Genomic DNA, 277,716 nt, shown 5'->3' on the forward strand with positions numbered 1-277,716 from the left:
AGGGTACAGGGGGGCAAACAAAAATTGGGTGGAGTGGAGGTATAGGCTTTCCTTATATAGGAAACATTAAGCAAAATGAACCATGCGCATCAAGAACTGAAAAGTAAAAAGTTCAGAAATGATAGATAAATAAATAATATTCGTTTATCGCATATAAAATGTTTTATTTTATGTATGTATGCATAAATACAAATATAATTTTGGTTTCTTTTTAGTTGTTTTTTTTTTGCGTTTTTTTCTGTTTTGTTTCGTTTGTTGTATTTTTTATTTATTTTTGTTGTTGTATTGTTTGCAAGATCAAGATGAATAACAATTTAAAGCACTTAAAAAAGCATAAGATAAGGTAAAATAAGGTAAACTAAAGAATATACATACATATGTTAATTATTGTATTTTACTTATATTGAGGTTCCTACTCAACTATCCATATCTAATCGATTTGTGGCTGCTTTCAAGGGTGTGGGCTCATCTTTCCTATATATAGGGGCTTTTATATTCTCGTTGATTTTCAGTTTCTGATCTCTCTTGATCTTCGATTTCTGTTTCAGAAACGGGGCAGCGCTCAAGGTACACACGTTGTACATATATTGAGTTTGATTCTGTTTCAACCTTCTATACATTCTCTTGAAATAAGACCTACATATAGAACTGAGTACTCGAACGCAAAAAAAAAAAAACAGAAACAGAAACAGAGAGAGAGAGATATGTATAGAGAGACAAAAAAAAGAGTGTTTTTGAGAGAGATAGAGAGAGAGAGAGAGAGAGGGGGGAAAGGTAGAGAGACAGCGACAAATACACAACTAGAGTTGAATTGCAGAAGTGTCGGCAAACACGATTGATCCATTTAAAATGTAACACCATTCTTAAACGTTATAAATTATTATCGAATACGTATACAACACATATAGAGATATCGTAGAAAAATATGCAGTGGCCTAAAGCTCACACATACATACACTCAACAAGCGCTTTACGCAAAACATTAACAAAACATTGTGGGCATGCATGGCTGACTGCAATTTCGAAATTGTCAAACAATTGGTATCTAAAAGCTGCTGTTTACTTTTCGTTCTGCATTTTTGAAGAGGTTGAAAAACGATCTCAGTACCGGTCAGGATTCATACGCGAAGTTTTTGCTAAAACGTTAGTGAATTCAAAATTTTCTTCTAGGAAGTTTCTATGCAAAGTATATTATTATATAATATATGTTTTGCACTTTTGCATATAATCGGTAACTGATATCAACTGTAAAATGCGTTAAAGAGGCATCTTTTGATTTCGGATACGCTCTAAGGTTGGTTATTCGGTTTGAAACACATTTTCGGCACGTACATACATATTTGTGTGCAAATGTACATCCTACACATTAAGGTGCTGCCCAGCTGCATCTATGCGAAACAATTGTAGAATATGCCAGGAGGACAGCAGCTGGTGGGTGCACAGATGTGGTTGTAAGGCGATTATAGGGCGGATAAAGTACATACATATGCACATCGAGATATCAAGCTGTGCAAAGGCTATGCAAAGTAAACGTAGGGACGAACATGCTCTCTTATTTGTAGTCATCTGTTGATGTCTGTCCTCGCCATTACTGAAGTCCCAATCAACGGTTTTCTTTTCGTTTCTCCTGCTTTCCTATATAATTATCCTTAATCTCTTTCGTTTCCTTTTGATTAACTTGCAAGTCCAAAACTTGATTCCCTGTCTGCTTACTCTTCTCCTTTGTTGGTATACTTCGCGATTCTCTCTTCGCACATCGGAACTGCTGCAGCTACGCTCATGTTACTTCTCTTCTTGCTCCTCTTAAGCAGCTACTACATATATGTACATAAATATGCCTGCGCAGGGCGGGGAGTTTTTTGCAGTTGTGTGCAGGAAAGGAATCTTTTGAATTAGAGTGGGGGGAGGGGGGTCCATTTTAAACGTAAAGCGAGACAATTAAATAAAAGTAGATACATACATATACAACTAAGAATTACACACAAATTAAAAAATATATTTATAAAGCTACAACTATTACAAAAAAAAATCAACACACACACACACATACAATAGTAACACGATTAAAAGGGAAGGGGGCGGGGGCAGGGGTGGCAGGGCGACTTTCTGTGCGCATCTTGGGGGACTGGTGCGGGGGGAGGAGCGCGGACGCGGACGCGATCAGGGGTCTTCGATTGGCGACGTTCTCGGCTGTCTATTGCGATAGAATTAACGATGTCCCGGGAACGAGGATTCAGAAATTCATTTGTCATGTTTTTCGCGGCGGGGGCGTCGGTGGCGCCGGCCCGGTCAGCGACGCGGACGCAGGCGCTGAATGAGACTGAGACGCAGCGGTATAGGATGACGCATGGCTCGGCTGGCGTAGGCCGATCATGTCTTTGGGAATGTTTTTGTATTTTGCTGAAAGATGATGGGACTGGTGAGCAACTTGAGTATACCGGGGCGGGGCCGGGGCCGGGGTCGGACCGGCTGCGACTGCTTACCTGATCCCGCTGGAGCCACCGATTGCTCGTCGCGCTGGTGTTGCTGCTGCTTCAGCGAGTCGCTGTAAAAGTGCGACTTACGCATGTTGCCGTGCCCCAGTCCCAGGCCCATGCCGATGCCACTTAGCAGCCCGTTCAAGTTGCCATTGCTGCTGTTGCCGCTGCTGCAGATGCTGCTGTTCCCACTGCTCCCACTGCTGCCGCTGCCACTGCCACTGCCACTGCCACTGCTGCCGTTGTTGTTGTTGTTGTGGTGGGTGACCGATCCCGGCAGCGGGGGCTGCTGCTTGGAGCCATGTTTGTTCCCGGCCATTGCCGCGCCCATCCCCATCGCCATGCCCAGTGGCTCCCCTGTCGCCATCAAAACAGCTCCTCCTCCAACTCCAGGCGTCGTTGGTGCTTTGCTTGGCACTAAGCTTATTGTAGAAATTGCTGGTGGTAATGGAGATCTTTGTGAATCGTTGCCAATCTCGCCCGTGTACCTGGATAAACGAGGCGCAAGATTCGCTTTAGTAAATGTCCCTGGACTCCTGGGCTCCTTCAATGGACACTCACTTGATGTTGGTGTACTCTCGGCCGACCTGCAGGCTCTGCTCCTCGGCCCGCTTGCGTGCGATCAGCGTCTGGATGTAGTGCTGGACCGCGTAGTAGACGAACTTGTACTGGGCCTCCGTCTGGACCAGGCCCGAACGCTGCGACCGCACCATTTGAATGGTGCGCTGGATGTCTATTTCTGTGTCCAGTCCTGTGCATAGACGGATGGGAACGGAATTAGTTATACGCCGGCTGAAGTGGAGTCTATGTCTATGGCTCACCATTACGCACGATCTGGTCCAGAATCATGTCGATCACGATGAAGGTGCCCGTGCGTCCGATGCCCGCCGAGCAGTGTACACAGATGGGACCCTGCCGAAGAGAGAGAGAGAGAGAGAGATATGGTAGTGACTCTTCCCAGATAGTTGTAGCTTAGACTTACCGGCTTTTCTCCGGCCTGAGCCAGATTGCTCTGCTTCGTATTGACGTCCTGCAGGAAGTTGAGAACACAGCCGGGATCCGCGGGCACACCGTGGTCGGGCCAGACCTGGAAGTGGTAGTGGTAGATGCGCCGCTGTGGCTGCTCCCGCCAGGAGACGAGGAACTCGCGCAGCGTGTAGTCGCTGGTGGAGTTCTCCGAGACGCACTGAATGCGCGCCGACCCGAACTGCTCGCACTTCCCCTCGTCCGGCCAATAGCGGGCGCACTTTTCCTTGCCGCGCTCGTACTCCTTGGTGGTCATTACAATGACGCGCGTGTTCTCCTGCCACACCATGTTCCAGAAGTCCGTCACCGTGTTCACCTGCTGCGTCAGCAGGCACCCCTGTGTGGCGATGTACGTCTTGAACATCTCCCGCTCGCGCTCCCTCTCCCTTTCCCGCTCCGCGATCGTCATGGACCCGTAGGTCGTATCCCCGACGTGCTTCTGTTTCAGCAACCCAACCAGGCACCCGGCATTGGCACCAGTCACGCTGGTGGGGGTCCCCGGAACCGGACTGCCGTTCATGCCGCAGCTCCCCCCGATTCCGTTGGCGGAGAGGGGCGAGGACTCGTTGCGCTTGTGCTTGCTGAGGGAGTCCGACTTGCGGGTGCAGGTGGCGCAATTGCTGTAGGGCAGCGTGGCGGACTTGACCGCGCACTGGACGCAGGTCTTGTTCAGCAGCTGGCAGTTGGGGCAGCTGCGCTGCGTCTGCGCCGCAGTGCAGGCCGGGCACGAAGGGACCGAGCTGTTGAGGCTCTCCGACGAGCTGCTCATGTTGTACAGGTCGCCGTCAGTGGGTAGTCGGATGTAGTTGGCATTGATGTACTCCGCCCCAGCCACGCTGTGCTCGACGTCCAGTAGCTTCACCCGCGTGTGATCATCTGTGGGATGGGCAGAAAGGGGCTTTAAACTACTCCCCAGAGGGGCTTTGGGCATGCTCCACTTACATGGCAATATGTTGCGGTAGCGGTTCTTCAGACGGTTCTCCGTTTTGTAGCCCTCGTTCCGGGAGAAAGTGTCCCGACTGTCCTGCTGCAGCGACTCAAACTCCTCCCAGAAGCCGCCCTGTGTGTGGAGATACATTTATATTTCATCTCTTATCCTCAGCTGCAAACCAGGACTCACCTTGACCAGCTGCTCCACGCGGGCATTGATCCCGGCTGCCGTGATGCGGGTGGCGTTAAAGGGCTGCCGCAGGTGCACCACTGTTCCGCACGTCTCCACCATTGGATTACGCTTGTAGTGATCGATCAGTTCCGAGAGTGTGGCAAAAGATTCCCCTCCGCCCACGTCGTACTTCTTGTCCTGGAAAAGGGTATGAAGCAGCGAATGTAGTGGAATGTCATGACACTATTAACTAACAACTAATATGAACCCAAACGTGACTGCAATGTCGAATAGAAGGAATGGCAAAAACAGCTGAACATATGAAACGGCCAGTTTGTCATGTAAATGGCATAATTGCAACAGAGACAGAGACCGAAACAGAGACCGAGACAATAGCCGCAATTGGGGTGTAGGTGATTTACACGGCAGCTTGAACTGCTTGCGCACGGCCACGAGGTGCTGTTGGAGCCACTGCGGCTTCCTCGGCTTTAGTTCTGCAGCACTGGGTGACAGGTCACGCATATACCGCATATACCGCACAAACCGCAATCCCGAGCATTGAAAAGTTCGAGAAAAGCTGTAGCGTAGAACAAGCTGAGAGCTTTTGTGGTGGCCACAAATGACACACCGATGTTTGGCCATAGATATCGGTTGACACCAGCCGATACTCAGAGCGAAACCCACCGACAGACACACATACGTATACAGTGGAATATCTCTGGGCGGACAGCCCCTCGATGGACATAGAACATAGCCATGGACAGCTAGAAACTAGAACAGCAAAGAGCGCTCTCCGTATATCTGGAGATGCGGAATGTGTTTTCGTGTATGACGTCATAAGCCTCGTGCATACGGCCACATGCAGCCGTATGCAAATCGCAAGGTCGTTGGGGAACTTTATGACCTCTCGTTCTGGCTTGTTTTGTGATTCCATCGATTTGCATTCGACATTGTGGGGCTCTTCTTGAGGATATATGAAATATATTTAATACACATATGTATGTATGTATGTACAAATGTATAGTATGTACATACCTGCCATCGAATCATGACATGCGTTACTTTGTCGTCCGTTCGAACGGAGAGAACGAAATCACCAGGTTTGCTTTGAGATTCACGGACAAGAAAAGAACCATTCTTGCCCCGCTCCAATATCAATTTTTCCGCTTCCTTGCCAGAAAGATTGCCATGAAACCATCTGAAACGACAAACAAGCAACAAATTCAAGGATTATAATCGGTATCGGTATCAGTATCAGAATCAGTATCATTTGTGGAACAGGAGCTGCAGGGTTAGATGCGCGTGCTCTACCTAGTAATGTCGTATCCGCCGCTGCACCGACTCGATTGAACCACTAACTGACTGAGCGACTAAACGACTGAGCGACTGACTGTTTGACTGCTTGACTGCGTGACTGCGTGACTGAGTGCCTGAGTGCCTGACGAGCGACTACGTGCGCGCTCGAATAGCACTTACAAACTATACACTCTCGCCTTTATAAGAAGCGTGCAAAAGCGGAAAATACTAGCACCTCCAATAACAGCAGAAACTATTGCTATGTACGTAGTAGGAACCAGGCAGCGCAAATACAAATCGAATATAAGCAAATACATACAATACCTATATGTACATAGATACATTGGTACGTCTACTCGTATGCCGACACAAACATACACTGACCGAAACCGACTGGCACAAGCCAGCAGCAGCCCGAAGAAAACAGTCAAATGCAAGGCGGCAATACCAGAAAGGAAATCTTCGGGCACTGATGTGGTGGATACCCTTCCAAATCGAACAATCCTATGGCTATTCTTAGCAATCGATCGCTTCCATGCAACCGATGGCGGTCCCATCTTTGCGGTTCCACACACCTAATGTCTGCAGTTCTGACCAAGGTTTCAGGCCGATAAGTCGATTTTTAAAGCAAATTGATTCGAATTTTTGCGCTGCTCAAGAATGGGTATGTTTTTCTTGGCATTTGGTTCCATCTTTGAGGTGAACGCATCCGTGCAGAAAGAAACATTCTACCCTTTGCAAGGGTATTATAACCACATTAAAAGTGGCAGTAACACGGATACACTATTTGGAAAAGTGCAAGTTGAATCGTTTCTAGTTGGGTCTTGGACTTACATATAAGTCGACCCGCTCTGGCCTGGTCTGGCTTGTGCTTATAGACAGACATGGACGTAGAAAGCCACATGGGTATGGACAGAGGGGGTCCGATGGCATGGGGTGAATTTGTGATTGAGCTCTCGCTGTGAACGTAACACAGAAAACAAAAGCTGAATGATGCCACAGTTGCCACTGAGCAAAACAGCCAATCTAGCGGAATTAAAGCCATAACGTCTAAAGTACTAAAGATATATTTTTTAATTTGAATTGACTCCAGGTAAATTCCAAAAGTTACAGTCCACGAAAGTCTAACAGGAGTTGCTTGACTGAGTTACTTACGATGACAAGATTACACCCCGATATTTCACTACAACAAATACGATACGAAAGCATATGTTACCTTTAAAAGCTCACAGCTGACGGAGAACGGAACAAATATTTTTGAAAAATTATCGATAGCCTTAATAATGTATTGGTATTAGAATGCAACAAAAGTTATTAAAGGTTTTTATGTTTCAAAATTATTGTTTTGCCCAGTGTAAGTCGAGGGCCTAAAGAACTGTTCGTTGAACTGCTTTACATGTTCAAGCAGTGGACGCAGTTTATTGGAGATAATGGTACCAAGCACACCTATTGGGAGGCTAAGCTTGAGGGAAGATTGGAATATTACATTTATAGGATAATGAATGAAACAGGGATGTAGCATGGTTTGTTGCATTGATTTCCCGTTAATTTCGGATATTTTTTCAGGGAATTCTTTACATGCTTCCCTCTATGTTTTTCCCATCTCTCATGACAAGTGCGATGAGATCAGCCTTAACGAATAACTCAATTCGTCTCATATCAGCAGCGATATCAAAAGACAGAGAGAGAGAGAGAGAGAGAGAGTATGCGGCTCCGACAGCAATTCTGGAGCTTACTGTATAAGTTACATACATATATACTGACGAGTACCGTGTATAAAAGTAGAGCTGCGGCCCTTGCCGCGGGTCACAAACGTTCCCGCTCGCTGTATGCATTCGGGCATCACTACATTGTGCGTTTTCGAAGAATAAATCTCCGAGCAATAGGAGCGATGGCAGCAAGGACGTGCCCACCGCTGCTCCAGTTGATTGTTGCGGTTTTGTTTTGGCTTTGCCTTTTAGCACTTTACATAAATAGCACTGGCTCAAAAAACTTGCTTTGAATTTCATAATCGACCATGTGCTATGCTTACGCTCTTAGCTGTCTTAGCTGGGCTCTCGAGTTCGTCGCCTCTAAGCCACAGTCGTGCAAAAAAACAAACAAACAACCAGAGGGGGAGGCGGATAGCTACAGATATTAACGGATGTACAGACATCCATCGACTGTCCTTAAGCCGGTTCCGATTCGGGGTCAGAGATACAATAAAATATGTCATCGAGTGAGCAAGGGAGACAACTGCTCATGTATTATGTATGCGGCAGCATAGAAGTGCTCGGCTCAGCTTTGCCGATATACATATGCCGATCCGTATGTACATACATACATATGTACCTCCCCCAGCCCACTAGTTGTATTAAATGCTTTTGCTTGCTAAATCAATTCATCTTCCGTGTGTGTCTGTGAGTGTTAGTTTGTGTCTGTGAGTGTGTGTGTTGTTCTCTGTACTATTAATAGAAATTCATGTAGAAACAATTAACATTACATTAGAGCGTATCATACACTGCCGTGCATTTCAATGCTGCTTTTCTGTCTCGCCTCCCCATCTCGCCCTGTATTGTCAGCCTGTTACAGATTCAAGGTGGCCTCCAACAGCAAACACACGCCCGGTCTGGTCCGCTCCGATCCGGTCGGATCTTGAGAGCCGAGTTTGAATGATACAAATGAAAAGTCGTTTATTTTTAGCAAAACGGAAGTTTCCATGCACTGCTTGCAAAATCGACTCTGGCATGGTCGAAACATGGACCGCTACTGATCCGACCGAGTGCTGTTTGGTAATACTACCTATGAAAGCTTCTATCAGAGAAGACAGTCTGCTTGGTCAATGGTCAAGATGATGTCCTGCTTCAAGATTATAAAGTACTTCATTGGACGGCATCCATGGGGCCAAAGGTAATGTATCTAAATTTTCGTTCTTGCCAAACGAATATCGCGATTGTTTATGAACTGCGCATTCTTCTAGATTAGCACATTTCTTGGGCCGAAAGCGCGCTTGAGCTAGGGAAGCTTTCATTTTTCGATCTGAGCTTTTTGGGCTGGGCGCGCACACTGCCAGCTGAGTTGAGAGATGATCTGTTAGCTCCATGTCCGTCTCTTCTCTGAGCTTAAAAGCTGTCGCAAGGAAATGATGCAGAGTTTTCTTTTATGACTTTGCAAATCGTTTTCCGCCATAGAATTTCTGCTGACAACAAAAAGCTTTCAGAGTTCTCGGCAAAGCTATCACCCGTGACGTGTGTTTGTTTTTTGTCGGAGCTTTTCGAAAAGGACTCGCCTCCGATCAATGGCCCGGCGGGCTCTTATTTGATCTGATCCGATGCGCCCATATTTCTGTAGATCTTTACTTTTAGCATTGTGACGATAACACACACAAAAAATATTTACGGCCCTCAACTCGATTTAAATCGGACCGACTGACTGGCGAGTGAGTAAATGACAGCCGACAAAAATAACCAGATGCATATGATGTGCATATACGAGCATCTTCAAGTACGTCAGTGAATTTCACAACTTTTTGGTTCACTTACAGTTACACTTACAGTGACAGAAGTAACGACCGCAATATTTACAAACGAAGGAAGCTGCGGCCCATTCATGAAAGCGCCGCCTAAGGTCAACAAACAGATTTCATGTATTTATATATATACATATAAATAAATAAATACATATGCAAAACATATGTATGCATACATTGTGAATCTTAGTATGAATATTGTGCTTATTATATAATTTCATGACTTTTGTCACAGGTTTGTTTCTTTTTTGTGTGCCAACGCACCTCGAAAGGCGTCAGAGAAACGGGTTGCTGGGAGGGGAACAAAAGAGTGAAGTCGAGCCGAAGCCGGCTCGCCTTCATTTAATCAGCTCTGACTGTGACACTGACTCAAAGGGGCGCGCGCACACTGCATAGAAAACTGTTCTAAATGCTCCGAGCGTACTAGTGTGCGCGCGCCTTTAGACTGGAAGTTAGCCCATGTTTGCCAATGACTACCCCTGCACTCTAGCCAACCCAACCGCTAACTCGCAAGCAGTTCATGGAGTGGAAACATAGCTGTACATAGCTGCTGTTGTTGTCAGCGAACTTCTTGTTCTCGCTTAGCTGCTTCTCGGAGAAGTTGGGGCTTTTACCTCGGTAAACCCTCTTCCCACAGGCCATTTCCAGGTCAGCCAAGCTCTTTGACCGAGCTCTTCGAATTAATTTGCACAATTAAACTGCATATATTGTGCAATGGAAAAAGGCAAGATGCCTCACAAATCATCTCGAAGGCAAAGCAGCTCGAAAACTCAAGAAATAACGTGAAAACAAAGGACAAAAGCAAACCAGTCGATACGTAGTCGGAAAGAGTTAGGATGAGAATGGGATGATGGAGAGTTGGAGATGTGATACGAAGGGAATGAAATTAAATACGACTATCGGAACGAGGATCAAGAATAGCTATCGATTAAATGATGGATGGCAGACGAATACAGCAATATAAGCCAAGATAGAATAATAGGATAGAAACTGGGTAACGATAGAGTTTGATGAGATGGGAAAGGAGTTCGGAATAAGGTACACTGTACATAATTATCTTTTGCCAGAGAACCCCGGAAAAACAAAACAAGTTAAGAACCCAATCAATACCGTATGCCAATATAGAAAGTTGAATTCATTTGTACATAAACCAAACCGAAATTCAAACTCAGCTCCGAAAAATAGGAGAATTTACGGGTACACAAGGTGTATATGTATATATAAATTTGCACAGACATATATGGGTAAATTCCCGGGAAATTTGCGATTTTACCAATCTTAGATAACCCGCACAAAAACAGAGGCCGAGACAGAGCCCGGGACTAAAGTAAAGTTAAGAAGCGGAATGGAATCTGGGACGGATGACTGACACAGGCCAAACATTTGGACGGCTGCAGATAAGAGAAGAATCTCTCCAACAGAGCTCCCTCGATCGCTCTGAAATAGGGCAGTACCCCATACTATTAGCCCTAATCTCTCTGGTTCCATTTTGGACTCGATTTATCCAAACAATCCAATGCGAAACTCTAAATAAAATAACTTGGAATTTAATACGTGAGTGCGGGAGTCCAGATAGCACAAAAAGTGGTCACATTCAATATATGCAAGAAGAGACATGGCTCTGTCTCTATCTCTGACTCTGTCACTTATTCCCCTCTCTCTCCACGGGGAGCACTCGTTCATAATTATTAAATTGCAAATTGACGACTTTTTTCCTCTCCACGATCCATGTTGTTTTTGTTGTTGAATTCTGTGCGTAAATATTTACTCAATTTGCGTGGCAATTTTGAGCACAGCACATGACAATTTGCGTTGTGATGTTTATGTGGTTTTTGTTGTTGTTTTTTGTTTTTTTGGCGTGGCTTCAACTGTATGTGATAGGCCACCTTATTAGGGCTAATGCTAATGAGGGGAGGTTGCCCAAAGAGTCTCGACTCGTTTGGTACTCCGCTCACACATCCACAGATGATTGGGATGGGGGAATGTCGCGTTTGCTTTTCTGTTTCTGTTTTCTTGATCGTTAATGCTTTAGTTAAATATACTCCAACTTTGCCTGCCATACTCATTCATTCTTTTGCCTTATTCGTGTAAATTAACTTGACGGCCGTCTCTGGTTCTATCCCAACTCTCTCATGAGCTGCTATACCTCTCTTTTACTACAATTCCATTTCATTCGATTCTATCAGTAAATGACCTAAACGCCTAGTATCCTTTATCTGATTTGCTCGTTTACTTGAACTCAATTACGATTGCGATTGCTTTTACACATTTCGAACCTCAGCAAACTGCTTAGGCTTACACTCATTCATTCCTTGAACCTGCTTGAACTGCTTTGAATAGACAAAGAGCGTCTCTTAATATCAAAACTCCCCCAAATCAGCACATAAGTGGTAAGTGGTATCTGAAAATTCGTATCACCCAGCTCCGTCCCACCCCCACTTTGGGAATCATTAAAATTCACTTTCGCACGCGCCTCAAATAAGTTAATCGCGTTTCACAGGCCATTTCTCCGCACTTACGTGTATCCATAAAGCTGGACGCGCATGTGGGCCAGCAGCACTAAGGTGCTGGTGGAGCAGGTGCCGCTGCCGAGGCCCGCTGGAAACTGGGGAGGTGCGCTCGACCAGGAGGTGGGTGTGGCGGGATAGGAGGCCACCAAATTTGGTGGGGTCAGTCGGTGCAGGGATTCGGTGGATGTGGAAGCGGAGGGCGCCGATGACGCCTGGGCCGAGACCGGACGCCGTCTGTTTAGCTGGTGGTGGTTGTTGGTATTGCCCCTGATGATCAGAGCCAGCTCATCGTGGCTCATGCACTCGCGACTCCCCATTGTAGTGCTTGCTGTGGTTGTTGCTGTTGTGGCTGGTGCTGTGGCTGTTGCTGTTGCTGTTGCAGGTGCAGATGCAGGTGGTGTGGTTGCCTTAGACATTCGGCATTTGCCCGATTTGGACTTGGGTCTGTCTCTGACCCTCTCCCTGTGCCTATCTCCGTCTCCGCATCCTCCGGCACTTCCGTAATGCGCCTGAATGGCCCGCTCGTACTCAAAGTTTCGTTTTTTATTGTATACGTTGTTGTTTTTGTTATTAATAAAGTTATTATTAAAACTATTATTATTATTATTATTATGGCTGTAGACTTGTTTCTCTTGTAATTTTTGGTTGACAACATTTCCCAGTGAGCTGGACAGCTTTTCCAGGCATTTGTTGAACAGCATCTTGCCGTGTCTTTGGCGCCTGAGCACTTTCCCTACACAAACTAAAAAAATGTACACAGGAAAAAAACGATATTGTAATATTCGAACAGGCACTGAAAATTTCCACTGTGGAATAACGCGTCGACTGTTGTTGTTTCTGCTGTTGTTGGGGGTTTTTTAAATGACTATTTTTATTTCTTTTTTTTATGTAACTAGTTGCACACCGATGTAAAACTAGAATTCTTGTTCTTGTTCATGTTTGTTTTTTATTTGTTTTCGGTTTGTTTAGCTTTTTTACTATTTATATTAGTCAGTTTGATAAAGGGGAAAAATGCATGTATTTTCGAATAGAGTTTGCTTTTGTTTATTGCACAATTTTCTTCAAAGCCAATAACAATTTCTTCTGATACGAATCGACTTTGCTCGTTGCTTGAGTGGCCAGGGCTGTGGAGGTGGATGCGGATGTGGGAGCCGCTGGTGTTGCTCTGTGGGCCTCGTCCAGACGAGTTTGTGCCGCCATCAAATGTTCGAGGACAAATGTGGCCGAAGGCATAATTCGCGGCAGGAAATTCACTTTACTGGGATTGCAAAATTTAGCCGCTCCACTAAACTGCTTGGACTGCTTGACCGATCTTTACACAACGAACACGATTTTTACAGTACTTTACGCTTGCTGCCGATGCTGTCGGCTTCTTGCTTGTTGTGCGTGTGCTAAACCGTTGAACCGCAACTCGAGAATGAAGCTCCAGCTGCTGGGTCTAAAGCTTTTTGCCTCGTTCTTGACGTTGTCTCTGCTGCGTTGCTCTGACACCTCGCTCTCCGTCGCTGCGTCGCTCTTTGTATCTGCTCTCGTCTCTCCTCGCACACTTTGCTGTTGGAGATCGCTTGAATTGAGTTGGTGAGTGTTCTAACCGCTCGCACTCGCACTCGCACTCGGGCTTGGGTATGAATGAATCTTCCCTGGCTGTGTCCAGCGCTTTTGTTTTAAATCACCGCAGCGCGGGCTAACCCTTCCTCATCCACAGCTCCTCCGCCCCATGCCGCTGATCGTTGCCCTGTCGTTGTTAGGGGTTGTTGTTTATTGGGTTTTTTTTTTTCAATGTGCAAAACAAAATACGTTCCAAAAGTCAAAGTGTTTGGCTGTGGTGTGGGTGTGAGTGCGGGTGTGGGTGTGGAGACCTGCTTGTTCCTGCTTATCGCACTGCTTGCGTGCACTGCAGCAGTTGTCAGGCTATTTGAAAGGCTAACTAAACTGCTTGCTTGTGGAAAGTTGTCTAGAAAGTGTGAGTGCACGGCCTGCACTTTAACTGTCCAGCCACCTTGTGCTTGATGCTTATGAGTGATGACTGTAACTGTCTTGTTACACACTCCCGATGAATCACCCTCCCCGCAATCAGAATCCGAATCAGATTCTGAATATATGTACATACATACATATGTATGTATGTATCTGTATATGCTTCGAAAGGCAAGCAGAGAATTAATTCGAATCTAAAAATGGTAATTTCTTGATGTGTGTTGGCTTGTAAGACGAAGCTTTAAGCACAGTACATTGCCTGCCAGCGGAAATGAAATTGAAACCGAACAACACAATTCTGACGGCCATTTAGGCAAGAAAGGAGCAGGGGAGGGGCTGAGGTGGCGAGCGAAAGAGATGGCACTAGTGCTGGCCTAGCTCTCTTACAGCACAGACGTCAGAGGAGCGGACGTGCCACGCATTTTTTTCACCATCAAAATTGGACGACGTGCGACTGCCCCATCGATCCGAAGTGCGATCTTAGATACACCTCCACACGTCTCACCCCCCCTGCCCACAATCTACCTGCGGGTGGAATGAGCTTTTATGACGAAGTTTAACTATTTTTTTGTTTACCATTTTGCATCGTTTCGTCATCGGTTTTTCGCTGGAAGTGAAACAGAAACAGAAATACACACGAAAATTATGAAACCTGGAGAATTTAAGGTAGACCTGAGGTAATTTAAAGACGCCGAGCACGTGCTCCTCAGCTGCCCCCTCTCTTCGCACTACTCGCGATGAGAGAAGGACTCGATCATCGAAATGATGGATTCCATTAAGTACCAATAAAATATCCGGACTATCGACACTTTTTTTTAATCTTTTATCGATATTGGACCAGCTGTGGGCTTTTAAAGAAAAGATATGTTTTCGCAAGATCTATACATACTTATACATTTTGATTGATCAATAATTTTTAGAAAAGGGGCAGGAATGGCCCAAAAGGTAAGTAGGGTCTTAAAAGACGAAACTGCGCTACTAGCTACATTAATACGCGAGAATCCGGCCACTTTTAATCCCTGAAACGACACTACTTTTGGCTAAAGAATACGGTTATTATACATTCACACAGTTACCTCTACTTTCCATTTATACTTGTTTATTATCTGATTGGAAATAGTTGATTTAAACGTGTTTAATCATTCCTTTCCTTCTTAGCACGAAATTAAAATTTAAGTGAAAAACAGCTCGCATTGCACTACACCTCAAGTTGTGTCAAGTCCCTATGAAAAAACCATGCATTGCACTGTGTCCTCCTGATGGATTCCACTTATACTATGTCTACATGTCTATGCCTATATATTTATCTATGCTTTATTGCACCCTATTTTTCATGCAGTCAACAAAGCGGCCGCGCCCCCGTAAATTATCTTCTAAGCATTGACTAGAACTGATTTCTTATCTAGCGTAAAGCAGTTAACGTAGCTCTTAACCATTTTTTGCTTTGCTCTGACTATGCCACTCGCATATTCGTTAATTGATCCCTTCCGGGGGGTTTTTCTTCTGACGAGAGAGTCTCGTTCGCTCATCGTCATATTCCGACGTTCATCATCATCCTATTTCAAACTAGCAAAGATCATCTTCATCATCACACATTTCATAAACACATTTTTGTTATCGTTTTCCGATATGAAAATATCAAATTTATCTGGCATACCTATCTAGAAAAATATCATTTTGAGTACCTAACACCATACCTCGTACCCGATACTCGAAGAGAATAGGGGTAAATCGAATTCGTGTAGAGGGTAGAAGGGTTTCCGACTCAGAATATACATGATAGGGAGAGAGAAAGATATTCAACGGACGGAAATAGCTAGAATATTGGTGATTGGGTGGAATGGGGAGCGATCGGAGTGCAGGAATTATCATTAGAACATGAATAGCGTTCGCGATCGCTCTCTCGTGGCACCGAGTTGTACATATATTCGTCAGAGTATGAACTGGGGCGACCTTTAACAGGTATTTAGATACTTTATCGATATTTGCACTCCGAAATTTACGATACAGTTCCACACGCCCATTCATCATCGCGAATTGTTCACATTCTGTTTAACCACATATCCCTCGGGATTTACGATAACTGTAACATATGTATTTAAATACACATATACTCAGTGATTCGTTGGGGCATACGTGTGTCTTGCACGTAGCACTTTCCAAACCAGATCAGCCCATAAATCGGCCGGGGATTCACGGCTATTTTTATTATTTTAGCCTTAAGCCAAGTAGATCAGATCTGTAGTCAAATTAGATCTGTTACAAATTCCAACTATTTATGAAAGTAAGAGGGAAATGTATTTACTGTGGGATTGTGTGACCCTGGAGGAGGACGATGAACCGAGAAAGAGCCGCATATATTGGATAATTCCATACTTGCTGGAGAAAATTCAATGTTTATTATTGCATATTTTCTAGTCTTCCCAAAATATTTCTATATTTCGCTATTGCCCAGCAAAATACTGTCGGCCTTTCCTGTGTTATTCCGTATTTCATTTCTCTGATCCCTCATTTGGGGCTTTTTTGTGCTTCTTATTCTTTGACGGTTATTTAAGCGAGGGATTTACCTGAATAAATAATTGCCTGAAAGTCGCATTTGCGGTTGCCGCCCAGTCGCAGACGTTCGTGATGCGAGCTTTAAATTGTCATGCTCTGGGCAGTTAAGGATACTAAATATAACGATTGAACATTAAGACCCACGTACATACGAATGTGCATACATATGTACATACGTATGACACGTACAGACCTATGGATGCGTACGAGTGCATACTATGAAGATACAGTATGTCCAAAGTTCAGTTCGAGTCGAAAAAAGAAGGAATAAAAACTGCAGAAATTCCTCAGGAAAGATTGTAGCTATTTGGAGAAATGTCAGACTAGACCCACCAAAGCTCAAAGATCAGTGAGCGATTCGAGACTACGAAATACCAATCCCAACTCAAGTGTCACTGATTTCAGTTCACCCGATCCCTTTAATGTAATAGAGACTCGTGTTCGACTGCTCAGTTTATCCACTAGACTCGGTTTACTCTCTTCGAAATGGCAAAAATTCCTTTAAATGTTTATTTTTATAGGAAGGGACTACGATATATACGTATGTATACCTTTTGTGTATGTTTTCAGTTGGATTAGACTAAACATTTCAGGAATAATTGTTCTCTAAGTGTAGTTCAATTAAAAAACTTTAGTCATTCAAAGTCAACGAATCAATGGGACTAAAATTGTACAACAAAATATACCCGTTGTATTTTCGCAGCGTAACTACCCGTCACGATCCACACTCAGCGAATTGTATGTTTTATAAGTATAGTTTTAGTTTAGTTTCGTTTCGAAAACACTTCAGTTTGATTGGGAGTGGGATTCTGGTACGGGGGAAGCACGGCGAAGTACAGTTTTCATTAAGTCGAGTCGGGTTGAGTAATTACCCAAGTGGCGTCTGTATAATCAGTGTCTAGTCGTAGGGTGACAGCTTGATCGGACGGATCATAGCTCACGGGGATATGTCGTGGAGATGAGACCTCTCCGTCTTATGTTGGAGGTATGTAGCTGATGGAATTCCTCAGGGGTCTGTCCAATCGAGAGCGGACAGTGTGTGGGAGTGTATACATATATGTACACATATTTTCACAATAAAGTTTATTTACGTATATTTCTATAGAGTATTTATTTCAGCTGTAGCTGCTTCTCGGCGTGCTGCTGCCTTAGATATAAATATACATAGATACAAAAAAAAAACGAGGGGGAAGTTGAGCTGAGATCGAGATACACGTCTAAGAGCCACAGCTCAACGTGCACGGCATAATTTGTCGGCCATTTGTAGGCTTGTCTTAATGGTGAAAATTGAAATCATTTAACATTTCAGGCACTTCAAAATCGGATAGATAGATGGGAACTGCGATGCGGTGCGGTACGGTGCGATGCGGTAATGGAGGCTGTGGGTTGCAGTGATGGAGTAGGTGAGGCACTATTCAAAACGCCAGAACACAGCTTGAGAATATAATTGATGATCGTCAGATTTGTTTTTCCGAGGAAGCTCAGACCGAGCAACTGCTCGGGTCGGCAAAGCAGTCGAAGAAAGCCGGCGAAACTAAAGCAAACGAGCAATTATCATCTTTAATTGCCACAATTAAATGAGCAAGTAAATAAACAGAAATTGTAATAGCTGCAGCAGCAGCTGCTAGAAGCTGCATCTCATCGAATGATTTTCCATTCGCTTTCCAATCGGAATTCTAATTCGACCAAAGGTCAAGATCAATGCCTGTTGGGGGCACCTAAATGCGAATGAATGCGAATGGGGATTGGATTGGATTGTGGATTGTGGATTGCCCCAGCGAAATTGAAAGAGAGAAGGTCGCACATCGAGAAAGTGTCTCACGTCGGGGATCCACTTTCATTCAGAACGGTCCAAGGCAAGCCATTCTAATTTTTTGTTCGTCCAGCATGGTTAAAACTGATTTATTTATCAAAAGGCTATTATATTGTATTGATTATCTTCAAACATAATCGTGCGAAAAAAATACCGATCCCGCTTACACCTTATAAAGAATGCTACCCGTAAATATGTCCACATATGTATTTATAGAATTTACTATCAAGTTTTAGTTGTGGTTCTTCCGACCCACGTTGGCTACCAATTATGTTCGCAATAACAGCCCAATCGAATTTCATTCGATGTCATCCCATACCCTCCCTCCCTTGACGTCAATCGACGTTTTAAGAGAGCAAATCAAAATTATATATTTCCGGACTTAAGTATTACTGGACAAAACCCTCTGCAGCTATAAATAAACGAGCTCAGGTCGCAGCGCCTTAAAAATAACCAAGCCAGACGGGCCGACCCAGAAAACGTCACAAAGGGGCTTGTGGGGCGCTGGCTGATGGAACTGTTAACGTCATGAACAGTACATGACGGGGAGCAAAAATGAGTACCTGTTTGTGGGTCTTGTATTTGGGAGGGCACAGAATGAAATTCAAGGAATGAAATGATACGAAACTCCTTCATTATCACTTTTGTACAGTTTTATCTATACTTGTCGTATCCTCAAAAACACCTAGATTTATCACGTTCATTGACTTGACTTACTTTGTGCGGAAAGTAAGTGGTTTGAGAGCTTTACAGGTTTTTATTTGGTGCATCCCAAGTTTCATCCTGGAGATCTTTAAAAAATTCTTTCCTGAAGTCCCTATCTGTGGTATTAAGCCTCCTCCTCAGTATGCCTCCGCCAGAGGGCACACACTGCACGATAAAGAGTGTGTGAGAGAGAGACAGAAAATGAGTAAGCGCTTTGATGGCATTGCGTAGCCACTGCAGTTTCATCGGTTCCTTGGGCTATAATAATCCGATCTGATTCAGATTCGCCAATCTGCTAGATATGGTCAATCGCTATGATTCTGAGTTGTTAGTTTTCCCGTATCTTTCGTTCTTTGTGGGGGTGGAAACATTTGATATTATAGTGTGATATCATAGGAGTATGGATAGAAAATTTGGTTCTATCGTCTCTGAGATCTAGGAGTTCACGACGGACGGATAGACAGACATGGCTATATCAACTCGGCTATTGATGCTGATCTAGAAAATATATACTTTATGAGGTCGGAAACGCTTCCTTTTGGGTGTTACACCCATCCACTTTCACCACAAATCTAATATACCCCTTTATTCTTTTTAAGTATGGGGTATAAAGAAAACCAACAATGCAAAATGGAGAATCTCATTCTAAACAATTGGCATGATAATATTGCGAACTTGCGGGGATTCCGAAAGAATTTCCAGATCCAACTGAAGCTCTAGAATTTGTACGCAATGTTTTAAGCGAGTCGAAATATAGTCGATATATGTATGTATGTATACTTTTATTATAGCCAATAAAATCGAGAATATATTCTTTTCAACTTGTGAAAACTTCGTGTTCTTTTCCAGAACTTAGCATGGTCCTATAAGAAATCATTTGCTACCGTTTCCTAAATGTTGCATTTCATAACTCTGAATGAGAAGGAAGGTAGCCTCCAACGGCAGCCACACAGATTTTAAATCATTAGCAAATGTACGAATTGGTCATAGTAATGTATGCATATAGCTTGGAGCGGGTACTCCCCGGTAGCCGGGTTTGATCAAGGCAATTCGAGCTCTGCCTGAGAAGGGCGGTGGAGAGGAGACCCGACCAAATATAGACTGCCCGAGGAGGCGGTCCGTAGACATATGCATGTACATATGTATGTGCAATGTACAGAGTGAACGGGCGTGGACATCAGCAAACGAGGTGGCTGACCGTTAGTATGCTTGAAATGCAGCTCACGAAAAAAACGGAATTGAATGAGATTGAATGAAATTAAAGGGTTTGAAACGAAACGAGACAAACGATGACAGTCAAAATAAGATATCCACTTAGAGAGGGAGGGGACTAAGAGACACGTATAAAATATGGATGGACTTAGAAGGAGAAGGAGCTGGAGATTGAGTTGGACAACAGGCAAAAATATGTACAGTAAATAGAGATCCAATATAAAAATATCAATAGCAATGACAGGTAACAGCAATAAGGAAATGAACAATGCGATGCACAGTGATCCAAATGGCCCATATTTGGAAGAAAACCAATTCCTTTTCTTGTGATTTCCAAAATGTTTAATATTATTTTCTAGTAGAAATCATTTTAGCCGATAAAAACGGGGCCACAGCCTAACGTTCTATTCGTTTTCCAGGAGGCTGGCTAAGAATGCGTCCCTGCCACCACAATTTCGTCGCGATATCCGTTGCAAGTACCAGACCTTCCACTGTGAAGGGCACACCTAGGATGCCTTCTGCTCGTCCGCGGGCTTCTACGAATCTGACGCATGTGGTCAGGGTGTTCTCTGCTATTCCACAGTTGGTGCATAGCGCGTCCTCCTCGTGGCCAAAGCGATGTGGCTACTCCTTGAAGCACTCATGTCCGCTAAGAACCTGCGTAAATCCGAACGTAAGTTCCCATGCCGCCGGTTTATCCTTGCTGCAATGTTGGGGAATAGTTGGTGGGTCCAACGACCAGATACCACACTACCCCATCTCTACTGAGAGTTCTTCAGACATTTATCCCTGGCCCTAGCCGTTCTAACGTCTGCCTGTGTGATGGCGACTTTCCTCTCCTTGTGGCTTTCACTGACTTCCATCGCTGCGAGTTCGACGGGGGGTATGCGGCTGGTGATCAACTGACCCGAAGGGCTTCAAGTCTGAAGTCTGACTCCATTCCCTTGATGTAACCTTTGACGATCGTATCCTGAGCCCATCCTGAGTATCGGCGCTGCGTAGAGGATGGAAGACTTTGCAACGTTGATAAGGAGTGTCCTGCTCGTTGACTTTGGGCCTCTTTGGTTTAGCATCATTCGAGACACTGTCATAAAGATGCCGTGTGTCTCCTACAGGTGCTCTCTAAATAATAGTCGGGTGTCAAGCATGACTCCCATGTACGTTATGGCTCGTGTTGACACAATGGAGACTCCTCCTACGGTTATCCTCGCCGTCTCCACATGTTTCCTGCTATCGCTTCAATTTCGTGTTCGGCAAGTTCGAGCCCAACCAGGCTTAGCCAACCACTTATGGTTTTCATGGCCTCGTTCATGGTGCACTCCGTCTTTGCGAGGGTTTTTTTACGACCGCGACCGCGACTCCTGGGCAATCTGGGCTCCTGTTGGAAGTCCAGGCGCAGGATTCCATCATGCATTGTATTTCACGGTGCCCCGTGTCAGCGGTCCTATCTACCTACGTATCCTGCGCTGGGATTTGGTGCCTGACGATCTCCTCCAGTTTTGCACCGCTGATCATGGGCGGGTATGGCCGTGGGTATGTCCAGAGTTGCTTCCTTGTAGTGCCCCCTCGAGGGTTGGAACCATCGATTTTATGAACCACCAGGACACGGCCCCTGGCATTCGTTGTGGTGGACATCCATTCCGTAGCCCAGGCGCTGAAATCTCCTGATATTGGCGACGCACAGTGGGGCCTTCGGTCCAAAAATAACTTCTAAACGAAATCAGATATTTTCATGAAAACTTTAGACAGCTCACGAACACGGCGCTACAATTTCTAGAAGCTTTAGAATAACAACATTTTGAATATATCTTTTGATCGATAGATAACGTTTAATGGTCAAGTTCGCAAACTAAAATAATGTTTTCATCTCCTACGCGTTGGTTTAGTGTTTTCCTGAGGCTCAAGAGCAGATCATCTTTGCTGTCTTGCTTTTGCTCAGTCTTGCGTCTCCATTCACCGATCTTCGGCAGCTTTCGGCGAAGTCTGCGTATCTGCCTCTCTATAGCCGGGTCTCCTGGCTGCTGAGATCGGCTGCCCTCTTCTGCGGGCTGCCCATCTGAAATCAGCTGTTTCTCGTACACTGGCGTATGTGCCTCTGACTAGTGAACAGCTTCGAGACCGCGTCCGGCACGGTCTTCGAACTTTGGACTGCTTAGCGTTTCAGCCATTTGGTGCGCTAAAGAAGAGGCTTTCGATTAAGGTGGTGATCTTATCTTTCTAACTCCATGCCTCTTGGTTTTTTTAAGTCGGTCGATAGTAGGCGGATCCTACGCTGGCTGCCGCCCTTTCTCGGTCCCTAGGGCTCCTCCGGGAAACCACCTAGGCGGAGGTGTGAGCCCCTGGTATATGAGCGTCCCGAGAGTGGGTCTGCCCCTACGTGGAATTATAAACATGGCGAGCTCTGTTTGCAATAGTAATAGTAATGGTAAGCGACGTTCCTTAAAACAACCCCCATAAAATCATTACAGCACATAAAGCATAAATTACAATGAAAGTTCTGTGTCAACCAAAGAATAACGAAAGATCAACGATTTTACGCATTCATTGTACCTTCTCCTCTTATATAGTTTACATCTAATTTTATAATGTTTATTGTTTAGTATCTCTCGTCTCTTTTGTTTTGAGATACTTGTTTGTGATTACAGTTGAAGATTTACTTACTTTTAACTTTAAGTGTAGTTCATTTTCTACTCTTAACATAAATAACTTGACTTGCATCCCGAACAAATCAGAAGAGTACTCATTGATTTCGTCTCTGAAATATTGTTCTTTATTTAAGTGTTTGCAAAATTTGCAGGAAAAAATTTAAATGTGGAACATAATAGGAAAAATAATAGTAGTGAAATTGGGTGATTTTTTTTTTTTTTTTTTTTTTTTGCTGGAATGATCGAACAACGGACCCACGAATTTTTGAAGAACCGCCGTGTTTAACAGTTTTGAAAGTATATTTTGTAGAGAATTCAGATAACCACGGTAATCTATCATACTAACGGCATCCACGACCAAAAAAAAAAAAGTCTTGGACTCGTCTAACAACAAAATATTCCTCCAGTCAATTTAAGTTTTGCCTGGAAAAGTCCAACCCTGGACATCCCTGGTTTTTTAACCAGTTAATTATAATCTCTCTAATTCTTCGAACGTCTTAAAACCTGGTCTCCAAATTACAAATTTGTTTCAAATCTGCAGCAGGAGCAAAATGGTTTTTGCTTGCCTCTTGTAGGGGATTTCTGATCATTGTAGCTGAACAGCCAACGAAAGTATGCAATCTGGATAATCTTAAGGTATCAAATGTAAAGTTTTATAGAAACTTCGACTTTATTTATTAAAAGAGTATCAAATTTGCATTTGAAAGCTTAATATTTCCCAGACGGTAAGCTGAAGCTTCAACGTTTAATAGGCCGATTAATAACAACATTCACTATCTTTACCATAATTGCAAAGTTCATCAAAAATTTGTTGTATGTAAAAAAAAAATTTAACCAAACAAACCCTATCCATAAAAAAACCTTCCTAGTCTATAAATTTTAGAGCCCCTAGTCTATCAGAAATATATGGTTTCGATTCGATTTCGTTCCACAGAGTAATTAAAGTAGCTTAAAACATACAATTAAATACAATTAAAAAAAAAAAGCTCTATCATGATTTGATTTCAAATTGAATCCAGAAAGCCGCACACACCTACGATAAATTCGACAAGTTCCTGAGCAACAGCCAGAAAACCCATTAGCAAACGTGCATCAACAACAGTCCATGGACAGCATTGCATTAACAGTTATTAACTGTTAAGTGCAATGCGCACTTATGTATGTGTGTGCACATAACAGCGGGCGCATCAGCAGAAAGCGAGTCGTCTGCCATACATGTGTGGACATGTGTGTGTGTGTGTGCGTCTTTTCGTTCATAAACAACATAGTAAATAATTCGTCAAGTGTTTATTTACTCCGGAATACGACTACGACTACGAGTACGAGTATCGTATCCGATTTCACAGATCGAAGACGCGTGACACAATTGCATCAAAGTATAATTGAAATTTCTCACAGAACAGCTGTTCGCTGTCAGATTAGGACGGGCCCTAGAAAAAGAGGCGTAAGCAAATCAAAAACAAATCACTTGAAAGGGATGGATGGTCACGGCCCTGCACAAATCATCGATATCAATTATGAAAAGCTGGGGGAGAGGCTTTCCCATTTGCATTTGAATATATATTTCATTTAGGCGTTAGTCGGAATATACATATGTATATGTAGATATGTACATAAATCATTTTGCATTTAAATATTTTGAATAAATTGTTGAGCATCTGCCTTGCGCGGACGCACATTAAGGAACCATTAGAGTTCGCCCAGGACTCACAGTATTTTTGTCATAGGCACTGTATTGGGTGCAGGGGCAACATCTGCACATTACTTCGGTGATCAAAAACACACAGGTGTAGTTCCAAAGCCCATACCATACCATGTAAGAGAACGTATGTAACTGGGACTCACCTTTCCGTGGTGGGCTCTGCACATATCAGCGGCTGCTTCAGCTCAATGGCCTGGCCATTCTTCTCCTTCAACTCCCCATTCTCCATATAATATTGTACCAGTTCCGGCAGTGTGGCAAACTTTTCACCTGCAAGGTCGGGGAAGGTTAGAAAATTCCTTTGATAGCACTTGGAGGATACCACTTACCGCCATAGAGATCAAAGAAGTCGCCATTGTTTTGGATTTTGATGTGTGTAACCTCATTGCCACGGCGAACGGAGAGCGTGAAGGCGCCTGGATTCGAGGAGGAGAGACGTGCAAGAAACGAGCCATCAAAACCTTCTTCCTGTAGCAATTTCTCAGCTTCGATGCCAGATATCGTTGGGTGGAACCATCTGCGCGGGCAAACAAAGGATCAGCATGGTGAAAGAGTCAGTCGTTTGTTTATTTACTGCTGATCGTTCATATCCTGAATAATATTGTATCTACATACATACATATGTACATGCTATTCCATCAAACCTCATTCTCACTCCCTTCCCCAATCTCACTACATGGGCGATTTGATTCGATTCAGTACCCCAAACCGTGTCGGACCCACGCCAGCCCCAGCAACAGCTGTAAGAGTAACAGTTCATTGGGATGCCCCTGCTTCTTTCCCATTGCTGATGATGGGGCGGGAGGCAATTCTCTTGCACTTTGTTGCACTTTTTATCTCAAAAATGTTGTTTCTGCTTCTTTTTGCCTTTTGTATATACTTATACATATGTAAATAGCCCAGTTGGGAGCGTGTGCCGTGTGTGCGTTCCAGTGTGCGTGTGAACGAATGTGTTGGGCCCTGGGCGGTGGAGACGGCGAGTGTAACGTGTGTACATATGCCATGCACACTCGCCTGTGTATGCGTGAGGGCGTGCGGGTGTGTGTGTAAGTACATGGTCGTATTTCTTATTGGATTTACCTTCGCGATGACATTTTCTTATTGAATGCGCACTTAAAAAATAAATTAATGGTACACCAAAGGAAAAAAAATGAAACTTATGTCTATATGATTTGTTTAAACTTATTTTACGGTTGGATTTGGATACAAAAAAAAAACTATGGATAGGCTAGGCTAGTCGTAGTGATGGAAACTATCGACAGCCTTGCCTATCGATAGCTATCGGCCATAGAGCGCAAAATTTTTTGCCATTAACACCATTTGCGCCAAACAGCACTCGGAACGCCAATAACAGCACAAAATGCAATGTACAGAGTTGAAGGTTACTAAAAACGACAGGCACTAACCAGCACAGTAAAAAAATTTACCCTCAATGCGTGTAACAGCGCATTATGAAACTATTTACTATTGAATCGCACAATGATGCGCTCTAAGAAACGGATTTTTATTTTGACCATGGGCCAAAGCATGGTACTCTGATCAGCCAAATTTACCATCGAATCAGGGATGATATTCATTTGTAAACGATAAAAATGCATGCCTGTATTTCAATCGACGGAAACCTTTGCAGCAGGCGTTTTGCTGACGAGTACTACGATCAGCAAATAAATAGCCGATTAATACTGGAAAGGCAACGATACATACTGAAAAAGCAAAAAGTGTATATTCTGGGCACGGTCAGAATGTAGAAATATTCTATCTTTCGTCAACAGAAAGAAAAGCAGGCACAAAAAAAATGGAGACAAACTAGCGAGAAAGTGCCAGCCGGCTAAATTCAAAAAGACAAATTTAATCTCGTTAACTCAGTCAAATGAAAGTCGATTATATGGATTTTAAAACTTACTAACTCTATACTCGGTAGTCATTTGATTGTTTAATAATTAGATAAAAACACGTTTTCATTTCTACTCCAACAGCGCCCATAAATAGTACATTCCGGCTTACTGTCATTCAAAATTTCCATTTTTAACTGATTTTATTTGTATAAAAACACATAACAGTGTAACATCGAGCAAAATATATGGTATTATCAATGGATGGAAATGGAAAATATAATTCCTAATAAGGCCCATAATTGTTGCTTGGTGCTAAGATTAATGTTGCCAATTTTTCGTTTTCAAGATCTGAAGTGGCGAGAAGTGGCGTAACGGCGATTTCAGTGAAAATTGGGGCAATATTTACAGTACTAAGCCGTTAGACGAGACAGGGCCATTTTTCTATGATTTCTTTAAGTAATTTAAGGTGGAAGAGTCTTTGTGGAAGAACTTTTATCATAAATCATCATTCTTTTAGAAGATAATCATAAGGGAAAGACCGAAAAAATAACGTTTGATGCTTTTAATAGGTCTTAAAATCAAAGTAAATTAAGTTATATTAAGACCTTACCGAACTGAGTACCAGGTAGAATAGTAATTTTTGAAATTTGTTTGCTCGTTTTGATTTTCGCATGCGGAGCAACAGTGGCGACCCAAGAAGAAGAGCCATATTCCACGTGCAATTTAGTAAATATCCATTCGTTTGCTTTTTGTTTTTTCTTTTATTATTATAAAGCGTGACAACATATGTACGTATGTATTGTTCACATATACATAGGTTTATATAGAATCTTAAACATTTATGTAGTTTCTCTGTGTGTTTGTCATTTTTGTATATATCTATATATATAGGCATTTATGCATATTGTTTACTAACAAAGGTACCTAAGATTTGCATTAGATGTGATGTATTGAATTATTCCTCTCTCCGAGAACAATGAACGATGCTCAATAGCGACTGGCGTCCTCTACCGAAGACTGTGGACAAGCTCCGGCGAGCCCCAATGGGGATTCTGTCACCGTTTTATTTTATCTTTGGTTTTTTTTACTCTTCGTGAAATGTAATACATGATATAAATGTTGTTCTTGTTGGACTTGACGATGCCACCTTTATATAATTGTATTTTTTATTTATTCATATATTTTTTGTTTTGGATTCTTTGTTTTGTGTGAAAGTAGCTTAATAATTAAAGAAGAAAAAATAGGCCTCGTAATAAAAATAACAGTACTATGAGCCAGACTGACTTTTTAACTACATTTTTCTTTCTTTTGTTTTTATTTGTAGTTTTTATTTATTTATTTATTAGTTGTATTTATGCTTGCTTGGTAAAAGTAAATAACACAGCGTTTCCTATGCAAATTAAAATTATATTAATCCCTTTCATATCTTTTGTTTGGAACAAAACAAAACGCGTTTTATGGCCATGAGCAAAAAAAAAAAAACAAAAACGCTTAAATAATGTATATAAAAACATAAATTGATGCGAAAACAATCTCTTGAGCCTAAATCCCGTCTCAAACGATGCAAATTTGACGCTAAGGTTTATATAATTTCACGACGAACACATGTGGAATCGGCGGCATATGGAAAGGTCCCTGTCCAGCTAGAGGTCTGCGGCCATACACAACTTACAATCTATACATATAAGTTACATATGGTACAAGCTAGGCTAGGGATTTGCTGCCGGACAACGAGAGTCCCGCTTGGATCGATCAATACAACGAGAATCAATATGAACTAAGCAATAAGTTTATAAGTATATACATCCTCTTTGCAATCTCTGCAATCTCTGCGATCTCTGTGATCTGTGCAATCTGTGAAATAGAGATAGTTTGCCACTCCCCTCCTTAGACATAAAGATACATTTGTGTATATTTGTAAATATATTAAGCTTAGTTGGAATCTGCTCTCTAACAATATGACTCGATTTAGTGTAAATATTACTGGCTGTAGAGGATTCCAAGCGGATTCAATTCGAGAGAAGTGAGAATAGTCGCCGTGGCGAGGACTGGCCAATTATGTCTAGCACACTTTCCGCAAATATTTAATTCGATATTTACGTCTATATATGTATGTATGTATGTGTTACATGTGTTACATATTTGTTACATATTTGATCTATATATGGAAATCTCATCGGCTATCTTCTAAGCATTTTCATTGGCTGAGAAAGTGTTTGCAGAAACGGATAGCAATTAAAATAATCGTTTAGAATAAAATCTAATCGTTAAATTATAATATTTATATGCACGTATGTATGTATATAGATTTACGGTATAGTTGTATAAACACAGACAGAGAGATAAAGCGATAGATTGGGTTCCTTAGCAGTTGCATCGCTTATGTGGGGCAGAGAACCTTCAGTATGTAGTCCGTGAGAAGAGCCGGCACCGTGGGGCTGTCTTCATTTATGGCCTTGAGTACTGCGGGAGGGAGAATCATTAAAGGAATGCTGCAACGATTACTGTGCTCTCTTGAACTTACTCTTAATCAGGACCTGCAGGGACTGATTGTTGGGCGTACCATTCTCCAGGTGATACGGAATAACAGTGGTCAAGTATTTGGGCTCGGGACCTGTAGACGTCAATCAATGTTATTAGCAAGTAAGAATAATATACATATATATATAAGCGGCACGACTTGAATCAGTGAGAGTGAGGGCTTTGTTTTCTGCGTGCAAATTTGGACAGCAATCAGTGTGAATCTGTGAGTATACCCCGAGTACGCTCACAAAAATTCGAGTAATTCGTCTGTCTTTCAGTTCATTTTGTGCACCCCTTCATTCTAACTCATACCACTCAATGCCGGAGGTCTGTGAAACGCAGCTCAACTCAATTCGAATGCATTCTATTGGATTTACATACGTCTCGAATGGAGCCATGCAGATATCTAGTATTTAACAATAGTTTTTTACCAGTTATCTCGTAGACGAGCAAACTCTAGACGTAACAAACTCTAAAGCTAACATGGGAACGATGGATCTGAAGTTTTCCAAAGAGGGGGACTCTTAATACTACTTAAAGGCCACAAAAATGAGTTGGAAACGCTTTCGGCTGTGTATGGGCTGTGTATCTCCCTACACTGCACAAGTGGCAGGACAAAAAGGTGTCCGTAACGTACCCTGGAACTTGCCACGCTTCTTCTCAACGTGGTATTGTCGACGCTTGTTTTGCACGGCCAGCAGCAGGGAGATGAATGAGTTCTTTAGCTCCTTCTCGTACTCGAGCTCATCGCGCAGCGCCAGCTCGTTGATCAGGGTCTCGCTCAGTTCCTGGATCAGCACCTCCATCTCCATGTACAGCTCGTTCAACTGTGTTGTGCTGAGATATTGCAGCTCTTTTGGAAATTTTTGGAAATTCATATACATTAGTTTCAAGCAAATTGACTTCGATTTGTGTTCCTACTTTCTGCGTACAGGGGCGCCCCAAGCACTTCGCGAGCCTTCTCTATGACCTCCGACTCGCAGGTGTCGGGCTCATCCAAGGGACTCTCCGCCTCGTCCATGATGTCGTCAATCTCCTTGATGACCTCCTCGACCGTCTTGATGGGCTGGTCGTCGATGTCCCCGTTCAGGCCGTTCAGGATCAGCGCGTGCATGTCCAAGTCGTTAGCTACCGCCTCGTCCTCGCTGGCCAGATCGTTAAACTCGTCGCCGCCTGGAGTGTGTGGATACGAGTGCTGGTGTTTCTGGAGCTGGTGCTGATTGCGCTGATGCTGCTGCTGCTGCTGCTGCTTTGTGTGATTCTGGCCCAGGTTGAGTGTGGGCATGTGCATCTGACGGGTATACGACTTGGACCAGTCGATTGGCAGAATGTTTCCAAAGTTTCCAGTGATGGTCCACCACATTCTGAAGAGAACAGAATAAACTTGGAGTTAGGTTTCGTTTAAGGTAAGCGAAAAGGCAGTCGAAACGTTGCGAGTCCTCGCAAAAAGGACAGATTGATTTGTTTTTATCTATAAAATAATACCAAAGCACTGCTCAAGATGCAGCTGAAGCATTCTGATAAGTACATAGTATTCATGGCATTGGGAAGGCGTGGAAGACGCGAGAAACCAAAAGCCCAAGGCAAGCCAACAAAAATTAAAAATGGACAAGACAAGATGAGAAATGTACGAAACAAGCAGAGCGCATAAATTGTTCGTGACAACACGCAGGGTACAACCGTGGTGCTGGCTAGGGGTAAGGCCTGGCTGTGGTAAGGGGAGTGTATCCACAAAAATAGGGTGTTTCCAGTGTGTTTTTAGTAAATTTTATTCTGATAATTACAGACTACAAAGTATGCAAAGTACGGAACATTCTCTCTCCGGTCGTTGTATCTCGCTCACTCCGCTAGATGGCGTGAAAGTGAAGGGCTTCTCCAGGCCGTCAGTATGTTGGGATGGACCTTATGGGGTGGCAAACGACACCTACACGAACCTAATATACCCCTATACATTTTTCGAGTACCGAGTATAATAAATTTACATATATTTCTAGCGATGGGCTGGCTCTTGCTCGTTAAGTGCCGCGGACGGCATATACATTTATCGCACACACATGCATTTACAAATGTGTGGACGAGTACATTTTTCAATGATCGTGCATATTAATATACGAGTATAGATATATGCCATATATTTTCTCGTGTGGGCAACAGTTTTGGAGCGAACAAAAAACTACAGACTCTGTGAGTCTGCGAGCGAACGAAACTAATCTAAGTCGGAAACGCCAAGTGGAACACTTTTATGAAGTAACATTGACACATCAAAACATCAAAAATGCTGATGACATTCCCCCCAGAATTTGGGTCACATACACAGATACACACACAAATACTCAGATGCCGAGCGCTACTCACTTCTAAAAATGAGATGATAATGTTAGTATTTCGTTCTTGGAACATTTGTGTGTTAGTCTGTGTGTGTGTATACTGACAGTATTTTATTTTGAACATCTTAAAGTGGAACGTGACATGCGCATATTTGCTGATCGAAACTTCGATCTGCTGCCCAAAGACTTATTTCTCCCCTCTGTTGAGATTCTTTGAGCATTGAGGAGCATCCAGAGAAAGCTTTCAGTGCATTGGGGAAAGCCGTTGTTATCGAAGGGGAGAGCCCACCTGGACACTAGATGGACTGAAGGCCATAACAATGCTTCCAGAGGTCTCTAGAAGTGCCCATCCATAATAAAGCCAAACCCATCCCAAGTTCCTAAGTTCCTTGTGCCGTGATCAAGTCTATCAAGCGGCGGTTTTCATAGCTAATTTTTCTGTTTGGATTCCACAGCTGGCTTTCCACTGCAACAGACATCATCTCCATCTCACAATCTCTCCATCTGAATCGCCTTCATCGCCTTGGGCAATTAACACAAGCACATTAATAATAAAATATTCCCCTTCATCTCCAATAAAGATGAAATGTTCCGGCTGACCGAGCATTTATCGCAAGCGAACACACAACGAACCCCCAACAAGTATCTTGGAGTCTTGGAGTCTTGGGGTCTCGGAGTCTTGGAGTCTTGGAGTCTGATAAATATGATACTATAAAGAGAGGGATAATGATAACTCTCGTGTCTTTAACCGGTCGCCTTGCCTTCCGGATCTGCATATGGAGTGGCGTTTCATGCTGGGAATAATCCAAAGCCTACAAAACATGAGCTGGAACGGAAAATTGGGGACGAAATTCTCTATGTCTGCCGTGGTAGCTAAGGGAAAAAGATTGGGAATACTCTATTAACGGTCTGGAACTTTGTGGGCAGCGCTTAGGCCCGCGGCTCTACTGTCATACCCGATACTCAGTCCTTATATACGACTACACTCCTTACATCACTGACTTTCGTCAGCTAAAACCGAATACTTTGTCCTTAGACCTTAAAAGATATGAATTTATTAACACGGTTTGGCATACTCTCTACCATATGGACCCGACGTACTGTTCCGGACCTAGGGCACTAAAAGGGTGAACCTATCGGAGAAGCCAACTTTTATCTCACGTAGCTTTTAGAAGGACATGAGTGCCGTAAATCCGACTTATCCGGTTTTAGTGGGAGACAGATCCGTTCTGCACACACTGTGCACGGGCCATAGAAGATTTCCTGCTGATCGGGAAGAGCTTAAGGGAGGCTACCAATGTATGCCGTATACCTTTCGAATATCGCTACATTGTGGCGTTTCTTCTGTTGTTTCGGGAGCTTTGTGGCTGACCCTGACGCACTACGTGTCTGATGTGGAGCAAGTTGCCACAATTCATTATTCATTATTCATTACTTTCCGACAATTAACAGTTGGCTTCAGTGGCATGGCAGATTGCCGAAACGACGAAACGCCGAAAGAGCCGCCTCGCATAACACCGTTTCTCATCGTTTGGACGAATACTTTTTCCCTGATATACATTTATGACGGAAATAGGAACATTTTAATGAATTCTAATTGCGAGCATTTAGATAAACAAATAAATGGTTGGTCGTCCGAGATGAGTCAACACACAGAGCCACAAATTAGCCATTACATCATCGTTATAATGAAGATGGATGGATCATTCTGGTGATCACCACAGCCACCTATGGGACCCACATAGCCCCCTCCCATCCAGGCAACTGGATTCGTTACGCCATGACTTCTTTCTCCTTTTCTTAAGTTTTTCAGACTGGCCAACTCTTTGGTGGACCACGGAGGTTTCTCAGATTTAATCGAACAGGAAGGCGGGAAGAAAAAAAAGAAAAATGTGTCAAGCCTACCCGACCGATCCAATACAGTTCCTATGTCGAGCGACGCTTCGAAAGTCGAATGGTAGGAGTCGTCAGGGGGCCAACAGCACTAGGGTCGGATCCGATTCTTGAAGTCGCCAAGAACTATCATATGATCTTTATCTGATAGCGAGGAAGTAGCAGTTTTTAAAGCGGACAGGTGCTACTCGTTAGCTGTTGGGCTAAGTAAAATAAGACCCGCAAAGAGAGCGCATCGGGAGAGCGCAATGGTTGCAGGAGCTGCTCATAAGAGAGAGACAGAAGCACAAACACTTCTGGCCACTATGGGAGGAAGGAGAACAAGAGCTCTCTGGACATCTGTGAATTTCTCTTACTGCTCATCGGAAATTGAATATTTTGGTAAATCCTATTATCGCACACGTTTGAGGAGAAGTTAAGATTTATGTATGAATCGAATCGGAAATCGGACCGGATGGATGGATGGTCTCGTACCGCCGAAGACATCTAATTTGAATACGTACCGTTTTGTATCGTGTATTTGGTGGAGCGTAACTTTTTACGCCTATCTTTCCGAAGCCAAGTAAAAACCGCAATTTATTCCAAAAAGTGTAACGAATATTGTGATATTTTTCAATGGTCACAATAAAGCTCACAAGCGACAGAAGATCACACCCTAGATGGAACAGTTTCTTAAACTAAATCTCAGATGTTTTTGGCAGACCAAAGGTCTCTTCCGATCTCTTGCTATAAAGTCTCTGGCTAAATCATTGAGGAAAACCATCTTCAAGAAAGCCGCCTGAAACGTTATGGCCCTCTTGGATGAGAGCAGTCGAAACGTTTTGGGCCGCCAACTCACGTACTCTCTATTATGCTGCGATTTCAGTTTTCAACTTGATTCATTGTGATATCTCAGGAGTCTGCACTCTAGGTCTTATAGTCTCTGACGGAAATGGCCATATCGACGCGCCCATTGATGCTGAGCAAGCATAAATAAGGAACATACGCTTTCTTCTGGCTATACTCTTGGGGGATGACGAACCAAAGTTTGAGGAAAATAAAATCAATTACGTTTTAGCTTAAATTTAAATACATTTGCCAATGTAGATTATTTGGGAGGAGAGTTTCAGACCTATCGGATCAGATGTAAAGAGTTTTAGAGTTGATAGATCTCCACAATCATTTTGCGAATTGAAACCCAACCCAAATACCACAAAGGTGAAACTCAGAGTCTATGATCTGTACAAACCCTCTCGAAATTCTTCTTTCGGCTCTTCGTGTCTCCCTTGTTATTGTTACTGTATTTTGGAGTTGGTTCACAGGTATTTTCACTCAACCGCAGCGGACACTACATCATCCACACATTGAATTTTGCCAACCGAAGAGAATAGCTCCGTGCCATCGTGGTACGACCAATTCATACCCTTTAAAATGTTTGCTTGGTAACTGGAGGTAACCAAACGTTACCTGTTCCGCTCTAAGGTCTGCAGAAGTCTGCAAGTCTTAGGGATCCGTTCCATTCATATTTGACATATTTTGACTGCAAATCGGGTTATTTTTCCCATTAAAGCGCACTTTTAAGGGGGTATCGCTCTCCCATTTTCGCTGCGATTAATGGCCAAGCCAAAGAGTTGTTCGGCCAGGCCAGGCGTGAGACCACGTCTAACAAAGACATGTCAAAAGAAGAGAGGGTGTCGCTGTCTCCATTGGGACGGGTGTGAAAGTTTTCGTAGGTTTGGGCCTAGCTTCTCTCCAAAAATTTGTAATGCTTTAGGTACTACGCCTAGACTAGCCTCTTTGAAGAGTGAAGAGAACAAAATATATGCAACCACAACAGAAACTTCAAAGTGCTTCTAATTTTAGGAGGTTCACACTTTGCGTTGGCACACGGCGGTTCGATTGGAGGGGGGATTGGGGACACAGCCAGGGACAGCAACAAAAAGAAGAGCCAAATGCGAGTCCATAGTAGAGGACGTTCGCGGAGAATTTCCCTAGGCATTCTTCTCTTGGAGTTTGTGGTCTCGGGCTCCCGGGTTTATTCGATTTATAATTAATTTGTATAAATAGGCCATTCAAATTAACAAAACGCACGAGAGAGAGAGAGAGAGCCAAAGAGTCTGCCGGATCGGTGGAGCCACTTGGAGACCCACCAGGGTGTGGTGAGCGGGACGTGGGGCAGAGCGAGAGACAGAAAGAAATTACAAATATTTATGGCTTCCATGGCGATCTAACAGCGTTAAAACCGCAGTTACATACCGCACACACACACACACACACATATGTGGCCCATAAACAAATAACTGCAAATATGCGGAGACCCATGGACATACCAGAGACGGGCATGGCCGGAACGAAAACGAAGTGAAATATTGTAATTTCTTTCCATACGTTTATTAATCGCTCTGCACCAGGTGTCGACAAGGCCCTATTTTATGTTTATAGGAAAGTGCGCTGCTGCAATGTTCCGTTTTGCTGGCCCTTAACGGGGCCACGCATAGGCCAGTATGGCCCCTAGTTATTCGGATAGGGGTCCTCGAGAATCGAGGTGTTTTTAGGCCAAAGCCCAGAAGTTCCTGTGGCGTCCTCTTGGGAGGCATCTTCCAGCGATGCCAGCACCGGGGCGCCCAGGTGTTTCCTCCTTGCCCTTGGGAGAGCCGGGCTTCGATTGCCCCAGGTTCAGCACATTTCCTACAACTGTCTCTGTAGGTGATGCCCAGCTTTGTTGCAAGTGCCGCATTCAGAGTGCTTTCAGAACTGGGCATTAGTGACAACGGATTGCAGATGCAACCTCCCGCCGCCTCGCCTCACGCCTCAGCACCCCACCATTTTCCCTTTGTTCATACCATCCAATACTTATTCCATATTTTTTTAAATACGATTTTTACTTTTATTTGCATAATTAAAGCGAGGGGGAACGTTGTGAGTCGCGGCAAAGGCCGCGGATCTACTTTGTACCCAGTCAGTATATCTGTGTGAGAGAGAGATAGAAAATAAGTAAGCTTATGATTTACGTAATTGATGCAATATATTTTATATGTCGTTTGGTATAGCTGTTTGATCTAACCGTTTGGAAGATTTTTATATATTCGATTTTATCGGTTTCCATTTTTCTTTATATTTTTTATTCACGAAGAGCGTCTGACGAAGAGTGTGTGAGAGAGAGAGAGAATAGGTAGCCACTGCAGTTTCTTTTGTTCCTTGTGGCTATAACAATGATCCGATCTAAACCAGAATCAGAATCGATAGACAAGACACGGTCTATAATTTTTAGTGTTTTCAAAATTGTGAGGGCGGAAATAACAGTGGGATTTTGTATGGATAAAAATACAACTTTTCCATTTTAAATTCAAATAAATTGCAGTCCATCATCGGTTTACTCTGGGTTTTTTTTTTAAGCAAACTCTTATATCGTTTTACCTAAAAATGCAATTATTTGCTCTACATATTTCTACAACAACCGATTTGTATATTCAGATATTTGTACCAGCAAGAAGTTTTGCGTGCTATATTGATAATTTCGTCCACTGTGCGTAGGCGACTCGCTGCTGCCTGCTCAATGGCTGTTGTCTGGTGTCGAGGACTTTTGGGTACCCTCGACACCCCCGCCTCTCACTCTCAGTCATAAGGCCGAACAGAATCATCCCATCATCTCGTCCCATCCCAATTCCAGTCTCAATGACTCAGAGTTAGAGATGGGCTTGCAATGAAATTTCTCGGCACGACCCAAGACGAAAAAAAATATAAATATTTCCAAAACGCACTGTTCAAAATTGTCCAAACAGGGTCCAACACGGTCGTCGTCGATACTTAAAGAGTATATAGGGGTATATGAGATTTGTGGTGGAAGTGAATGTGTGTAACGCCCATATATCGGCCCTTACCGCGGCTCACAACGTTCCCGCTCCTTCTTAACACTTTTATGAATATTGCAATGCATTCCAATTCCTTCGAAAAACGTCCCCGGGTCATTAAATAGGAAGTATGTAGTTATAGAGGTTGAATTTGTGTAATTTTTTAGTTAATTTTAGAACTTTTAGTGTATTTTTAGACCATGAATATTTCCAAATGTATTTAGTGCGTGAGGGGCTTCATCTGATCATCTGTTTCTTGCACGAACACTTTGGTTCGTCGTGTTTTGAACGAGCACGCAAGATGTGCGACACGAGCGAAGACACGGTCCATTCGCATCTCTATGTAGGAGCATCGGGGACGCACTCAATTATAAAAGATCCACTCAAATACTCTGTTCCCCACTAATGCTCCCTCCTCTTTTTCCTTCATCTCTCTGCTGCTCCTTTTTCGGTTGTCCTTGACTGTATTTAAAATGTTATTTTTCGTTTGTTTTCCTTGTTTTCGTTGCCTTATGATGTAATAGTCCGACGCAAAAGCGAGCTCCGTGTCCGTGTGTGTGTGTGTGTGTGTGTGTGTGTGTGTGTGTGGTGAATTAGTCATCAGGTCTATCTCTTACGGCAGTCAGACATCTATAATAGCTGAATGGCGCCAGTATTGGCAGAGGCAGAGGAAGTCGCGGAAAAGGTTTAGATTGAGCGAGGTTAGGTTCGCTCAAGCCATCTCCCTCCGACAATTATCAAGCACCTACACACACACACACACACATACACATATCATGTAGGCTTGCAGTGAGGGGTGTTTGTGTCTGTGTCTGTGACTGTGCCCTCGGCGACGCCTCGAAACAATGCCTAAAAGGTTAACGTCCTTTCAGCCACCCCCGTCCGACCCAATCCAGTGGGGTCCGAAAAGTTTGCGGCCCGGAAACGGCTCTCGTGCAATAAGAGCAGCAACAACCCCAAGCCAGGTCCTGCACCGCACAGTAATGCATTCAAATTGATACACATTAAGCTTACTCGCTCTCGCTCTCTAGCGCTCTCTATCGCTCTCTTTCTTGCCCCGTAAACACGCTACGACATGTCGCTTGGATGACTCATCCATCCATAAAGTGACAACTGCTGGGGAAATACATCCATACATACATACATACATATGTACAAATATACATTTGTATAAATTGTTTTATTGTTTTTATTTGGCTCTTACTACATACATAAGAGGGCGGTTGCCGGTTGCTTAGGCGTTTGCTTACCCCGTCATCGCCCCCAATATTTAACAACCAACAACCTAGAGTCGAGAACGGCTTTGGGTGTGTGCAAAAACGTACGTAAACATATGTATATAGTAGAAGGACAACATCCGAATATGTATGTAAATATTTATTTGAAATCGCGCATTTTAGTTGGTTTCGATCAATTCTTCGGAAATCTATTGAAAATCCCTCAAACTGGGCCCAAATCTCAAATATGTTCTTCAGTTTAGCCTTAAAGAAATAATTCTTCTACGACTTATGTCACTCACTGTGTCCTTTTCTGTACCTTTTGAAAGGAGACAAATTTGTTCTTTACTGAACAATTCTTTTTAAAAGGGGAATTTTAGTCAATGTTTGGCCCTACAAGGCCCCACATCTGGCTGATACCGTCTGAAAGGGTAACGAGAACTAGTGGCAAAGGAAAAAAGTAAACAAAATATATCGTATGATATATTATTAGGTCTATTCATATAAACAGTAACATGAGTAACGCCATACGAATTGTTTGTACTCGATTTTTTCTGCCTGGCTCTAGAGGTGGCTCCAGGGTCTTTGGATCGCTCCAGAGCCAGCCGCTCTCTTCTTATATACATGAGGCTGAGATTTAGCCGTGTCCCATACATTTTAGATCTGCCTACTTGCATGGGTTTTTATGATGGCGCTGTCAAAGACCCATTACTTTGAAATGCATTTCAGAAAAGTCTTATTTAGCGCAGTATTTATTTTTAATTTTTTTTAAATACATAATGTATTTCATACAAGACTTCAGATTAGAATAATTGTCCTTGGGCTATTCAGCGTGCGTCGTGTCAAATTCCAAACACCTCGCTGCATATGACCATTGAAATGTATGGTCGTTACTCATCTAGCTATTTATATTGTCTTTGGCAGAACGCAGAACATTGAACTCTGGTCAAAACGGGAATCGATTTTGGGCTTCGCTAGGCTGAAAGCGCCGAGTCAACCGCCAAGCAGCCCAATTAAATGTTGGTACTAGAGACTTGGCACCGTTGTCACGACTTTCTCTCTCCCCCTCCCCCGGCTCTTGTGGCGTGTGCCTTACGATCGAAACCGGAGGAGTCCGGCCTATATGGGTAGTACTGTGCCATAATTGGCATATGGCAAATCCGTTAGCTTCTGCCCATCTTCCGTCTCACTCTCCTTTTGTCCCTCTCCATCGCTTGCCCAACAAACAGAATTTCTATCTGGGTTGTCCTTGGAATACAGTTACGAAGAAGGGCAGAGAGCCCTAGGTGGGAATGCAGCTCTGCTGGACAGCCGAGAATCAGGACTGAACAAGTTTCCCCAAGTCGACCAGATACTCTTAGCTGGAACCGCTCATCGCAGTCGTGATATGCAGAGCATGCGTTTAGCTAAAATTCGAGTTTCCGCATCGTAATCGTGTCTGACCGTTTTCCCGTTTGCTTTATGTGAACCATCTTCAATGCGCTAAATATGTGTGCACACATGTGTGTGTGTGTGTGTGTGTGTGTAGGTGCCCATGTATGTTGTATGTGTACATGCTTGGATGGGAAAGAGAAAAACATTGACAGGTGGAACAGGGGATGGCCAACAAGAAAGAACTGTTGCAGAGGGGGCAAAAACTGGTGACGATGGTCCGGTAAGCTTTAAGCCTAGTACTGTGATCTAATGGCACATATATGTATGTATGTATGTATGTATATTGCTCAATATTTGGGACAATGTTGGGCTATTCTCCAAGTTGATTTGCACAGGATGTGGGCGAGTATTTGCGCTCACAGTCGAAAGAATGGCTGATGTCACGCGGATTGCCGGAAAGAATTTTGTGCGCCATTGGTTTTTGTTTTTATTGCAATTGCCCGCTGGACAGACGAAGACTAGAAGCGGTCCCTAGCGGATTATGCCGTTTGTTTGCTTGTATATTTATGGACATTGGATATGAAATAATTTATTGCGCCCCACACTCGACTGTCTCCCTTCCGTTATCGTCATGGTTTAGCTTTGGACAATCGGGACGGAACCTGACAGGGCAGAATTTATGTAGTGCATCTGCAGCCTCACTCCCCCGTTCCCTCATCCACCCACAGAGCAACAGTGTTCCCCCGTATACAGTGGGAATATACCGAAAGAGCGAAAAACAACTCCCGACACTTTTATCGATCCAGAAACTACCACCACCTACTAGGATTACGTCTTTATGTGAGGCCGGGGTTAGCCTTGGTTGGACCCGGGGGAGGATGAGTGGGGCATGCGCACTACCCGCCAGCAGCGTCGCAATAGAGACAAAACCAGCACACAATGATGCACTTTACATAATACAAGAGCGCTTGAGAATGTGGATACAGGATGGCTGGGCTACTCACTGGCATTCATTCATGATCTCCTCCTGGCTGCGCACCTGCACCGGGGCCAGCTCCTCGACGTTCTCCTCGTAGTTGCCGAAGCACTTAGTTATCTTGTCGTCGAACGTGTTGACCAGATCCTCCAGGCTGCCGCCGAATGTCTCTGTGAAGTTGTCCACATGATCCCCTTGGGCCGCCGACGGCTTGTCCAGCACCTCTCCGTCGCCAGGCACCAGGCCCGCGTCGGAGACGCCCAGATCGGTGACGGATCCGCTCAACAAAGAATTGCAATTGGGACTGATGGTCCCGGCGCTACTGCCGACGCCGCCGTTCTTGCTGATATGCGCGTCACGGACCGCATCTTCAAGGAGGCGAAGCTTGGAGGCATCTGGCTTTCTGCCCACACTGACCTCCTTCAGGTTCAGGTTAAGCGTGTCATTGAGGGCGTTCTGGTTAGAGATGAAGTCGCAGCCGCCCCACTCATCTGTCTCCTCGAACTTTGCCAGGGGAGCCTCGAATTTTAGCTCGGCCATTTTGGTGCCGAGGTCACGCATGGCACGCGAGCAAAGAGCAGGAATCAGCACTGGGCACTCGGTTGGCTTGGTTATTTTATTTAGTTTATTTTGAGTTAAGCACTGTCCCGAGTTTCGTTTTTAAACCTGCACAGTTAGGAAAAACAATAAAAAAAAATCACACACTCGATCGATTAAGTCGTGAGTAATATTTGCTGAACCGATTCGCTGGCAAATTGAATTCAATTATAACAACGACGACGTACAAAGATAAAAGCCTCGGAGTAGTGATGTAAAAAAACATCGATGCATCGAGCATCGATGTTTTTCTGCCGATGTTTACTGATGTTTTCCGATGTTTTTGCTGCTACCGATGTTGAGTGATGTATCGATGTTTTGCAAAACATCGACCGATTAGTTTCAAATTTGTAAGCAGCAAACACAGCAATGCCTGCCTCATTTGAAAGCAATCCTTCGTGTTTTTGGGACGGTGGGAAAAGTACCTATCCTAATTTATACAAAATTGCAATGCAATTTTTACGTTAATGGCATCTTCTGGGTGTATTTTGAACGGGTGTACTCAGCGGCTGCTAACATATTAAGTCGAAAACGTAATAGACTTTCACCTGTGCGACTAAGCCGCATTTTGGTTTTTGGAAAGCATTGACAAATAGTACTTATTTGAAATATTAGTTATCTCTGATGATATCTACAGTGATATGTAAAAGACTGCTATGAAAGCATAATCATTTCTTTTATGTTAAATATTGTTTCGTTTAGTCCTATGATATGTAAAACTCTGCTATGAAAGCTCAAGTTTAATTTTTCCTTTGTTGAATATTCGGTTTTATAATCAAATGGGAAAGTTTTGAAACATCGGTCATACATCGATGCATCGAAGAATAAATCCGATGTATCAATCCAACATCGATGTTTGATTTTGACAACATCGATGGACATCGACATCGATGTTTTCATTCAAATTTACATCACTAGTGTGAATTGCAGAGTGACCAGTGTGACTTGTCGTTAAAATATACCGTCCGACCCTCAGAAATATACCAAAATATACCGTCTCATTGTACAAAATATACCGTAAATATACTGGCGAATTCAAGTTCTATATTCCCCGATTTTTATATTCCGTGGAATATTACTAGCTTTCTAGATCTCTCAGCCCTGCCCACATAATTTTATCCAATTGATAAATCTATTTTCTACTTGACTGGCTTATTTTAAATACTAGACTTTGACTTTTTTGCCTCAATTTTGGTTCCTCAACAACAATATAGCGTCTCGTATGATGAAAAACCGAGCTTAGCTCACTTAAGCCGCATCTATTTAAATAGTTTAACTACTTGAGGTAAATGGCGAAAAATATTAACGATTGTAAATTCTTCTTGTAGACTCATGCCAGCTTTCCTCTGAACTTAAAAAAAAAACACTATATCTTTCACCTGAACTGCGCTTACATTATTAAATTTTTTTTAATTGATGCATCATTTTTCTACTTAACTGACTTATTCTTAATGTTTGCTTTTATTGGATTTTGCGTAAGAAAAGGTTTTAACGAAAATGGGCAAGCAAGACAAACGAAGAGGATAGTCGTTACCATTGCTCAATTTTGATATTCCGTTGAATAATGCTGACTAACTAAAACCTTTAGCTCTGTCCACATAATTTTAGGTCATTGATGAATAAATTTTCTACAAAATTGGTTAGTTTTTGGTCCTTGCTTTTTTTGTATTTTGACTAAAATCAGGTTTAAACAAAAATGTTAAACAAAAAATAGTCGCAAATAAATAAATATAAATAATATCCTTTTCCCTTTTCCTTTTCCATACAAAGTGAATGGTGCCGCAACTTTTGTGCATGGAATGGTTAAGTAAAAACATTTTTGACGATTTTCATTGGCCGAAAACAAAAATCGCGCAGTTTCCGTTTCAAAACCGTTTCAGCTACCGTTTCGGTTAATGTGTGATATATTTAAAATTAAAATTTAAAATAATATTTACTGTTGAAAACAGTACCCAAACCCAACAAAACAATGAAAAAATACAATACCAATTTTAATACTAGTCCCTAGGGTCCGTTAAACTGACCAACATGGCAAGTACCCTGCTGAGTAGCTGATACCCTGCTATGGGATAGCGTTTACATGCGCAAACTATTGGCGGAGGAGGCCCAAAATGTTGTTGAAACATTCAAATTAAACCAAGACCCACTAGAAAAATCTTCTTTATTTAATCAGATCTCGCGGAGTTACTAACGAATATCCAACTATGTATGTATGAATTTAATGTAATTATAAGTAAAATACTTTCTATGAAAGTCAACTACAGTATCTGGGAACGGTTCTTCCGTGCGATTCACTCGGTGATGGTGTCGTCGCCGCGCAAAATAACGCTCGAACAGCTGTGCCGCGACAATATGGCGCGCCCACCAAGACGCCGGGTCATTTTGAAGATCTATGCCGTACTTTATAAGGCCAAGAGGAAACCCGAACAACCATGATACCACTAGACGTGGGCAAAATCGCGGCTGTTATGCCAAAAGGGGGCAGTAATTTCAGACTGTACCGCAAGACAAAGGAGCAGTACCTGAATTAGACTCCCGGCCGACCAATTCTGTTGGCGGCAGAATTGTGAGAATTATTTAAGATAAAAAATTCAGCTGGATAGTTATAGGTCGGACAAAGGCTGAACAAATGCGGGACAGACCTCATGGGGCTTCCATTTTATAGGGTGATAAATAAAATAGTACTGATTGTAAAATTGAGGCAGCCGATTACGCTTCTTTCGCGTCAAATCTAGCTGTTTCAAGACCAAATGCGGGAAAAATTTCTGAATTGCGGGAGGCGGGAATTCTGGATTTTTTATAATGTTGCTAAGCTACCCAGTGGACCAAAACTTCGTAAAAGATATCGCAAACGAGAGCTAAGCGAAACTCAGCCGTGTAAAACTTTAAATTGAGATCCGAAAACGATAAGAAAATGAATCACTAGTCGCTCAGTTTGTGGCAGTGAAAGTTTCATTTTCGGTAGCTCAGCCTTTTATGATATCTTTTGCGAGACTTTTGCGAGCCGCTTATGATATTTTTTGCGAGGTTTTTGCGAGCCGCTTATGATATCTTTTGCGAGCCTTTTGCAATATCGTTTGCGAGCCTTTTGCAATATCGTTTGCGAGCCCTTTATGATATCTTTTGCGAGCCGAAAGTAATATGAAAAGGGACGCACAATTTTTGTTTTGTTTTTTATAATTTTTAATTTTATTTTAATTATTTTAATTTTTAATTTTGGTGGTACATAAATAGATTAAAAAATTATATTAGTGAATTAAATTTAATTTGTTTTTTCTCCTTCGACACTCTGTCCTGAGCGTACTGGAAAAATGTTTGCGTGATTCGGTCGAAATCGGCGTCTTCTAACGAAAATCTTTCCTTAAATCCCGCTGTAAACAAATAATCATGTTTATTATATTACAATATACATATTAATTTGAAAATAATACTTACTACGGATGGCTAGAGTAACCCGCAAGCCCCTATTGCACTTTTTCTCCTCTGTGCCCCGCCAAGAGCACTGTCGTGCGACCTCGTCGGACACAATTGAACGCCAAGAACTCCGAATCCATTTGTCGAATGCTTTCTCGCCCGACATCATTAACTCTGCGATCTGTACAGAATTATTTTTGAATATATTTTTAGCTCGTGAGTTTCACGCAAAACACTTACCATATTTTTGAAGAAACTTTCTTCCTGCAAGTTATGCTCGAAATCATCCAATTCTTCTATGGTTGTGAGCGGTTGGCAAGGCAGAACTACTTTGGGTTTGCGGATCTCACCACAAACCTTCGCCTTAATGGAGCCAATTTCGGAACGAAGAGCCACCATTTCCGCTGTGTTTCGGTCCAGTTTATTAATCATGATGTCCATTTTTTTGTCCAGGATATTTATTCCGTCGAGTTTATTAAGCATAAGGTCCATTTTTTTGTCCAGGTTATTCATTTTTCCATGATAGCTGTAATTAGAAATAATTTTTGAACATTTATTTGGTCAATATGTAGAAATTTGGTTGATTCGAAATGCTGAACTAAAACATTTGAAAAATCATTACATGGCTCTGGAAAACTAAAGTCTGCTGCATTTTCTTCAATAATATTAATGTTCGATGTACTTTTATTGATATGCTTCGATTCGCATATATATTTCCTGCTTTTTCGCTTAAATGGCATTTTTATTAATATTAGTACTCCCCTGTGTATAAAAAAAATGGTGCGCAAAGTCAGTTCCAGCGAAAATTGTTATATTCGTTGACGCAGGTGGCCTGATGCACAAGAAGATGGCTAGAAAAAATATATACATATGTACACAGAATGTGTAGATTGTTGTCTTTTTTGGGTCTTATACTGCTCCCAAACTCAAATTTTGTGCACTATACCATACTATTAAATAAATAATAATTTACTTACCGATTTTTCCTTTTTTTTTTTACTATTTTTATGATTTAACTCCCCGTTTACGTCCTTCTGCTGCGGTTTTTAATCACAAAATAACACAAAACGAAAAAACGGCGGCGTTGTGCCGGGCCGCAGTTTGACATGTTCGTTCATGTTCTATTACGTGATCCGGCGTTTCTTGCGTATTGTGCCCGTTTTTAAGTCCGTTTGTGATAGTTTTGCGAGACTTTGGTCGTCGCACGGTTTTCGTCCGGTAAATGCTCTTTTCTGAGTCCGTCTGCGAGCATTTTGTGAGACTTCACCCGTACCTAGCTATTTTTTCCGTTATGTTTCACTTTTCTGTCCATTTTTCACCCGTTTTTAAGTCCGTTTGTGATAGTTTTGCGAGACTTTGTCGTCACTCGGTTTTTGTCCGGTAAATGCTCTTTTCTTATTCCGTTTCCGGACATTTTATGATAGTTCCGTTTTACTATCGCTTTTTGGTCCACTGGGTAGAAACAGCTTTTTTCTGATAAAAAATTAGCAGCACTGTGTATGTGTGTGTAGGTTTCCTACGCCATTACTCTGTCTAGATCTTATGCAAAGATATAATAGATCTAAGACTCGCAAATGATATCGCAAAAGACTCGCAAACGATATCGCAAAAGGCTCATACATGATATCGCAAAAGGCTCGCAAATTATATCGCAAAAGGCTCGCAAATTATATCGCAAAAGGCTCGCAAACGATTCCTTTGCGAGCTATCATAAATGATACTTTCACTGCCACCAACTGAACGACACAAGTATCATATTTCTATCATATGCGGGTCCGAATGCGAGCGTTTTGTCGGGTTAAGTCTCGCATTTGACTCGTATGCGATATCATTTGTGAGCGTTTGGTTTGCTGGGGCTTATGAGGACACTTGCGTCTAGTGATAGACTGTTTCGTGCATATCTGCCTGTTAGTAGATATTAAATAAGAAAATATAAGGGTAAATATACTCTACCCAAATGGACAAATATGCTAATGTGAAGTCGTGTATGAAATATGTTATGTATATTTACATATCTATAACCGCTCATTATATTTGTTTATGCTATATTAAACAAAATTAGCATCTAAAGCATTAACAAAATAATAGTTCCTCTGATATCGTGGGGCAAGCTTCTTTTATTTATTTATTTATTCTTATTCGCCAACGGAATCAAAATCCTTATCTGGCTAGACTAACTTATTTCTAACTTAAGATATTATCAGAAAATAACAAGAATTAATCATGGCAAAGGAAGAGGTCTGGGATTTAGACTTTGCTATCTTTGCTGCGAAGAGAGAGATAGCATAATAGACAAAACGCAAAATTAAGGATCGTAGCCGTCTCCCGGCTATAGGTTGAATAACTAAGGCACCATTTCTGACGAAATTATGTTTTCCAACACACAGCCAGCCAGCAAAATTGGTTCTGAAAATTACAGAAATAATAATGAATCTCTGCCTCAGCTGTGCTCTCAGCTAAACTGGAAAGCCAAGCTGACGATTATATATCTTTCGCTCTCACTGCATACTGCTCTCATAAGGCTGTCTCTTTTTTTTTGTAGTTAGTCAAGTCAAGTTAGCAAAGTCCAATGTCAACGTCGAATATAAGTGCGATGTGCAGCCCTGCCCTGCTGGCGCTGCCAACTGCTGTCAATTGTGTATTCGGTCAACGTGCTTGTTTGGTCCATTGTTTTGTTCCTGCAGACAAATCATGGTAACCACTACACCGGAAAATGAGGTGCTCACCTCGACCTCAGCAGTTACCGGTCTGCCCCAGAAACGGTACTATCGCCAGCGAGCCCATTCTAATCCAATAGCGGATCATTGTTTCGACTAGTAAGTAGATCGCACTCGAATGTCTGCGGGAAATTTCACTGAACAATGTTTTTCCTATAGCCCAGCACGGCCAGAGGATGTGGACTGGCGTTCCCTGTACCCGAGCATTCGGGCCGACCAAGAAGTAAGTTTTGCCGACATTGGTTGTGGCTACGGTGGCTTTCTGGTCACACTTGGTGAACTGTTTCCCGAAAAGATATCAATTGGGATGGAAATACGGGTCAAAGTTTCAGACTATGTGTTGGATCGCATTACGGCCCTCAGACAGAAGAGCTCGGGTACTGGTGCCTATCAGAACATCGCCTGCCTGCGCACGAACGCTATGAAATATCTACCCAACTACTTTCGGAAGGGGCAACTCGAGAAGATGTTCTTCCTCTATCCAGATCCGCACTTTAAGCGTGCGAAGCACAAGTGGCGCATAATCAATCAGGCCCTGCTCTCCGAGTACGCCTATGTCCTGCGCAAGGGTGTGAGTACCGCTTTGTCTTCCGTTCAGTTTGTTTTTCATAGACTCATACACCGATAATCGTTTTTGCAGGGCTTAGTGTACACCATGACTGATGTGGAGGACCTGCACAATTGGATTGTGACACACATGGACGAGCATCCGCTATACGAGCGTCTGGACGAAGAGGAGGCTGTAAGTTTACGAAGTGGTAATCAAATTGCAGATTTGTTGAAAATTTTCTTGTTGTCTCCACCAGAATACGGATCCCATTACACCGAAGCTATACCAGAGCAGCGAGGAGGGTGCCAAGGTAGTACGCAACAAAGGTGATCACTTCCTGGCCATATTCCGCCGCCTCTAAGGCAGCTTTCGATATATTTGCGTACTCGTTAAAAATAAAAATAAATTAAAACAATAGAACAGATCATTCATTTCTTTGGATAAACTCGTTGCGGTAGCCGATGCCCTCGCAGCTGACTACAGTCTGTCCAGACTGATTAATGTCGACACAGAATTTCACGCCAGTCATTTTTTCGGCGACGTAGATGGCGGTGCGGGTGTGTTGCGTGAGGGGGCCGGTGCGGAAGCGGGAGCAGCCACTGGCGAGGGCCATGAAGATAATCAGCTGGTCCTGGAGGTTGGCATCCACACAGATCTCCTTACTCATGTAACCCGCTAGTTGGGAGGATGCCTCTGATCCTAGCATATCTGCTAGAACCTTCTTCTGGCCCAAGGCTGAGGAGCCCAGAACACAGCCGGTGGATGTATGGGCCACCATTACGATTCCCGCCCCATTGTCGCGCGCCTTGTCTGGGGAGTGTTTAATCACTTGAATCCGGCAGTCTTGGTACGGCCAGAGTTTGTGAATCTCACGGGTGGCCGTCTCTTGCATGTCGGTCGCAAGGCTCATGGGTATACGGCCGGCGCAGAACGCCACTCCGTCTACCGTCTGGGGCTGGCCAAAATCCAGGAACTGGCCCGCACTCAACTGGCGCACCGGCTCCACGTCCAGCTGGCAGCGTCCGTTGCCTCGTGGAAAGAACCCGTAGTGCAGAACCTTCAGCTCGAAGCCGATGCCGAAGCGTTTCAGGTTCGGCTGCAGCACCTGCAACATGTATTCCACCTGGGGCGCAAAGGACACATTCGTTCCACCAGTCACATCAACGCGCGACGGCCTGCCGGCGAAGAGGAGGACGGGCAGTATCGTCTGGTAGATCAGCGTGATGCTGGCAGCCGTGTGCGTATCTTCCCTATACATGTCTCCTATTATGGTGCGGGGCCTGAATTCCAGCTCCGTCGAGAGAAGAGCGTTGCCAATGACGTCGGCATTGGTTATATCCCTGAGCATGTTGACGGCATGCAGATGCTGGTTGGCCAGGCCGGGCTTGGGTCGGTTGGCGCGAATCTTGACAACGCGGATGGGACGCCTGAGGATGGAACTTAAGCTGAGAGCGTTGCGCAGGGCCTGCCCTCCGCCCTCCAAATAGGAGCCATCTATTTCCACTAACTCCTTGATGTCCATACTCATAAAATAATGCCCTAATTAGAAGTCCTCGACCTTTACTGTTGTAAATACTGATTTGTTTTTAATCAAATGTAGAGGTCTTTTTTAGGTACATTCAGTAAAAGGCGGGTTGGCAGCCCGGCCTTGCATTGTCTCCCTTCCTCCTCCTTATCCCGCAAACCCGCCATCCCTCACTCAGCGAATACCCAATACTCGCATTGTTTGCTGTTGTCTGCAGCGCAATTTCATGTTGCATGCAGCCAGAAAATTTCCACTGCTACTGTTCTGTTCTGCTACCCCATTTGCAAGATGTCACAAGTTTACCTACTGCCGGTAGCCGTATTCTTGGTGTTCCAGGTGACCTTTATTGGCACGTAAGTTTTCTGTTAAAGAAAATATCCTCAATCTTCTAACGGAGCACAAAACATTTTTGGTTCACCCTTCAAGATACATTGCCGCGGTCCTGGAAGGTCACGTCGTTCCCACGGTGCCGTATATAAGTGATGCTGCCACCTATTCGCCCGAGAGCTGCGTGTTCGGCCAACTCATTAATATCGGCAGTGTTCTGTGTGAGTCTGCCTCTCGAGTGGCTGGCTAATGAGTCATGTGCTAGTCAGCAACTCTATTACTCTTTTGGGTTTTTTTTTTATTAATTGTTGTTTGGCTTGCAGTAGGAATTACCATCTATGTGCGCTACAGACAAGTGATGCAGTTGTACGAGCACCATCCCGATCTGGACATCGCTGTGAAGCGTCACAGTCGCGTGGCGTTGTGGTGTGGAATGCTGTCCTGTCTGGGCATTAGCTTCGTGGGCAACTTCCAGGAGACAAATGTGCGCATTGTGCACTTCATTGGCGCTTTCTGCTGCTTCGGCTGCGGCACTCTCTACTTCTGGATGCAGGCGCTCATTTCGTACATGATTTATCCCATGTCTGGGACTCGAATTTACGCCCATCTGCGTCTGGGTATGTCCGTCTGCTGTACGATACTCTTCATCCTACTTTCCGTGACCGGGCTCATGTCACACATCCTATTCAAGGGGCAGAACCCCAGGAAATGGTAAGCAACCGTTTGTGGACGTTAAAAGAATCTCTCATAAGCATCTGTATTCATTTTAGGTATCCTTCGGACGGTGGCTGGTACTTTCACGTGATCAGTAGCATTTCAGAGTGGATCATTGCGACCATATTTAGCTTTTTCATTCTGACATTTACCACAGAGTTCCGCGATATCTCGCTCTCGCATCCCCATATTGCATTGATGTCCTACTCTACAACAATTTAAAATTTATTGACCGAGTATTACTTGGATGAGAGAAGCCAGTCAATTTGACATGTTGATTCAGCATCCATCTCTCTAAAATAAAATTAGGAATGATTCCCCCATATGTAATGGAGAATGGAGAAAGATAATGGGGAGAAAAATTACCCATGACATAATGCTTTTGTCTGCATTCGCTATTCCACACAACATTCACGCGAAGCTGTGTTCTTCAGCTCTCCCCTTCGACAAGGAAGAATTTTCTACATGGTGCTTATCCCCTTGATCTCCTTCTCTCCGTCGTATCTCTCAGTCGTTAGCTTCCTCTAGCAGATGCTGTGATGTGTACATACATGCATATATGCAAAGTGTTTCCAAAGATAAATAGTTAGACAGCCTCCAAGTTGAAGGCTCGGCAAGGCTTCTTCGCGGCGACTCAGTATAGAGAAATTACGTTTATTAATTAAGCATGGACGTTTTTCGAAATATAAAGTTACATTTTGCGAAATAGGTTGATGCGAGCTGTAATATAAAAACCATACAAATTTGTCAAAATATAATGCAAAAATAAAAAATCATAGACAATTCCTAGCGCTTGCGGTCCCTGGATCGTTCATCCCTATGCTTGTGGCCGGCGCGACTACCATGACGGGGGTCGCCACCGCTGCCGCCTCCGCCACCGACACTGCTGCGATGCGATGAGGAATAGCGACTGTGCTTTCCAGAGCTAGAGTTGGAATTGCGATACTTATCATCTCCAATGTTGTTGCTGCCGGCATGGTTGGAGCGATCCTTTTTCGTATAGTAGTCGGATCTTTCCCGCGACGATTTCCTGAAAATAGCCCTCAAAATTAATGAGATTATCCAGAGGGAAGACATATGCCACTTACCTCTTGCGGTGCTTGCTGTGGGGGGAGCTGGAGCGTGTAGGGGATCGCGAGTAGTGTCGAGACTTCTTTTTGTGCTTCGGCGGCGTGCCAGAGCGCGTTCTCGGGGAGCGCCCACGATGCGACTTCTTCGTGCGTTCGCGGCTTGGCGACCGGGAGCGCGATCGGGAGCGTGGGGTACGTGACTGCGTGCGGGTCCGGGAGCGTGATCGTGACCGGGAATCCTTCTCGGGCGACTTTTCCGACGGCAGTGGCAGTGGGACGGCTCGCTGGATAAATCCGCCCCAGGCATTGTGAGAGCCGTTGTTGCGGTCCACCGTTATAACGGCGGGCGGTGTGTTGGCCTCCTTCGTCTTGGTGCGGGCGTCCAAATAACGCTTTTTCAGCTCGTCGACGGCAGCCTCTAGCTTCTCTACGACGGGCTTGGGACGCGTGTACAGCTCCATGACTCGGTAGCAGATGTCTGTGATATCGGCCATGGGTACGCGGAAGATGCCGAACCACGGCGGATTGCTGGGAAGCGGGATGTTAAGTTTTCGAGTGCTCAGGTAAATGCAGGCGCAGGCTATCGCCTCCGGGGTGTAGCGCATGAAAACGTCCGTGCGCAATGAGTCGTTCATAAAGTTCCACGAGAGCTGCATAAGCTTCTCGTGCTTCTCGTACTGCAACACCTGCAGGTACATTACAACCAGCTTGTGGGGATGTTTTACATGGACGCAGAAGCCCAGTTCCTTAAGCACTCGGCGCTCGGCCTTAATCACCTGCATCTTTAGATTTGTGTAGTACTGGTCCAATACCATGGGTGCGATCTCCCTGCAAGAGAAAAGGGAGAATCAATCAGATACATAATTCACGGATTCGGGTTTATGTCTCTCACTTTTGGGCCCGCACTTGCTTGATATGGTGGATCACGTTGATAACGTCGCGGATTCGGCGGGGAGCCTCCTCTATCTTGGAAGCAAGGCACACACAGCTCATGGCCACGGTCTCCATATTGTGGCGCACGAAACTCTTGGAGTAGAAAAATCGCTGGAAGAGCACCTGACCGGTGGCCATTGCCACCTGTGGTAGCCGCAATAGGATTCCAGCCGTCTGTATTAGCTCGCAGCCAAGTATGCGCAGATCCTTTTCCGTCTCGTGGTCCAGCCCGTCCTGGCTGGACGGTGTCACATCAATTTTGCTTTCGGGTATCAGGCTGTTCTCCAGCGTCAGCACGATTTTGTTAAACAGACGCGGATACATCGGCTTGGAGGTATCTCCTTCAGCACCGGCGCCCCCATCCTGGATGTCCACTCCCGTTCCGGCGGATATATTGTTAGAGATGTTAACGCTGTTCGAGTGCAGGGAGGTCACGGTGGTCAGCACATTAGAGATGGACTCAACTGTCACCGCTGTAGCCGTCACATTGCCGTGGATAATGGCAGAGCCACCACCACGACTGGCCATCTGTCAACGGAATCTGCAATTCGTCTTCTTAATATTTTCGTTTATTAAAAATATTTGGTGCTAGCTGTGGCTGCTTACTAAGTGGAACAAGTGAGTGGAAAAAACGAATGAGGCAGCGACGCCGGCAGCGCTGCCATCCGTGATTGCGTTGGAACTGGAACTGGTAAAAAGTTCACAGAAACGAATATGTATGTAAAATATTAATTTAAAGCCTCATGACAGGCTTTACTGACTAATTGCAAAAACAAAGACAGCCTTATGGGAGAAGCATGCAGTGAGAGCGAAAACATTTATTCATCAGCTTGGCTTTCCAGTTGAGTTGGGAGCAGGGCTGCGGCTTAAAGATCGATTGTTAACCATATATAGATGTGTCAGTTCATATAATGAGAACATACCATCTGAATTTTCTGCGTATGCTCCCAGGTTTTCGGTTTTCTCTTCATGAGCCGGCCCAGCAGCATATTTGCCATTTTCGTACAATAAAATAAAAAGGAGTACTTCAAAGAATCTTGTAGAAAATATATTCATCAATGCTCTAAAATTATATGGGAAGAGCTAAGGGTTTTAGTTAGTCAGCATTATTCAACGGAATATCAAAATTGGGAAATAGTAACGATTTTTCTCTTACGTTTTATTTTTATTTGACCCTCTTCGCTAAAACCTTTTTTAGACTAAATCCAACAAAAGCAATAGTTTAAAATAAACCAGTCAAGTGGAAAATAGATTCATTAATTTTATCAAATTATGTGGGCATAGTTGGGCGTTCTTTCTAGCTAGTAATATTCGACGGAATATCAAAATATAGCAATATGAACGTTTGTTTTGCTTGCCCATTTTCGCTAAAACCTTTTCTTACGCAAAATCCAATAAAAGCAAACATTAAGAATAAGTCAGTTAAGTAGAAAAATGATGCATCAATTTAAAAAATTTAATAATGTAAGCGCAGTTCAGGTGAAAGATATAGTGTTTTTTTTTTAAGTTCAGAGGAAAGCTGGCATGAGTCTACAAGAACAATTTACAATCGTTAATATTTTCCGACATTTACCTCAAGTAGTTCAACTATTTAAATAGATGCGGCTTAAGTGAGCTAAGTTCGGTTTTTCATCATACGAGACGCAATATTGTTGTTGAGGAACCGAAATTGAGGCAAACAAATCAAAGTCTAGTATTTAAAATAAGCCAGTCAAGTAGAAAATAGATTTATCAATTGGATAAAATTATGTGGGCAGGGCTGAGAGATCTAGAAAGCTAGTAATATTCCACGGAATATACAAATCGGGGAATATATAACTTGAATTCGACAGTATATTTACCATATTTTGTTTAAATGAAACGGTATATTACGGTATATTTCTGAGGGTCGGACGGTATATTTTATCGACAAGTCACACTGGTCACTCTGCAATTCACACTAGTGATGTAAATTTGAATGAAAACATCGATGTCGATGTCCATCGATGTTGTCAAAATCAAACATCGATGTTGGATTGATACATCGGATTTATTCTTCGATGCATCGATGTATGACCGATGTTTCAAAACTTTCCCATTTGATTATAAAACCGAATATTCAACAAAGGAAAAATTAAACTTGAGCTTTCATAGCAGAGTTTTACATATCATAGGACTAAACGAAACAATATTTAACATAAAAGAAATGATTATGCTTTCATAGCAGTCTTTTACATATCACTGTAGATATAATCAGAGATAACTAATATTTCAAATAAGTACTATTTGTCAATGCTTTCCAAAAACCAAAATGCGGCTTAGTCGCACAGGTGAAAGTCTATTACGTTTTCGACTTAATATGTTAGCAGCCGCTGAGTACACCCGTTCAAAATACACCCAGAAGATGCCATTAACGTAAAAATTGCATTGCAATTTTGTATAAATTAGGATAGGTACTTTTCACACCGTCCCAAAAACACGAAGGATTGCTTTCAAATGAGGCAGGCATTGCTGTGTTTGCTGCTTACAAATTTGAAACTAATCGGTCGATGTTTTGCAAAACATCGATACATCACTCAACATCGGTAGCAGCAAAAACATCGGAAAACATCAGTAAACATCGGCAGAAAAACATCGATGCTCGATGCATCGATGTTTTTTTACATCACTACTGCCGACCTCTGTTGTGAAGGGCTGGGAAGGCCACTGGTGGCCAAACACCGCGAAACATGTCACCGAAATACACGCACGCGATTGTGGCCAGGTGAGTGGAGTACAGGTCACGCTGCAGCCACCGCTGCAGATCCTGTTTCAAAAGCCTTTGAATGGAGGGTGCCTATCACAGGGAATTAGGTCATGCACTGTCCATAATTCATGTGTACACTTGATTGGTTGGGTGGGGCATAGGATGGGCATCCAATTCCCAGCTACCCCACCACCACATCAGCCACTCAAATACACACACAGCCGTGGGTGGGGCGTTAATTAATTATTTTGTTGAATGGTAGTTTATCTCGCACATTTCTTCCCGCCTTTGTCAATCAGAATCTCGGAGGCTCTACTCGAGAGCGGGCCTTTCGACCTGAAATTGGCTAAACGACAGCACGAACAATACTGCACTCTGCTGCGGGATATTGGCCTGGATGTGATTGAACTGCCGCCCGACGACATGCTACCGGAGGGCGTATTCGTCGAGAACTGTGCGGTGATCTGCAATGGAGTGGCCCTCATATGCCGATCGAATAACCCGAAGCGTCGACGCGAGGCAGCCAGCATGGCCATTATTCTAAAGAAAGAGCTTGATATTCCCGTCATAGAAATGGAAGACCCTCATGCCCGACTGGATGGCGGGGATGTGCTCTTCACGGGTAAGCCTATTCACCTTCGCTATATGTACAAACGAACATAAATCTCATACAGAATATTCCCACAACTAGGACGAGAGTTTTTCATTGGCATATCTGGGTCTACCAACGAAGAAGGTGCGCGAGCCGTGGCAATGGCATATCCCGAGTACCCAGTCACACCAATTCGGGTGAGTTTAACCACGGATATCGAGTCGAAACGCTGCGAGTTTCATGCACAACTCATCGCTTTTTCTGTCCACTAGGTAAATGGATCAAAACGTTTAAAATACTACGTCACCATGGCCGGGCCGGATGTTCTGTGTGTAAGCAAGAGTGCACCGTGCCAGGAGATCGTGAAGCGGATGGAGCGAGAAGCTAGCTTCACTTACCAGAAGCTAACACTGCCCGAGGAGACTGCGGCGAATATGTTGTACATAAATGGAACCATTGTCCACAGATCCCCAACGGAAATTCCAGATGCATACAAGGTGCACAGAAACATACATATATTAAATTCGGTCGATTTCTACTTCCTGATTTTGTTGCAGACTTTGAAGGAGAAAATTGACATTCCAACACGCAACATAAACATAAGCGAATTTAGTCAGTACTCCAGTGGGTTGACCTCTTCCTGCCTCTTGCTGCGACGCTGGAAGTCCATACGCAGCATCTAAGGAAAGTGGAGTATAGTATCATAACCCCTACAAATTGCCATCAGAAACACGCACAGCGCTATGTCACCATAGACAATGGTGGCATCTATCAGCAATATCGTATTATAATTTACACATTTCTTGTTATTATTATTGTTCTAAACCTAAGATAAAATATTTAATATTGATTTAAGCGAACATCCCGATGGTCGCCTCAACGGCTATGACAATTGGGGTGGTGTTTTTACGCCCTTTAGCATTGTTGTCGAATCATTTAATTCGTTATAGAACACATCATCATCAGCATAATCAGCATCACATATTATGTGTGCACTCGAGTAAAAACCAAAACCATCATGAGATAATAACTTGTTCCAATATGCTCCCTATCTACGGATTCCTAGATGAATCCAGAAATCAAACTGAAAATAACTTATAATAACTAATCGAATTGATACATATGTATGTATATGTGTGTTTTCTTAACAAGAAGTTGTTAAGAAGTAGTTGTATTCCATCAGTCCTCAAAATAAATGCCAACATTTGTAATCTCTTTAATAACTTTAAGCCGATGTCTATCTATGACGATATTTCATAAGCAATGTTGAACGGATACCAAGCTACCAGGAGATGGCTGCCAAAAGAGAGATAAGGATGTTTCTTCCTGCAATGAATAATCGATCTGGGCTTGCTTGATAGATGATGAGTACGCCTATTTATCGTCAGATAAAATACATTGCATCCGCATGGGTGGTCATCTGTAGGCTCGTTAGATCTATGTCTATGCATATGCTGTCTCCCATCCAAATACAATTCAAGGACGCATGGCATTCGAGTGTGAACATTTAATTTATTTATGTGTAAATATGATTTTAGTGTAGGTTTAAATGAATTCTGTTTTACCAAAGGCTTAAAGTCTAAGCATATCGAATGAGGAAGGGTGGGGAGAGGAAGGGAAGGCTTCGATGATTCATGACATGCAAATATTCTATTTGAATAATGAAATAATCTCATGGTGAGGTGAAACAAAAAGATGTGGGCAATCGAAAGTCAATAGTTATAATAAATAGTGGTTGGGTTGGTGGGTTGGCGGGGTCTTTTCCTATAATTACAAGTTCATGTGGCTGGCACGGCCGATCACAAATGCAGATGTGTCGGTTGGGGGTTGGGAGTTGGGGGGCCTGATGATGCGCAGCCATACATAGAGTGCCAGTGTGTCTGCGGATGCGGTGAAAGTATCATGGGTTCAAACTTAGGTTATAATGACGAAAAGAATACTTTGGCATTGGCACTTGGAAGCATCCGGCCAAGCACGGCGGGAGACGGAATGGGGACTGTGTTCGGGGCGCGGTGTATATTTTCTGTATATACATATATGACTATGAGCTAAGTAGGTCAAAGGAGGTTGGGGGTTGGGGCTTGAACTGAGGCTACGGTACGGTACGGTGCGGTGCTGTGTGCCAGCCCACGAGCTAACTAGGATAGCCTCTGGGTTCGTTGCTGGCCCTGGGATCGATGTACGAAATCACGCTACTCTGGCTACTGTCATCTTCGATTGTTTCGTTGAGATTTTCGTGCGATTTGCTGTTGCTGCTCGCTAGGATCTCACTATTCGGCTCTGCAGATGTGGCTGGCATTCGCTCTGGCTCCGCTTCCGTTTCCACCTCTCGCTCTTTCTGAATCTGAACCTGACTCTTTCTCTCCCTGCACCTCTCTCTCTCACGATCGAATCTCTCGTTCGAGTCTTTGTCCTGCCTGTTGCGCAGGGGACTACGACACTTGATGGCCTCGTACAGCTCATCGATGGATGTGTCCTGGTCGGGGTCGAGGTGGTGGAGCTCCTGATCTGCGCTACCGGGTCGGTCTCCGCTGGCCGCCACAAACTCATCATCGAACTCGTTGAGCACATCGACATCGGCGTCGCTGGCATTAGACGACTGGTAGCAGCGGAAGTCGTCCGTCAGGGTGAGGTTGAGGTCGTTGTCCGCCTGGGGGGCGTACAGGCCATGGCTGCGGATGCTAATCTCCGAGTTCTGGTAGTTCAGGTCGCTCTCGTTCGTGGGGCTGGCCGAGAGCAGGCGGCTGTCGTCCTCTGCCCCCTGATGCCCGGCCGCGGCCGAGGCCGCCTTTAGTTGGCTGAGATTGCTACTGGAGCAGGAGTATACTTGTCGATGCTGCTCCTGCAGAGAGCCGGAGCCATTCTCTATAGGAAAATGACTCGGCTCCTCCTGCGCATTGCCCGATGATCCCGCCCCACTGGGGTCTCCTGCGGATCCGCCTCCTCCCCCTCCACTTGCTCTGAGCATCTCGCTGATGTTGTTGAGCGACTTGGACTGCTGCTGCTGGCTGAAGCGAATGAGGACGCTGGGGAAGTCGTCGTCCAGCTGGATGCTATTGCTCGTGGTCACTTGCAGCGAGTTGGACACGTAAATCTCATACTTCTGTAGCAGTGGCTCTTCCTGACCGGTGTCTGGCAGGCCCAGGCTGTTCATTGCCTCCAGGCTCGGCTGTTTCATCGGAGTCATCGGAGTCGAGCGGATGGACTGGGACTGGGACTGCGATTGGGACTGGGACTGGGACTGGGACTGAGCCTGTACGTGGCCGCGCTGCCGGAACAGGCTGTTCATTGTGCTGGGCGTCTGCACAGTGTTGGCATAGAGCGGAGCATGCTCATCCAAGGAGCTGGCATCGTCGCCTTCGGCCTCTTCCTCGTCGACCTCATCCTCCTCGTCGTCGTCGTCCTGCTCGTGCAGCGTTTCGTCAAGCAGCGAAGGCGTTCGAGTGCGGGTGTTGCGGCCATTCGCCCTCAGCTTGATCACCTCGTGCTGGGGCGTCAGCGTCTCCGGGATGTTGGTGTAGATGTTGGCCTGCATAATCTGCATCTTGGCGGAGGAGGCGGACGCGGGGACGAAGCGCTTAAACTGCAGCCCCTCCCCCTGTACCTGTGCCGAAGCGCTGGCGCAACCACTCTCCTTCCCCCGGGTCAGGTGCATCCCGGCCGCTGAGGCACTGGGGCCCGGTGCTGGCGATTTGTAGTGCAGGTTTGTGTTGTTCACCTTTGTTCCCCCGGCCAGCAAGGTCATGGCATTGTGGTGGCGACTGTACAGTTGCTCCGAGCTGGCGTCGCTCAGGCTTTGATGGCTCTGGAGTTGCATCTGAGGCATGGTCTGGCGCTGCAGCTCGAAGTTGTTGCGCTTCGCCAGTCGCTTCTGTTTCTTGAAGAACTTCCGGGCCACGTTGATTTGGTTGGGATTGTAAAAGATCTCCGCCGAGGGGATGAGGTCGTGACTGGAGCCGTGGAGGAGCGCGTTTAGGCTGTGTGGGGCAGCTGCGGCTCCACCTGCGCCCACCATTCCCACTCCTGTTCCTCCCGACACTCCTGCCCCGACGCCTTGCTGGCTGTTGGTGTTGTTAATGATGGTCACTCCGGTCACGCCCAGCAGCTGCTCCTGCTGACTGCGCGTCTGACTCCGTGTCTGGCTACGCATGCTGCGTGAGCACTGGCTGTTGGAGCGGGATCCGGCCGAGTTGTTGGCGTCATACAGGCTGCCCCCTCCCGGGTTGGCCTTGTAGGCAACAATCGGGGCGCCGCCGGCACTGAGGCCGAGGCCGAGGCCAGGGCCTTGGCCATTGCCATGATGCGCGGATCTGGCCTGGCTCCCGTTATTGTAGGTGACCATCTTGGTGGGCTTGGCTCGCCTGGCGCGGTGCTGGGACCAGGCCTGGCGGGCATCGTTCCGGCTAAGGTTGTAGAAGAGCAGCAGGAAGAGGCCCAGGCAGGAGGAGCATCCGGCGAAGCTGAGCACAAAGATCTGCCTGCCGTTGTTCACGTAGAAGGCGGCCGAAAGCCAGACGCCGGCGAAGAGGACCAGGAATATGAAGTGCCCCCGCAGGTGCGACATGTTGGAGCGCTCGAAGTCGTCGACGATGCTGCTCAGCGGGTTGCTCAACGTGCTGTACTGCTCTTGCAGGTGATCTTGCAGCTGCAGACTGCTGGCCTCCTTGCGGGCGGCTGCGGCTGAGGCGGCGGTGGCAGTGGCGGCGCCGGTGGCACTACCATTGGCATCCAGCCAGTCCAGATCAATGTGTTCCGTGGCCTGGGTGTTGTTGTCCGAGTACTGGCGATGGTGTTTCTGCTGCTGCTGCAGCTGGAGCACGTTGACCTCCTGCTGGTTCAGCTGGTAGTAGATGCACAGGGACAGGATGGCGCTAAAGATCACTAGGATTCCGGCCGGCACGACCACGGCATTTAGGGTGGTGGCGCTATGGAGGAAGCAGTAGTTGTAGGCGGCGTACTCGGCTATATTGACGGCACTGCTGATGCCACAGATGAGCAGGGCGATGCCCCACCCCACGAGGTAGATGCCCAAAATGGGCTTCCTTTGCTGCTCTCTGTCGCGGTCGCGCTGCAGCTCCGTCTCCTGGCTCATCCGGCCCTGACTGGCGGAGGTGGACTTGGTCAGACGCTTGTACATGCTACTGAGGCTCACGCACACCCACAGCAGCACGCAGAGGCTGAGGTAGTGCATCAGCAGGCCGAAGAGGCGGCACTGCGTCTGGCTGGCGGTCTGGAAAATGCCCAGCACGAAGGTGAGGGCGAGCACGGCCACAGCCAGCCAAGTGTTGACCAGGGCGTGCCGCTGCACACGGTTCATGCGTATGGAGAACCCGAATACGACGAACGTGACGATGTTGACGGCGCAGCATGCAAAGAGCAGGGCGCATCCCGCATATATGGCCATCGGCGGGTGGTGGAAGCGGGCACCCGCCTCTTCACTGCGGTAGTCATTAAGATGCGCGCTGCGCTGAAGCAGCCCGAAGTACCCAGTGCGGCTGCAGCTGAACATGACCAGGGTGAGGTGCTGGTAGTGTTGCTGGCACACCTGCGGATTCCACTTTTGCTCGGTGGCGTCCCACCACGCCGGCTGAGGCGCGCTCAGCTCGTGGTGGTATGGATGGGCGCGCAGCATGATCGTGACCCTCTGCTGGTACACATCCTCCTTCCCGTTATCATTCAGACCGAGATCGTGATCGAGATCAAGCTCGGGCATGGGCGTTTGAAGTTCGAGGGACTGTCCTTCGTTGCTGTACGCCAGGGCTCCGATGACAGCCGAGGAAAGGGTCTCGTTAAAAGCGCCGCCCAGGTTGGGCAGCAGCTTGGCGTTCCTGTGTAGCGAGATCATGATTCGCAGGCTCTTGGAGCTGGCAGTGGAGCTGGCGGAGAAGGAGCTGTTCCCGATCACGTTGTAAGGCAGCTGGATGGCGGCGTCGATGTCGCCGTGCTCATACATGGGTATCGTGTCGTTGGAGCTGTTGCACTGGAAGCCGCGCGGACTCTCCTCCAGCCACACACAAGAGAGGCTGAAGAACGAGTCGAGGCTGATGTTGAAGAACTCCACGAAAATGTTGCGCTGCTGCACGCCCCTCCATGAAGGCAGTGCCTCCGGCAGCAGGTCTCTGGGTTGCGCGCTGCCCTGGGACAGGGCCAGGCGCATGGCCGAGGACTCCACGACGTAAAGCAGCCGCAAGCCCGTGCCCTGCTCCGCCTGTGCCTCGCGGAACAGGCGAAAGGGAAGATTTAGCAGCTGCGAGACAATGTCGAGGAGCAGATGGCTAATCTCCTGTTGTTGGGACACCTCCACCTGATCCAAGTACTTGACCAACGTGCGCGCTATGTACTCCAGGTCCATGGAGTCCCGGATCTTGTTGAGCTGCGTCTGCATTTGGGTGAAGTTGTGCAGGCGGCGGGCGATTTCCACTGCGTTCTGTCCCTTAGTTAGCGTCAGGTTTACCTTGGCAAACTGCTCCAGGATGCGCGTGGTCTCGCTTACGTAGACGCAACTGTCCGTGTTTAGGTTGAGCCACTCGCCCTCGGGGCTGCACTCGTAGGATGCGCGTCGGTGCTGCGACACATCGGTGGGCTCCTCCACGCACTCTTGCAGCACGGTCTCGCCCCGCATGGTGCGGGGCCAGTGATAGGTCCCCTTGTTGGTGTGCACCACCTTGGCCTCGCAGTAGAGTGTGCCTTTGGCCACCACATGGAGGACGATGGACTGAGAGAGATTGGCCTGCTGGGAGCGCAGGGTACAGTCCCACATACCCGTGTGGTTCTGGGTGAGGCTGGCGATGCGGAGGATAGACTTGAGGATGCCCGAGTCGGTGGAGTGGCGTGTGTCTAGGTTAACATTGTGGAACACCTTGGTTGGGTCACGATAGACGATGTCTTCGGTGGAGTTGTTCACCCGAATTCTGTCCGACCAGCCCCAGAAGACATACGCTCGCGTGGGCAGATCCTCGGACTCGCGCGGCGCTCCAATGGCCACCCGGGGCGCAAAACACTTCAGCTGCAGCTCGTCGCCCTCGAAAGCCACCTGGTTTTGACTCGGTACCAGTTCCAGTAGCGACTGCGGCAACGTTTCGCAGTGGAAGTCGATCCCCACCTTCAGTTTCTTCAGCGGCATGCCTCGGAAGTTGATGGGGGACTCGCACTTGGGAGCGGGGATGAGACGGACGTCCCGGGCATTCGACCAAGCAATTAGCCAAATCAAGCCACAGTCGCAGGCCAACGGGTTGCTGGATATATCTCTGTGCGGATCAAGTAAATAATTGTAAGGAAATATATAGGAAATACAGGACTTGACCAGGACACTTACAGCTGTTTAAGCTTGGGCATCTGCTCGAAGGCTCCCTCGTAGATGTGACTGATCGAATTATTGGCCAATTTGAGTTTCTCCACTAACGGCAGGCTGTCGCCAAAGGTGTCCTTGTCCAGTTCGGTAAGGAGGTTCGAGGATAAGTCCAGACGCCTAAGTTCTGTAAAGTTCCTGAAGTCATCTTCGGTGATGTGGGAAATCAGGTTTTTACTGCTATTGCTGCAAGACAAGATATTGGTTAATAACAATTATGGTTAGCAGGGCCTTGTGGCCAAAGGATTCACTTACATGCTGACTATGTTGTGCATTTCTTCGCCAAAATCTAGATCTCTCCAACTGACAATTTGCTGATCCTCGCATCGCACGCGCAGGTTGTGTATGTTTTCCGGGCTGTTCTTGCAACTGCATTTCTTGGGACACATTGTGACCTGGGCCTGGGCCACAAGAGGCTGCGACGGCAGCGAGAAGAATATGGCGACAAGGGGCCACAGCAGGAAGAGGAGTGCGCTTCGAGCACACCCCTCTGGGTTTGTGTTGGCGCTCATTAGAATGGCTTACATCCTGGGCACAACACACAAACATTTAATTGATAATTTAAGTTAGCAACAAATGCATAACAAACAAAAACACATCCCAGTTTACAATAAATTAGCCAGTGTTGCTCTACGGCTAAATGTTCTATATCGCTAAAAGTGGCGATGGCAAACTAACGATAGTTGTACCGATATATTATTTAACTTTTGCTATCCGTCTTAATAGTAAACTATCGATTTTTATGAAACTAAATTAATCAACAAATATATAGGCAAAATTAATTGCCTAATTTTTGCATTCGGAAGCAAGAGTTTTATACATTGGTAATTCATAATAATATCTTCTGGAAATCAAAATGAAATATTTTCGATTGACCAGAGCTGTCACCCATTCGAATTAATGTCAATTGTGGGGTACACACTGGTGCCATTTGATGTAGTGCAAACATTGTTGCAATATTGTTTTTATAAATTGACGTGTCAGAACTTAATGAAGAAAAAAAGTTCTGCTTTTAAACCTATTTATTGAGGTATAAAGTGGATGGAGTTCTTGAAAAGTGGCATTAAGACCGTCTTAGGCGGCACGGAGCCAGGTCAACAGCCCAGCGCTGCAGAGACGGTTGAAAAGCTTGTGGATCGGGTTTATTCCTCTACGCTGCTGGAGGACCGCAGAGATGCTTGCCGGGCCCTGAAGGCGTTGTCGCGCAAGTACCGCATCGAAGTCGGCGCCCAGGGCATGCCGCCTCTCGTGCAGGTCCTCCAAAACGATGGCCAGGATACAGAGATTATAAGCTATGCCCTGGACACGCTTTGTAACATTGTCACCAGCGAGGAGTTCGACGAGGAGGCAGACAACCCCACTGTCTCGGTGAACGTCGGCGGCCAGTTCACGGAGATGTTCATAAAGACTCCGGAGAATGTCACTATGGTGATGGGCTATCTGGATGAGTACGATTTCCGGGTGCGGAGGGCCGCCATTCAGCTGATCACCTCGCTAATATCAAACAAGACTCGAGAGCTGCAGGATCTTGTCCTCGTAAGCCCTATGGGGGTTTCTAAGCTCATGGACCTACTGACGGACAGCCGGGAGGTCATTCGCAACGACGTTCTTCTACTCCTCATCGAGCTCACCAAGGGAAACTCAAATATACAGAAAATTGTGGCCTTCGAAAATGCCTTCGACCGTTTGTTCGACATTATCCGTGAGGAGGGCTGCTCTGATGGCGGGATTGTTGTGGAGGACTGTCTCATCCTGCTGCTGAACCTGCTTAAGAACAACTCGAGCAACCAGCAGTTCTTCAAGGAAGGCAGCTACATCCAGCGGCTGGCCCCCATGTTCGTCTTGGCTGAGGAAGTCGAAGAGGCCGGCTGGTCCCCGCAGAAGATGTCAAACTTCCACTGCCTACTCCAAGTGGTGCGCGCCCTGGTCACACCCAGCAACCAGCATCAAGTTGTCACCGCCTGCCAGCGCGTCATGCAGAAGTCCCAGCTGCTAAATGCTCTGTGCGAAATCCTGATGAGCAGCGGTGTGCCTGCGGACATCCTCACAGAGACCATCAACGCCGTCGCGGAAGTGATCCGCGGCGATCGCGAAAACCAGCACGAGCTCAGTCGTGTGATGGCCCCCAGCAATCCGCCCCGGCCAGTCATCGTGGTTCTACTCATGTCCATGATAAACGAGAAGCAGCTGCTGGCCCTGCGCTGTGCCGTGCTCTACTGCTTCGAGTGCTATCTCTACAGGAACGCGGACGTTCAAAGGACTGTTGTGCAGACCTTGCTCCCATCGAGTGCGACAGATGTGAGCTCCTTATCGACGGGCCAGTTGCTCTGCACCGGTCTCTTCTCCAGTGATGCCCTGGCAAACTGGTTCTCTTCGGTGGCCATCATGCACACCCTTGTAGAGAACGTGGCACTGAAGGAGGAACTGCTTCGCGTCCTCCTGGCCCCGACTGGGGGACAGCGTCCCAACACTCTGCTCGAGATGTGCACCAATCTGATGCAGCGAGAACGCACTCGCCTGCAGAGCAAAATAGGACTGCTGATGCTGCTCAGCGTCTGGCTAGCCCATTGCCCTGGAGCGGTGAAAGCTCTGCTGGAGACGCAGGGCACCACGGTCTACCTGACCGCCCAGCTTTGCTCCAATGAGCATGACGAGCGTGAGTTTCTGTTTCAGGGAATGTGCGCCTTCCTCATGGGCCTCTGCATCCAGTTCAACGACAACTCTCTACCCAATCAGCGACGCGAGGACATCAGCCAGCTGATCATCAAGCGTATTGGCCAGGAGACGTTCTGCAACAAGCTGGGCGAGGTCTCGCGGCACGAGGCCTACAGCCGGGCCTGCAAGCAGGCCCAGATTAGGGCCAAGTCTGCCGGCGAGCTCCTGCTCGATTACGAGTACTGCAAACTCTACAAGGGACTGGAGGCGTTGATTGCCAAGCTGGTGAGCGGCTTCGACGTAGATGGCATAGAGCTCACTGAGCTGACCCTTAGCTCGGAGGCCTCGGCTCTGGTGTCCCAGTACAAGGGCATAATCCGCGGCATGGATGCCCAGATCCAGACTCTCCAGCAGTCCGCAAAGGAGCTGGGCCAAGAAAATGCTGAACTGAAGGAAAAGCTGCGTGCGGAGCAGTCGCTCCGGGCTCAGATCTCTGATCAGAATACCCTGCTAAAGGCTCAGCTGGGAGCAACAGGTCAGACTCCGGTCCAGAGCCAGGAGTCCTCTCTGGCCAGAGAGGAGGAGCTAAACGCGGCCCGATATCAGGCCAACATGTACTTTGCTGAGAACATTCGACTTAACAAGGAAATTGAGATCATACGCCAGCAGCTCGCGACCGAAAAACAGCGTGCAGATGCTACCCAAGAATCGCTTCTGGCCACCCAAAAGGATCAAGAGGATCTCCTCGAGCTGCTGGCCGATCAGGAGCTCAAATTAGCAAGCTATGAGCACAAAACAACGGCGCCGAAATCAACTGAGAACCAGAGCCAGACACACGCCGAAACTGCATCGGAGGAGGGGATTCCAAGCGAGACTGCCAACAGATAAACATCACCCCGATACTTAGATAGAAGAAGAATATGATGACCGGACTGTCGCTAACCTCAATACACATAATCTGTATACATACATTCTGTTTGTTTTTATTTATACACTTATCAGCATACATACACCTATAAATACATGCCCAGATCGAAATGGAAAACGAAACGAAGTCGGTCTGATTTTCATCAGAGGGAGGACACCACAGATGCAGCAGAAGACTAGCCAAGACTAGTAGTACTGATGGCTCTTTCTTTCGTTTATCTTAAGACTAAGTACGGGTATACTACACAAGATTATGAAGTGCTAAGACTATGGAGTCATTCACATTCACATTGAGTTGAATCAAGCAAAGAGAAAGAGCTGCAGATTCAATTTCTCAGCCGTTGATGGGAAGGTTTTACTGCGTTTGGACATGCTTCGTCGCTGCAGCCAGCTTTGGCCTAACATTTGTCTATCAAACATACATTTAGTCGTTTTTCCAATTGTTGTATTCCTTTCAAATATAGGGTTTCCTCAAGGCCCTCAAAATAGGTTTTCTTTCCGTGATGACTTCTCTTATCCCGAGCTCTATTTAAACAAGTTGGTAAACAGAAAATATTCGCAGGGGCTTTTTTTCATAATAATGCTGGACAAGAGGTAGCAGTTTGTGGCCGAAATTGTGGATTTTTTGCCATGGTAGTTAGTAAATATACATATGGACCAGCAATTCTTTTCATCTCTGAATAATATTCGTCGGCTTTAGTTCTGGAATGATCCCAGCCCCCCTTAAAGTAGATTGCAGGTCGGCTTTTGGTACTTTCTAATGATATTTTTTCAATACGATACGAATACACATGTTGCAAGTATGTAACGTCCTAGCGAATCCATTATCATTCGCAAATATCAGTGATCCCTGTAACTATTATCTTTTTCAAAACACATAAAGCTTGGCCAAAGGGAAAGAGACTCCAGTTTAATTTGACATTGATATTTGCCGGATTTTCATCTATAGAATACTTATTGGTAAGACGTATGAGACAAATTTGGACTAATAATCACTGCAGAGTTACTTAGTCAAATGGATGTTAGGATGTCACACATGTGACTGGATTTCAATGAGTTATTCTCTTCAGTTTCGATGCGGGAGAGGCATTGGCTATTGAGAAATTTAAGGACACCGTGTTTGCAAACATTCTGTAGCCAGAATTGTCTGCAAAATCATTCCGCAATATTTGGGTCCAGGCAACAGCTGCATTATCCATATCCATGTTTTTTTTCAAATTAATTCTGTTTGTGTTTATAAAGTGTTTCTGGCATTGTAGATCCATATGAATCTATTTCAAAAATGCATTTATTCTTCGACTGACTGATTCAAGTAACGCATTTGCATTAGCAATGAAATGCTGGCATTATTCCTGAATATGTACTGCTGAGGAGTATACATATACTATGAGGCTAGTGTGTCTGTATTGAACGTTTTTGTTAAAACAATGGTTCTTATGAACCTACAAATAATCTATAAACTTTAAGGTGGAATTTGACTTATCCCAGAGCATTGGTTTTTATTGCAGACTGCATATGAAAATTATGAAACAAAGCCACCAACAAAAATAGAACTGATTTACAAAAAAAAATCAAAAAACTATAAAATACAAAGAAATTGTTTATTAAAATGTGTTTCTTCAGTTATTATTGTTATCAAGCCTTTGGCAGCAACAAGAGCAGCTCTACATCCCAACATTAAAGTTCCCCTAATTTACGCATCTTTCCCTTGGTATATTGATCCACGAATCACGCGGCTACCCCAAAGATCTTTAACGTTCTTTGAGCACTTTTGAGCTTTCTTTCCAGCTCGTTGTGGGTCATTGTCCTGCTGGAAGACACAAAAGGCAGCATCGCTGATTCTTATACATATATCCACATAGACTTGTGGATCCATCATCGATTTGTGTCACTTATTGGATCACCTTCCTAATATGAAAATCATGCCCATACCATGATGCTTGTTCCTCTATGTTTAATGGGTTTAAACGTGGGCCAACTTAAGTGCTGAATTCGATTTGCCCCATGCCTTGCAGTCAAAGTTCGAATTTTTCTGTTACTACGACGGACAGACAGACATGGCTATATCGACTCTGCTACTATTTATGCTGATCAAGAATGTATATACTTTTTAGGGTCGGAAATTCTCCTTCTGCTTGTTACACACATCCACCATCACAAATCGAATACACCCCTGTACTTATGCAGCATTTATTTTGAATATGCCACCAAATCGCTTTATACTTTTATCGTAACAGAAACGACAGAAAGATAAAGGGGAACAAAGTTAGTGAGGATTAGGAAACTCATGAATATGGAATGATGAGAGAGAAGAAAGTAAGGAAGGATTAAAAAAATAATGACCTCGTCGTAATACTAGAGGGATCCGTCACCATTGGAGAGACCGGTAGCTGTAAGTTTTGAAACTGAGGCCTGACTCTTACGTCTACATGCAGGATCTACTGGGATTAGTCAGCCCTACACAAATCTGTATTTCGTATTCCTCAATCCAGAGACACGAACGTTGAAACGTAACAACAATGCATTACAGAGTCGAATCTGCTTCTCTCTGTGCTTTAATTGCCATAATCCCATCCTATGAACAACCCAAACTCCAGTCTCTGCATCGACAAGAATCCACTCTTTTTAATACTTCAGACTTTAATCACTTTTTTTACGTCATCTCAGCTTCTTTTGCCTCACTTTGTACGTGCACATTTTTCACAGGAAAAAAAGAGCGAACACAATGAATACCATTTTTCACATTTATTAACATAAATGGGTACAACTTTATTCTTAAAACATCATCTAGCCGTGCTTGAACGAAGATTGCGAGTCCAGTTGCTGCATTTACTTCTTGTCACTTGAGATAGAGCTCTTAGACTCCCTGATCGAGGCGGAGCGACGACGCTTGGCCTCCTCGCGTTTAGCCTTGGACTCCTTCTTGCGCTGCACCAACAGTTTGGCGTAGTCTGCGGCTGCCTCCTTGGAGGCCGTCTGACGCTTCTTCTTCAGAGCGATGCGACGGTGTTTCCTCTGCAGCACGACAGGGGTGATAAGACGCTGGATCTTGGGGGCCTTGGAAGTGGCCTTCTTGTTGTCCTTGGCGGGCAGTGGACGGCGCACAACGAAGCGACGCACATCATCCTCCTTGCTCAAGTTGTACAGCTTACGGATCTTGCTGGCACGCTTGGGGCCCAGACGACGGGGGATGGTGGTGTCGGTCAAACCAGCAATATGCTGCTCGCCTTTCTTGATGACGACCAGAGCCAGCACAGACATGTTAGCATCCACAATGCAACCGCGCACAGACTTCCGCTTGCGCTCACCAGTGCGGCGTGGGCGGTAGCAAGAGTGTCCCTTCTTCAGCAGAAGACGCACACGACCTAGTCAAAATAAACATTTATTGACAATTAGTAAGCGCCAAATTAAGGGATTTGACAGTGTCTTACCATGGGTCAGCACACCCTGCTTCATGGGGAAGCCCTGCTTGTCGTTACCTCCGGCAATACGGAGCTGGTAACCCTTCCACTCATTACCGAGAATATCGGCTTCCACAACCTGGCCCATACGCTTCTCATAGAATACACGCAGCTTGTGTTCGTCGACAACTTCGAAGAGCTTTTGGCATCCCGTAGCGGGATAGGAAACGTTGAGCTGCAACACAAAAAAACAGAGTTTAACACCATTAGCTATGCACGTACATCTGTATGTGTATACAAATACACAAATACGGGATATCTCGAGAACTATCTGTGATTTTTAATGGCATCACTTATGATTTCCATTCGAAAATTGTTAATTTCACTTCTGTAGTGTTAATACATTTGTATTCACGCAATATTTTTTAATGTACACCGAGTTTATTGCACAATTTTCACAAATTTTTAGCACACCTTCATACTGTTGGTCTGTTTGCAGGCAGCGCAGAAAAAAAAAGAATCGGCTCAGGTCTGTTTTCAGCCAGCGCAGGGTTGGAAAAGAACCCGAAGAGGAAATAGGGATGGGACTGGGACTAGTTGCACTGACAAGTATCGATACGTTCAATTTACCGATAGTGATTTAGAGCGCCTGATTTAAACATATGTACAAACATATTTCCGTATTTAGATCATTCATGTACAATTTATACAAAAAGTATACATTTCATTGTAAGATTTTCATTAATATATATTCCGCACTAATACACTTTACAAAACAATTTTATAATAGCTTATTAGCACTACGACTTCATCATGAGTATTTGCGTCTACAGGAAGACGTAGTATCTTTTACACAAAATAAGCATAATGATTGCAAAAAACTGCGTTCTTTTCAATCGAAGGTGCGTCTATTCGGAATATTTCTGCGCTTTAGAGTACATTTTTGCACTTTTGTGCCTATCAGCGCAACACAAGTATATCGTTGTCTGTGTTCTTCAGACTAGTTAGAAGTCTGGACCAATACGATAGTTATATCGATATTACATATCGAAAACGCAACTGTGAGCTAGGGTTGCCACACACGCAAAAAATGTTTTTGTTTTCATTGCTTAGCAGCACGTGTATTGTATTGTGATTCCTATATTGTTATTCTAATCTTTGCAAAATGGGCAAGCCGAAGAAGGCCAATGTGGCAATAATTAAAAATGTAAGCTTGGAAAAACAGATAACAGAAGGAAAGGTTGCAAAAGCCAAAACCAAGAGCAAGTTCAATTTACGTGAGGAGGACTCATCGGTAAGGTCTAGAATTATGTGACCATTCTTCCTGAATGACTCTTAATAATATCTGTTGCAGAACATAGACGCCAAGAGCAGTCAAAAAATTTTGGCGGCTGCCAAGAAGCAACAGCTGGAATTAAATGAGGAGAACTTTCCCAGCTTAGTCACTGTTAAGAAAGTTAACTTCAGTCTGAGTAAGTCGATAAACTTTTAGTGATCAACTTAACATACTAAAAACAAAGTCTCTGTTCAGACGATGGCCAAGCAAATGAAACTGAGGAGGTCAACGAGACCGACTTCATGGTCGACATGGATATGGATGATGACGATGTGGCCGCATTCGAACGCTTCCAGAACCCGGCTAAAGACGTCAAGCGCACGCTCCAACTGTCGGAAATTATCGCACAGAAAATCCAAGAAAAAGAAGCTGATATTCACAACAAAATCTCCGACGCAGGCTCGCTTAAAATCGAAGAGATCGATCCGAAGGTAAAGGAAATGTACGAGGGTGTCAGGGATGTGTTAAAACGTTACCGCAGTGGCAAGATTCCAAAAGCCTTCAAAATCATACCCAAGCTGAGAAATTGGGAGCAGATCCTATTTATCACGGAGCCACACAACTGGAGTGCAGCCGCCATGTTCCAGGGTACCCGCATCTTCTGTTCAGTCTTATCGCAGGCAATGGCCCAGAGGTTCTACAACCTGGTTCTGTTACCTCGTGTACGTGATGACCTTTGCGAGTTCAAGAAGCTGAACATGCACCTCTACAATGCCCTTAAGCGGGCTCTTTTCAAGCCGGCCGCGTTCATGAAAGGCATCATTCTGCCGTTGCTAGAGTCTGGTGATTGCACCCTGCGCGAGGCCATCATCTTTGGCAGTGTTGTGGCTCGCAACTCCATACCCGTCCTGCACTCGTCCGCCTGCCTGCTGAAGATTTGTGAGATGAGCTATTCTGGTGCCAATTCCATATTCATCCGCTTTTTCCTCGACAAGCGCTACGCCCTGCCCTATCGCGTGGTCGATGCGGCTGTCTTCCACTTCCTAAGGTAAGTTCCATTGCAGCTTAGAACGATTTTTTTCAACTAATTAACGTTCTGCTTAAATAGATTCGAGAACGATAAGCGCGAGCTCCCAGTGCTATGGCATCAAAGTCTGCTAACATTTGCCCAGCGCTACAAGAACGATATATCTTCCGAGCAAAGAGATGCCTTGATTCAACTCCTAAAGTCAGTATTTTGATAACTATTATTTACATGCAAGCAAGTTTCATATTGGCCGATTGCAGGAAAAAATCTCATCCGAAGATCACGCCCGATGTGAGAAGAGAACTCCAGGCAGCCACCTGCCGCGATGTCGAAATGATGGAGACCGATAATGGCCTGGCTGCTCAGCCCGTCAAAATGTACACAGATGCTGATGTTGGATACGATGGCTAGAGCTCTAAATGCACAACGTTAACTTTATGAATGAAAAAAAATACATATAGGGTTTACGGACTCGAGTCCGTATCATTTCCGATACTGAGTGTTTATGTACATAAATATATCTACATATGCGGCGGGCGTCCAGTTTCGCTGGATGCTCCATAATAAAAACTACATTTAACGAATTTTAAATGTTTTAATATGAAAAACAAATTTATTTTTTACAATTTGGCATTAATTTATATTTTTGGTTTTTGTTTTTTGTATCTTTTGGGGTCCGGCGCAGTCGCATCGGGGTTTGACGGAGGACGACGATATTATACATTATGTATGTATGTATTTAGTTTAATAATTAAATATTAAAGTTATTAATTAATAAATATAATTCTGTAACCAAAATCTTTCTAAAAGTTTCGTTTCGTCACTTTCTTTAGTCTCTAAGTATTGTTTCGTTATCTCACTCCAACATTTTTACTTTTAAATTTATTTTATTTTCTTTTCGTTATTTAAGGGCACACGGACATGGAAACGGGCTGCCAGCAGAGCCAGGTGGCGGCGACGATTGGACTGGGTTTAGTTGGGATCAATTGAAATTAGTCAGTCAAGTCCCTTAAGCACTGAAGCTCATCAATATATGTATGCTACTCGTTAGATTTTGTTTTTATTCTGAGCTGAACTTCGACTTTCTTATACACTTCTATAGATGTACAGTATCCAGTATAATCCTCAATGCAATATGAATTCGAAAAGTCGTCAATGATTGGGAGCTCGAGAGAATGAAACTTGCTGTTCTCATGGACATTTCTTAGCCTTTGTCATATATGTAGTCATTATTTAGAAAGGTGTGGAGTTTTTGAAGCTAAAGCATCAAAGGGGGGGATACGCTAATAGAGACTCAGTGGTTACTTCAATAAATTCAAAATAATATTTTCCTTACCATAGCTCTAAACTGAAAATAAATCTGCACGTATTCAATTGTTTCTTGTTCTTGATCGTGTTTTATTTACTTTCACTTCGTTATATATAGTTTTTGGTTTGTTATGGGACCGTTTTTAATAAAAACAATCAAACATACTACCCATTGGTCCGAGTTGTGTAAGAATTTTCAATCCCGCCTTCATTTAAAAGACTCAAATATAAATATACAGTTACATACATATTTTTTTTGTTTGGGCTCAAATGGTCATTGGTTCCGCAACCGAATTAACAATAATTAAACGATATGTATCCATTTTAAATGACACAGTTTGTTAACGTTAAACATTTCCTAAGCTTCTATAGTATGTCTTGTTTTTCTCTTTGTTCTCTTCGTTTTTGGAACAGCTTTCATCGATCCACACACCACAAATTCTGTGCCAACTACTTTTTACGTTAATTGAAAACTCGACGAAAAATAAAGTATGTTCAATGTTTAGGTCACTCAGGTCGATTTTTTACCGAAAAATATCCATTTTGATCATAATTGATTACTTTTGAAGATTTCAATATTTCAAGCCAGAGATAGGTCGAGCCTTAAAACCCATACTTCGGATTGGAAAAGCAGACCCCCATTGATGACACAGTGCTACAAAATTAAAACTTTTACACTCTTTTACACGAGACAAAAACCAGTCGAATCGATGTTATTCGATCCACTACTAATACCCGGTACTCAGTTAGTTCTGTTATGTTTATCTATATGTAAATTTAGATTTTGGTAGGACGTGTATAAAGCAGATTGCGTATCCCAATATGTACGAGGATACCCGGTACTCAAAGAGTATAGGAGTATATTAGATTTGTGTTGGAAGTGCATGTGTGTATCACCCAGAAGGAAGCGTTTCCTTACCGCATACCGAAAAGTATATATATATTTGATCAGCAGCACTAGACGAGTCGATATAGCTATGTCTACAGTCTCAGAGACTATCCAGACTCCTGTAACACACTGTTACAAGCGTGTGCTCAAAACTTTTCCCCGCCCGTCAAAAATATGAAAATTTCCAGCATCCAGAAGGATTTAAGGATACGCGAAAGCCGAAAACGCGGAATCCTAGAGATCATATCTAGCAGATTGCCGAATCTGGAACCAGATCGGATCATTATTATAACCGGAAGGAACAAACTAAAATTCATTGGCGACGCAACGGCGTCAATGCGCTTACTTATTCCACGCTGTTACACGCTCTTCCTCTTTCAGCGCGATAAAACGACTTGTGTTGGTGTGAGATTTGAAAAACTAGACCGTAGAAAATTTCACACTCTATCTCTCACTCTGTGGAAAAGGACGAGTGTGAGAGTAACGAGGGTCATGTCTCAAGCAGTCACGGGAAATTCTTTTCTTCATTCCGGATATAATGATTAGGAGATCTGGCCAATTAAGATTATTCTTTAGACTCTGTCACAAACCTTTTTCTTTGAGGGGTCGGTAGAAGACATTTTTCTCAGAGTGACATCACAGGAGTCTGAAATTTGGTTGCTTTACCTCTTTTAGTCTCTGGGAACTAGACGTTAAACATGGATTTCAATGCTGATCAAGAGTATACATAAATACGTTTTAATATCGGAAATGCTTTCTTTGCTTTATGTCTATTATAAACCGTGTACTCTCTGAGTACCGCGTAGATCTGGTTTAGTGGATCTTAAAACCATCTTTTGACATTGTGCAAAAACTAGATATCTACTCCCAAATATCGTCAAACGGTTAATTTGAACTGGTTTCCACAAGATTTCACTCTTTCATTCGTGATGCGGAAATCCCAGTGCGGCTAAACACAGTGCTTTTGAAATCATGGTACGCGAAAGTAGCCAATATTTGAACCTATGATTCTAGTTATAAAAAGTGTCAAGATATATCAGAAACTAGGTAATATAAATATGTAAGGTACAGGTTGATTTGCTAAAAAATACGTAATTTCGTAATTTTTTTACAATTTCAATTATTAGTATCTTATTTGGCTGGGAACTGACACTACCAAAGATATAAAATCTTTAAAAAATGTCAAAAAATGTTAAATTCTGGAAAGCTAAAACCTTGGGCATAGCTATTGTATGGAAACTAATTTAGAGTTATGAAAGGTTTGCCATACTTTTCCCTTTTCAATTCTCATTCAACCTCAATTCTCATTGATATTGGTCTTGTAGATGCCGAGTGACAATTATTAAAGTTTTTAAAGCGTCCGAAGTCAGCTAAAAAGTTTCTAGAATTTTTAAAATCGATTATCGGATTATGTATATTGCAAATTCCAAGGAAGAGATTTACTGGAACAGGTCTACAACAGAATTTTGGTTTGGTGTAAAGTAAAAGGCCACTGTAGCACAGTGTAATTATTACGATTAAAATGATCCCAACTGATATGCTGTTTGATTTCCAGAAGCTAAAATCATTTTTCACAAGGCCTTGGATTAGAAGCGTATTAGAAGCATAATGGATTAGCCTTCGAAAAAATGATTTAGGTGGAACTGAAAGTGCATTGGCCGGCTCCTACTGACAAATACATTAGCCTGTACAAATCTAGGTAAGTATACATCCATGTACATACATAAATATGTACATATGCTTGCATAATGATGTATGTATAAGCTGACAGGATCAAAACGAATACGAGATGTATACAGACATACACACGTACATACATATAATATATGATTAATATTTAGCCAACATAAACACGGCCTTTGTAGTACGTTGAGATTATGACAATAATTGTATGCTCTAGAATTTTCAAAATCAATTTCATGTTCTACATATATTCGCGTACGCCCTTATATAATATAAATACATACGAGCTCTCACATTGTTTGTTTGTTTTTTATCATTCGATTTGCGACTTAAATCTAGTATGTATTTAGTATTCATTTTATGCTATTTATCGTATATTAAACAACCCATGATTAGAGTAAAAGTCAAAAATGCAATTCTGGACAAGATTTTCTGGTGTATGCATTTCCCTCACTGTAACTCTGCTGTGTAGCGACCACCTACCTGTGTTTTCACCTTTCAGATGCCACTAGATCGTCATCGCCCGACCGGGTGGCCCACCGCCACCGCCATTCCGCAAACACACGCGTATACGTACAATAGAAAAAACACAACCATAGTTGAGGGCCTGGCACCGTGGCGAGTCCCGTTCGCGTGCTGCATTGCGGCTGGCTCCTCACCTGCATTGGGGAGAGGGAGAACCCAACCCAGTTAGCCCGGTGAAATAGGCTCCCACTCCCTCCAGAGCGCGACTTACCGTTAAGCACGTGTACTACAACCGTCTCCGTGATCTCGTTGCCCAGCATACAGGTGTAGTTCCCGGTATCTTGTCGATTCGCATTGGCAATGTATAGGCGACTCAGGGCCCGTCCAGGTAGCATATCCGTTTTCACACTGCGAAAACGATGAGAAGCGATGAGAAGGATCCGGGTAATGCTTATTTGGATATGTTTATATGTGTACGTAAATTGAAATGAGCAGCTACAGTGTGTTACAGGTCTAAAACAGTTGAGACCAGGAAAGTCGAGTCCAATTGTTGACTCGAACGTAAGAGATAGTTTACAATATAACCACTAGTACCTGATGCCACCCCGACTGGTGTCATAGTTGAGCAGACGGGGCCCGTGTCGCCAGGTGATGTAGGACGATGGATGTGGAATTTTGGAGATGACACACTGCAGCTCGATGGTGCTGCCAGCCTTGTAGTACTTCTCCGGTGTGGCCGATCCTCTCTCGTCAAGAATTTCCACATGAGGAACTGCAAATGAGTTAGCTTGGTTGTAGAGAGCTATCAAGTATAACACTCGGAAGTTGCCTACCAATTATAGTTAGATATACGAGAAGTACCAGGGGAGGATGCGAGGAGACCTGACACTCGTACGGACCCTCATCGCGCTCATTGGCGAACTGGATGAGAAGCTTCCAGTCGTTAGGCTCCTCGAACTCGAGCGAGTAGCGCGAGTCGCCGCTATAGGTGTGCTGGCCGAAAGTTATCAGGGTGAGGTCATCGCCTCGACGCCGCATCCACGACACCGTCTTGCCCTGCAGGTCATTGACGCGGCAGTGCAGATATACGTTCGAGGAGAGCTGGGTGCTTATATTAACCGTCGTATAGGGATCAGCAAAGAAGGGGAACGGCTCGTGCGTGGTCGTCTCGGTGACCTCCAGCTCCTCATCTTCCGGCGTGTCTGTGAACGGCGAGGAGAACTCCTGCCAGAAGTTCTTCGGGAACGTGTCGAAGGGATCCCCGGCTCTGGGACGCTTCACTATATTTAATCACATACAGAATACAGAAAAAGGTAGAATTAATTAAGGCATCGTGCCATTAGACCGGGGCGCCACTTACATGTTGTCGAAGTAGATCCCGATCCAATGTGATGTAGTGATGAGTATATAATTGCAAATATCCAAAATAATCTAGATCTCATCACTGCAAAGAGGTGCAATATGGCAATTCCACTCAAACTCCACTCAGTGATGCTTCCTCCACTCACCGCACGATATGCACATTCGTATTCACTTGACTGTAACCGTTTCTATTTTGATCCAACTGCATCAGTAAGTGGCAGTCCGGACAGCCTCATCGTCTCTATGCGTCGGGACAGTCACGGCAGAGACAGGGAAAATTTATTTCCCACTTTTGACTCTGTTTCTTGGTCAATATCTATCGATTAAGCATTAAGTTAAGGCATAATGCAGCAGATGTTAGGTTTACGTCAGTGTTTGCTGTTTTGATGTGCATTTAAGTTTTTGAAAATTATTTTTTTTACAAAAACAACGGCTAGTAAACGATTATTAACCTTCTCGCGTTGCGTGTGTATTTATTTTTTTGTAAATGCCTTTGGCTGTGGCTGCCTTAGATGACCAATAAATTCGAATGTAGGTCAGGGCAGGCTCTGCGCATGGACAGCATCCGCAGCATTTCGCTCTCTCGGTACTCTCCTTCGATATTAACAGAACGCCACCTCCATACACTATGGACATACATATGTACACATGTAGGGTATGTTAATATATACGATAAAGATCAATCTATGTATTTTAATACCATACGATCCTGCATATATGAGCCGTATTGGCCTATTCGTGTTTGTTTTTATTTATTAAAAATATAGCCAGGTTATTGATTCCGTTGGTATTCATTTAAAGCCAAGAAATCGTGGACTTCAGGATATATATATTCCGATCGTTCTTCTCCCTCCAATAATTGCTAGAGTTTCTCTGGAACTTGCTAGAATTCTCACTATAGTTTCTCTTTCTTTTGTAAATTTAACCTTACATTCAAAAATAATTATTTAAGCATCAGTTCAAAACGCGATAGTTATCGATAGATATCCTCGCAATGAAATGGACATATTGTTTGGGTAAAAGTACGTCTTTTGGCAGTAAAATTCCGTTAAGAAAATCAATGCACTCATACCTGCAAGCTCCATGTTAAATAAACTACATTTTAGCGCCTTTACAAAAAAAAATAGTTTTAATGTTAATTTCATCGAACGTTTACACTTCCTGCGCATGTGCAGTTATGGGTGTGTATGTGAGCGAGCATTAAATAATTGAGAGAGCAGAGTATACAGTAGCTTTTCAAAATATTCCCACACCCCTTGCAGGGATTCAGTTCTATTTATTTATCAAGTTTGGTGATCATACGACAACTTATTGAGCGACATCATATGTAGCAATAGAAAGAGTAAAAGCGGATAACATAAGTTCTCTAACGGTTAAATAATTTTTCGAACGACGAGGAAAGACTGCGAAAAGTCAAGTACGCTCAAGGCGAACACTTTTTGGCTGCACTGTGTACACATAGTAGCCACATGTGCCGCCCTTATCTTTTCGGTGGTGGTGCGATATGGGAAAATCAGACGAAGGGAGGACGGAGAGCACGAGCCGGGAACACAGACAGAATGACATACATAGGTCGGGCAACGTTACGCACACACACACACATATCAGAACATCGATATGCTGACAGAGAAAGAACCGTTCATTCGTTTTCGTGCCGTTCACAATTTGCATTAAATCGCTTTTTCATTTCTTTTTCTGTTTTATGTTTATACTTTGGGTCAACGTCAAAAGCAACAAAATGCTTTGAATATTAATCAGAAAAACTACGCCTGAAATTCAAAAAAATCACTTTACATTCTACTCGGTGAAGGCAGCAAATAGGGAGTACAGCGGCGCCGTACAGCGAACACACCATCGACGAGAGATAGAGGTATGGTATGCACATACATTGTACATATGCATGTATGCATGTACATATGTATGCAGGTTCTATAAGCAGAGTTTGCGGCGGCAGCGTAAACATTTTAACGTTGCAGTTCGACGACAGAAATCAGAAACCAGCCGCCAGCAGAGACTAGGAGTCGAGTTTTTGGCAGTGTCCTAGGAAAATTCAAATAAAGAAACAAATACGGAAATGGATGAAAATTCGCATGCACTGAGTGTGCTTGGTGGCTTGGCCATCGGCATTGTCGGCTTTCAGTTCTTCCGCACGGTCTTGCCCTGGATATACGCCAACGTGGTGGGGCCGAAGGTCTTCGGAGCCACGGTAAAACTAGCCGAAATGGGCGAATGGGCAGGTGAGTAAAAACTTTGGCGTTCGATAAGGAGGCGTTTGACGATTGCTGATAAGGAAGAGAATCCGAGCTAATATCCATTAATTGCAGTTGTTACCGGGTCAACCGATGGAATTGGCAAAGCCTATGCCAAGGAGGTATGTAAACGACCATGGATTGTGCAACCCACTGGCTCTAATCAAAGTCCATCAAACTATGACTTGACTATTGGGAAGCGCGCAAAAAATTTAGTCATAGAATTGCCATTAAGCGGGAATGACTTGGACATTGCTTGCGAAATGCAAGTGGCCGAGTGGCCGAGGGGCCGAGTGAATCTACACTTTGGAATTGATCTTCAGTCTCAACAGCCACTCAGCCCTTCCGTTCAGAGTTCCCTAATTGTGGTGACTGAACATTTTCTGCCCTCCTCTCTCAACACAGTAACATTAGTATATTATGTTCAAGTGCGGTCGGAGCGCTTTTTTGGAAACGGGGCGGATCCCGGCTGTATTTATTACCCACTTTAAACAATCGACAAGAAGATTACACAGCGGCTGACGTGCACGTGTCTCCCTAAGGGCAATAGCTGGTCAAAGCTTTCTTCACATTTACATACAGTTCGGAACAAGCCGAAGAAAATGGTTCAATGTGCGCTTCAAATTTCTGCGTACTCTATAAAGGGAGCAAGAACAATAGGAACAATGCCTAAGGGCAATAGCTGGTCAAAGCTTTCTTCACATTTACATACAGTTCGGAACAAGCCGAAGAAAATGGTTCAATGTGCGCTTCAAATTTCTGCGTACTCTATAAAGGGAGCACGAACAATAGTTGTTCCTTCTCATATCCCATATCCCCCCAATTTCTTGGCGGATGGGATGGTCTGCAGATAGAGTTGTTTCATTTCAGCAATGGTCATTTTTTCTTCCTCGCTATATTTTTCGTTCATCATTTGGGACTTTTGTGCGGCGATGCATCTGGACCTAGCCGATTGAGATCGGGGATTGCGCACGGCTTCCATGACGACAAGAGATTTTGTTTCACTAACTATTTCACTTTCAAAGAAACTTAAAACGCTTATAGAATATTTAATAAAAAATTTATATTTTGTAATTTTCAGCTGGCTCGGAAAGGTCTGAAGCTGGTACTGATTAGTCGATCGTTGAATAAACTGAACGACGTTTCCAAGGAAATAGGTACCCGCAGCTTAAGACTTCCTTTACACTGGATATCTAATCTCTGGTCGTGGCATACTTTCAGGCGATGAATTTGGCGTGGAGGTGCGCGTCATCGATGTCGATTTCACAGGCGGCACTGAGATCTATGAGAAGATACGCGAGAAAACCACTGGCCTAGACGTCGGTGTGCTGGTGAACAACGTAGGAATCAGCTACAGCCATCCCGAATACTTTCTAGACTGCTACAATGCGGATCCGGCGTTTTTGAACAACATTGTGGCAGCCAATGTACACTCGGTTACCCACATGATCGCTTTGTTCTTACCGGTCATGATAGCCAAGCGCAAGGGAGTTATCATCAATTTGTCGTCCACTGCCGGCGTCATTCCCAATCCCCTGCTGAGCGTGTACAGTGCTACCAAAGTGAGTGCGCGGTGACGAAGAATACTTAGAGTTGAACCTTACCTACTATCTCTGGTTTCATCCTTAGGCTTTTGTCAACAAGTTTAGCGATGACCTTCAGACGGAGTACAAGGATCACGGCATTCTCATCCAGAGCGTGCAGCCGGGCTTTGTGGCCACCAACATGTCCAAAATCCGCAAGGCCAGCGTGTTTGCGCCGTCCCCCGAAACTTATGTGAAGTCTGCCCTCTCTACACTCGGTATTGCCAGCCAGACCGCTGGATATCTGCCCCATGCCCTGCTCCAGCTGGTTATCCACTTTACAGAGGCTGTGTTCGGTGATCAGTTCGCCCGCAGTTTGGTTCTCAAGAACATTTTGGGCACTCGTAAGCGTGCACTTCGTCGCCTCGCCAAGGACCAGTAGATCCTATGTCGCTCTTGCCTGCAGTGCGGGCACCCAATGATAAAAGGATGCATTTAAGCGAAGTCCAGTAACGAATCTATGGGATTGAGGTGGTCGGTAGCCATAGCGAACGAAATTTGACTACATAATATTTCATCACGTGTCATACATAAAATTTTTTTGCATACAACATGAATTTTAAATACCAAAAATGTTCCCAAATTCAACCAAGTTTAACTAGTTTTTGCAGTTAAATACGATTGCTAATTATAAAACGCAATAAATAAATAATAAGTACTGTACAAATTGAACTCGAAGGGTATAAGAACATACGGGTGGGGTGCCGAGAGATCGATATCCTTAACGGCCGCCATCCAAGCGCTCGATAGTGGCATCGATAGTTTTCTAATAAATCGCTAAATGGAAGTGCTGCCCTGCGCTGTGGTAGAACCGTGACCCATACGATATATAATTATCAGAATCATAACATAAAATATATTTGCTTGTGAGTGAATGAAGTGCGTCTCCGGCATAAAACGCATTTGTCAGCGTTATCAAATTGCAGTCTCCACAGAATTTTGTTAATCTCTACAGCAGCAGCAGTGCGCAAAATCAAACAACAACAAGAGAGATGTCCGCGAATGTAATCAAAGTCTCTTGTTTTGATTTCTTGAAGCGTCAATTGGCACTATGATAAAGGGAGGTCGGCAAACGCAGTCGTTATCACATCCGTATGCCAGTAATCAGTAATCAACTTGTTGCGGGACGCGCTACTACCTGGTATTGATTTAATATAGTTTCCGAACATTGATACGATACTGAAAATCTGGCATATTCCTCGGTGCTCTGCCCCGCTCTCTGTTAGCTTTGGTGGTGGTGGTTGCGGAAGTGGGAATTGAAATTGAAGAAATTGTTGGAAACTATTTTTAATAGTGTGGCGACGGCCACTAGTCCACGCAACGGTCAAAGCCACAACAAGAGCTAAAGCCTTGGACGAGTGTGGAACGCGACCTGAGAGAGAACGCTACCATACGATACGAGACGAAAGCAGAGAGAGAGCTGTTTCAAAAATGTTAAGAACTCATCAACTATTCAGATCCGAAAAAGGGCGAGCAACAACTACAAAACAGTAGAGCACAGCGGATAACGAAAGGGGCAGTGGCAGTGGCAGTGGCAGTGACAGTGACAGCGACGGCCAAAGCGGGAACGGCCAGTTGTGGTCCGACAACGCACTGAACACCAAGCGCCAGCGGCCCACATCAACAACAATGCCGAGCACGCACGACTTCCAGCGTCGCCGCCTGCCACTGTTCCCCATCGAGCCTGAGCCGCCAGCAACGCCCACACAGCGGCTCACGCTCGTGGCAACCCGGTGAGTGTGGGTTAGTGGTGCGGTGAGGGGCAGGGTGAATGGGTTCGTGCATCCTTGGCGTGTACGTGTCCCATATTACCTGGACTTTGGTTTTTTCCTGTTCCTCGATACATCTGAATGGGTGGCATGTCGATATGTGGGCGGCTGTCATGTTTATTAATAGTTTAATAATAGATATATTGATGTGATTCTGATTCCTTTCGCCGCAGCCTGCTACGTGCATTGCAATTAAACTGGAGGATTATTGTTTCCGGCATCACGCTGACGCTCTTGGCCGTCATCTGGTATTATCCCACGTTCTTCTTGTTCTTTGCCTTCGTCGTCTACTCCCTCGTTTTGGTCTTTTTGGGTAAGGTCACAGTGACAATGGACGCCATGAACGGTACCATTTGGCATCCCATCCCACCTATTCAAGGCAGATGGATGACTCATTGCTCATCGGTTATCGGCTGGCGACCATTTTTAATGGTTTTTCCGCACCCCACCCCACCCCACCCAAGACAAAGCGTTAATTAAAAGACCAAATATCTAATGACGATCCGATTGACTTATCTTTTTCCTAGCTGTTGCCGGCACCGTCTACGTACATTATATATTTACCACCAACGAGCCGTCCAGGCCCAGTCGATTGCCCTCCAAACTTCTCTACAATGCCACAAAGTAAGTGCGGACTTTAACCTTAACCTCGGGCCCCCTTCTGATCCGATTCGATCTGATCCTTATCCGTTCCGTTTTTCATTCCCGCTTCTTGATCCTTGCAGAAGCACCATTTTCGATCTGCCAAAGCCCATCAAGAATCCATCGAACTTACCTCTGATCTTTGGAAAAACAGTCGATCTGCAGCTACAGCAGATAATTGAATATGTCCTGCGCGACTTTATGCTGCCCTGGCTGGGGTAAGTAGCCTCCAGAGTGGCCTTCCCTCCCCCATCCTCTAATGAACTCCAATGCACTATTAGCTATGTGGTCACGAATCCGAAGCTTATCAACGACGTGGTGCGAGAGGATCTGTGGAATGCCATACAGAAGATCCATGAGCGCGCCAGCAAAATGGATCCGGCAAAGATCATAGCCGTGGATATGGTGAATCGCGTCACCGTTCACCTGGAAAAGATACGCATTGCCGAGGCCCGAGCGTGAGTTACCATCGATTATCATGGGATCGTTTCACTCAACACTCTTTTCGCACAGGGCCGAGACGAACACGGCGCCAGTCTTCAGCAAAAACTCTTACCTGTCCGATGAGGTGAAGGAAATGGAGTTTCTGCGCAAGCTGTGTGAGATCATGGTGATCTTGCTGTTGCCACGCGGCTACTCCCTCCCTCCGCTCAAGATGCTACTTAGCGAAATCTTATCCTACAAGAGTAAGTTCTTCACCAGAAGAACGTTCAAATATTCCTTTTTAGAGTTGTGGTAACATCCAGAAGGAAGCGTTTCCGACCCCATAAAACATAGATATTCTTCATAAGAATCAATAGCCGAGTCGATTGAGCCATGTCTGTCTGCCCGCCTGTCCCTCTGGATTAGCGCCTAGATCTCAGAGAGTATAAGAGCTAGAGCAACCAAATTTCGTATCCTGACTACTATGATATCACAACACAAAGGACGAAAATCATAGAAAATGACCATAGCTACCAGATCTCCGAATCTCAACCAGATCGGATAATTATTGTACCCCTTCCACGAGCTCGTTCTCTCTCTCTCTCTCTCTCTATCTCTCTCTCTATCTCTCTCTCTCTCTCTCTCTTTCGTGCATTGTGCACACCGTGTCGAAGGGAAGCGAGATATAACGACTGTTGTTGGTTTGAGAAATAAGATGTGGATGGGATAAACGAGAAACGAAGAATGGACATTGGCACATAACTAGGCAGAGGAGAAGCATTCGGCTTACGAATAATTACTAATAGAATATATTGTACATACATATATACTGTCCGAGAGCCTGGTGTAAAAGAAAAGTTACCACACTTGCCGTTTCTTATAGTTTTATACCTTCTCTGGATTTTAGTCTTCTTTCCCATGATCAACATGCTCACCGCACCCGACTACATAAACCAGAAGGTGGTGCAGAACATCGAAACGCGGCTGGCGGCGGCGGCGATGAACAAGCGGAGCTATGAGTATGCGGCCAGCTTTGAGGACTTCCTGAAGATCATCAACAGCTCGGGAAACCTGGAGGAGCTCTCTCTCATCCGCAAGAGCATCGTGAACGACCTGATGCATGCCACAACCATGCAGAACTTACAACGTGCCAAAGGCCTCGATCCGGACCATGAGGACCATTCCCTATCCAAGTCCGAGCTGACGGCGGCCGTGCGGCTTAAGCGATATGTCCGCCAGCTGACCATGGCCAAGGCCGAGTGCGAGAAGAATTTGGCGAAATTCGGCTGGAACGGCAACTACTCTAGCGACATTGTAAGTGGCCCAGGATAACTGAATTTACATATTTCTTATGTCTCATGTCTTGTCAAGGATCTGACGCTAGAGGAAATATTGAACACGGCCGTCGGCCGACGGTACTTCACCCTGTTCCTGGAGCCGCTGAAGGCTAGTGCCCTGGTGGGATTCTACCTCGCCGTGGAGGAGATCAAGCACGCACACAAGAGTGCCACCCATCAACTGGGCACAGAGATCTTCTACACGTACATCCGTGTACCGAAGCCGGAGATCCAGATCGACAAGCACGAGCGCAAGCTGATAGAGACCTTTCTGTTGGGGGATGCCGATCCCGACATCTTCTATGACATCCAGCGCAACATCCTGCGCACCCTCGAGGAAAAGTACTATCCACCATTTGTGCTCAGCGGTCAGTACCGACAGCTGAAGGAGGCGCTGGACTCGAACGAATTTACCGATCCCACCTTGATGCTGTGCCCCGCCATCGGGGATGTATCCGAGACACAGGACGAGCACCCCAGAGCCGCAGATGGTCTCAATGGCAGGGCCATTGATGTGGCCGCCCACACGTCGTATGCACGGCGGAAGCTGGAACAGATACAGGAGCGCATTGACAAGAAAAATCAGGCCCTGGACGCCCTTAAGTATTCGGTCAAGCCGGAGTCCAAGGTCTTATCCATACTCGAGAAGGAAATGGAGTGGCTGAAAAGCGAGAAGCGTCAAACGGAGGCACATCTCCGGCGAACAGACGCTTGGACCGAGCACCTGGGCAAGTGGAAGGCCACCATACAGAGTGTGGAAGTGAGTGGACTGTGGACTCTGACTGATAGTCTCAAATCATAATCCTTCTCGTCCTCGCCACAGGTCTCCGATGAAAAAGAGTCGCTGCAGTTTATGATACTTGTCCATGTGGACGAGGACATCAACGCTCCCCCGCAGGCGTTGCCAAAGAATGGGGACAGCAGCAACGCCAAGCCGGCCAAACGGCCCTCGGGAATCTCCAGCGGCTGGGTAGTCATGCGATCCCTCAACCAAGTCCATGTAGGCGGGGGGCCCCGCCCCGAAGTGATTGTCATTTACACTAGTGGCTGACTCTTTCCACATCTCTTCCCCTACAGGAGCTGCAACGAAAACTTCGACACGTTAGCTCGAATCTAAAGACGCTCGACTTACCCACCAACTTCAAGTTCTTCTTCCTGAAGACGGACCGGCATGGCCAGGAAAAGGCCAAGGGACAAATCCAAAAGTTTCTTAACGTGAGATTGATATATTCTTTGATCTACTACTGGAAAAGTCATAATCGCATATTTCTTGAAACAGTTCATACTCGAGGACGATCACCTAAATGGCAGCGAGGCTATCTACACGTTCCTCAGTCCCAGCTCAGACCACCTGAAACAGTCGCTGCCCTCGCCCAAAAAGTCAAAGTTCTCGCTATCCACGCTGTTTAAGAGCGACGCTGCAAAGGCTCACGACTCCAGCAAAGCGACAGATCCCTTCTGGGGCCTGCAACGCGACGACGAGGACATCTCGACGTACCTGGACGGAGAGTCCGGCATCGATGCCAGTCGACTGATGGCTGACATAGACAGCAAGGACTCTATAGCAGAGCCCCTCTATGCTCTTATGGGCGAGATATTCGACATGGGCGGCGTCTTCAAATGGCTGCGCAAGAGCATCATCTCCTTCGTGCAGATTACGTACGGCCGGACGATTAATCGACAGATCCGCGAATCGGTCACGTATCTCTTTGAGGAGTCCATGCTGCACAACTACTTCTCTGTCATACTGAAATCTTTTTGGCCAGGCGGTGTACTGGCCTCTGCCTACCCTTCGCGCTCCGACGACATGCGCGAGATGACCAGCACAGCGGCCAAGGCTCTGCTCACCGATCACATACCCGAGGTACTCTGCAATCTGGTGGGGGCCCAGGCGGCCAAGCGAGGCGTCCTCAAGGTCTTCGAGGCCCTCCAGAACCCCGCTTACAACAAGCAGCTCTTCTATGTAAGTGATTTAATGCATTGTCGGAATTGTGGGTCACCAGTAACCTGCCGTTCTTTCAGGAACTACTGGAGATACTCATGATTGAGTTCTTCCCCGAAATACGACAGCTTCGAGTGAACAATACCTCCACCAATGGCACCAAGTTGAACACAGCTACCGCGGGGGCTGCAGCTGCCTCGGCTGCAGCAGCTCTGGCAGCCGCCACGGCAGCCGCCACCCTGCCCCTGAACCATGGCAGTGCCAGTGGCAGTGGCAGTGGCGGCGGACTGACCACCGCCTCTCAAAACCATCACCAGCAAGTGTCATCGTCATCATCGATGTCGTTGTCCACGTCGTCTGCCTCGAGCAGCACAGGAGGTTCGCACTCACATCTGCAGTCCCATTATCACCACGGATCCCATCATCATCAGCCTCACCAGTCTCACCAGCAGCAGGGGCATTCGGCACACTCAGGCAGCTCCAAGTAGACGGCATACTCGTATTGTTTTTATTATTTTTAGTTTTGTTTTCGTTTTCATATTTATGTTTTTACCAACTCATTAGGTGCTAAGATTTTCATGATATTACTTGAATGCTCGCTACTCTTTCTACTTGGTGAAATAGATGCAGGCGTGTAGCTGAATGCGGAATGCGGAATGAGGAATGAGGTTGTATCCCAGTAACTCCATCAATCAGATCAGCATTGCAACTTATTTCCAGCCCCCGAATTCCATTGATTTTAATTTGTTGTCTCAGTCTGTTGTTGATTTTGATTTGCTAGCGTTATTCGTTGGTTATGTGTATAGTATGTCTGTCTGTACATATGTACATACAATTTATGTAGGTCAGTATTAAGCGTTGTACCAAATCGTTGTTTATAGTTAAATGAGGCACTCACCATGATCGATTATGCATTGTTTTCCCGAGCCCCAGCTTGTACGCGTGAGCAACCCACTTGTGGAGTACATTTTAAAACTATACGACAGTTGTCGGCTAGCAAATAGAAATATTTGTTTTGTATTAACTGACCAACTACCAACTACTATCTAATAACTGATTCATCTGGCTTTAATTCTATTACTTAATCCGTAGGGGCCGGTATTCGATAACAATGCTTACGATAAAAGATGCACACCGTCTTATAGATCCGACCATGGTCGAACTGTAGTCATTGCCCACTAACCCACTTAACCCGAACCCGTAGATCGTGGGTAGATCCCACTTCATTCCCTCCCCTCCCATGCTCTTTCAACGTAAAGACACGCGTACGCGTACGTACGAGAATGCGTATATTTATGTATGTATTGTAGTTGTACAATTTTATGTGGAAACGTGAAATAAAACTCGGTATTTATTGAGAATCCCATTCTGGATAATCTCTACTCCTTGGTACTAGAACACGGCAATTTTTTCCACCAGTTTGTTCAGCGCTATTTCTTGCATGTCTACCACAATCGCGGAAAGATTCTTGCGCATGCCTGCTGGTTTCCTTATGAGCAGCTTAACTTCAAAATACTTTAGCAGAAAGCGCCACTTGAGTCCGGTCTTCTCACGCTCTGAAAGCCGCTGAAAGTCATCCGTTTTGATGCCCATCACACGCTCGGCCACGTGTCCGCTCAGACGGCTCTCGATCAACGTCCCCGTCTGATCAGACAACTCAATATTGATGTTGATGAAGCTCGAGTGTCTTGGCTCATTGGATTCCAGCGAGAACACTAATTGACAAGCTTCACTGGTGCAGTCGTTTTGATTTCGTGGAATAAGACGTTGGCATGTTGTGCTAAAAATTCAGCAATTAAATAGACATATAAAAAGAAAGAAAAACACGTGGGGTCAGACTCCTCCTGAGACTGGAAATGCCACTTGCCACTTCTTGCTGGTGTTCATGGAAAATCCGTCAATGTCGAACTTGGTGACCATACAGTAGAGCACGGCCGTAAACCGATCGTTGGCTGGATTGCAAAGTTCACCCTCGGCACGAGAGTAAATCTGTTTTGTTGTCATCTGGCTTTGGATTTCGCAGGCTGTCGACGACAAAATTGAGAGCCGATTATAAACGAATGCCACATCCGCTAAGTGCGGATGATATTCACCTGTCGGAAGGTCCTGCAAATCTGTTAGGACTGACTGTTCAAAGTTCTTAAGCGGCACAGTGGCGACAAACGAGAGTAGCGCATCACAGTCTCCGCCGGCGGCCTGCGGATTCTCATAGATAAGCGTACAGGCGGCGTGGTTGAGCACTGGACAGCGATAGTAGTCCGAATAGGAGATACGCACATCGATCAAGTGCAGGACGGTTCTTCGCGGCTCCCAGTACTGGGCGCGGCGTATCCACTCCGCTTGCCACAGGGATAGCAACATGCCATCTGGATAGCTGGCATCGATCACGATCAGTTCGAGGCACTGGAGTAGTCCGTTGTCCTTCCCATGGCTTGGGGTAAGCTTGCGCTTCAGCTCGCGCAACGGACGAACCGCGGCAACAACCACAAGTAGGTCCACATATGCATTGATAAGCCTTTCCTGAAGCCCAATGCCACTGACAACCTCGACCAGATTAAGGGCAGAGCCAAGGGGCTTGTGCGGCTTGTGGATGAGCTGCTGCAGGGCCTTTACGGCGGTGTCGTTGGTGTCGTGTCGCACAATATGACCAGAGCCTTCGTTGACCGTTAGTGCGCACGAGAGGGTAGCTCGGGGCTGATAGCGAGGCTCGTGAGGCATAGAAAGCGACATCACCTTTGCGCCGACGATGTCCACCGCGTCGCCAATGTGCAGCATAGCGTCATACTCATCCACGCATGACTTCTGACCCCAGCACGTGCAATTGGTAATGTGGCTGATGGAGTCGCGTACCGTTAGCGTGATGACGCCACGCTCGTTGCCACTGAGCTTGTCCAAGAACAAGTTAGGCGACGATTTCGATATAATCAGAACAACCGTCGAAAAGTTAGTCATGGTAGGCTGCATTTCAGCCAGTGGCAAGATTTTTCTCTTTTGCGTAGAATTCGACATTTTTTCGTTCAGAAGAGTTGAGATCTGGGAAAGCCGTTACTGCAACAAAATATAGGAGGAGCATTGTTGTATCGATAGATGTTCAAAACTGTATCCGATGTGATTGAGATGGTAGCCGATAGGTGTGACGTTTCCCATCTCCAATTAGGCGAAACACTCCTATACCCCTGGGTTAACGATTGTCACTTTTCTTGTTCGATGTGAAAAGCAATAAGTGAATGACATAGCTATCTCAAACCCACCCACCAAAACATTAAAAAACCTACAAGCCACGCAAGGCACTCTACAAGCAGAGCCAGACGCAAGAGAGCAGCAGCTACAAGTTTCGCAAACTGCACAGTGAGAGAGCGCTGAAATAGCGAAATAGAAATAGATAAATATGGTCAAGCTGTTTGCATTGAGCGTCTTCTTCAAAGGTGCCAGCGAAGCGCGTATACTGAAGACAGCATCCGACTTGCAGTCCTTCTCGTTTTTCCAACGTAGCACCGTCAATGAGTTTATGACGTGAGTAATTCATATTGGACCATTGTGCCCTCGCCACAGCGACGGCGCAATGTCCATCCCCCTCATATGACCAGCGCTTACGCACTAACATTTCTTCTCGTTTGGGTCACGGCAGCTTCGCATCGAAAACGATTGTGGAACGCACACAGCCAGCGCTTAGGCAATCTGTTAAGCAGGATGCCTACATGTGTCACGTCTATGTTCGGGCCGATAATCTGGCGGGAGTGCTCATTGCCGATCATGAGTATCCGCACCGAGTTGCTCACACACTTATTACAAAGATACTCGACGACTTCACGGCGAAAGTGTCCGCCGACCAGTGGCCCAACGGTACGGAGGCCACCATAGCCTTTGACCTACTGCCAGCATTTTTGTCGAAATATCAGAACCCCGTAGAGGCCGATCCGCTCACGAAAATGCAGAATGACTTGGACGAGACAACGATAATATTGAAGAACACAATTGAGGCTGTGCTGGAGCGGGGCGAGAAGCTGGATGACATGGTCAACAAATCGGAAAAGTTGTCCATACAGAGCAAGGCCTTCTATAAGACAGCGAAAAAGACAAATTCGTGCTGCAGCTTCACCTAAGCTCCCCACAAAATCTCATTCCCCCTCGGACTAGCACAGAATCAGGAACACCAAGAAAAAAGGATCACTTAAAAGAGAACACCAGCAAAAACAACCAATTAAATATATTACTGAAAGTGGAGGAGTTTGTATGGTTTTTATAAAATAATTAGTTAATTTGATATATATATATATGTGTATGAGTGTACTACCTGCTACTATATACTATATACTATATGAATACGAAATCGGCCTGGCAGCCATGGTCCCCCACTACCGCCCCCTTCCCCTTCCCCACTCTAATAAACATATGTATGTACGTATAATCGTATGCCAACTTTGGCATCCATTGTCTTGGTATTGTCTGTATGTGTATGTGTATGTCTACATATGTTTATGCTATGAATATACAAATTCTATGATGTTAATTCTACCAATATAAATAATGATCTAAACCTATAATGCTGTGTTCTGCGTGTACTTCGATGCCCAACGATCTAACGCCCACCAATGACCTTTCGTCGGCAAAGTCTACAATTATTCTACAATCTTTGGTTCAATAGATAATAGTCTGTTTCATTCCCTGCCCTGCCTGATGCTTCGCGACGATTAAGTTGTGCTAACGCAAGCGTCGGGCATTTCAATAAAGTCAATTCGAGCGCGTTTCCTTTATCCTGTGATTCGAATTCCCACTACGGTCACCTCCTGTTTCCATAACTAATTTTCGAGAGAGAACATTTCGACTCAATAGTGTCTACAGATCATCCATACTTTGGGACACTCCCAGGTGGAGGGAACAGATGTGTGATTGCCTGATATTCCAGAGCTCGACTACTCCTTTGAGTTTCAAGCAATTTACATGCATGCAGTCAATATGAGCGCCAAGCGGAAACAATTGCAGTTGCAATCGTTCGACTCTTGGACTCTTATCAAATCACGGACCAATTTTATTGAAGCCGATACCTCTGTTCCGTCATCATGGGCGTTAACCTTTCCAAGTGCGAATACGGATACACGGCAAACGGAAAGGCCTGAACTGAGTGTGTCTTATTCGGCAATACACAAAGCTTTTCCCACCCACAATTCTTGAAACGAACACCAAAAACCATCTTAATAAAAGTAGTATTCAACAATTTTAATTATTTTCAGACAAAACTGAAACCAGGGCGTGGCGCAATTTGACATTTTTGTGGATTTAATCTAATGCTCGTACGCTACGTTCGTGTATTTAAATTTCTAAGCCCACAATACAATACATAGTACATCTGAATGCTATATGTACATACTTATAGCTATGTGGTCTATTTCCACATGAAATTCCAGTGATTATCGGTCTCCAGATTCGTTTTTTCATGCGTGAGAGCCAGGGGTTGTGTTATTAAGCGTAAAACTGATATTCACCTGACAAAATTAAACGTCTGAGCAGGCTCAATGTCTTAGACTGCCTGCACTTTTCCGTGTGATTCCATGTTTTTGGTACTTTCGAGTGGGTCGCATAGGGAAGATTAACACTTGCCTCAACACAGAACTACTTAAAGTACGAAACAATTCGAGGAGAACCCAGAAGGGAGTTGGAATGAAGAGCATGCCACGCGACGGACATCTCGAACGGGATTTTATAAACAAGTAACATGTAAAACAGAGAAACGTACATAAATGCCGGACGGAACCTTCTCGTAGGCGTTCCAACAAAGTACCAACAAGTAAAATAAATACATTAACCCTATGAATATAGATAAATATCGACATTTTACTGAATAACTATGCTGCTGGTAGGTCGGCTTTCGATCCCGCTCCAGCTCCTTCGTTTCTATTGGCCAGGGAATCAGCACCGTCGCTTTCGATAAAGAGACGCATAAATTGACTGCAACGGACTTTGTAGTCCGGCCAGGCCTTGCACTCGCTGCTCCGCAGAAGAATACGACCAAAGGTGACAGCTGCGCAGAGGAAATTAACGATCAATAAGATTTTCAGAAGCTCTGAATAAGATAATCAAAGACGCACCGACTTGATGCAGCTCGTAGTACTGGCACTCGATGCCCTCGCGCAAGAACATGCACAAGTGCATGAATACATTGCGTTTCGGTGGACTGAGCAGGGCTATGTAGTCCATGGCCTTCGACTTGCTATTGCACGCCAGCAGATCTTCGACAAATGGCTCAAGCAGCGCCTGCTCGGGCAGGTCCAGCAGGAGCAGCAACGCCTGTGCAGCGCTCTGTGGAGTTCCAGCTGGAGTCGCAGAAAATCAGGTGTCAGTCAGGTGTAGATATGTGGTTTTAGCACAACTTACGAAACTCTTCGTCGGACCACGTGTCGAGCCAGTCGCGCACCACATTGAAGTGTGCGTTCACAGATTTCCGCGGCTCGAAAGTGTGGAATCCGCCCTCAAGCTTGGATCCCTGCTTGTGCAAGTAGTCGATGAGCAGAAAGAACTCGCGTGGCATCGTCACACAATATTCCTGTGAGTCATCATTCATCTGCATGCCCATAGAATAAGTTAACTCAATGCCTTGGCGTCACGTTTGGCAACTAAGGACTAAGGACTCACCAGGTGCTTGATCTGCTCCTGTGAGTATTCACTAAGCGGGCGATCAGTGCGACACATCGTTTCCATTGAGAGGCCAAAGCAGCTGGGCTGGTAATCACCCGTGACTGTGATGAAGATGTCGCGTCCGTTCTCCACGTGCAGGATGAGGATGTCGAAGTTGTCGCTGGTGCGGATCTTTTTGAGTAGACCCCTGATCGTGTGCACGTCTGCGACCATCTTAATACGTATGCTGCGCGCCGAGTCGATCATCAGGCTGTCCTTTCGTGGATCCACCTGCAGCCACTTCTCGCATATGTCGTGGATGTCCTTCTCCTTGAAGCTGAAGTCGACCGGCAGCGGGCAGCTGTTGTACACGTTAAAGTCCTGCATGCACGGCTCGTTGAAGCGCACCCGTCCGAAGTCGATAACAGTCTTCTCTACGCTGATCTGTGGCTGGTTGTCGTTCTCGCGCTTGTCCACCGCCTTCAGTACCTCCTCTTGCACGCGCTTGTACTTGACTTCGTCGCGAGTTTTGATCTTGACCCGGAACACGGCGTAGACGGGTTTGTGGTCGCTCTGTCGTATATCCATAATGCTGTTGTAGGCCAGCTGCTCGATGCGCGTGCCCTTCCACAGCACTCGGTCGCAGTATGCGGGCGCTCGCTGCTTTTCGCTGCTGTCATAATTGTCAGTTCCCGGGTCGTACTTGTACGTGGGCCGAAACTTGATCTCGCCCTCCGTGTAGCCCTCGAAGCACTTGCCTTTGCGCATCTCCTGGCGCAGCTGGTCGTATTGTAGGAGCAGCTCGTACGTCTGGGCATCCGTCAGCGGCCCGGGTCGTTGCTGCCCGGGCGGCTCCTGTATGCGATAGTTCAAGTCCCCCAGCCAGAAGATGTGGCTGCAAGGTGGACAAAAAAGTAACTCAAGTGTAAGTTTCATTGTACTCGTACTCGGAGCTTACTCATGATCGCTGATGGTGCGACCATCGTCGAATCGGAGCCCGTCCACTATTGCATTGTAGTCCTGGTTGCGCTCCTCCACATAGCCCATGTGGGCGGCCAGATGGGAGTTAACAAAGCAAATGTGTCCCTCGTTCAACTGCAAACTGATGGCCACTCCGCCCTTATTGCCCAGCGTGTTTAGAACGCCACGTGCCACGGACTTAAAGCGGCAGCGCAGGATGTGCTGGCGCAACTGCTTGCGTACGATCACCGTCAGCATGATGCCCACCAGACGGTGGTACTGCAGGATCTCGTACTCAACATCTGGATGGACACTCTGCACCATTTTTTCGCTGAAAATGCGAGACATGCAAGAAATGAGTATGTGCGAGCTTTCAGTGGGAAGTGGGTCTTGCGCTTACTTCCACTGGGCTACACTGGCCTGGACCTGGGTGGAGTTAAGCATGGCCTTGGCAGGAGTGTCCAGCTCCTGCAAGCCAATGGCATAGATGTCAGGAGCCCGCTCGCTGCATCCCAACCAGGACCGCAGACCGTCAGGGCTGTCGCAGCAAGGTTTGTTGTTCACGTTCCAAGTGGCGCAATAGATTCTACAACAAAAGGGCATATATATTAGTGGGTGTTGGGTGGGACAGAGTCTGCTCACATAATATCCTTGTAGACAATGTACTCGCTCTCGCGCTTCTTCAGCTCCTGCTTGACCTCGCCGATTTGGCGGTAGTCGTTCAGCCATCTGAAGTTGAGAACCGTTTCGGGATCGCTTCGGGCCATGGAACTCTTGCAGGAAATGATCTTGGCCACGAACTCTTCATAGCTGGCGCTCTCACTTGGATAGAAATAGTACTTGATGGGTCCATCCTCGGCCGTGGACAGGTCAAATTGGTAAGCCGTGATCGATCCCTTGCAATCTATGGGCAACACCTAGACTTATGTATACATCAATAAATTGTAGGAGCCTCCATCTCACCTTGCCGCAGCTGGAAACTCTCATCAATGGCAAACACTTTGTTGACGATCAACTCATTTACAGATGTAAGCGGCGTGCGCACGAACGAAAACGAGATGATGGCAAACGTCCCGCCGGACTCCGAAGAAACCAGCGCCAGTAGTCGATTGGCGTCTTCGGGTCCCTTGATCTGATAAGCCTCAAATAGCTGGAACATAAAAAACCAAAAAGTGTTATCTTTGGGAGAGAAGACCGGCCATATATGTACGTATGCTCGGAGCTGTCTTTCGTCACTGCCTGTGTAGCGACCACGTAAGCTCCGTGCCGTACAGCCGATAATTATTCATCGTCGCTGGAGACATTGTTTGTTTTGGCTTTTTCTTGTGTTTTTTTTGTTGGTTATGTTGGGTTGGGTCGCGTTGGCTTACATAGAGTATTATTTCGTCTTCCTTGAAACGCTCCCTGACTATTTCCAGGTTCGACTTGACCCCTGTCAGTCCATTCGGGACGTGGTCGCCCACACTTTCCATTGCCAGGAATATTGATTGATTGATACTTTGGTTGGCTTCCCTCGTTCCCTCGTTCCTTGTGTTTGTGATGTCGGTCCGAGTCTAGGTGGCTCCGGCGTTTTTGTTCGTTGTTTTTAATCTCGCAATGCAGAAAAATACTTGGCTTCTGTGATGTGCTGTGGCAACTGCTTCGATATGGATAGTTGTTTGCTTTTCTATTTTTAGTTGGCGCGCCAGTCAGCCGCGGCAGCGAAAAGTGACATTAATGACGAGCGTATGGGATTGGAATTCCGATGCGAAATGGGCGTTTCTTTCGATTGCGAGGGCGAACTTGAGGGCTCGGGCTCTGGTCTGACCCTGCTCTTGGTTGAAACCGTAGCCGTTTGTTTGTTTCTGCTTCGGTTTATCGTTGTTGTTGCTGTTGTCTCGGGGTTCTCATTTTCCGTCAAGGCGGGCGTATCACAGACGCTGGACGCTGTCTCTCACACATATGAACACAGGCAGCCACTTATTCATCGGCGATGACGATAATTACGTTTAAATTTCAGGTTTCGATTCTGAATTGTTCATAACCGTGATTGAATGGATTGCATCCATTACATAGTTCACATCTCACACGAAAACTGTCACACGCGTGAATAACTGCTCAAAAAACATGTCATTACTGTGGCTTTATAGTATTCTTTCGTGGGACCGAGACCTGCTCAGTGGAAGTTGTTACGACCCGCCTCTTTACCACCCTGGCCTATCGTTCCCAGCTATCTCACGGGGAAGTCAGGGTTGTTTCCGACCCGATAGACCAGCGGACGGATGAACAAAAACAAAAAAACCAAACCAACTTTTCAACCAAGCTTGTCCCCGTTGGCACTCTCTTCAGCGGGGATATTTGATATTATTATCCCTAGCGTGGTCCCTCCCTTCCATGAACGCCACATTTTGAATTCGCGCGCTCCCTTTTTCTATTCAGGGTCCCGCTCTTCTTCTCGCTCTCGTCCCACGCAACTAACGTTTTCTACGCACTCATAACTACACTTGACTTTCATATTATATTTTCTTATTTATCTATTTTTAACAATATTAATTCATAACCTAGATTCCCAGCCCTGACTATCGGCTCTCTCTAAGACCGCCCATAACAAAGTGTAACAGCGGTCTACCAACACTGCCATATCAGCTGAGGCTCTAGTATCCAATACACTTCAGGCTGACGGGAAAGCGTCGTTTGGTTAGATAGCATGGCACAATTCGAAAAGGAAATCGTCCAGGCGGTGCTCATAGCCGACAACAATGTATGGAACTTCAAGCCGCTTTCCGACGAAGGCTCTACGGTAGCTATTGGCCCATTTCCGCCTCGGAAAGTTTTATAGCGTGCCTCCTTTCTCTCCGCGCAGGCCCTGCTTCCCCTGGTCAACGTGAGCATGCTGGACTATGCATTGATAGCACTGAATCGCAGCGGAGTCGAGGAGGTCTTCGTCTATGCCAGCCTTTACCTCCAGGAAATACGCGACCACATCAAGTAAACAATCATTTAGTCACACTTTGTTCGACTCCGTTCAATATTTTATGTTCACAGGGCAGGGATTGCCACGTATGCCTCCTGGTCCTTCAAAATGACTGTACACATGATTGGGGGCGAGGGATGCCGCTGTTTCGGCGACGCCATGCGAGATCTCGACGCCAAGGCACTTATCCGGGGTAATTTCATCCTTATGGGCGCTGATACTGTCACCAATGCAGACCTACGGCCGGTTCTGGACCAGCATAAGCGGATGGCAAAGTTCGACAAGGGCACAGCTGCCACCCTGGTGTTCAAGGAGTGCGCAATTAATGCCCGCACCGGTAACGAGCTTCTCATTGCTGTCGATAAGCAAAATGCGCGCCTCCACTATCACCAGCGCCTGCGAATGAACCACAAGGAAGCGCGCTACCAGATTCCCCTTGACGTATTTCTTGGAAACTCTTGCGTCGCGCTGCATCACAACCTTCTGGACCCGCAAATCGCGATCGGCTCACCCTCGATGCTTTCGCTATTTAGTGACAACTTTGACTTCCAGACGCGCGACGACTTCGTGCGTGGTCTGCTCATCAACGAGGAGTTGCTGGACAGCCGCATCTACGTAGCCCTGCTGCCGGCCGCCCAGTACGCGCACAAAGTCAATAACTGGCCCTCCTACCAACTTGTAAGCCGGGACATCATCAACCGTTGGGCTTACCCACTCGTTCCTGACATGGGCGTCTACAAGTTGCACCAGCAGTACGTCTTTCACAAGGACAACATCTACAAAAGCCACGAGGCGCACGTGTCCAAGGTAGCGCTGCGTGAGAATGTGGTGATCCAGGCGGGCAGCCATGTGGAGGCAGGCACTGTAATCAGCGACACGGTCATTGGGGAAAACTGCCGCATCGGAAAGAACTGTCAGCTGAGCAATGTGTTCTTGATGGCCAACGTGACCATACAAGACAACTGCCGGCTGGAACACTGCGTGGTGGGATCCAGCGCCGTCATTGAAGCGGACTGCGATATCAGCGCCGGTTGCGTCGTGGGCGCCAAGTGCGTGCTCCCAAGAAAGACGAAGCTGGCCAAGACCCTGGTCACTAGCTCACCGAGCACACAACGCAGGGCGGAACAGGAGCAGGAACAGGATTACGAGGCAGTGGAGCTAGAGGCCATTGGACCGCAGGCCTACATCGTGAGCGACATCACCACGGGGGATCCCGACGACTCGGATGACGAGGAGCTGCTGCCCCAGCAGACGCTCTGCATACCCAAAATGGGTGACCTGATGGCGCCACTGGACGACATCAGCTACTGCAGCGACGTCAGCGACGACGACGATGAAGGGTCGCGAGCCGTCACGCCCCTACCCGACGACACCAACAGTGAGATGAGATGAGATGCACCTGAATGCACGTTGGGTCTAGATCTGAATTTAATTGTGTTTTCCCCAATTCTAGTTTTCCTAAGCGAGGTGATCGATTCGCTGTCCCGCGGCTTCAGGGAGAAGTCGAATCCGGACTTCCTCATATTGGAGATCAACTCCTCGCGCTATGCCTACAACATGTCCCTGAAGGAGGTTAACTTCAATGTGGTCAAGGCCGTGTTCGGTATGCAGTGCATCGTCGAGCCGGCTAACAACAATGTGCTGGTGGCCATCAGCGCCGCCTTCAAGCAGCTGGGACCCGTGGTCTCAAACTACATAAAGAGCGAGGAAGCCATGCTGGACTGCTTGAAAGCCCTAGAGGTGCGTCATCTGCGGATGAGGGTATGAGGGGCATTTGAATGATGAGTGATTGCTTTCAGGATGTGTACGAGGAGAATCCGCTGGTGCAGGAGAAGATCTCGCAGATTGTCCACTACCTATACGACAAGGACTTCGTGTCGGAGGATGCCATCCAGGCGTGGTATGCCCAACTCGGTGGCCAGGAGCATGCCCAGCTGCGCCAGAGCCTCGTCAAGCTGGTCGACTGGCTGAATCAGTCCAGCGAAGAGGATGACAACGACGAGGAAGAGGATTTCAGTGAATAAAGCAAAGACTGCCACTATTTTGTTACACCTTTTATTGCAACGCCTTCTCGATATTTTCCTCGGAGATATCTTGCTGATAGTCCCCTCTTACATTTGATTAACCTAGATCCAGACCATGAAATGGTCCATCGAAAAAAAGGAAACTAAAAAAGCGCGACAAATTAATCGCATTTGTTTTGGATTACGTCTCTACTTCGTCTCGTAAATGAATTCATCCTGGAAGTCGGAGTTCCCTTCCTCTAGGTTCAGCCGCTCAACGCCGACCATATCCGCCTCCTCCTCCTCATCCTCGGACTCCTTCACCGACTCGATGGTTATCTGGGAGTCGTCGGTGACAGCGGGATTCGGGGACTGTGCATCCTCTCGCTGCTGCTCTGCATTGTCTGTTTCGGCCTCGGAGTCAATTTTCTCGTCATCTTCGCCTTCTGCCTGCTGCCCTGCACTGTCCACGTCCATCCGCTCACGCTTGTCTTCCTGCAGCCGCTGCTTTGTCTCTTTTTCAGCTTCTGTGGTGTCATCAGCTTTACTATGTGCTAGTACCTTGCCAGAATCGTCTGCATCGACTGCCTTCTTTTTCTTATCCTCCTTCTCTTTGCACTTTGAGGTGTCGTCGGCATCAGCATCATTTTCCTCATCGGTCCCCTCCTCTTTGGGTGTCTTTGGCGACTTGACATCTTCGGCAGCCGCCCGGCTGAGCCTGCGCTTCTCGAGATTCCGAGTGATGTCCTGGGCAATGAACTCCAGCCGCAATTGGACACTCTTGTGGAACACATCCATGTTATCGGCGCTCACAAGGTTGGTGCGCACCTCCTCCATGCAGCCCTCGAGCACCTGCCTGACCTTGCCAACCGGGCAGTCTCCGCCGAGGTTCTGCGTGACTATCAGCAGCGTGGTTAGGTTCTTTAGCAGCGTCACCATGCGCTCGTTCTTCACAAGACCATTGTTCATGCCGTCTACCGTCCGGTTCGCCTTGGCCCGACACTCCTCGCGCAGGTACGTGGGCGAGATCATGGCCTGAACATTCGGATTTCGCGTCAGCGTAGAGGAGAGCTCCTGTACTTTGGTGAGCTCATACATGAGGTCGGTATTGATGCGCTCAATGGAGACGATGTTGTAGGCGTACTGGCGCTGGAAGTTGTCGGCGATCTGACGGCGGTGGCGTTCTCCGGCCTCGTCATGGCCCATCATGTCGTCGATGGCCAGCTCCGCGGTGGAGTTCATTTTGTTTAGGCGATTGATGCGCTCGGCCTTTACCGCGATATGCTTCTCCAAGTGGACAAGGTGCTCCAGCAGCTTGTTAGAGTACCTGTGAGCTCGTATCAGCTGCGGCCGTATCGGGCTCTCCCCGATGGCGTCCTGACCCAGCAGGGGATCACTCTTGTTTAGTTTCATGCTAAGAGCGTTCCTTGCCGCCGCATTATTGCTTGCCAGGTGCTTCTGAGGGCCGAAAAGTCCTGTGCCTGCCTTTCTCCCATTGGCGGAGGGACGCTTCTGGAGATAGCTACTGGAGAGGCTGGCCGTGTAGCCCAGGTTGGTGGTAAAGCCCAGGCTGTTGGTCTGGTAGATGCTCATCAGGTTAGGACGGAAGTCCTTGGTGAAGCTGTGCAGTGGCAGCATCTCGTGAAAGTTTTCCGACACTATCTCAAAGTCCGGTATGGCGTGGGTCCCCAGGCCGGGCCGCTCGAACGTTACCCGGTACGTGGCGTTGAGCGAGTCGTAGGCGGCGACAGTGCCGGAGAAGATGCCGTCTTGGGGGGTGCGCAGCCGAGCCGTCACCTTGGTGCCCAGCGGCAGTGGCATGGGGATCTTATCGGGCATATCCGACAGGAGAACGGAGTCCTTCAGCTCGCCCGGCTTGCGTGACTGGAGAGTGCGCATAAGCTTTCGTTTCCTGTCCAGCTCTTTGCGCTCCTCGTTGAAGAAGTTGGCTGAGCAGCGCCTAGGCTTTCCCATCTGGCGTCTGATGGTCGACCACTCGTGTCGGTTGAGCTGACGCGTTCCCAGGCGCGGGTCCAGCTCGTTCACGTGGTTCAGGAATTCGTCACGGCTGTCGAAAAGCGGCCTGTCTATGTACGAGTAGAACCACTCGGCGATGGCCCACTTGTGGGCCTTAGGCAGCTTCAGCAGGTTGCGCAGGCGGAGCCCGATCGCCTGGCCCACCCGTTTGTTGGCCGCCAACAGGGCCTGAGCCTGGCTAGCCTCCTCCTCAGCAGTGGCCGCGGCAGCAGCTGCGGCTGCCGAACCCTTGGTTCCTCCGGATGATGCACCGCTGCCCTTGCCCGACTTGTGGCCAGATAGGTTCGATTTGCCGGCGGACTGTGTCTGCCTGGCAGCCTGACCCTTGGCTGGCGTCTTCTTGTTCTTGTTGCCAGCTGCCGTCATCTGATGTTGGCTGCCGGCTGAGGTGGAGCTGGATCCATTGTCGCTGGAGCGCATGTAGCGCGAGACGACGCCCTTGCGCTTCTTGAGCACCTTGGCGGGGGCGGTGTGGGCCACTTTCCCTGAGCAGCCGCTGCCAGGTCTACCGGCGCCCAGGGGCGGGCGACCGGACACCTTCTTTGGGGCAAGGCTCATGCGTAACGGTTTGTCGTCGTTGATAATATTCTCGTCGTAAAAGAGCTTGTTTCTCTTGCGAATTCGGGCGGGCATTCCACGGGCATTCAGCGTTAGGATGGGAGCCTTCGTCACCTTGGGCTTGGGTGGTGGGGCGCTGCCCACGCGCTGCAGTCCTAGCGTGGCCAGGCTGAAGGCCGGCGGATCCACTTGCTCTTCCGGTTCGCTGTTCTCGTTGCTGTCCTGCTCATCGTCCTCGTCATGCTCCAGATCTGCTTCAGGCTCGGCTGTGGCGTCCCCCTCTTTTGTGTCGTCTTCGCCTGCATTCACATCGACATCACCAGCCCCGGCATCCTTTTTCTGCTCATTGTCGCTCTTGCTGTCATCGTCGTGATCCATTGGCTTAGCGGTGGCCTCCTCCTCGCTCGATTTCTTCCTTGCGGCAGCGGCAGCGGCTGTAGAAACGGCTGCTGCCTTCCTGCCCTTGCCTTTGGTAGCTTCTGCGACGGGCATTTTCACTGGGCGAATACAAGCTGCAAGGACCAGAGAAAACAGACAGTTGAAGATCTAGAAAACAACATTCAAGCTAATACTCCTACAAGTAGTGAGCCTACAGCCTACAGCCCAAGATTTCTTCTTACTTTTCCTGAAATCGGAACACTCGGCAGGCACGGCTGTCGACTCTCTGGGGCCGAGATACTTACACAAGTACGAGTATACTTTTATCAATTGTCGAGGGAGAGGGTAAACGTAAACAGTATTCGGGCAACAGTGCCAAAGGAAGGTCTGTTCGATCTATCTGATTATTCTTATTCTAGCCCGACTATAGCAAATGTTCTTTGGAAGCTTTGTGGTAAGGCGGTGGCAGTGTTCGTTCTGGGGTTGGGTTGTCTTCGGCAGTGGCTTTCTCCCACCGCTCGTACCTCCTATCACATGTTTTGCAGTGCGTTCACAGCAGGCAAAACGGCGCCGGATCGCTCTTGTGCGCTGTACTGTACCTGTAGCGGCAGCGCTGCAGTAGAACGCTCTCCTATGCCCAGAAGATAGGGCCGTGTCGACCACTGATCTAGCTTGACATCAAAGTCGCATTTTCTAATGAAGCTTGAAGCTTGAACCGGTTCGCGATGGTGTTCTCGTGAACTGGGGGTGAACCATTGCTCAAAAATATAGCCAGATCGGCGGACAAGAAAATATCTCATTGAATAAAACTAGCTCTGCCTTTGTTTGTTTAATTGTATATGTGTTTCGGACCCCATAATGTTTAGACATGTGTTCTGGATCATTATCAAAGCCGAGTCTATATACATAGGCATGTCTGTCTGTCCGCAAACTCTCTCTTTGGGTCTTACTTTACGCTCAGCACAACTGAGAGCCAACTTTGACGCCATGTTTGATGTGAGAGGAGACACAGACACAGATACAGATATATGGATGCCGTTTTGTTTGGTTTGTAAAATATTTAAACTCAACAGAAAAACGATGGAAAATGTATATTGTTAGCTTTTGAGACATATTCATCTATTAGATGCGGTCTATTTGAAATTGTTTTTTGGCATTGGAGTTTTGTGAACATCCGTAACATAGAGCTACTTGCAACAAGCAAACGAGTCGTACTGAGCAAAATAAGACCCGAAAAGAGGGCGCGTTTCGTTTGCGGACCACCTTGCATAATTTCATCATGGTCCGCCCTATTGTTTTATTTCTCAGACACTTTAAGATCTAGATGAACCAAATTTGCTGAGGCGAAACTACAGATTACTAAAAGATTCAAGAATTTGAAGCAGATCGGGTCACCGATTTCGATCCCCGTTAAATTACACTCTGAATCAAAAAATGTAGGCGAAAGTTGAAAAAGTATTACAGTTTCCAAGAGAGTTTTTCATATTTTGCATATTAAAAACGAGTATTTTACTGAATGTAAATTTTTTTAAATTTAGTGTAATTAAACTTGTAATCAACCGTGATTATTACGAAGAAAATAAGAGGTTAAATAACAAAATCCTGTGGAAAATATAGCCAGAATTAACAAAACCATTACCCATGGCAGATCCCCTGCTATGTGCTCGCTCTATGTATTTTCTCTCTCTCTCTCTTTCTTAACGAGAATTGATACAGATAGCCGGTATCTCCTATGTCCATGTCCTACCCGCCTTCACCAACTAATCAACCGGGACCTTTTGCGAATAGCGAACGATAATAACTCCTGATAAATATGTATATTTGATACACTGAATGAGTACCGGGTATGGGTACAGTCGCCCTGGGCCGCGACTCTCAAAGTACCATTTGGTTAACGATCGTTTTTCATTGAATTCAATTTAAAAAAATTATATAATAAAATTACGCCGATAAAACTGTAAAATCTTATAGAAAATGGAATAATTTAACGGATGAGCCGGATAGATTTTTCCTCAAAAATCACGATGGAAAAGATCTTTCTTATAGAAAATGGAATCATTTAACGGATGAACCGGATAGATTTTTCCTCAAAAATCATGATGGAAAAGCTCTTTCTTATAGAAAATGGAATCATTTAACGGATAAACCGGATTGATTTTTCCTCAAAAATCATGATGGAAAAGATCTTTCTTATAGAAAATGGAATCATTTAACGGATAAACCGGATTGATTTTTCCTCAAAAATCATGATGGAAAAGATCTTTCTTGTAGAAAATGGAATCGTTTAACGGATGAACCGGATAGATTTTTCCTCAAAAATCATGATGGAAAAGCTCTTTCTTATAGAAAATGGAATCATTTAACGGATAAACCGGATTGATTTTTCCTCAAAAATCACGATGGAAGAGCTCTCAGGACAGCAGTAACCTTCAATTCCATTGCTGTTATACTCAAGTTCATGGATCTACAAGTGTATGTCCTAGCGCTCTGCATAAACGGACAACCGAATCAGCGATTCAGCTTTCTCATAACTTCGAATAGCTCGGCCAAAACGGACCAAATAAAGCGAATCCCGAATCGACTCGGTTCTTTTCTCGCTCACTCTCTACTTGATTATCTGGTAGATAGAACGATAAAGCAGCATACAAAATGCTGTTTTTTTTTGATTCGCCCTCGGCCTGAGGGCCTTTGTTCGACTGTGGGTGCGTCATGGGTGGGTGCAGAGTACACAACATTTTTGTGCATGCACGATACCGATTTCCGTGTGTGCAATATGTCCACGCATACACAAAGGGATTTCTCCGCATACGAACGAAAGTCTTTAGTGATTCGGGGTGATTCGAATCCGACTGAAGGCAGGATCGAATAAAGATCGAACGCACTAAAGGGGCATAAGTAAAGCTGTGATTCTATGAATACTGTGGCTTCATGCAGGTCTCAAGTATTTATTTACATTGGGGTTGCGCTTATTTAAACAATGTTTAGAGGTTTGAGACCTTATCTTTCGACGCATTTTCTTCGCGCACACAAATAAGCGGAACCCTAATGTACATACTATGTACTCGCGAATAACGGTTGACGCTTTCGTGGTGTCTTGTCTGAACCGAAAAGGGAGAGAAAATTCGCTCCGTTATTGTTTTTGTGATTGTGGTGCTTGTGGTCACGATATTTATAAAGTTATACGAGAGATCTGTGCACATAGAAGAGATAAGCACCGCCACTTGCCCATGTGAATGGTATGCCCTTCTTGTCGGTTCTGCAGAAGGTCAAGGGAATGATTGGAATATTAACGGTTTCCTCATGTTTGACTTTATTTGCTGTATGCTGCGGTACATAATTGGTTTAGTTGCTTCATTTCGTTTCGTTTCGTTTCATTTTGTTGCGTAATACTTTGATTGAAGGACCTCGTATGTAACTATGCATATGTGCATACATGTAGTGTAGTTCGTAGGTGAAGCACATACAATATTTGCAAATACAATACATTCATTCACAATACAATTCGATACACATGCAACATGGACGCTTGCGTGTGTTTCAGGTATTAGATACATAAAGATGCGTACATTGCAATTTCCATTCTATAATAACGTACATATCGTATGTTTTTAGGATAAATAGTTTCTCGGATACATTTCGCGCTCGGCAAGCGGTTGGTTCCTCGCTCAACACTCGACACTCCATGCTTATCCGCCTTCTCCGAGCTTCAGAATAAATGATGCACGTGTGTGGGTGTTCTTGTTTACACAGAATTATCTGTACAGTTTCCGCAGAACGAAACAAAAACAACGAGTTCTTACATGGATACGCCTGGCGCCTAGGCCGAGTTACATCGAAAAACAAAGTAATTATAATAATAGTAGTTACAATTAGGATAGCAATAGAAAAAAAAAACACTTGGCTCTATTTTCTAGTTATTTAGTGGGTTTGTTTGCCTTTTGCTTTTCTTTCTTTTGTAACTTTTTGTAACGTTTTGCAATACATCTGTTTAGGTTCTTTAGATATATATATATATAACAATACATTATGTATAACAAATATGGATAATAATAGTAATAATAGTAGCATACAATAGTAGTAATAATATTAATAATAATAATAATAGTTTGTAATCATAATAACAGCTTTTCGTTCTTTGTTTTACAAGGTTTTCCTCTTTCTGTGGTTGTTGATGATGTTGTGGTTGTTTTTGCTTGCTTTTTGTATACACATGCCTGTAGGTCGGAACGGTAGTATGTACTATAGTAATTATTGGCGACTGTTAATATTTGGATATAGGTAATATTTTCTCTGTAGGTAGGTTACAACGACAAACAGGAACAGAAACTGCAACTGCAACTGCAACTGGAACTGGAACAGGAGGTAAAACGCGTGCTGTGCACGAGCGGCGAATCGGTAAAATATATGTAGCTCTAGGAATAAAATTAGCAGGGGATACTGGGGCATACAGGTGGATGCACGGATTCACTGCCGTATTGGGGGAACACCTGGCGTACTGCCGTGCCGCAACAGTGGAAGGTACGATACGTTAAAATCGTCTAATACATACATTAAAATACATAAAGATACAGAATATATAGATAGAATATACATACACATATTGTAGGATATATAAATAAATAACAAAATTAATTTGTGAGTCGCATCGATCGCAATGATTTTGTTTCCCTTTTCCTTATCCTTTTGCTTTTCCTTTTGCTGCCGCTTCTTTTCGCGCCTTTCCTGGCTTCGTTTGCAGAAACATAATCCTTAGATAAATTGGCTTCGTTTTCATTCATAATAATTATTGTTGTGTAGTTTCGTATCGCCGTCGCTTTTGAAGCCCGCGTTGATTGCCTGCTAAAATACATTCGTTCCTCCTGCCCTAGAGATTGCGTCCTTAGACATTGAACCGCGTCTCGGAGCCGTCAGCCAACATGAGGGTCACCGTACGATTATTGATCCAGACAAGCTTGGCCAGCCGCATGGGGTTGAGTCGCGAAACGTCCGGAATGGGGGCCGTGGAGTAGCCCTTGGTGCAACGCGTCTGCGACTGTCCCAGCCCGAACATGCCGGTGCTCGTCTGCCAGAAGGAGAGCCGGTTCTCGGCGCACGAGTACGAGACGAGATACTTGCCGTCGGGCGAAAAGGCCAGGGAGGTGATGGGGTGCGTGTGAGCGGGGATCATCTGGCACTTGTTCTGACGCAGCTCGTAGATGGCCAGGTTGCCGCTGTTGGCGCCGACGGCGATGCGGCGGGTCTGAGAGCAATGGGAGATCTGGTTGAACTTGCAGATCGGCGGGCAGAGCTCGGCCAGGCCGCGGACCTTCAGCTCGTTGCTGTCCACGCAGTGCAGCGCGATGTCCATGACCTCCACCAGCAGGCTGGCGATCTCCGACTGCATCTTGTCGATCAGCATCTCCACGCACTGCAGGATCTCGCCCTTGGCCTTGTACAGGACTGACTGCGTCAGGGGCGCGTTGATGGACTGCGCGTTCTGTTGCATCGTGTTGTACCTGGCCACCTCGCGGGCCATGGTGGTGATGAAGGCCGCCGGTCGGGCGGTGGCTATCAGGCGCAGGGCATGCCGGGCCGTGCGGCAGGCGTCCGCCTGTGGCGTCAGCGGAAGCTTGTAGTTCAGATTGGGCACCGCTTTGCCCTCGCACGAGATCTCCAGCAGGCCGAGCAGCACCTTGGACACGTCCAGGTAGGGCTCCCACACCGTGAAGCCCCTGCCCAGCAGGTCGATGGCCGCTCGCCGCAGCGGCGTGTACTGGGGCAGCTTGGGCGAGGGCGGCGCATACAGCAGGTGGGCCAGGGCCATCGAGGTGAGCCTGGCCAGGTTATTGGCTATGCCGAAGCCCTCCACCACGGACGATATGCGGCGCTCTCCGCTCTGTCCGGTCGCCCCAGTGGCGAGGCTGATGCTCCCGCGGTGGTTGGGCGACTCTTGTGAGATGTCCTGCCCGAACTCTGCCCCGATCACGCCCAGCAGGATGACGGCCGTGGTTTGCTTGCGTTTCAGCTCCGACAGACTAGACGGCTTGCGTATGATCTCCTCCTCCTCCTCCTCGTAGTCCTCGTCATGGTGCTGTTCCGCGCCGGGAATTCCTCCCGCCCCGGCACCCGCAGCTGAGCCACTAATTGAGTGGGTGCCGTTGCTGCTGCCGCCGCCTCCAGCCCCGACGCTGGCATGGGATCCGCTCGAGCTCTGGCTGAGGAGCACCAGCTGCTGCTGGGCCCCCACGATGGGCTCGGTGTGGGTGTAGAGGGGCAGGTACTGAGCCCAGCTTTCGACTAGCTGCTTTCGCCCCTTCTTGCCCATGCGGGTGAGCTCCCCGAGCAGGATCTGCTGGGCAGCCTCGCGGATTTCGATGCAGTGGTGCTGCCATCGCTTCACCATCATCTCCACCTGGGGTCGCTTGAACTTCTTCGGCTCGAGGGCCTCGATTTTGTCGGGCAACAGGAAGCAGTGGTGGGTGGCCAGGAGGCTCCAGGCATGCTTGATCTGTGAAATGTGGTGGGCGAGGATCTCCTCGCGCTCCTCCTCGTTGCTCAGCGTGGAGTCGGTCCGCTGGGCCAGGCGCTGCAGCTTCTTGTGCTTCTCGCTGTCCGGCAGGAAAGAGGCGGCGCTCATCGACAGCAGCGTGTTCGACATGGCTACCAGCGCCAGGATGTGGTTAGTCGTCAGCGTGGTGCTCAGCTCCCAGTGGAGGCGTGAAGTGAATATGGCGGTCAGGTGCTCCAGGCGCTGCAGCTCCTCCGGAAGCGGGCGCTTCTTCGAGCTGGAGGGCAGCTGGAGGCCCGGCGGAATGTCGTAGTTGTTCTGCCAAGTGGGCAGCAACAGGGACATGTAGCCCGCCTTGGAGAGCACCCCGTACGAGATGGGCACGATGGGACGGAGCAGGCCCAGCCGCGTCTCACACATCTTGTCCAGGTGCGGGTCCAGGCCCCACGAGTGGAGCAGCGAGAGGAGCAGCTGGGCCACCTCCATCACGTGGGTGACCTCCATCTTGGAGGCGATCTTGCTCTTCAGGTCCTGCTGCTCCTCGTGCGACTCCACCGCCTTCTGCAAGCTCTCCACCTTGGCCTGAACCTTCTTCTCCACGATCTCCGTCTTCTCCTTGAACTTCTGGACGAGTCCGTGCTTGTCCTTGTCCTTCAGGATCTTCTCCACGTCGACGGCCTTGTTCTTCACCTTGTTGAAGAAGTCCCCAATCTTCTTGCTCGCGTCCAGGTGCATCGACTTGCCATCCTTCGGGTTCTGCAGGTGCACCCCCAGCGCCTCCAAGGTGGCCGGCGTCATCTGGGCGTACTCCTCGCTGTGCAGCTCGAAGATCAGTCCCTCGATGTCGAAAAACAGGATGTGGCTCTCGGCGTCCTTGGGGTTGGTGCGCAGTCCCTGGATCACCAGTGGATTGCTGCGGTGCTTCATGAGGAAGTCAAAGTTCCCTTGGTTGTGGCCCTGCAGCTGCTGGAGCTGGGTGATCCCGCGCTGGGTGGCGTGGCGGATGGCGTTCATGTTCCTCGACTTGAGGCCGCGGAAGAAGTGAACCGCCGGATTGGCCATCCCCATTTCGCTGGTCGAGGCGCCGCTCACCCCCGAGGAGCCACCACCGACCCCGTCCTCGCCTGCCTGCTCGTCGCAGGCGGAGAGCACCTCTTCGGCCAGCATTCCGTGGAGCACCCGGTCCAGGTGGCCGGTTTCCATCTGCCACACGTAGACGGAGCCGTCCGAGCAGCCCACGATGAGGAAGTCGTCCAGTGGACGCCACTTGATGGTCACCACGGGGAACAGGTGGCGACTGGCCAGGGTAACGCACTTGCGCTCCTGCAGGGACACAAGAGTCACCGAGTGGTCCGAGGCGACCGAGCAGATGCACTTGAGGATCCGCGGGCTGCAGCTTTCCGGCGGCACAAGCAGCTGGGTGATCTCCCCCGCGTGCACGCAGAAGCGGTGCAGCATGCTGCCGCTGTACAGGTCCCAGAGGCAGACGGCAAAGTCGATGCCGCCGGACAGCAGGTGCGACTTCTCGTACCGCGAGTGGATCATGGAGGGACAGAGCAGGCAGTTCACCCTGCCGCGGTGCCCGTAGAGGATCTGGTGCGACGGCCAGTCGCTGAAGTTCTGCTTGATGCCAACCAGCAGCTGCATCATCACCGTCTGGGTGGCGGGGACGATTACAATGCTGCCATCCTCGCGCCCGATGACCAGCCGACTCTGTTGCGGCAAGTATATGCTCGAGGTGAGTTTAACCGGGGACTCGGTGATCCTCGACAGCTGATCCAGTATCCCCACGGGCGGCGGATCCATAATGGACCAGGCCTCTACCAGAGAAGTGCACACGTGTGGCTTGAGGACGCGCGGCGGCATCTGCTTGGCCTGCAGTATGCTGATGTTGTCCAGCGGTACCTCCGGCACATTCCACACCGAGATGTACCCCTCAGAGTCGCCGCGCAGCAGGTTGTGCTGTCCGCCACTGCCGTTGGCATTTCCATTGCCTATTGCGTTGCTTCCGGCCAGCAGCAGTTTCATGGCTGGTGGACAGGAGAGTACCTTGTCGCCGGCATGCTGGAGCACGTAGTACAGGTAGGGGGCGTCCCGGACGACGCTCTTCGAGTGGAACTCCTTGTTGTCGGGGATGCAGTTGGCGGGCAACCTGTACAGGTAGCCCTTGCCCTCGTCCGTCCAGAGCATGACGCGGTCAGATGTGATGAAGTCGCCGCCCTGCCAGCGCTCGCGGGCCGGCGCGATCACGGAGCAGAGAACGGTGAAGTCCCCGGCGTCGTAGATCTGCCAGTACTTTGTGCACACCAAGAGCACAGTGCGCTGGTTCTGGGCACAGCAGTTCATGGTTATGGCGTTGAGGCAGCGGATCTCCTTCGACTCGTTCTCGTAGATGGGCTCCGCGTGCTTGTTCTCGTTCCCCGTCAGAGTCCACACCTTCACTGTGCCCGTGGTGGTGATGGCCAGGACCACGTCGTCCTTGCGCCGCATGGGCCGGAGCACGTGGATGGCCGAGATCCAGTCTGGCTTCACCTTGGAGCTAAGCACGTAGATTACTTCCAGGCTGAACGGGTCCATCACCATGATCTCGGCGTAATAGCCGATGCAGAACAGACGAATATCCTCGCTATTGGCCGTGTGATAGCTCTGGATCTGTGTGTGCACCTGCGGCAGCTTGACTGCCTCCATGCACTTGCCGTCGATGAGGTCCCAGGTGCACATCTCGCCGTTCTCCGAGGAGCTCACCAGGAAGTTGTTTTCGGGCAGCAGCGAGGCCCGCACCAGGCAGAGCACCGGAGCCGAGTGGCCCACCAGCAGGCAGCGGGGCGACATCTTCAGTGTGCTGGGCTCCACCTGCCAGAGGCAAATCTGTCCGTCGTAGCAGCCGGTGACCAGGGTGCACTGGTCGTCCGAAAGAAACACACTGGAGATGCAGTGCGTGGGCGCCGTGGGTCCCCACAGCACCACCGGCACCACCAGATTGGTACTCACCATGGTGACTCCCACACCACCCTTACCCTTGGTCCTGTTCCCCAATCACTCCTTACTGCCTCCTCCTTGCGCTTCTCTTGCGGGGCTGCTCTGGGCTCTGCAAGAAGTATTCTTAAGTTAACATTTGCTCGACCTCGAGTGCGCGCCTGTGTATGTGTGAGCAGTGCCTGGTCGTACAGAGGGAGCTGCAAACATTGCAATTGCGGGGGCAGGCTTGCATAACCGTCAACTGTTGGCGGAACAGCACGGACATACAACTAAAAGTCCCGAGCAGGGAGTGCCTAGAAGTGCCTCTCCTTTCCGTTCCATTCGTAACATGAATCCGAGTCGAGATCTACTACTGACGGTGTCCACTCTTCTGTGCACATTCCGAGATAACAGTTAACGTGAACAGGTGACTGTGGTAGTGAGTGGCTGTTGGGTTATCGGAATCGAATCGAATCAGCTCTCCCCCCCGGTCATACTCCCACTGGTTCCTCCACTCATTCACGCATTTGTGCTCTGCTCATGTGTAGTTTGCTGCTGCCAGCTGTTACTGTACTTTGTGCCTGGCCACTGGAATGGCAAAGATAAACAAGAGATTCGAGCCGATCCAACTGGGGTTATACAATAGCAATAGCAATAGCAATAGCAATAACATTGGAGACGGGAGCAGACACGGGCTGGGGCACGGGCTGGGGCAGGGGCAACCTTGGATCCGCAGTCACTTTTAAGGACGGACGACCGGAATGGCAGGGAATGCATTAGCATGGAAACTGATCGGATCGGGGCTGTCAGCAATTGAGGCACGATAAATTAATTGAGCAGACGAGACTATTTGGCATCGCCGCAACCCAAACCAAACGGATTGCTGCTGGCTGTCTGTATGTCTCTCTGGCCTACACACACACACATACTCATTCGCCTAGAGTCCAATCGCACACACAACTACGCAGAAAATGGGCACTAGACGCACACACACACACGGGCGCACACACATTGGCCAATGCGCCAACAACAATAATTGTAGATATGTATGTAACTTAGAATTTCGCTAACATTTCTCTGGTGTGTTTTCCGTATTGGGGTGGCGCGTGATTCCCTTCCCGATTCCCGATAGCTGTGGTATAGCTACTCAATCGCTTTGATTGCTTGGGTTTGTTGATTGGGAATATTGATTGATCCTGATCCGCATCCGCATCCGTGTGCTGTTTTTTCGGTCTCGTGCTTTTTCTCCGGCTGCTGCTGCTGTTGCTGCATTCCAAGTTGTGCGTATAAGAGAGGAGCGAACTTCAATGTCGTCGTCGTCGCTGTCGTCCCACGATTCTAATTCATATGCACACTTCCCCTCGTACGTGCTGCTGATGGCTAACAATTACAACACACACGTTGATATTGCTTTTGCTTCTGCGGCTGTTATTGTTGTTGCTACTTCTGTTTTTGTTATTGCTGACAATTTTTCATATTATGCATATTTCCATTTTGTTTTTGATTCGTCCGAACTGTTGCTCTCTCGTACAAGTTTGAATGGCACTACTAATGGTCGATACACACGCACTCAAACAATTGATTTTAGCAATTGATTTTTTATACTTTCTTATACATATTTCCCTTTTTTGTACGACTGAGGCAGAAGAAAAAAAAGCAACGAAAATATCTTATCGACCGTGGGGTAAGATTTTCGATAAGTTTTAGTGTTGCCACACTTCCGAATCGATTACTGCGACACCAGCGTGCGAAGGGGCGACAACCCTGCTTCAAAAATTTAATATTTTACTTCAATTGTTTATAATTTGATGGTTTTCGCGACACTTTCTATAAATTATGGGACAATATATGACTAAGATAATTTTGAACGCAATCGCGAAATCTTTCATAGCATTTGGGCCATTTTAAACACGAGCCCACATGGAGTGGGCGACTATGTTGTTACTTTTGGCCCAACGGACAACACTTTACACACAATTGCATTTTGCACAATGCACTGCCTATTGAAGCACAAATCATTTCAAAGCGTCCAGAGATAAGTCCATAGGCTTTGATCTGGTTTTAATAATCACTCGCAGGATATGTTTAGTAAAAATAAACATTAAAAAAATAGCTCGGCACACAGGCAGAAAGTGGTCCAGTTGTTTGCAGGACAAACAATTGCTTAAATCGAATCATATTGAACAATCTAACAAGGTATAGTTAAATATATAAGTGCTATATTGGTTTACTTACTACTTTATATAGTTTTTGCAATTTTTTTGTACTTTAATTCCCCTTTATTTTGAATTTACAACACAATTCGTAAAGAACACACACTTTTGAATGGCCAGCAGAGAAATAAAAATTTGTGCTGCCAACTTGTCGCAAAGAAAAGGCGCGAGTGTCGCGCAGTAGTAAAAAATATATCGATTAAAAAATTTGAATAATCTACACTGTAAACGTTGATTTAATTAAAAACACGGATTTTCGCATCTATTTGGTGATGTATGTTTTGTTAAAATATTAAATTCTTGCAGAGGTAGCCCGGCCGATAGTTTTAGAGTATCAACAGCTGTTGATACCCTTATGACAGCCATATCTGTTTGTTGGTAGAGTTCGTCATCCCTCTGCCGAGATATAAAATTAAGAAATACCTGGGTGGTAGAAACGTATTTACTATAAGCTGGAGTTATGTTTGAATCAATTTAGAGTGACAAAGTGAGACAACGGATGTAAATGCATCGTGCATAGATGTATACAGAATCGAAAGAGTATCTGTCCGTGGTTTGAATAAAAAAGTTTTCATTGTTTTTGTTTTGCCACAACGTAGACAGAGCCGCATCCACATCATACGGCCGCCTCATGACTCTGGCTATAGCAAATTGAGAATGCTCATAATTGGATTAGTGCTATTCATTGACTGACCGATTAATGCCTCAGCCTGGTGAAATATGCAAAAAGTCGGCAATAACCTGTACGTGATATGCCATTTGTGGATGTTCCTCGGTCTGCTGGCTCAGGGAATCTCACAGAAGCACTACACACGGGCGCGCATGTTGGAGCTGCGGTAAGTAGCTTGTATTGGCATCAAAACGTTCAACACTTTACCATCCTCATGCTACTCCCCTAGAGAGGATGTTCGGCGTATGTTCCAGCACGCTTACGACGGCTATCTGACGCACGCCTCCAACTATGACGAGCTACGCCCACTCACCTGCGACGGCCACGACACCTGGGGCAGCTATTCGCTTACGCTAATCGATGCCTTGGACACATTGGCCACTATGGGCAACTTCACCGAGTTTCAGCGAGTCTTCACTCTGCTCACAAAAAAGATGAACTTCGACCGGGACATCAACGTGTCCGTCTTCGAGACTAACATCCGTATCGTGGGTGGTCTGCTGTCCGCCCATCTGCTGTCGCGTCGCGCTGGCGTCGCGCCGGAGCCGGGCTGGCCCTGCCAGGGTCCATTGCTGCGCATGGCCGAGGACGTGGCCCGACGCCTGCTGCCGGCCTTTGACACCAACACGGGCATGCCCTACGGCACGGTGAATCTCCGCTACGGTGTTCCCAAGGGCGAGACTCCAGTGACTTGCACAGCCGGTGTGGGCACCTTTCTCGTCGAGTTCGGCACGCTGAGCCGCCTAACCGGCAACAAAATCTACGAGGAGGTGGCGCTGCAGGCCGTGTACGCCCTCTGGGAGCATCGATCACCCATCGGCCTATTCGGCAATCACATTGACGTGCAGAGCGGCCGCTGGACAGCCCTCGACTCGGGCATCGGCGCGGGCGTCGACTCCCTATTCGAGTATCTGGTAAAGGCCGCTATACTGCTCAACCGGCCGGAGCTTCTCGAGCTCTTTCACGAGGCGCGAGCCGCCATCGACAAGTACATGCGCAAGGAGGACTGGTACGTGTGGGTAGGCATGAACAAGGGCCACGTCACTCTGCCAGTCTTCCAGTCGCTCGAGGCCTTCTGGCCCGGCATCCTCAGCATCATCGGCGACACAGAGCCGGCCATGCGCACCATCGTACGCTACATCAGCGTGTGGAAGAAGTACGGGTTTTTGCCCGAGTTCTACAACATTGCCGCCGGCGAGGCGTCCCCTGATCGCGAGGTCTACCCCCTCCGCCCGGAGCTAATTGAGTCGGCAATGTATCTGTATCGATCCACCAAGAACGAGTACCTGCTCGAGCTTGGAGAGCGGGTACTGGAATCGCTCGAGTTCAGTGCCAAGACCAAGTGTGGGTATGCAACGGTAAGCATAACTCAAAGCTGATTCTTCCCGTCGATTATTTTCGCTCTTCTGGCAGATTCGCAATGTGCTGACGCATGAGAAGGAGAACCGGATGGAGTCGTTCTTCCTGGCTGAGACGAGCAAGTACCTGTATTTGCTCTTTGACAGTGACAACTTTCTGCACAGCGACGGGGCCCAAGGTGAGCTGGTAGAAACGGAGGAGAACGCGTGCGTCGTACAGGCGGGCGCCTACATTTTCAACACTGAGGCACACCCCATGGACATGTCGGCCCTGCACTGCTGCCACGACCACAATGAGGATATATTCGGCTCCCTGGACCTGCAGCGACTCAGCGCCAATGCGATCTTCAAGCGCAGTCGCGAGCAGCAATTGGTCGAACAAGAGCACTGGGTGCCTCAGTGCCAGTCGCAGGACTTTCCCAACTACGATGCGGAGCCGATCCCCGATCGAGACCGGGATCGGGATAGGGACCAGGAAAAGGGCAAACACTCCACCACCATGGCCGTAGACATCGAGGTTTTCGACGAGTTTGAACAACCGGTGGGGGATGTGCTGGTGAGCAACTTCGAGCGTATACGAGAGGAGCGTGAACTCAACCAAAGCCTGTTGCAGATCAAGGTGCTGCGGAACCAGCTGACCGTCAGCGACCTAGATGAGTTCTTTGCCCGCCGCCGAGAGAACTTTGCTAGCGCCACCGACGCCCTCAACTATGTGCTGGCCTTCATGGGCAAGTTTACGATGGATGTGGCATTCATCCGGGGCCTGCAGCTGTACGACAGCAACATCAGCAACTTCCTCGGAGCGGGTGCTCAGAAGGAGTATGAGGAGCGCATGCGGTCCTTGTGGGAGCTGTACGATCTGGAGCAGCAGTACGCGGCCAACGTCCTACTCATTCAGCACCTCCAGCTGCTTAGCTTCCAGACCGACGGCGAGGTGATGCGCACTCATCTGGCCGAGGTCCTAGACAGTCTTGATCGGCAGCAGGATCCTCTGCACACTCAGTTGGAGATTGCCGCCTTGGCGGACTCCTTCTCGCATGCGAACTCAACTCCGCAAGTAGGCGACATCGACCAAGCTATCCTCAAGGCCTGCGTCGGCTACGAGATAGCCCTGATGAACACCACCGCCATGCAGGCGTTTGTACATCGCATCTACCTCATGGGCACCAAAGAGGCGGCGCCCAGCTTTTCCCCACTGCTCGATCCTGTCGAGCTAGGCACCCTGAAGGTCGTCCAACTGAAGCCCCCCGAACAGCGAGAGCTATTCAAGTACACGCGGCGCCTCGTGACTTTCCGGAAGCGGATGTCCGAGACGGTGGACCGCCTGCAAACCCTCATGCAAAAATTGACGCCGACCAAGGAGAAGGCCGTGGCTGTGGCGACAGCAACTGCTCAGCCGGCTGTTGTCCCAGCGGAGGCTCAGCCAGCCCCTAACACTAACACTGAAGTCAGGGAAAAGGCTGTGCAGCCCGAGCTGAAGCAGCAGAAGGAATCGGAGGAGCAAGTGGTGGATTCTGAGGAGGGATCGGTGTGGTCACAGTTTGTGCAGACCATACTGCGTAAGACCACTGTGCAACGCGTGAAGTTCGACGAGGCGCTGCTGCAGGAGAAGACCCGCAAGGCGCTGGAAAAGCACTCCCACGACGAGAACCCCCGCGAGCTTTTCACCTGTCAGCGCCCCGAGTTTATCGAACAGTTTGCGTACCGAGAGTTCTACCCCGTGACGTAGTAGGGAGCTGCCTAGTCATCGTCCTGGACATTCACCACGAAAACTAAACACGACTGATCTGTAGATATGTATTTACTTAGTTAGAAGGTATTCACATCTGAACATCTGAATAGTTATGTTATCAACTCAACTCAACGCGTATCTATTGGATATATAGATATGCTGTCTGCCTATAATCTGCGACTGCATAGATAAATTCCTTAATTCCATTCCTGTTTAGTTTTCACAATAAGATTGATAAGATCATTAATAACATGGGAGGGCTCTGTTCAAGGATTGAATGATTGATGAAATTTTGTATTTTCCACTCAGGCTGATCCCCTCTAGACTCAACTAAATTCTAGTTTAAATTGAATTCGGTTAAATTTTAAAGAAAAACGTGCGAGTGCTTTGAGCGTTCTAAGGATCTTTGGTTTAAAATTGGTAAATGTTGCTTTTGGAATCTGTATATAGGGAAATGGCTGAGGCTACAACCAATTTGTTAGCGAACTTTCGAATAATTTCGGATGTTGATGCTATTCAGAATTTTAAATTGGGATTAAAAACTCATATTGGTACACCTAACGTAGAAGTGGTTTGTTTTTAAAATGAGTAGCAACTTGTAGGATGTTAACGTCGAACCAAAATTGAAAGGGATTTCCAGTAAGGGTTTTCTCAATAGTTTTAATAGGGTACATTCCTGCTCCCTTAAGCAGGGAGATGAGATGATGAGGATGCTCTTCCTTCTTTATTTCCTTTATTCTTTTGTCAGTTCATTTATCATAATGAATACTTGTCATTTTTGCTTCTGTTAATCACCAAAAACAAGGTTTGTAAATGCTTACATACAATATGTACATAAATTCATAAAAGTATTCGGAAATCGTGTATGCGTGTTGACTATTTGCATTGACTGTTGTCGGCTGTATTGTAATTAAATTGATTTATACCTGTATTTATGCATTCAATTAGATTCGATTATCTAATATTGGCGACATTCAAGAGGCCCAGGAAAGGAGTAGTGTGGTCGATTGCGCAACAGAGCCATGGGGCAGAGGTTGCGAGTGTGTGTTCCGGCTCAGGCTGCGCCTGCGATTGCCTAAACACGCAATGGTAATCATTTCAATGGGTTTATTTTCGGAAATTCCTTTTACTTCAAGGATTCGGTTTGGCTTGTACCAAATTACGCCAATGACATGATATGAACTGGAAACGAAGTTGAAGTGAAAGTTTTTGAAGGGAATGGAATGCTGGGAGTGAAAAAGTAAACCGAAACTATGCTATGCTATGGCTGGCAGGCCCTGCAGTGGCCTCTGACGTCGACGGAACTGTGATTGTGGGTCACACCCTCCACACCCTACTGCCGCAACTGCTTGCGGCTCGGCGCGGCTCCTTTTGTGTGTGCGTTGTATGTCGTGGATGGCGGGGAGTGAGGAGACGTGGGGATGCGTGTGTAGTATTGGAAGCATTGCCTGCCATCCGGCAACAACAGCTACAATGGCGAAAGTTTAATGAGTGCAATTTTTTGTAAATGAAAGAAAAATGAAATGAGCAGACAGACGGACGAACGTACTGATAGACGTGTTTTTGCAGTGAATCAAGTAAGACCGACGAACAAGTCATACGGAGGAAACACGCGACGGGGTGCAGACGGTGTCGCAGAGTCGGTTCGGCGTCGAGTACAACTTTGTTGAGAGAATTGAGAGGCAATCAGGATGAGGTCCAGCGGCGCAGCACCGGAGAATGGCGATGGCGAGGAGGACGGAGAAAGTGGGCAGGACCACCATGAGGGCGATCCGCGTCCGTTGCCGTACGACTTTGAACAGGAGCTGATCAGAAAGTCCAACAGGCATATACGCCTCTACGAAGCCTTCGTTCCGGTTAGCAAAGGTGCCTTGACAGACGTTTTGATCTCCTCATTTGTTCCACCTGCTCCTCATCCTTAGAGTATATGCTGACTCGCAAGTTCTACGCCGAGTACGAGCAGCGAAAGCCGGCGCAGCCCCTGCGCTTCCTGCGCTACACCCAACCGGAGAGAATGCTGGAGCGGCAGAGGCAGCTGGGCTTGGGGACACCGCTGCTGGAATCGCAAATGTATGGCTGGCTGCCGATACAGGGTCGAAAGTGTGCCCTAGAGCTCAATTTCCTGCATGCCCCAAAACTGCGCTGCAGCATGACGATCCATGGCGAAAACTTGATGGCGGAGCGCATCACGGAGCGTCCTGCATTCAATGGACTGCGGTTTTTGCTTCATTAGAAACGCAAAGAATTTGAAATGGAAATCGCCATAGTGTGGCAACACTGAGCAATCGAGCTTACAAGCCAGTTGGCAGCCCAATCAATGTTTACGTTCTGCGTTCATTTTTTGCAATTGAATATCAGAAATACAGTTTCGAATATTAGCGACGTTGTACGTGCCACAAGTTTTTTTTATTTGGAATAAGTATAGCCTGGGTCGCTACAGTAAAATATCATCCACGTTCGGCTGGAGTCACACAAAATGGTATAAGATGGGCAGCTCAAAGGAAAAGTGGTGGGCAGCGGAGCCAAAGTTCACGTTCGATGGATCATTTCAGCCTCCGCTTAATGAGTTTATTTCCATGCACACTAATACATATGTACACATGCATTTTTGTATAGGCTCATTCGAATAAGGCAAAGAAGGAAGCGAAAGCGGCGAATTTGCAGAAACCAGCGACGAATACTAAGAATCCCAGCAACCCGCCAAATAATGCCCAGCCCAATGTGCATGCCCCCAGTCAGGATCAATTCCATGAACTCCTACTCAACACCGTGCAAAAGTCATGTAAGTCGTAGCTAGCCGTTTCCAGTCCAATTTGTTAACTCTGACTACCCCTTTTGGGACTTTCAGGGTTGCGGCTTCGGCATTTTGTTATGTCCGAGCTAAGTGGAAGCGAGCTGTTGGAAGCTGCGGCGGTATGGTGCGCCCGTAATCCTCACATTGCCATCTGTTTGCTGGCAGCTAGCTTGGTATTTCTTCTACCGTTCCTGATCATTTTCGGCTTCGGAATCGCCACCATGGTGATGACTTTTACGGGCCTCTTGGTGCTAGAAGGTAAGAAGCCCGAGCTTGTGGATGATTTTTTTTACTAAACTTCCACTTGTTCCAGGCACTCTTCTCACTATTGTCTCTATGATGTTCTTTGCATGTCTGGGTGGCTTTGCTATCATTGTTCCGGTGATTGGAGTTGTTACTGTTGGTGTATACTTTGGATTCGCTCAGGTGTATGGCTTATATGACGGAAAGGAGCGCCGCAAGACTGCAGTTAGGTTAGTCAAAGATCCGCCCAAGCCATGTGACTTGGTGCCGGCATCAAAGACAACTTCTGAAGAGCCAGCTGTCAACAAAATAACTAACTAAAGAATGGAAGCCTAGTTATCTAGTTTGTGAAATTAACTATTTACTGTACACTACCTAAATAATTACAATAAACTTTTTTTGAAAACATGACCGCGCCACATTATGAATAAAAAAAGGTTGGCAGTCCCAGCAGCTTTGTGTATCGCTAAGTACCTCCCATCACTAGTTCTGTAGTCGTCGCCATATACATAGTTTTCACATTTGGGATTTGTTGTTAAATATAAAGATTTAAGAGTGTTTGATTAACAGAAACCTGCTTTTAAGCAGAATTACCTTTACCCGACGCGGTAAGTTCTTAAAATTATAATTTTCCTAGAATGGACAAATATTTGTGTGTGAAAAAGTGCAGTCGGTAAACACCCACACATACATGCGTGCACACGCTTGTTTGGGTGCGTATTTCAAAAAGATAAAGGCTAAATATTAGATTGCAGAGTTAGTACTCAACGCATACGTGCATACACATGTATTCATGTACATATGTATTTTGGAAAAATGGAAATATTGAAATCGCTTTTGTTTCATGGATTTTCTTAACAATATATATTATACTGAATCATACATTTGGAAATGTTCATCCGCCTGTCATCTACGGTAGGCGTGAGGAAATTCAGCCAACCTTAGCTCGTTTTCTCAGTTTATATCAGTGAACTAAGTTGTTCTTTCAGTTCTTTCGATTTTATTCCCTTTTTAGGTCAACTGGGTCTATAGCTGTATGGCATAATACTCTGCTAAATTTGCTGCGAAGATAGGGATAACTCAATAGAAAAAACGAAAAATGTTGTTCGTAGACTGACTAACTGATATTTTGCAACACACAGATCCAGCCAGCCAGCAAATTTGGATCTGAAAAGTGTAAAAATTTGTTATTTCCGCAGCTCTGCTGCCAGCTCAACTGGAAAGCCAACTAGTCGCATATATGTACATCTCTCGCTCTAACTGAATGCTTTTCCCATAAGGTTGTCTCTGTATTAGAAGCTAGTCAGTTAGCATAGTCTAATGTCATACAGCTACTACCAACTTCTTGGACTTCTGCAACTTCTTCTTCTGCTGTTTTTCCCGATAATGAACTCAGCTTGTTTTGCTAACACACTAAGTAAATTCCATGAACAAATGTAGAAATTCCATTTATGGTCGTATCCCACCACTCTAAATATTAGTTTAGTATAAAAACACAAACACAACGTTCTGTGTTTACATTTGTGTTATTTTGATGAGTTGTTGCTTCTGTTATTAATTCAGGGTACGAATTTATCGCTTCTTTGCTGCTGTGATGCAGCTCAACTAAGAATATAAACTACCTGTTTACCTGTTTAGTTTAAGCCATATTTTATAAACAACTCAATGAAAAGAGTGCTTGAAGTGAACCATCTTGTAGAAAATGTATTCAATTATCGAATAAAACTGTTTTTAGTGCTGAGCGTCCCAGCTATCCAGCAATATTAAACCGAATATCAAAATCGAGGAATATGGTTTCCAATCCTTGACAGAGATCAATTAACCCATTGTACACCAAGGGAGTATTTTAATATTCCACCGAAAATAATGAAAATTTATTCATTTTAGCGCAGTTCAGGTGAATGATATCATGGTTTTTTAAGTTCCGAGGCGAGATGGCATGGATCTACAAGAAAAAATGTACAACCAGTAATATATTCCGCCTTATCCTCAAGTCGTTGAACTGTTTAAATAGAGGAGGCTTAAGTGGGCTAAGTTCGCTTTTTCTTCGGTATATTTACGGTATATTTTTGAAAAGAGACGGTATATTTCTAAGGGGCTAGACCGTATATTTTATCGATAAGTCCACGGTCACACTGATACACATAGTTTTCACAGGTCGAGGATTGCTGTAATTTTTTTTGTTTAAGTGCGTCTAAAGAAAGAAAATCTGCTTTAGAGCAGCAGAATTAAACTATACTGACACGGTGAGTAATTCGAGTTAGTAGATTTATCGCAGATTCCATATTCGCAGATTCGTGAGATTTTGATACGTATATGTGCAAGGTAAACTGCTGTGCAGCATAAAAAACATTTAGGAAAGCTACTAGTTGGCAAGGGCAAACCAGTAACCAGCGGTGGTGTGGTATGCTGACACTCATACATTACATCTACATGTACACATGTGTGCATGGAGATGGATACACACAACCAGAATTTGTATGTATTCGATAAATTATGTTGCTGTTTTTTGCTTTCTTGATGGTAAACAACGCCAAAGGCAGAAAGTAATAATTGATTGCGAGCTTGCTTAGCGCTTTATCGGACAAATTATCTCAGATTTATCTAATCTTACATTCAAAGAGTAGCTAAAACCCCGTCAAATCCGTTCTTGTTGCCTGTGTATGTATGTATGCACAAACTGATGAATGGATGGCAACACTGCGCAGCATTGCATTGTGTAGAAGCAGCAGCAGCAGCTCTTTCAGCCTGTCCATTTGTTGCCCTTAACTTTCTTCCTCTCACTCGTTCACACGCTCCCACTCGCTCTTGCGCTCGTGCAGTGTTGCTGCAAGTGCGTCTGCCTGTGCTTCTGGTTCTGCTGCCTCGTCACTTGCGTCTATTTCGTTCTAATGAGCAAGCTGGTCGAACGCATTTTCTGCTGGGCCCTTACCGAAGAGACTAGTCTCTTATAAAGTTGCATGTAGTTTCTAACTAAAACAAATATACAGTTTGTTAGTATAAGGAGGTGTTAAAATAGTAAAAAAACTGAATTGAAAATTAACTAAACGCAAGGTTCGTACAAAGTGCTCGGCTTAAAGTTCTCGGCAGGTAGATCACGGACACAGACTCTACCCATATTTCAGAGCGTTTGTTTGTGAGTCTTTTGCGAATTTCTTTGTGTATGCCATACTTAAAGACGCATCATATTTCGTATTATGTTTGCTCTGCGGATTCTCAAAGCGGAAATGTGAAAACCAAAGAAAATTACTAAGAAATTTATAACGGATAAGCTTATCAGTGCTGAATCGAGTTACGGGTAAACAACTCCTGTAAAACCGAAATTAGAACCATCTATTTTTTTTCTAATATAAATAATAGTTGAATTGGGTACCGAGTGACGAGACCTTACCCCTTAGGCCATCTCAATTCTTTTTCATATCTTCTCCACACATGCACAAAAATGCATAACCAACTACACACACACACAGAAATTTTACATGTTTTACATTACTCATTTTTTCTGTATTACAGGTGTGCTGTAAAGCGCTTTAATCGCCAAGATGAGTTACATGCCAGCCCAGAATCGTACAAGTAAGTAAATTATTCCCTTTGGGCTCTAAAATCTGCGAATTCATTTGCCGAGGAGTAGGCCGAATTGTCGACCTAGGGTACCAGTATACCCTGTGTTCAAGATGTACGCTATTTGGATTATCTTTTAATTTGTTTTTCATCTCATCGTTTCGCACTCACACCCAACTTAAATGCATCAAACTCGACCAAACACCCACCCACCCACTGCATTGCTGATGGTTGACTGACTCTTCTGTGTCAATTTAACATTTTATGCTGCTGCAGCTTAAAAATGTAACGGAGGAAAGGCAACTGCATCTGTACATGTATTTTTCCCCTATCTATCTAACTATCTATCTCGCTCTCTCTCGTGTGTTGTGTTTTCGTTACCACTTCATTTGCACTCGGCTGCCGTGGGCGGGGACAGGCGAAGAATGTGCGTTATTGTTGTACCCTTTGAAACTTGATTCTCAAACACCAACCCAGGCACCCACACCCACACCCACTCGTGAGCGTATGCACATACACGTGGGTACCCATTCTCGTCCTCTCTCAATCTCATTTACGACGTAAATGCACACATTCTTTTGTGTGTGTGTGCGCCTTTTTTTTTTTTTGCTCGGAATTTAATTAGTAAAGAAAAAAAAGCAAGGAGTATTTTTACGTAAAGGCTTCGCATAAATTATGCTACGGCCGCTGTGGTCCTCTTGCTTTTTTTTTTCCTTGGAGTGCTGTGCCCCACTTGAGGGATGAGGCGCAAAAAGCGCTTAATCGATCTGGGAAATGAAACGAAAATGTGTGAATGCAAATGCAGTGAGGCAGATACCGGGGTGTGGGCGTGGCCTGTGCACTGATGAAACGTGGACGCGGACGCGGACGTGTTCGTGTCGGTATATGTATGTATGGATGTATAAGGACCGAAACAAAGCTAAAGAAGTGGAACTGAAACTGCATAATTAAGCCAGAAATGGCAAACAAAACGCCCTCAAATCCTTTGCCTTTCCAGTGGGAAACTCTCAAGCAAACTCTCCCCATCACCCGTCAATTCCTCGTGAGTGTATTTGTGTATGAGTGTGAGTGTGAGTGTGAGCGTTCGTCCTGGAATATCCTGCAGCGTTCAATTTGTCATGCTTCACATTTTTTCAACTTTTTTGTGCTTAGGTCCGCATTTTGCTGCCGCTTTTGCAGCATGTTCACTTTCTGTCACTGTCGCCTTCCATTTGGCAATCCTTCGTTTCGAGAGAGAGGGCGAGGCCTGGTGTGGTGCCGGGGAGCATCCCGACTAGAGAGGCAGTCCTTGCTTGATGTTGATGTCGAGGATGGGCTCCGTTGTCGTTCTTCAAAAGATTCTTGGGATAGCAGCAGTGTGGATCGGGGAAGGGGGCTGGAACATACATACACATCCACATAAATACATATGTATATGTGTATGTGTGTATGTTTGGTGGGTTTGTAATGCTGTCTTCAATCTGTGGACGCAAATGTTTTCCAGGCTGTACATAAATATTTTAAAATCTGTCATTTTCTGTGCATCTCTAACCCGTTGTACCCCTTTCTGTCCTGTGGCAGTGTCGCATAATAATCAATATAATCCGCCGGACTTGCCACCCATGGTGTCGGCCAAGGAGCAGACCCTGATGTGGCAACAGAACTCGTATCTGGGCGACTCGGGTATCCATTCGGGGGCCGTCACCCAGGTGCCGTCGCTGTCCGGAAAAGAGGATGAGGAGATGGAGGGCGATCCGCTTATGTTCGACCTGGACACGGGATTCCCACAGAACTTCACACAGGACCAGGTGGACGACATGAACCAGCAGTTGAGCCAGACGCGCTCGCAGCGAGTGCGAGCCGCCATGTTCCCGGAGACCCTGGAGGAGGGCATCGAGATACCATCGACACAGTTCGACCCACAGCAGCCGACGGCTGTTCAGCGTCTGTCGGAGCCGTCGCAGATGCTGAAGCATGCCGTGGTCAACCTGATCAACTACCAGGACGACGCTGAGCTGGCCACCCGAGCCATACCTGAGCTGATCAAACTGCTCAACGACGAGGACCAGGTGGTGGTCTCGCAGGCCGCCATGATGGTCCACCAACTGTCCAAGAAGGAGGCCTCGCGCCATGCCATCATGAACAGTCCCCAGATGGTGGCCGCCCTGGTGCGCGCCATATCGAACAGCAACGACCTGGAGAGCACCAAGGCCGCCGTTGGAACCCTCCACAATCTGTCGCACCATCGCCAGGGTCTCCTGGCCATCTTCAAGAGCGGCGGCATCCCGGCCCTCGTCAAGCTGCTATCGTCGCCCGTCGAGAGCGTGCTCTTCTATGCGATCACCACGCTGCACAACCTGCTGCTCCACCAGGATGGCTCCAAGATGGCCGTGCGCCTGGCCGGCGGTCTTCAGAAAATGGTCACCCTGCTTCAGAGGAACAACGTTAAGTTCTTGGCCATCGTCACCGACTGTCTGCAGATCCTGGCCTACGGCAACCAGGAGAGCAAGCTCATCATTCTTGCTTCAGGCGGACCCAACGAACTGGTGCGCATCATGCGCTCCTATGACTATGAGAAGCTCCTTTGGACCACATCGCGCGTTCTGAAGGTGCTCTCGGTGTGCTCAAGCAACAAGCCGGCAATCGTGGACGCCGGCGGCATGCAGGCGCTGGCCATGCACCTGGGCAACATGTCGCCCCGTCTCGTCCAGAACTGCCTGTGGACTCTGCGCAATCTTTCGGATGCGGCCACCAAGGTGGAGGGACTAGAGGCCCTCTTGCAGTCACTGGTCCAGGTTCTCGGTTCCACCGACGTCAACGTGGTAACCTGTGCCGCCGGCATCCTCTCGAATCTGACTTGCAACAATCAGCGCAACAAGGCCACCGTCTGCCAGGTGGGCGGTGTCGACGCCCTTGTCCGCACTATCATCAATGCCGGCGATCGCGAGGAGATCACCGAGCCGGCTGTATGCGCCTTGCGCCACCTCACTTCGCGCCACGTCGACTCTGAGCTGGCGCAGAACGCGGTCCGTCTCAACTACGGGCTTTCGGTTATTGTGAAGTTGCTCCATCCCCCATCACGGTGGCCGCTTATCAAGGCCGTCATCGGGCTGATTCGTAACCTGGCCCTCTGTCCGGCCAACCATGCCCCGTTGCGAGAGCACGGCGCCATCCATCACTTGGTGCGCCTGTTAATGCGCGCCTTCCAGGATACTGAGAGGGTAAGATTCCACCACCATTCCATCCCTACTCACGCTCGGTGTACTGGTACTGGTACTGACCCTTCTCTTCCTGTAGCAACGCTCATCGATTGCCACCACGGGCTCCCAGCAGCCGTCTGCTTACGCCGACGGCGTTCGCATGGAGGAAATTGTCGAGGGCACAGTGGGGGCCCTGCACATCCTGGCTCGAGAGTCGCACAATCGCGCCCTCATACGCCAGCAGTCGGTGATTCCGATCTTTGTGCGCTTGCTCTTCAACGAAATCGAGAACATCCAGGTAAGCCAGCATCCGAAAAACCCAATCCGAAAGGAGTTGCTCACTAATCTTGTCTAATGTCTCACGTCTCTCTCTCTGCGTAGCGCGTGGCTGCCGGCGTGCTCTGCGAGCTGGCCGCCGACAAGGAAGGTGCCGAGATCATTGAACAGGAGGGTGCCACCGGCCCGCTCACCGATCTGCTGCACTCCCGCAACGAGGGCGTGGCCACGTACGCCGCCGCAGTGCTCTTCCGCATGAGCGAGGACAAGCCGCAGGACTACAAGAAGCGTCTCTCTATCGAGCTGACCAACTCTCTGCTGCGCGAGGACAACAACATTTGGGCCAATGCTGATTTAGGCATGGGTCCGGATCTGCAGGTGGGTGGACACTAGTCATAAGTGAGGCGGCCAGCAGCCTGGCACCTGGCACCCGGTACCTGGTATCTTGTGCCTGTGGCCATATTCCACAAGGTGTACTTTGCCTGGGTTCCGGCTTCCATTGGGTTTTCATTTGTTACTTTGCTTCTCTGTTCCCCCTCCACGTCCGCGCCGAAGCGAACTCTGTACATACAACTGTAAAATTGTAGAAACTTAAACTATTCCAGCATTCTGTACTTGTGTTCATATAAGTATCGACCAATATAATAGCCTAATATTCCTTGGACTTGCTTAAGATTTCAATATGCCTTTGAATTTACATTTTTTGTTTTGTTTTTTTATTCTTTTTCTGTTTACTGTATTACGAGAACCGATAGATCGATAAGTAGGTAGAAAAAGCATTTGTCTGTAGATGGCAATCGATATCGACCCCTCAGCTCCGCCCAACTACAACTCCCTCCTATATACTCTCTCAAATCATAAGTGTACATACATATAAATTTGAAATGATTTTCGCCTAGAAATCAGATTTTGTTGAAATTTGTTTGTGTTAATTATGATTTTGTAATTAATTCACATTTTTTTATTTACTTTTTGTTCTTTTTTTCCTTTATGTTAACTTGTAAAAACCAACCAACAACAAACAAAAAACAAACCCAAACAAAACAACACACGAAAACAATTCCAATCACAACAAAAAACCAACTGCAACGGTAAAACATGAAACAACCGACGAATCACCGCACCGAATCACCACCAATATCACTACCACTACCACACACGATCAAAAACTAACTGTCTACATCCACGTGTCTCTCCCTTCCTCTCTGTCACTCTCGCTGAAAAATGCGCAACACAAACTTGTGTCTGTGTCTTCTTCTTTCCTAACAACTTTTCACTTCTGATCCATCCAACAAAAAACAAAAAAACAAAACTGAAAAAATAAATACATCACTCACACACGCACACTCACACCCACACTCACGACAAACAACTGCAATATACACACGCACAACTACACACCGAACCAAACTTTCGACAACAACAAACACACGAAATCAATTAATCACAGGATATGCTTGGACCCGAAGAAGCATATGAGGGCCTTTACGGACAAGGTCCGCCCAGTGTGCACAGTTCGCACGGAGGTCGCGCATTCCATCAGCAAGGTATGTATGTCATATGCATAAGGAAACACCGTTCCGAGACCCCCCCGCCCCCGACCCACTTTACCCTTAACCCTTTGTGTCACCCCCGCACCAAAATGAAGGAGAATAATCAAAAAGTGTTCACACACCCACTGCCACAGCAAGCAGCAGCAAGTCCACCTCCACCCCCAGCCCCGCCCTCACCATCCACACATTTATTACATGCATATTCTGCATTTAATCGTAATCGTGTCAGTTCATCAATTAAACTAAATTACATATAACATATGAATAATCGATGCTAAAGTTAAGTTCGTTTCAACTTTGAAGACTCCTCCAATTACAATATTATTCAATGTGATATCCACTCCACTCCACCCACCCTGCTAACTTGTCTCGTTGTCCACCCCCAGTCAATCGCTGCATGCGATGGAAATAAGTTTCGTTTGTGTCCCCCCCCTCCCGCAATCGGAATAGCATACCCAATCCCCTGCCCCATTTTCTGCCTTGCAATTCTTCAATCTGATTTTCATTTCTTAAACTAAACGACACTGAGCTTTTTTCTTTCCCGTGTCCGACCAGGATCTCTCTCGATCTCTCAGTCTTGGCGCAAGCGAAAGCAGCTAGAGGAAAATATATGACTTTAAACGCAGCAAGCGTACAATACATACAATATGTATGGCTGTTTCCTTTGATTATCAACCTTTAAGGCGTAGGGACCCCGGAAATGTGCATATTTCATACATATATAACTATGTTCGCACCTCACACGCACTTTTGTAGGCACACCCACCAACACACAACAACTGACAGGATCTGCCTGCCGCGCTAGGACTATCTTCGCATTATGAACTTTCATATTTTCTCTTTCTTCATAAATTTTCCATGGATTCTAGGTGCGTTACAGCGGCTGTTGGTTGACTGAGGAAGCAGAATCTATTTTTCAATAATACTTTAAAACTTATTTTCCCTTGATTTGCCCTTGATTAATTTACGTTCCTTGAGTTTGCTTTCGTTCGATAATGCAATATGCAGCGTATGACGTTGTCCGGAGAATGCCCGCCCTTTAGATCGGTTCAGTCTGGTTCATTTTGCATGTTAAGTAGCCCGAAGTAGCCTTTTTAAATTAGCTATAAACTCATATACTATATCTATCTATACACACACGTACTATGTTCATGTATAGTCTATAGTCCTTAGTTTATATAAGCGATGTGCATGCAGATGGGTCATGAGCTCCAAACGAATGGGAATTGCTGCCGTAGTTGACGCCACTTGGTGGAAAATGATTGGGGAACGGCTGATTTATGTGTTTACCTTGTGTTGACGTTTAGCTAATAGTTTTTGGGAGGATCTTTGCAGGGGGCAAGCGCACTAATCTAACTTTTGTACATTTTCTCTATCTCTCCATATCGCTTGTTCGCAGGATATGATACTCTACCAATAGATTCGATGCAGGGTCTGGAGATCAGCAGCCCGGTGGGCGGTGGCGGCGCTACTGGCAATAGCGGAGGTGTTAACAGTGCTAGCGCCGGCAGCGGTGCTGTCGTCCCACCCAGCGGGGCACCAACATCGCCCTATTCCATGGACATGGACGTCGGCGAGATCGATGCCGGTGCATTGAACTTTGACTTGGATGCCATGCCGACGCCACCCAACGACAACAATAACTTGGCTGCCTGGTACGATACCGACTGTTAGACGACAAGCTAAAATTCGATCCTCTCGAATTCCACACACATAAATCGACATTTACTGGCCTCTTCCCCTGGTCCGTAAGCACGGGCACGCCAGTGCCCACAACGATGATAAGACAATGGTACACACGGCCCCGAGCAAAGAGGGCGACTCCGAGACGAGGTGGCCCAGTGGAAGAAGGCTTTTACCACACACATACATAAACATATATATTAATTATAATACAACTGCAACGGCATGAAACATAAAACATATTATATGACGCATTACATATTATCCACATACAAGAAATGGAAAATTAAACAAATGTTTGCAATAGAACTCGTACATTTCCCCAAATTCCCCTCCATTCTTTCTCTTTTCATGTGAGTTGCGGGGGGGGGGGGGGGGGGGGGGGGGGGGGAAATCCCAACAATTCCCAGGTAGACACATGGGGGTTTAACAACAACTCAACAACGGTTCGTTTGTTTATTGGATCCGAAAACGGATCAGTTTGGTTAGAGCGACCTACAAGTGCTTGCCGAACCACTTGTGATCTACGGGAGAAAGCCACCGATGGCAACCATTCAGATTGTTTTGAATAACGTATTTCATGGTGAATGGGTTTTGATTTTCGCGGGCGTATTGCTCCTCCTCGGCCAGCCTCTCGTCGAGCATCGCCTGGGAGACTACCGTCGCCTGGAATGGCAGTTGGTTGGCGACTTGCTGCAGGAATCCCTTTACTTCGACAAATTCGCATTTTCCAGCTATTTCGACTATGACACGACCTGCCCTAATGGGCGTTACGTAATGATCGATGGCACCCTTACCGCCGCCCATGCGTTGGCCCTGGCCCTTCTTTGTGATGGGTTGCCAGGGGGCGGGCACGCGCCATGTAGCAAACATTGTTTGGACGTTCATCTTCCGACCGATGGTAAGTCGCATCATCTCATAGTGGCCCCAGCGCAGGCGACCGCCGCCAGTGGCTACTATCGCGTACTGCTTGTGGAGAAGAGAGTTGTGGACAGGTTCTGGGCCACGCATGTAGCGTAAGCGCTTCTGCATTTTGGGCGGACGTAGGTTAGGTGGCAGCTGCGGCATGCGTTCCATGATCCGCAATTTGGGACGTTCTGGCTGCTCAACATCTGATTAAAAGAAAAGTAAATGAGTTCTTGCTTTTCTAAGAGTTCTAAACTTACTTTGATATTTGATTGGAGGAGCAAAATACTTGAGGCCGGCTGTGTTGATGGCTGCGAACTTGCCTGCTGAAATTTCGAATGACTTGATTGCAAGGTCAGGTCTAGAGGATATGCGCTTACTTGACAGACTGTTTTTGAATAGCTGTGTGACTGTTTTCACGCTCCACATTTCTTATTTGAGTTAATTTTTTTTAACAATAATGTGCTGGCTCGTGATGTAAAAAAACATTGATGCATCGAGCATCGATGTTTTTCTGCCGATGTTTACTGATATTTTCCGATGTTTTTGCTGCTACCGATGTTGAGTGATGTATCGATGTTTTGCAAAACATCGATCGATTAGTTTCAAATTTGTAAGCAGCTAACACAGCAATGCCTGCCTCATTTGAAAGCAATCCTTCGTGTTTTTGGGACTGTGTGAAAAGTACCTATCCTAATTTATACAAAATTGCAATGCAATTTTTACGTTAATGGCATCTTCTGGGTGTATTTTGAACGGGTGTACTCAGCGGCTGCTAACATATTAAGTCGAAAACGTAATAGACTTTCACCTGTGCGACTAAGCCGCATTTTGGTTTTTGCAAAGCATTGACAAATAGTACTTATTTGAAATATTAGTTATGTCTGATGATATCTACAGTGATATGTAAAAGACTGCTATGAAAGCATAATCATTTCTTTTATGTTAAATATTGTTTCGTTTAGTCCTATGATATGTAAAACTCTGCTATGAAAGCTCAATTTTAATTTTTCCTTTCTTGAATATTCGGTTTTATAATCAAATGGGAAAGTTTTGAAACATCGGTCATACATCGATGCATCGAAGAATAAATCCGATGTATCAATCCAACATCGATGTTTGATTTTGACAACATCGATGGATATCGACATCGATGTTTTCATTCAAATTTACATCACTAGTTCGAGATGTAAGTATTGTGCAGTGTGACCGCGGATTTATCGTTTAAATATACCGTCCGACTCTAAAAAATATACCAAAATATACCGTCTCACTTAAAAACTGTACCGTAAATATACTGACGAATTCAAGTTATATTTTACATATTCGTCGTTTTTGATATTTCGTGGAATATTACTAGCTAGATAAAACATTTATCCATGCCCACATAATTTGATCCGATTAGTGAATATATTTTCTAATTGACTGGTTTATTTTAAACACTTGTTTTTATTGCATTTTGCGTAAAAAGAGGTTTTAGCAAAAATGGTAAAATAAAACAAAAGAGGACAGTCGTTCTTATTGTTAAATTTTGATATTCCGTCGAATATTATTAGCTAGATAAAACATTTTGCCATGCCCACATAATTGTATACGACTTATGAATCAATTATTTACTTAACTGGCTTATTCTAAATACTTGCTTTTATTGGATCTTGTCTAAAAAAGGTCAAACAAAAAAAGGTTTTAGCGAAGTAGGTCAAAACAAAAAAACGAAAGAGTATAGTCGTTCATATTGCTCAATTTAGAGATTACGTTGAACAAGATTGGCTAGTTTTTAGTCCTTGCTTTTATTGTATTTTGGCTAAAACAAGGCATAAGCAAAATAGTTCAACAAAAAAACAGTCGCAGTGTTGATGGTATTTGGAGACATGATGCGTGTATAGCCTTTGTATACCCTATTTCGTTAATTTAATATATGGATATATATTTATATATATATATATTTAATATAAGATATGGAGATAAAACGTAATTAAAAAATACCTTTTCTCAAATTTACAAATGTCAAATGTATATGTTTTAGACATATTAATGAATATGATTGGTATCTTGCATATATATATCTCGATCCTGATAGCTATTCTTGGTCTCTGTAAGAATACAATAAACTGCAAAATATCGTTGTGATATTTAAAACAGAGACTAAGTTTTGTTTGCCTTCTTTGGAGCCTGGGATGACAAACATTTCATCAATCCCATTATGCCCCTCCATGGAAGAAATTTAAAAAATTGCTGTGTAAAAGCGGGTAAGATGTCATCTGTAATCTTGTGTTTTTCAACAACGTAAGCAAATTAAGCTTTGGGTGCTTTAAGGACGGTGCCCATCAGAATGGCCGAGAAAATTATCTGCAGCAAATCCCTTGGTTTTAGCACTGGTCTCCACAGATCCTCGCAGATTACATGAATCTACGGGCTGCGCTTTCCAACTGCAACGAAGTTGTCAATTTTATTTGGGATTCAAATTAGATCCACGGTCGAAACAAATGACTCCACTGTGCCCCCCTGGTTGGAGACCAGCAACAATGCAGTCGACTTGGTACGGTTTGCGTTGTTCGTACAAAAACAGATTCTTGGTGTATATATCTGGCGTTACCTCTGCCAACATCTACTCGCGGATCTTCCAGCGATAGCGCACAGCAATAATATCATTTTTGGGTCCTGTAGAGAATGAGAATTTAGTCATCTGGTCCACTTTCAACTAGAATCTCTTGTTTCAAAAACCGTCGATCCCACAAAATAGAGCTCGCTCGGTCCGTAGCAATGCCCACACAGTGGTTGGCGTACATAACCGCAACACTGCCAAAATTATTTGTCCTGTTGCTCCTAGCTAATATTATATTTACTTAAATTAAATAACTCTATATCCTTTTCCCTAGGGTAAGAACAACGTTTGTAGACCTTTGCGACTAAGCCGCCGCAAACTTATTAATTAAAATTCTATTTGAATAATCCTGCTCTACCAAAGCAGCTGGCTTGATTTTTTTTTATGAAAAAAAGAATTGCACCAAGTTTTAAGGTATTGGCTGTGCCTTACGTTTCTTATGCATTTCGACTCGGAAGTGGATTCAGATGGTTTGGAATTCTCGTTTCAGACAAGCGTTGCCAGACAGTTCCGTGCAGATAGAAATAAAAAATTCGATATCAATATTGTCTCAATTGAAAGCAAACGATTTATATTGTTTTTAAACAGTAAAAAAAATAAAAATGTTTGTAATGGACAAATTGTCCCTACTTTCATGAAGCCGGAAGAAGCATAATTTCCTATTAAATTGATTTTGAAATAAGAAAAAAAAACGACCAAACGATGGCTGATCAAAACCATTGGCATGTGTTTACATTAAAAAAAAATTGTGTTGTATTCTAAAAATGGGTCTTTATTTATTTTAAGTTATTTTAATTTAATTTGATTTTATTTTAAATTGTCTTTTTTTGTTTTTAAGTCCATATTAAAACTATTTTGTGGTAGCACTGGCTAGAGCACAGCTGGTAAGTGTGTACTCATTGTTATCGAAAAACTCAACCCTGTATTTTGTATATTTCGTGGTATTTTTTTCATGTATTTTCACTAGCTAAAAGTTTAGGATACACTGCTACTGCATACACGAAAATATTTTTGTCCAAATAGTGCATGTTTTAAAACATTTTCTGTATGTATTTAGCACGAAATTTAAGCTGATCCAGCATTCATTGCTAGCGACTGACTCTGTCCAGTGTCCACTTGTTTGTTATGAATATATCGAAAGTGACAACATCGCTTGCTGCTGCGGCTGCTGCCGCCGAAAAGGCAAAACCCGAACGTGTAACATCTGCAACCGCAGCGCTAAATTTTAATGCAATCAATATACAGAAGCGCACCAGCATCGACGATACCGAGGATCCGAATCGCAAGAAACTCAAAACCGAATTGCTGCTTTGCCCGCCCTCGACTAGTTTGCCCGCCAAACAACAACAGCTACAACAGCAACAGAAACACCACCAGCACCACCGACAACAGCAACGTGCTGTTCCAGGAGGGTCCGTCCAAGCCCCGTCATTGGCATTCCAATCAACAGCTGCAGCCTCAAAACAAACATCCGCTGCTTCCGAAAAGTCTGCAGTTGAGCAACACCCGAAAGTGGATCAAGTCGGCACCGAGAATGCCTGGGATCCGCGCGAGGATAAGATTATAGTATGTAACTTTGGAGCCAACGCTGAAATGAGTGCAATAAAGCCTGAAGAAGCGCTCGACGGCAGCCAAAAGCAGAGTGAGTATGAACTAGCAAACATATTTCAATTCAACCCGTAGCATCCCTTGGCATCGATGAATAACCAATTATTTCAAACCACGCTTCCAGGTTTTACAAGCTTTACCAAAAAGGAGGCCGTCTGTCCGTCGTCCGCATCTTCTTCCTCCTCGACGGCCTCCACTATTTCAATCGAGCCGAGTGGAGGAGCCGAGCATGTCGAGCTGGCCAACAAAACAGCGCTGCCAGCTGTCGAGGAGCTGGACTACGCCCTACTGCCGACCTCGGCAACTGAACAAAAGGTGGTGCCCGAAAACTCAACCATCGCGTCGGCCTCTGCCTCCTCCGGCGCCTCCGTTGCCACGGTGATCACATCCGCAGTCGCCCCCGTGACCGTCAGCTCATCCACAACGTCTACGATTATACTGAATGCGAACAATGGAGGCGGATCAGGACCAGGCTTGGGAGGGACCACTATAATGAACCAGAAGTCGGTACAGGCCAACTACAATATATTCAATGCGACGACCGCCAGCAGCCAGCAAGTAACCCACCAGCCCACGCTCCTGAACCGCGTAAACATTCAGTCCAAGATGAAGGCCACCCAGCTGGTGGTGAACGCGAAGAAGCTGTCGGAGGTCACCCAGACGACGGCCAAGGTTTCCATCGGCAACAAGACGATCTCCGTGCCGCTGCTGATGAGTGCTAGTGGGGCGGCTACCGCCGGTGGCGCCACCATCGTCGAGAGCAAGCAGATCATGCAGCCCGGCCAGGTGACCGCCGTGGCCAGCGCTTCCCCGTCCGGGCAGCAGAGTGCGGCGCACCAGCACCAGCAGCAGCACCTCAACTACACGAAGCTGATCAAGCGCGTGCCCAAGAACCCCACCACAATCGTTTCGTTCTCGGGCCTGCAGATCAAGCCTGCCAACACCAAAATAGTCGCCGCCAAGGTGGTCAGCAAGAAGATGTCCCTGCAGATCCAGCAGCAGCACCAGCACCAGGTCCAGCAGCTGCAGGTCCAGCAGCAGGCCCAACAGGTGAACAGCGGCAGCCTGGCCCCTGCCACGGCCAGCATTGTTTCGATAACCACCTCGAATCCCAACCAAACGTTTTCCATGGTTAAGGAGAAGCTGCACGACGCCTCCGAGATTGGCGACACGGCCCACGAGGCGGGAGTCAGCGTCAATGTCAATGCCAACTCCTGTCGCAATCCAGCCACCCGGCTGGCCGGCCACAAGATAACTTACAGTGAGAACATATTCAACAAGCCCAAATCGCAGGACTCTGGAACCGGCGACGAGTTCGGAAACCTCAATAGCGTCGTGATAAAGCCCCTGGACAAGGCCAGTCACAACTGCGCGCCCAGCTTTAATATCTTCAAGCAGCAGTCCCTACAAGCGGGTGCGGGCGCGGGAGCGGGTGCGGCCACCGCCGTGGCGCAGGCAACCGGCACGGTACCCGTGACGGTAACAATGACGCCATCCGCCGCCGGCAGCGGCTCTGAGATGTCCAGCAGCACCTCCTCCGTATCGGTCTCGGCCATACTGAACGAGGCTGTGGCCAAGTCGACGGCGGGCACGATCTGCATCAACACACCGGGAATGGGGGCCCGGCCCATCATCTCCATACAGAACAAGAACATATCTCTGGTGCTGTCGAAGACGACGATGGCCCAGCAGAAGCCCAAAATGATCACCACCACCGTCAGCAGTTCCGCGCTGCAGATGCACCACGCCCTCAACCAGGACCCGAATCCGGACAAACCATCCCCGTCCTCGTCGTCGTCATCGTCATCAGTGTCAGTGTCGGGCGCCGGCGCGGCTCCAATGCAGCTGAAGCTCACGTCGGTGCCCTCCGTGGTGGGACTAGGGCTGGGCGTGGTCACCACACCGGCCACCACGCCCACCAAATTGAGTGTAAGCCTGGCGGCGGCAGAGGCACTGCAACCGATGCCATTCTCGATCATAATCCCAAAGATGGATGAGCTGAGCAACGAGCCCAAGACCAATCTGCTGGTCAAGCAGGAAGCAACAGTCAAGGATGCTCCCGCCGCCCCGCCTCTGGCTCCAGCGGGCGAGCAGTCGGGCGAAGTCCTGGTGGCGACCGAGAAGCGTCTGAACGCCAGCACCACGCTGACTGCCATCACAACCTCAGCTCCAGGCCCGCCTGCATCCACGGCCACAGCCACAGCCACAGCCGCAGCAACAATCTGTGCATCTGCGCCAGCTGCAGCGAACAGCAACCAGCACCAGCGGGCCAACTCTGATGACTCGAACAACGCGCTGCTGAAGCAGCTGCTCCAGAACAGCAGCAGCAGCCACAACCTCAACCAAATCAGCATCAACTCCGCCCACGTCGCTGCGAGCACAGCGCCGCTGTCCGCCCGCAAGGTGATCAACGTGCGGGCCCCGAGCATGGGCCTAGTCAGCTCCCTGGAGGCGCAGTTGGCCCGTCCGGTCATTCCGCCCGTGCCGGCGGCAGTAAGCAGCAGCAGCGGCGGATCCGTGGCCACGCCCACCACCACCACCACAGTAGCAAACGGGAATGGAGGCAGCCAGCAGTCGGCGTCTGCCGCGCCAGCTGCTCCGCCTGTCGCCCCATCTGTTGCCGCCTCCGCCTGCGCCCCCACTTCTGTAGCCCCTGAAGCTCCCGTTCCTGCAACCAATGCCGCAGCGGAGCTGGAGCAGCAGATGCCGGTGGTGCAGCAGTCCTCGATCCAAGGCCTACCGCAACCAACACCCACCCAACCGCCCCCGGCTGCCCAGCAGATGCAGCAGCAACAACAGCAGCAACAACAGCAGCAACAACAGCAGCAACAACAGCAGCAACAGCAGCAGCAGCAGCCACAACACCAAGTGAAGCAGACCGTGCAGATTGTGTCCAAGGAGACCTCGTTCATATCGACACCGCCCACGCACGCTACTCTGACAATGGGAGACAGGAAGCTGGCGGAGTCTTCCGCCACGTCCAGCAGCAAGTCGACGGAGTTCTTGCCGCCGCCGCCGTATGAGCTGGCCACCGCTCCCGTTTCGAATGTGACAATCTCCATATCCACCAAGCCCTCTAAGGATATGAGCTTGCAGATGAAGCACAAGTCCTCGGCCATGCCCATGGCCATGTCGATGGCAATGGACCAAGAGTCCCTGGGCGTGCCCTTGTCGGAGCAGGCCGAGAAGCCGCTCACCAACTCGGACAACCTCCAGACAACAGCAGCATCGGCAGCAGTGCACAGTGCAGCCGGATCGGGAGCAGTAACCAACAGCTGGAGCAGACAGATCCAGGACAACAACAGCACCATTCAGATTGAGCCGGGAATGGGCCAAATCCTGGCCCCCAACAAAATGTCCTTCAAGTCGGGGGAGGCGCAGAAGAGGAAGCTATCCATGCAGTCGCATCCCCAGCTGGACGAGAAGCTCCAGCTGCAGCACAGCCACCCTGACCCCTCGCACAGCGACGATGTGCTGCAGAAGCATCTGCCTCTGGCCATAAGGATGAAGCCGCCGCCGCCCGGTACCAATACACCCGGAACCCCTGGGACGGAAACGAACAAGATGCAGCTCATTTCAGCCAGCACAAGCTACGCGAAGAAAACTGGGCAGCCGGGCGAGACGCCCCACCAGGCACAGATGCAGTCTCAGATCCAGGGCCAGATGCCTGGCCAGATGCAGTTGCACGTGCATCAGCAGCAGCAACAGCAGCAGCAACATCACCAGCAGCAACAGCAGCAGCAACAGCAGCAGCAGCAGGCGGCTCATTCACATGCTCAGGGGCATCCCCAGGCCCATCCTCAGAGCTTGCCAACGGCCATGGAACCCAAAGCCGGGGACCAGCGAAAGCGGCGCAAACGGGAGGTGCAGAAGCCACGGAGAGGCAATCCGAACGCCGGACAGGCGGCCAACAGTCTCAAGGATCTGTCCGGGACGCTACCAGCAGGCGCGATGGTGCAGCTGGCCCGCATGCCCCCGGGCACCCAGTACGTGCAGGGAGCATCCGGCACTGGTCTTGTGCCCGCAGGAGTGGTCGGAGTCGGAGGCGGAGGCAGTGCCGCCGCCTCGCCCATGCTGAAAAAGCGAGTGCGGAAATTCTCCAAGGTGGAGGAGGACCACGATGCATTTACCGAGAAGCTGCTGACGCACATCCGCCAGATGCAGCCGCTTCAGGTGCTGGAGCCCCACCTCAACCGCAACTTTCACTTCCTTGTTGGGAGCAGCGAGATGGCGGGCGCAGGAACGGGATTGGGATCGGGATCGGGATCCGGATCGGGAGGGTCCACCTCCGGCAACGGCAAGCTAAAGGCCGGCGCCTCCCTATCCCGCAGCTGGCCGCTGGAGGAATGCGACGGATCGCTGCTGGGCCACTTCGGTCGGGTGCGCCATCCCAGTATTCCCTCGCTGTACGACAGCGAACGCTTCGGCGGGAGCGGGGGCCCGACGGGGGGCTCTGCATCTCCGTCGGGGTCTCTGGTGGGAGTGGAGGGAAAGTCGCAGCCCATGTCCAGCATCCAGAACGACTTCTACGACCAGGAGTTCTCCACCCACATCGAGCGGAATCCCCGCGAGCGGCTGCTGCGGCACATCGGGGCCGTGAAGGACGCAAACCTGGAGACCACAGAGCTGGTGGAGGGCGAGTCCCTGACCGCCTGGACGGCCCTTCCGCGGCTCACCCGCTTTCCGGGCCTAATTCTGCTGAACAACAACAGTCGGTGCCACGGGCGGATGTCGCCGGTGGCCCTGGCCGAGGACCCCCTCACCATGCGGATGCCCACTTCGCCCCTGCTCCGCACCTGCGCCGAGGAACTGCGCAAGGGCCAGCAGATGGAGCTGGGGGGCGGCCACGGCAACAGCAACAACAACAACAACAACTATCAGCAGAAGAACCAGAACGTGATACTCTCGCTGCACTCCTCGACGACGGACAACATAGCCGGCGTGCTGCGGGATCTGGCCAATCTGCTGCACCTGACGCCCGCCCTTACATGCAAGCTCATCGAGGAGAAGTCGGACCCGAAGACCGGCTCCGAGCCCAGCCTCGACCAGCCAAAGAGCCAGGGAGCCAAGGAGGAGGCCGACGAGCAGGCCGAAAAGGAGCCGTTCAAGCGGCCCCTCTCCGCGAGCAACGGCCACCTGAGGAAGATTCTCAACGGGCGACGCAAGCTGTGCCGCAGCTGTGCCAACGTCGTCCCCGCCAGCGGCCTGCGGGTGCCCAGCCAGAGCATGCCTCCGCTGGAAGAGCAGCTGCCCCGGCTGGCCCAGCTAATGGCGCTGCTGCCCCGGAAGACGCCGCCGCCTCCGTTCTTCTACTTCTGCGATCGTGCCTGCCTGGCCCTGTTCAAGTGGAGCGGGAAGGAGGTCCAGGCAAAGGCCGAGGCGGCCAGCATCTCTCTGCTCGCGGCCAGCGGGTCCTCGAAGAGCACTTTGGCGTCGGGCTCGTGTCCGGCCGTTCCTCCAGAGCATGTGGTGAAGACGGAGCCGCCGGAGGAGGAGCTCGACGTGAAGCAGAGCTTGGGCAGCGAGACCGCTGCGCCCCCACTGCAGCGCAAGTGCATCGTCAAGTGCTTTAGCGGCGACTGCTTCGCCACGGAATCGTCCGCGAGCACGGACATCAAGCAGGAGTACGATGGAGCCACTTCATTTGCTGCCCCCAACAACACGGTGTGGGAGACGGACGTGGTCAGCCACCTAGAGGACACGCGCCAGTGCGTCTTCTGCAACCAACGCGGCGACGGCCAGGCGGACGGACCCTCGCGGCTGCTCAACTTCGATGTGGACAAATGGGTGAGACTAATGTGCTAATGTTGTCGCCTGTCGCGGCCCCTTCTAATCCCTCATCCCTCATCTTTGAATCCCTCTCCTCTCGTACAGGTCCATCTCAACTGTGCCTTGTGGTCGAACGGCGTGTACGAGACGCTGTCCGGAGCGCTGATGAACTTCCAGACCGCACTGCAGGCGGGGCTGAATCAGGCGTGCAGCGCTTGCCACCAGCTGGGAGCTACCATCAAATGCTTCAAGTCGCGCTGCAACAACCTCTACCACCTGCCCTGCGCCATTCGGGAGGAGTGCGTCTTCTACAAGAACAAGTCCGTGCACTGCAGTGCCCATGGCCATGCCCACACCCACGCCCAGGCCCACGCAGGCAGCGGAAGTGCCAATGCCGGATCCGGGTCCGGGTCTGGGTCTGGAGCCACTTTCGGGCCAATGGAGAACGAGCTAAGCTCCTTCGTTGTGCACCGTCGGGTGTTCGTGGACCGCGACGAGAACCGTCAGGTGGCCACCGTCATGCATTACACGGAGCTGAGCAACCTGCTGCGGGTGGGCAACATGACGTTCCTCAATGTGGGCCAGCTGCTGCCCCACCAGCTGGAGGCCTTCCACACGCCCCATTTCATCTACCCCATTGGCTACAAGGTGGTAAGTACCTCTTGTTCGCTCTCCCGCGTCCATGGTGTCATCCCAATCCCACTCGTGATTCGCAGAGTCGCTACTACTGGTGCGTGCGGCGTCCGAATCGGCGGTGCCGGTACATCTGCTCCATAGCCGAGGCCGGCTGCAAGCCTGAGTTCCGGATCGTTGTTCAGGACGGCAGCGACAAGGAGCCGGAGCGCGAGTTCCAGGCCAGCACGCCAACGGGGGTGTGGCAGCAGATCCTGCAGCCCATCACCCGCCTGCGGAAGGTGCACAAGTGGCTGCAGCTCTTCCCGCAACACATCAGCGGCGAGGACCTCTTCGGGCTAACGGAGCCGGCCATTGTGCGCATCCTGGAGAGCCTGCCCGGGATCGAGACGCTCACCGACTACCGATTCAAGTACGGCCGCAACCCGCTGCTGGAGTTCCCGCTGGCCATCAATCCGTCCGGCGCCGCCCGCACCGAGCCCAAGCAACGGCAGCTGCTCGTCTGGCGCAAGCCGCACACCCAGCGGACCGCAGGCAGCTGCAGCACCCAGCGCATGGCCAACTCGGCGTCGATTGCCGGAGAGGTTGCCTGCCCCTACAGCAAGCAGTTCGTCCACTCCAAGAGCTCCCAGTACAAAAAGATGAAGCAGGAGTGGCGCAACAACGTCTACTTGGCGAGGTGGGTTTATTCCAAGACTAACAGGAGGGCCCTCGGAAATGACCCGTTTTCTTTCTCCACCATTTAGGTCGAAGATTCAGGGCCTGGGCTTGTATGCGGCCCGAGATATTGAAAAGCACACCATGATCATCGAGTATATTGGGGAGGTCATTCGCACCGAGGTTTCCGAGATACGGGAGAAGCAGTACGAATCCAAGGTACGTGACAGCCAATCAATGTAGTCGAACGAATGAGTCATCCTGAACTTCTTTGCCGTTGCAGAATCGAGGCATTTACATGTTCCGCCTTGACGAGGATCGCGTCGTAGACGCCACTCTGAGCGGCGGCCTGGCTCGCTACATCAACCACTCCTGCAATCCGAACTGTGTGACGGAGATTGTTGAGGTCGATCGCGATGTGCGGATCATAATATTCGCCAAGCGTAAAATTTATCGTGGCGAGGAGGTGAGTTCCACATACCCGGACACGGACACAGAGACGGATTTTTAATTTTTGTTTTCTCTCTCGCATGCTCTCGCAGCTCTCGTATGACTACAAGTTTGACATAGAGGATGATGCACACAAGATACCGTGTGCCTGTGGCGCTCCCAATTGTCGCAAGTGGATGAACTAAAGGCAGCAGCAGCAGCAGCAACAGAAGCGATTACAGCAACGAGCACCAGCACGAACCAACCCACATGGAAGTTCTCCCAGTGACCGGGAATCCGAACATTCATTCTCTAAACAGTGTAGATCATGTACATATATGTAGTTATATGTATGAATACGTGCTATTGTAGAGCATAGACCATAGAGCATAGAGCATAGGACCCTGCAAGTTATGTATTTTATATGTGCCCGCCGCCCACTGTAGCTAATTTTTATCCTTAATCGCCCGTAAGAAGGGGGACAGGGCAGTGGAAAGAGTGGGAATGGACAGCGTTTTCACCATTGAAGTGCTATACTGTATAATTTCTATAAAAAAAAAAAATATGTATTTTATGTTAGGTACATTATTGCACGATTCCCCTTCCCTCCCCCCACCCCACATACTCCCCTCCCCTCCCCACCCCACCCTCCCTTCAACCCCAAGCACCACGACCACAAAGAGCACAATCAGCTCAGCATCATTATCATCACAATATTATTCATCGTGTTTGTAGCCCCACAGAGATAGACCCCAGCGAGTGCCGCCACTTGACTTTATGCGTGTGTGCCTTCCTTTTTGTTTACCATTATTATATTATCATAATTATAACGATTATTAGTTTTTGCATTCGTACAATGGACATTAGAAGGTAGAGCGAGTAGACATGAAAGCGAGTTTGTTTCTCAACAGGAGTAATAAATGTAATATGCACAACCTTCATTGAATACGTAGACATACGAATATACATATATTGTATTTTATTTTATTTTATTTAACTAGTTCGCCTTAAAATTAAGAATATTAACTATCCAGAAAGCGTTTTTTTTCATCTCCATAAGTGTTAAGTAAATTGTATGCAACCATTTTGCAATCATTTGAAACGTTTCACTTTATTTGTCTATTTAAATACTCAAAAAATTTTCATCCTAAGAACTAAATTGGTGCATACATATACTCGAGTGTAGTCTACCCGATCCAACAAAACAAAACGAAACAAATCAAATTAACAAAACGAATCGAAACTAGTTTCTGAGTACTCAGACTCCTGTTCGTCTCTTTCTGCGAGTCAGAAGCTTTTGGACCTGCACCATGAACGCCAATGTGAGCATGTCAAAGTTTTTCAGATACCACGAGAGGTTGTACATCATATGAATTCGCCAATTCTTGTCCAGAAAGGTCTTGTAGAATTCACTCATGCGATCGGCCGAGATGTCCTCGGTGCCAGCCTCTTTGTGCAGTCGTATGAAGTCTTCTTTCTCCTAAAAACGACACTTGTTTTAAGTCTTCATCAGAGCGAGAGAGATGACAAGAGAGATGGCCAGGAAAAAGAACTGGGGCCAGCTAACCTCATAGAATCGTTTGTTGTGCTTGGTCCAGAAACTCGCGTTCCAAGCCTCCACTTCGATGCGCGTCAATCGCAATTTCTTAGCCAGATCCGTTTCGTTTTCATCGTAGTGCCTCACGTAGGGGCGGAGGTTCGATTGCGGATCTGGCGGACCTATATAGTCGCAGCTGACGGTCTTCGGATCTGGCGGATGGGCCAGACCAACAGGACGGCTCCCTTTCGGTGCCTGCTTTGTGGCATAACATCGCGGTAGCTAATAAATTTGAAACCTCTGAGTTTTATAATAATGCCGCCACATACCACTCAGACTCACGTTAAATTGTGTAAACAATATTCTCGTTTGGTATTTAAAGCACATTTCTATTTGTCAATAGATGTTATGTCAGGGGGCAAGGTAGAAAACTATCGTGAAAATTTTCTTTAACTTACTTATCGATATCCATCACGACGGGATGTACTTTCCCGGATTTGTATAAAATGCATACGAAATCATTCCTAGCGAAATGTGTATCTTGTCTAGGTAACTTTTAGGCCATCACACATAAAATCCTCACTACTCTTATGGTCGTATTCCACTACACCTTAATACCAGAGCAGTATGAAACACAAACAAAACGATAAATTTGTGTGAAGTGGTGGTTTGCCAGTTCATCAACGAGCACAGCTGATTCATATATGTATAGAGAACTGTTATTTAAGAGTATGAATTTACCGCTTTGCTGCCTGAAACTGAAGCATATATTTCTCTGGCTAAGCACTTCTGAAAGTGCACTGGAATACGAGCATTATTCGATACTGTATCGGTATATTTGTCTAGTATATCTATTCAGTGTTGAAAATCGAGAGAAAATGGCATTCAAGCTGCTGTCCCGTGACATTAAATCTCCATCGGAGAAATAAAAATAAATTTAATTTTGCAAAGGGGAAGCGCAGCTAAGGAATATGTCGCCCAAGAACAACCACGATCCCACCTCGTCCAGCGACCCGGGAAAAGCAAATGTGCCGGAAGCAGATCTACAAGGTTAGCTAGGCGAGATTGCACAGCATTGATAACGACAATGGCTTTTCACAGAAATGGAAGATGTTAACCAGAGCCTGGACGCCCTCAGCTGCGCCTTGGACGCAGTTGAACAGCGCACCGATGACATCATGTCGCAGCTACGGGAGCTGCTAAGCTCCAATAGGGAGATCCGTCGCCAGCTCGCGGAGCAGAAGGACAAATCTGGGGATCAGGAGACTGCCGATGATGACATGAATGGACAGCCGAATAATGATAATGTATCGAAGTAAAGCTGATTTCCAATGTTTTGTTTGTACCTCTCTTCATTTGTATTAGATTGTTCCTGTTTTTTGTTTGTTTGTATGCATATGTACGTAAACGTATAGCAATATTTGTTCGTATAATTATTAGCACCCGTATATATGAACTAGAATGTATGTGTATTTTTACGAATAATGATGGAAGGATCAGGAGGATAGGGGATCAGGCCAATTGTTTCGATCCCTCGGTTTGGCGTATGACTTCTCGTCTTTTAAGAACTCAATCTTGAAAGTGAACTCGCCGTTGAGTAAGAAGCTTTTATCCGGATATTTTGCGAAGTTACTTTCCACCTTAAGCAGTTCACGAAGACAAGTAACTGGGCCACTTGAAAACCAGTCAGAACATTGGAAGCGAAGTTTTAGAGTGTACGATTATCCCACCACCGAAGTACAATCCGGCTGATGCATATACAAGAACATTTTCTTCATTAGAATCATTCTCCAATCTGGTAGACATAACTATTCGTTATGATATAGCATCTTTAGTACTCTCGTGTCTTCAAAATTCTAGATGGGGGCAGTTTTTCTTTAATAAACTGTGATATAAGAGCAGTCCACACACAACATTCTGTTGGTCTATCTCTTATAGCCTCGAGATAGACGGACGAAGATAGATTCCTTCTATCTGCATAAATTTACACGAAATTTAGCCCGTACTCTTTGACACTCTTGCATAAAAATTGCAGCCTGAAAGTTAACAGCGGATAATTGAAAATGCACTGCCCATTTTGGGACAGCTGGTTTTTGATTTCTTTACAGTCTTAAGTTTTTCTTATTATATAGTAATGAGCTATAATCTAAGTAAACAAAAGGCACGGGTGGAGCCAACCACTAGTTCTTACGAGCTTTCTTGCGATTTCTCTGTGGAGGACCCTTACCGCTTTCCGAATGGTCTACCAAATACTTCGCCATGGTTTGAAGCACTTCCTCGTTTTTCTTTTTGAGTCGTCGGTTTTCGGCGATAAGTTTCTGTACTGCAGGATCATTGAAATGGGCCTTATGAAAGTCTTCCTCGACCGCTAAAGCCACATCTTCATCTTTAACTTTGGAAGATTGCCGAGTTGACTTCAGCGCCTCCTCGTCAAATTCAATATCATCGTCATCGTCAACGTCAACGTCATCGGCGCCCAGATTTACGTGCTGCATTTTTTGTAATATTTTTTGATCCTCCGGACCCAAGTTACAGTTGTCAAAATTTAGCTTTGGTTTGGCACGTGCTTTGGGGTACTCGTTGGTGACGAGCAACTCAATATAATCATTAACATCCGGAGGCGTGATCATCCGCTTGAGACTGTTTGCGAATAATTGTGGTTGCTTGTGTTGCGGCTGGAAAATGGCGGGACTGAGAAGACGGATTCTCAGATTAGTGATCACGCCGTTCTGGGGAATACTCTTCATGAGCTGCCGACTCGCAACATCCCAAACGCAGACTTGCTTATCCTCACCGCCAGAGACCAACAGTTGGGCATTCATTGTCAGAGCCAAGGAGGTTATGGGTTTTCCAACCGTATGGCCGATAAAGGCCTGAGCATCGTCCTCCTCCAGATGGTATTCCTGAAATAAACCATGATTAGCCATGCTATTATTATTTTTGTAGTCACTCACCTTCATCCGTGGCGCTCTCCAATTGTGAAACACAAACGACTTGCCTTCGGCGGAGCCAACATAAATGCTGGTCTCCATCCTATTGACAACCACGCTGTGCAGTGCTATTGGGAACACAATGCTGAGGAGCATGATGCCACCGTTTAAATCATATACTTTGCAGCAGCGGTCTAGGGACACTGTGTATAAGTAGGAGCGAATGCCACCAATTCCAGTGTGCAGATCCGTCACAGCCAGGCCATGATCGTTAAAGCTGTACAGAGGCTCACTGCCCTCCTGGCTGCCGTTGTCTAGCGGGGCAACAGAGAAGGTGAGATCCCAGACCAGAACGGCCCCATCTTTCCCGGCGCTGACAAAGCGCTCGCCATTGTCAGTGAAGCGCAGACAGGTTATGGCCTGGTAGTGTTTCGAGAGGGTGTTCAGCATGCGGCCAGTGCTCATGTGCCAGATATAAATGCTCTCCTGTATTCCAACTACCAGGTACGCGCCATCTGGAGTGAGGGCCATAGCATTGGCCTTGCCTGGCAACACAAATCGCAGGCTCGACATCTGCTCCTGCTTATTGATAGGCCAGACGTGGAGCAAAGGCTTAATTGTGTTGGCTGCCAGAACATAATTCAGCCCAATCATAGCCAGACTGTGGTGTTGGGCATTCCCGCCGCCCTTGTACTTCATTAGGTCGGTGCCGGTGCGCAGATCCTGGACGCTGCATGTTGTGTTTTCCTCGCTGCAGGCGCTGACGAATAAAGCTTCCACAGCATCTCCCATTTTCGGTGCACGTGCGAGCGATGATTGATAACCAGCTAGTGATGTAAAAAAACATCGATGCATCGATCATCGATGTTTTTCTGCCGATGTTTACTGATATTTTCCGATGTTTTTGCTGATACCGATGTTGAGTGATGCATCGATGTTTTGCAAAACATCGGTAGCTTAATTTCATATCATTGCGTATTTGTCTTCTGTAAGCAGCAACACAGGAATGCCAAATTAAGTAAACATATGTGACTTAAAATGAATCATATTTACTATAGATGGTATACATTTGTTTAAATATGAAACTGCGAACGCCGTTAACATCATTCGAAGGCAACCCGTTGTGTGTTTGGGAAGGGTACTGTTCTGTGTCTGTGACTATATACGTTATTAATATTACAGAATAGACAGTACAATCTCATACACAAATACTCATAAATACAATTGTCCATGTCACTTCATGTCAATGAATATGACGACACGAAAATTACATTAGCAACTAAGAATAGACAATTGCAGGATGAAGCAATAAACTATTTACTCTATTGCTGCCAAGTACCTAAGTAAATGCACTGAAATGTAACCCCCGCACAGAGTAAGTGTACCCTATCTAAAAATACTCTCACATGGAGCCTGTGCGTTCCTTCCCATACAATAAGAGTACCACTGCTAGCTATATAAGGAGATCCGTTTGTTCAATAAAACTCAGTATCAGAAACAGTACCACAACTGCCTGTCACTAATTTTCCCATCGCAATCATCAGGTCCTGATTTCGCGGTCATACATCGATGCATCGAAAAATAAATCCGATGTATCAATCCAACATCGATGTTTGATTTTGACAACATCGATAGACATCGACATCGATGTTTTCATTCAAATTTACATCACTATAAAAGCCTCGGAGTGAGCACTAGTGTGACTGCGGACTTATCCATAAAATATACCGTCCGACCCTCCGAAATATACCAAAATATACCGTCTCATTTGAAAAATATACCGTAAATATACTGACAAATTCAAGTTATATTTTACATATTCCTCGTTTTTGATATTCCGTCGAATATTACCAGCTATATAGAACATTTAGCCATGCCCACATAATTTTATCCGATTATTGAATCTATTTTCCAATTGATTGGTTTATCTTAAACACTTGATTTTATTGCATTTTGCGTAAAAAAGGTCTTAGCGAGAAGGGTCAAACAAAAAAAGAGAGTAATCGTTCTTATTGCTCAATTTTAATATTACTCTATAAATTGCTCAGCCCTGCCCACGCATATCGACTAAAACCAAGCTTAAACAAAAAAGTTCAACCAAAAATATTCGCTATGCTGTCACGTTGCTGTTGTTTGAAGACTTGTTGCTTGTCAACCGGAGTATGGCCATTTGTATACCATATTTAGTTAATTTTATATAAAGATACTGTTTTAAAACGTAATTAATTCCACAATTCTATAATATCCATTTATCCTTTTTCACAGCACTGCATATATTTCTCTCGCTGTCACTGCATGCTTTTTTCATAAGACTGTTTTCGCAGCTAGACAGTTAGCAAATTCTAATGTCATATGGCCATATGGTTTACCAACCAACAAACACAAATTTATCGTGTAAGTTTTTTCAGACTAGTCTGGTCTTGAAGTGTAATAGAATACGAGTATTGGAGCTGTCCATCTGCTTAAGATGACTCATATTGCTCATAACACTGTTAGTTAACAGAGAGCTAGTGCGACGCTGCACTGGCACTGTTTAGTTAACAGTGAATTAAAGCCTGGCAACCCTGCTGACGTAGTATAATTTTTTTCTTGGGGCAGACATTGACAAAAACACATACTTGTATTATATTTTATATAAATAAATATTACAAAGCTTATTTACTACGACGTGTTTGAATTGACGCCGTATCCGAGCTCTGATCGCTGCGCTCGTCGCAAAAGACGAAGACACCTGGACTGACTCAAGTGGAAAAGAAGGGCAATGGCTGGATCCGCACTTCGTCGCCTTATGGCGGAATACAAACGTAAGTGGGGCGGATGATGGTGCGTGAGCAGACGCGGGTGCTGGTGCGGGTGTTGGCGTTGATTATGTTGTCGTTGTTAGATCCGCCAAAGTCCAAATACTGCATAGGCCTGTGCCCTGCGTCTGCTGCAACAATTTTTTAGTTTTGTTTATCAGCTGAATGACACGCTTCTCATAGAGTTAACGCTGGACCCACCGGAAGGAATCGTAGCTGGGCCCGTTAGTGAAGACAACTTCTTCGAATGGGAGGCGTTAATTGCGTGAGTACTGTCTCTAGCCATCGTAGTGCCTTATCATTTATAGTTGTATCCATTATGTGCGCTTTGCAGTGGACCCGAGGGCACTTGCTTCGAGGGAGGCGTATTTCCCGCACGACTCGTTTTTCCACCCGACTACCCACTGAGTCCGCCAAAAATGAAATTCACTTGTGATATGTTCCATCCAAACATCTTTGCTGATGGCCGCGTTTGCATATCAATATTACATGCGCCCGGCGACGATCCCTTGGGCTACGAGCTGTCGGCAGAACGGTGGAGTCCAGTCCAAAGCGTGGAAAAGATCTTGCTTAGCGTGGTCAGCATGCTGGCGGGTGAGTAAAACTTCGTCGGCCCGCGAATTGCCGCTGATCTTATGACTGTGGTTAATACTATTAGAACCCAACGACGAGAGTGGCGCCAATGTTGATGCGGCCATAATGTGGCGCGAGCGAAGGGAAGAGTTCAATAGTATCGCTCGACGTCTGGTGCGAAAAACACTCGGATTGGCAACATAAACCAGAGGTTCGTTCGCTACGAAACTAGATCCATCCTATCCAACAAATCCAACTATGAGCCGGGCGGAAAGTTGTGGGAAAGCCTCTACGATACAACTCTACCCTCAACCGATGACAACCTTTCACATTAGCAAGATTCAAGAAACATAGCAATAAAATCGGCTGTTAGCTACAAGCGGGCAACAGTTCATCCCGACTTAAGTATTGTATACACTATTGATGTTGATATTCGTATTTCGTACACCATCCTTCAATGTCCACCCGATTTAGTGGAGTTGGAATGCATGGTGGATGGTGGTTCGTGGTTTTGAGCACTATACACATAAAATTACATAAGTTGTTTATCGTATCACTCTGAAGCAGTATAAATATGCGTATATTGGGTCCTCTGCACAACAGTTTGTCGGACTTTTATTAATATTCACGATATATGCACATACGTTTGTATGTATGTATTATCACGGAATTGTTCTGTGATCGCAATAATGCTGTATATCAGGAAGAGAATGGAACCTCTTTCCGGCTTGTCCGTTGATGGGAACATAGCCTAAATCTAGTGGGAAAATCTAGTCTGACTTCTAGCCCTGAAGCAAAAGCCTTCTAGCAAAATCAAGAATAAGCACATTATTTAGTGGCTTCACCCATTTATCTTTGCTACTTTTAATAAAAAAAGAGACATGCGAATAGTCAATTAAAGCAGCAGTCAAGTTTGATCAATTTTAATATGCATATTTATGTACATAAAAACAAGACACATATGTACATATTTATATAGTGACTTGCAAAGGCCAAGGTAGGTACGTAAGGCATAGTAGGAAGTCTAAGATTTCGAATTTTTCGCAGAAGTGTTTTGAAAAAAAAAACAAATGTTTTAAGTTGAAATCCTTTACATTTTTGGTTATAGTTTTATATGTTAATATATATAAATGTATATATACATATAACACGTTGCTTTAAGTAAGTTTATATATCATTCAGAATAAAATACACTTAGGGAATGAATATTAAGAGTTAGACACATGTGTATATGTTTGTACATAGTATGTTATATGTATGCACCTAGCAATAACAACTACATACGAGTATACTCCACTGGAAATATTTGTTTACCCATTAATAATTTTGGGCGAATTCAACGTGCATATCTGACAGGGATATGTTTCACCATCATGCTCTATAGTTATGCCAGCTAGATAGTTGTGACAGGATATGTTTGCGACATACTCTACTAAGATGTTCAACTCAGCAGACGGGACGGTAAAGACGGTAACTGATGTCAGCAAGGGAATGTATGTAAGCTTTGTTTGTATGAATTCACTGCTCTTTTCATATTTTGTACGAGTCGAAAAGCCCAGCAGCGGCCGAAGCTGGCTGAATTTACTCTCTCAACCAAGTAGCTTTGGTCAACTGGGCTTTGTTTTCTAGCACATAGTGGGAGGGCGGGATGGGTTAGAGCAGCACGTGCTTGTTAGTATAATTATCCGCTATGAAATTGACAAACCGGTTCTAATTCCATGAAACTGCAATATAAATGGCGAAATGAATACAGTAATTCCAAATGGCCAAGCTGCAAGTACACGAACATTATTTGTTGGATTTTCTGTATAATTCTATAACAATGTGTGTACATATGTATAACTAAATGCTTGTAGGTATATGTACACGTCCTCTGCGGACATACAGGCACACATATCGGGGTCATTGCAAAAAACATTGAACAAATATGTACATACATACTATATTAACAGGCAACCAACTAAACAGAATCACAAAATGACAATCATAACAAGAATGGATGCAGTTGATAGGGCGAAACGAACTCAGGTTGCTATTGGACTAAATAATAGTGACGTCCAGCGCCTCGGCTAGCTAGTCAACATGGTACTCAGTCCGATAAGGCGAACCGCGTCGTTTCTCAGCCACGAACACGTTGCTGATCCCCGACAGGCTGGTCACACCCCGCGATCCTGTGCTGCGGAAGTAGATGAGCAGGTACTGCTCACCATGCCGTAGCTCCACGTCGTCGGCAAAGTCGATGCGCACTTGCTCTCCGTTCGTCTCTTGCTGGCGCCGCAGACGCTGGCGATTCCGATGATGGTGGCGGCCACGCCGATGCGGGGCAGGCGTATCGAAGTATTCGCGCTCGTTGTTCGAGTCCGATGAAGTTGGCGACTCAGCCTGGTTGACGTACTCATAGGCAGAGTAGTGCGCCAAGCTGGCATAGTCAACGGGGTATATGCCTATCCAGTCATGGGGACCTTCTTCGAACTCCGCCTGCTTGTGGTACTCCACGGTGTTCTCATCACCAATGCTCCACAACGAAATCGGGGAGAAACTCACACCTGGGGCACGAACATTTGGATACATCTTGATAGTAAAATCACTTGTGACCGGCTTGTGGTCGCTGATGTTGTAGACTGGGTGGGATTTGTACGAGCACTGTTCGATGGCCAGCTGCATGCCACGTTGACGGTTCGACGGCTGCACGGCGTACATGATGCGATCCGTCCAGGCGGGACGACGCTTCAAATCGTACTCGGAGGTGCCTTCCTTGTACTTAAACGTGGGTGGAAATGCAGGCATTCGTTCGTGCATCACTTGGAAAGCTTGCTGTGTGTGTTCCCGAACATGCAACAGCTGATCCCGCTTTATAAGAGTCTCGTGCTGGCTTTCATCGCGCAACGCCTCCCTAACCTCTGTTGAGGAGTCGTTGCCCTGTAGCCGAAAGTTGAGATCACCGAACCAAAAGACATAATCGTGGTCGTATATCTCACGATAGTGTTTCACGTGATAATGGTGATTCTCCAGTATTTGTTTGTAATCATCGATCCGTTCATCTAGTTGATGGTCGTGGGCAGCCAAGTGGGCCACCACGAAGGCCAGTCCACATCCATACATTGTGAAACGAACACTCACCGCGCCCTTGTTACCCCAAATGCCGCCAAAGCCAGTACGCGTGAACTCCGCCTCGATGTCATGCAGGTGCTCCACGTGAGGGCGCCGCACAAACATGGTCAGCAGCAGGCCCTGCATTTGCTCTGACTTCACCGACACATAGTTGTAGCTGCGCAGAAGCTCCTTTGCCTTGTGCGTCCACGGATCCTCCTTAAACAAGCTTAAAACCTGTTGCTGTGGCTGTGCATTCACCTCCTGCAGTCCAATGGCATATATGTCCGGCAAGTGCTTTTCCGAGATGGCAGCATCGCTTGCATCATCCAAGCTGAGCAGTTGGCGCAGTGATATGTTGTCCGGAAAGCGACTGCCTACATTCCAAGTGACCACATAAACGCGATAGGTTCCCAGCTGTTGGCGTGAATTGCCAGCAGCAGCCGCCTCGACGTCGTTTGTTTTCTCGGCACTCGAGCTGAGGTCTTCATTGTGGCTCATTGTGAACAGAGATAGAAACCGAATAGAAATACCTCCACTAAAATTTGTTGGGTGTACTATGCTACCTCTAAGCTGTAAATAGTGGATAATTAATTTGCGTCGCTGCACTATAAAGCCTACCACCTGCTGTTATGTGTGCAATCCGATTTCACGTTGAATTGGTTAGATTACAACAAAACAGCTTTTGTGACTTATGTGTTTACGTAGTATTTGTAGCTTATTAGTCAATTGTCATGGGTGTGAATATATTTGTTAATAGGAGAAAACGATATATATCGGGGTAGCTTAGCCTTGCCCGTTTTAAAAAATTATGAATAAGATTATAACTTTAATATATATTAGCTTTGGACTTGGAGGGCCAATCTAATAGCCTGTTGACACTGGGACTGAGGCATGTGTCTTTCCGGAGTCGCAGTTTTTTTTTACTTTAAGTACAGATAAGAGATGATACTCGTATAGAAACCATAAAGAATTCATGTCTTTTTTTCGTCACTAACCATACAGTATATAGATGTGTCAGTTCATACATGTCATGTCGGTCTACCAGTTTAGCTGGGATCAGCGCTGGACAAACTAGACGCATATATCTCTCTCGCTCTCACTGCGTGCTTTTTCCATAGGGCTGTCTCTGTTTTTTTCAGCTAGTCCAGCTTCAAAGTCTAATGTCATAAGGCCATTACAATGTCACAAATAATGTCTCAGTTATTTGATTGATAGCCGGGATATGTGTTTAGAGACGGCTAAGAATATTAATTTTGCGTTTTGTCTATCCCTTTGCAGAAAAATTTGGAAAATTCGAATGTCATAACAGCTTAACAAACTACAATTTCTGCCGCATTGTTGATCCCAGCTCAACTGGAATGCCAACTGGACGGATATACGTATATAGCCGAATACCCTGGGAGCGTACGCAGAAAATTCGTTTACATATTCTTTATATGAACTGGCACATCTATGTACTGTATGGTAAGTGGTAGCGGCGACTAGTTTAAAAACTATCGCATAACAGACTTATGAATGAAATCGTTTTTGGGCAAACAATCGGTTTTTGCGTGTGGTCATACTGTTGTCTGCATTTTCGACTCAGCGTGTTGAAATAAGGAAATTTTCAATTAATTGTTCAATTTTTAAACGAAAACTAAATAAATAAATAACATAATGGCTTCGATCAGTTTGCTGAATCCCAAGGCCGAGTTCGCCCGTGCCGCTCAGGCTCTGTCCATCAACATCAGTGCCGCCAAAGGTCTGCAGGATGTGATGCGCACCAACCTGGGTCCCAAGGGAACAGTAAAAATGTAAGTAACTGCCTTTATTACTGTGACATCCTAGCCACCAGAGTTTAAATTCATTAGCGACAGAACACAGTCGAAAAACATGCATTCAGAAACAGATGCCGTGCCCCGTGATGTTTAAGGTTAGAAACGAACTGCAATAGCGGCATGCGTCATCGTGCCAGCTGACGGTACTGTAGAACCACAGAACTAGCTTAAAGATTTACGGATTTCATAGATTATTACTGAAAATAATAAGATAAGAGAAACTAACATTTTGAGTCTAGGTCAAGGCAAGGGACAAAATGTTTCCCTTGCTATTAGCCGGATAGCGAAACTGTAGAAAGAGGAGTGACGCACGCGCTTAACGTACGCACACTAACAAAAATTTCTCGAATATTCTAGGTTGGTTTCTGGAGCCGGGGATATTAAAATAACCAAGGATGGCAATGTCCTGCTTCATGAAATGCAGATCCAGCATCCAACTGCTTCGATGATTGCCAGGGCCAGCACGGCCCAGGATGATTCCACTGGAGATGGCACCACCACTACAGTGATGCTTATTGGAGAGCTTCTCAAGCAGGCAGATATCTACTTGTCTGAGGGTCTGCATCCCCGCATCATGGCCGAGGGATTTGAGAAGGCCCGCGACAAGGCGCTGGAGGTCCTCGACAAGGTCAAAGTGCCCGTGGAAATCAACAAGAAGAATTTAGTGGAGATCGCGAACACCAGTCTGAAGACCAAAGTGCATCCCGCCCTGGCCGATTTGCTCACTGAGGTGTGTGTGGAAGCTGTTCTGACCATAGCTAACGATAAGAAGCCTGTTGATCTGCACATGGTTGAGCTGATGGAAATGCAGCACAAAACTGACACGGACACGCAGCTGGTGCGTGGACTGGTCATGGACCATGGCGCTCGCCATCCGGACATGCCCAAGCGGTTGGAGAATGTCTACATTCTCACCGCCAATGTCTCCCTGGAGTACGAGAAGGCTGAGGTCAATTCGGGATTCTTCTACAAGACGGCCGAGGAGCGGGAGGCGTTCGTCCGTGCTGAACGTGAATTTATTGATCAGCGTGTGAAGAAGGTGATTGAACTGAAACGGTCGGTGTGCGATGGCACAGACAAGACTTTCGTGTTGATCAACCAGAAGGGAATAGATCCTATTTCCTTAGATGCCCTTGCCAAGGAGGGAATTCTGGCTCTTCGTCGCGCCAAACGCCGTAATATGGAGCGCTTGGCTCTGGCTTGCGGCGGTACCGCCATGAACTCCTTTGACGATCTTCAAGAGGAGCATCTCGGCTACGCTGGTGTAGTTTACGAGCATGTCCTGGGTGAGAACAAGTACACATTTGTGGAAGACTGCAAAAATCCGCTTTCGGTCACCATTTTGATCAAGGGACCTAATAAGCACACCATTACTCAGATCAAGGATGCCATCCGTGATGGCCTGAGAGCCATCAACAACACAATTGCCGACAAAGTTCTAGTACCTGGCGCTGGCGCTTTCGAAGTGCGTGCCTACAACGAGCTGGTGGCATACAAAGACACCATCAAGGGCAAGGCGCGTCTGGCAGTGCAAGCCTTTGCTGATGCTCTGCTGGTGATACCCAAAACGCTAGCCGTTAACAGTGGATACGACGCCCAGGACACTATCGTGAAGCTTACCGTCGAGGATCGCTTGCACCCGGACCTAGTTGGGCTCGATCTGGCCACCGGTGAGCCCATGAAGCCCGTCGATATGGGTGTCTACGACAACTACATCGTCAAAAAGCAGATACTCAACTCCTGCTCCATAATTGCCAGCAATCTGCTGCTCGTCGACGAGGTAATGCGTGCGGGCATGACCAGCCTCAAGGGCTAATCTTCTCAGCCGACTCACTCGATTAATCAAGTAAATGCATAACTTATACCCGCGACTAAAACCACAAAAACAATTCAGAACTAAACAAAATTGAAATTGTACACTCGCTAGCTATTTTCAAAATGTTTCAGCGATTAAAAGTATTCACATATACACCATCATAATGCATTTCTAATTCTTTTATTAAGACTACTGTTTAATTAATACAAACATTGGCTTCAAATTAAAAGCTAATACTATAATTGAATAAAGTTATTTTGTCATTTTCTATTTTGTTTAATGAATAATTAATACAATCCATTGGTTTCAAATTGTTATTATTGTTATATGTATTATGCTAGGTGAATAGCCGTGTGGCCAAGTGGAGGCCAATTCTGGTCTGGCAGGTGATTGGGGTCGTGATAAATGCTAAGTCGGGTCTGGCGTTAAGTTGAGCTAAGTAAAGATGGCCAAGGTAGGGTCTTTCGGCTCCTAATATATCATAGAAACGATTTTTAAATAAATTTAGCGAGACAACGCCTGTCTCGTGGTAGGTATATTTCCGAGGTGGACTTTCTCTGATAACATTTTTATATTTTGTAATTTAACGGTGGAACCAAACAATAATAATAAATTGTTAAAACAAAAAAATAACAGGATTTGGAGCTATAGCTCCTGAGGCCTTGGCTCACCAGGGTTATTGTTTCAGTTTAAATATAAATACATATGTATAGTGCTCTTAGGTATTAACTATAAATATTTATAGTGTTGATTATATATTGTGTAGGATTTTGGAACTTTCTGGAAATTCAAGAATTTTGTTAGCAATATATTGCATGGGGTCTGTATTATTGAACGTTGTGGATCTCTGTGCGGCGAGAGGGGGGCGATTGTGAATTATGTGGCGTATGTCTATGCGTGTTTCACGTAGTGTAAGGTATGGTTTTGTCTAGGTCTGTTTATGATAACTTGGTGCTTATACCCGACACTCAAAATGAGTATTGGGGTATATTAGATTTGTGGTGAAAATGGATGTGTGTAACGTCCAGAAGGAATCGTTTCCGATCCCATAAAGTATATATATTCTTGATCAGCATCAATAGCCGAGTCGATTGAGATATGTCTGTCTGTCTGTCCCCATGAGCGCCTAATGTTCAGAGACTTCTGTGATATGTCTCTGTTGCCCACAAAGGGCGAAAATCTCTTGCATCCACAATATTGCACATTCGAGAAAACTAAAAACGCACAATCATAGAGAATGACCAAATCTATCCGGTTGCTGAATCTGATTCAGTTCGGATCATTTTTGTAGCCAAAAGCAACAAATCAATTTGCAGTGGCTACGCAGCGCCCGACCTCACGCTCAGACTAATTTTCTGTCTCTCTCGCACGCATTCTTTGTCGTGTCGTTTAATATTAGCGACGTCTGCCGGAGGGGAGCCATACTGACTTAGTATCGGGTATAACTGTAGAGTTGCGGTGTCCGCAGCAACTCACAACGTTCCCCCTCGTTTTGGATTAGGCCCCATTGTGCATCGTACGCCGGGAAGGGAAGTGGGCAGGGAAGGACAAGGCGCGACAATAAACAAGAGACTGCACATTGAAAATATTGGCTTTCATAATCAAATCAAACTCGGGACAGCTTCGCTTCAACACAATTTAATTATTTGCATTTTTATACCCGATACTCAAAATGAGTATTGGGGTATATTAGATTTGTGGGAAAAGTGGATGTGTGTAATGTTCAGAAGGAATCGTATATATTCTTGATCAGCATCAATAGCCGAGTCGATTGACGGGTGGCCGGACCAGTTCGCCACTCGGTAGATTGCAGCCAATCCTCACATCGTTGGCAACACTATGCGATGCCAATGCCAATCCTCTGACAATGCAAGCCAATACTATGCTACTATGCTACTACACATATGTAGATAAGCAGTAGGCGCCACACTTATTGTATAATGTGCCATTTCAAATACAACTCTCTCATTTGAGAGACTGCCAGTTTTGTTCGCATTGTCGAACACAACACAAAACAAATCACATCAGAAAAAAAATCAGAAAAATTAAGAAAAAAACAAATTTTTTTCAAATTTCAATGGTCGAAATTTGGAGGCCTTACCAGTGACGCTGCCCCATACGATGGCCGTGACGTCACTCCAACTTCAAGAAGTCAGCAGCCATCTCCAACGACGAGGCCAGCCGCTACAACGACACTGGCCAACGAGCCAAAGCCAATACCATCGACAATGCATCCTGGGTGGCCGGACCAACAGCCACTCGGATGCAGCCAATTCCAATTAATAGGAAACCTACTTAAATTATAATGACTTAATGGTTCTGCTAAATCTGGTAAGAAAAAATATTTTTGTATTATTACTGCCGATTTAATTATGAATTTTGTAAGCCTTTCCGTCTCTACGACCGTGGCAGACGAGCGTAATGGAAACGGAAGGAGGACGAAGGACGAAGCCGCATAGAAGAAACGCCTGAGCCATTGTTTCTTTTATTTTTTTTTTCCACTTTTTGCTTTATTAAAAAAAATCCACTTTGTTCTTAATCTCTAGTAAAAAGAATTCCGAAATAATATTTTTCAAAATGTAGAATTTTTTTTATTTTTATACCCGATTCTCAAAATGAGTATTGGCGTATATTAGATTTGTGGTAAAAGTGGATGTGTGTAACGTCCAGAAGGAATCGTTTCCGACTCCATAAAGTATATATATTCTTGATCAGCATCAATAGCCGAGTGATTGAGCCCTGTCTGTCTGTACGTCTGTCCGTCCGTCCGTCCGTCCGTCTATCCGTCCCTATCAGCGCCTAGTGCTCAAAGACTATAAGAGCTAGAGCAACGACGTTTTACATCCGGACCTCTGTGATATGTACCTGCTACAAGAATATTTCAAAACTTTGCCCAGCCCACTTCCGCCCCGCAAAGGGCGAAAATCTGTGGCATCCACAATTTCGACGATACTAGAAAACTAAAAACGCAGAATCGTAGAAGATGACTATATCTTCGAGAGTGCAAGATCTGAACCAGATCGTATAAATATTATAGCCAGAATCATGAAAACAATTTCATTCTTTCTCGCTCTGTCTCTCTCTAACACACAGGTTTCATGGTAGGTTTTGCCAATTGCAAAATATGAGTTCAAGGATCTCAGAACCTATAAGAGCCAGAGCAACCAAATTTGGTATCCGCACTCCTGTTAGATCTCACTATAAAACGTATATCTCAAAATGTCGCCCCACCCCCTTCCGCCCCCACAAAGGACGAAAATCTGTTGCATCCACAATATTGCAGATTCAAGAAAACTAAAAACGCAGAATAGATAATGACCATATCTATCAGGTTGCTCAATCTGGATCAGATCGGATCATTTTTATAGCCAAAAGGAACAAATCAATTTGCACTGGCTACGCAGCGCCCGACGTCATGCTCAGACTGATTTTCTGTCTCTCTCGCACGCACTCTTTGTCGTGTCGTTTAATATTAGCGGCGTCTGCCGGAGGGGAGCCATACTGACTTAGTATCGGGTATAACTGTAGAGTTGCGGTCTCCGCAGCAACTCACAACGTTCCCCCTCGTTTTGAATATATTTTGTGTGTATTAATTTGTGTCGTCCAAAGGTAGTGAATACTTAACCAATGTGCCTGTCTCTTATGGTCAATAACTAATTTTGTGCGCAATTGTGCGAGAAAGTAATTATGTATTATTGTTGTGCGCCATGTTGCGCCGGTGTGCGCATTTAAATTTATTTGTAAATGAGGTGGAGTTCTATTATGAAAAGCCGCTCAGTATTAACAAGAATACTGAACCACCAGATCTGAACCCCATAGAGCATGTTTGGGATTTGCTGGACAAAAAAAATTAGGAGACATAAAATTTCCTCCAAGGAAACCTTTAAAACGGCTCTGATGACGGAATGGGAGAAAATTAATCACAATGAAACCAATCATTTGGTAAAAATTATGCCCCGACGTCTAAAAGCTGTTATTGAAGCTAAGAGCGACCCCACCAAATATTGAAATCAGAAAAATAGGGGACGATAAGTTTTTTTCGTACAAAATAAATTGTGTCCGAATAATTTTTGTGCGTAAAAAAGGTGGCCTTTTGATACTTTTAATTTTTTTTTTTTAGGTTTGAAATTAGTAGTAGTAATATCCATGTTCATAATGAAATAAAATTTGTTTGTTAAAGTTAAATACTTTTCAAGTTATTTATAAAGAAAGTTGATATAGACGAGTGTCCGAATAAATGTTGTGCTGACTGTATATTGAAAATAATCGAAGCACCGCAGCGCATTCGAGTTGGGTTTTCGAAGAACTGAAAAAAGGATGAAATAAATAATAAAGTAAGGAGCTTTTATCTACACATCCAGAAGTATTTGGCAAAATGCGGCAGAAGCATGTCTAAATTTAAGAAAAAGCATAACTCATGGCTTTTCCAAGATGGTTATCAAAGTTGAAAGTACTTCGTCATCGAATTCCATGACTTCAACATCAAGATCAGTTGAGTTTTTTTCTTAAAATTGCTTATAGAACTGGAATGGCAAGTTAAAGATGAAAATGGAAAAAAATAAATGGCGAAAAAGAAAAAGCACATACAGGAGAAGATGTGGAGGAATATGGCTCTACATGTCGATAAGCCTAAAAAAAATGGAAGTGGAGACACCAACGACGGCAACACAGCAAGAAAAGCCTTTTCAAAACCTAAGCTACTGGCTCAAATATTAGGTCTTGATGAGTATCTCTCACACATTTTCAAAATATTTTAATTGCGATTTCCTGCCAACTGTCAAGAAATAGTTACACTATATATGTATGTCCTTGTACTCATGGTTTCCGATGTCTGCAACAGTTCATAAAGTTTTAATTCACGGTTTCCAAATAATAGAAGAATCTGTACTGCCAGTAGGTGTTCTTGGAGAAAACGTATCGGAAGAACGCAATAAATACTATAAGAGTGACAGACAGACAGACATGATCGAAAGGATTTACGACGCAACAATATGACAGATGTTTTCCAAAGAGCAATGGATTTCTCTGGTCCTCTTGTATCGAGCATCTATCTAACAAAAAGATTGGCTGGAAATAAAAGCGACCCACTGCCGAAAGCTGTTATTGAACTTTTAGAAACACCATGTTTTGAAACATTTTTTATAAGAATAATGTGTCCCTAGAAACTGATACTTATTCTGGTATTTGTAAAAGTGACGAATCGGATGACGAAAACGAAAATTCATTTTCAATAGAAATAGATGTAGAAGAAGGTTAATAATAAATTCGTTGTAACTTGAAAAACTTCAATATTTATCCCTCTCTAAGTATTAAGTTTAAATGTAAAAATATTAATATGTAAGAATTTTAATAGCATATTCTAGAATAATGGACTACGTGTTAAAAATCAATATTAGCGAATCTTTTATTTTATGGGCGTGGTTGGATCGGTCTAAAATTAAGATATATATATGTACATATATGTTACACGTCGATAATATTTTGTGTACAAAATTTGAAGTCTCTAGCTTTATTATTTTAATTTACGTCAAAAAATGGGATCGCTGGCCCACTGTGGAATGGCAAAAACACAGCCACCAACTCATACATATATGTATGTACATATGTACATTCAGCTTCATGTGAACCCTGCAGTAGCAGCAGTGAGCGATGACGTCATCTGTCATCTACAATGTCATCTAGGTGTTGACGCCAGCCAAATCGAACCCTTTTTTTTCTTTTGTTTCTTTCTTTTCCGCGTGTGCCGAACGTAATCCGGTTCTGCCGACCGTGCGCAGTAGCAGAGAACTTCGTTTTTTCTTTTCGTCTCCTTTGCGCCTGCGTCGTCAGAACTCTTTTGCTTTGTTCTTTGCTATTTGCAATCGTCACACGGAGTTTTAATAAGTGAAAATAAGTAATCTGTGATTATTATTATTATCAGTTAAGTGTAGTTTTTAAATAATTAATAATATGTGTTGTTCGCGTGTTAAATAAAAAAAATCTCAATTGTATAAAAAGTTAAATTTATGAAAAAACTGTGTTCAAATTATATTAATGTTTCGCTGCATTCACAGTATATTTCTTTATTCTTCTCTTATGCTCGGGAATAAAAGAAGAATAAAGAAATAGAATATAAATCCGTATGAGCGAATTAAATTGTTATAATCTGCTGTGGGCACAAAATTGCAATTTTTGAGCAGTCCAGCAGCAAAACAAACAAAAAAAAAGCAACAAAAAGTAATCCTTATTTGCGCGGCTTGGCTCGAGCAGGTAAATTTTTTTTGCGCGTGTTTTGTTTTGCCCACCGCTGACCTACAGTGAACATTGTTGTTTTTGTTGAAACAAACAACCGTTTTAAAAATTGAACAAAGTCTTGCTTTTTATACAATTGAACCAAATTAATAGTAATTGTACATATGTACATATATACAGTAGCGTACAACTAAATGTGGACAGTGGGAAAAATATGATTTCGTTGCTTTAAAAAGTCGTATTTCTCACAAATAATTTTTGCGCTGGCATTGAACGAAAAAGAATGCGTGCGAGAGAGACAGAAAATCTGTCTGAACGTGTCGTTGGGCGCAGCGTAGCCACTGCAAATTGATTTGTTTCTTTTGGTTTTTTGAGTATCGGGTATAAAAATACATTAAATTAAATACATATGTACATTGATCTATAAGATTTCTGATTATTTCGATGGTTAAATCGTTTTGCCGCAGTTTTTGGATTATTTTATTCAGTTTTAGATTTCTGCTTTTGTGCATTTCATTATGATTTCATTAAGTGATAAAAATTCAGTTTCTCTATAGTCCAATATAAATCACTTGCTTGAGAAATATTATATTATCACAAATTTGTATGAATAGAGCCACATTTTGCTGTCTACTAGTGTATATATGTATATAGTATATTATTAAAACTTATATTTAGCTTATACTTCCTCATTTATTAAATTTATTTATTTACAGATTGCGATCATTTCAAATTTCAAAGCTTTTTTCCTTATTTACTAATTGAAAATAAAAAGTAATTCGTATTATAAAACAAAAACCAAATTAAAATACGTAAAGATAGCAAAATGGTTAGTAGTCGACATTTGCGAAGATTAGTTAAGAAAGAAAGGGATGAGATAGCTAGAAAATTGGAACTTGTTGAACGCCAAGGAGTAGAAAGGGAAACTCAGAGAGAAGTAGCAGAGCGTAAGTATATAATTTTTTTGCTTGATGTATGAAATAAGTATTGACCCAATTAACATTGTTTTCACAGAACCTGTGCCAGAAGAACAGCCAATATCGCGTAAGTACATGAATTTTTAATTACTTTGTGCACAATGCGTAATAACTATACAAATTTGTATTGCAGATTCGGCAGAGCAACGTATAATGGCTGCATTTTCTAGATTAGAAAAAAAACTTGATGTGCTATCACAAACATTGGCGGAGGCGGTGGCTCTGCTCAAGCTTCAAATTAAAAAAGAGCCAGATCTATCACCCAATGCCATTAAGTTCCCGATAGAGCCGACGGTGGAGTTGGAGCATTTCACTAAAAAATTTTAAAGAATTTTACAATGTTCTGGAATGTAGGTTTAAAAATAACTTTAAAAAAACATGATAATTAATGAATTAATATATCCATATTATTTCAGCGGCGGTGAAGATGAAAATACCCAACGAACCAGCAGAAAAAGTGATTCGGAAGGCCATTCAATTCAATTCAAATAATAATATTTTATAAATAAAGCTGTTCCAGTCCCACCTGAACGATAGGTGGCCAGGGCTGAGGGCGACGCGCCATCTAGCGGAAGTCCAGGGACGCTCGATGGTGTATGGGGACATCGGGGGGAGCTGGAGCCGTTACTGGGGATATAAGGAAGAGAATAGGATTAGTTATATGTATTAGTAAGGGAAAAAGGGATGAATAGGAGTGAAAATATTAGAAAACGTGGATTGGATTATGGAAATCGTGGAGCGTGGACGGAGTAACGTCGAAATTTGAAATTTTGTGCTTAAAACAGAAAGTTTGAAGTGAGTACAGAAAAAGCGGGCGATAAAATAGGTTGTAATGCAGAAAATTTTACTAACAGCCGGCAAGGAATATAGCCACCAGAACCGGGCCAGAAGATTTCCTGGAGAGGAGCACTGGAGTTCGAGAAAGTCGACTGCAGAGAAGAAGACTGTCCAACGGGAACCTGCGTGAGTTCGTTCCAGTTGCGCGTGGGTGAGCCAAGTAGCGCGGGACGTGTGAAGGGGGAGGGTGAACGAGGACGATTTAGCTGCCAGGGCGATTCTAGCCACACCGCACGATCGTTGCATCGCCTTCCAGTGCGTGCCACACGTTTGGTCTCATTCACCAAGTATAAACCCCGAAACCCTATTCACACACACACACACGCGCACACGTATACACGGACCTATATAAATTTAGGGCTTACCGGCCACGGCCAGCGATCGCCCACGTCGTTTGAACTTAAAGAAAAAAACATAATCCGCACTCCAGGCACCGTTCCACATTAAATGTTATTTTGTTCCGTGTGTTGTCCTTTATTCAGTATTTAGTATTAGCTTAAACCGTTTAACGTAAAATCTTGGCCATTGAAAAAATATGTAAAAACACCAACATAAATCATTTCACGAACATAAATCTGCGATCAGCTGTTCAGTTCCAGAAGATTAACCCTTAGTGGGTGACGCGGGGGTCCCATCAGTCCACCGTATTTGGTCGAGCGATTTGTGGAAAAATATTGTTTATTGTTTATGTCCCGGGGACCCTTAACAAGAGCTCTTGGTAGGTTAAGTCTCCGTAGGGGCCCGAGTTAAATTAACTCCCGTAAAACTGGATCCACTCATCTACACATATTCCATTACGTATGGGTGAGGGTATCCCTGTTGGTTGAACGAAAATTTCAGCAGTTATTTCCGTGTTTGCCTTTGTGTCGAACGTTTTGGTGTTTCTTTTTGGTTAGTGATAATTTTGAGTATAGCTATTTATTAATGAGAAAGATGAAATTGTCAATTTATAATTATTAAAGCTTGGATATATATTGAAGCATGATGCATTAAATTTAAAATAGAGGGAGGACGCGTGGCGTAAGCCATGGATTAGGCCAGCCGTTACCGTTCCAGCAGAGGGTGGCCAAAATGAACGTTGTGTTTGGTCACAGGTAGGGCGGGCGCGCGAAGTGATAACACCCAAGCTTCACCCACTTGATAGCCGTCTGTTTATGATTTTCTTTGTTGTTGTTAGGCTGTTGTTAGTTTTGATGTCCCGAGAAGTAGTATGTCTCGTTTTTTGTCTACATTTGGCGGGCAAGGGGAGCCATACTGACTTAGTATCGGGTATAACTGTAGAGTTGCGGTGTCCGCAGCAACTCACAACGTTCCCCCTCGTTTTTTTTATTGCCGTTTATTTTAGTTTTATTTTAATCGTTGCAGGTCAGACACACATCAGTGACCAGTTCGATCAAACTTGTTTGATCGCGCCCAGTGTGCCTGTCCGAATCTTATTTTTGCACGCCATTCGTGCCGCCATTGCCCATTGTTCGCCCTGAACATGTTGGGTTCGACAGCACTCACAGCTTCTCTAGTACACCTCATACCCTGTATAACCAAATGGACAAGAATTTACACATAGTAAATAAATATATTATATATTTCAAATAAAATGATGAGCAATAGACATTTGCGTAGAGTCCGTAGGAGTGCAAGGGAAGCAAAGGGAAGTGCAAAGTTAGCGTTGTGCAGGGAAGAAAAAATGGAAGAAACAGTAAAAGAAAAAGTGGTAGAAAAAGTGGCAAAAAAAAGTAGAAGAAAAAGAAGTTATGATAGAAGAGGAGGAATTCATCTATGAAAATCCCAAAATTCAGCCAAATGAATCGTCATTAAATGACAAACTTAGGCAGTGGTTTATGAAGCATACACGCCAACGCGTGAATGTGCACTTGATTTAGTAGGTATTTTGAGTAGGAAAATATAGATGTTTGTCCGTTTTATAAATCAAAACGCCAGCACAGAGGTGATATTCAGTTGGTTGAGGATCTCATCTTCACATAGGCCTAGCCTGGCAGCTGGAACGACATTGTCAGAATATAGATATAATGGAAGAATATTGATATAAATGTTGACGGACTTCCATTATTTAGAAGTTCAAGGGCACAGCTGTGGCCAATATTAGTTAGAGTTAACAATTATCCAAATGTTCCAGTATTTCCAGTAGGTATATTTTTAGGGAAAAGTAAGCCCCATAGCTGTGAACAGTTTTTGGCAAAATTTTCTCTAGAATTTAAAGTGTTAAGGAATGGCAGGCTCACCATTTGTGGCAGAGATATAAATATAGTTATTAGGGCAGTAGTTTGCGATGCTCCAGCAAGAGCGTTTATTAGCGGCTCGCCAGGACACACATCTCGTCATGGCTGTGCAAAATGTACACATATAGCTAGAACGGTAGACCGAATCTTGACTTATAGTACTACCTCAGGGGCTTTAATTACTAATGAAGTTTTTGCGCTAAGAAGATATCCTTGTCACCATTGCAGCCAATATATAAATTGTAGGTCAATATTAGAAGTAATTGATATTTCCATGGCGACACAGATTCCATTAGATTGTATGCATTTGGTAGAGGAGGTAGGAATGTTGCGTAAGATTTTGTTAAGGTTTGTAAATAATAAGCTGGTCGTAAAAAGTTCGACAGAATCAAAGAATCGCATTTCAGATAAGCTAGTGTTCCTAAAAAAGTTCATTCCGAGAGAGTTTGCGCGTAAGCCTAGATCTTTGGATGAATTGTGTATTTGGAAGGAAACGAAGTGATGACCTTTATTATGAATTCCTTTTATCACATTGCACATATAGAATTATTTCTTCGTGAATACAATAAAGAAAATTGTCAACGAATTTTAGATCTTTTGTGCACAATTTTCCAATTGTATTCGGTGAAAACAGCGTGTCTTACAATGTACACAGTTTATTGCACGTAAAGGAGACCGTAGAGAGGAGGCACGTATGCATTTGAGAACTATTTACAAACTTTAAAAAAATGTGTCCGAAAGCCTAGTAAAATTCTTGAACAAATATTTAAAAAAATTAGTGAAGACGGGATAGAAAAAAAGTTCACAAAAATCATAAGATAGTGGGTAAGTGTTATTTTAATAGTTTTTTTTCAGCAAAGGAACCAGATAATTTTTTTTTTATTAACGGAAATATTCCAATTATTGTCAAAGGGTTCACTGAAGAAGAGGGAGGGGCAATTGTAGGGCAAAGGCTTTCAAATATTAGGAGTTTCTATGAGGAACCTATATCCTCAATAGGATTAGTAATTGTTTTAGTAGATAAGGAAGTCATAGAATTAGAGGAGAGATTTCAATTTCTAGATTTGCAAAGTAAAACCGTACATGCATAGCTTTACCTTATGAGGGAAATATTTTAGTCATTCCATTGCTTCAGCATTGTATTTAAAATGTAATATATATTCATTACCTAAAATTAGCACAGATTTTACTGGGGGTGTTTAGTCCGTAGGCGTGTTTTTCAACATGAATCGGGCATGCCCTTTAGCGACGGCTTTAAAGAGTACCTTAAGAAAATTCACCAATTCAAATGGTCCGCAAAACAAAAAAAAAATATATATATACATATATATACATAGCTGTGTAGATTTTAGACAAAAATATTATAAATTACTTATTTCAGAAGTATGGCATCACCGCAAAAAATTGTACGCTTTTCTATGCCAAGCAATGGTAAGTACAATTTAAAATATTTCTTAATAAACAAAAAAGCTAAACGATTTTTCCAGAAAATGAGAATAGTAAAAACATCTCCCACGTTTTAGAGGAGCTAAAATAAACGACGGGTAAATAAAAACTTTGTTTCCAATGATTAGTGGAATAAATACATCTAAATAAATATTTATATACTTTTAGAAACTCTGCAACAGGAGAATGCAGTTGGTCGTGGCAAGACTAATGAAGATTAATAGAAAAATATTTGTTTAATCAAATTCATTTAAAACTTTTTTTTAGATCAATTAAAAAGCAGTGGTCCAAATTTTGGCGGATCAAACCGTTTTGATCAAACAGCTGGTCAAGGAGAAGGTGGAATTGAATCCCATTCGAGGACAGTTCCCAATCAAATCTGAGGAGCACATAATAGAATTGGAGGACAAAATAAATTAAATAGGAGCATTTATGTAATCTAAACTCTAAATTATATGACATTTTTCTTTGACTTATATTTTAATGTTTAATTTACAGATAACAGCAATGAAATCAATTATTCAGCCAGCTGGCGTTTTAGCCAGCTTGAGCTTTATTCTCAGCGATGAAATTTTTCTGGCATATAATGTCGATGGGGTCCAAGGGAAGAAGGCCCTAAGGACCCACAAAGAATTCTTTGCAGCTTTGCTAGGTAAAATACCATTTTCACTTCTAGACACTTAAAAATTTTCCAATTAAATAAACAAATATTAATTACAGAATGTATTCCGCTTGGCGATGAGCCCCCCGAAAGCACTTTACGGAAGGCAATGCAGAGGATGAAGAAGAGATTATTTAAAAAGAAGTGTCTTACAAAAAACCAGGAGTAGACTAAGCAGCATATAATTAAAAATTATTCGTTCATATTAAAAGACATTGTGTTTTTATTTTTGTATTATTCCAGACTGCCAGATTGACTACCAGTCGTTAGTTCCGAACCAGTTACTGGTAACTAGGTCAGTACTAGCTACAGGTAATCGAAGGGTAGTCGAGTGGGGAACTAGTTGCTTGCTTTCGACTGGTAAATAGTTCGGAACTACCTCCTGAGCAACTAGCCACGGGTAATCGAAGGGTAATCGAGCGGGAACCAGGGGTGGCTCCGCCCATTGCGGTTAATCGATCTGTAACCAGAGAGGTGAGAATGGTAGCTAGTGCGGCACCGATGCGGAACTAGTTGCCTGGTACTAGAGGGGTACAAGAGGCTACCTGCCTTGTATATACATATGTTTTTCAATGGGTTATGGGCCCAGCCTACGCCTCATAACTGCAGATAAGTACACAGTTTTGTTTTATATACAATGGAAAAACAAAAAAGGAACATAAAACCTTTCGATAGAGAAAAATACTCCATTTGAAAGTTTCGAATAAGAATAAGAATTTATTAACTGAAACAGACGCGGTTATTGATCAAGAGTGCGGTAAAATAACAGAAGACTGGAAGAAACAAGAAAGAAATGCTAAAAGAATAATTATAGTGTATGTTAAGGCAAATCAGTTGCCTGCCTATATATATATATATATATATATATATCTATAAGTATACCTAAGAGACATGTATGAAATCACGCTCTTGAATTGTAATGTCGTGCGCTCTTATACCATGTTGAGCCTATGCAAGCAGCAGCCGCTCATGAAGAGGGCGCCGCTTTAGAATAAACGGAGTTATAATTGAAAGTCGATTGAGTGCACAAGTTTGATCTGTCGGTCTGTCTGATTCCAGTGTCTAATTAAGCCCTCAGAAATCGTGCCTAACGGCAGGCTATTTAGCACATCCAGTGTATTTAAGCCACTCCTTCCTTGGTTTTTCGCCAAAAGATTGTAGGCCAAAAATGATTTTTAAAAATGTAGACGCTATATATGAAAAAAAGAGTCTGGCATCGCAGTTGTCTGCCGCATGCAGTTTTTGCGATTAAAGCTTAAGGGCGATCATGTGAGGCAAGGTGTCATGTGACGGTGTAATAACAGCTATTGAAAAATGCCAGTAAAGATACAACACTAAAAGTCTTATATGCCGTAGGTAAGGAAAATAAAATTAGAAACTTTCAAAATAAAAATATTATTATTATATTATATATATTATATATTATTATAGTTCAAACCAAATAAAAACTAGATCAAATCTAAGAATAAGTTTACTAGTAAAAATTGTTTTCATTGTGTCAAAAATGGCCACATATAGAAAGATTGTTACATATAAGTATAAGAAAGAGAAAGAGAATGAATTCTATCATGACAAGAACAAACATCTACAAGTGGTAACTGCTCAGTCTGGAGACGTTCCAGAAGGTTTTGCATTTATGTTTAAACGTGAAAAGAATAATGAAGAACAAATTTCATTTGTTCTGGATTTTGGAGCATCAGACCGTTTAGTCAATACTGAGAATCTGTTTGATGATAGTAAAATCTTGGAAAAACCTATTAGAATTGCAGTGGCAAAGTGTGAAACATTTTATTCACCAATATACACATTATTCTGTAACATACTTACTGACTTATAAGTCAGAAGTGTTTTATGTCTTCAAGGACTTCATTGCTAAAAGTGAAGCGCACTTTAATTTAAAAGTGTTATATATCGAATTTAATAAATACTTGTACCGTTCCTGTTGTTGCCTCCCCCATCCCGCAGCAAGGCATCAGTGATGACGAAAACAACTCATCTGGCACGGATTCAGTGGATATCAAGCGCAAAACTCCCATTCGTAAAGCACAGCTACTCAACGCCAATTCCAGCAGCGATATAAAGAGATACCTGAGCACAACGAACAGATTTTCTGCTCTGTCTACAAAATCGACAACGAGGGCGATGACGTCATCGAGGTCGTTGAATGCGAGCAAACCGAAGAACCTGCCTCGGCAGTAAGGAAAATTAAGCCCCCTCCAATCTTCATCCCTGATATTGACAATATCAAAGGCCTTATTACTGCCGTTGCCCTAGTGGTGGGTAACAAGAACTTCGACTACAAGTCTGGCAGGGACGGTTGTGTCAGGATCAACCTCCAAGATAAGGAAAACTTCTCCAGATTGAAAGCGTACTTAAACGAAAATGATATCAAATATCAGACTTTTCAAGCCAAGGATGAGCGTGCCTATAGAATCGTCATGAAAGGTCTGCATCATTCAACTGACATCTCGGCAATTAAGGAAGCTCTGGCAGCTAAAGGCCACATCGTACGAGGACTGGAAATCAAAAACGATATCAGTCGTAGCAACAAGAAGCCGTTGGCAATGTTCTTTGTTCGCTTGGAGCCGGCCAGCTACAACAAGGAGGTTTATAACCACATGGTGAGTCACCTCACAAGAGCAAGGACGTCCTGAAATGCTTCAGATGCCAAGGATTTGGACACTCCCAAAAGTATTTCAGACCTCCACCTAAATGTGTCAAGTTCGGAAGTAACCACAGTTCAACTGAGTGCACTAAAGCCAAAGAAGAACCTGCCTGTTGTGTCCACTGCAAGGGAAACCACGCTGCCTCCTATAAAGGCTGCAACGTATATCAGAAGGCCAAGGAGTTCCATTCACCCAAGCCAAGGCCCATCCCTCATGCTGCAAGTCGCCCTTCACCCAAAGTTGTGCCAAATATCTTATTTGCCAGCACCCTACGTAGTCCCCATCCATCTCCCCAGCAACTGCCCGACACACCCACCACCGCACCGAGTCAAAGCAACTCCAGAACGGATCGTATGGAGGCCATGATGGAGAAAATGCTCGACCAAGTTGCTGACATGATGCAACTGTTCTCATCACTCCTGTCGCATCAAAGCAAATAAATCTCCATAAAGTTATATGGAATGCGAACGGGCTGTGCTCAAGCAGGCCAGAGGTTGAGGAAAATAAAAACAAATAAAGTCGACATGCTCTTCGTATCGTAACCCACTTTTCCCCCTCATCCTACTTCTCAATCAGCGGCTACGACGTCAAGTATATCGAACTACCTCCTCATCAGGAACTTTGGGCCCAATCTGCTAAGGTCAGAATCATCAGCCCGACCGATGACATTACAATCGCTTCAGTGTCCACCAAGACACCTTATAGGGCAAGCCTCCTTTAACGAATTTCTGGACTGCCTTGGACCGAGGTTTATTACTGGAGGTGACTTCAATGCCAAGCACACATGGTGGAGCTCACAGATTAACAACCCCAGAGGCAAAGCGCTCTACAAATGTATCACCGACAGAAAAATTGACTGCCACTCTGACGGGGTTCCCACCTACTGGCCCACAGACATTGACAAGCTATCAGACGTTCTTGACAAAGAACGGCAAAGGATTGTTCTGATACACAAGCCAGGCAAAGAGCTCAACGACCCATCGTCATACCGGCTGCTGTGAATGCTGGATACCATGGGCAAGATTTTCGAGAGGATGGTATGCAACCGACTGGAGGCGGAACTGACTGAGCGTAGCGGACTTTTCGACCTCCAATTCGGGTTCCGCAAGCAGAGGAGCACCACCGACGCCATCGAGATGGTGACAAACCTTGCCAGGGAAGCCATCGCAGGAACGCGATGGGCTGGAGGCGAAAAAAAGTACTGCCTACTATGTACACTAGACGTACGAAACCACTTCAACTCTGCCAGCTGGAAGAGCATCCTGGAGGCCCTGACCAGGAGGGGTATATCCGAACAACTCACACGGACGCTGCGAAGCTATTTTACGGACCGTGTCCTGATCTACGACACGGAAGAAGGAGCAGAACAACACCAAATCACCGGAGGCGTCCCACAGGGCTCGGTCCTAGGGCCGATACTGTGGAACGTGATGTATGACGACATCCTGCGGCTTACATTACCGGAAGGGTGCACCCTGGTGGGCTTTGCCGACGACATAGCACTGGTGAGAGTGTCGAAACACGTAAGAGACGCAGAGGAGAAAACCAACTTAGCAGTCGGGATGATTGTGGCCTGGCTCGCAGCCAATGGGCTAGCATTGGCGGAGAAGAAGACGGAGGCTGTGCTAATGAGCAGCAGGAAGAAGGTCGAACAGGCATGCGTGAGAGTCGGTAGCACGATCATCAGGACCAAGCCTGCGCTAAAGTACCTAGGGGTAATAATGGATCAGAGGTTGACGTTCAAGGCCCACTTGGAATACGCCAGCGCGAAAGCGACTGCAGCAACGGCGGCCATAAGCAGGATGATGGCCAATACAGGAGGACCACGGCAGCGCAGCAGGCAGCTCATCGCTGGGGTGGTCACCTCTATAGTCCTATATGGATCAGCAGTGTGGGCACCAGCATCATACCGACGCTGTGCCCTGAGGGTTACATGCTGCTTCCGGACGGTGTCTGAAGACGCCGAACTTGTTGTGGCAGGCATGGTCCCGCTGGATCTCCTGGCAGCTGAGCGGCAGAGCGGAGTGGAGGTAGCCAGCGAGCGGCGAGAGCGCACCATAGCCCAGTGGCAACGGCGCTGGGACCAAGCGGCAAAAGGGAGGTGGTCCAGACGTCTCCTTCCCCAGCTTAGCCCATGGCTGCGAAGAAGGCACGGCCAAATGGACCATTATTTGGGCCAACTGCTGACGGGGCATGGCTGCTTCAAGCAGTACCTGCATCGCTTTGGGCATGCTGGAGTCGACGAGGATGCAGAGCACGTCCTCTTTGTATGCCCCCGTTTCTCGCAAGAACGAATGAGGCTAGGGGAGACGCTTGCAGAAGTGAATGTGGACACCCTCACCGACCAGATGCTAGCCGATGAGCAATCATGGAACGCGGTCGCCGACATGGCAGCAAGCGTGACCAAGGAGCTGCGCAGGCTGGAACGAAGCCGGACAAACTAAGTCCGAAAGATGACCCCACAGACCGCACCGCGAAGTAATGCCTAGCGGCAGTCCCGCGGTAGTGGTCCCCTGAAGTTGCTGCCATGGTTGCCGCGAAAAGGCATCTCCGCCGTGTTTGGCATAATTCTAATAACCACAGGGACAAAACAGAGCTCAATAGGGCCGCCAAAACCCTCAAGGAGCTCCTTCATCATCTGAAAAAACAATCTTTGGAGCAGTACCTGGAAGAAGTGGAGCCAGGACTACCTCAACACAACCTATGGAGATTAACCAAAAGCATCAAAAGACCTATCAAAAGGAAGGAGCCGGTAATGAACGCCAATGGACCTTGGTGTCGTTCTGACAGCGAAAGGGCTACAGCTTTTGAGCATCTATACGAACATCTATACGAAGATTTTTCTCCATTCTCAAGATGCTCTCAACAGGAAGAAGATGATACGGCCGAGTTCCTCGACATGCCCTACCAAATGGCTCTCCCCATCTCTATGGTGGAATCCGAGGAGGTGGTTTCGGAAATCGCAAAGCTCCAAACCTGTCCAAACCTCCTACTCAACATAATTAACAAATGTTTCCAGCTTGGACACTTCCCTACCCAGTGGAAATGCGCTGAAATAATCCTGATCCCAAAACCTGGGAAACCTGCAGCCAATCTCGCCTCTTATCGTCCGATAAGCCTATTGGCGGCACTCTCCAAAGTTGTCGAGAGGCTACTTTTACGTAGAGTCCAACCAATACTGGACGAGGACGGTTTGATCCCCCATCACCAGTTTGGCTTCAGGATGTCCCACAGGATCGTGGAGAAAATCATGGAAGCCATTAAGGAGAAGAAATACTGCACGGCAGTCTTCCTGGACATTAAACAGGCCTTTGACAGAGTGTGGCACACTGGATTGCTCTTCAAACTGAAGACAGCTCTGTCCTGTGTATTCTACATAAATCATATCTCGAGAATATTACGTTCGCTCTCTTTCGTAGATCAGACGCGTTTTTGTTTTGCGCTCCGCATATTTTCCCTTTGTTTTGCATAAACAACCGGTGTTTTCATAAATAAACATTAAATACCATCCTAATCCAACCTACTATCTGGAAATCTATTCTATTCCGCGAGTGCATGCCTTTTGATTTGTGTTTTGTGTTGTGTGTCAAATTTTTCGGCGTCGGCTTGTCGTGTTTGTGTTGTTGCCGTGAGTGCATTACATTGATTTACAGCTCTCGTCTTGTAGCTTTTGTTGTTTTATCACTCTCTCTCTATCACCTCAACTGCAATAACTGTTCTTTCTCTCTCGCTCTTTAAACTTTCTGAGCAATAGCGCTCTCTGCTTAGTAGCTCTCGCTATAACCGCTCTTCACTCTGCTCTCTTTTTTTTTTTACTAATTCCGCTTTGAGCGTTGTCTGGCACATTGGTCTGATACCAATTTGTTTTGGAAATTTTCTTTTTTTTTTCGCAAATTCTTTAGTAAATAAATAAATAATAAAAATGGAATACGCTGTGGTCTGCGCCAAAAAAACTTGTAAGAAGCAGATCACCCACGATCAGCCGAATGTCCCCTGCTGGCTCTGCGACAGAGTAGTGCATGCAATATGCAATATAGCCAAACGTAATGGGTTGCATTACAGTTGCGAGGCATGCCGTGCGGTGGAGAATGACATGGTGGCTTTTATGAGGCAGACGCGGAAGGGCATTAAGGAGCTGACCGTTGGCTTTAAAAATCAATACCATCGGCTCCTAGCCATGGAGTCTCAATTTGGCAGTCTGCAACTGCTGAATGAGTCTCCGAGGCGTAAAAAGGCCACTTCGCGGGATCTGCAAGTGCCAACCGACACTCAGCCGTGCGCCGCCGGAAAACTGACTCCGACCACTCCAAGTGTGCAGCAGTTGATCTCGTTTACCACTCCAAGGGCAACGACAGCTGCTGGCGATGCAGATTCGGTAGCCGAATTCATCGCCTCGGAGAATGTGCAGCCAAGTACGTCTGCAGCGTCCGTGGTGTCCGCAAGTTCACTAGTTGTCCCGTCTATCCCGATCCCACCAGTAAATAGACGTTCCGGACCTCCGGATATTGCCACCACAGGTACTAGACCTGTGGTGACTAAACCACTGGTGGGAGTCCCACCAAAACGACAAGTTTTTGTTTCACAGCTGGCCCCTGACCTCACATCTAATGATGTAACTGCTTTTATTCAAAGCAAAATAAAAGCCGTGGGATTAAAGGTGGAGAAATTAAACTTCTCTTATGCCAAGGAGATAGTTTGAGATAAACATCTCCCCAACTCAATTTGGCACCATTTTTGGAGCATTTGGTGGTGAAGGAGTTTAAGGCTCAGAAGAAGAATAGGCCCCCCATAACCCTTACAAATCTTTCCAGTGTGCCACCCTTTACCTCAACTTCCTCAAATCTTCTTCCGTCTTGCTTCCACCTTTCCAAAAAACTAACTTCTCTTTTAGTAACGTATCAGAATGTTAGAGGCTTCCGTAGTAAGCTCAGCATTCTTTTCCGGGATAGTGTTGCATTTGCTTCCCACGTTATTGTGTTTACTGAAACCTGGTTAAAGCCGGACATTCTTAGTTCCGAGGTTTTGGCAGGTCGGTATACAACTTTTAGAAAGGACCGTTCGTCTCGACGTGCAGGAGGAGCTCTGATTGCAGTGGACTCTAACTTCACTTCGGAACACTTCACAGTCCCAGTTCAACAGGAACTGGAACTCCTGTGTGTAAAACTGATTCTTCCCGCTTTCACTATTTTCATTACTTGCTCGTATATTCCACCTTCTTCGGATATCTCTATTTATGAGCAACACTTGTCCGCTTTAACCGCTGTTTCTTCCTCGCTATCAGATAAAGATCGTATCATAGTTCTTGGTGACTTCAACTCGCCAGGAACTGTGTGGTCTTTGGTAAACAAGTCTAGTATCCTAGTGCCCACTGTGCCACTTTGCTTGCTTGACCAGTCCCTGTCTCAAGTCAACCATGTGAAAAATTCATTGGGTCGATTGCTTGACCTTTGTATCGGATCCGACCATAGTGTTGTTAACCCATAGTGTTGTTCCGCTCACTATACCTGAAGACGCCTACCATCCTATTTTCGAAGTGTCGCTAGATATAGGATCCAATAGATCGGCCGAGTAGGCTTTCGTAAAGCAGCATTTGCGAAGCTTAACAACCTCATTAGGGATTTTGATTGGTCTGCTTTGTACTTGTGCACTGATGTCATAAAAGGCACAAGCTTTTTTTTATACCCGATACTCAAAATGAGTATTGGGGTATATTAGATTTGTGGTGAAAATGGATGTGTGTAACGTCCAGAAGGAATCGTTTCCGAGCCCTGTCTGTCTGTCCGTCTGTCCGTCCGTCCGTCCCCTTCAGCGCCTAGTGCTCAAAGACTATAAGAGCTAGAGCAACGATGTTCTGGATCCAGACTTCTGTGATATGTCACTGCTACAAAAATATTTCAAAACTTCGCCCCGCCCACTTCCGCCCCCACAAAGGACGAAAATCTGTGGCATCCAGAATTTTAAAGATATGAGAAAACCAAAAACGCAGAATTGTAGAGAATGACCATATCTTTAAGACTGCAGAATTTCTCGCCCTGTCTCTCTCTAACACACACGTAGCATAGGCGGCTTTGCTTAGAGTAAAACATTAGAGCCTAGATCTCAGAGACTATAAAAGCTGGAGCAACCAAATTTGGTATCCACACTCCTAAGCTATCGGACCGAGGCGAGTTTGTTTCAAAATTTCGCCACACCCCCTTCCGCCCCCGTAAAGGACGAAAATCTGGGGATATTCACAAATCTCAGAGACTATTAACGCTAGAGTAACCAAATTTGGTATCCGCACTCCTGTTATTTCACTATAAAACGTTTATCTCAAAATTTCGCCCCACCCCCTTCCGTCACGCTCAGACTGAATTTCTGTCTCTCTCGCACGCACTCTTTGTCGTGTCGTTTAATATTAGCTCCGTCTGCCGAAGGAGAGCCATACTGACTTAGTATCGGGTATAAATGTAGAGTTGCGGTCTCCGCAGCAACTCACAACGTTCCCCCTCGTTTTACAATACTCTTGGCACATTTTTTGATTCTTGTGTCCCGCTTTCTTGTCCGATTAGATCTGGAAAACCCCCTTGGCTTACCAAAAAGTTATCCAGCCGAAAAAACTCAAAACTTTATAAAAAATTTCAAGAAGTTGGTTCTCCTACTTCTCACTCTCGCTATGTAATAGCTCGGTCCAACTTTTCAGTTCTTAATGCACAATGCTATAAGAACTACCTATCTCGATGCAGGATACGTTTTTCTCAGGACCCTAAACCATTTTACTGCTTCGTAAACAGTAAGCGTAGAATGTCCGCACACCCATCCTCTCTATCATTTTGTAATACGTCGGCAAATAATGATCAGGCAATTGCCGATCTTTTTGTCCAATTTTTCCAAACCACCTATTCTGAGGAAAGCTACTCTGATCATCCATACCCATACGGTTTACCGAGGTCGAACGGCATTTTCAGTTCCTTGTTAAATAAATGCTCTTTATTTCATGATCTTCGATCTTCGTTCTAGGTTGTGTACTCAGATACTGCGCCGAGGCTCTGTGTGGACCGTTGCTTAAACTATTCACCCTGTCCATCGATTCTTCGTGCTGGATTTGGAAGGAATCGTTTATAATTCCTCTCCATAAAAAAGGTAGCATTCTGACGCAAAAAATTATAGAGGTATAGCAAAGTTATCCGCTATTCCCAAATGTTTGAGAAGGTTTTAACTCCGCACTTGCAACATCTCTGCAAGTCACTTATATCTCCAACTCAGCATGGATTTATAAGGCGGCGATCAACCACCACGAACTTATTAGAGTTTACCTCTTTCATTATTAAAGGCTTTCAAGGTAACTTACAGACGGATGTTATTTACACCGACTTTAGTAAAGCATTCGACTCTGTAAACCATTCCCTTTTAGCACATAAACTTGACCTTTTAGGGTTTCCGCCCAACCTCCTGAGATGGATTTCTAGCTATCTTTGTTCTAGATCTCAAAGAGTCCTCTTCGAAAACTCCCTCTCTTCACCAGTAAAGGTTTCTTCGGGAGTACCACAGGGAAGCCATCTTGGCCCCTTACACTTCACACTCTTTATTAATGACCTGCCTTCGGTATAAACATACTTTCGAGTACTTATGTATGCGGATGATGTTAAACTGTGTGTCCAGTATAAGGACTGTGAGGAACCGCGGTTCCCACAGGCCGAATTCGACCAAAGCACAGCCGGATAAAGGCGGTGGGACGGTCGGATAAAGGCTGATGGCTGGCCGGATAAGGCGAAGGTCAGTCCAGATACCCACGGATATCCGGATGCGGCGAAGAGGCCTAGGGCCCCGAGAGGAGAAGTGTCCCGCTCTCGGAGAGAGAGACACGCGAGAGGCAGAGGAGACGGCGGGATCGGGCCGGCAGTGATCCGACGCATGACCAAATAAGGGCATGGGATCACGCCACCGGCCAGGCCCCGTTACGAAGGCCGTGGAAACCAGGAGACGGCGATGGAAAACTACCGACGCCGAGCCGGGGCCTGTCAAGGGGTTATAAAAGGAGGCTGCGGCGTCGAAGCGGGGCTCTTTCCCGTGGATAAGTGATTGCGCGCGCACGTTGAAACCCCGTCGAAACGTAAGAGTGATACCCGGTACGGTTCGAAGAAGTGCAGTGAAGTGTATAGCAACAGGAAGACAGGCCCCGCCTGCCGCCAGAGTAAGTCTAACTTAAGAGGAGATCCCCGTTTGCCGGCGGAAGCTAAGAGGGGAGTGCGAGACGTAGAGTGCGGATTTGAGTGGTGGGCCAAAGCAATAGCGGAGGTCAAATTGCCCCAATCATTAGCCTCAGCGCTGCCACACCCGACGAGAGCCCGCGCGTGGTGGAGATCCGTAGATAAGTGAAATTGTAACATCTAGCCCTAAGTCCTAATATAACTACGAATAAAGCGAAATTAGATTAAAGAAGAGCAAGGTCTTATTATTTGTCGTTGGGGGCAACAATAAAAATACGTTGCGGCGAATCTGCCGACCGCTGAGCGAGCCCAAAAAGCAGGTTCGTTACAGTCCCTTAAAGTACAGAGAACACAATAAAGCTTTGGTCAGAAGTACTGACTTATAAAGATGCTGGCAAAAACTAACCTTTTGAAGAAAATGCTTTATTTGGCATTGGAATTATAAGTCTACCGTGGTCAAATGCTGTGATTGAACGGGTATTCTCTCAACTGAATATCCTTAAGACTGTTCAGGCCAGCAGCAGATGATTGCCCCGCACTGTGCCAATTCCGGGCGCCCCGTCCCAACTTGCGCTCGCGCGCTCGGATTGGCGCTCGGGAGGTCTACGATCCACAGTTCACTATCCACACGGCGCTCAAGCCAGCATAGAGCATAGATCATAAGTGTTAGTAGTCACCCCCGATTCAAACGGCCGAGCTACCGCGCGACCTCCCGAATAAATACATATGTATGTATATACCAGGAAACCCCACGGTTCATTTTTCCTGCAACGGCTACTAGGAGGTTTCACTGGATCATCAATATCGTCTTGAGGAATTGAGCTTCGTCCGCCTCACTACAAACAAAGACAGAACCTAGCAACAAAATGACTGTTAAATTCTTAAACTTAATATTAAATATAAAGTTTGTTTTAGAAATATTTAATTGTTCGATGTATACGACTAAAATTCGTTTGAAATTTAACGCATATGGATTGCGCCGTCATGGCAAATGTTGCCACAACTACCAATTACCGGAAATTATTTAAATTTAATACGTTCCAGCGATAAATATACCGATTGGAGTAATAGCAAATTGGATGAAATAATAACACAATTAGAAATGTATATCTTTGTGCTGTTTTACTTGTAGCCTATTTTGTAGCCTGTTTTTTACAATTTTTAGCTTGTTCTTGCTTGTATTTTTATAAAATCTAGCCCATTTTGACGCTCAAAATCTGGCAGCACTCCTGATCGCGAGAGAGCAGAGTGCGAATCAGAGATCGAGAGAGCCGTCAAGCGTACGGAGGGCACTTTCATTACTCAGTTGTTAGCCGTCGTCTTATCAGTTGTCTGTCGCCAAAGTCGTAGTCAAGCAATTATTATTAAAAAACACAGTAGAAGTATTATAAAACTTACCCTAAATATCGAAAAAACGGTCTAACATTTTAACATTTCTACATGTATGTACATATATGAAAGAGATTTTTGCTGAAAAAATTATATACACCCGTTGGCATAAGTATATTGAAAACTCTCCAGCGAAATAATTGCAATACACGAAGCCATCTTATTTACCCGACATAAACGTGGAAAATATGCTATCTGCACCGACTCCCTCTCCTCTATCACCTCAATCAGGAACCCCAACAATCACTCCTACTACGCCTCCTCGATCAGAAACCTATTATCCACCCACTTGCCTAAGATCCTAATAATCTGGATACCCAGTCACATAGGCATAAAAGGCAACGAATTCGCCGACTCTACAGCCAAAATGAACGCCAAATTTCCCCTTATCTACACCCCAAACCACAACTCTACCGATATTGCACACTTCCTAAAAAAAATCCTCCAATCCAAACAAACTGACCTCCTCACAAACACCTCTACATGGTACCAACAAATTAGCAACCTCGCTACCAACAGCACCCCCAAAAACAATATCCTTAATAGAAGGCACCAGGTCATATTTAATAGACTGAGACTGGGCCACACCAAGCTGACCAACGCCCACTACATTGACAAAACATTGCCCAACACATGTCCATTGTGCCACAACTCGAACATAGACTTACGACACACACTATACACCTGTCCCTCACTCTCACCACAAAGGTCCCTATCATTCAATAACAACGACCCCATGCACCTTATCGCAAACCCCACCAACTCAAATTCCAAAATTATCCTCAAATTCCTTCAAACTGCAAATATCCTCCACAATATATAACCGAACATACTGTTAATAAATACTCATCCCAACAACTTTGTATATATGTATTAAATCTGACCCAATTACCCTAGAGCTCAAGGCCTCAGTAGCTATAGCTCCAACTTCTGTTAATATTAAGTTTTAACATGTATTAGCATTATTTAATAATAATAATAAAGTATATTGAAAAAACTCTACGCAACGTTTAGAGTTGTGTTTTGACAAATGTTACATGTAACAGTTCTCTTATCTGATTTACCGTTAAATACATGAATGCAAAAAGTATATTGCAAAGAATCTTTGAAGTTGAATGCTGGGTTTTCTTAATATGATTCTTAATCTCATTCGTAAGCTGAGCTAAGCTGCACTGATCTGCCGTTGATAGAAAGCGAAACCATTGTTACGGCTTATCTTAGTTTAGAGATTTTAATTCCTGATACAAATTAGTTAAGCTCAATAATTTTTTAAACATGGGTAAAACAAGGAATGGAGTAAATCTCTTCAAAAATGAAATTATTCTGAAGTTTAACCCTGGTATTCCGATGCAAAATATCAGTGGATTATACAATATTTCACGTCAGTCATTCTATTACCAAATAGAAAAATACAGTGACAGTGGTCTGCAGCGTTAACGTCCTTTGACAAAGTCTCCCACTGTGCCTTAATAGCCAAGCTGCATCGGTTAGGGATTCATTTTTTCCTGCTCAGTTGGTTTAGGTCATATCTTGATCGGCGAGAGTATGTCGTATTGTTAAATGGAAACCTTCGGACCCATTCTTGGCTACCTTCGGCCTTCCACAGGGAAGTGCACTTGGTCCACTTCTCTTCTCAATTTTTATCAACGACATATCTCTCAGCATTCAAGCTTCTGGGCATCTGCTTTATGCTGATGATCTTAAAATCTTCCGATCGATCAAAACCTTAGGCGACAGTATCCTTCTTCAGCGCGACCTGGATAGAGTTGCTCGTTGGTGCAGACCTAATTCGTTCCCCCACAACGTTAGCAAATGTTGCTTTGTTTCCTTTAGCAAGTGTATTTTCAATGTGCTGTCCTCATAGATATATATGGAAATCCTCTCTTAAAGCAGACAGAGATACTTGACCTGGGGGTCTTATTCGAGTTAAGATTTCTTTTTGCTGAGCATCTGAATTTTATATTGCCCAAAGGAAAACATGGCTGCTCTGTTAAGCGCAATTCATCTTAGTTCAGAGGTTAGTACGAGGTTAAGCTTGTACTCATTTCTTGTACGATCGCGTCTGGAGTACCCTTCCATGGTCTGGAATCCCACTGGTGTATTTCAAATCTCACGCACCGAAAGACTGCAAAGAAAATTTCTTAAATTTTCACTCCAGCCTCTGCCCTTCTCCATTCCGTTGCCGTCGTATGAGTGCAGATGTCGCCTCGTGCATCTCTCCTCTCTCGAGGATCGAAGGACCATTGCGGCTCAGATCTTTGTTTATGCCCTTCTAGTGGGTAACATCGATTGTCCTGACCTGCTTAGTTAGAAATAAGTTAGTCTAGCCAGATAAGGATATTTTACTCCGTTGGCGAATAAATAAATAAGTAAAGTGCGGACGCATTTTTTCCTGGTGCTCCCGCATGGACGGCAAGAAACCAGCAGGCAAAAAATCGGTCAGGGAATAGGCATATACATAAGCCAATTACGTACCAAAGGGGCATCTGATGGCCATTCATTAGAGCCACCTACAGAGGGCACAATGCGCGGATCTACTAGAGCCGGCAGGTGACTACCCTCCAACTAACGGCACTTCATAACGGACGCAAATGGCTGGGGAAAAAGGCTGCTCCAAATGACGGCCATCCATCCTGATAGGAATTCGTTCCAGCGGACAGAAAATGGAAATGGCAGGCTACCAACATGCCCGGCGCACCGAACCCATTAAGGTCCTCCGAATAGTATACTGGAAGCCACATATGATTGTTCTGATATAGGGCTGACGGCCAGGGCATTCCATGACCTCAGTAGGCAGCTTGATACGCTGTTGAAATGGCTCATGGGCTAATGTCCTTACCGCTCCCGTCCCGCTTAAACCGTGGCTGGCTTCTTCTAACGCTCGGCAGCTGCACCATTAAGATGGTTGCCTAGGTTTGGTAGATCCATCCCAATCAACATCGATCTGGCCCTGAACTCTGCAGCTCATTAGTCCCAGAGTCAACCCTCGCATGGACCTCACTCTTGGAAAGGTACCCATTTGATTGCGAAGGTGAATACGCACTACAGCTGACGACAACGGAGTGGAGTTGGGACCCATTTAAGGAAATGTTTTCAACAAATAACAAACTGACGGAGGAGCTGAATTCGCAGCGAAATGAGTTGGCAGAGGACGTGGTATTTGGGAGACGCTGTTCGCGAATAACCGTGTGTCGCGCCAGCGCCAGCAGACCGGAGAATGAAGAGCATAGTGAAGAGCCAAGATAGAAGAAGCATGAATACTGGGTTGCCAACGCCAAAGCTTAAAGCTTACTTCGGTTCTTGGGTTGCAATATTTCGTCTTTCGATTCGGGAAAACATTGACGCTTGCAGCGGTAAGCTAATGCGCATTGCCGTTCTCTTCCCAAATTCATCTCGTTAATGCCTCACATACGCGTCTCTTTATTGTCGCATTCGGTATTTGCCCTGATCACAGCATGGCGTTTCGTTTCGTAGCTTGCTTTCGCAGCTTCGCTTGACATATCGGCCCCTTTTGCTGGCCACGCTAAGCTCGCGTTTCGTTCGTGTGTTAAGAAGCTATCATTTCGGTCTCTCTTAGGGCTCGCGCACACTATAGCTGAAAGCGGAGCTGAAAGCTCAGCTGGTTTGAGAGCTTTTTTCAGGCATGTTAACTATAACATTGGAGCATCGTTCGACTGTTTGTTTTCCCAGTTCGTTCCTTCTCTTAAATTTGTGGAACTTTGCCGCTTCGTCTTCGTTTTAACTTACGTATCGTGTCGAACGTGGTTCGAACTTGATCCGTCGAGCCAAAGCTTGGCTGTTATAGTTTGCGTTTAGAATGGTTCGAAGTGGTTTCGTTCACGCGTTTCGAATCGAACTTAACGTTTATGCGTTGGTATTTTAACGAACTTATGCGTGCTTGGTTCGGATATTGTTCGGCTTGAACGCACTGCACTTCATCTTTACCAGCACCTTTCAGCAGATGAATCCTCCAAAGGAAGAGGAAAACCAAAGAAAAACACCAGGTCGTCGCTGTCTTGCGCAAGGGCAGAAAAGTCTACCGATCCAAAGTGCATATATTTTGGCTCCAACCACTCGATTCAAAATTGTTATGGATTTGGGGCGATACCCGTGTTGGAGCGGTTCGACTTTGCAAAGGGCAAGCAGCTGTGCATTAATTCCCATCAAATCTGGGCATAGAGTTTCCCAGTGCACATCCTCTAAGTGCAGAGTTTGCTCACACCACACACTATTGCACAGATGTTCACCCTCGCAAGGTCAGGCTAATAGAGTGCAGGTTTCGTCACATCCTGCGCCGGTTGACCGACTACAATATATGTATAGTCGAGGTTAAAAAATCATAGTTTCGTCGCACATTCTTGGGTTCTCAGCACCATTACGAACCAGCAGCCGGATATTAGTGGCAAAGTGCCGATTCTTATGGTTAGAGCGTAGAAGTCTAGAAGATAGCTCGTTTCGAGAAATGTGCTTTGCTTTTATGAAGGTGTACCTCGAGCTCGGTCATATGTCTCCAACAGCAAATTTTATTCTACCAGGACCGCACTATTTCATACCACATCAGTAGACCTCGGAATTTGCATATTTGCATATTTTTAAAGGATTAAGATGGAAAAATTCTAATGACACTAAAAAGAACCAAGGACCGCAAATAATCATTAGTTTTGTTTTTGTTAAATAAAAAAATCTCTTATTCCTAGAAAAACACTATTTGCACCAAAATCTTTATTTTTGTACAATCTATGCATTGCTGTAAACTTTTGATTTTTTACGATTTTCTTCACAGATAATCATTATTTTTGAGTAATTTGATAAAACTTAGAATTAATCATTATTCTTGATTAAAAAAAAAAATAAAACTCAAAAATAATGATTATCAATGATTTTTATTTTTTTCGCTTAAAATAAAACTCAACGGGAATTTACGGCTTCTGTGTTAGAATGTTAGAATGTACACCCTGCGCTAAAATTTTCTTTTTGAAAATACATTTAAAAAATAATAAATTAATATATTATACTCAGTTTTATATATTATATTTCGCTCAAAATAAATCTCAGCATTTATTTGTGTTATTTATGTAAATATATATATTTGTATTTATTGAAACTACGTTACTACTGCTTTTATGTATCAATAACAAATAAAAGATAAGGAAAGCTAGTTGCTCAAAGTCGTACCTGAGGGGGGAAGAAGACTTACGAAAACTTACTTGAGCTTGACTACGCTCATTCAATTTATTTATCTATTTTTAGAATTGCTTATCTTAAGCCGCGAGTGTAAATGCATTGCTACTTAGTGTTTGGTGATTATTCTTAGTCGCGTTTCAAGATGGGTCGCAATCTCAGAAAAAAAACCAAAAAATGTTTTTATACAATGTCGTTTTTCTTTGTAATGTAGGTATTTAATAACTGAAGAGTCATTGCCCCAACCAGTGCTAGATGTTGCGACTCGTTGGAATTCAACATACAGTATGCTGAGCAAGCTGCAACAATTCAAAGATTTTTGCGAAAGGCGCCTAAAAAACTCATTAAAATTAACTGCAGCTGAGTGGAGTGACTTGAAAAGGCTTGTTAATACCCTGGGACTGGCATATCTTGCAACAGTAAAATTACAAAGCACTCAATTATTCATGGGTGACTTCTACAAGTTATGGCTGGAGCTCAAGCTCACTGTGGCAGCAGCAAGTACCAGTGAAAGTCAAGCTTTGAGCCAGTGCATCCGTGACAGGGAGGAGAGCCTTTTGGGGTGCGATGCAATCGTTTGCAGTATCTACTTGGATCCACGGAAAAGACGAGTATTCCTGATGCTCGCCAGAGCTCAGTTAAAGCAGCTTTTCTTGCAGCTATTTAATTTGAAAGAACCCGTTAGTATTTATATCATTTTTATACATATAACATAACATATTAAAAATTAATATTTCAGACTATTGCAATAGCACAGCCTTGCTCAAGCAGCTTGACGATAACTTCGTTCGGTAAGTCGCAAAACTCAAACACCTGCTCGCTATTTAACGAGTTTTTGCAAACTATTGAGGTAGCTTCAGAAGACGAAACTGAGGATGGAGAGCGAGCAGACCTCATCAAGAAAGGATATGCCGAAATTGACGACTATACCCCAAAGCCAATTTGCTTGACCTCCAATATTATGGAGTATTGGGAGGAAAATCGATACCGTTTCCCAAACTTATACCAGCTGGCCAAAGTGGTGCACTCAGTTCCTGCGACTCAAGTGTTGAGAGATCATTTTCGGCACTCAAAATGATGCTTACTGATCAGAGATGCAACCTCGCGGACGAATCATTGTCGAAATTAATTTCTGTAAAATTAAATAATACTTATTAATTAAACGTATTTCCGACAACAAAACCAAAAATAACAAACAATTTTAATGTATTTTCAAAAGGAAAATTTTAGCGCAGGTTGTGGCTTTGTGGTCTTTTGACAAGCATATTCAATAATATTGGCGAACATTCTAACACAGAAGCCGTAAATTCCTGTTGAGTTTTATTTTAAGCGAAAAAAATAAAAATCATTGATAATCATTATTTTTTAGTTTTATTTTTTTTGATCAAGAATAATGATTAATTCTAAGTTTTATCAAATTTAGAAGGTAGTATAGGTATTGAAATTGTATTAACTATTTTCTGCTATTAAACTAGTTACTTAAAAAATACGATATAATAAAGGCTTAAAATGGATGGTTCGGAGGGATAAAAAAAAAATGATCCAGAATGGCGGACCCGGGCCCAATTCCCTATGGACTTACAAAACAAAAATGATTTTTTCTCCCCCTTTGGAGCGGACTCACTTATATACATTGTATATTGGGTGTACTTTCGGTTTCGTCCGTCCCACTAGTCAGCTCTGTTATGGATTTTCCCCGATTTTTTTTCGTTTTCTTCTATAGCATTGCCTGATTCGGGATGCTGCCGGCGAAAAAAGGCGTTACGCCTGTGGCTTCGTGCACTGAGTCACGGATTGACACTTCAATCTCCGGTAGGTACGTATCCCAGTATCTGTGGTCCTTCTCCAAAGACATCCTTATTGCAGCGAGTGTTTGGAGCAGAACCCAGCCGATTAGCTGCTTGCCAAACAGCACCTAATTCTTGGCCCTCAGCCGCTTATTTTGTTTGTTACTTATGTCTATGTCACTCATTTGTTTGTTAAAGCTTTGCGCGTGCTTGCCCTGCTAAACGCTCTCTGCCAGCTCGCTCTTCGCTATCTCCGCTTTGCGTCTGCCTACCGACGTCGGCCGAGCGAAGCTGCGCTTAGCGATCGGAGCGGCAATGTAAAGGGCAGGCAAGCCACACTTGCAATTTGGATGTCACGCATTAAAGAACATATCGTAATTTTATTTCTGCGCCGAGTTTTATTTAATTCGAAATAATTAGTCGGCCGATTGGGGATAATAAACATTATCTCCACAGCGAGTATCGTCCGGTTTACCCTCTCGGCTGCATTGCTTCGCTGAGAGTAGACTCCTGTGCGCGTGTGTTGGATCACGAAGGCGCTGACCATGTCCATGAACGTCTTTGACAGGAACTGCTTTCCGTTGTCGGAGTGGATCACCTCTGACACTCCGAATTTTTAGAAGACCTCTTGCACCAGGAATTGAACGACGCTCGGCGCGGTCGCCTTTCTCATCGCCTTCAAGAAGGTCAATTTCGAGAAATGGTCCACAACGACAGAAATCCAGGCCTGTCCCCTTTTTGACCTAGGATACTTTCCAAGAAAGTCTATGTAAATTGTCTCGAATGGCCTCTTCGTGACTACTTCCTGACCGATCCCTACTTGGCTACGGGAATTGGTTCGGAAGTACTCCCGCACATGTGCCGTCATCACCGGCCAGTAGTAAAGCCTTTTTAATCGGTGAGAAGTATTTTTTATCCCACCGATGGGAGCTTTTGTCAATGATGCGGGAATCCATAATTTCCACATGGACCCTTCCACTTGGTCGTCCATTTGCGGGAAGGCCATTCGATTGAATATTAGGTCCCCGTCTACTCGCAGGTCAGGCAATAACTGTTTGTTCTTGCAGAATTCTCCTTTCAACTCCGGGTGTTCCGTTGGTTCAAATTTCGTCGACTGAAATCCGAGGATTTCCGTCGGATCTAGAGACATCTCCTCGATTGAGCGTGATAGTGTATATATACTATATTTATATATGTATCTATATGTAAATAAATAAATATATATATGCCACTATGTTGTCGACTCCCTTTCGGTATTCGATCTCAAAGTCCTTGATGAATCGCCTTTACCATCATGCGGTTCTTATGAATCTCTTACTGAATAGTCACAACCTTATCAGGATCCATTTTCAACGTGCCACCTCTGATGATAAGCCCTAGGTATTTCAGGGACTTAAAGCAGAATTTTGATTTTTTTTAAGCGTATCGTCAAATTGTCTTTTTGCGCACTATGTCACCAATCGAAGATATCGCAGATGCGTCTGGAAACTCCGGGGCTATCACCAAGAGATCATCCAGATAAACAAAAACTGTTGATCACCTTATCCATCACCTTGCATAACCCCTGGGCAGCGCTACAGAGTCTGAACGGCATCATCTCGAATTGGTAAAGTGGACGACCTGCAACGTTAAATGCGGTGAACTTCCTTTTTTCTGGTTCCAGTTTGATTTGTCAGAACGCGAATTTGAGATTGATAGTAAGCCCTCGATGCTAGGAAGAGGGTAAGCGTCTTTTACGGAGAGCTGGTTCATGTTTTTGCACGTCCCAACAGAATCTATTTTTATTTGTGTTCCGCTCCACCGTCGTCCGATTGCTCCATGAACAATCGCTAACCTCGATGACTCCTAGTTCCAGCATCTTGTCCAGCTCGGACCAGACTACCTCCTGCATCGCTGGGGATTGAAGGCAATGCCGATCTTGAAAGGGTTCTGCGCCCTCCATAAACTGGATACGATGCTGCTTTACCGTTCCATCCGGCATCCTTTTACCTTCTCCAGCTCTTCAGTTTCCGTTTCTTCCAGGGCCCAAGCTTCCAGGGCCCAAGCTTCCAGGGCCCAAGCTTCCAGCGCCCTTAACGCGAAGTATCTCCAGAAGTCGATACCATAGTACAAGGCTTGCCTTAGGTACGGGCATATGTAAAACAAAATCTCTTTGTTCATTGCGCTGTATCCCACACAGAGTTTTGTTTTCCGATAATGGACCTGTCTTTCCCAGAGGCTGTCTTGAAGATCGAGACATATGTAATTACTCCGAGGTAAGTAAATACCTTTTATAAAATTTATTTACTTACTGGCTAAAACAATAACATTACCCGCAAGTACCATGATCTAATCACCCACATTGAATGAATAGATAAATGAGATATATGTATAAAATCCCACAAAATAACTAGTTAGTTTAGGTTAGGTGAGGTTGACCCGGACGGCCCTCAGCGGGGCCCCACATACGGCAATATGGCCCTTAGTAAGACCGATAGGGGGGTATGAACCGTCGCGGCAGTGTTTAGGGGATTTTTAAGTCCTCGAGAATCGAAGTATTTATCGCATATGCCAGCAGTTGCCTTGGCGTCCTCTTGGAGGCATCTTCCAGTGATGCCAGCACCGGCACGCCCAGGTATTTCCTCCTTGCCCTTAAGAGATAAGGACAGTTGCAGATGAGATGTTCCAGGGTTTCGGTTGCCCCAGGTTCCACACATTTCCTACAACTGTCTCTGTGTGTGATGCCTTCGATGTTCTGCAGGTGGTGGTACTCCTCCACCTACTTTCGGTTTGTGATCTGGACTCTTTTTCTAGATCACTTTGCAGCGTTCTAAGGGAGACAGGAAAGTTCTCGGTACTCGTATTCGCCAGCCCGACGCCTTCCTTAGCTAGTACATCCGCCGTCTCGTTTCCTTCGATAGGTTGACCGCATCGTGTGCTCGTTCAGTGAGAAGAACGGCCTCTGCTGATTTCCTGATGGCACAAAACCTCTGCTTGGAATATGCTGCTTTGGTCCGGTAGCTTATATGACAGCCTTATCTCAGGGTCTGTACAGTTTAGGCCCGCTCCCACTCCTCCGTCTATCTTGGAGCCGTTGTATATATATTAAGGTGCTCAGTTTGGTCCCTTCCGATTTTCCAGTCTTCGGGTCCTAAAGATGCGGTTGTTTTGACGTCGAGGCAAGTTTGGGGTGTCATGTAATCAGTTGATCTGGTCATTTCCCTGCCAATTGAACTATGCCCGTATCCTTGTGGCGAGAGATTTCCTGAAGCGATGAGGCGTTGTGCTGCCTTTCCTGCAGTCAGACGAGCGTGGATGTCTAGCGGTTCGATTCCAAGTAGGGTTTCAAGTGCTTTTGTTGGGGTTGACCTCAGCGCCCCTGTGATACAGAGCAAAGCCTGTCGCTGAGTCTTTTCTATAAGCTTATGATACGTTTTTTTTTCGGTATCTTGCCACCACACTAAGACTCCATAGGTGTGCTCCTCCCCAACGTTTGCCATGTAGAGATTAGTTGGTAGTATAAAGTCTAAGAGTGACCTCTGTCATTGATGTCGGCGCTTCCCCATACATTGTGTTCCTGCTTACCGATGTTAAGTATAACTAGCTGTGATTTGAGGACTTTAGTCCGGCCACTGAATTGCCTGTCGCAATCCAGGGCTCCTGGACTAGAGCTATGTCGGCGAGCCCTTGCTCCATGGCGATGAGGAGCTCCGCCGACGCTACCTTGCTTTTATGCAAGTTGAGCTGCAGCACACTCAGCATGGGTGGCTGGCTCACTTGCACCTGACGGGTTGACTACCAGCGTCAGGTCACCGTCTTCCTCTTCTTCGTCTTCAAGCGCAAGACCCTGGGCGGCCTCCACGATGGACTCGAGACCTAGGTTCTTTTCCACCTCGCCTGCCTGCAGGGTATGCGCGTCCTTGTCCTCAGGGTGGCGCTTTTTGAGGCGCAGGTAGACGCTACCCATGCCCCACACCATCTTCCCGAACTTGGGGTATAGCAGATCCTCTGCTTCCTTGTTTATTTGGAGGATCACACATTCGCCCCCCTCGTTGGGTAGTGGGCTACCAATGTGTAGGATCCTCCAATCGGCCGTTGGCACGTCCGCGTTTTGCCGCTGAAGGAGCTTCAGCGCTCGGTCCCCCTGGATTGTGATGCGGAAGAGTACCTTCGCCTTAGGCTTGGACGGGAAAAGCTCCCGGTCCACAACCTCCAGCTTGGCCCCCTCCCACACTTCCTTCCAGTTGGCAGACCGTGCGCGCCAGCCACCTTAGGGTTGCGTCGGCGTTGCACTTTAGGATTTTAGCCCCAATGAGCCACCCAGCACCATCGAAACCACCATCGGTCTTCCTCCGTATGAGCAAATAGTGCGTCGACGAGACGGGCATGCACCAGCTTCCACTGTGCCGCTGTCATCTTGCCGTTTTCCTCGCTACGGTCGATGAGTGCCACGATCAGATGTCGTTTGGTCACATCACTAACCTTCGCTTTTGGCTGTGTTGGCTTCTTCGCCACTTTCGGTGGAGGGGCTGCACTCTTGGGCCCGCGTTGCCGCTTGCTCGCAGGTGTGTCTTTAATGGCACTCTCAGTCGAGCGTTGCCTCTTGGTGGCCATCATCTCCTCCACCTTATTGGCAAATTCGCCATACGACGCCCTCATCTGTAGCATCTGAGCGTAATGTAGCCGGCCCTCCTCTACTCACTGCTCGGCGCAGGCCAGCTTGACCTTCTCCTCCTGGGAGATGTCTGCCTTACCTTGCAGCCGGCTTTTGATGTTGAGGGCCGCTTTGTATTGTGCTTTAGCCTTCATCCCTTCATCTTCGAGGGGGCCACTCCCCAGCGTTTTAGGCCTGACCGCTGTAGCATATTGGGTATTAGAAACCTTCAAGGAAGGCTGAGCAGGTGATGGTTCGTCCCCCGTCCGGGCACGTGCTTGTTCCGGCTTACAACCCCCCCATCGGCAAGAAATGGGGGGGTTGTAATTTCCCAGGACGGACGGGACACAGCTCTACTCCAACAATCATAACACAGATACAGTAACGTTAATTAAAATTTCACGTCCAGCGAAGTATCGGACACAAATACGAACATGAGCAAATACACCTAACCACGCACACGGACACATACACACATACGCATCGGGACACGGTGTTGTTGTGACCACTTATGCCTACCCTACCATGATCACCGCTCCCGTTTCATCCGGTGATCCCATAAAGGAGGCTTTTACAGCCTTCTATGCAACCACATTACCCTCCTTTGCCCAGCGTGGCCCCCGCATATCGAACTCTAGCACCAATTCATGTTAAATACTATATTTCATATTGAACAATCGAGCGCGCATCGCAACAATTTCGATTGAAATACATATAACTTAAAAATTTAAAGAAGGCAGTGTAACTTTTTATATTAGGTAAATAGATAAATAATTAAATATGCAAACTAAAGGCTATTCAGGGAATGTAAAACTGTGCGCAACGATCGGTAGGGCAGGTCAGTTATTTAATTGCTTTAATTGCAAGCAAACGCAAGCAGAAAGCAGAAAAGAGAGTCAGACCGACCAGCCTCGCCTCTTCCCTTTTGCGCCTGGTTCGTAAGAGAACTGTTTCTTATGCGCGGCGTATGGTTGCGCTTGTGGTTGCCAGCGGGGCATAAGGGAGAGCGCACAGACTCTCTTAGGCGAAGAAGCTCTTGACTACGTGAGGTTTTTTTTTCTGGTTATGCAATAACTCGTTGCTAATAACACCCAAACTCCAATATATGTACATATGTATGTATGTATGTATTAAATTATTTTTTTTTGTTTCGGATCACTTACGGCATTCCTTTGATTGGTTTCAATAGACCCGTTGAAACAGCGATGGAAGCGCTTCCATGGACTGCGGCAACGTTCCACTTTTATAACTTCTGCAGAATTGGACGGCCTACAATATATTCCGGCTCCGCGACACATAAACAGCCCGCGCCCGCAAGCGACTGCTTGTTCCCGCTTTCTGCTGTTCGGCCTAAGCGTTGGGAATTTTGGGTACGGAGCTGTAGTTGGGCGAGGAGCATAAGTCGCTCGTCGCGGGCGGAGACCCTAATATCGGGGAAATTGTTGTTGCGAGCTTTCGTATTGGGGTTCAGACAGGTACCAAAAGATTGCCCGAATTTTAAGCTGGTACTAACCGCCAATCTGGAAAATGAAATTCCTATAATAAAGGCACTACACTACGCCACGAGTGTAGGTGGTGTATATAGCGAGGCTGAGCAACATACCAGTTGAAATTGGCACTTAACACACATTTAATATATTTTTCTTGGTAGGATTATATTCCAATAACCGCACAATATTTTTTTCTTAGCTGCATTTAGCTGTCAAGATTTTTCCTCCTTTTTTTCGCTTTTCTTGATACGTGGACTGGCCAAACATAGCTCGTCTGCCTTCGCCAACAGTTTTTCTTTCAAGAGACTGAGGCTAGATCTGAACAGTCTGAGACCCCCAGCACAGCGTTAAAATCGACAGTCCTCCATTTTCGAATGGACGCCGTAATTATTTTAACCTCTCCTTCGTTTACCTTTTGACTTGAATTGCGGCGGCTTTTGAGTAACATACAACGGAGAACAATATCCCTTTTTGGTACTTTTCTAACTGTTCCCTTTTGTGCATCCCAGTATTTATACCATTGCCTTAGCTAGACACTTCATTACCCCGGACAGTGCAAGCGATAGTGCATTACACTTGCCCGGGATAATGCAGTGTCCATTAACCAGCACCCTCGTGGAGGGTTCAGCTAGAGGATTTTCGCCGGCCCAAAGAACTAGTTATGTGTCATACAACATAATATTCTTAACAAGTCCGAAATGGACAAGCTATCCTGTTTCCTAACTCCGCAATTTTACGAAATAAATTCGAGTGAGCAATTTTCCCTCTCACTCACCGATCGGCCCTAGTTCCTTTGATTCAAGTTTTAATTTATTAATAACAGAATCTACTCAATGTGCTATCGTACCGTTTCTCCAGCTTATGGCTCCATCGGCTCCATCGGTTTATTAAGCGCCAAGACTATAAATACGACAACGCTTTGAGGTTTCCCTTCGAATCGAATTTTTTCTTTCACTAGTTTTTTTTTCTTTTCTTCGGAACGATTCACAACCGACTCAATCGACTTTCAAGAGAGAATAGCCAATAGGGAAGCCAACCTTCTGGCGACAATCCTCTAACAGGTCCTTGGATGAATTTTCTACCGAGAGAGTCTGACATTTTGACCTGTTAACGACTTTTTCTTTTCTCTTGACCCATCGTTCGCTTGCCTCTCTGATCACTAGATGGTGCCACCAAAAAACTCCGAATTTCCTGCTACAAGTGCTACAGTCTCGTCATAATATAATATAATCTTATATAATATAAGCATTGGGGCATGGGCGCTGCAATTGCGTAACCGACATAACTTTTACACAGGCGGCACAGCCTCGTCTCTACAGTAGAGCCCAACTTAGAGGGACCAATGGTCACGTCGGCGAGGGAGAAGCACTGAACTAGAAAATAAAAAGAGAACATAACCTAATACCACACTTTTCTATACACCGGGCCAAAGCCATCGGGGAACCCTAATCCTTTAATCCCACAGCTCCTCAGAACCGCAGCGAAAGGCGCCTTCAGCGAGGGAGCACTGTATGCAATCCTACAGTCATTTTGAATTGTTATTTATAATAATCTATGTTTTGCTGTTCCCTTTTGTGCCCATCTTCCCGCTAGCCGAAACGACATGCTCGTAAGCATAAGCGCCAGAGCTTAGAATAGCGTTAGTCGTTGGTGTTGTTGCTTCCGAGCAATGGTGCCTTCCATGCAGTTGCCTGCATGTACATGGTACAACTAACTTACACTGACCCACAAACAAATTCCTTTTATATTTATTTTGCATTCGAAATTATATTTTTCTAATTTAATCATTAATTTCATTGCCTTTATTTTATTTTTGTATCTATCAATTTTATTACAAGTACATGCATAGGTAGACTTTTTTTTTGATCGCTATTCACGTTTAATATGGAATTTAGCAATCATGGAAGGGAGGGCAATGGTGGTCGCCTTTACAGTCAGCACAACATTTAATCGGACACTCGTCTATATCAACTTTCTTTATAAATAACTTAAAAAATATTTAAGTTTGAAAAAAAATGTTATTTCATTATGAACATGGATATTACTACAGCTAATTTCAAATCATATAAAAAAAAAAAATAAAAGTATCAAAAAGGCCACTTTTTTACGCACACCAATTATTCGGACACTTTTTATTTTGTACGAAAAAAACTTATTGTCCCCAATTTTTTCTGATTCCAATATTTGGTGGGGCCGCCCTTAGCTTCAATAACAGCTTTTAGACGTCGGGGCATACTTTTTACCAAATGATTGGTTTCAATTTTATTAATTTTATTTCCATTCCGTCATCAGAGCCGTTTTAAGGATTTCCTTGGAGGAAATTTTATGTTTCCTAATTTTTTTTTCTAGCAAATCCCAAACATGCTCTATGATTTTCAGATCTGGTGACTGCGGCGGCGTTTTTAACTGCTTGCACTGATACAACAGCCATTCTCGAACCAAATACGAGGTATTTTTGGGGTTATTGTCTTGTTGAAACAAGAAATTTTTCGCTTCAAGACCCAATTTTTTGACACTCGGCATTAAATTGTCAGTCAAAATTTTTTTGTAGATGTGTTTGTTCATCTTGGTCTCAATAAACACCATTTGCCCAGGTCCAGCTGCTGCTATACACCCCCAAACCACAAGTAACACAAGTATTTAATTTCGACCAGTAGAATTAATTGAATTCAAAAAATATGTCTTAATCATTAAAGAATAGAGAGAAAACTTATAGATATACATCTGTATATAATAACGATACGGTATATGAATATTATATAAAGAATAATAATATTAATAAATACATACATATATAAAGAAAATTAAGAATGAAAAAAGAATATCGAAAGACCGAAATTAAAATCCAAAACGAAAATAAGTTTATATTTATGTATATATTTTTTTTATGTTGGCCAGTGTACTTGTCGGTTGGACTCCAATGCATTACCGACTAAGAGAACTAAAAGAACGGAAAGCTCCGAATGTTTTTACCGCAAGCGTTGCGCTCTCTTAGCAGCAGTGGCCGGCCGTTGCGCATGCCTTTTAGAAATATGCGAATACCGTTGCAAAGGAGAAAATGGAAATTAAGTCATTTACAGCTTCAGTACAGTGGTCCCTCGCTGAAAGGCGCCTTTGGTTGTGGATCTGTGGAAACAATGTTAATGTGTGCCCATGTCAAAGGGGGTGAATATTCGGTAGGTTTTGTTTCTATACTATTATTAATTTTTCTTGTTCCAACCAGCACAATAAATTATTGCCCCTTCGAACAATTTATTTATTTTATTTTATATACATATATGTATATATTCCTAACGCGACAGTATTTCTACTTTATGTTAATGCGCTAGTCACATGGAGTTCACATAGTTGTGTGCTTTTAAACAGAATGATTTTCTTATTTTAACATTTTTAGTACGACTAATATTTATTATTATTATTTGGTATTTTTATTTATTTATTTATTTTTATTTTTTTTATTATTATTATTTTTTTTTAAGAGTTTATCAAGTGTTTTTCTAATTTCTCCCTAAATTGCGGTGCGCTACTAATATTTTTAATATTGAAATTGGTTGGTAATTGGTATTGGTTTTAGTATATCTGGTAAGTATTTTTGTGTTGAGTTGGTTGCCGCTGTGGAAGGCCACAGCCGAGGCATTAATGTACGGACAATGGAGTACAGTTCACAAGCAGGACATTTAAAAGATTCCTGGAGCAGCTAGGAGTTCGCCATCAGTTTACAGCACCCTGTACGCCAGTGATCAAAGGTGTTGGGACGAAAAATGGCCGGAGCTAATGCTGGCTATGAATTCGGGAGTGTCAGATACAACAGGATATTTATCGGCGTTCGTGGTGCAAGGAAGGGAACACCGGCTGCCAAAAGCCCTATATGACGAGGAGACGGTAGGCACGGGACAAGGCACGGAGACGCCGGATAAAAATGCACGGAAATTGAAGGAGCTGTTCCAGTTAGTTCGGAGCAACTTGGAAAGGGCAGCCCAAGACCAGGCCAGGCATTATAATCTGCGAAGAAGTCCATGGAAACCCAGGGTGGGAGAGGTCGTATGGGCCAAGCAGCACCACCTTTCCAATGCAGCGGAGGGATTCGCCGCGAAGTTGGCACCAAGGTACGATGGGCCATACCAGATAGAGGACTTTATATCCCCAGTTATCTGCAACCTAAGAAAGGAGGGCGACAGGAAGAAGAGAACGGCACACATACGAGATCTGAAACCCCAACCCGAGGAGCGAGAGACACAGGGGTGAAGGGGAATGGCTGCAATGGGTCGGCCTGAAGGGTCACGCAGGACCAGGAACGGTAGAGTGCCACGCAGGACACTGGGGAAGGGTGCCGCGCAGGACACGCACGAGACTCGTCAGCACGCAGGGTGACGGACTCGTGCACTTAGATTAAAAAAAAACGTATTAAAAATCATGGAGATGAAATGCGTGTTCGACCACGAGGAGTGTGAAAAGAAAATGAAGGATCTCCGGGCCTACCTCGAGAAACAGAAGGCGATCATAGGAGAAGGGGGCTATCGCGCCGATTCTCCTCGTCAGCGATGGGCGTCCTTGCTCTCGCGTAGCGACGAGGAGTATTGGTGTGATGGCTCCCAGTTCCTCCAGCTGTTGGCCTCGCCATTGGTGTCGCCTGCACCCTCGGGACACGACTCGGTGTCGCCGACGGTGTCGTCGGAAGAGAGCGCCGAAGAGGATAGCGGAGAAGAAGTGCAACTCACCGACGGTCCGCGCGCGCCAACCGCTGCAGAAAAGCCAGATAGAGGCAGCAGCAAAGGGCGGAGCCGGACGCTAGAGCCAAAAAGCCGCTGACCCTACGCGACAGAGTCGAGGTGGTAAAGCGAAGGTTCCACCGGGTGTTAGGGCGGCGCTGGCGATGAGACGTCGGAGGGACGAGCGGATGGAGGCGCTGCGACGACAGGCGGAAGAAGTCACCGGCCCAAAGAAGCCCGGTGAGGAGAGCGACGAGGCGCCGCCACCCCCACCATTCCGGGTGGTGCTGCCGCCGATGCAGCTCCGGACCGGGGAGGCGGAGACCAAGGGGGCGCAGTCCCAGGCCACGGGCGAGCTGCCGGGGACGACCCAAGCCTCGCCCACGGATCCCGAGTCCGAGTGGCAGAGGCGGCTGCAGCAGGCCGAGGAGGAGGAGGACGAAATGTGGCAGCCTACGCCACAGTCCGAGGTCGACGAGGGCCCAGCGCGGCACGAACAGCAGGCCGAGGAGGAAGAGCTCTGGCAGCGCCGTGCCCAGGTCAGCAGCATCATCAGCAGCAGGGGCAGTGGCAGCAGCAACAGCAGCGGAGAGGACCCGAGGCGGCAGTGCTGGGCCCGTACGTGTCGCAAGAAGTGCGGACCGCCGTGCGACAGGGGATGGTGTGGCATCACCAAACCCTGCACATCACGTGGGCCTCGGGAACCGCGCCCTGTGAAGCCCAGCCAGAGGCCGGCGCCCGGGTATGGGAGGAGACGCCACGCGGCAGCAACAGCAGGGACCCGCGGAGAAGGGACCCCGGACCCGCCCCCACGACTGCGACGGCAGAGACCGGGACGGCAGGGAACGAGACGGCAGCAACCGAGACGCGTGCCGCGGAGACGGAGACGTAGGCCGGAACAGTGGTGACGAAGGCGGCGGCCGAAACAACGGCAGAGGCGGTGACGCTTCGGGAGTTACCTTGCCACCCACTCCGGACCCTCGGGTTCGCACAGGCACCTTCCACCTTACAGGTATTCCCTGCTGTAGAGCCGGTTGGGCCAGGCCTTTGGGCCGCTGCCTTTCCGTGCTTGGGATTGCTCCCAGTTGGCATTTGGGGAGCGCCGCACTCATTTATGTTTTGTTGTTTTTTTGGTTTTCGTTTTTGTTATTGTACATCTTGTTCCCACGAGATGCAGAGAAAGGGAAAGGTAAGACAATGGTAAGAATGTCTTGAAGGCAATCGATTGTTTGAACGAAGACCCCGAAAGTGTGCTTAGCATTGATCTCGAAAATGAGGAGCTGATGGACGACATAAATATTTTTTCAATTTCATCAATCCGATGAGCTGCTCACTCCATGCAACTAGCCGTAAAAGATTTTTTAAATAATGATTCAAGGGATGCAACTGTTGCAAGTGCGCGAAAGCTTGTAAAAACATTGCGCACACCGACGTTCAGGTAAGGATACAAAACAACGAATTTTAATTATGCCAATGAATAATTTCCTTCTTGTATACTGCATTTAGACTAGCAATTTCTACTACAGCGCTACCCCTGCCTGTCACCGATGTGCCCACAAGATGGAGCTCAACGTATGAGATGCTAAAAAGTGTATGCATACATATATGTACGAGGAGTTCATCCAGCAACACTTGCCTCAAAACTTGCAGCTACCAGAAAAGCAATGGACTGATATCAAAGTGCTGCTGTCTGTGCTGGAGCCGATTTCTGGAGCCACCAAAAAGTTACAAAGCGAACAACTTTTTTTGGGGACTTCTACAAGCTTTTCTTGGACACCAAACTCATGATAAAATAATAATAAAAATAATAATAATCATAATAAAAAGTTGCATCTGAATGTGAAGAGTATGAGGAAGAGGACGAACCGGAGCTAAAACTGGCAACACCCGAAATTTATGGGTATTCGCCAAAGCCAATAGATTTAAACGTGGAAGCTATTGGGAAGAAAATAAGTTCACATATCCACGCCTGTACCATCTTGCCAAGGTACTTCATTCTGTGCCTGCCCAGGTTTCAGTGGAAAGGGCATTTTCTGCTCCTAAACAGTAATGACAGATCTAAGATGCAACCTATCTACAGAATCTGTAAAAAAAATAATGTTCCTGAAACTAAATAAATAGAAAACTTACTAGCATATAAACTGTTATATCTGTGGGTACAGGGAAGTCTGGGAAGCAGACAAGTGTCATATATGTCGTCATGCGTCGCCATCCACATCGTTGGGAGGATCGTTTTCCTCATGGGCCATGTAGGACGACATCAGCCTGAGATGTGTCCCTTTCAGCTCTAGGCTTGCCGCCGTGTTGTCGCTATCGCTATAATTATGGAGCAGAAAGATATTAAAGTGCTTTCTAGCGAGAATGCAGGTGCGGGTTTTACCTTCATGTTGACCTACAATTATCTTGTACTCCTTCGACCCTAGTCCACAAACCTTGTCTCCCACTATCCAAGGTTCCTGGATTAGGGATACGTCTGCTCCGCTCTCTTCGAGGCGGAGTATAAGAGCAGCGGATGCTGCTTTACAGTGGTGGACATTGATCTGAAGGAGCCTCAAGGACATCCTTGGTGTTCTGCACCAATGTAATATCGGCATCTGGATCGTCCTCGACCTCCTCGTGGCACCACATCGCCTCGAAGTCGCATCTCAGCGTGCCATCGGAGGAGTAGCCCTCTGGGTCTGTCTCCGTGTGATCGTCGGGTGCTTCGATTTCCGAGGCAGCGAGCAGGCTCGACTGGCTTGTCGATAGGACGCGCCCCAGCCGCTGCATCCGACTTGTAGACCTTTACGGTCACCGAGCTGAGCCCGAAATTGAGTTCGAATTTGGCAGCCTCAATCGAGGCCAGCGACTCTTTGCGGGTCCAGGCTGCTTTTCCAGCAGCTCGAAGCAGCGGTCGGCCAGTGCCGCTCCCACCCACTTCCACTGATTCTTGGGGATTCGGGAGTCTGCGCTGCCTTTGTCCAGGACGCCAATCAGCGTCCTTTCTCTGGCAATCTGCGCGAACGATGTGTTAGGCAGTACTCTGGAGCGCTTCGGTGTTGGCCCCGGAGTCTATTGCGAGCGCTTCCCTTTTGGCTGAGGGGCTTCCTTCTTCGGTGCTTCCTTGCCAAAGTTCGGCAGCACCTTCGAGGCCCACTCAACCTTCTTTACCCATTTGTCCGTCGGGCTGGACATCTGGCTTGCGTTCTGCCGACGGAGTATATTGCCAGCAGTCCTTCTATCGGCATATGTAAATGGCTTGGCTTGGACACTAGTATATGGTAACTCATCACCCGCCACATTACCAGCAGGCAGAGCAGCCGCAGGATTGCATAGCCACTCTGCCAAGGTATCGGTTTTGGGAGCCAATTCACCACCCACCCCGACACCGGGATGGGACCCCTTTGGGCTCTCCCTAGCGTCTTCCGCCGCTCAGGTTTTCACTGCTGGTTTGCGGGTTGGGTCAGGCCTTTGTGCCGCTGCCTTCCCCTGTTTGGGATTGCTCCCTGTTGGCATTTGGGGAGTGCCAGACTCATTTCGTTTTGTTTTTGATTCTTCCATTCTTTTCCCACAAGCTGCAGAGAAGGGGTACGGTCCGTCCGGGCAGAGATCCACGTTGCCCGGATAAGGCATACTTAGAACAGGGGGCTGCCAAGTCCCTGAGCTCTCCGTTAACGACTGGGCTAGTTTTATATACCGGGCCCCCAGCCAGGCTGACTCTCGGCACGGGTCGAATAACACTCTTAGTCCGGCCCGGTGTGAGCTGAATGTGGGGGTTGGGATGTGGGTAGGTAGTGTGTAGGGATAGGGGAGTGTGTGAGCTACTTATACGAGGCGGCACCACAAGCGCATCGTCAGTGTTGCTACTTCGCGAACACCCGCTGGCTGTCCGGGGCTGCCTATTTTCGGTACTCTCCCTAGGGAGATTATTCGCAGCTGACTTACCTATATGACCTGTATATAGGTAGGTCGTTCGCTATCCGTAACCTGCGACCCGTTCGGTGGCCTCAGCTAGGCCCCCTTTGAGCCACCTCACGAGCTCATCAGACTAGAAAATGATAATAATTTTGTATTCATTCTTATTAAAATTAATTATAGAAAAATGGTCCGTTGCATAGTTCTGAAGAAATACTTATTTTCCAAACCATCGAACTTTTTTTGATTGTTTTTCAACTTTGACTTGAAAAAAATGTGTTAGTGATTTTTCCCCGATATTTTTGAAGCCGAACGGCTCAAAATCGCAGAATGCGCTTGAAAACTGAGGTTAAGGAATATTCAAAGAACATATTCAAACAAGGCGGAACAATGTGATAGTTTCTGCTGCAACCGCAACTCTACATTTATACCCGATACATAGTCAGTATGGCTACATTCAGCGACAAAGAGTGAGGAGACAGAAAACGTGTCTGAACGTGTCGTCGGGCGCTGCGTAGCCACTGCATTTTGATTTGTTCCTTTTCGCTTTAATAATAATCCGATCTCTTGTACGTTGACATGCAATGACTGAATCTTACAAGAGGCGATGCCATTACTGCACCGTCAAGTCTGAAGGCCCGTCTGAAACCTGCAGAAGGCTGTTACGCGCGGGTCCCAGGCAAAGCGCAACCCTCCTCCCGCCCAACCGACCGAGGTGCGCTGGCGCATGACGCGCGGCGCGTAGCCGAACCGAACGCGAGCATGCAGGAAAGATAGCTGTTAGACTAGACTAGACTAGACTGTTCAAAACTTCGCCCCGCCCACTTCCGCCCCCACAAAGGACGAAAATCTGTTGCATCCACAATATTGCAGACTTGAGAAAACTAAAAACGCAGAATTATAGATAATGACCATATCTATCAGATTGTTGAATCTGGATCAGATCAGATCATTTTTATAGCCAAAAGGAACAAATCAATCAATCAATCGTCACGCTCAGACCGATTTTCTGTCTCTCTCGCACGCACTCTTTGTCGTGTCTTTTAATATTAGCTGCGTCTGCCGGAGGAGAGCCATACTGACTAAGTATCGGGTATAAATGTAGAGTTGCGGTCTCCGCGGCACCTCACAACGTTCCGCCTCGTTTTTTTAAATTTTATTAGAAATCAGCTTTACTTAAACTATGATCTAATATTAGTGATATTTGCACTGGCTTACTGTATATTTTAAGAGTTAGGTTATATATGGTTAGGTTTATATATACATTTTAATGATGTTTTATTTAGCAAATTTTTCTATTTTTTATGTTCGATGGGATGAGACGTTTGAGTCTGCGTGGGATTTGAAGGTGCAGTAATCCTCTAGCTGCTTCATTTGGATGGTTAATGAGCCTATCGTTGTATCGACTGCTGTGATGGTTTATTTGATCTCCAACTTTTGGGATGAGGAGATCTCTTTCCAGCATTGTGGTCCGAACAAACCACGGGGCACCTGTCATCGCCCTTAGAGCCTTCGCTTGCATGACTCTGATTTTATTCAGATGCGTCTTCGCTGCACATCCCCAGACTTGAACGGAGTTTTCCATATAGGGATTATCGTTGCCTTGTACAATAAAACTTTATTGCGTAGGGGAAGCTTACTTTTTCAGTTCATGAGCCAGTGCAACTTTTAAGTTTGCTTTGACTTGATGATTGTCGCTCTGATGTGTGGTTCCCAAGTCAGAGACTGCTCTTGCGTGGAATAATATTTCCGTTGAAGGTTAGGTATGGTGGGTGCTTGCTCCTTAAAGTAAAGTAAAGTACGTTAACTGACTTTGTTTCGTTAATTGTGATGTTTCATTTTTTTGCCCATTTTTCCACGGATTCGAGGTACATTTGAAGTTGTTCTGCAACGGCTCTGTAGCAGGTGGATGATGAGAGAATAGCAGTATCATCAGCGTAAGTGGCGACCAGGAAGTTGCTTGGGTTGACGTGTGGTAACGGCATGTCGCATGTAAATAATGTGTACAGGATTGGCCCAAGAACGCTGCCTTGTGGAACTCCAGCTGTGATAATTTTAATGTCTTAAATAGCTTCCTTGATTGTGACAAATGTTCTTTCTCTCAAAAATCACTCTTTGACTGAATACTAGAGCTAGTCGACCCACTGTGACTAGTGTGTGTGAGATAGACACTATCGATGTTTTGATGTCGATTTGATTCGATAGTAAGCGATAGTGCTCAAACATTTTTTGATCACATCACTATTTGATTTGCATTTGTCACAAACAGACGCGTGTATATTGGTGTTAATGGCATTTTATTTTCCAAATATGGACAAATTTAATTATTGCTATGTGCAAATTTTCATTTTAGTTTTGCGTATGAAGCAGATCCCAACAATAGCAGTGAAGGAGAATCGCCTACCTTCAAAAGGCAGCGAATTGGCAAAGCGAAGGTCTGGCTTCATTTTGAGAGGTCCAAAGATGGCAAGACCGCCAGGTGCATATACTGTTCTAATGATTATAGAACATGTGGCAACACGTCCAATTTATTCGACCACGTTGAAAGCCTGCATCCCGGCATTTCATTTGATGAATCGCCATCAATGAATGATTCTGGAGGGTCGCGGGTTTTGCGAGTTTGTAAATATCCTTGATCCTCGGTACAACCTGCCTTTATGAAAAACACTAAAAAACGTGCTTTTGAGTGGCATGTACAATGAATTGAAGACAAACTGTGTGCACTTTTGGATGGTATTGAAAGCTGCGCCATAAGAACGGACAGTTGGACTTCGAGAGCTAACCAAGCATATATTACGGTTACATGCCACTTTATAACGAAGGATTTTGTTTTGCGCACAGCAGTATTGGCCACCAAACCATTACTTGATAGTTTAAATCAGTCAGCTCAAAAAATAGCTGATTTCCTACAGGCGATCTTTGCAGAGTGGAATATTTTTACTAAAATATTAGCAGTTACAACTGATAGTGCCAATTCTATGAAGAAAGCTTGTGAACTGTTAAAAAAATAACGTCTACCGTGCTTTGCACACACAATAAATTTAGTTGTGCTTAATATATACTATCGGAAAGTGCAAACGGATTGTCACGTATTTTAAGTCTAGTCCAATTGCACTTAGCAAATTTAAAGCAGAGCAACAAACCAAAGAAAAGTACAGCTTGAAACAAGAAGTGTCTACAAGGTCTACAGCGCATTTTATATGATAGAGCGAATCATTTTAACTAACTATAGTGCTATAGTGAAATTGAATTTTTTTATGTTAATTTAATAATGATTAAAAAAATGTTGTTGAAAAACCTCGAGAATATCGAATGTCTCAACTATCGATGTTTTCCCAGCTCTACTGAATACTGTGGGGCGGGTAGTAGAATCTTTAGTTTATATCAAAGTCCCTTGTGCCAGACTTAGTCAAAAGCTTGTTTCACGTCGATAAAAACCCCTGAACAACATTGCTTAGTTTCATAAGCGTTGAGGATGTGTTGAACCACTCTGTGTACTTGTTCCGGGGTCCCGTGCTGTCTTCTGAAACCGAATTGGTGCTGTGGAATAGCTTCCTTGACGCAGCTTTCTGCCACCATTCTGCTCAAGAATATTCTTTCGAATATTTTTGAGAAAACTGGCAGTAGGCTTATTGGTCTGTATGACTCTAGGGCTGACGTTGGTTTACCTGGCTTTAGTATCATCACAATCATTGCACACTTCCATTGGGTGGGGAAGTGGCCGATGCGAAGGATGGCGTTGTAAAGTGCAAATAGAAACATAATTCCCTTGCATGGAAGCAGTTTTGCGATGCGGGTATCTATTAAGTCGTGCCCAGAAGCTTTATTGTTTACAAGAGCTTTTATTTCCGCTTGGACTTCAGCAGAGGAAACTGGCTTGGTTGGCATCGACATCTGTAGGGGCGCTTCTAAGTACCAGGAGAGTGCTCGCGTGTGATCTTGAGGTGCTACATTGGCTGGAGTGAATCTGGTCTCTAAATTTCTAGCGAACGCTTCTGCTTTTTCCAAGTCAGACTTAACCCATGTACCGTTGTCGTTTCTTAAAGGAAAGCTGCACAGTGGCTGCCTCTTGATGCCACGGGTGAGTTTCCAGTGAGTTGACCTGGCTACTTTCGGTTGTATCGGCTCTTTTTAGCATTTCGCCGAAGTGTTTGCTGCTTTTCTCAGCGAAATACTTTTTTAAGTTTCTGCCTGCTCTGTGCATCTGAACTTTAGTGTCCGGGTCGCGAGTTCTAATGAAATTCCTTAATCTTCTCTTGATACGCACAAGGTTTTCGATGTGAGGGTCAGGTGATGCAGCAGGTCGGGTCGAGCGCGCCTCGGTCGTGGGTGGTTCTGTGGAGAGAGCTGCTTCCTGGATGAGGCTATTAAGCGAGCGTACAGCCGCGTCAATGTCTTCTGGAGACTCGAATCTCTCGTTAAGTCGAATGTGCTCTTCCAAATGGGTTTGAAAAATCGCAATGTTTTCTCAACTGTGCAGGAGCTTCTGCTTAGTAGGGTAGTCGACAGGGGATGAGTTCATTTCTATGAGAAGCGGTAGGTGATCGGAAGGAAGGTCGAAGCTCGCTTGTATGTGCAGGAATCTATGGGGAAAGCCTTTGTAGATAGCGAGATCCAAGGCACTAGGCGATCTGTTGGAGTCGTATGGGTAGTGGGTTGCGGAGAATTTTGGCTCTACTTGAGACTATATAGTCGTGATTTCGCGAACTCTATGGTAGGAGCGAGGGTTTCCCCACCATTGGTGCTTCGCATTCCAGTCCCCAGCTGCAATGTATTTTGGCCCAAAACTAGATAATAAATAGCGATAGTAGAGAGAGATAGTTGTTTCTCCTAGAGAGGTGCTTAGCACCATGTTAGCGGATTGAATTTGGCCATCTGTAACGGGGTTGATTGGGAAGTGCTTGAGGCTGCTGCGGATGAGAATAGCAGATCCTCCTCTGAAACTATCGGAGGGATCATTTGCAGTGTAGAGTTCATATCCTATAAGCTTGAATGTTGTTCTGCTGCAGAAGTGCGTTTCCGAGAGAGTTCTAGGCTTTTGTTGGCTATGCCCGACGCATTCCAAATACCTATACGGTAAGGCATTTTGAGAGGCTAGTTCTAGAGAGGCTAGATGGCTCCTCTAGCGACTTCAGCACAAGATATATGATTTTCCTGATTTTTTGGCTGGGAAATGAGCATGCCGTTGCGTGGCATATCCCTCTGTCTGCCGCTTCTAGAGAGCGAGCGAGAGTTTGTCTGGGTGCGCCCGGACGAATTCTTTCCCCCAGGATGCGCCTGATGAGTGTTTCCCAAATTTGACTGTGGTGCTTATGGGTACAATTTCAATAGAAGCTGTTGGTAGACCCTACAGCCTTTATAATTGGCAGTGTGGGAGCCAAGACATTTGGTACACTTGGGCTCGACGTCTCGTGGCTTTGAGCATTCTATGGTGGCCCACATTTAACACAAACAAATTTTTTGTTGCAGTATATTTTAGTGTGTTCGAATTCTTGACATCGGTGACACTGTGATATCTCCTGTTTACGTTGTGGCTGCTCAACAGTTATCTTTTGTCTGCGGAGGTCTGATAATTTGAAGATCTCTTTATTATTTTCATTTGGCTCTAAATCCACGAAAAATAAGCTGAGCTGCTTCTTGGTCGCTATGTTAAGAGGATTGCGGGTGAATCGTGCTAGATGCCCTTTGCAAAACTGCTTCCATGCAAGGGAATTATGTTTCTATTTGCACTTTACAACGCCATCCTTCGCATCGGCCACTTCCCCACCCAATGGAAGTGTGCAATGATTGTGATGATACTAAAGCCAGGTAAAACAACGTCAGCCCTAGAGTCATACAGACCAATAAGCCTACTGCCAGTTTTCTCAAAAATATTCGAAAGAATATTCTTGAGCAGAATGGTGGCAGAAAGCTGCGTCAAGGAAGCTATTCCACAGCACCAATTCGGTTTCAGAAGACAGCACGGGACCCCGGAACAAGTACACAGAGTGGTTCAACACATCCTCAACGCTTATGAAACTAAGCAATGTTGTTCAGGGGTTTTTATCGACGTGAAACAAGCTTTTGACTAAGTCTGGCACAAGGGACTTTGATATAAACTAAAGATTCTACTACCCGCCCCACAGTATTCAGTAGAGCTGGGAAAACATCGATAGTTGAGACATTCGATATTCTCGAGGTTTTTCAACAACATTTTTTTAATCATTATTAAATTAACATAAAAAAATTCAATTTCACTATAGCACTATAGTTAGTTAAAATGATTCGCTCTATCATATAAAATGCGCTGTAGACCTTGTAGACACTTCTTGTTTCAAGCTGTACTTTTCTTTGGTTTGTTGCTCTGCTTTAAATTTGCTAAGTGCAATTGGACTAGACTTAAAATACGTGACAATCCGTTTGCACTTTCCGATAGTATATATTAAGCACAACTAAATTTATTGTGTGTGCAAAGCACGGTAGACGTTATTTTTTTAACAGTTCACAAGCTTTCTTCATAGAATTGGCACTATCAGTTGTAACTGCTAATATTTTAGTAAAAATATTCCACTCTGCAAAGATCGCCTGTAGGAAATCAGCTATTTTTTGAGCTGACTGATTTAAACTATCAAGTAATGGTTTGGTGGCCAATACTGCTGTGCGCAAAACAAAATCCTTCGTTATAAAGTGGCATGTAACCGTAATATATGCTTGGTTAGCTCTCGAAGTCCAACTGTCCGTTCTTATGGCGCAGCTTTCAATACCATCCAAAAGTGCACACAGTTTGTCTTCAATTCATTGTACATGCCACTCAAAAGCACGTTTTTTAGTGTTTTTCATAAAGGCAGGTTGTACCGAGGATCAAGGATATTTACAAACTCGCAAAACCCGCGACCCTCCAGAATCATTCATTGATGGCGATTCATCAAATGAAATGCCGGGATGCAGGCTTTCAACGTGGTCGAATAAATTGGACGTGTTGCCACATGTTCTATAATCATTAGAACAGTATATGCACCTGGCGGTCTTGCCATCTTTGGACCTCTCAAAATGAAGCCAGACCTTCGCTTTGCCAATTCGCTGCCTTTTGAAGGTAGGCGATTCTCCTTCACTGCTATTGTTGGGATCTGCTTCATACGCAAAACTAAAATGAAAATTTGCACATAGCAATAATTAAATTTGTCCATATTTGGAAAATAAAATGCCATTAACACCAATATACACGCGTCTGTTTGTGACAAATGCAAATCAAATAGTGATGTGATCAAAAAATGTTTGAGCACTATCGCTTACTATCGAATCAAATCGACATCAAAACATCGATAGTGTCTATCTCACACACACTAGTCACAGTGGGTCGACTAGCTCTAGTATTCAGTCAAAGAGTGATTTTTGAGAGAAAGAACATTTGTCACAATCAAGGAAGCTATTTAAGACATTAAAATTATCAGAGCTGGAGTTCCACAAGGCAGCGTTCTTGGGCCAATCCTGTACACATTATTTACATGCGACATGCCGTTACCACACGTCAACCCAAGCAACTTCCTGGTCGCCACTTACGCTGATGATACTGCTATTCTCTCATCATCCACCTGCTACAGAGCCGTTGCAGAACAACTTCAAATGTACCTCGAATCCGTGGAAAAATGGGCAAAAAAATGAAACATCACAATTAACGAAACAAAGTCAGTTAACGTACTTTACTTTACTTTAAGGAGCAAGCACCCACCATACCTAACCTTCAACGGAAATATTATTCCACGCAAGAGCAGTCTCTGACTTGGGAACCACACATCAGAGCGACAATCATCAAGTCAAAGCAAACTTAAAAGTTGCACTGGCTCATGAACTGAAAAAGTAAGCTTCCCCTACGCAATAAAGTTTTATTGTACAAGGCAACGATAATCCCTATATGGAAAACTCCGTTCAAGTCTGGGGATGTGCAGCGAAGACGCATCTGAATAAAATCAGAGTCATGCAAGCGAAGGCTCTAAGGGCGATGACAGGTGCCCCGTGGTTTGTTCGGACCACAATGCTGGAAAGAGATCTCCTCATCCCAAAAGTTGGAGATCAAATAAACCATCACAGCAGTCGATACAACGATAGGCTCATTAACCATCCAAATGAAGCAGCTAGAGGATTACTGCACCTTCAAATCCCACGCAGACTCAAACGTCTTATCCCATCGAACATAAAAAATAGAAAAATTTGCTAAATAAAACATCATTAAAATGTATATATAAACCTAACCATATATAACCTAACTCTTAAAATATACAGTAAGCCAGTGCAAATATCACTAATATTAGATCATAGTTTAAGTAAAGCTGATTTCTAATAAAATTTAAAAAAACGAGGCGGAACGTTGTGAGGTGCCGCGGAGACCGCAACTCTACATTTATACCCGATACTTAGTCAGTATGGCTCTCCTCAGGCAGACGCCGCCAATATTAAACAACACGACAAAGAATGAGTGCGAGAGAGACAGAAAATCAGTCTGAGCTGCGTAGCCAGTGCAAATTGATTTGTTCCTTTTGGCTATAAAAATGATCTGATCTGATCCAGATTCAGCAATCTGATAGATATGGTCATTATCTATGATTCTACGTTTTTAGTTTTCTCAAATCTGCAATATTGTGGATGCAACAGATTTTCGTCCTTTGTGGGGGCGGAAGTGGGCGGGGCGAAGTTTTGAACAGTCTAGTCTAGTCTAGTCTAACAGCTATCTTTCCTGCATGCTCGCGTTCGGTTCGGCCACGCGCCGCGCGTCATGCGCCAGCGCACCTCGGTCGGTTGGGCGGGAGGAGGGTTGCGCTTTGCCTGGGACCCGCGCGTAACAGCCTTCTGCAGGTTTCAGACGGGCCTTCAGACTTGACGGTGCAGTAATGGCATCGCCTCTTGTAAGATTCAGTCATTGCATGTCAACGTACAAGAGATCGGATTATTATTAAAGCGAAAAGGAACAAATCAAAATGCAGTGGCTACGCAGCGCCCGACGACACGTTCAGACACGTTTTCTGTCTCCTCACTCTTTGTCGCTGAATGTAGCCATACTGACTATGTATCGGGTATAAATGTAGAGTTGCGGTTGCAGCAGAAACTATCACATTGTTCCGCCTTGTTTGAATATGTTCTTTGAATATTCCTTAACCTCAGTTTTCAAGCGCATTCTGCGATTTTGAGCCGTTCGGCTTCAAAAATATCGGGGAAAAATCACTAACACATTTTTTTCAAGTCAAAGTTGAAAAACAATCAAAAAAAGTTCGATGGTTTGGAAAATAAGTATTTCTTCAGAACTATGCAACGGACCATTTTTCTATAATTAATTTTAATAAGAATGAATACAAAATTATTATCATTTTCTAGTCTGATGAGCTCGTGAGGTGGCTCAAAGGGGGCCTAGCTGAGGCCACCGAACGGGTCGCAGGTTACGGATAGCGAACGACCTACCTATATACAGGTCATATAGGTAGGTCAGCTGCGAATAATCTCCCTAGGGAGAGTACCGAAAATAGGCAGCCCCGGACAGCCAGCGGGTGTTCGCGAAGTAGCAACACTGACGATGCGCTTGTGGTGCCGCCTCGTATAAGTAGCTCACACACTCCCCTATCCCTACACACTACCTACCCACATCCCAACCCCCACATTCAGCTCACACCGGGCCGGACTAAGAGTGTTATTCGACCCGTGCCGAGAGTCAGCCTGGCTGGGGGCCCGGTATATAAAACTAGCCCAGTCGTTAACGGAGAGCTCAGGGACTTGGCAGCCCCCTGTTCTAAGTATGCCTTATCCGAGCAACGTGGATCTCTGCCCGGACGGACCGTACCCCTTCTCTGCAGCTTGTGGGAAAAGAATGGAAGAATCAAAAACAAAACGAAATGAGTCTGGCACTCCCCAAATGCCAACAGGGAGCAATCCCAAACAGGGGAAGGCAGCGGCACAAAGGCCTGACCCAACCCGCAAACCAGCAGTGAAAACCTGAGCGGCGGAAGACGCTAGGGAGAGCCCAAAGGGGTCCCATCCCGGTGTCGGGGTGGGTGGTGAATTGGCTCCCAAAACCGATACCTTGGCAGAGTGGCTATGCAATCCTGCGGCTGCTCTGCCTGCTGGTAAAGTGGCGGGTGATGAGTGCCCATCTACTAGTGTCCAAGCCAAACCATTTACATATGCCGATAGAAGGAGTGCTGGCAATATACTCCGTCGGCAGAACGCAAGCCAGATGTCCAGCCCAACGGACAAATGGATAAAGAAGGTTAAGTGGGCCTCGAAGGTGCTGCCGAACTTTGGCAAGGAAGCACCGAAGAAGGAAGCCCCTCAGCCAAAAAGGCAGCGCTCGCAAGAGACTCCTGGGCCAACACTGAAGCGCTCCAGTTCATGCAGATTGCCAGAGAAAGGAGGCTGATCCTAGAGGCGTCCTAGACAAAGGCGGAAGGTGGAAGCGGCACTGGCCGACCGCTGCTTCGAGCTGCTGGAAAAGCAGATAAATCTCCACCACTGTAAAGCAGCATCCGCTGCTCTTATACTCCGCCTCGAAGAGAGTGGAGCAGACGTAGCCCTAGTCCAGGAACCTTGGATAGTGGAAGACAAGGTTTGTGGACTAGCGTCGAAGGAGTACAAGATAATTGTAGCTCAAGCACCTTAATATCTTTCTGCTCCATAATTATAACAATAGCGACAACACGGCGGCAAGCCTAGAGCTCAAAGGGACACATCTAATGCTGATGTCGTCCTACATGGCCCATGAGGAAAACGATCCTCCCAACGACCTTGTTCGCAAACTAGCCAGCGACAGCGAAAGGTCGGACAGAGACCTGCTAATAGGTTACGATGCCAACGCTCACTACACCCAATGGGGAAGCACGGACACAAACGTAAGGGGTGAGTCACTTTTCAGCTTCATCCTGGACTCAAACTTATTTATTTGTAATCGGGGCAACGACCCCACTTTTATAATTAAAAATCGACAGGAGGTTATTGACCTCACCTTAGTGTCTCCCAACCTGTTAGATATAGTCAAGTGTTGGCAAGTCCTTGATGACCACTCTTTCTCTGACCGCAGATACATCGAGACCACACTATCCCTCGAGTGTCCGAAACCTAAGGACTATATTAATCCCAGGAAAGCCAACTGGGAAAAATATAGCTCAGCCCTGGAGGACTTACTCCCCTCCAAAGCACCATCATTCCCTGACACAAAAGACGACCTAGATCGCCTAGTGAACAGGTTCACAGAAGCATGCAACAAAGCCTTCGCGGCAGCATGCCCCTCTAGCAAACCTAGGGGGAAAAAGAAACCCCCCTGGTGGTCAAAACAAATAGATATCCTACGTAAAAGCTGCAGGACCCTCTTCAACAGGGCCAAAAGCGCGAACGAGGAGAGCCACTGGGCAGACTACAAAATCTGTCTGTCACTATATAAAAAGGAAACAAGGAAAGCAAAAAGGGCCTCTTCGCAAAAATTTTGCTCGGAAATTGAGGAAACGTCAGAGGCCGCAAGGCTTCGCAAGATTCTCTCAAAAACTAACCCCTCGGTAGGGTATCTTAAAAAGAATGACGGCACGTGGACCAACTCCAGTGAGGAGTCCCTGCACATTCTACTAGACACGCATTTCCCAGGGTACACAACTATCGAGACGGTACATCTCCCAGGAGAGGGACCGGTAACCTCGATGGATCATATCCTCACAAAACGTAACATAAGCTGGGCAATAAACAGCTTCAACCCGTTCAAATCGCCAGGCCCAGACCAGGTAATCCCGGCCCAACTTCAGAAGGCCGGGGATACGGCCATCAACTGGCTACAAGGTATCTTCAGGAAGATACTGGCTGTGGGTACAATCCCGCAAACATGGCTTAAGGCAAAGATAGTCTTCATTCCCAAAGCTGGGAAAGCCTCGTAATCAGCTGCAAAAGACTTTAGACCAATCAGCCTATCGTCCTTCCTCCTCAAAACCTTTGAGAGACTCGTCGGGCTGCAACTGAGGACAACTATACACCCTCAGTTGCTGTCTGGCGCACAGCATGCCTACCGGAAAGGAAAATCCACGGAAACGGCTCTTCATGAAGTGATCTCAGCGGTAGAGAAATCTCTGCATCCCAAAGAGTACTCACTCATAGCCTTTCTGGATATTGAGGGAGCTTTCAACAACGTTGTACCGGGCGCCATTAAGAAGCCCTGACTGACCTGGGGGTGGACCGTCACTTGGTGATGCTCATTGATCAATTGCTCACATGCAGGACGGTGACATCATCGATGGGATCGTCCGCCCAGTAAAAGTATGTCAACCCCGCAAGGTGGTGTCCTGTCTCCTCTTCTGTGGAACATAGCAGTCAACAAGATTCTATGTGACCTAGAAGGGGGGGGGGGCTGCAAAGTCGTGGCCTATGCGGACGACGTTGCGATTAGCTTCTCGGGGAAATACCCCCAAACACTGTGCGACTTAATGACCGCAAAGCTAGCGCAACTGTCGGATTGGACAGAATCGCGCGGTCTGGGAGTAAATCCCTCAAAAACGGAACTCGTATTATCCACAAATAAATACAAGGTCCCGCCCCTCAACCCTCCAAAACTACAAGGATACAGGCTCTCCTTTAGCGACAGTGCCAGTTACTTAGGGTTGGTAATTGACAAGAAGCTTAACTGGAACCTGAATGTCAAAGACAGAGTGAAGAAGGCAATGCACTCTACACATGCAAAAAAGCTATTGGGCTAAGATGGGGTATGATCCCAAGCATAGTCCAATGGATATATCAAGCTATAGTTAGACCAATACTACTCTACGGAGTTACGGTGTGGTGGCCGGCCCTATCAAAAATGGCGATCGCCCAGCAACTGGGCAAAGTCCAGCGGACTGCCGCCCTATGTATCAGCCGAGCTCTTCGCCCCACCCCAAATGATGCGCTAAATGCCATCCTATGTCTACAGAGCCTTGACCTCGCAGGAAAGGAACGGGCAGAAGAAGCAGCAATACGTCTAAGAGACTCAGATCAATGGGTGACACAGTGCATAGGTCACTCAGCCATATTAAATAATAGCAGTACTGTCCCCTCAAAAACAGACTACCAAGTTTCAAGAGAGTACACAGTCAGGCCCAGATGCGACCATACTCTACTCTGAACAGCTAAACATAAGGCATTCCTTCAGGCTCCCAGATCATTGCAGTGTCTTTCAAGCGGAAGTCATAGCAATCAGGGAGGCTCTAGACTGCATTTATAGCGACAGCCAGGCTGCGATCAAATCGCTAAGTGCGATTTCCTCGAACTCGGCCACCGTGGCAGACTGCCGCAAATCTCTGCACGAGATGGCTCAGCAATTTGCTATTAGCCTGATTTGGGTCCCGGGCCACCGGGACATCGAGGGCAACTGTATGGCGGACGAGCTGGCCAGATCTTGCACTACAATCCCCCTTCTCCAAGACAAGGAGGATATCTGGATGACAGGCCACCTGTAAGCTCATTATAAAAGAGCAATACAAGCGACTAACAAACGACATATGGCAAATAGTGCCACGATGTCGCACAACTCGGCAAACATGGCCGACCATTGACATGAAGCGCACCTCCGAGCTCCTCAAGTTAAGCAGGAAAAGGTGCAGCGTAGTCATACGTTCCCTCACGGGACACTGGCTAATACACATAACGATTTTTGTCGCAGCTGTAGAGATGAGGAAGAGGAGGAGACAGTGGAACATCTGTTCTGCTCCTGCCCAGCTCTCAGCAGAAGAAGGCTACAGCACCTGGGCTCAGCCTTTCTACACGACATCTCAGAGATGTCCAAACTATGCCCCAGGAGGATAGCGAACTTTGTGAGAGCATCTGGATGGGATAATTGCTGACAGGAAGTCTCACAACGCAGCAAGGAAAGATCCTATGCGGTATCACAACGGGCCGAAACCGGCCTAAGTGTGACGGGTTCCGAGCGAGCAGAAAAAAGATTCTGCTGAAAGGAAGCAGAAACCAGAATATTTTAAATCCCGCATTGAGAACCTAATGAATCTTTGGGATATGTTTTCAAAAGAGGAAACTTATATTCAAAAAATAGTTCAAGGCTCAGAATTTGAGCATAATTATTTCGCCAATGACTATTTTAAACAAATAAGAGATTTAGTCATAAAATACAAAAGCGAATTAATCGATAACTTCTTTGGAGGATGAGCATGATATAGGGCCCATGATTCGAGAACAAAAGCTACTGCTTGAAAGTCTAGAGCGCATCATGAACAGAATGACGAATGAGACGCGAAAGGTCTTCAAACCAATAATCATAAAACAATCCACATTCAAATTCACAAAAAATGTACAGACCCTGTAAAAATGGGGTATAACAATAAAAATTACATAGCAGCTGAAGACGCAGTGTTATCAGTCCAAATAATGACTGAATCAGACTATGTTCAGCAAGTCATCGCTGCTCCTCATGTTAATAACGCATTACCATTGCCAAAGGTTGCCATTCCAAAATTTGATGGAGATTACCTTAAATGGCAACAACTCCATGACATTTTTAAGAAAATGATTCATGAATCATCAGTACCTGTCATACAAAAGATGTGGGATTTGAAGACCAATGTAACGGGAGATGCAGAAAATTTAATACACCACCTTTCGTTAACAGAAACTACATTACAGCATGGAATATATTACAAGATCGTTTTAGTAATAAAAGAGTGCTAAGTAATGAATTGATTCAACGACTATTGGATCAACCTAGCACAACCAACGATGCTAAATCAATAAAAATGTTGCATGATAATGTAAAGGAAACATTAGCAGCATTAAACAACATTAAGATAGAAACAGACAAATGGGACACGATTCTTCTTTGTCTGTTGACGAAAAAATTAGATCGTCAAACTCTTACTATGTATGAGCAGTCCATACAAAATACGAAGGAACTACAGCCGTTGAGCGAATTCATGAAGTTCCTCGAGCAAAGATTCCTAACTCTGGAAGCTATTGGATGGGAAAGAACAAAGAAGCCCATCACATGCGCATCAGCAGGAGCAGAATCAATATCAATATTACTGTTATTTCTGCGAGAAACCTAACCACGCCATCTATAAATGCACCCAGTTTAAAAAAAAAAAGGCTGCGGATTGATTGAATTGGGTTCAAAAAAACCAACTATGCGTTAAATGTTTTAAACGTGACCACGCTGCAAGAAATTGTCAAAGAAGAGATGGTTTTAAATGCAGCAAAGGACATAACACTCTTCTTCATTTAGAAACCAAGTTGGCAGCCAAAACTGCAGCATCGGTAAACAGTATACAAAGCAATTATGTACTATTAGCCACTGCTCAGGTACTCATAAAAGGCAATAATGAACAAATTGGTAAATTTAGAGCTCTGCTTGATTCAGGTTCGCAAGTCAATGTGATTTCGGAAAGAGCATTGAACATCTTAAATCTGAAGGTGCACAAATCGGAGCTTCAGATAAATGGAATTGGCGGCCGAACACAAACATCAAAGGCGAGAGTAAATGTTATGCTCAAATCACAGCATAATAGCTTCAATACACGATTAGAAGCAATTGTGTTACCACACATAGTGGCAGATCAGCCAGCGCAATCAATCGATACATCTCGTTGGAAATTTCCGAAGAACATCATTTTGGCAGATCCCAACTTTGACAAGACTGGAAGAATAGACATACTGTTGGGAGCAGAACATTACTTCGAAATCATGCAAGACAAGCATGCATCATTTGGAAGAGGATTGCCCAGGCTACGGGAAACGAAACTAGGCTGGATAGTGGCTGGCAAGCTAAGACAGGAGTCAAAGAGCCAAAGCACGTGTGCAGTTTTGACTGAGGAGGTCAAGGTGGATCAGCAAATCTCCAAGTTTTGGGAATTGGACTCATTCCCGAGCAACACACCATTGTAGTATGTTGTATGCCAAATAAGCATATGCCCACCGTATTGTAGTGTATACAATATGTCAAGTGGTCATATGCCCAAATTTAATGTAGAGTATCACGCTCATAAACATAAAGACACTTTGTCGCAATGTTTACGTAACATAGCCACACTCAAGAGCCGTAATACGATCAGTCCCTTATATGTGGACTGGCCTGCAGCGTGAGAACTGCAGTGTCGGCAATATATTCCAAGTGGCCAAATGAGCATTCCAATGTATATGCCTTCTGCATATACATTCTTACAAACATAAATATACACATACATATGGCATGCTACATGATCCCCTTCTGCCGCTGCCCTTAGCGACAGAACTCAACCAAGAACATTATGTACTTTAGGCTAAATAAGTTTATGAAGAATAAATTGAATTCATTCCGAATACAACCCGAAGAAAGAACAGAAGTGTTTTCGCTGTTTCTATTCGATTACGATTCCATTTCTACACCATGCTTATCCCTCTAGAGAAGCGATGTTAGCAATATTTAGTTCGAAATATTCAAATGGCATGTGACAAGAAATTCATTGCCAGACTCCCATTTTTGGAAGATGCTTCGTCCTTAGGGGAGAGCCGTGATTTGGCTACACGTCGACTTTTTTGCCTGGAAAAACGACTGTCACGAGATCCGGAAACCAAGGAATGCTATGTGCAATTCATGAAAGAATATGAGGCACTTGGGCATATGAAGGAAATGCACACTAAGGAAATAGCACGACAGCTCCACAACAAAATTGAGAGTTGTTTTTGATGCTTCTGCTGTTACGTCGTCCGGCAAATCACTCAACGACTTGATGCATGAAGGTCCGACTGTGCAAAGTTCGATATTTTCAATATTGCTTCGATTCCGGATGCACAAATATGTATTTACGGCAGACATCGAAAAAATGTATCGTCAGATCTGGGTCAATCCTGAGGACCAGTACTATCAAAAAATTGTATGGCGAAATGATCCATCAGAAGATCTGAGATATTACAGACTCAAAACTGTAACATATGCTCGGCAGCTCCATATTTAGCCACAAAATGCCTACAATATCTTGCTCAAAAGGGCAAGAGACCCTTCACAATAAAAAGTATGCACTGGGAGTATTCGTGGACATCTCCGGAGCACTTAACAGCGTGGCTACGAAAGCAATAATACAGCGACTAATACACACCCAGCACTCAACCTGTGGATAAGGAACCTCCTAGGTTGGAGATGCGTGCAATCAGAGTGGGGCACCGCTTCCATGGTTGTAGCGCCATTTGGCGTATAGTAATTGTTATTAGGATCGTAATTTATGAAGTCTAGTGTAAGTTAGGCTAGGGCAAAGCGGGAGCGCAATAAAAGCTCGCTCTCTCGCTCTTGGCGAATTCGCCCCGCGTTGCCACGGTAGGTAAGATAGGCGAAGAAGAAATTGTTTGAATATATGAAGAAAGTCCAGAAAAATCTATGGAACCGAACGCACGCAGTCCTTTTTTTTCGTCGTCGTAAAGTTTTTCGGTCTCTTTATTTTAGAAAAACTATTCTAAATTTTCATGGCGCCCCGAGTGGACTTGCAAAATAAACGTATTAATTAAAAGTGGATGGCAAAAGTGACAGTGACACAGTGGAGAATAGATCAATAGCCAAAATCTATTATACCTATGTACATGCATATGTACTACAGCTAAATTGCCAAATTGACCGCGACGTGTGTGCAAATAATTCAACAAACAAAACTAAAAATCACCGCGTCGGTCGTGCAATACCCTTTCTGCAGCTATATACCCAAGAAGATCCAAGTGGAGCATCCAGCATCAGAAGAGGAGAGTACAGCACCTGGAATTTCCAATCTTATCAAGAGGTATTTGTGAAAAAATTGAAAGCTCGAGTGAAGACGAAAAGATTAAAAAACTCGCAGTTATTGTCTTGTGCTGAAACAATTGCACCTCGCTCTCAATTCTTGGCACATACGTATGACATAGTAGAGCTAGATTTGCATGCTGTAGTTAGAGTTGAGCATAGATATTAATACATATATACATCGAACCCTCTTGGACGCAATAACTACACATATAACTCATTTTAACTGCAATCGCTGTCACCCCTTTCCTCTTTCTCGTTTTCGTTGTGTCACATATATGTATAGTTGGGTCTTTGGCCAAGCACGCATACCAATACGCAGCTGCAGAGGTGAATTTTTTCGTCTCGCTTTCGCTCCCCATCGTTGCTTATCGTTGTTCTTTTGTTTGGCGCGATTGATCCAAACCAAACACCAAGTGACGCGCTACCCTGTTTTCGTCGGGTATATTCGTTTGGTGTCAGTAGGATCCAACTATCAATTAAGACAAAGTCGTGCCTCGCAAATCAATTTAGCGTCGATCGTTGTCGGTGCATACGTATACACAAGATCCATTCTTCAGAACTACAGCGGTGAAATTTTTCGTTTTCGCTTGTCACCAATGTGTCGGGTATATTGGTTTTTCACCTCGTTTGGGTACAATTACCCATTATTTCATTGAGTGCCTCGGCATTAAATACGATTATTAGAAACGATCTTTCGCCTTCAGTTGTTTGTATTGAGAATCAATATGACCTCAAAAGCCAACAATATCGCCCTTGAAGAGCTGAAGAAAAAGCGCAGTTGCCGTGTCAAAGGCATTCGTTTATTCGGGGGTTATTCCGCTGGTATTGACGGAGCTCGAGTGCAGACTCGAAACGCTGATGCGTAGCATTGACACGGCACGCGAACTTCAAGAGAAGATTGAAGATATAGACATTGACGATAAATTTGGAGTCGAGTTGGAAGAACTCTCAATTGTCACAAAGGCAAAATTAATGTCTCTCATTTGCGCATTGAAGACAGCTGAAGAGATAATACCGGCAGTACCAGCTTATTGTGGCCCAACTCGTGCTCGCCTTCCGAAGTTAGCTCTGCCGCAGTTCAGCGGCAACTTTTCGGACTTTAAAAACTTCATAGGTTTATTTGAGACTCTAGTTGACAATGACCATCGATAGGCGATGATAAAAAGATATCGAATGATTATTCATCTCGTCTTGAGCAGAGTCGCTCCGGTGACCAAAGAGAAATGGGAAAAACAGCTCGATTATGAGAAGCTGCCACTTTGGGCTGACTGTGAAAAGTTGACAAAGACAGTGAAAAGTGAAAAGACATCAGCATCTTTCGGCCGAAAATTCGGACAAACCAAAGCAGGAGCAGAAAGCTGTGCCAAGCAAGCCGCATAATCGGAGCTCATTCGCGTGTTCCACCGCGAATACCAAAAACCAACAATGCAGCTACTGCAATGCGAAAGGCCATTTGTTGACAGATTTCAGTCCATTTGGTCGGCTGGCAGTAATGCAAAGGTTCGAATTAGCAAAAACGTCATCCCTGTGCATCAATTGTCTGCAACAAGGCCACTCTGTCGTACGATGAAAAGCTAAGAAGTTCGAGTGTGTGGCTGCTCACACCATACCTTATTGCATAGGTACACAGTGGCGAATAAAAGTCTGGCGTTACCATCACCCCCAGAGAATTCTTCTCCTCCTCCCAATCAGAATCAACCTTCCACTTCGCAAGCTCTCCATACGACAGCCATGGATAGAGTTATTCTGGCTACGTCGATCGTAAACGTCCGAACAAATAATGGTGAATAGGTTTTGGCCCGAGCTCTGCTTGACTCGGGGTCCGTAGGGAGGAGTCGTGTATCAACTTGCTTGGTATTGGTGAATCCAATTCATAAGTCAAGAAAAAGATACACACGGTGGTGAAGTCGCGAATTACTGGTAGTGAGTTTTCAGTTGATTTCTGGATTTTAAGGTCCATTTCGGGGTATCACCCTGATCAAACACTTAACGTGAGTGACTGGAAAATCCCGAAGAACTTACCACTTGCAGACCCATATTTCTTCAAGCCACAGAAGATAGATATGTTGATAGGTTCAGAAACATTTTTCGAACTTTTATCTGCTGGTCAGATTCGACAAGGTCCTGACTATTCAACTCTGCAGAAAACGCTTCTCGGCTGGATTGTGTCGGGCAGATACACTCCAAAGGTGACTGCCACCCAAGAAGCGAGGAATTGTTTGAGTTGTCGAGAAGAGTGAGTGATACACATCGACAACACATTACAAAAGTTTTGGTCACTGGAAGAATTGCCGTTTTCTAAAAAGTCTTTATCTCCTGAACACAAGTTATGTGAAAAGCATTATAGAAGGACTACTCAGGTCGTGCCTTCAGGTCGGTTTGAAGTAAGACTGCCGTTCAAATCAGATCCCAGTATCTTAGGCAACTCCTTTGAAGTGGCTAAACGGCGGTTTTAATCGCTTGAAAAAAGATTGTCTCGTGACCCCGAGTTACAGAAAATGTCCTTGGAGTTCATGGAAGAGTACCTCTCCTTGAGTCACATGTCTACCACAGACAACACAATCCCCAAAACTCCACATTATTTCATTCCACATCAGTGTGTGTTGAGGCCCCAAAGCACGTCGACCAAGCTGCGCGTCGTTTTCGACGCGTCTTGTAAAACATCCTCTCAGGTGGCCTTGAACGACATATTGATGGTCGGTCCTACGATACAGGATGAGCTGTATTCGACATTGCTGCGATTCAGACTACACAGTTACGCCTTGACAGGCGATGTCAAGAGGATGTATCGCCAAGTCTGGGTCGCTGATGCGGATAGACAATTCCAGCTCATAGTGTGGAGATACCAGCTCAACACCGTAACATATGGGACTGGACCAGCCCCATTTTTGGCTATTCAGTGTTTGAAGAGGTTGAGTGAGTCTGCAAAACTCTCATTCCCTAAAGCTGCTGAAGTTATTGACTCCGACTTCTATGTCGATGACATGTTGACTGGTGCTGGTTGCGTAGAGGAGTTAAAGACAATTAAGTCTGATGTGGCTCAGGTTCTTCAAGCCGCTGGGTTTGAATTGACTAAATGGTTTTCGAACTCACCTGAGGTCACCGCATCCGAGAGCACAGTTAAACCGATAACGATCTCGGACTCAGAGTCAACTAAGGCGTTAGGAATATCGTGGCTGCCACACGAAGACGTCTTTAAGTTCCAAATTGACACGTCAGTTATGGGTCTCCGAGCGACAAAACGGAACATATTATCGGTGACATCAAAGCTGTTGGCTTGATCCTACTGCAGGAGCTTTGGCTTAACAAGCTAGATTGGGATGAGTCAATTCCAATGAACTTGGAAACAGCATGGAACTTATTAAAAGAATCCTTGGGTCAGTTGGAGATGATTACCATACCTCGATTTGTGCATACTGATCCCATTTCACCGATTCAAGTACATGCCTTTGCCGACGCATCCATGAGAGCTTACGGAGCCTGCGTCTATATCCGTAGAAAGACTGCAGAAGGTTTCAAGGTCTCCTTGTTGACTGCAAAGTCGAAAGTAGCGCCACTCAAGACGAAAACGCTCCCAAGGCTTGAGTTATGTGCCGCTCACCTTCTAGCAGACCTTTGTCACCGAATCAAATCTCTGCTCAAGGTTCCAATTGAGAAAATGATATTCTGGTCAGATTCAGAAGTTACTCTTCATTGGATCAGATCCCACCCTTCGTCGTTGTCAACATTCGTTGCGAACCGAGTAGCGGAGATTCAAGAGTGGTCAAGTGAAGCTACGTGGCGGCATGTGCCAACAAAACATAACCCAGCAGACATAGTTTCGAGTTCTTAAAGTTTGAAGAAGAGAGCTGGCCCAGAAATCCACACTTCGAGCTTTCCGAAGAAGAGCTACAGATGGAAAGTCGGAAGAAATCGGTCGGACTGACCGTCGCGGCCAAGCCAAATTATTTAGTGGATGTAATCGAGGGATACTCGTCACACCTCAAACTGCTAAGAGTGTTGGTTTTGTGTTCCGCTTCTTCCGAAAATGCAAAGACAAAAGTCTCAACTTTGGAAAAATTCCGTCATCCGTAGAATACGACGAAGCGTTTCTAAAAATAGTCGAAATAATACAGAAAAATGAGTCTCAAGAAGATATTGAAAGGGTTCGTAAAGGCACCAAGTTAGGCCCCAGTCTTCAGCGTTTGAATCCCTTCATCCATGAAGAGGCTGGGACTTGGTGCTCTTTTTCGTTGTTGCGAGTTGGGGGGCGACTAGTTAACGCTCCTATATCATATAATGCCAAGTTTCCCTTTTTATTGACAAAACGCTCGCAGTTTGTGCAGACATACGTTCGCTATCTGCATCAAACGAATTTTCATGCCGGCCCACGAGCACTCGTGAGTATCCTTAGACAGCGCATTTGGATAGTGAATGCTCAGACCGCCTGAGCAGGGCGACAGTTAGGTCGTGTATTCGTTGCTTTAAATGCAAGCCTCTACTCCAGACCCATATGATGTGGAACTTACTCGCAGACCGGCTCCGTGCTCTCCGCCCATTTTCAGTATGTGGCGTTGATTTTTGTGGCCCAGTCTATACGACTGCGTTATTTGTCTGTTTTGCGTCCAAGGCGGTTCATTTAGAAATTGTCTCCGATTTAACGACTAATTCCTTGTTGGCATTCCAAAGGTTCGTCGGTCGTCGAGGATGCCCGCGATAACGCGACAAATTTCGTCGGAGCAAGTCGCCACTTCAGCGAGCTGCGGAGGAAGATAGAGGCGGAAGCGGACGCGAATTCGTGTCAAGAAGCGGGTGCGAGTTTGCGGACTTTGGGAGGCCGTTGTGAAGTCTGCAAAGAGCCTACTTCTACGGGCAGTCGGAAGCGCTCTCCTCACCGCAGAGGAGCTGGAGACCGTGCTATCGCACCCCCAGCACCCAGGACCCCGGACCAGGAGGGTCTGAGCTGCTTAAAGCGATGGCGGCTTGTCTCATCAGGCAGGCAAATGTTCTGGCAGCGATGGTCCCTGGAGTATGTGCTGGGCTTGCAAATAAGATGCAAGTGGCACCAGGAAGAACCAAATGTCAAGGAAGGCGACCTCGTAGTCGTCGCCGATGACAACCTGTCCCCTCAACAGTGGCTCCGGTGTAGCTCCATTTGGCGTATGATCTGTATTATAATGGTTATTAGGATCGAATCTTATGAAGTCTTATGAAGTGTAAGTTAGGTTAGGGCAAAGCGGGAGCGCAATAAAACCTCTCTCGCTCTTGGCGAATTCGCCCCGCTTTGCCACCGTAGGTAGGCTAGGCTAAGAAGAAATTGTTTTGAATACATTGGGGAGGTCGAAAAAATCTATTGAAACGAACGCACGCACTTCTTTATTTTCGTCGTAAAATACAATAATTTGCAGCTACCCAAGTTCTCGGTTTTTTCACATTTTGAAAAACTATTCTAAAATTGCAATATGAATAGACTTCCAACGAATAGTAGGTTATTGATTCGTACGCTGGCCAAACAAAAAGATGGCATACAATTTTGTCATATAAATGCTCATAGATGAGTTCCGATATATGTTTGAACAATCGAATGTTGATGTAGTTTGTGTTTCGGAAACGTGGTTCATGCCGCATCTATGTGATAATGTCATTTTGTGTACCGGATTTGATCTATACCGATCTGAGCGGGAAAGAAATGGTGGAGGTGTTGCTATATACATAAACAAGAAACTCAAATCCAAATTAATATGCAAACACCCTCCAGAAAGTGCCATAGAGTACCATTTAATAGAGTTATCGGCCTCTAACAGTTCTCTTAAGTTACTATTGGGCTGTCTGTCCAGACCACATCGCAATTTAATCTACCACCAAGAAATTGACGAAATTTTAGACCTATCTGTAAGCCATACTGACGTAATTCTAATCGGGGATCTAAACAGCAATATACTGAAGGAACGACATATGGCGTCAGCGAGGGCATCGGTAGGCTTGCATCTTGTCAATAATAGTAGACCAACACATTTCTCAAACACTGCAAACACACGACATTGACGACGACATATGGTACCGAAATTTTAAGAGCATTGACATTACCAAACTTAATGATAATTTTAATACATATGACTGGAATATAATATTTAACATGGATGATGTTAATTCCCAAGTAGAACAACTACGAGCTCACATAACATGTCTTTATGAGAAATTCGTACCGCTGCGTAAATTAAAGAAAAATCCATGGTTCAATCAATGTATTGCACGCAATATATCATTAAGAGACAAAGCATATAACAAATGGAAACGCTACAGAACGTCTGTTCATTATCAAGAATTTAAAACTTTAAGGAAAAAAACCAACTAATTAATACTGATAGCTAAAAAGTCTTTTTATTCTGTAAGGTTTCAAAGTGTAATATAAACAAGAAGGACATGGAGGGAGCTCAAAGACTTGGGAATAGGGAAGAGGACAAATAACACCAAAATTGATAGACATAGATGAATTAAATTGAATATTTGTGATAAACGGGGTACCTGAAGTAGCATACAATCATTATCTTGACAATATACCGAATAGTTCCTGTGATAATAACTTTAGCTTCATGTGTGCCAGTCAGTGCTTAAAATTAAGTCAAATTAAGTAAAAAGTCAAACTTTAAAAAAAATTGCCACATGTGACATACATGTTCAACACTGTCTTAACAAAATCAATATTTCCAATTACATGGAAGCTTGCGAAAATAGCCCCGGTCCCTAAAGGAAAAAATGAGTGTAGACCAATATCAATTGTATTGTTTTTGTCAAAAGTCCTAGCACAAAAAATATCACAACAAATTCGAACTTTCCTAGATAACAATGCACTACTAAGTGACAAACAGTCAGGTTACAGAATAAAAAGAAGCTGTACTACGGCAATAGTAAATATAACGGAAGACATTAGATTAAAACAAAATGAAGGAAATGTGACGTTATTGGTACTACTTTACTTCAGTAAAGCATTTGACACGGTTGACCACGAACTCTTATTAAGTAAATTAGTCTACTTTTTCAATTTTAGTAATAGCTATTAAGCTATTAAAATTTAACTGATAGAAGACAGGTAGTAGTAAGTGGAAGTACAATTTCTTCAATGATGAGCACTACACGTGGTGTGCCTCAAGGTTCAGTTCTTGGACCGCTTTTGTTCTCATTATATGTGAATGTCCTGCCAGACGTCCTGTTAAATTGTAAAAGTCATATGTATGCGGATGACGTCCAAATGTATGTTAGTCGTCCATTGAGTAAAATTGATGAGTGATTTAATATGAGTGAGTAATAGTGATTTGTTCAATGTGAGTAGCTGGGCGAAGCATAATGGTCTGGCACTTAATCCAGATAAATGTAAATGTGTAATAATATACAAGAAGCAACTAAATACGACGGCCTATCTAAAACTTGAAATCGAAGTAAAACAAATTAATTACGTAGATCATGTGGAAAACTTAAGATTAACAGCTACTGGTAGAACATATTGTCTACTAAGACAACTCGCACCAACACAAAAATACTTACTCAACCCAACCAATATACTCAACCTATTGATAGCTAAGACATATTTGACACCCACCTTATTCTATGGGATTGAAATATTTTGAAATTGTGACGCTGAATCTAAAAAAAAACTAAAAGTAACATTTAACAACATTGCCCATACATACATATATAATAAGAAACGAACCGATCATATCTCAATCTTTGCAAACGTTGAATCTGATAACCGTAAGGTACAAACTTGCCAATTCGGGAAAACAATGTTTAACAAATGCTATTCGGTTATGGAACGAGTTACCTTTCAATATTAAAAATATTAGTAGAGCAACGCAATTTAGGGACAAATTATAAAAACACTTGATAAACTCTTAAAAAAAATAATAATAATAAAAAAAAATAAATAAATAAATAAAAATACCAAATAATAATAATAATAAATATCAGTCGTACTAAAAATGTTAGAATAAGAAAATCATTCTGTTTAAAAGCACACAACTATGTGAGCTCCATGTGACAAGCGCATTAACATAAAGTAGAAATGCTGTCGCGTTAGGAATATATACATATATGTATATAAAATAAAATAAATAAATTGTTCGAAGGGGAAATAATTTATTTTGCTGGTTGGAAAAAAAATTAATAATAGTAGAAAAACAAAACCTACCGAGTATTCACCCCCTTTGTCATCGGAACACATTAACATTTTTCCCACAGCTCCACAACCAAAGGCGCCTTTTAAGCGAGGGACGACTGTACTGAAGCTGTAAATGACTTAATTTCTATTTTATCCTTTGCGCCTATTCGCCATATTCGCATATTTCTAAAAGTCATGCGCAATGGCCGACCACTGCTGCTAAGAGAGCGCAACGCTTGCGGTAAAACATTCGGAGCTTTCCGTTCTTTTAGTTCTCTTAGTCAGTAATGCATTGAAGTCTAACCGACAAGTACACTGCCCAACATAAAAAAATATATATATATATATATTTTCTTTCTTATATATATATTAATTTCATTATTTTTTATATCATATTCATACACCGTATCGTTAATATACTTATACAGATGTATATCTATAACTTTTTTCTCTATTCTTTAGTGATTAAGACACATTTTATTTAATCCAATTAATTCTACTGGTCGAAATAAAATACTTGTGTTATTTTCGGTAGGGTGCAGTGTGCAACTTAGTGAGCTGGTGGAAGGTGAAGAGCTTCGGCAGGGGCACGTGCTTGTTCTGGTATTTTTTCAGTGGGGAGATGGGATGGGTTAGAGGAAGAATTCGCTGCTCTATTTGCTCGCCTAAATACATAGTATATAACCACATTGAGATTCGTGTGCGATAAACAATTCGCATAGAAAAATAAAAAAAACCAGAAGATAAAGGGAACTCTTAGCATGTAGACTTCTGTCATGAAGCGCAAGATTTAAATGCGACCACCATTGCCCTCCCTTCCATGATTGCTAAATTCCATATTAAACGTGAATAGCGATCCAAAAAAACAGTCTACCTGGTCTACCTATGCATGTATGTACTTGTAATAAAATTGATAGATACAGAAATAAAACGAGGGGGAACGTTGTGAGTTGCTGCGGACACCGCAACTCTACAGTTATACCCGATACTAAGTCAGTATGGCTCTCCTCCGGCAGACGCCGCTAATATTAAACCACACGACAAAGAGTGCGTGCGAGAGAGACAGAAAATCTGTCTGAGCGTGACGTCGGGCGCTGCGTAGCCACTGCAAATTGATTTCTTGCTTTTGGCTACAAAAATAATCCGATCTGATCCAGATTCAGCAACCGGATAGATATGGTCATTCTCTATGATTCTGCGTTTTTAGTTTTCTCGAATCTGCAATATTGTGGATGCAACAGATTTTCGTTCTTTGTGTGGGCGGAAGTGGGCGGGGCAAAGTTTTGAAATATTTTTGTAGCAGTGACATATCACAGAAGTCTGGATCCAAAACATCGTTGCTCTAGCTCTTATAGTCTTTGAGCATTAGGCGCTGAAGGGGACGGACAGACGGACGGACGGACAGACGGACGGACAGACATGGCTCAATCGACTCGGCTATTGATGCTGATCAAGAATATATATACTTTATGGGATCGGAAACGATTCCTTCTGGACGTTACACACATCCACTTTCACCACAAATCTAATGTACCCCAATACTCATTTTGAGTATCGGGTATAATTACAGAGGACGAAAACGCATTCACGAGGAGTGCAAGGATGGCAAGATCACCGGTGGAGGTGAGACCTGCGGGAGAAGCAGCAGTAGCAGTCCAGGAGCGGACTCCAAAAGTTCGGAACAAAAAGGAGCTACAACAGAAGGAGCAGACCCAGATGGAGCAGACCCAGATAGGGCAGACCCAAACGGAGCAGACCCAGAAGGGGCAGAACAGCACGGCGCTACGCGATCTCGGGCAGGAAATTGCAAAGCTGGTGGAGATGCTGGAAGACGGGAAGAGGCGCTCCATCCACCAGCCGATGAGGGACTCCATTGAAAGCATCCGAGCGCTCTACGAGCTGGTGGCCATCCAGCTTCATGACGATAGGGCAAAGGCGGTGATCCGTACCCACCAGTCCTCCCAAACTTCGCCGTTGTTTAGGACAGCGGTGGAGGCAAAAAGGAAGCAGGAAAATGGGAAAGCACCGAAAAACAAGAGGAGCAAAGGGGTGGACACCCAGACGAAAACCTGCGCGGTTGGAGTGGATGCGAAAACTCCAACTTCAGGAGATAACGACACAGGGGAGACACCAACGGCGCCTCCGAACAGGGAGTGGAGGAAAGTTGAAAGAAGGCCGAGAGTAAGGAAGCCGAAGCCTTCTAGGGTGATGACGGAGAAGGCACGCCCGGATGCCATCATCATAGCGGCGAAAGACCCGAGCAGCTACGCAGAGATTCTGCGAAAGGTAAAAGGAGACGAGAAGCTACAAAGGCTAGGAGAGGCGGTGGCAAGAATCCGCCGCACCCAAAAGGGGGAACTCCTGCTCCAGCTCAGCAAATCAAGAGAGGAAACCTCGTCCTTCCAGAGTCTGGTCGGCGAGTCGCTAGGGGACGCAGCAGAGGTCCGCGCCCTCCAACAGCGAGTCATCGTTGAATGCAGCGACTTGGACGAGGTGACCACCAAGGAGGAGATAAGGGACGCCCTCATGTCCTCAGGTCCAGTTGGCAAACGTGGCACTGGACGACATATCAATAAGGAGAGGGTACGGACAGACGCAGATTGCAACTGTCCGACTTCCGACAGAGGACGCCCGCAGGGCACGCAAAATAGGAGGACTGAAGGTCGGCTGGGTAAGAGGCAGACTTAGGGAAAGGGTCAGCGTCACCAAATGCTTCCGCTGCATGGAGTTCGGCCACATGGCCAGACAGTGTAGGAGCGATGTAGATCGTTCTAAGCTGTGCCAGAGATGCGGGAAGGAGGACCACCTTGCAAAAGACTGCGACAAGGACCCCCAGTGCATGTTCTGCAAGGGAAAGAAGGAAGATTGGAGGCATATCGCAGGAAGCGGCAGGTGCCCCCTCTTTAGACAGGCACTTGCAAAGAGGATAGGATGAGGTGCATGCAGCTGAACCTTAACCACTGCGAGGCGGCACAGGCACTACTGAGCCAAGACGCCAGGGAGAGGAAACCGGACGTGGTCATCGTATGCGAACCATACAAACCGGTGCCAGGCAGCGGTTGGGCACAAAGTAAGTGCAGGAAGGCCGCGATCTGGGGCGTCGAGACCCCGCCGCTCGATGTGGATTCGTCAAAGGAGGGCTTTGTAAGAGCTAGACTCAAGGGTGTAACTTTCTACAGTTGTTACGCACCGCCGAGTTGGGACCTGTCGCGTTTCCAAACTATGTTGGAACACATTGCGGAAGGCACTCGTGGGAGGACACCCTTCGTCATCGCAGGGGACTTTAATGCGTGGGCCGTCGAATGGGGCAGCAAAGGAACCAACGCAAGAGGGTACTGCCTACGACGGGAAAAAGATGACCTTCTGCAGGGCGGGAAGATCCTCAATAATAGATCTGACCTTTCTGAGCAGTTCGCTATGTAGACATTCCACCTGGAGAGTGGGTGACGAATTCACATTTAGCGACCAAAAAACGAAGGAAGGAAGTCTACTGGACGTCGCAGCCTTCTCGGACTCCTTCAGGCAACACGAGTGGAACCTAGCTGGTATCTCAGCGGAGGAAGCGGCACGGGAACTGACGCAGAGGATAACCGACGCATGCGACCAGTCCATGCCAAGGAGGAAGAGCGAGAGGCCGCTACGCCTTCGAAACCAGGCAAGAGGAATTTCGCACGGCAAAACGGGCTGAAGGTGGCCATCAAGAAGAGTAAGAGCGATTGCTTCCGCCACATATGCGACGAAGCGGAGGTAGACCCCTGGGGTACTGCTTATAAAGTAGTCACCAAAAGGATCAGAGGAATAAGCACTCCTACCCCGACGTGCCCGCAACTGCTGCATAGGATTGTGACAGCGCTGTTCCCCAGGCACCCGCAGAAGGAAGAAACTAACCTGGACCAGAAGGAACCACCATACGAGCCAGTATCTACACTGGAGGTCATAGAAGCAACCAGGAGAGTTGGCGACCGGAAGGCACCAGGGCCGGATGGAATACCCAACAAGGCCCTAAAGCTCGCGGTGGCCACCCGACCGGAACCCTTTGCGGAGACTTTCAACAGTTGCCTCAGGGAGGGAACATTCCCAAAACGATGGAAGAGGCAGCGTCTAATTCTGCTGCCCAAAGGCAACAAGCCAGCAGACGATCCATCGGCGTACAGACCAATCTGCCTGTTGGACACAGTGGGCAAGCTGCTAGAAAGAGTACTGTACAACAGACTTCTATAGTTCGTGGAGGAAACAGAAGCACTCTCAGAGGCGCAATATGGATTCCGGAAATCCCGCTCGACCGTGGACGCCATCATGGCGGTAGTTAGCATCGCAGCGAAGGCCATAGAAGGAACAAGATGGAGGTGGGGCACCAAGGAGTACTGTGCCATCGTGACGCTGGACATCCGAAACGCTTTCAACTCGGCCAACTGGTCAAGGATCGAGACGGAGTTGTACCGAATCGGGGTACCGGTATACCTTCTGAGGATGATCTCCAGTTATTTCTCGGACAGGGTGCTGGGCTACGAGACGGACCAAGGAGAGATAGCGTACGAGGTTACGGCAGGAGTCCCGCAAGGATCAGTCTTGGGGCCGCTCCTGTGGAACCTCATGTACGACAGCGTGCTCAGACTGCAGCTACCCCCAGGTTGCCAGCTAATCGGTTTCGCTGACGACCTGGCCCTAGTCGTTGTAGCTAAGGAGGTCCAGAAAGTCGAATTGGTAGCCAATACAGCTATTGATCTAATTTCTGGATGGATGCGGGAAGCCGGTCTGGATCTGGCTGGCCACAAGACGGAAGCAGTCCTCATCACGAGCAGGAAGAAGACGGAGTACGCCACAGTGCGAGTAGGAGCAGACCTGATAAAATCGCAAGACTCCATCAAGTATTTGGGAGTAATGTTGGACAACCGCCTAACCTTCCGCTCGCATGTGGAGTATGCTAGCCAGAAGGCAGCGAGGATGCCAGGAGCTCTCTCCCGCATGCTTCCAAATGTTGGTGGACCAAAGACTGGATGCCGAAGACTGATGGCAAGCGTAGTGTCCTCCATCCTTCTCTACGCACCGCCAATCTGGGCGGCAGCGGTCATAAACAACCAAAGCCTGCGAAGGAAGTTAACTGCTCCATACAGGCTAGCCGCGCTGAGGGTCATCTCGGCTTACAGGACTGTGTCCGAGGACGCAGCACTAGTCCTAGCGGGTATGATACCCGTGGACATACTGGCCAGGGAGATGAAAATAGTGTACGAAAAGAGTACGGCGCAGGGAACCATAGGCGGCACGGCGGCCATCCGCAATACAGCGCGACAGGCCTCCATCGAAACATGGCAGGAACGGTGGAATCAGAGCGTCAAAGGGAGGTGGACGCATAAATTGATCAGTAGCGCGAAGGAGTGGATCGGAAGGAGCAGAGGCAAAGCGGACTACCACATAACGCAATTCCTAACCGCGCATGGGGGCTATCGTAGCTACCTATATAAGTATAAACACGATACCAGCCCATACTGCCCTACGTGCCCAACCGCAATCGAAGACCCGGAGCATGCCCTCTACGGCTGTAAGAGATACGCAGCATGGACGGAGAATATCCCCCCAGCAGAGTTGCTGGTTAGCTTTATGACAGCATCGGAGGATAACTATATATACGTGTACCGTCTCATCAAGCGCATCCAGGATGACCTGAGGCGATGCGAGAAAGAGCGGCATGTAGCGGCCTAGAATAGGCCCCCCCTCCCCGCGAAGCAATACCTAACTGTGATCCCGCGGGGGGAAGAGGTGTGTATGTGTGTGGGGTGGTTTTAGTACGTATGACCTGACTAGAGCAAGGAATCGTGCATGCCAATGGGTCATTGGTATCTCATGAAGATTTCCACTCCTCATGGCGCATCCATGAAAAAAAAAAAAAACACACACACTTCCGCACACTTCTGCACACGCTTCCTGGCCGTCCCACTATGGTGGTTGCGCAGGCTTGGTTGATTCATATCCCAACTATCACCGATCTGGCTCTGAACCCTGGTGCTCATAAGGCCCAGGGTCAACCCTCGCATGGGCCTCACTCCACGGAAAGACACCCATGGGATCACCTACGTACTGCGGCCAGGAATAACGAACTCGAGTGGAGATTCTTTTTACATGGACATCACCCCTCACACACCAAACACACAGATAGAGAAGATGACTGAGGACGCAGTCTTTGGTAGGCGCAACGCCAGATCCCCACCACCGTCAGCACCTGCGAAAGCTCAGGGCTCGAGCATGTTCAAGCCCAGCCCGGATGGCAAAGAGAAGGACCGATCGCACTCTGACCCATTAGAGCTGCTAAAAAACCTGGGTACTCGGGCCAATGAGCTGGTCAAGAGGATGAACGACAAGCGGCATGTGGACAACGTGATGAAAGATTTAGCCCTGAGAGTGGTAACCCTTCAGGCCCTGGTGGTCAACAATTTCGAGAAGCTGCACACCAGGACAATTGAGACCGCCACTACTGGTACCCAAACAGCTGCGAAGCCGCCGCACACCGGCTCAAAGAGGCTGCGCGAGTTGCCTCAAATGGCTGCTGAGCCCACAAAGAGGCAGAGAGGCACAAAGCTTCAGCAAGCTTCGACCCAGCTCAAACCGCCGGCGCAGTCCCAGGATGAATTAACCCCCTCGGGTACAGTGGACCATGGTGCCACCCCAGCCGCTAAGAAACAGCTCAAGTGGCAGCAGGTGGGCCGTAGGGAAAGGAAAAAAAGGGAGCCCCGTGAGCGCGAGCCAAGGCCAGACGCGATAATCATTCAACCCCAGCGACATCCTCCGTATGGTCACCAGGCGCCAGGATGGCAAGCTCCAGGAGGTAGGGGATAATGTTAACAGAATCCGGAGGACGGCAAAGGGCGAGCTGCTGCTCGAGCTCAATGGCGCGAGCAAAAGCAACACAGCTAAGCTCAAGGAGGATATCAGCGCGGCACTGGGACTGCAGACGGGCATCAGGGCGGTGTCAGAAGATCTCTGCGTGGAGGTCAGGGATCTCGACAGCCTGGTCGAGAAGGAGGACATCGCAGCAGCGATACCTGCATCGATAGACGCCCCCAGCGTGGACACCAGCGCCATTAAAAGCCTGAAGCCCTCGTTCGCTGGTACGCAACTGGCAGTTGTGTGCCTGCCGCCCGTGCAGGCAAGAGCCCTGCTCATGGTGGGGAAACTTAAAGTCGGATGGACAAGCTGTAGGATCCGGGAGCGGACAGCTCAAAGACGATGCTACAGGTGTCTGGAGTTTGGGCATCTAGCAATCAGGTGCAAGAGCACGGTGGATCGCAACGGATGCTGCCTCAGATGCGGCGTGAACGGGCACAAGGCGGCAACCTGTCAAAGCGATTCGCGGTGTTTCATCTGCACCGCTAACAACAGCAATGAGACGAACCATTATGCGGGTAGCAGGAGATGCCCTGCAGCCAGTACTGCGCCCACCGTGCCGGCCCAATAATGAAGGTTATGTAGCTCAACCTCAACCACTGCGCTGCGGCTCAAGACCTGCTGAGCCAAACCGTAAGAGAATTGGCAATTGATCTCGCCATCCTCAGCGAGCCATACCAAAGTAGAGAGTCCCCTGGGTTCGTCTTGGATGCCACCAAAAAGGCCGCGATATGGCTATGCGGCGCCACGCCATTGCAGCTTTCCCTCTCAGGCGCTGCGGCTGGGTTTGTGCGCGCCAAGGTCGGAGGTGTGTGGATATACAGCGTCTACCTCGCCCCAAGCCTGACGCTCTCCGAGTTCGCAGGTACTCTAGACAACCTAGCGGCTGATGCTAGAGGACGTCACCCAGTAGCCATTGGAGGGGACTTCAACGCGTGGGCTGAGGAGTGAGGAACGAGGACATTGCCGCGCTACGCCGGGAATGCAACCAAGCTCGATGCTGCTACCAGCGCTCGCGCGGAAGCACTGCCTTTCCGCAATGGCAATCCACGTTTAGGGACTGCAGAAGGGCTCTCAAGGCGGCCATTAGGGATAGCAAGCGCCAGTGCTTCCTCAAGCTATGCGACTCTGCGGAGCAGGACCCATGGGGAAGGGCGTACAAGTTGGTGACGAACAAACTTTGCGCCAAGAGGCAGGCACCCCCATCGGACCCCGACACGACAAGATCCATCGTGGAAGAACTTTTTCCGTACAGGGCTGACCACATCGGGGATGTCCGTTGCCAGGCACACATCGAGGAGGTGTCACTCGAGGAAGTCGAACGCGCAGCCAGGAGCATCAGCCCGAACAAGGCTCCTGGGCCGAACAGAGCCCTCTTGCTCGCCCTCTCCACGCGTCCGGAAATCTTTGCGAAGCTGCTCAATCAGTGCCTTCGTGAGGGAGTGTGCCCTGTGAGGTGGAAAATCCAGAAGCTAGTGCTTATTCCCAAGCCAGGCAAGCCGCCGGGGACAGCGTCGTCGTATAGGCCTATCTGCCTGATCGAAACCGCGGGTAAACTGCTTGAGAAGGTGGTTTGCGCGCGGCTGGAACGCTCCATCGCGGAGGCTGGCGACCTCTCACCGCACCAATACGGCTTTCGCAAGGCCCGATCCACGATAGACGCCGTTCGTAAGGTGGTGGACATTGCCTCCGGTGCAATTGCCGGCACTCGGTGGAAAGGCGGCGGGAAAGAGTATTGCCTAGCAGTCACTCTAGACATTAAGAACGCGTTCAACACGGCGAGGTGGAGCTGCATCCTAAGGGCGCTGGAGAGTTTCGACACACCCAGGTACCTGCAGCGGATGGTACAAAGCTACTTTGAGAGAAGACTGCTTTTGTACGACACGCAGGCTGGCACGGAGAAATACGAGGTATCGGCAGGCGTCCCGCAGGGTTCAGTGCTTGGCCCCACTCTGTGGAACGCAATGTACGACGGCATCTTGCGACTCAGCCTCCCCCACGGAGCACATGGTGGGTTTTGCAGACGATGTGGCTGTCCTAGTGGTGGCAAAAGACCTGTCCGTCGTGGAAACGACCTGCAACCAGACGATAGCGCGCATTCAACAGTGGCTGGACCTGGTCGGGCTCGAACTCGCAGGTAAGTGCCTGTTTTCCTATTCTTCTTCGCTGTGATTCTTGGCGCCACTTGTTGGTTGCTGCCTTCTTTTTGTTTTTGGGCAAAATTGGCCAAGCACACCGCAAGTGGTGTTGGATAACGACTGAAGAACAGCTGACTGGAGGCACGGAGTTAAGTGCTGGAAAATGACAGCGTCTGGCCAATAGAGGGCGCGGCCACAGCAACCGTAGTTGCCAGATCAACGGCCAGATCGGAGATGAGCGATCAGCGGGAACAAGCTGCGGCTTGCAGCACTCCGCTGACAAGCTCATTCGCCTGGGATGAGGAGAATCCCTTTCGCCGGAAAAATGCTCTGGCGCGATCGCCAAACCAGCCGGCGGAAGCAGTGGAGGAGCGCGCAAGTTCCTCTCCTCCAACGCTGCACGCCCGCAAGAGGAGCAAGCAGACCCGAAGGAGAGGGCCATGGCGCATTTGGCGAGCTTGGGCCAAAAGGCCAGAGAGTTGAGGAAGCTGATGGTGCTCCCAAAGAGGTCCATCACGAACCCAATGAGGGATCTGGTGGATGAGATCGAATATCTGCAGCGAGAGTTGGAATCGTGCTGGCAGGCGATCTCTGTGGCGCAGTCTGTAGCCAAGGTTACACAGCCGGAAGTGACGGAAGGGGTGAAGGTCGTAGCTAGGCAAAGGCCAAAGCCAAAGCAGCAGCAACGACCAAGACCGCCACGTAGCGATGCAATAGTCATCGCCGCCACCAGCACTGTCTCATATGCAGACATTCTAAGAAAGGTTAAGACAGAGCCAAGTCTTAAAAAGCTAGGCAATCGGTGCAAGGGGTGCGACGCACAGCAAAAGGAGAGCTGTTGCTGATGCTGGAAAAATCGGCGGATCCGAAAACCCACGAGATGCAGGCAGCAGTCAAGGAAGCGCTAGGAAGCACGGTTGAAGTAAGGAGTCTTACCGAAACTGTCATCTTGGAGGTAAGGGACATAGACGAAGTGTCCACCCAAGAGGAAGTCCTAGCGGAACTCAAAGCGCAGACAGGGGTGGAAATCTGCGAGGACGCAGCCATCTCCATCAGACCAGCCTATAGGAGCACGCAGACCCTGACTCTGAAAGTTCCACCGGCCATAACAAAGCCCCTCCTGGAGAAAGGAAGAATTCGCCTGGGGTGGGGGTATTGCAGAATACGACCCAAGTCAACTCCCAGAAGATGCTACAAGTGCATGGAGTTTGGCCACATCGCGCCTAATTGTAAGAGCAGCCAAGACTTCACGAAGTGCTGCTACAATTGCGCAGGAGCCGACCACCATGCCAAAGATTGCAAAGTCGAACCAAGTTGCATTCTTTGCAAGCGCCACCGGGGGAAGGACCCGAAGAACCAAACGACGAGTTCAAGGTGCACGCAGTACCAAAAGGCGATGCAGCAAATGAAGGATAGATGAAAATCATCCAACTAAACCTCAACCACTGCGAGATGGCACAGAAGCTGCTGGACCAGACCATAAGGGAGCACCGTATTGATGTAGCAGTCATAAGCGAGCAATACCGGAATCGCAACTCGGGAGAGTTGATTGCTGACTCGAGCAAGAAGGCAGCGATATGGAGCTGTGGGAGTCCGACACAGCAACTACTGCAAACACACGTCGCAGACGGATTCGCCAGGGCCCGGATAAATGGAGTGCACATATACAGCTGCTACCTGCCCCCGAGCCTCAGCCTACAGCAGGCGACGCAGGCACTGGAAAGGATTACGTTCGTGAGCAGCAGCCTCAGCCGCAGTACAACGTGGGGAGTTAGTGGCCACCGGGAGTGACCACCAAGCCCTCATATGTGAAATCCAGGAAGCGGGCGCACCTAACCCGTTCATTGGCAAGCAGATCGGTTATAAGACCGAAACGCTAGAGCCGGATATGGTCCGGGCCATGTTTGAGGACTACGAGACCAACGGTACGGCTGAAGAAAGAGCAAGCCAACTGGCCATACATACCCTGGAAGCATGTGATGCCTCCATGCTAAGAAAAGAAGAAGCCTGAACAACCGCAGGCCAACGTATTGGTGCAATAGGTAGCGCCAGGCAGGAGTGCCAGCGGAAAAGACGACTATATCAGCGTTCGAGAGGTTCCCCGGAATTCGAGAGGCTCCAAGGAGAATATAAGGAAAGCAGACGCTGCTTGAAGAGGCAGATCAAGGATGCCAAGCGCAAATGCTTCGAAAAGCTCTGCGATGACGCAGATGCGAACCCTTGGGGCTACGCATACAGGCTGGTAATGAAGAGACTGCGAATGTTCAGTCCCCCGCCGCCAATGTGTGCAGATCTGCCGGTTAACATAGTAGAAACCCTATTTCCAGAGAAAGTGGCAGCCCAGAGGGTGATGGATAGAATTCCGCCACCTGAAATAGAAGCCACCACGGGAGCAGAAGTCCTCGAAGCTCTACAACGGATCAAGAACGGCAAAGCACCAGGACCTGATGGGGTCCCAAATGCCGTTCTGCGCACGGCTATTGAGACCAATCCACAAATGTACGTGGATTTATTCAATGCGTGCATGTCCGAAGGGATTTCCCCAGACCATGGAAGCTACAGCGGCTAGTCCTCTTACCCAAGGGGAACAAGCCGACCGAGGAGCCATCATCCTATAGACCACTCTGCATGCTCGACACAGTGGGTAAGATCCTCGAGCGCATAATCCACACCAGGCTGGAGAAGGCAGTAACGCGTCAGTTCTCACCGAGACAGCACGGGTTTCGCAAAGGCAGGTCCACGGTGGACGCAATCGGCGAGGTATGTGAGATAGCAACTCGAGCTATCGATGGCACCCGATGGATGTACGGGACCAAAGAGTATTGCATAGTGGCAACACTCGATGTCCAAAATGCATTCAACTCTGCCTATTGGGATCACATAATAGAAGAATTGAGAAACTTTCAAGTACCGCCGTATCTGCAGAATATCATCGCGGACTATCTAAAAGACCGAGTGCTCATATATGAGACGGATAAAGGGACACGTGAGCACCAAATCACTGGAGGAGTTCCCCAAGGATCGGTTCTCGGCCCGCTGCTGTGGAACATCATGTATGATGGAATCCTCAAGATGGATATGCCAATGGGCGCCACGGTGATAGGCTTTACCGACGACATAGCAATAGTCGTAGTGGCAAAACAGAAAGAAGCGGCGGAAGAAATCTGCAACGACGCGGTAGAGAGAGCCAGAACATGGCTATCAGGGAGGGATCTCTCATTAGCCACCCACAAAACGGAGGCGGTGCTCATAAGCAGCAGGAAAGTAGTGGAGACGGCCACGATACGAGTTGGAGACTGCACTATTAGCTCCAGTCCAAGCCTGAAGTACCTTCAAGTACAGCTTCAAGCATCACATGGCGTATGCAAGCAGCAAAGCAGGAAAGACGGCAGTGGTCCTATCCCGCATCATGGCCAACACCGGAGGCCCGAAAAAGCCAAGGCGAAAGCTACTAGCGAGCGTAGTTGGCTCAAGGCTAATGTTCGCTGCACCAATATGGGTTGATGCAATGAAGCATAAAACATATGCCCAAGAATGCAACGCAGTCCAGAGGTTGTGTGCCCTGAGGGTGTGTTGCGCATTCAGAACGGTATCCCAAGACGCCGCACTAGTGGTAGCAGGAATCAGGGCACAGCGAACCCTGGGGACTACGGACCAGGACACCAGAGGTGCCTTAAGGCAGCGCACAATCCTGCAATGGCAAGATTCGTGGGATAACAGCAGCAAAGGGCGATGGACCCATAGGCTAATCCCAGACCTGAAGAGTTGGCTGAACCGTAGCCATGGACAAGTGGAGTATCACCTGACACAACTGCTGACAGGACACGGTTGCTTTAAAGCCGAGTTGGGACCTGTCGCGTTTCCAAATTATGTTGGAACACATTGCGGAAGACACTCGTGGGAGGACACCCCTCGTCATCGCAGGGGACTTTAATGCGTGGGCCGTCGAATGGGGCAGCAAAGAGACCAACGCAAGAGGGTACTGCATACTGGAGCAGTTCTCGTCTCTCACCGTCGGACTGGCAAACGACAGAAAAAAGATGACCTTCTGCATGGCGGGAAGATCCTCAATAATAGATCTGACCTTCCTAAGCAGTTCGCTATGTAGACATTCCACCTGAAAAGTGGGTGACGAATTCACATTTAGCGACCGCCAGGCAATACAGGAAGCCGAAAACAATGGGGCCAAAGTGGAAGGATAGTCTATTGGACGTCGCAGCCTTCTCGGATTCCTTCAGGCAAGACGAGTGGAACTCAGCTGGTAGCTCAGCGGAGGAAGCGGCACGGAAACTGACGCAGAGGATAGCCGAGGCATGCGACCAGTCCATGCCAAGGAGGAAGCCGTCTCTACGAGGAAGACCTTGCTACTGGTGGACGCAAAAAATAGGCAAGCTTAGAAGGGCTTGTTTCAGAGCGCAACGGCGTGCCCAAAGAGCGAGAGGCCGGTACGCCTTCGAAACCAGGCAAGCAGGAAGTGAAACAAGTGCGGACGAGTTTTCCTAGTGCTTCCGCGCGGTAGTTTATTTAGCCAAAAGCCTGTAGAAAAAAACGCGAAAATTGTGAATAGTCGGACCCACACGTGTGGCCGGTACATACCGTACATACCGTTTCGCACTCGGAAAAAAAATTATTACGCCGAAAACTACCAGGCCAAAGTGGAAAGATGCTGGTCTGGATGAGGAAGCATTCTCGGAAATCTTCAATCAACCAGACTGGTCTCAGGGATCGGCGGAGGAGAGATCGGCCGCCCACGGTGGAACGACGAGATAAGTGGTCTTAGGAAGGCCTGTCTGCAAGCCAGAAGACGCTCCCAAAGGGCCAGGGGGCGCCCAGACTTCCAAGCCAGGCTAGACATTCTAGAGTGGGTAATGGAAAGACACCGGTGCCCGACGGAGTTCCAAACAGAGCTCTTAAACTTGCGATCGCCGTGGCTTCCCGCGGGAGCAGACCTACCCTCAAAATTCCCATTCCAACAACCCATCCTCCCCCACCACCCACTATTGTTAATATTGTTTTCACAATAAAAAAAAAAACACCCACATGAGTTAACCAATACGGCTTCAGGAGAGGGAAGTCAACGGTGGACGCCATAGGCAGGGTCGTTGAGATAGCCTCCAAGGCAGTGGAGGGAACTCGATGGAAGGGCGGCAAGAAGGAATGCTGCCTGATTGTCACCATAGACATCAAGAACGCATTCAACTCTGTAAAGTGGGAGTGCATTTTGGACTCACTGAACCGGCGCGGTGTACCCCAATACCTACAGGCAATCGTTCGGAGCTACTTCGAGGGGAGACTGCTGGAATACAATACGGCGGCCGGCGTGCAGTCTCACTGCATAACGGCAGGCGTTCCGCAAGGATCCGCGATGGGTCCTCTTCTATGGAGCCTACGATGGTGTCATGAGGCTAGCACTCCCAGGCGGATGTCAGCGAACCAGAGATTATCGTCGAAACGAGCCATTCGGTATCTGGGCGTGATGATCGACACCAGGCTCAGTTTCCGAGAACACCTCAGCTACGTTCTGGAGAAAGCAGCAAATACGAGTCGGGCGCTGTTCCGAATGCTGCTAAATACTCGTGGCCCGAAGCAGGAGAGGAGGGTTCTGCTGACCTGCGTAGTCCGCTCAGCCATGACCTATGCAGCAGACATATGGGCGGATGGCATTAAAGTCGCCAGCCACGCTAGGGGCGTAAAAGCCACTCACCTCCTTTGTGCGCTTCGAATCTGTTGCGGTTTTCAGACTTTATCCGACGACGCTGCCTTAGTCATCGCGGGAGACCTACCTGTCGACCTTCTGGTGCTTGAGGAGAGGACTGTGGCCGAAGCCACCCGGGCCAGCGCGGCAAAGAGAGACGCGCGTAAGCAGGCCCGTGAAGAAAGCCTCAGAGTATGGCAAAGCCAATGGGATGTCTGTGGTTTTGGATCGGCAGGCGGCACGGAGCGGTTAATTTCTACACCACACAGCTCCTGAGCAGACACGGCTGCTTCGGGCATTACCTTTGGAGGTTCGGTCATGAGAACTCGCCGAACTGCTCGTGGTGTGGCGATGCCATTGAAGACGCTGAGCACACCATTTTCCAATATGGGCGGCTCGCGCATATCCAGGAGGAGTTGAGGCGAGCCGCCGGCAGGCAGCTCACGCCGAACAACATGATCGAGGCGATTGTGGAAGATCCCACGGTATGATCGGCATGGAGAAACTTTGCAGCCGACGCTATGAAGGAACTGCGTAGGTGCGAGCGTCGAAGGAATGAGAGTGGCTAGGAGGAACCATGGTCCCTGCGAAGCAGTGCTTTGCGGCCGTCCCGGACCTTCCGGCCGTTCTCCCCAACTCAACTCAGCTCCCTATCTAGCGCAGCTTATTATTACCAATCATCTATAGTTAAATCCTAGGCATATACAATTTCATTATTCTTTCGCAGCACTCGATATTTTTGTTGCTCTAATTGTAACTTTTTATACCCGGTACTCGAAGAGTATAGGGGTATATTAGATTTGTGGTGAAAATGGATGTGTGTGACGTCCAGAAGGAATCGTTTCCGACCCCATAAAGTATATATATTCTTGATCAGCATCAATAGCCGAGTCGATTGAGTCCTGTCTGTCTGTCTGTCTGTCCGTCTGTCCGTCCGTCCGTCTGTCCGTCCCTATCAGCGCCTAGTGCTCAAAGACTATAAGAGCTAGAGCAACGACATTTTTATATCCGGACTTCTGTGATATGTCACTGTTACGAAAATGTTTCAAAACTTTGCCCCGCCCACTTCCGCACCCTCAAAAGGCGAAAATCTGTGGCATCCACAATTTGAAAGATACGAGAAAACTGAAAACGCAGAAACGTAGAAGATGACTATATCTTCTAGAGTGCAAAATCTGAACCAGATAATTATTATAGCCAGAATCAAGAAAACAATTTCATTCTTTCTCGCTCTGTCTCTCTCTAACACACTGGTTTCATGGTCGGTTTTGCCAATTGCAAAATATGAGTTCAAGGATCTCAGAACCTATAAGACCCAGAGCAACCAAATTTGGTATCCACACTGCTGTGATATCGGACCTTGACCTTTTCGTGTCAAAATTGCGCCGCACCTCCTTCCGCCCCCGCAAAGGACAAAAATCTGGGGCGTCCACAAATCTCAGAGACTATTAAGGCTAGAGCAACCAAATTTGGTATCCACACTCCTGTTAGATCTCACTATAAAACGTATATCTCGAAATTTCGTCCCACCCCCTTCCGCCCCCACAAAGGACGAAAATCTGTGGCATCCAAAATTTTGAACATACGAGAAAACTAAAAAGGCACAATCATAGAGAATGACCGTATATATGAGATTGCTGAATCTGGATCAGATCGGATCATTTTTATAGCCAAAAGGAGCAAAACAATTGGCAGTGGCTACGCAGCTATGCGTTCGCCCTTTCTATCATCCTCTCTCTCTCCATCTCTCTGCCCTGAAAAAAATAAAAACAACCCCCGGCAATGCAAGCCCTACACTAACTGCTGGCAGGCGATGTCTTTTTCTTTGTTTTACCCTCAACATTCTGACCAATACCCCTTTATCCAAAAAAGAGGGATACCTCTCTCTTCAAACAAGCGCACCGCGGTGTCTGCTTGTCCATGTCTCAGTTCAATCACCCCCTCCCACATTAACAAATCAATCTGTCCCTTTGCCTACAAAGAAACTAAATAGAGAGAGACATACAGCATGCCCAGCAATATCACTTGTCCAAAGAGGAAGAGCAAGAGCAATGTTCATAAATATGTAAATAAATAAATAAACATTATATAGTGTACGATTTCAATTAAAATACAAAATCGTATGATTAGACCTAGAAAAATAGCTAGCCATAAAAGGTTAAGATTTCCCAGCCACCTAAATAAATAAACGATAATATGCTCTAAATATAAATATGTGACATGCACTACTGACCTAAATAAATATTCAACGGACAGCTACATGCATTTGTGTACATACACTGTTAAGATATTTACAGCACTATCATTAAACACAGTCTGGATGACCTGCATGTGGTCAAATCTCTCACCATCTACATGATAACCATTGTGACCGTCATAAATCTGACCCTTGGAATACTCCACTGTTGGATTTACTACAAATCTTGCTTAGTCCTAAATATATATAACATATTTCCCTAGCAATATTATACTCAGAACTAATTAAACATACCTAATATCCTAAGTAAAAAATTATGCTCATAGAACTTGTATATAAACCTCGCATTTTACCAAATAAAATCAGTACGAAAGAAACCTCTGACGTATTCACATCTCCGAAGCCCAAGTTGTTCAAGTACCGATTGCGGCGACCATTTGTTACTGGTACATGAACCGGTAGCATACAAATTTACATTTTCAGCATACGATTGTCATATTGACAATCACCACAGAATCAAGTGAATCTACATCAACAGATTCATTTGATTTGTTCATTTGGTGACCCCCGACTTTTGGACACTTAACCGTTCATCTGGATTGTTGTTCCCGATTTGGAACTTGGATTTAGTTGGATAATCCTACATAATTGGTCAACTTGGCGACCAATTTACACACATACAACATACAACACTCAGAGTTGTGATTTCAAACCTTCGGAGAAGGAAAACTTAATTGGTGTTATTTGGATCTAACTCAACCAACACAGTCAACTTGGCGACTAAGGTTGAATTGGAAACAAGAATTCCAGTGTCATAAATATTTATTGAGATACGTTGAACATCTTCGTGGTTGTGAGTAGAGGCACAACCAGTCATAGTGACAAATAAATTACCTCCATCGGGTCAAAGTATTAAAATAAATAAAATAAAATGGCATCATCAAGCATTAATGTTATGCTAGACAGGCAGCTTGCCACAGGCGAAGAGATTCAGAGCCTGGTACGAAATTATAAAAAGGATTCTGCTGAAAGAAAGCAGAAACCAGAATATTTTAAATCCCGCATTGAGAACCTAATGAATCTCTGGGATTTGTTTTCAAAAGAGGAAACTAATATTCAAAAAATGGTTCAAGGCTCAGAATTTGAGCATAATTATTTCGCCAATGACTATTTTAAACAAATAAGAGATTTAGTCATAAAATACAAAGGCGAATTAACCAAACAACTATCTTCAATCGAAATGGAGATAGACGCAGGATCGATAACTTCTTTGGAGGATGAGCATGAAATAGGGCCCATGATTCGAGAACAAAAGGTGCTGCTTGAAAGTCTAGAGCGCATCATGAACAGAATGACGAATGAGACGCGAAAGGACTTCAAACCAATAATCATAAAATATTGGGATGAGATAAGAACAATCCACATTCAAATTCACAAAAAATGTACTGTCCCTGTAAAAATGGGGTATAACAATAAAAATTACATAGCAGCTGAAGACGCAATGTTATCAGTCCAAATAATGACTGAATCAGACTCTGTTCAGCAAGTCATCGCTGCTCCTCATGTTAATAACGCATTACCATTGCCAAAGGTTGCCATTCCAAAATTTGATGGAGATTACCTTAAATGGCAACAATTCCATGACATTATTAAGAAAATGATTCATGAATCATCAGTACCTGTCATACAAAAGATGTGGTATTTGAAGACCAATGTAACGGGAGATGCAGAAAATTTAATACGCCACCTTTCGTTAACAGAAGGAAACTACATTATAGCAGGGAATATGTTACAAGATCGTTTTAGTAACAAAAGAGTGCTAAGTAATGCATTGATTCAACGACTATTGGATCAACCTAACACAACCAACGATGCTAAATCAATTAAAATTTTTGCATGATAATGTAAAGGAAACATTAGCAGCATTAAACAACATTGAGATAGAAACAGACAAATGGGACACGATTCTTCTTTGTCTGTTGACGAAAAAATTAGATCGTCAGACTTACTATGTATGAGCAATCCATACAAAGTACGAAGGAACTACAGCCGTTGAGCGAATTCATGCAGTTCCTCGAGCAAAGATTCCTAACTCTGGAAGCTATTGGATGGGAAAGAACAAAGAAGCCCATCACATGCGCATCAGCAGGAGCAGAATCAATATCAATATTACTGTTATTTCTGCGAGAAACCTAACCACCGAACCAACTATGCGTTAAATGTTTTAAACGTGACCACGCTGCAAGAAATTGTCAAAGAAGAGATGGTTTTAAATGCAGCAAAGGACATAACACTCTTCTTCATTTAGAAACCAAGTTGGCAGCCAAAACTGCAGCATCGGTAAACAGTATACAAAGCAATTATGTACTATTAGCCACTGCTCAGGTACTCATAAAAGGCAATAATGAACAAATTGGTAAATTTAGAGCTCTGCTTGATTCAGGTTCGCAAGTCAATGTGATTTCGGAAAGAGCATTGAACATCTTAAATCTGAAGGTGCACAAATCGGAGCTTCAGAGCTTCAAACATCAAAGGCGAGAGTAAATGTTATGCTCAAATCACAGCATAATAGCTTCAATACACGATTAGAAGCAATTGTGTTACCACACATAGTGGCAGATCAGACAGCGCAATCAATCGATACATCACTGGAAGAATAGACATACTGTTGGGAGCAGAACATTACTTCGAAATCATGCAAGACAAGCAAGCATCATTTGGAAGAGGATTGCCCAGGCTACGGGAAACGAAACTAGGCTGGATAGTGGCTGGCAAGCTAAGACAGGAGTCAAAGAGCCAAAGCACGTGTGCAGTTTTGACTGAGGAGGTCAAGGTGGATCAGCAAATCTCCAAGTTTTGGGAATTGGACTCATTCCCGAGCAACACACCATGCTTATCTCCTCTAGAGAAGCGATGTGAGCAATATTTTGTTCAAAATATTCAAATGGCATGTGACAAGAAATTCATTGTCAGACTCCCATTTTTGGAAGATGCTTCGTCCTTAGGGGAGAGCCGTGATTTGGCTACACGTCGACTTTTTTGCCTGGAAAAACGACTGTCACGAGATCCGGAAACCAAAGCAAGCTATGTGCAATTCATGAAAGAATATGAGGCTCTTGGGCATATGAAGGAAATAGCATGATCACGCTATTTTATTCCACATCACTGTGTGATGAAACCTGACAGCTCTACAACAAAATTGAGAGTTGTCTTTGATGCTTCTGCTGTTACGTCATCCGGAAAATCACTCAACGATTTGATGCATAAAGGTCCGACTGTGCAAAGTTCGATATTTTCAATATTGCTTCGATTCCGTATGCACAAATATGTATTGACGGCAGACATCGAAAAAATGTATCGTCAGATCTGGGTCAATCCTGAGGACCAGTACTATCAAACAATTGTATGGCGAAATGATCCATCAGAAGATCTGAGATATTAAAGACTCAAAACTGTAACATATGGAACTAAGGCAGCTCCATATTTAACCACAAAATGCCTACAATATCTTGCTCAAAAGGGCAAGAGAGAATACCCGGCTGGAGCTGATGCACTAGAAAAGGATTTCTATGTGGATGATTGCTTAACAGGAGCAGATTCCATACCAGAGGCCCTCCAGAAACAGAAGGAACTTAACCAACTCCTACAAAATTCTGGATTTAAGCTGAGAAAATGGTGCACAAACAACGTGCACATACTACAGAACATTCCGAAGGAAGACATGATTCCAAATGTACAACTGGAGGATACCACGTATGAAGACTGCAGCGTGAAGACCCTGGGAATCACGTGGATGCCTAAATCGGACCATTTCTGCGGAAAAACGGAGATTGCCACCAAGGAAACAATATCCAGAAGAGATGTCGTATCCGAAATTTTTAGGATCTTCGATCCGCTTGGATTGTTTGCACCTGTTGTTATGAAAGCAAAAATCTTTATGCAGCATCTCACAAAGGAAGGTTTTGACTACAAAGAAGCGCTTCCAGTTCATCTCCAGGAGGAATGGAAAAGGTACAGGGAGGAGTTAAAATTATTAAACTCCATACAGGTACCACGTCATATATTCCAGGGACAAATTCCGATATCGTAAAGATACATACCTTTGTTGACGCATCGGAGAAAGCATTTGGAGCTGCAGTATATATCCGAGCAATACATAAGGATAAACGGGCAACGATTCAATTGCTATGTGCCAAATCACATTTAGCGCCCATCAATGCAATAACATTACCCCGTTTGGAATTAAACGCGGCGGTGTTAGGTGCTCAATTGACAGCAAAAGTAAAGGAAAGTTATCAATGGAAGATGCATCAACCTTCTTTTGGTCTGATTCAAGGATCGTATTGTCATGGATTAACTGCTCGTCATCCATCCGAGACAAATTCGTAGCTACAAGAATAGCTACGATTCAAGAATTGACGATACAAAGACAGTGGAGGCATGTCTCATCAGAAAATAATGCAGCAGATGTACTCTCCAGAGGAATGACGGCGACGAAGTTCGCAAAACATAGCATGTGGTTTTATGGACCACTATTTTTACACGGCCCAACATCTACATGGCCACCACCATTTGTGGCTACAAAAGAGGATTTGATCAGTGCAAATCCCCAAAAGATTGGTCAGTCATCAATTATAACTATCACTCAGGAGGATGACTTAATCTACAAAATAAAGCACAACAACTCATACAACAAGCTATTGAGAATACTAGCTTACATGATGCGTTTTCGAGGAAAGAAAACGCACACAAGCAAGACTGTCCAATTCAATGAGATTAAAGAAGCTCAGAAAATTGTCATACGTAACATACAACAGAATGACTTCAAAGAAGACATACGTCACTTAACAAAACATAAGGAAACACAAAAGGGAAGTTCGATTAACTCTCTAACACCATTCATGGATCAGGAGGGAATCTTACGAGTAGGTGGTCGACTGGAAGCGGCAAATATTTGACGCCAAACACCCAATGCTCCTGCCCTACAACGATCCAATTGTGAAGTTTATCCTTGGTAAGATACACAAGGAAAACATGCATTGCGGCCCCCAGGCATTGCTGACAGCATCACGACAACAGTACTGGATACTCAAAGGAAAAAAACATGGCCAGAAGTATTGTGCAGAACTGCGTGAAATGCACTAGAGCCAAGCCCAAACTACTAGAACAAATCATGGGAAATCTGCCACCTCTTCGAGTCACCCAAGCACGGCCATTCCTCAATTCTGGTGTTGACTACTGTGGACCATTCAAAATCCACTATAAAATTCGAGGAAAGAAGCCTAATACAGCGTACATAGCTATATTTTGTTGTTTCGCGACTAAAGCAGTAAATCTAGAGCTTGTCAGTGATCTGACCACAGAAGCATTTTTAGCGGCACTTCGGCGGTTCATCTCTCGTCGAGGAAAATGTCAAGTGCTCCATTGCGACAATGCTACGAGCTTCGTAGGAGCCAGGAACAAACTTCAAGAGTTAGAAGAAGCCATATTCTCGGAAAAGGCAAAGGAACACATTGTACGAGAGTGCAACAACAAAGGGGTACAATTTAAATTTATACCTCCTCGCGCACCACACTTCGGCGGTTTATGGGAAGCTGCAGTAAAATCTGCCAAACATCTCCTCTTAAAAAATGTGACGACGGCAAATTTAACCTATGAGGAGTTAGAAACGGTTATAGTCGAAATAGAGGCCATACTAAACTATCGACCATTAACACCAATATCTAACAACCCAAACGACGTACCAGCATTAACGCCAGGTCATTTCCTGATAGGACAGCCGTTAACCGCACAAGCTGACAGTGAGCCATCCCAGCAACCAAAGACGCTAGGAAATCGATGGTAAGCAGTTTCAAAATTGAAGCACTCATTTTGGACACAATGGTCCAATGAATACCTTCAGCAGTTGCAACAGCGTCAAAAGTGGAGGAAGTCTTCGGCTAACATTAAGGAAGGAACATTAGTAATACTAAAGGAAGACAATACACCAGTATTACAATGGGCACTAGGAAGAATCATTCGATTGTTTCATGGCAAGGACAATTTTGTACGAGTGGTGGAAGTAAAAACGGCAAAGGGGATTTTCAAACGAGAGATCCAACATGTAGCTCCACTATATTACGAAGATAAACATCCGATGATCCATCAGAAAACGAAGAATCATCCGAGGACAGACAACCTATGAAAAGGACACAGCCCAATAACTTCTCGTTAACCATGACAATGCTTGTAATGTTGTTGCTGGTACCGTTAGCAATGGCACAGTCAATCAACATAACCCAGTTTGGATCAAAACCGGGTATATACTTTGAAAGAGTTGGAACCAGCCAACTGGCGACAACTGACTGAACCATCATTGTCTACTACAATTTAAACCCCTATTGGAAAGACATGAACACATTCACCATGGGGACTACAAAAATTGGACATCTAATCACACAACTTCAACTAGTAGACGCATGCACCAGTATGTATCAGCACTTCAAACATATAGAAGAGGACCTGCAAGCTGAAAATACATTAATAGCAAGAACACGGAGGCAAAGGGCACCACTGGACATCATTGGAAACATCGCAAGCAGTCTATTTGGCGTATTAGACTCAACATATGCCCGTGAAATGTCGGAAACTATAGCAAAGGTTAAGGATAACGAGGATCACCTATTAACCTTGCTTAAAAATCAAATATCATTGATAGACTCTACAATCAATGTGATAAAACGGGATGAAATATCAAATTCCAAACGATTAAGTCGAATTGAGGATTTTATCACCGAGTCAAAGGGAAGGGCTGATCATTTTAGCGCCTTTCAGTGGTACATTACATTGTCTACTCAGTTGACTCTATTATCTGCAAATCTTCAACGAATGCAAGCAGAAATCATCAATGTCTTGACAGATATCCGACACAATACAATTAGCCCTATGCTAATATCACCCCGACCACTCAAGGAACAACTGGAACAGATACGGGATCATTTAAGGCCAGGACAATCACTTCCAGTAACTCCCGACAATATGCTCATGGTGTACCAGATGATGAAAGCTGAAGGCACTATAATAGAGGATCATGCAATTATCAAGTTGACATTTCCATTAGTCTCAGCAAACGAACTGGAAATATACAAATTGACAGCGATTCCGGTGCCAAATAAAAATGGGATAAGCATGTTTGAAATAAAAACACCATATATGGCAATCAATAGTCACCGTGACGAATTCGTTGAACTATCAGAGACTGAATTTAAAAACTGTCATCAAAGAGCAAACAATGACTTTGTTTGCTATAATAAACAAACAATGTTCTCAGCCGAAACAAGCTGTGAATTACAAATGTTTCACAATAAAACGGACTCATCATGTCACCTAGTCAACACAAAAAAAATTTTTATGGTTGAGCATGCATAAAAGAAATCGATGGATTTTTGCAACAAAGTCATCATTAAAGCTGTCAGCGGTATGTGCAGATGGCATTTCAGATATCAAGCTACAACACTCAGGAATATTGATCGCCGAACCTGGATGCTTCATTCGGAATTCGCTAATGACTGTCACAAGTCAGAGCACATTGGAAACCTCTGTAGTTATCATACGCTCGGTTCGGAGATAGTGACCTCAACGAAACATCAACTGAACGTTCTACAAATAAAGTTTCAAGGAACGATGAAAGGCTGAACTACAAGGAGATGTATTAAATGGAAACGAATCTGCTGCCACCTAAAAGTTTCAAGTTACCCCACAATCTTGAAACCATTGATCATCATCATATTGCCATATATATTGCACTGCTTTTTATCATGATCATTGAAATGATTCATCTGGCTAAAAGGTGGTACACAACAAGACTCCCTTTTCAGCAGAGACAGACACTTAGCTCATCAGCTAGTGAAGAAAACGCACCAAAGCATCCATTCACAATCAATATTGATGATGGTTGAGCATACTATGTTCAACGGCCGGGAGGATGTTCGATTTCAATTAAAATACAAAATCGTATGATTAGACCTAGACAAATAGCTAGCCATAAATAGCCTAAATAAATATTCAACGGACAGCTGTATGCATTTGTGTACATACACTGTTAAGATATTTACAGCACTATCATTAAACACATTCTGGATGACATGCATGTGGTCAAATCTCACACCATCTGCATGATAACCATTGTGACCGTCATAAATCTGACCCTTGGAATACTCCACTGTTGGATTTACTACAAATCTTGCTTAGTCCTAAATATATATAACATATTTCCCTAGCAATATTATACTCAGAACTAATTAAACATACCTAATATCCTAAGTAAAAAATTATGCTCATAGAACTTGTATATAAACCTCGCATTTTACCAAATAAAATCAGTACGAAAGAAACCTCTGACGTATTCACATCTCCGAAGCCCAAGTTGTTCAAGTACCGATTGCGGCGACCATTTGTTACTGGTACATGAACCGGTAGCATACAAATTTACATTTTCAGCATACGATTGTCATATTGACAATCAAGAATCAAGTGAATCTACATCAACAGATTCATTTGATTTGTTCATATAGTATGTGTATATGCAGCTGTTTGAATGAACCGTTATGGTTAGGGAGTGGAAGGGGGACCAGCGAATGCAAGTGTGAAAGTGATATAAATGCCTATAGAAAGAATGAGAATTGTCTATAAAAAAAACCGCAAAATCTAAACACCAGGGGCTCTCTTACTCTTTCCGCAAGCCAAAAAGAGGGAGAGAGCATCACCCAGGCCCAGGCAATTGGTAAACAATTTGTTAACCGTTACAGTAAGGGAGGGGGACACGAAAATGTTTTCACTCCAAATATGCGTATGGAAGAAATGAGAAAAAAGCCGCTCCATTTTTTTGCGCTATTTGAGTTATTCTCTCAGTTCTCTGTCCTACACAGACAAGTATTCTCTCAATAGAGCAAATGCCCATACATACAAAAGCTGAAAATGTCCAATGTCTTTCAGCGATTATCATACGGCACCTTATTGCTGAATTCACCTTCTATGTCTATTTGGAAAACATGAATTGAATTGTCCGTTTGTTCCGCATGCTTCTCTGCCCCACTTAGAAAAGAGTTCTCTCAACTGTCTGTTCACATCCTTACACATTTACATATGGATGCAAGTTTCTTTATTAACAAGATGACGTCATCACCACACTTGCTGTCTTTCGGCGATTATCATACGCCACCTTATTCGTGCATTCACCATGTAAGAAAGCTTGAGTGACTCACTAGTAAAAAGACCGCGAAATCTCAATGGGCCGTGTTTCGGTGGGACCAGTTGATATCGAGCCAGGCAGAGCGATAGAGACTTTTTACCGATTACCGATTTCGAATTAAACCCATTTAAACTAGTTTAGCTTTTAACTTATTAAATAAAAGTAGTGCTTGCTTATTAAGGTATAGGGCCTTAGTTTTTCTGCGTCGATCGTTAGTTAGAAACTAATAACAGTTGCTTACTTTCGTCGTTGCTTCGCGCGCTTTTCGGTGCCTCTACTGGCGTCACTGGAGGATGAGGCCGGACGTCGCTGGCTGGATAGCGGCTGAGGACGGACGTCGCTGCTGCGCTCGCCAGGGGACGTCGCTGCCATCGATTGCTGACGCTTTGGGAAGTTAAAAGTTAATTTACATTAATTATATATTATATACATATATATAATTATAGTTTTATAATATATATATATAAATATATATTATATTATATTTCATTATTAGTTATATTATTATACCCGATACTCAAAATGAGTATTGGGGTATATTAGATTTGTGGTGAAAGTGGATGTGTGTAACGTCCAGAAGGAATCGTTTCCGACCCCATAAAGTATATATATTCTTGATCAGCATCAATAGCCGAGTCGATTGAGCCATGTCTGTCTGTCCGTCCGTCCGTCTGTCCGTCTGTCCGTCCCCTTCAGCGCCTAATGCTCAAAGACTATAAGAGCTAGAGCAACGATGTTTTGGATCCAGACTTCTGTGATATGTCACTGCTCCAAAAATATTTCAAAACTTTGCCCCGCCCACTTCCGCCCCCACAAAGGGCGAAAATCTGTGGCATCCACAATTTTAAAGATACGAGAAAACCAAAAACGCAGAATCGTAGAGAATGACCATATCTTTTAGACTGCGGAATCTGAATTGGATCGTATTATTATTATAGTCAGCATCAAGAAAACAATTTCATTTTTTCTCGCCCTGTCTCTCTCTAACACACACGTAGCATAGGCGGCTTTGCTTAGAGTAAAACATTAGCGCCTAGATCTCAGAGACCATAAAAGCTAGAGCAACCAAATTTGGTATCCACACTCCTAATATATCGGACCGAGACGAGTTTGTTTCAAAATTTCGTCCCACCCCCTTCCGCCCACACAAAGGACGAAAATCTGTTGCTTCCACAATATTGCAGATTTGAGAAAACGAAAAACGCAGAATCATAGATAATGACCATATCTATCAGATTGCTGAATCTGGATCAGATCAGATCATTTTTATAGCCAAAAGGAACAAATCAATTTGCAGTGGCTACGCAGCGCCCGACGTCACGCTCAGACTGATTTTCTGTCTCTCTCGCACGCACTCTTTGTCGTGTCGTTAAATATTAGCGGCGTCTGCCGGAGGAGAGCCATACTGACTTAGTATCGGGTATAACTGTAGAGTTGCGGTGTCCGCAGCAACTCACAACGTTCCCCCTCGTTATTATTATTATATGTATATATTATATATTTACTATATAGTTTTTCTTATTATACCCGATACTCAAAATGAGTATTGGGGTATATTAGATTTGTGGTAAAAGTGGATGTGTGTAACGTCCAGAAGGAATCGTTTCCGACCCCATAAAGTATATATATTCTTGATCAGCATCAATAGCCGAGTCGATTGAGCCATGTCTGTCTGTCCGTCTGTCCGTCCGTCCGTCTGTCCGTCTGTCCGTCCCCTTCAGCGCCTAATGCTCAAAGACTATAAGAGCTAGAGCAACGATGTTTTGGATCCAGACTTCTGTGATATGTCACTGCTCCAAAAATATTTCAAAACTTTGCCCCGCCCACTTCCGCCCCCACAAAGGGCGAAAATCTGTGGCATCCACAATTTTGACGATACGAGAAAACTAAAAACGCAGAATCGTAGAAGATGACTATATCTTCTAGAGTGCAAAATCTGAACCAGATCGTATAATTATTACAGCCAGAATCACGAAAACAATTTCACTCTTTCTCGCTCTGTCTCACTCTAACACACAGGTTTCATGGTCGGTTTTGCCAATTGCAAAATATGAGTTCAAGGATCTCAGAACCTATAAAAGCCAGAGCAACCAAATTTGGTATCCACACTCCTGTGATATCGGACCTTGACCGTTTCCTGTCCAAATTTCGCCACACCCCCTTCCGCCCCCGCAAAGGACGAAAATCTGAGGCAACCACAAATCTCAGAGACTATTAAGGCTAGAGTAACCAAATTTGGTACACACACTCCTTTAAGATGTCACTATAAAACGTATATCTCAGAATTTCGCCCCACCCCCATCCGCCCCCACAAAGGACGAAAATCTGTTGCATCCACAATATTGCAGATTTGAGAAAACTAAAAACGCAGAATCATAGATAATGACCATATCTATCAGATTGCTGAATCTGGATCAGATCAGATAATTGTAGCCAAAAGGAACAAATCAATTTGCATTGGCTACGCAGCGCCCGACGTCAAGCTCAGACTGATTTTCTGTCTCTCTCGCACGCACTCTTTGTCGTGTCGTTAAATATTAGCGGCGTCTGCCGGAGGAGAGCCATACTGACTTAGTATCGGGTATAACCGTAGAGTTGCGGTGTCCGCAGCAACTCACAACGTTCCCCCTCGTTTTTGTTATTTAATTATATTTTACATACATTTTATCATGCCTCATAGGCTATCTGCTTTTCAGCAGTCTCAGAGACGCAAATTGAGAAACAGATCAAATAGAGATAGAAATTTAGGAAATTTAGAAAATGTCGAGTTGATTGAAAATAGGGAACTTGTAATAGATGCAGACCCTGAGTTCGTTGAACCAGTTAGAAACCAAGAGCTAGATGCGGAGGGAGAAAATCAGGTGACTGCTTGGCAAGTTCCAGGAGTAGGTCAGGAAGAGCAGGCAGCCGTCGCTGGCGAGCAGGTAGATAATACTGTAGGCAATAGTGATGGCATAAATGCACAGAATAAACGACAAGTGTCCGTGCGTCAATCCGTACGTTTACGGAACCAACATGTAGCGAATATAGAAGAAAGAGTAGAATTGAGAACACGACAGGGGCAAGTGGCCAACACAGAGCGTCGGTTCAAACGGAGACGGAGCCAAAGGTTAGGGCTACAGAGCAGGCACAAAATACCGCCGAACATGTACTGAGACGAACAGACTCTCGCATTAGACATGAGGAGCAAGTGGCCGATACTGTGCGTCGGTCCAGACATAGACAGGACTCGGAATATAGGGCACGAGAGCAAGAACAGAATACAGGAGAACATATAGTTAGGCGAACAGACGCACAGGTTAGACATGAGGAGCAAGTGGCCGATACTGTGCGTCGGTCCAGACGAAGACAGGACTCGGAATATAGGGCACGAGAGCAAGAACAGAACACTGCAGAACATATAGTTAGGCGAACAGACGCACAGATTAGACATGAGGAGCACGTGGCCGATACTGTGCGTCGGTCCAGACGTAGACAGGACTTGGACTATAGGACAAGAGAGCAAGAACGGAATACAGAGAGGCGACAACGCATACGTTTAAATAATGAAAGGATACGCATGTTAGAAAAAGAGCAGGATAGACTTCGCAGGGTCCAAGAAAGGAGCTTAGTAGATCGTAGGCGTATCTCGCGAGTGCGAGACATGCTGGCACGCCAAGCTGCTCGTGCCGCAGCACGACAGGTAGAAATTGACGCTGCCAGAACTGCTAGTCAGAGAGTTAGCCAATATAGGAGCGATAGCAGCAATAGAGTTGAGCAAAATTTAAGAAACTCCTCCCGAATGCAGCAGGAACGAGCAAATATCTCCCAGGAAGATAGTGCTCAGATAGAACCCAGAATCAGGCTTAGTGGCCTAGAAGCTCTGAAAGTAGTTTATAACAGGAATGTAAAGCTGGGTCCTGATCAGGTTTGCCTTTCTTGCAAAGGCCTGTGGTTCCCCAAACAAATTTGTAAGATTCCTCGCGTCCTTTTAGAAAGTGATTGCGAGTTTAGTAGTGAAATTTTCGCTCTTGAAAGCCTTTTAGAATTCCCTTCTGATTGCCCAACATTAAAATTCTGCAGAACATGTCATAGCAACATTAAGAAGCGTATAAAGCCTAAGCTTTTCTTCAATGCATTAGATTTCCCCATGCTGCCCGACTGCTTAAAGGGGTAATTCAGCTCCACCTAAAACGCAGAAAAGAGTATCTTCATGTTTTCACGGCTGAAACCATTAGACCTTCCAAAAATTTTTGAAGCACTTCGTTATTTAGTTACCACAGATTTGTATAAAAAGCATAATGTTGTAGTTAACGAGCAATGGATCTCTGGTTTCACATCCGATATTGTTCCTTTCGTAGCATCTCAAGCAGACGCAGCCTTTTTAGAAAGTATGCAGAATAGAGATAGGAATGTAGATACGGAGCCGGCCTATCCCGACGAGGAAGTAGAAGCTGAAGAGCTCAACCCTGGAGGTCAGGAAACTCTGCTTGAAAACAACATACCATTTGATATTGGATTATCAAAATCGCACCAGGTCAAGGCCAACGACCTCTCGACATGATTCTATACATTGACTCGGAAGAGTTATCCTTTCCCACTATTTATGCAGGCGTCAAAAGACAATCTTCGCAAAGTTTTACAACCATTGTTAGATCAGAGCTTCGAAATGTAGATAGGAGAGGTTGTAGAAATGACAAACTATTCTTCAATTATCAGAAGTTAGAACTCATTAAGATTCGAAATAATATTTCAATCTGCTTACGTAAGCGGAGCACTTCCAGTGCAGTAACGGCAGCTAACGCTCTCAATGAGAATTTCATAGAGGGGCTTATCAACCACGATGAGGGATATAGGGCTCTTCGCGATATTCGATCGTCTCCGGCTCACTGGGAGGATGAAAAGAAGAAGGTTATGGCCATGATTCGTCAGTTCGTCGGCGGTGGCCAGAGTTGCTTGTTTTGCTCAAAAAAAACGTAGATATGGAGATCATTAGCGAAGAAGAAGCAATGAATCTACCCTACACCGAAAAGGAGCGTCTTATCAGGGCAGATCCAGTTACTTGTGCTAGGTATTTCGATTATAGGTATCGCGAGATTTTAAAAGTTATGAGGAATCGGGAGAGCATTTTCGGGGAAAACTTCGTCATCAAATATTATTGGCGTGTTGAATTCCAACAAAGAGGTTCCCCCCATATTCACGGCATGTTTTGGCTGAAAGATGCCCCAGCAGTGGACTTAACCAGTACAGAGTCAATTTCAACAGTTATAGCCTTCATTAACAAACATATTACAGTAGATGTCACAGACTCTGAATTAGCTCCGTATGTTGAATACCAAAAGCATCGGCATAAGGACATGTCATGTCTTAAAAAAGCCAATAATATTCCATACCCTCCAATGCCCCAAACGGAGATATTGAGTCCACTGCCGGAGGAAACTCCAAACCTTGATTTTCAGGAAGGAAATTTTAAGAAAATTCAAGACCTACTAAATTCTGATCAATCCTCTGATATGATTAATCACTTGAGCATATTTGAGAACTTTCTTTCGCACGAACAAGTGAGCCTCAATTACGAGGACTACAAATATGCAATTTCTTCTGGCTTAAAGAAACTACACATTTTTCTAAAAAGGTCATTAGCTGAGATTTCCGTTAATGCTTATAATAAACACATCCTTTCAATGCAAAGGGCCAATATGGATATCCAATACATTTTGGACCCTTATGCATGCTGTATTTATATAATAAATTATATAAATAAAACCCAAAGAGGTATTTCAAAGCTTATGCGCGAGGCGGCAAAAGAAGTTCAAGGGGGCAATTACACGATAAGACAAAAGCTGGCACTGAGATATCTGCTCAGGAAGCCGTATATTGTTGTCTAGGCATTCCGTTGTCCGGAACTAGCAACAAATGTGTTCAAGTAAATACTTTCCCTCCAGAGCAACGAGTTCGAATGCTCAAATCCACAAGCATCCTACAAAATATGCATCAGGAGTCCACTGACCTATTCGTCAAAGGATTGCTGGAGCGCTATGAACAAAGACCAACTGATCTTGAGGGCCTGTGTTTAGCCGATTTTGCAGCAAATTATGAATTTTCTAAAAGCGGGAAAAGAACCTTCCAAAATAGATATGATGAAGAGGACGAAGAAAATGAGGCACAAGAAAAGTTTTTATCCCTCTACGCGATAATAGTGGTTTTATTAGGGAAAGAACTAAGCCGTCCATTTTAAAATATATGAGGTTTAATATAAATACAGATAGGCCAAACTATTTTAGAGCATTAGCTATGCTGTTTTATCCGTGGAGAGATGAAGAGAAAGATTTAGTGAGCGTAAATTGCGAGGATCTTTATAATAATCATCAGGATTTGGTAAATTCAAATTTCCAAAAATTCAATGCATTAGGAGATTTGGAAGACGCGCTTAGGAGGGCCATGGAAGCCGAAGAGAATAGGGAGGAAGGTGAAGAGGTAGTTGATGAGGCAATTGCTGAGGAGTTTAGGGCTTTAGCGATTCCAGAAATAAGTTCCCAGATAAATGTTTTGAACTTGAATGACCAGGCAGCGGATCAAGATAGAAGTATTCGATTAATTAAGCTTCCTCCTATTGTTTCCCTTAATATTTTAGCTAATTTGATTAGATCGCTTAATTTGAAGCAAAAAACATATCTCACCCATGTTCTGCATAATGTGAGAAATAAGGCAGTTTTTTATGAGTTTGTAGGTGGCGGCGCAGGCGTCGGCAAGAGTAGAACCATATCTAAAATTTTTCAGACCATTTCCCAGGAGTTTAATCTTAGACCAGGATCTAACCCAGAAACTGTTAAAGTTCTGCTGTGTGCTCCCACAGGAAAAGATGCATTTGGTATTGGAGGTGCCACATTTCACTCAATGTTTTCTTTACCTCAGTAGTTATTATATAGGCACTTTGCTATGGGACAGTGTTAGGTACACAAAGGAGGAATATAAATTATAGAGAAAGTAGAAAGGTTCAAGGGCATCGAAACCGTTTTTCAGGAAACACTTAAAAAATACCTCTAAACTATCACATTAGATTCATTGCAAAGGGATGACCTACCTGTTTGAGGGTTGTTTGAATCGCAACACGGGACCAATCGTAAAAACAGGTTCATTGACAGTAAGTGGGAGGAGAGAGAATATAAATGAGCGAAGGATCGATTTGAGAGGATTTTACATGGTTGAGAAACAGGATTAAGATCGAAGTTAGTTCACATTATAGCCGATAGGTGGCGCCACCAAGTAGTAAGGATAAGGGACGGTCGTTTTTTACACTGAATTACCAAATTCGCAACATGTTGCAGCAACATTTGCTTAAGCATGTGCAGCTTGGCAACATGTTGAATGTAAGTGTGCATCATATTGCTATGTTATTACGTGATCATGTTAAATAAATACTTATAAGATATTTTATTAACATTGAATTGGGAACCAATTTTTGCTATGTTATTAACTGGTCAAGTTAAATAAATACTTATAGGATATTTTATAAACATTGAATTGGGAAAACAAATGTGTGAAGTTTCTGAAATTTACATCCTATAGAAAACATAGGTTGGAAACCTGGGTATCTAGATGTCCGTATAGAGGGTTGAATGGTAAGAGAACACAAATTAATGGAGATATATATAGGAGCACGCAAAGAATAAAATTATAATAGGAAGACATCAAAATTAATTAATGCTACTTAGAGTAAATATACGTCTGTCCCGTATCCTTACTACTTGGTGGCGCCACCTATCGGCTATAATGTGAACTAACTTCGATCTTAATCCTGTTTCTCAACCATGTAAAATCCTCTCAAATCGATCCTTCGCTCATTTATATTCTCTCTCCTCCCACTTACTGTCAATGAACCTGTTTTTACGATTGGTCCCGTGTTGCGATTCAAACAACCCTCAAACAGGTAGGTCATCCCTTTGCAATGAATCTAATGTGATAGTTTAGAGGTATTTTTAAGTGTTTCCTGAAAAACGGTTTCGATGCCCTTGAACCTTTCTACTTTCTCTATAATTTATATTCCTCCTTTGTGTACCTAACACTGTCCCATAGCAAAGTGCCTATATAATAACTACTCACAGCTAACAGCTAGGACATAAACTAGTAATCTTTCAACAACGATGGATGACCTTGAAATCATTTTTATCGATTCCCAACCGGAATCAACCATAAATCTGGACTCTCAGCCGAGCTCCGTAGACCTGTCCTTGATTTTTGGAATTAAGACTCAAACCTATCTCGAGAGCAACTTGACCTGGTTAAGTGACATTAAATGGGATGATGACGACGATGACCCAAGGAATGCAACGTCTAATAATGATAATCCAGCATACATTTTCCCGGATGATGACAACATTTTCGATTTAGTAGATAATCAGGATGATGATAAAAGATCTCAACTCCAGGAACTACTTCGGGACGAAGATGATGATGACTTAATTGCTGCGGTAAAATTAGCTGAGGCGAAATTTTAATAATACGAATACATATTTATATAATAAGAATATTTTATGTATTTTTCTAAAAATAATATATACATATGTACATATATAATAAATATAACACATTTAACCACTATTTATTTTAAATGTTTCTGTTTTACTTTTGATTGGTTGAATTTCACTTCCTCTTATTACAAGAGAATCATAGGATTCGTTTGAAACAGGTTTCTTCCACGTGAGGATTACACAAAAAGAATAAGTGGATTTCAGGTAGAATACTGATGCTTTTGAATGAATTTATTGAGTAATTTTCACATCATTTTATACTTAGTTGGTAAATTTATGTAAAGGTATTTATATTTAAAAACGCACAGATTATTTCATTTTTAAATAAATATTATATTTTTCGCTTTAATTCCATGTTATGCTTAAATAAAATATGCATATTGAAGTCAATTCTCAACCAAAACAGTTCAGTTCCTGGACATAAGTAACATCGATAAAATGATGATTTTGATTTTGAATAACTAAAGTTGTGGATTTTTAAGGTGTGTTTTTTCAGTTCATTGCGGGAACTAAAAGATGTTTTTAAATAACACAACTCGCAATGAAATGTCCTCATTTCGAAGTGAAAGTGAACTAACCTATCTCAGTAACTTACAGTTCTTATATAGGAAGTGAACAGCATATGAACAAAAATTCTATGCATTTTGTTCTGTTTATATAATTTTTTCATGTTGACGGTTATATAAGACCCAAAATGTAAATATAATATTTGAAACAATATATACAGCAGTGTATCCATAATTTATCCCTTATTACTCAACCACCAATCAGACTTGAGACATCTGGCCATTACAGCTTTAAAACCATTTACTTATTATCACTCAACTACCAATCTGCTCAGATCACATTTGTATAAAATTGAATTAATGAGAGTATAAAAGATCATGCAATCTTTTAAATAATTTAGTATAAAATCGTTAGTAGGTTGAATAGTTTCTATTACTATAATGGTATGTAAGAATATTTAAATCTCTATATAGAAAATGATAAGCACTTCATCAAATATATACCTAGGCTTTCCTAGAATTACTTAACGAGACAAAGCCGGCGGTTGGATACACCAAGGTTGAGGACCTATGCATAGGATTTGAGTACAAGATCAATGGATGTAAAATCAAAAAAACATCATTTGGAAATAAAGTAGTCCTTTATTTAACTGATAAGGACAACGAACCGCTTTGGATATTTTTACCTAAAAGTTATGTGACCAAATTTTCCACAAAAACACCCTTTAAGATGTTGAAGGAGCATGGAATCTCACATCTTATATATAAAGGAAAAGAGATGAATAGATATAGCACTGCCCATTTCCAATTTATATGTAAAGAGTAAATAAAGAGTTCCCATTATATATATGTAAGAGAAGAAGAGACAACTATACATGTAAAGACAAAAATAAAGAAAAAGGTTAAGAATATACACACATATGTAAAAAAGAGATGGCTAGATATAGTACTTATCATTTCCAATACATGGGTAAAGAAAAATATAAGGGAAACATAGCAAAGACGTGGATATAAAGAGTCCTGCTCTTTGAAACATTATCAGTAATAGATTCAAGAAGTCAGCTGCAAGATGCATGCCAAACAAATAAAACTTTTTTAATGCAATTCGAGGAGATGATCTTCGAGGAGCACGTACAAATTCTTGAAAATTTGATGAGCATTTTGGAAGATCTGGAGGAAAAGGAGCTTCAGTACTCCAAGTTTGGCTTTCATTATAAGCTATGCCCCTGGAGTGATGACGATGCAACGGACGGACCTGACACATGCCTGTGTCATACCCTACCAAATAAGAAAGCAGAAGCTATAGACCTAATGTTAAAGTACTATAACTTAAATAAAAGAATGTATCCCAGCTCAAAAATTCAATAAACATCTTAAATGTCTCTGAAATAATATTGTGTTTTATTTTAAACGAATTTTCTTAAACATTTTTATTATTAACTTATCATTATAGTTAAAATCATTTTTCTTAAATTGTTTTAAAAAACAATTTAATGTTTTTTTGCTGCTTTTAAATATTCCATATAGGATACAGTAATGACCGCATGTATTTGAAAAATAACCTTGCAGTGGTTGTTTATTAAATGTAAACTTTATGGAATTTTTCCTTAATATTTTTAAAAATTCTTTATTTTGAGGATATTGACCATATGAATCAAAAAATTCGGCTGAATATTTGTTTTCAAAGTAAAAAGCAACCCAATGAGTTCCTGAATAGCTTGAAGAATCTGTGTTTGCTATTATTAAAGCAGGATATTTCGAAATTACTTGAGGCAGCTGATCAGAGGGATAAACTCCTTTAAAAATTCTTTTTGTTTTTGAATGCTTGGAAAGCAACTTATCGATTTGTAATGTATTCATTTTTACAATAGTACACGAATATTTCTATGTTTATCAATATCAATCATTGAGTCATATTCACAGTATACCAGACAAGTAACTGCTTCTGTAAGAGGCTCCGAAAATCGTCCTTCAATTCGGATGGCTCCTTGTGATATTAAATTTGAGCATACAGTTGAATTGTGATGGTCTGCTGTTAGGTCAAATGCTAATATAAAACTATTTTTATCAAACATTTCCTTTGTAATTTGTAAGCCTCGATCATAATGTTTTATTCCACTTGATCTGAATAGCATATTATATCCTCTAGAGCTTTGAGCATTTTCAGAGTTCGAGAAATCAAACTCAAGTGCCTGCGATGGTACTTGTACTCCATTAACCAATAGATTAAAGCGTTGAATTTTAAAATGTTCAAAATGGAAGGGGTTTAATGCCCGATTTCCAGAATATGATTTGTTTTTTACCATGCAAAAAACCAAAAAATTGGGAAGCTGTCCAATAACTGCATTGTCAATTGATAATGTATTATTTCCTGGATATATTGTAAATGATTTTACTTGAACTTTGCTGTATGGATAAATGGCATTTTTAGTTTGTAAAACATGATGATGAGCCAATAAAATGCTCGGATTAATAGTTATGTGGTTCATGAATAGTTGGGCCTCCAATATTTTAAGATTTGATTCAGTTTCAGATTCCATTAAATAAAATGCTGTTTTTTCAATGTTAAAAGTAATCCTCAAATCTACATTATTTATAAGCAGTTTTGGTTGATTAAATATATCTCCATGAACTTTTCCGAATAGTTCAACCTTATTACTGTTTTGAAAAATATTTTTGAGCATAATGGATCCATCGGTGTTAACGTATCTACCAGATAATAATTTACCATAATTAGGATAATAACCTTGAGTGGCTAAGTGACTTTCACTGGCATCACTGCCATAGTTTAAAATCGTTTGCAAATACGATCTATAATGATAGTTATTATCACTCTGAGAAACCAAAATATTATTTAAATATACGGACGAACTTCTAAACATTGAATGCAAAATATTATTCACTACTCCAACATCGTTTCCTTCAATGTTGGTATTATCACTTTTTCTTAGTTGCACAACAAGTCTTAAGTAAACACTTGATAGGTCTCGATATGTTTCCCCATTTCCTAAGCAAACGAATTCAATTGAAGAAGCACTGTCCAACGAAGCTATGGGGTTATATGAAACTTCTTCTGTTCTCAGAATAGAGCTTTGTGTAGGATGTGGCTCAAAGAGATCCAATTCGCTTTTCATACATTCAATATGGGTGGTCATTTTGATTTAGAAAAAATGTCTCTTATAGTTAATTTCTTTGTTGATTTTTTTTTTTTGGTTCTCGACTGCGTATGTTTGCTTCCTTCTTTAGATGATAAATGAGATAGTTTTTTCCTAGACCTTCTCTTTTTATTCTTTTTACCTGCCCCATTCTGGAATCGGGTTAACTTATTAATGGCTTTATTTGACAGGTTTTGCAAAGCAATTTTACTTTGTTCTTGGATAATAGTTCTTAAAGGTTTTCGACCAAACTCATTTATTACTGCCTTTCCAGTCTCAGTAGCTTGGTTTTTAATAGCGTTTATCCCCGAAAGGAATAGTGGTTTTATGTAATTAAAAAGACCACTAAAAAAGTTCCCAATTCCTCTACCTTGTTGGATAACTCTGGGTGAAACATAAAGACTTCCTATATGATTCAACCCTCCTCCACACTGATTTAAATAATATTGTTGATAAGATTTCGTCATGATGGTTATTTCTACTCTGAATAAATTTCCATCTTTACAGTATTATTTATAGCATTTCTTTTCGTTTTTTAAAGTGAAGGGTAACAAAAATTGGAATTGCTGAAGATTCAAATGGTACTTTATACCCTTTGGAATCGGTAATTAAGATCGAAATTTCTTTTGGAGACCATATTTCAATGGGATAATATTCAATATTGTTGAATTGTATAAGTTGCTCTTTTCCATTATAATGTAATACTCGAAGACATCGAGGTCTTTTATTTCCAACACATCTTGGTTTGATAATGTCAGTGTAAACAAAAATCAAACCATTTTGAAACTGTTCAGACTCTATTGACTCATTTTCATATCGAAATGTTTCTCCATTTACTAAGCTAATAACGAATTCTGTTGTTTCTTCAGATGCGATTGAGGTATTCTCAGGCCTGCTTTTTATACATTTATTTAGATATAAGTCTGTAATTCCTACTTCCCAGTCATCGTTCATGTTTTCAGGAATATTTACAATGTTTGTAAATGCACACTTAACGTTATCATGATATACATTTAACGAATCATTACTAAGTAATGTCACGAAGAACTCTGTTACATTTACCATTTTTAGTTCTACGTTCTTTGCAGTTTATTAATTATAGGATAACCAATTAATTTTGTTCTTTCCAATTTGCACGGCCTTACTGTTTCTAACAGCCCTCATCAACTTTTCTCGTCCACTTACGTATTTCAAGTCTTGAAATGGATTTGATTCACTTTTATACCGCTTAAGTTTTACTCTTAGCTTTCGCTGTTTATCAGTAAGCTTCACTTTAGTCAATGCTGATTTTTTTGATGCTTGAGTGTCTAAAAATGAAGTATCCTCAACTTTACGCTTATTAGGTTTTGAGTTGAAAGATTTTTCGGTCAGAAAATCTTCATCATCGATGTCGTTAGGTAAATCAGAGAACTCATTTGTGATAGAGAGTTCCTTTTTTGAGGACTCATTATTTTTTTTTATTGTTAAGAATGGAAGTGTTAGGTTTTACATCTAACCAAACTGACTCGTCTTGTGTTTGTATTCCAATGCTTTGAGGTGATGAAAGTCGTTTGTTCTGCGTAGTTCGTATATCCATTGTCTTATTTCTTTTTTTATTTTGATAGTAACACAATTCTTGACGTATTTTAATCCATTTATTAAAGTCGCTAGTTTTTTTATCATTTAAAATAGGCAAAAACGTTATATTTATTAAATCGTTTTTCTGGGCATTATTTACCAATTTTTGATATGCATTCGGATGCATTAAAATAACTTTGGTTAATTGACGCTTATTTTTAAGCATTGTTCAATATTTTTCCAAAAATCCCCGAAAGCAATGAACTTATTAAAACAGGTAAAAATCCTCCTTTTTGGATGAGAACTTTTCTCTTAGAATTTATTGACCGTTTTGGACATGAAATAAGACGTAATGCATTTTATTATACCCGATACTCAAAATGAGTATTGGGGTATATTAGATTTGTGGTAAAAGTGGATGTGTGTAACGTCCAGAAGGAATCGTTTCCGACCCCATAAAGTATATATATTCTTGATCAGCATCAATAGCCGAGTCGATTGAGCCCTGTCTGTCTGTCCGTCCGTCCGTCTGTCCGTCTGTCCGTCCGTCCGTCTGTCCGTCTGTCCGTCCCCTTCAGCGCCTAATGCTCAAAGACTATAAGAGCTAGAGCAACGATGTTTTGGATCCAGACTTCTGTGATATGTCACTGCTTCAAAAATATTTCAAAACTTTGCCCCGCCCACTTCCGCCCCCACAAAGGGCGAAAATCTGTGGCATCCACAATTTTAAAGATACGAGAAAACAAAAAACGCAGAATCGTAGAGAATGACCATATCTTTTAGACTGCAGAATCTGAATTGGATCGTATTACTATTATAGCCAGCATCAAGAAAACAATTTCATTTTTTCTCGCCCTGTCTCTTTCTAACACACAGGTAGCATAGGCGGCTTTGCTTAGAGTAAAACATTAGCGCCTAGATCTCAGAGACTATAAAAGCTAGAGCAACCAAATTTGGTATCCACACTCCTAATATATCAGACCGAGACGAGTTTGTTTCAAAATTTCGCCACACCCCCTTCCGCCCCCGCAAAGGATGCAAATCTGGGGATATTCACAAATCTCAAAGACTATTAACGCTAGAGTAACCAAATTTGGAATCCGCACTTCTCTTAGATCTCACTATAAAATGTGTATCTCAAAATTTCGCCCCACCCCCTTCCGCCCACACAAAGGACGAAAATCTGTTGCATCCACAATATTGCAGATTCGAGAAAACTAAAAGCGCAGAATCATAGATAACGACCATATCTATCAGATTGCTGAATCTGGATCAGATCAGATAATTTTTGTAGCCAAAAGGAACAAATCAATTTGCAGTGGCTACGCAGCGCGTGACATCACGCTCAGACTGATTTTCTGTCTCTCTCGCACGCACTCTTTGTCGTGTCGTTTAATATTAGCGGCGTCTGCCGGAGGAGAGCCATACTGACTTAGTATCGGGTATAACTGTAGAGTTGCGGTGTCCGCAGCAACTCACAACGTTCCCCCTCGTTTATACTTGTTTAGAGCATATAGTTGCTTTTTTGATATCTTATGATTTCCTCGTAGAGTATTCAACACTATCTCCACTAATGCTTTTACTAACTCAATGTCACAATTACTTATAATTGCATTTCGAAGTTTATTATTTGCCCTTTTGAGCACATACAATAAATGTTTGTTCGCTTTCAGTCGATTTAGATTCTTTTTGTAAACCATTTTCATCTGAAAAGCAAACTGTATACTCAGAATTAAAAATATGTGTACGAAATCTAAGGAGATCATTTATTCCCTGAGTAAGATCAATAAGTAAATAACCATGTGGTTCATCTGTCACCTCCTTATATATTCTGAAGAGCTCCTGAGAATTTTCAGGATAAATTTGTCTTGCTAAGCATTGAAATTGTAGCTTATCCCTAGGATTTTTGAACGCAACGATGTATTTTGTGTTTAGTGAAATATCTCGAGTATGTGATGATTTATGAAATATATTTTGTGTAACCACTATTACGGATAAATTCCTGTGGTGTGATCCTTTTGTAAATAGCTCACAGACATTTTTATTAAATGCACCCATCATTAAGTCATCTAGTATTAAAAGAATAGGCTCATGATTTTCATTTTCAATTGTTTCGGGAACTCCTTTATAGTATTCGATGGTATTAAAATTTGGCTTAGCATGCTCCTCTCCATAACACCAAATTATTCGATTAATTGAAATGCTCAGCAAATCATTCCTTTTGTTTATTAAATTTTCTAAAAACGTTGTCTTACCAGATCCTGAAGGTCCGCAAATAAGCATTGTAAAAGGATGTATAAATTGCTTAAACATTTTTGGGCTATGTTTTATTTATTAATATTTTATAAATGTTTTCTAACATCTTTTTAGATATTCTAATTACGCGTCTCCTGATCGCGCTTTTTGGGGCAGTTTTTTTCTAAGTGAGTATCAGAGCCGCAATAATTACAATAAACAACTTGTGTGTATCCGCTTTTGTGAGGATCCTTTTCAAACAAACGCTTAAATGAATCCATTTTAAACAACTAGTTACTACAAGTGCTGAATATAAACTGAAAATCTAAACATATGAGTCACCATTACAGTAGATAGCGTAGTTAGAATTTTCCAAGATAACAAATAGCTTAAATAAATTATTTAGAGCACATCTAAGAGGAATTTTTTTGTGGATTCTACAGTTTGTAAAAAAATTTGGATAAAATGTGGGACTTTTTCCAATATCGATATCAATAATATTATTTGTTAAATACTTAGATAACAACTTTTTTTTAATTTCACCTCGTACAATAACGGTGCTAAATCTATTTAGTGGTGAAAGTATTTCACCTAAACTTAAATATGATATTTCACCATCTGACCATTCCAATCCATTTATGGTTTGACGATTAATATTTTGTTGTTTAATCATTTCATTATCCAATTCATTCAGATGATATGGTGGTTTGAAATGAAAGAAGTTTGGTGTTACTGTTCCGGTTTGCATAAACGCCAATTCCTTAATAAAAAGTTGTTTATTATTTCCAAAGACATATTGAAAATCAACTATAACGCTTGAATTCCTGTCGATTGTGTTCATGTTGGTTTGAGATTTTGTAAGAAACTGAATGAGTTGTTGATGCCTATCTCCTTTATATACAGCCCCATTTAGTAAGAGTTCTTAGTTTTACAAAAGCATTCAACCCAAATGGACACGCTTCAATCAAAAAGAATTAGGTCCACTAGAAAGAAGCAGGATCACGAAGTCATTTTCGGTCTCGAATATTATGTAGTACATAATTTAAAACTTAAATGCGGGTTTTCAACTACAAGAAAATTCACTCCAATGATATGGATGCAGCAAAGCAAAAACAATTTCGTCGGTTTAGATAAAGATGAATGGATGCAATTGGTTACATACAAAGAGTATATCCAATTGAAACTTGATCAGTATGATTTTTTGATGCCTGATACAATTATAGACCATCCATTATTACCCACAATTAAGTGTAATTTTAGATTTCGAAAATCAGATAAGCAGTATGTGTTTATAATAAATCAGTTTGAAAATAAAATTGAATTTGATAGTGAGTCCTGGAGATCGTTTTTAAGATTAGGCATTTTTTTTACCACATTTTTATGTTGGAATACGATACTTAAGCAACAAATTATATACCTCTACTATAATAATATTATTCCTAAGTGTGCAGCCTTACAAAAATTTGATGTTCAACTAGCTGATTTAGACGGTACTTATGATAGAAATGTGCAAATAGATTTAACCCGTTTATGCTTTGAAATTTCCAAAAAAATGTGTAATCAAATAAAACGCGATGTTCTTGAGTATAAGCAAACACTTTTAAATAAGCAATCATCCCAACATAACAATAGAAAATAAAAAATTATATTAAAAATGAGTAAGCAACAAGTTGTTAATGAAATACATAAGCCTGCTAGAAGAAATTTTATTCGTCGTAAATTCGTACAAAAGGGAATTAATGACACGTGGCAAATCGATTTAGTTGAAATGATACCCTTTTATAAGGAAAACAAAGGATATAGGTACTTGCTGACAGTAATTGACACGTTCTCGAAGTTTGCATATGCAGTTCCCGTTAAGTCTAAAACAGCTTTAGATGTTTTATCCGCATTGAAGAAAATATTAAAAATATCTAAACATAAACCTAAAAATATTCAATCTGATCAAGGAAAGGAGTTTTTTAATGTAGCCTTCGGAGAGTTAATGAAAAAGAATAACATTAACCATTACCATACATATACACACCTTAAAGCATCTATTTGTGAACGTTTTAATAGAACATTAAAAAATCGTATGTGGAAAATCTTTAGTATGCAGGGTAATCATACGTGGATTTATATCTTGCATGACTTACTAAAAGATTATAATAATTCATATCACCGTACTATAAAAATGAGGCCTATAGATGTAAACAAACAAAATGAAGAGTTTATTTTGAAAACAGCTTATAATATTTGTAAGGTATTTCCTAAACACAAGTTTTCCATTGGTGATCCTGTTAGAATAAGTAAATATAAAGGTATTTTTACAAAGGGCTATGATCCAAACTGGACAGCCGAAGTTTTTAAAATTTTAAAAGTAAAGTCTACTAATCCTGTAACATATGAGCTGGAGGACTATAAGGGGGAAATGATCAAAGGCTCATTTTATGATCAAGAACTCCAAAAAGTTAAAGATGAAAATGCTTTCTTAGTGGAAAAAATACTTAGAAGGAAAAAAGAACAAGTTTTTGTTAAATGGTTAGGTTTCGATGAAACACACAATTCATGGATAGATAAAAAGAGTATATTAAAATAATTAAGCACGCAAATTATTTATCAGATTTAATTTATTTTTGTGTATTTTTTACATTGAAATATAGTTTTAATTATACACAAATTAAAAATAATAATAATATAATGTTAAATTTACTTATACCATATTTTGTGTATTATTACTAGCACCTAAAATATTTTTAATTTCATAGTGATTATGAGCTAATGTTGAAATATTATCAGGTAATATAAATCTTTTGTCATCCTTATAATTTAGACTTATCTTATTTACAATTTCAGTATAAATTTTATGACCTCTACTTCTAATAACTCTGTTGTCCATAATAAGTTTTTTTATGTTTAATGCATTCAATATAATGAGTATGAGTTAATCGTTTAACTACTGACTTTTTTACGCCTTTAACCTTTTTTACGTTATAGTCAGTGTTATCATCTTTAGCAATTAAATATGAGTATGCTTTCGCTTTTAATCCTGCAAACGACGTCATTATTTTTCCTGCATTTTCGTCTTTCATTAATCCAAGCTCTTTGTTATTAGCGAGATTGATACCGAATCTGTTTGAGGCTAGGTAATTGGATGTATCAAAGCGATTAGGATTGAATTTAATTAAATCATAAAAATCTTCTTCTGATGATATAATAAATGAATCTGTATCCATATAGAGTATTTTTGATGATGGACATTTTACAGAATGAAAATTATAGAAATAGTCATACATTAACCATTTTGAAAGTTCTAGTACACTAACTCCAATGTATATGGGCTTATCATAAAAAATTCGGGACTTAGTTGATTCAATGGCAGCCAAATTATCTCCAAAGATTTCAACACTGTGGAAATTATGTCTTGCTATGCGTTGTCTAAACCCTGCTGAGTTTTGTCTTGACTCATAATGCTTAACTAATGCAACCTCACGACGTTTTTCTACATTCTCCATTGTTTTACCGTAAACGGCATTAACCATTAATTTGTAAAAGTTTATCTCAAAGTCATTGCTAGCTAATTTTCTAAGAGATGTATTGAGGTCAATATATGGTTTCAGCCAACAGGACTGATTAAATGATAAAACTCTAGATATTTTTTCTAAAATCATACCTTGCTCTATACATAACTGTAGCTGCTTCAAATGAATTATATAGTTCTTTTTATCACTTAAGTCAGCTATTAGTTTTGTCTGCTTTCCTCCTGGTGGAATCTTATTTTCGGGGCAAAAAGGTAAACTATTATGCTTATTATGAATATCATCAGGATATCGCAAATCTACTTCTAAAATATATCCAACATCACTAGATGCCGATATGCTAAGAACGTTGAAAGATGAAATTTCATCGTTACTTAGAAATTTAAAATTAGAAAATGGAAGGGGTTGACTCATAGCCCATCCATATAAGTTGTTGGCGTCAATATATGAAAGGAAATTTATGGGTTCGGTAGGCTTAAATTTATTATTTAAATATTTGTTATTTGCTGTTGCAATCCGTTGAGTGCATTGGGTCAATCCTCCACGAACAGCAGTTTTTAAAAAATTATAAATGTCAGGAT

The 277,716-nt window shown here is 45.0% G+C and overlaps 32 protein-coding genes across 41 annotated transcripts; 17 read left to right on the forward strand and 15 right to left on the reverse strand.

Moving 5' to 3' along the window:
- Window positions 1-2,011: 2,011 nt before the first annotated feature.
- LOC6600767 (tyrosine-protein phosphatase corkscrew) lies at window positions 2,012-25,676 on the reverse strand. Of its 2 annotated transcripts, XM_026989343.1 has the most exons (11): window positions 25,610-25,676; window positions 24,859-25,046; window positions 24,673-24,799; window positions 5,641-5,803; window positions 4,624-4,803; window positions 4,446-4,563; window positions 3,460-4,379; window positions 3,299-3,389; window positions 3,039-3,228; window positions 2,484-2,965; window positions 2,012-2,400 (listed from the first exon to the last, which is right to left on the reverse strand). In XM_026989343.1, exons 1-11 carry the CDS (start codon window positions 25,621-25,623, stop codon window positions 2,249-2,251), a joined length of 2,625 nt encoding a protein of 874 aa, XP_026845144.1. In that variant the 5' UTR covers window positions 25,624-25,676; the 3' UTR covers window positions 2,012-2,248. The 2 variants fall into 2 exon arrangements, with proteins under 2 accessions (XP_026845144.1, XP_002025835.1); XM_002025799.2 differs by lacking the exons at window positions 24,673-24,799; window positions 24,859-25,046; window positions 25,610-25,676 and adding an exon at window positions 11,929-12,799.
- Window positions 25,677-28,053: 2,377 nt separating this feature from the next.
- On the reverse strand, window positions 28,054-41,180 carry LOC113565955 (fasciculation and elongation protein zeta-2). The gene is made up of 5 exons (XM_026989380.1): window positions 40,533-41,180; window positions 29,809-30,251; window positions 29,525-29,740; window positions 28,889-28,978; window positions 28,054-28,827 (listed from the first exon to the last, which is right to left on the reverse strand). Exons 1-5 carry the CDS (start codon window positions 41,063-41,065, stop codon window positions 28,745-28,747), a joined length of 1,365 nt encoding a protein of 454 aa, XP_026845181.1. The 5' UTR covers window positions 41,066-41,180; the 3' UTR covers window positions 28,054-28,744.
- Window positions 41,181-47,178: 5,998 nt separating this feature from the next.
- On the forward strand, window positions 47,179-48,202 carry LOC6600770 (tRNA (guanine-N(7)-)-methyltransferase). Its single transcript, XM_002025802.2, has 4 exons — window positions 47,179-47,331; window positions 47,392-47,803; window positions 47,873-47,974; window positions 48,039-48,202. The coding sequence occupies exons 1-4, from the start codon at window positions 47,207-47,209 to the stop codon at window positions 48,141-48,143; spliced, it is 744 nt and encodes a 247-aa protein (XP_002025838.1). The 5' UTR covers window positions 47,179-47,206; the 3' UTR covers window positions 48,144-48,202.
- Window positions 48,117-49,327, reverse strand: LOC6600771 (RNA 3'-terminal phosphate cyclase). The gene has a single exon (XM_002025803.2). The coding sequence runs from the start codon at window positions 49,308-49,310 to the stop codon at window positions 48,207-48,209; it is 1,104 nt and encodes a 367-aa protein (XP_002025839.2). The 5' UTR covers window positions 49,311-49,327; the 3' UTR covers window positions 48,117-48,206.
- A 165-nt stretch (window positions 49,328-49,492) lies between these two features.
- On the forward strand, window positions 49,493-50,673 carry LOC6600772 (DNA damage-regulated autophagy modulator protein 1). Its single transcript, XM_002025804.2, has 4 exons — window positions 49,493-49,660; window positions 49,734-49,855; window positions 49,958-50,345; window positions 50,405-50,673. The coding sequence occupies exons 1-4, from the start codon at window positions 49,596-49,598 to the stop codon at window positions 50,568-50,570; spliced, it is 741 nt and encodes a 246-aa protein (XP_002025840.1). The 5' UTR covers window positions 49,493-49,595; the 3' UTR covers window positions 50,571-50,673.
- A 309-nt stretch (window positions 50,674-50,982) lies between these two features.
- LOC6600773 (cyclin-L1) lies at window positions 50,983-53,051 on the reverse strand. 2 transcript variants are annotated; one of them, XM_026989347.1, is made up of 4 exons: window positions 52,958-53,051; window positions 52,311-52,892; window positions 51,437-52,246; window positions 50,983-51,378 (listed from the first exon to the last, which is right to left on the reverse strand). In XM_026989347.1, exons 2-4 carry the CDS (start codon window positions 52,877-52,879, stop codon window positions 51,135-51,137), a joined length of 1,623 nt encoding a protein of 540 aa, XP_026845148.1. In that variant the 5' UTR covers window positions 52,880-52,892; window positions 52,958-53,051; the 3' UTR covers window positions 50,983-51,134. The 2 variants fall into 2 exon arrangements, with proteins under 2 accessions (XP_026845148.1, XP_002025841.1); XM_002025805.2 differs by lacking the exon at window positions 52,958-53,051 and having other exon boundaries at window positions 52,311-52,906.
- A 1,952-nt stretch (window positions 53,052-55,003) lies between these two features.
- Window positions 55,004-56,875, forward strand: LOC6600774 (N(G),N(G)-dimethylarginine dimethylaminohydrolase 1). Its single transcript, XM_026989367.1, has 5 exons — window positions 55,004-55,094; window positions 55,376-55,698; window positions 55,768-55,865; window positions 55,941-56,165; window positions 56,226-56,875. The coding sequence occupies exons 1-5, from the start codon at window positions 55,060-55,062 to the stop codon at window positions 56,349-56,351; spliced, it is 807 nt and encodes a 268-aa protein (XP_026845168.1). The 5' UTR covers window positions 55,004-55,059; the 3' UTR covers window positions 56,352-56,875.
- Window positions 56,876-57,160: 285 nt separating this feature from the next.
- On the reverse strand, window positions 57,161-63,575 carry LOC6600775. Its single transcript, XM_026989373.1, has 3 exons — window positions 63,272-63,575; window positions 62,984-63,202; window positions 57,161-62,915 (listed from the first exon to the last, which is right to left on the reverse strand). The coding sequence occupies exons 1-3, from the start codon at window positions 63,526-63,528 to the stop codon at window positions 57,803-57,805; spliced, it is 5,589 nt and encodes a 1,862-aa protein (XP_026845174.1). The 5' UTR covers window positions 63,529-63,575; the 3' UTR covers window positions 57,161-57,802.
- Window positions 63,576-64,020: 445 nt separating this feature from the next.
- Window positions 64,021-66,721, forward strand: LOC6600776 (general vesicular transport factor p115). Its single transcript, XM_002025808.2, has one exon. It carries the CDS (start codon window positions 64,058-64,060, stop codon window positions 66,557-66,559), a length of 2,502 nt encoding a protein of 833 aa, XP_002025844.1. The 5' UTR covers window positions 64,021-64,057; the 3' UTR covers window positions 66,560-66,721.
- Window positions 66,722-69,328: 2,607 nt separating this feature from the next.
- LOC6600777 (40S ribosomal protein S6) lies at window positions 69,329-70,244 on the reverse strand. The gene is made up of 2 exons (XM_026989360.1): window positions 70,030-70,244; window positions 69,329-69,963 (listed from the first exon to the last, which is right to left on the reverse strand). Exons 1-2 carry the CDS (start codon window positions 70,145-70,147, stop codon window positions 69,428-69,430), a joined length of 654 nt encoding a protein of 217 aa, XP_026845161.1. The 5' UTR covers window positions 70,148-70,244; the 3' UTR covers window positions 69,329-69,427.
- A 901-nt stretch (window positions 70,245-71,145) lies between these two features.
- LOC6600778 (bystin) lies at window positions 71,146-72,886 on the forward strand. Its single transcript, XM_026989365.1, has 5 exons — window positions 71,146-71,293; window positions 71,354-71,471; window positions 71,531-72,323; window positions 72,384-72,503; window positions 72,563-72,886. Exons 1-5 carry the CDS (start codon window positions 71,165-71,167, stop codon window positions 72,711-72,713), a joined length of 1,311 nt encoding a protein of 436 aa, XP_026845166.1. The 5' UTR covers window positions 71,146-71,164; the 3' UTR covers window positions 72,714-72,886.
- A 3,515-nt stretch (window positions 72,887-76,401) lies between these two features.
- Window positions 76,402-78,103, reverse strand: LOC6600779 (fibroblast growth factor receptor 3). The gene is made up of 5 exons (XM_002025811.2): window positions 78,008-78,103; window positions 77,481-77,927; window positions 77,242-77,419; window positions 76,919-77,055; window positions 76,402-76,841 (listed from the first exon to the last, which is right to left on the reverse strand). Exons 1-5 carry the CDS (start codon window positions 78,087-78,089, stop codon window positions 76,699-76,701), a joined length of 987 nt encoding a protein of 328 aa, XP_002025847.2. The 5' UTR covers window positions 78,090-78,103; the 3' UTR covers window positions 76,402-76,698.
- A 1,673-nt stretch (window positions 78,104-79,776) lies between these two features.
- Window positions 79,777-82,429, forward strand: LOC6600780 (very-long-chain 3-oxoacyl-CoA reductase). Its single transcript, XM_002025812.2, has 6 exons — window positions 79,777-79,879; window positions 79,986-80,246; window positions 80,334-80,380; window positions 81,340-81,415; window positions 81,480-81,820; window positions 81,888-82,429. Exons 2-6 carry the CDS (start codon window positions 80,084-80,086, stop codon window positions 82,221-82,223), a joined length of 963 nt encoding a protein of 320 aa, XP_002025848.1. The 5' UTR covers window positions 79,777-79,879; window positions 79,986-80,083; the 3' UTR covers window positions 82,224-82,429.
- A 312-nt stretch (window positions 82,430-82,741) lies between these two features.
- On the forward strand, window positions 82,742-89,315 carry LOC6600781 (sorting nexin-25). Its single transcript, XM_026989344.1, has 12 exons — window positions 82,742-83,574; window positions 83,784-83,923; window positions 84,138-84,234; window positions 84,336-84,470; window positions 84,534-84,710; window positions 84,766-84,938; window positions 85,583-85,989; window positions 86,047-86,772; window positions 86,836-87,012; window positions 87,090-87,227; window positions 87,292-87,975; window positions 88,035-89,315. Exons 1-12 carry the CDS (start codon window positions 83,471-83,473, stop codon window positions 88,440-88,442), a joined length of 3,366 nt encoding a protein of 1,121 aa, XP_026845145.1. The 5' UTR covers window positions 82,742-83,470; the 3' UTR covers window positions 88,443-89,315.
- A 17-nt stretch (window positions 89,316-89,332) lies between these two features.
- On the reverse strand, window positions 89,333-91,016 carry LOC6600686 (protein hold'em). Its single transcript, XM_026989346.1, has 3 exons — window positions 90,048-91,016; window positions 89,822-89,978; window positions 89,333-89,734 (listed from the first exon to the last, which is right to left on the reverse strand). Exons 1-3 carry the CDS (start codon window positions 90,961-90,963, stop codon window positions 89,347-89,349), a joined length of 1,461 nt encoding a protein of 486 aa, XP_026845147.1. The 5' UTR covers window positions 90,964-91,016; the 3' UTR covers window positions 89,333-89,346.
- A 121-nt stretch (window positions 91,017-91,137) lies between these two features.
- LOC6600687 (synaptobrevin homolog YKT6) lies at window positions 91,138-92,464 on the forward strand. The gene is made up of 2 exons (XM_002025815.2): window positions 91,138-91,467; window positions 91,583-92,464. The coding sequence occupies exons 1-2, from the start codon at window positions 91,343-91,345 to the stop codon at window positions 92,055-92,057; spliced, it is 600 nt and encodes a 199-aa protein (XP_002025851.1). The 5' UTR covers window positions 91,138-91,342; the 3' UTR covers window positions 92,058-92,464.
- A 680-nt stretch (window positions 92,465-93,144) lies between these two features.
- Window positions 93,145-97,692, reverse strand: LOC6600688 (type II inositol 1,4,5-trisphosphate 5-phosphatase). Its single transcript, XM_002025816.2, has 9 exons — window positions 96,897-97,692; window positions 96,490-96,676; window positions 96,169-96,430; window positions 95,927-96,112; window positions 95,525-95,857; window positions 94,585-95,461; window positions 94,327-94,513; window positions 94,041-94,265; window positions 93,145-93,973 (listed from the first exon to the last, which is right to left on the reverse strand). The coding sequence occupies exons 1-9, from the start codon at window positions 96,996-96,998 to the stop codon at window positions 93,798-93,800; spliced, it is 2,535 nt and encodes an 844-aa protein (XP_002025852.2). The 5' UTR covers window positions 96,999-97,692; the 3' UTR covers window positions 93,145-93,797.
- Window positions 97,693-98,105: 413 nt separating this feature from the next.
- Window positions 98,106-100,520, forward strand: LOC6600689 (translation initiation factor eIF-2B subunit epsilon). The gene is made up of 5 exons (XM_026989371.1): window positions 98,106-98,305; window positions 98,369-98,493; window positions 98,551-99,857; window positions 99,933-100,219; window positions 100,279-100,520. Exons 1-5 carry the CDS (start codon window positions 98,213-98,215, stop codon window positions 100,501-100,503), a joined length of 2,037 nt encoding a protein of 678 aa, XP_026845172.1. The 5' UTR covers window positions 98,106-98,212; the 3' UTR covers window positions 100,504-100,520.
- On the reverse strand, window positions 100,519-115,186 carry LOC6600690 (protein lin-9 homolog). 3 transcript variants are annotated; one of them, XM_002025818.2, is made up of 2 exons: window positions 115,136-115,186; window positions 100,519-103,589 (listed from the first exon to the last, which is right to left on the reverse strand). In XM_002025818.2, the coding sequence occupies exon 2, from the start codon at window positions 103,567-103,569 to the stop codon at window positions 100,693-100,695; it is 2,877 nt and encodes a 958-aa protein (XP_002025854.1). In that variant the 5' UTR covers window positions 103,570-103,589; window positions 115,136-115,186; the 3' UTR covers window positions 100,519-100,692. The 3 variants fall into 3 exon arrangements, with proteins under 3 accessions (XP_002025854.1, XP_026845170.1, XP_026845171.1); XM_026989369.1 differs by lacking the exon at window positions 115,136-115,186 and adding an exon at window positions 104,055-104,128; XM_026989370.1 differs by lacking the exon at window positions 115,136-115,186 and adding an exon at window positions 103,761-103,777.
- Window positions 108,039-114,035, reverse strand: LOC6600693 (WD repeat-containing protein 7). Its single transcript, XM_002025821.2, has 2 exons — window positions 113,972-114,035; window positions 108,039-113,030 (listed from the first exon to the last, which is right to left on the reverse strand). The coding sequence occupies exon 2, from the start codon at window positions 112,934-112,936 to the stop codon at window positions 108,335-108,337; it is 4,602 nt and encodes a 1,533-aa protein (XP_002025857.2). The 5' UTR covers window positions 112,937-113,030; window positions 113,972-114,035; the 3' UTR covers window positions 108,039-108,334.
- Window positions 115,187-115,667: 481 nt separating the features above from the next.
- LOC6600694 (ER degradation-enhancing alpha-mannosidase-like protein 2) lies at window positions 115,668-119,785 on the forward strand. Of its 2 annotated transcripts, XM_026989381.1 has the most exons (4): window positions 115,668-115,949; window positions 116,013-117,141; window positions 117,197-117,697; window positions 117,755-119,785. In XM_026989381.1, the coding sequence occupies exons 1-4, from the start codon at window positions 115,834-115,836 to the stop codon at window positions 118,868-118,870; spliced, it is 2,862 nt and encodes a 953-aa protein (XP_026845182.1). In that variant the 5' UTR covers window positions 115,668-115,833; the 3' UTR covers window positions 118,871-119,785. The 2 variants fall into 2 exon arrangements, with proteins under 2 accessions (XP_026845182.1, XP_002025858.1); XM_002025822.2 differs by having other exon boundaries at window positions 117,197-119,785.
- A 578-nt stretch (window positions 119,786-120,363) lies between these two features.
- LOC6600695 lies at window positions 120,364-121,106 on the forward strand. The gene is made up of 2 exons (XM_002025823.2): window positions 120,364-120,739; window positions 120,796-121,106. The coding sequence occupies exons 1-2, from the start codon at window positions 120,565-120,567 to the stop codon at window positions 121,104-121,106; spliced, it is 486 nt and encodes a 161-aa protein (XP_002025859.1). The 5' UTR covers window positions 120,364-120,564.
- A 166-nt stretch (window positions 121,107-121,272) lies between these two features.
- Window positions 121,273-122,321, forward strand: LOC6600696. Its single transcript, XM_026989372.1, has 4 exons — window positions 121,273-121,352; window positions 121,490-121,655; window positions 121,722-121,925; window positions 121,981-122,321. Exons 1-4 carry the CDS (start codon window positions 121,350-121,352, stop codon window positions 122,229-122,231), a joined length of 624 nt encoding a protein of 207 aa, XP_026845173.1. The 5' UTR covers window positions 121,273-121,349; the 3' UTR covers window positions 122,232-122,321.
- A 139-nt stretch (window positions 122,322-122,460) lies between these two features.
- LOC6600697 (armadillo segment polarity protein) lies at window positions 122,461-132,175 on the forward strand. 3 transcript variants are annotated; one of them, XM_026989352.1, is made up of 7 exons: window positions 122,461-122,518; window positions 125,424-125,483; window positions 127,032-128,671; window positions 128,748-128,948; window positions 129,032-129,304; window positions 130,377-130,473; window positions 131,879-132,175. In XM_026989352.1, the coding sequence occupies exons 2-7, from the start codon at window positions 125,453-125,455 to the stop codon at window positions 132,151-132,153; spliced, it is 2,517 nt and encodes an 838-aa protein (XP_026845153.1). In that variant the 5' UTR covers window positions 122,461-122,518; window positions 125,424-125,452; the 3' UTR covers window positions 132,154-132,175. The 3 variants fall into 3 exon arrangements, with proteins under 3 accessions (XP_026845153.1, XP_026845152.1, XP_026845150.1); XM_026989351.1 differs by lacking the exon at window positions 130,377-130,473 and having other exon boundaries at window positions 131,879-131,959; XM_026989349.1 differs by lacking the exons at window positions 122,461-122,518; window positions 131,879-132,175 and adding an exon at window positions 124,114-124,156 and having other exon boundaries at window positions 130,377-130,751.
- Window positions 132,176-132,657: 482 nt separating this feature from the next.
- On the reverse strand, window positions 132,658-133,527 carry LOC6600698 (39S ribosomal protein L16, mitochondrial). Of its 2 annotated transcripts, none has more exons than XM_002025826.2 (3): window positions 133,449-133,527; window positions 133,329-133,394; window positions 132,658-133,274 (listed from the first exon to the last, which is right to left on the reverse strand). In XM_002025826.2, exons 1-3 carry the CDS (start codon window positions 133,495-133,497, stop codon window positions 132,658-132,660), a joined length of 732 nt encoding a protein of 243 aa, XP_002025862.2. In that variant the 5' UTR covers window positions 133,498-133,527. The 2 variants fall into 2 exon arrangements, with proteins under 2 accessions (XP_002025862.2, XP_026845177.1); XM_026989376.1 differs by having other exon boundaries at window positions 133,329-133,391; window positions 133,449-133,512.
- A 3,228-nt stretch (window positions 133,528-136,755) lies between these two features.
- LOC6600700 (histone-lysine N-methyltransferase trr) lies at window positions 136,756-145,393 on the forward strand. The gene is made up of 7 exons (XM_026989368.1): window positions 136,756-137,315; window positions 137,406-143,068; window positions 143,156-143,701; window positions 143,767-144,362; window positions 144,430-144,559; window positions 144,624-144,806; window positions 144,883-145,393. Exons 1-7 carry the CDS (start codon window positions 136,799-136,801, stop codon window positions 144,973-144,975), a joined length of 7,728 nt encoding a protein of 2,575 aa, XP_026845169.1. The 5' UTR covers window positions 136,756-136,798; the 3' UTR covers window positions 144,976-145,393.
- Window positions 145,394-145,853: 460 nt separating this feature from the next.
- Window positions 145,854-146,793, reverse strand: LOC6600701 (APOPT family protein CG14806, mitochondrial). Of its 2 annotated transcripts, XM_026989364.1 has the most exons (4): window positions 146,765-146,793; window positions 146,649-146,670; window positions 146,337-146,588; window positions 145,854-146,249 (listed from the first exon to the last, which is right to left on the reverse strand). In XM_026989364.1, the coding sequence occupies exons 1-4, from the start codon at window positions 146,776-146,778 to the stop codon at window positions 146,028-146,030; spliced, it is 510 nt and encodes a 169-aa protein (XP_026845165.1). In that variant the 5' UTR covers window positions 146,779-146,793; the 3' UTR covers window positions 145,854-146,027. The 2 variants fall into 2 exon arrangements, with proteins under 2 accessions (XP_026845165.1, XP_002025865.1); XM_002025829.2 differs by lacking the exon at window positions 146,765-146,793 and having other exon boundaries at window positions 146,649-146,708.
- A 413-nt stretch (window positions 146,794-147,206) lies between these two features.
- On the forward strand, window positions 147,207-147,768 carry LOC6600702 (UPF0184 protein CG14818). The gene is made up of 2 exons (XM_002025830.2): window positions 147,207-147,356; window positions 147,408-147,768. The coding sequence occupies exons 1-2, from the start codon at window positions 147,278-147,280 to the stop codon at window positions 147,623-147,625; spliced, it is 297 nt and encodes a 98-aa protein (XP_002025866.1). The 5' UTR covers window positions 147,207-147,277; the 3' UTR covers window positions 147,626-147,768.
- Window positions 147,769-148,440: 672 nt separating this feature from the next.
- Window positions 148,441-150,045, reverse strand: LOC6600662 (WD repeat-containing protein 18). The gene is made up of 2 exons (XM_002025831.2): window positions 149,261-150,045; window positions 148,441-149,209 (listed from the first exon to the last, which is right to left on the reverse strand). Exons 1-2 carry the CDS (start codon window positions 150,026-150,028, stop codon window positions 148,487-148,489), a joined length of 1,491 nt encoding a protein of 496 aa, XP_002025867.1. The 5' UTR covers window positions 150,029-150,045; the 3' UTR covers window positions 148,441-148,486.
- Window positions 150,046-151,876: 1,831 nt separating this feature from the next.
- Window positions 151,877-153,020, forward strand: LOC6600663 (ubiquitin-conjugating enzyme E2 G2). Its single transcript, XM_002025832.2, has 4 exons — window positions 151,877-152,040; window positions 152,218-152,299; window positions 152,369-152,628; window positions 152,693-153,020. Exons 1-4 carry the CDS (start codon window positions 151,998-152,000, stop codon window positions 152,809-152,811), a joined length of 504 nt encoding a protein of 167 aa, XP_002025868.1. The 5' UTR covers window positions 151,877-151,997; the 3' UTR covers window positions 152,812-153,020.
- A 1,375-nt stretch (window positions 153,021-154,395) lies between these two features.
- LOC113565952 (phosphatidylinositol 4,5-bisphosphate 5-phosphatase A) lies at window positions 154,396-156,360 on the reverse strand. Its single transcript, XM_026989366.1, has one exon. The coding sequence runs from the start codon at window positions 156,196-156,198 to the stop codon at window positions 154,681-154,683; it is 1,518 nt and encodes a 505-aa protein (XP_026845167.1). The 5' UTR covers window positions 156,199-156,360; the 3' UTR covers window positions 154,396-154,680.
- Window positions 156,361-157,316: 956 nt separating this feature from the next.
- Window positions 157,317-159,491, forward strand: LOC6600664 (T-complex protein 1 subunit zeta). The gene is made up of 2 exons (XM_026989348.1): window positions 157,317-157,493; window positions 157,875-159,491. Exons 1-2 carry the CDS (start codon window positions 157,357-157,359, stop codon window positions 159,331-159,333), a joined length of 1,596 nt encoding a protein of 531 aa, XP_026845149.1. The 5' UTR covers window positions 157,317-157,356; the 3' UTR covers window positions 159,334-159,491.
- The last annotated feature ends 118,225 nt before the right edge of the window (window positions 159,492-277,716 follow it).

Source organism: Drosophila persimilis, unplaced genomic scaffold (assembly GCF_003286085.1).
Source record: "Drosophila persimilis strain 14011-0111.01,24,50 unplaced genomic scaffold, DperRS2 tig00000233-arrow-arrow-pilon, whole genome shotgun sequence".
NCBI classification, from domain to species: Eukaryota; Metazoa; Arthropoda; class Insecta; order Diptera; family Drosophilidae; genus Drosophila; species Drosophila persimilis.

What these genes read in the sequence shown, in the direction of transcription:
- LOC6600686 (XM_026989346.1), bottom strand. Translation starts at nt 90,963, where the DNA reads ATGTCGAATTCTACGCAAAAGAGAAAAATCTTGCCACTGGCTGAAATG. An exon ending in TTTGCAGGACCTTCCGACAG is followed by an intron (nt 89,979 to 90,047) that starts GTGAATATCATC and finishes TGTCGTCGACAG; the next exon opens with CCTGCGAAATCCAAAGCCAG. An exon ending in ATGAACACCAGCAAGAAGTG is followed by an intron (nt 89,735 to 89,821) that starts GCAAGTGGCATT and finishes CTGAATTTTTAG; the next exon opens with CACAACATGCCAACGTCTTA.
- LOC6600700 (XM_026989368.1), top strand. Translation starts at nt 136,799, where the DNA reads ATGAATATATCGAAAGTGACAACATCGCTTGCTGCTGCGGCTGCTGCC. An exon ending in CGACGGCAGCCAAAAGCAGA is followed by an intron (nt 137,316 to 137,405) that starts GTGAGTATGAAC and finishes CCACGCTTCCAG; the next exon opens with GTTTTACAAGCTTTACCAAA. An exon ending in AACAACGTCTACTTGGCGAG is followed by an intron (nt 144,363 to 144,429) that starts GTGGGTTTATTC and finishes TCCACCATTTAG; the next exon opens with GTCGAAGATTCAGGGCCTGG.
- LOC6600776 (XM_002025808.2), top strand. Translation starts at nt 64,058, where the DNA reads ATGGAGTTCTTGAAAAGTGGCATTAAGACCGTCTTAGGCGGCACGGAG.
- LOC113565952 (XM_026989366.1), bottom strand. Translation starts at nt 156,198, where the DNA reads ATGAGCCACAATGAAGACCTCAGCTCGAGTGCCGAGAAAACAAACGAC.
- LOC6600780 (XM_002025812.2), top strand. Translation starts at nt 80,084, where the DNA reads ATGGATGAAAATTCGCATGCACTGAGTGTGCTTGGTGGCTTGGCCATC. An exon ending in GCAAAGCCTATGCCAAGGAG is followed by an intron (nt 80,381 to 81,339) that starts GTATGTAAACGA and finishes TGTAATTTTCAG; the next exon opens with CTGGCTCGGAAAGGTCTGAA. An exon ending in CGACGTTTCCAAGGAAATAG is followed by an intron (nt 81,416 to 81,479) that starts GTACCCGCAGCT and finishes GCATACTTTCAG; the next exon opens with GCGATGAATTTGGCGTGGAG.
- LOC6600698 (XM_002025826.2), bottom strand. Translation starts at nt 133,497, where the DNA reads ATGTGGAGCGTGAAAACAGTCACACAGCTATTCAAAAACAGTCTGTCA. An exon ending in ATTCAAAAACAGTCTGTCAA is followed by an intron (nt 133,395 to 133,448) that starts GTAAGCGCATAT and finishes TCGAAATTTCAG; the next exon opens with CAGGCAAGTTCGCAGCCATC. An exon ending in TCCTCCAATCAAATATCAAA is followed by an intron (nt 133,275 to 133,328) that starts GTAAGTTTAGAA and finishes TCTTTTAATCAG; the next exon opens with ATGTTGAGCAGCCAGAACGT.
- LOC6600701 (XM_002025829.2), bottom strand. Translation starts at nt 146,693, where the DNA reads ATGTGCTTTAAATACCAAACGAGAATATTGTTTACACAATTTAAC. An exon ending in TATTGTTTACACAATTTAAC is followed by an intron (nt 146,589 to 146,648) that starts GTGAGTCTGAGT and finishes CAAATTTATTAG; the next exon opens with CTACCGCGATGTTATGCCAC. An exon ending in ACAACAAACGATTCTATGAG is followed by an intron (nt 146,250 to 146,336) that starts GTTAGCTGGCCC and finishes TGTCGTTTTTAG; the next exon opens with GAGAAAGAAGACTTCATACG.
- LOC6600687 (XM_002025815.2), top strand. Translation starts at nt 91,343, where the DNA reads ATGGTCAAGCTGTTTGCATTGAGCGTCTTCTTCAAAGGTGCCAGCGAA. An exon ending in ACCGTCAATGAGTTTATGAC is followed by an intron (nt 91,468 to 91,582) that starts GTGAGTAATTCA and finishes GGGTCACGGCAG; the next exon opens with CTTCGCATCGAAAACGATTG.
- LOC6600778 (XM_026989365.1), top strand. Translation starts at nt 71,165, where the DNA reads ATGGGCAAGCCGAAGAAGGCCAATGTGGCAATAATTAAAAATGTAAGC. An exon ending in GAAAGTTAACTTCAGTCTGA is followed by an intron (nt 71,472 to 71,530) that starts GTAAGTCGATAA and finishes GTCTCTGTTCAG; the next exon opens with ACGATGGCCAAGCAAATGAA. An exon ending in GCCTTGATTCAACTCCTAAA is followed by an intron (nt 72,504 to 72,562) that starts GTCAGTATTTTG and finishes GGCCGATTGCAG; the next exon opens with GAAAAAATCTCATCCGAAGA.
- LOC6600689 (XM_026989371.1), top strand. Translation starts at nt 98,213, where the DNA reads ATGGCACAATTCGAAAAGGAAATCGTCCAGGCGGTGCTCATAGCCGAC. An exon ending in TTTCCGACGAAGGCTCTACG is followed by an intron (nt 98,306 to 98,368) that starts GTAGCTATTGGC and finishes CTCTCCGCGCAG; the next exon opens with GCCCTGCTTCCCCTGGTCAA. An exon ending in ACTGCTTGAAAGCCCTAGAG is followed by an intron (nt 100,220 to 100,278) that starts GTGCGTCATCTG and finishes GATTGCTTTCAG; the next exon opens with GATGTGTACGAGGAGAATCC.
- LOC6600774 (XM_026989367.1), top strand. Translation starts at nt 55,060, where the DNA reads ATGTCACCGAAATACACGCACGCGATTGTGGCCAG. An exon ending in ACCCAGTCACACCAATTCGG is followed by an intron (nt 55,866 to 55,940) that starts GTGAGTTTAACC and finishes TCTGTCCACTAG; the next exon opens with GTAAATGGATCAAAACGTTT. An exon ending in AAATTCCAGATGCATACAAG is followed by an intron (nt 56,166 to 56,225) that starts GTGCACAGAAAC and finishes ATTTTGTTGCAG; the next exon opens with ACTTTGAAGGAGAAAATTGA.
- LOC6600664 (XM_026989348.1), top strand. Translation starts at nt 157,357, where the DNA reads ATGGCTTCGATCAGTTTGCTGAATCCCAAGGCCGAGTTCGCCCGTGCC. An exon ending in CCCAAGGGAACAGTAAAAAT is followed by an intron (nt 157,494 to 157,874) that starts GTAAGTAACTGC and finishes CGAATATTCTAG; the next exon opens with GTTGGTTTCTGGAGCCGGGG.
- LOC6600767 (XM_002025799.2), bottom strand. Translation starts at nt 12,620, where the DNA reads ATGCTGTTCAACAAATGCCTGGAAAAGCTGTCCAGCTCACTGGGAAAT. An exon ending in CTACCGCAACATATTGCCAT is followed by an intron (nt 4,380 to 4,445) that starts GTAAGTGGAGCA and finishes CCCATCCCACAG; the next exon opens with ATGATCACACGCGGGTGAAG. An exon ending in CTCAGGCCGGAGAAAAGCCG is followed by an intron (nt 3,390 to 3,459) that starts GTAAGTCTAAGC and finishes TCTCTTCGGCAG; the next exon opens with GGTCCCATCTGTGTACACTG.
- LOC6600772 (XM_002025804.2), top strand. Translation starts at nt 49,596, where the DNA reads ATGTCACAAGTTTACCTACTGCCGGTAGCCGTATTCTTGGTGTTCCAG. An exon ending in TAATATCGGCAGTGTTCTGT is followed by an intron (nt 49,856 to 49,957) that starts GTGAGTCTGCCT and finishes TTTGGCTTGCAG; the next exon opens with TAGGAATTACCATCTATGTG. An exon ending in GGGCAGAACCCCAGGAAATG is followed by an intron (nt 50,346 to 50,404) that starts GTAAGCAACCGT and finishes TATTCATTTTAG; the next exon opens with GTATCCTTCGGACGGTGGCT.
- LOC6600781 (XM_026989344.1), top strand. Translation starts at nt 83,471, where the DNA reads ATGCCGAGCACGCACGACTTCCAGCGTCGCCGCCTGCCACTGTTCCCC. An exon ending in CGAAATCTTATCCTACAAGA is followed by an intron (nt 84,939 to 85,582) that starts GTAAGTTCTTCA and finishes TCTGGATTTTAG; the next exon opens with TCTTCTTTCCCATGATCAAC. An exon ending in AAATCCAAAAGTTTCTTAAC is followed by an intron (nt 87,228 to 87,291) that starts GTGAGATTGATA and finishes TTCTTGAAACAG; the next exon opens with TTCATACTCGAGGACGATCA.
- LOC6600775 (XM_026989373.1), bottom strand. Translation starts at nt 63,528, where the DNA reads ATGAGCGCCAACACAAACCCAGAGGGGTGTGCTCGAAGCGCACTCCTC. An exon ending in ATGCACAACATAGTCAGCAT is followed by an intron (nt 63,203 to 63,271) that starts GTAAGTGAATCC and finishes CTTGTCTTGCAG; the next exon opens with CAATAGCAGTAAAAACCTGA. An exon ending in ATGCCCAAGCTTAAACAGCT is followed by an intron (nt 62,916 to 62,983) that starts GTAAGTGTCCTG and finishes TGATCCGCACAG; the next exon opens with AGATATATCCAGCAACCCGT.
- LOC6600777 (XM_026989360.1), bottom strand. Translation starts at nt 70,147, where the DNA reads ATGGGCCAGGTTGTGGAAGCCGATATTCTCGGTAATGAGTGGAAGGGT. An exon ending in GCAGGGTGTGCTGACCCATG is followed by an intron (nt 69,964 to 70,029) that starts GTAAGACACTGT and finishes TATTTTGACTAG; the next exon opens with GTCGTGTGCGTCTTCTGCTG.
- LOC6600770 (XM_002025802.2), top strand. Translation starts at nt 47,207, where the DNA reads ATGGTAACCACTACACCGGAAAATGAGGTGCTCACCTCGACCTCAGCA. An exon ending in GCGGATCATTGTTTCGACTA is followed by an intron (nt 47,332 to 47,391) that starts GTAAGTAGATCG and finishes TTTTTCCTATAG; the next exon opens with CCCAGCACGGCCAGAGGATG. An exon ending in CCTATGTCCTGCGCAAGGGT is followed by an intron (nt 47,804 to 47,872) that starts GTGAGTACCGCT and finishes TCGTTTTTGCAG; the next exon opens with GGCTTAGTGTACACCATGAC.
- LOC6600693 (XM_002025821.2), bottom strand. Translation starts at nt 112,936, where the DNA reads ATGGTGAGTACCAATCTGGTGGTGCCGGTGGTGCTGTGGGGACCCACG.
- LOC6600702 (XM_002025830.2), top strand. Translation starts at nt 147,278, where the DNA reads ATGTCGCCCAAGAACAACCACGATCCCACCTCGTCCAGCGACCCGGGA. An exon ending in GCCGGAAGCAGATCTACAAG is followed by an intron (nt 147,357 to 147,407) that starts GTTAGCTAGGCG and finishes GGCTTTTCACAG; the next exon opens with AAATGGAAGATGTTAACCAG.
- LOC6600696 (XM_026989372.1), top strand. An exon ending in CAACACCGTGCAAAAGTCAT is followed by an intron (nt 121,656 to 121,721) that starts GTAAGTCGTAGC and finishes TGGGACTTTCAG; the next exon opens with GGTTGCGGCTTCGGCATTTT. An exon ending in GGGCCTCTTGGTGCTAGAAG is followed by an intron (nt 121,926 to 121,980) that starts GTAAGAAGCCCG and finishes CACTTGTTCCAG; the next exon opens with GCACTCTTCTCACTATTGTC.
- LOC6600695 (XM_002025823.2), top strand. Translation starts at nt 120,565, where the DNA reads ATGAGGTCCAGCGGCGCAGCACCGGAGAATGGCGATGGCGAGGAGGAC. An exon ending in CTTCGTTCCGGTTAGCAAAG is followed by an intron (nt 120,740 to 120,795) that starts GTGCCTTGACAG and finishes CCTCATCCTTAG; the next exon opens with AGTATATGCTGACTCGCAAG.
- LOC113565955 (XM_026989380.1), bottom strand. Translation starts at nt 41,065, where the DNA reads ATGCGTGACCTCGGCACCAAAATGGCCGAGCTAAAATTCGAGGCTCCC. An exon ending in GAGATCATGAATGAATGCCA is followed by an intron (nt 30,252 to 40,532) that starts GTGAGTAGCCCA and finishes TGTTCTCTTCAG; the next exon opens with AATGTGGTGGACCATCACTG. An exon ending in CCTGCAGGTCCTGATTAAGA is followed by an intron (nt 28,828 to 28,888) that starts GTAAGTTCAAGA and finishes TCCCTCCCGCAG; the next exon opens with TACTCAAGGCCATAAATGAA.
- LOC6600779 (XM_002025811.2), bottom strand. Translation starts at nt 78,089, where the DNA reads ATGAGATCTAGATTATTTTGGATATTTGCAATTATATACTCATCACTA. An exon ending in GGGATCTACTTCGACAACAT is followed by an intron (nt 77,928 to 78,007) that starts GTAAGTGGCGCC and finishes GATTAAATATAG; the next exon opens with TGAAGCGTCCCAGAGCCGGG. An exon ending in ACCAGTCGGGGTGGCATCAG is followed by an intron (nt 77,056 to 77,241) that starts GTACTAGTGGTT and finishes TCGTTTTCGCAG; the next exon opens with TGTGAAAACGGATATGCTAC.
- LOC6600694 (XM_002025822.2), top strand. Translation starts at nt 115,834, where the DNA reads ATGCAAAAAGTCGGCAATAACCTGTACGTGATATGCCATTTGTGGATG. An exon ending in GCGCGCATGTTGGAGCTGCG is followed by an intron (nt 115,950 to 116,012) that starts GTAAGTAGCTTG and finishes CTACTCCCCTAG; the next exon opens with AGAGGATGTTCGGCGTATGT. An exon ending in CCAAGTGTGGGTATGCAACG is followed by an intron (nt 117,142 to 117,196) that starts GTAAGCATAACT and finishes CTCTTCTGGCAG; the next exon opens with ATTCGCAATGTGCTGACGCA.
- LOC6600688 (XM_002025816.2), bottom strand. Translation starts at nt 96,998, where the DNA reads ATGGAAAGTGTGGGCGACCACGTCCCGAATGGACTGACAGGGGTCAAG. An exon ending in AAGACGAAATAATACTCTAT is followed by an intron (nt 96,677 to 96,896) that starts GTAAGCCAACGC and finishes TTTATGTTCCAG; the next exon opens with CTATTTGAGGCTTATCAGAT. An exon ending in ATTGTCTACAAGGATATTAT is followed by an intron (nt 96,113 to 96,168) that starts GTGAGCAGACTC and finishes CTTTTGTTGTAG; the next exon opens with AATCTATTGCGCCACTTGGA.
- LOC6600773 (XM_026989347.1), bottom strand. Translation starts at nt 52,879, where the DNA reads ATGGCCAGTCGTGGTGGTGGCTCTGCCATTATCCACGGCAATGTGACG. An exon ending in AAGCAAGTGCGGGCCCAAAA is followed by an intron (nt 52,247 to 52,310) that starts GTGAGAGACATA and finishes TTTCTCTTGCAG; the next exon opens with GGAGATCGCACCCATGGTAT. An exon ending in CACAGCAAGCACCGCAAGAG is followed by an intron (nt 51,379 to 51,436) that starts GTAAGTGGCATA and finishes GGCTATTTTCAG; the next exon opens with GAAATCGTCGCGGGAAAGAT.
- LOC6600663 (XM_002025832.2), top strand. Translation starts at nt 151,998, where the DNA reads ATGGCTGGATCCGCACTTCGTCGCCTTATGGCGGAATACAAAC. An exon ending in CCTTATGGCGGAATACAAAC is followed by an intron (nt 152,041 to 152,217) that starts GTAAGTGGGGCG and finishes CGCTTCTCATAG; the next exon opens with AGTTAACGCTGGACCCACCG. An exon ending in GAATGGGAGGCGTTAATTGC is followed by an intron (nt 152,300 to 152,368) that starts GTGAGTACTGTC and finishes TGCGCTTTGCAG; the next exon opens with TGGACCCGAGGGCACTTGCT.
- LOC6600771 (XM_002025803.2), bottom strand. Translation starts at nt 49,310, where the DNA reads ATGAGTATGGACATCAAGGAGTTAGTGGAAATAGATGGCTCCTATTTG.
- LOC6600662 (XM_002025831.2), bottom strand. Translation starts at nt 150,028, where the DNA reads ATGGGAGATGCTGTGGAAGCTTTATTCGTCAGCGCCTGCAGCGAGGAA. An exon ending in GGAGAGCGCCACGGATGAAG is followed by an intron (nt 149,210 to 149,260) that starts GTGAGTGACTAC and finishes GGTTTATTTCAG; the next exon opens with GAATACCATCTGGAGGAGGA.
- LOC6600697 (XM_026989352.1), top strand. Translation starts at nt 125,453, where the DNA reads ATGAGTTACATGCCAGCCCAGAATCGTACAA. An exon ending in GCATGGGTCCGGATCTGCAG is followed by an intron (nt 129,305 to 130,376) that starts GTGGGTGGACAC and finishes AATTAATCACAG; the next exon opens with GATATGCTTGGACCCGAAGA. An exon ending in TCGCGCATTCCATCAGCAAG is followed by an intron (nt 130,474 to 131,878) that starts GTATGTATGTCA and finishes GCTTGTTCGCAG; the next exon opens with GATATGATACTCTACCAATA.
- LOC6600690 (XM_002025818.2), bottom strand. Translation starts at nt 103,569, where the DNA reads ATGCCCGTCGCAGAAGCTACCAAAGGCAAGGGCAGGAAGGCAGCAGCC.